At 32.5% G+C, this 243,376-nt stretch overlaps 5 protein-coding genes across 8 annotated transcripts; 4 read left to right on the forward strand and 1 right to left on the reverse strand.

Annotated features, from left to right (window-relative positions):
- Positions 1–6,638: 6,638 nt before the first annotated feature.
- On the reverse strand, positions 6,639–194,162 carry LOC139518036 (26S proteasome non-ATPase regulatory subunit 1-like). The gene is made up of 30 exons (XM_071309678.1): positions 194,014–194,162; positions 192,981–193,024; positions 192,251–192,324; positions 191,894–191,957; positions 190,996–191,101; positions 187,669–187,811; positions 185,251–185,313; positions 181,224–181,367; positions 179,662–179,730; positions 178,944–179,095; positions 178,434–178,536; positions 177,109–177,246; positions 175,367–175,455; positions 171,346–171,424; positions 170,692–170,791; positions 169,541–169,614; positions 166,096–166,156; positions 165,109–165,159; positions 154,153–154,229; positions 147,719–147,934; positions 146,987–147,051; positions 29,886–30,000; positions 26,220–26,336; positions 20,417–20,519; positions 18,898–19,067; positions 18,185–18,361; positions 10,075–10,251; positions 8,432–8,482; positions 7,864–8,010; positions 6,639–6,811 (listed from the first exon to the last, which is right to left on the reverse strand). Exons 1-29 carry the CDS (start codon positions 194,030–194,032, stop codon positions 7,864–7,866), a joined length of 2,988 nt encoding a protein of 995 aa, XP_071165779.1. The 5' UTR covers positions 194,033–194,162; the 3' UTR covers positions 6,639–6,811.
- LOC139518012 (5-hydroxytryptamine receptor 2C-like) lies at positions 43,138–61,508 on the forward strand. Its single transcript, XM_071309635.1, has 2 exons — positions 43,138–43,944; positions 59,560–61,508. Exons 1-2 carry the CDS (start codon positions 43,629–43,631, stop codon positions 60,696–60,698), a joined length of 1,455 nt encoding a protein of 484 aa, XP_071165736.1. The 5' UTR covers positions 43,138–43,628; the 3' UTR covers positions 60,699–61,508.
- On the forward strand, positions 103,438–120,450 carry LOC139518037 (D(2) dopamine receptor-like). The gene is made up of 2 exons (XM_071309679.1): positions 103,438–104,795; positions 118,480–120,450. The coding sequence occupies exons 1-2, from the start codon at positions 104,534–104,536 to the stop codon at positions 120,375–120,377; spliced, it is 2,160 nt and encodes a 719-aa protein (XP_071165780.1). The 5' UTR covers positions 103,438–104,533; the 3' UTR covers positions 120,378–120,450.
- A 3,445-nt stretch (positions 194,163–197,607) lies between the features above and the next one.
- On the forward strand, positions 197,608–214,627 carry LOC139518015 (uncharacterized). Of its 4 annotated transcripts, XM_071309637.1 has the most exons (9): positions 197,608–197,764; positions 201,220–201,303; positions 202,823–202,867; positions 205,637–205,684; positions 207,570–207,647; positions 208,524–208,547; positions 208,942–208,959; positions 212,349–212,439; positions 214,581–214,627. In XM_071309637.1, the coding sequence occupies exons 1-9, from the start codon at positions 197,750–197,752 to the stop codon at positions 214,610–214,612; spliced, it is 435 nt and encodes a 144-aa protein (XP_071165738.1). In that variant the 5' UTR covers positions 197,608–197,749; the 3' UTR covers positions 214,613–214,627. The 4 variants fall into 4 exon arrangements, with proteins under 4 accessions (XP_071165738.1, XP_071165739.1, XP_071165740.1 ...); XM_071309638.1 differs by lacking the exon at positions 208,942–208,959; XM_071309639.1 differs by lacking the exon at positions 202,823–202,867.
- A 401-nt stretch (positions 214,628–215,028) lies between these two features.
- LOC139518014 (uncharacterized) lies at positions 215,029–221,440 on the forward strand. Its single transcript, XM_071309636.1, has 5 exons — positions 215,029–215,071; positions 216,108–216,155; positions 216,777–217,133; positions 219,775–220,107; positions 221,136–221,440. The coding sequence occupies exons 3-5, from the start codon at positions 216,833–216,835 to the stop codon at positions 221,366–221,368; spliced, it is 867 nt and encodes a 288-aa protein (XP_071165737.1). The 5' UTR covers positions 215,029–215,071; positions 216,108–216,155; positions 216,777–216,832; the 3' UTR covers positions 221,369–221,440.
- Positions 221,441–243,376: the final 21,936 nt, after the last annotated feature.

Raw genomic sequence — 243,376 nt, forward strand, 5'->3', positions numbered from 1 at the left:
CAGCAAACAAAATCAATCATATATATTAATAAAGACTAAGTGTATGTCCAGCAAACAAAATCAATCATATAAATTTATTTACAAATGTGATGCATTATTTTAAGTTTTACTGTCGGTCAATTTAGGTTTCTTTTGTTGAACAAAAAGAAGACATATACAGTTCTCATATTGCGATGACTTTTCTTTACCGTATATAAAAAATCCGGTTATATGTGATTTATTTATAAAGTTGTTTTGAAATGAATTGTGTGGGTACTAATGTTTTTATCACGTTTGTCACATAGAAACGTATAATGAAATGACACCAATCAGTATTATATAATTATCAGTATAATTTACAGGTAATTATTATCATAATGATAACTGAAGAGGTGGTAATTGTTTTCGATGATGTTGTTGTTTGGAATGTCAATAAACTTCTTTTGTACAGACGGTACAAACGTGATTTGATATGATAATTATACAGACTCCAAAGTTCTGGATACCTGTCTAAGCAAATCGAAGTCCCATCAGTAGAACCTATAGTCCTATGACTACACTATAAAATCTAGTCCATAGTACATAAAGTGTTTTTGTTTTAAAACAAAATCGATTGATATTTAGCAAATAATGTAACAAACAATAGCGAACTCGAAGATTAATCCAAGCAGAGAAAGTCTATAAAAATGGGGAAAAAAAACCGCTCATCTATATCTACTAACAAAACAATTCCACATTTGCACAGATCAAAATTTTAAAAAATAGTCACTAAGTAAAATTACAATGGACCTTATTCCTTAATCATTCTTATATGATTTGCTGACTCATCAACTTCACATAAAAGTTCTGAAAGTTATCCAGTTTCATCTACAGCAGATTCATCAATACCGCTCGAATAAACAAAATGTAAAAGTACGTAGTTTAAGAGCCAACAATTACGAATGATTCTGCCAAATACAGATAAGGTAGTTTTTTTTCTAAAAAAAAACCCTTAGTGGTTTGAACAATTGGAAGTTTTGTAATTAGTTGGTCTATAAATATGACAAATGATAATCCATGTCAACACAGGAGTGGTGATAACTGGCTTGTGATATCGGAGAGGAAACCTCCACCAGCAGTGACACCGATCCAGCAGTTGTAAAATGAACCCATCAAAGATACCAGCCTTATAATGTTGACCGTCATTTGTTTAAAAACAAATCAACATAAATACCAGTAACACACTTAAATCTTAATGCCTTTTGTAACAAAATTAAGTCTTTCTATTCACACAAAGATACTATTTGAAAATAAATAATATTTAAAACAGGTGAGTTGGAAGTGTACAGGTGGACAACATGTAAATTTGGGAAACCATACAATACTAAGGACTATTTGGAACACTATAAATTTGTGCATCCGTTAAATCAACATTTTTTGTTTATCAATATGCAGTAAAGACTTCATGTTTTAAAATACAAGTGATGCAGGCGTGCTATGCTTATGTCTCCAGAAAAAATGGAAACATGACTGTATGCATTTGCATGTATATTTCAAAAAACTTATTAAAAGATAATATGAAGATTATTTGGTCTATAGTTCCTGCTCCATGAGTTCACACATTGCTTTTAGGAAATACATTCTTGACCAGACCATTTAAAATTATGTGTAATCTATTCAGCTTACTATTAAACAATCTAAATTGTTTCTAATACACTTTTTTTTTTACACTTAAAAAAATAACCAGCTAACAATTTTTGCATACCGTTTTTTTCTTTCTTTTGAAATACCAGTTATCAATTTAAAATTTTGTACAATAAATTCACTTCGATTGCACATATCATACTGCATTTCCTTATTTCAGAACAAAGATTTTGAATACCTTATTATCTGGTAAATTTCAATGAACTAGAGAAAACAATAGTTTACTGATGTTCAAATCTCCTCAATCGGTTAAGAAAAAGGAAAAATCACAAAAATACCAAACTCCGAGAAAAAATTCAAAACAGAAAGTCCCTAATCAAAAGCTCAAAATCATCATGAGATTATCCCATAACAAGGTGTTAGATCAAAGGTCAAGGTCAACACACCAATTTTACCTTGATAATTTGTTCATAGTCACATGAAATTATGAGGATTGGTGAAGATCCTAGGTGTCTACCACTTACGGTTTCTGAATTTTGGTGGCTAACCGACACCGGTTAATTTTCATAGGGGCATAACCCTACCAAAGAGTCGTTGAATCTTTTCGATCCAAATATAACGAAGAACCAGGGTCTGGTCCTGAAAAAAATTCACCCTTCGCTTTTTTTCTACCTCTACGGTTACGGTGTTTGAATGATAACACTGTTTTAAAGCTAGCTAAACCTCTCACTTGTATGACAGTCGCATCAAATACCATTAGCCCCAAGGCTGACTTGGAATAGAAATATGGTCACTTAGTCTTCTTGTGACCGGCAGTAAAACGCTTATCAAAGTGGGGCGTCAGTATGGCTGTGCGGAATGTATCAAGTTTGCTGCCATGTATGGTCAGAATGGGGACGTTAAATTCAATGCCCCATGTTAATAGAGTGTGACGCTCTTTGCGCGTTAAGAACCCTTGCAATAACTCTTTATAGGTCCGTAGGTGGTCTGTTGAAAGACAACATTTATGTCCCTATCCAATATACCCTCATTTTCAAATTTCCCCGACTACCATCCCGTATGGTCTCTATTACAATACGTTGTTCTCTTATATTTAATGCGTTTCGCTCATGGTTTTTGTCCATGGATTTATGAGTTTGAACAGCGGTATACTACTGTTGCCTTTACAAGACCTACCTATTGTATTTATTGTTAACTCGTTCCCGTCCTAAACATGCATAGAATATTTGCTACTGGACGTTAAGCAACCAACAATCATTCAATCAAATTCCATTATATTGACAACGTTTTTTGAACAAAATAAACTCAATACTTAACTGTCAAAATTAGGGGAACAACAGCAACACGAACCCCAACAGGAGGAGAAATATACAAATAAAGATAAAACACAAAATCGAAGGGAATCGCATGAACTCTAGAGGGAGCAAAACAGTAGTAGTATGTTAACTTCTACATCTATTTGTGTTATTGTGAAGCCTTGACTTATAACCAGCATCGTAGCAGGGTAAAATTTCAAATGATGAAACACTTAAATGATCCCGGTTACTGGATTATTAGATAAATAGTTTACAGTATAATGATGACACCGATATAGGTTTGTGTAGTTGTTTGGATGCTGTTTATTTAAGATATAATCGACATCACCTTTTATTCTTCTATAAAAAAAAACCAAGAAGATACTGAGAAAAAGGGAATGTTAAGCTTTAAGATTGGGGACACTATGGCAAAATAAAGTGATGAAATGTCTCGTTTACTTTATTGAACCTTGATTGTATGTTGATAGTCCTAAGCATAAAGCTTTACTACTAGTATCAAACAAACTAAACGTAAACCACGAAAATGAGGTCAAGGTAAGATAGACCGAACCGGAAATATATGTTCACCCTACAATCATTCTATACACCAAATATAGTTGACACATTGCTTATAGTTTCTTAAAAACTATCTTAAACAAGAACACTAAACATTGACAAATGAAGCATGAAAATGAGGTCAAGGTCGGATGAACCATGCCAGACAGACATGTACACCTTACATTCTATCAATGCACTAAATATAGTAGAAATATTGCTCATAGCATCTTACAAACAAACTTAACCATGAAACTTAACATTGACAATGAACCATGAAAATGAGGTCATGGTCAACTAATACTTACCAAACAGACATATAAACTGAATACAGTTGACCTTTTGTGGACATTGTAAGAAAAACAGAACAAAACACTATAAACAGTTCACTGAGAAATGAACTGTGAAAATGAATTCAAGGTGAAATTAAACCTGCCAGACTGACATGTGTATCGTAAAATATTTCCATAGCGCTATAAAACCAGGTTCAACCCCTCATCTTCTACATTTGAAAATACCTGTACAAAGTCAGTAATATGACAGTTGTTGTCCATTCGCTTGGTGTGTTTTATCATTTGATTTTGCCATTTGATTAGGGACTTTCCGTTTTGAAATTTTCCTCGGAGTTCACTATTTTTGTGATTTTACTTTTTTCCATACACCAAATATAGTTGACTTATTGCATATAGTATAAGAAAGAAGACCAAAAAAAAAACCAACCTTAACTTTAAACATTGAATAATGAAAATGAAGCAAAGATAAGATGAAATCTGCCAGCTGGACATTTACATCATAGCTTGCTGTTCGGTGAGCCAAGGCTCCGTGTTGAAGACCGTACTTTGACCTATAATGGTTCACTTTTAAAAATTGTGACTTGGGTGGAGAGTGTTTCATTGACACTCATACCACATCTTATATCAATGTTCACCTGACAATTAGTTCCAGATATAGACTTATTGCGTATTGTATCTAAGATAAAGACTTGACCACAAAAATTAACCTTGTTCGCTGATCCATGAATTGAGGTCCAGGACAGATGAAACTGTCTGACAGGCATGCAGGCCTCACAAGGTACACACAGAGAGAAATTAACATTACATAAGTAGTCACTGAACCATGAAAATGAGGTCATGGACAAGGGACAAATGACAGACGGAAACTTCATAAAATAAAGCATCCATGTCTTTGGCCTTCTGAAATATAACGCTAATAAGTAGTTAGTAAACGCTGCAGTTAGATCACTATCCCCATGATGAGCTGTCTGAACCAGAAGTTGCATCTCGATAAAAAAGCCCAAACAACCACAATAAACATGTGGAGACTGCTTGACTGATTATGATTGAAGTTAATGTTGAGAGTGTTTAAAACTATAAAGTTTTACTACAGATATCACATAAGTTTCACAAATTATCAAAATCCAAGTCCTATATAAACCCACATAGATAGCTTTACATACACAGAAATAGTAGACTTATTGTATATAAGTATCATAAGAAACTAGTGTAACTATAAAAATTTAACATTGACCAATAAACCAAGAAAATTATGGTTTTAGCATCTTGCAGCGAAGTTGCTATTCAGGATATAAATTATCCCAAGTCTTTTGAGTACTAAAAAAATTAATTCTTGATACAAAGTACTAACATAGCTACTGGTTTTTTTTCTGTCGCACAATTAAGAAAACAAATTAAAACTGAGTTTACAGCAAATGTATTTATGTCTGGTATGTGGAGTGAGTCTAAAAGATTGTGCAATGTGGTTTTTTAACTGGGATTTTAAATAGATTGTGTAACAATTGTTGTTATTTAGTTTGGCAGTCAGTTTATTCTGCAGGATTCTGCCAAGCAGTTTCTTTTTGTGTTTCATATGTACTTTATAATTTAGCTTGGACTTTTGTAGTAGGGGAGATATTTTTTATTTAAAAATAAAATTTTGAGCTGGTAACTGCACCATTCAGTACAAACACATTGTGTTTGTGTGTTTTATTATATTCAGTAAGAAAAGTGTACATAATTGCATGTTCTCAAGGTTTCAAAGTAGGTGTAGCATTTTAGAACATACATATTCCAGAATAAGATTTGGATTTATATATTTTGTATGGCTTATATTAAAATGTGCAATATATTCATAAATAATTTTTCTAAAGCTACCTTCTGCTTTAAGACCAACTTACTTTGAACAATTTCGAGCATGGCATACTGTATGCAAATTTTTTATGTTTTAACTGTTTGTTGCTCTATAAATCTCTTTTTGATTTTTGTGTCCTTGAGATGACGTCTCTACATACTCCACATCTCTTTTTAATTTATGTTTACATTGTCTTATTAAAATATAATTAAGGCATTCCAGAATTGCCCTATAAGTGATTCCTACATGTGTATAGTTCTTACGAGAGTAGAGGGGCATAATGTTTTCTGGTCTGTGCTTCCGTCCGTTCGTTCGTCCGACTTCAGGTGAAAGTTTTTGGTCAAGGTAGTTTTTGATGAAGTTGAAGTCCAATCCACTTGAAACTTAGTACACATGTTCCCCATGATATGATCTTTCTAATTTTAATGCCAAATTATAGTTTTGACCCCAATTTCATGGTCAACTGAACATAGAAAATGAAAGTGTGAAGTTCAGGTTAAAGTTTTTGGTCAAGGTAGTTTTGATGAAGTTAAAGTCACAACTACTTGAAACTTAGTACACATGTTCCCTGTGATATGATCTTTCTAATTTTAATTCCAAATGAAAGTTTTGACCCCAATTTCACGGTCCACTGAACATGGAAAATTATAGTGCGAGTGGGGCATCCGTGTACTATGGACACATTCTTGTTTCAGGTGGTATCAAAACGTTAATTTATTACCGAACTGTTTTAACATTATTACTAAATGATTCTTATTGAAAAAGTATCAGTATATAGTGCTTTCATCAAGATGACTGATTTTGGAGGAATTTGTTTTGTCATGCAATCAAAATCTGTGTTTTTGAAGTTAGTTTTATTATTAAAAGTCCCCTATTGAATAACACTATTTTAAGCTTCTGTACTATTTTTACAGTTAACCTGTATTTATCTGTATCATTGGCGCAAATACAGAGCACCTATTGCACTTACCTTTTATATAATCAGAACACAAATTGTCTTTATTGGATGGATGGATTGGTGTTTAATTTAAATCATTGATGGCTTTACAAATTGAGATATTAATGGGATTTTACTTTAATGATGACATAAACTATAACAAATATATCATTGAAATCAAGTCTTTTTTTCACAATAAATTATGCTGACAACACAATATATAATGTCAAAACAAGCACTAACAGTCTAGAATCTTGTGATATTTCTTCTTCTAAACTTGGCTTCCACAAATAATCTGAAATTTAAAAAATATTTTATTATTTGCATATCTAACTTAACATATTTTTAATAATAAAAATAAGGAAAGTGCCATTTAAGATCTATTCTATATATCTTTGAAGATCACAAACTCAGATCAAATGGTGATTTAAATGAGTTTACATACTTGTTAGAGAATGAACATATCCTGATTTGAGTTCTTCAATATCTATTTTAAATTCATTTTTTTCAGTGATAAAAAAGGGAAAATAATAAATAAGTACCTGTAGACTGAGAAATATTTCAGATAAATGCCATGCAGACAACATTTGATATGATATGTTTTGTTGTGAGTTTTTTTTCAACATTTGTACTTACATCAATGTTCTTTTATCCTTCATGTATTAGAAATCCTGCATGTGTTGAGAATGTAGCTGAACTGAGCAGATGATTTTATTGAAATGTAGGATTTTACTTCAAATCCAATACCAAAATTTGTTCAGATTTCATTTGCTTTTGAGTCTTTATAAGAGACAAAAGAAGTGTATGGAACAAAATCTAAATCATATTATCCTCAAATATAACATCAGTGGGTACAAAGACAGAGTTAGTTTAGTGTCTTAGTTATGTATTTAACCTTGACATGCATATCTTTACTATTTACCGGATTTGTTATCTCATAAGCAACACGAGGGGTGCCACATGTGGAGCAGGATCTGTTTACCCTTCTGGAGCACCTGAGATCACCCCTAGTTTTTGGTGGGGTTCGTGTTGTTTATTCTTTAGTTTTCTATGTTGTGTTATGTGTACTATTGTCTGTCTGTTTGTCCTTTTCATTTTTAGCCATGGCGTTGTCAGTTTATTGTTGATTTATGAGTTTGACTGTCCTTCTGGTATCTTTCGTCCCACTTTTACTCCGTCAAACTGAACAATACCCAAAAATTTACCACAATCCTTAATAAAGCCCTCATTTGGCCCAAATATAAGTGCAAATAGAAAGTTTCCATACATATTTGTTACGAATTAGACAAATATATATAGTATGCAAAGATCTAAGACAGTAGAATCATGTGACTACTGATTTATTACCTAATCTTCAGTCCATTCGAATGGCTCTGGTGGTTCAGGTTCTTCCTCCTCTTCAGCTTTAGGTCCCCCAGTAGCCACAGGTTCTATTATCTCCTCCTTCTCATCTGGGTTACAATTCTTCAACAATATGATTCCACCACTGCTAACCTAAAAATACAAATATTCTTATATCATACCTCAAACTGTTTACAGATTGAAATACAAATTTAGGCGAGTTTATAACTTTCTTCAGTCAAGTTCTTTTGTTTGCTATCTTTTAAATCATATGTGTTCTTTATAGAAAAAGAGATTACTCAAAAAATGATTTACAGAAATCTGCTATTTTCTGGAAGTGAAAAAGAACATGACAACATATCCTGCTTGCACTACTATCATTTTGGTCTGTGAACACCAAAATCTACACTAAAAACACTAATTTGGCACCTATTTCTAAAATATAACATTATAATGAACATTTGTACTAATTGAAAGTTGATGTTACTACAACTTCATTGTAAATTTCCTAAAACCAAAAAAAGAGGAAAAAAACAGACATAAATCATAGTTCCTAATAATAAGATAAACTTACGTCCTTGATTGGTTTGTAGCGACTTCCTTCTGGCATGTTAACAACCTTCAACTAAAATAATAAGAAAAGTTATTAGCACATTTATACAAGTCATAAAATACAAAAAATAAACATGTTAAATTCTGTGTGAAAAGAATGTTAAGATAAATTGCAAGGAACAGGATAAGAACAGAACAAAATATATTTTTTTCTTGACATTCTGTAAGTAATTCTAATGTAATCTTCATGTAAAAAAATTGGCTTAATTTAACTGTCAATTGACACTCCAGGTTGCCATTTTAGTTGGTATTCACAAATATTCAATTTATATAATATAATAAAAAATAAATGTGTACATTAATATAGTATTAATGTATGGACTTTTTCATATTGGCCCTGTAACATGCCCGAGGTGTTAATAATGGCCAAGGATGGTTGTAATGGCCCTGAGGCAACGCCGAGGGCCATTACAACTGTCCGAGGCCATTATTAATATCAAGGGCATGTTACAGGGCCAATATGAAAAAGTCCATATATTGATACTTTTATTAACCAACTAAAAAGGCAACTTCATTCAAGAACAGTCTTCGAGTCGCGGATCCAAAATTATACAGCTATCCACAAACAGTTACTACAACAGGACCAATACAGAAAAGCCCGTTGCATAACATTTTTATTAAATGGTTTTAATTCTTCGAGTAAACAAAGAGTAAGAAACTTACCGTGAAGAAGATACAGGAATTTCATAGCTGAACTTCAACTTGTCTTTTCGCATTCGATTTCGCATGGAATTTTAGTCAACATTGTGACTGTCAGATGTAATTTCTGATTTCTCATTCAAGTACTTAATTTTATGCTATTAAAATTCATTTCATCTAGCAAATAAAAAGTAGCTGGGAAGAATAAATCAGACAGTTTAACTATTCTACCTAAAGTCTGCATTCTGAGGAATGAACAACGGAAATGAAGCAGTGATAATAATCGAAAGTCGTACTCGAAAAAGGCTGTGAAATATTTCCGTTTCAAGTCGTTACAAAACAATGTCAATGAACATCATTTAAACTTGTTTTTACGATATTAAGTTTAAAAAAGAATAAAAAATGTCACACTTATTTAAAGAAATAAACGACATTTTGATTTAATCGATGTCCCGTTTCATCTGTTCATAATGCATGACTGTGATTTCGTAATGCACGGGTGTGATTTCGTAATGCATGGCTGAGTTTTCGTAATGCATGACTGAGATCTCGTAATGACTGGCTGTAGCAATTTCTCCGTTCATAATGACCAGATGTTGAAATTTTCCTTTTATAAAGCATGGGCATTTCTATACATATTGTAGTAAGTTGGTTAATAATAATTGGTAATCATTTGAGTGATTTAAAACATCATATGGTGACGTACTTTGTTTTGGACCTGAAAATGATATGTTGATGATTTTCTGGTACTAACCTAGACTTACAAGGATGACTGAGGTATAGAAATATGGTCACTTTTGGTCTTTTGATGACCATCAATTAAACTATTTTCATATACTTCATTGGATGTCTAATTAGGTGTTTCGTAGGAAGAGAGGATCATTCTCTCTGCACATTAATAACCCACGAAACAACCCTTTGAGGGTTACATAGGTGAGCATGAGTAGTATAATGATCTGTACAAACCTGCTGTTTCATAACTCTAGCAGGATTTGTTAGTATTTGAAATGTTGGCTCTGGTTCCTTTTCCTTCTTTTCTATTGGTGTTTCTTCCATTTTTTCCTCCTTTCTTTCTTCTTCTTTTTTCTCCTTTTTATCATCTGCCTTTTCCTTCTCTTTTTCATCATCTTTCTTTTCGTCATCCTAATGAATGAAAGATAAAATAAATCCTACTTTAAAATGAAATTGTATATGTTTTATTGAATATACTGTAAAGCATCTTATTTGCAATAGTCCGGCGGCTTTGTAAAAAATTGTGCACATGCTGTTACAAGCATGAAATTTGGCATAGACCTTCCTCAACTATTATTCTTTTATTTCAGATAGGGAGGCATTTGAAAAAAATGTCTCACTTCCGGTAAAATCCAAAATGGCGAACGTCATACTTAAATCAGCCCAATATCGAAGACTAGCGTGTAAAAATGTCCTATTATCATGCTACTATCATAATATTTGGTACAGACCTTTGTGTTTTACTACTTTTGGATAAATAGATTAGATGTCTTCAGAAACCCCACTTCCGGTTAAAATCCAATATGGCGGACATTGTACTTAAATAAGCTTATTTTTTAGGGAGGGTAATTGAAATGTGTTTTAACGTATTGCTACTATAATTACATTGTGTATGAACCTTTCTTTGGTGCTTCTGATGGAGACAATGTATAAGACATTTGTCTTAAAAACCTTTACTTTCGGAAGAATCCAAAATGGCGGACAGAGAAATATCAATTTTTTATTCAAATTTTCAACTTTCTTCAAAATGTAAAAAAAATGATTTTATTTTGTGCTGATCATTAAACTTTTGGCTTTAAGTTATCCCCAAAACCACTTATTCTAGCATGTTGTAAATGCTAAGATATAAAGTTGACACTTCCGGTAAAAATATGACGTAAATTTTAAAGATGAGTCCTCAATCTATTTCTTCGATGTAGAGTTTTGGATTGATTGATTTAAACAAAATAAAATCACTTTGGTACTAAAAAATATTTAAAACTACTTCTATTTGGCCAAGAATACATGCTTATTCACAATCACCACCACATGCACACAAGGCAGTGCACGGGAGACCCGATTTTACACATTAAAAATAACCGCGGCATCCTTTCTTACATCCATAATGTACAAGCTTCTGAAAAAATGATGAGGTCTCAGAAAGAGTTTTTTTAAAGGGACCCTCTTTGTCCCTTCGCAATCCATTAGTGACAAGACTAGGTAGCATAAGAGTCAATCCAAAGCTCGTCTGACTAAACAGCTGCATTAGTATATTACACGTTTAACATGCTTGAAAAGACTAGAACAAGTCGTGGGAATAGCCTCACTTAAAAAATGAGATTTCCCTTTTGTGCAAAAATTGACTTTCTTGGTTCGTTAATCATGTTAGATCTGATAAGTTTGTACAGTACAACCCCGGTGATTTAGGCTGATCAATCATCATTCTTTATGTTAAAGTCACATCTTCAAATACCATTAATGTCTCCCACGCAGTCTTTTTTTTCCTTTTCAAGCAAAGAGAGAACTGTATCACAACCCGTCATAAGGTATTGGTCAGAAATAAAAGTGTGTGATCACTCATTGCCTAGTGCATTTGAAAGGCCATTGATAGATATTAATCCAAAGATTTTTGCCTCCCCAAATACAATCAATAGTTCGTCTGCCCCTTTGTTACGGAATAGCGAAATACTGGTAGTTTTAAAGCTGCTAAAAGAAGCAAGGGCAACATTTAGGGGAAAGGGAATACACAGACGAACCCAGGATTAAAAACATCCTCAAAGTTGGGAAAGTTTTCTGAGAGATGACGACAGTAAGAAAGAACTTTTAAGTTTTCATTCACAGGAGCTTGCTCAATACAATTTTGAGTACAAGGTAGTTGAAGCAACAAATGCTCAGGATGTTTAGTGTTATCCACCACTTGATGATGTTTCAAGTTTAGCACCATGTTTACACGAAGAGACTGACACTAGAATCAAGATAGATGTGTCTGATGCAGTGAAACATAGACTTAACTGAGTCATGACTCAAACAGTCGATACTGATGTCATTGCTGTTTCGCTATTCCGTGACATAGGGCAGACAAACTTTGGTTTGCATTTAGAAGGGGAAAAGTATAAGATATATATCAATCAATGACCTTTGAAATGCACTAGGCATTAAAAGATAACACGTTCGCTGGAAAAGGAACTGCGTTGGTGACATTAATGGAGTTGAAGATGTGACTATAGCATTTAAAATGATGATTGACCAGCCAACATCACCATATGGATTTGATGTTTAATGTCATTGAAAACGATACTGGTTTTGTTGGAAGATAAAAGAAAAGAAACAGATTAGGTTAACAAGGCAAGAAAATATGTGTTTTTGCAGAATTTATTAACTTATTTATCCACCACGTAATGTATTTCAAGTTCAGCACCAAGTTCACATTTAGAGGCAGACACTAAAATCATGGTGCATGTGTCTGGTGCAGTGAAACACGCACTTAAACGAGTCATGATTCGAACAGTCGTTAATGATGATGTTGTCAATACTGTTTCGCTATTCCGTGACATAGGGGTAGACGTTGTGTTTGGGAGGGCAAAAGACTTTGGATTAATATCTATCAATGGCCTTTCAAATGCACTAGGCAATGAGTGATCTGGATGATCTGAAACACTTATTGTTATCCATGTCTTTACCTGTTGTGATATGGTTCTCTCTTTGCTTGAAAGGGGGGAAAAGACTATGTGGGAGACATTGATTGCATTTGAAGATGTGACTTTAACAAAAAGAATGATGATTAATCAGACTAAATCACCGGGGTTTTACTGTAATATCGCACAAACTTAGCAGATGGGTATAAAATGGTTAACGAAGCAAGAAAATAACTATTTGCGCAACAGGGACGGCTTTTCGAGGCTATTCCCTCAACTTGGTCTAGTCTTTTCCAGCATGTAAATAATGCAATATACTTAGGCAGGTGTTTAGGGAGACGAGCTTGGGATTGGCTCTTACGCTACCCACTCCAGGCGGGGACAAAGAGGATAACTTTTGAAAAACTCTTTTTGAGGCCTCATCATTTTGTCAAAAGCTTATACATTGTGGATGTAAGAAAGGATTCCGCGGTCATTTTTAATGTGGAAAATCGGGTATCCCGTGCACTGCGATGTGTGCATGTCATGGTGACTGTGAATAAACATGTATTCTTGGCCAAATAGTAATAATTTTAAATAATTTTTAGTACTATTATTATTGACTTTATTTCCTCTTATACAGAGATTATGTCATAACATATATACACATTAGAACAAAATACAAAAAAACAAACATATTTAGACAGTTCAAAGTATCAAAGGCACATATTTAAGCAATTTTGATTGTCGCTAATGATCATCAGTTTATCGATAAAAGAGTTTGCATGTGCTGTTTACATGCTGGACACATAGTTTTGAGAATGCAATACTCTTGTCGTCATCAAGCTCGTATATAGTGTCACAGGATAGAATAGTGGCTGTGAATTCTAGAGACGATAGGCTGTCCATATACACACTAAACTGTATTGGGTTTATGTTTATAATGTCTCTCCACATTTCATTTCTGTTATCGAGAACAAAATCACATGAGCATAGTATATGTTCTAAAACGTTTGTAAACAGTTTCCCGCATTTTTCACATAGGAGTTGTTCAGCTTCAATACGAACAATAGCACACAAGTCGATAATGTACTTTGATGCTACTCTTAGATCTGGATATCTCTTAGCAATTATCCATGCTTTATGTAACTTAATGACTGGATGGATAAGTTTGAAAAAGTTAAAGTCAATGTCGTTTGAAATCCTTTCCAGCCACTTCAATTGTTCAGTCTTGTGAATGTTTTGCGACACTACATTGTTCCAGATAATTTTTGAAGGAAAAGATCCAAGTTCAATAAGATTTACAACATATTGCAAGAGATTGTACTTAATAAATAGTCTATACATATCAGGAATGAAACCAAGCTGATTGTCCACACACGTGTATTTAAATTCTAGCAGTCTGGTCATCATTATCTGCTTTGGTAGATGAGCTGAGTTCAGTCTACATAATCTGCCGAAAAATAAAAGTTTGCATTTGTCAATATAACACTCAATGCAGAGCCATCCAAGAAGGCTGGTACACTTGTCTGATCTGGACCTTTTAGGTAGTCCTTGTACTGCTTTACATACGAATCTGTGAGCTCGTTCGAGCAATAGTAATTCAGATTTGGTTAGATCGTTCCACAGTTCGCAACCATAAAGTGCCCTTGTATAAGCTAATTGGTTTACAATTTTCAAACATGTGGATGTATTCAAGATAGCTGGATGGACACCAGAGTTCATAATGGAAATAGTAGTTGCACGTAACATATGACACGCATTTATCGTTTGTTCCATAGAATTAAAGCTACTCTCTAAGAGAATACCGACATGTTTAGTAGATTTGACGATTGGTATTTCTGAACCATATAGAAAGAGTCTATCAATAGTGTTGCTTTGGCACTTTCCATATAGTAATACATGACTCTTACTGGGTGAAAACTTGAAGGCCCATCGCTCACTAAACAACTGGCAAATGTTTATTAGGGTTTGCATTCCTTTGTTTGTAGGAGACATCAGAGCTATATCGTCCGCTTGTACAGAACATGCGACTCTTATGTCATAGAGAATTGTACCGTAACTCGTTTTGTTCAATTCAATAAGTAAGTCGTTGATAAAAGCTAAGTAAAGAACGGCTGATAACACACCTCCTTGACGCACTCCTCGTTGTAGTTGAAACCATCTCGACAGTTTATTATTGAATAAGATTGAACTTTTCATGCCACGATACATTTCATCAATCAGAAGCCAAAATTTTCCACAAACACCATATTCTTTTAATTTTAGTAGGAGAGCGTCATGCCACAATGAATCAAATGCCTTCATACTGTCCATCAGAACAACAATGACTTTGCTGTTGCCTTCGATATAGTGTCTTATCATCTCCTGCATAGTAAACGATGCATGTGTACTGCATAACAATTTCTGATAAGCCATTTGTGTCGGATGCGGAAAGTTTTGTTGAAGAGGTTCTAAATGAGGTACGAGTATTTTCTCGAAAATCTTCGATATGCAGCTTGTTAGCGATATACCTCGGAAAGAATTTGGGTCAGTTTTGTCTTTATTCCCACCTTTGAACAGTGGAATTATAACACTTGATTTCCAATCAACGGGTATATAACAGTTTTGAATTATCAAATTGAATAAGGCGCACAAATGTTTTTGTAGTTGTTTTCCACCATACTTCACGTGTTCGTATGAAACCTTATCCAAACCAGTAGATTTATTATTCTTTAACTTTTTACAAACATTATAAACTTCGTCATATTCAAACTCCGTAATATTTTCACTGACTGCTTTAAAGCAGTTTCGAATATCAGCAATTGTTTGTTTCATATGTTGTTCTCTTTCAGGATTGAGCAAAGTTCTATCGGTTTTGAATATAGATTCAAAGTGGTCGGCCCAAGCCTCACATATATCATTATCATCTGTATATGTACGTCCATTCACACGAAGTTCACGGCAAATAACCTTTTGTTTTCTTCGACTTTTTAGAACTGACCATACGTATTTCTGATCTGAGTCTATAGATTCTTCGAGTTTTTGTGCACAGTCTTTCATATAAGCATTATATGCGAGTTCTAATTCCTTCCTGAAATCTCTTTTAGCGTCCTTGTATGCTCTGAAGAAATAGTTGTTTCTATTGTGTATTTTGCCGTTTGCAATCCAATCAGCACGACGCTTTCTCATATGTGCATGATTAATTTTGACAGTGTTCGTCCAATACGGTTTAAGATGTTTGACGAAGCTCTTATGTGGTAATGTATCATGATCGGCAGTCATTATTGCATCGACAATAGTCTTGTAGTATGACTCAATAGTTGCTGCGGTTGCAGGTGATGATGGTGCACAGACACTCCAAAGATTTTGAGAAACGGCAAAGGAATAGTCCGTGATTAAATTAAGTTCAATCGCCTTCGTCCAAGCAACTTTTTCACTTAACTGTGTTAAAAGTGGATTCTGATTTAAATTGTCTGATCTACGGTAACCGTTAAGTTCAATCGTGCATATTATTGGTTTATGGTCCGACACGTTGAATATATCTTCATCAGGAATAAAAACTTCGGATATATAACAAATGTTCTCTCTTTGAGTTATTATGTGATCTATAGCAGTTTTTGGACCACCATCGTAAGACTGAAAGGTATGTATAGGACCAATGGCAAAACTTAGTGTGTGAAGTGAGACACTACTAGTCGCCTCTAATTGAGAATTCAGTAAGTTACTCCTTTTGTCATTCACAAATTTATATCGCGGTCCTTCTATCTTGCAATTGAAATCGCCCAATAAGAAGACAGTTCCAAGGTTTGTATAAGCGTTAAAATACATTTCAGTTACCCTCCCTAAAAAATAAGCTTATTTAAGTACAATGTCAGCCATATTGGATTTTAACCAAAAGTGGGGTTTCTGAAGGCATCTAATCTATTTAATTTATCCAAAAGTAGTAAAAAACAAAGGTCTGTACCAAATATTATGATAGTAGCATGATAATAACACATTTTTACACGCTAGCCTTCGATATTGGGCTGATATAAGTATGACGTCCGCCATTTTGGATTTTACCGGAAGTGAGACATTTTTTTCAAATGCCTCCCTATCTGAAATAAAAGAGTAATAGTTGAGGAAGGTCTATGCCAAATTTCATGCTTGTAACAGGATGTGCACAATTCGTCTGAAATATGCTTGTAGCCGCCGGACTACAAGAGCAATTTATATTTGTGATTTTAATGGTAAAATAAATGTATATATAAATCTTAGCAAATGTGTCAAACATGGATTTTATAAAATATAAATCCAAAGTAGAAAATAGAAACACAGAAAGGTATCCACAAAAACATGTTGGTTTACATTCCTCCTATAGAGAAATGTTCTATGTCATATGGATTGTAAAATGTGGAAGAGATTTTACTTTCAAAAATTGTAAAATTAAAACTCTGAACATGCATCAATTTCAAGTTACAATAAATTTTATGTTGTCAGGCAAGGAATTTAATAAAATAACACCATTTAAACGACATTAAATTAGATAACTATAATTTCTTTTACTTATTACTCAAGCAAAAATAGTTATAACCTTGAAATATTCATTCAAAATCTATACTATATCATAAAAATGTGTATACCGGTATATAAATTCCTGTTTTCAAAACTGCCAAATGTCTTTTTTATAATATACAATTTCTAGCATATATGAGCTTGAAAGATGGTTACAGATTTATTTTTAAAGAAAATGTGATTAGTTCTGCCAACATTGAAAGTCAGGTAACAAATAACCTTATGTATTCACATGAGTAAAATTGAGAATGGAAATGGGGAATGTGTCAAAGAGACAACAACCCGACCAAAGAGCAGACAACAGCTGAATTTTCATGATCAAGTAGAACTTTCATTAAATCTGATTGATTTGATTTTTGGTGTCTTTTAATGCCACTTTTAAGCACCGCATTTTTGCTATTTCGTGGAGGCCAATTTTTTTAAAACCACAGCCCTTGATAGGAAAACTGACAATCTTAGTCAAGTCGAGTGCACAACCTCAGTTGACTGGCTAGTGATTACAGTAGTAACTACTTAGACCACTCAGGCACCGAGGCCCCTTCATTAAATTTGAAAATTTTCCTTATTCAGCATTTGGGATCATACTTACTTTTGCTTGAATTCGTAAAAGAGAATTCAATAAGTTTGTGAACAGACTTGGGTAGGGATAATTAAGATAATATTCTGTGTTTTTTTTTTTTACATATAAATGTATTCTGTGTTGTGTAAGTTACCTGGCAGAGTTGCCTTTCTTCAAATGTTTGTTTCTTTAAGAAATTACACCAAAATATCCCAAAAATCCTGTTATACATTTAAGGTAGTGCCTAAGTCACATTAACAAAATTGTTTTATTTTTATCAATACTTCTGATTATTTATTTAACTAGTCAATCAACAATTCACATCATGTATATGGGATGTAATTCTAAGCAAAATATATCAGTTTTTGGAACCTACCACATCCATTTTCTCTTCTTTTTCTTTCTTTTCTGCTTCTTTCTTCTTCTGTTTGGCTGTAATACTAAGAACAGCTGTTTCTACTTTCTCTTTTGCCTTTTCTTTCTTGTCTTCCAATGGTGGAGGATAAGCATAATGCGATGGTTTAGCATTAGATTTGAACTCTAGAATCGGCATCTGTATAATACAACATATATCTTAATCAAAGTCAGTCATTTTCCAATAACAACTTCTGTAAATCTTAGAGGGATTGTCACTTTGAATGTTCTGCTGACAAAAAATGAAGTACATAATACAAGATTGGGAAAACCACGAAATCAAATAAACACTAAAATGCAGGTAATCCTCAATCCACGAAATTGATACCCACGAAAATAAACAGAATTGACAATTAAAACTGAAAATTGTAATTAAAATAAATCTTTGAAAATGTGTGATTTCTAAATCTACTACTGTTTTATCTTTGTAATCACCCATACATATATCGGACGAAGCTGACGACGACGACAACGTGATACCAATATACAACAACATTTTTTTTAATTTTTGCAGTCGTATAAAAACTGTTTGTTTGACAAAGATACAACCTGACCAATGGACAAAATGATTGCAATACAGCCCCCAACTTTTAGAGGTTGGGGTATACAGTAATAAGAGGAAAACTTAAATGTAGGATTTTCTGTGGAATAAGGGTGCTATTTGATATTACTTACCTTGAGGTCTTCATTTAGACCAATCAGACATGTTGGTTTGAATGACAAACACAGGAAGTGGCTAAGTGGATACCAGAACCAGAACTGTGTGAATACCAACATACCAACAACAGCCTCTAGATTGGTGTGGCCCATCTTAGACTGAAGAGAGATTGTCATGTTACGACCACCTACAAAACAGAATAAAGATTACTCTAGATCGGTGTGGCCCATCTTAGACTGAAGAGAGATTGTCATGTTACGACCACCTACAAAACAGAATAAAGATTAAAGATTAATCTAGATCGGTGAGGCCCATCTTAGACTGAAGAGAGATTGTCATGTTACGACCACCAACAAAACAGAATAAAGATTAAAGATTAATCTAGATTGGTGTGGCCCATCTTAGACTGAAGAGAGATTGTCATGTTGTGACCACCTACAAAACAGAATAAAGATTAAAGATTGATCTAGATTGGTGTGGCCCATCTTAGACTGAAGAGAGATTGTCATGTTGCGACCACCTACAAAACAGAATAGTCATGCAGGCATTTCAAACTTAACTACGTATTTAGTCTTAGGTTTTCTATGTTGTGTCATGTGTACTATTATTTGTGTGTTTGTCTTTTTATTTTTAGCCATGGTGCAGTTTATTTTCAATCCATGAGTTTGAATGTCATTTTAGTAACTTTGCCCCTCTTTTATTGTGTTTTTGGTAACTTTGCCCCTCTTTTATTGTGTTTTTGGTAACATTGTCCCTCTTTTATTGTGTTTTTTGGGCAAGATGAATACATGCCATGTTACTAGACTTTGCTAAAACTGCTGTTTAAAGAACTCAGTCCTTTAATTTAAGTGTTATTATAATCATTATTCAGCTTCTAATTGAACATGTACAATCTTTGTCATTTGTTAGATAGTTGTCTCCATACAACATATGTGTTAACTGTACCTACCATCTTCTCTTTGAACCAAACATTATATAAAAAATCTTGCTGACACACATCATTCTAAATGATCTGTGACACCATAGTGTATAAACATAATTAATCTGATGTCATTCTCTAATATTATTGGGAGTAGCCTTAACATTAAATGTTTCTGATAATATCACCTAAAAGTCTCAGGCATTTAGTGACAGGTATATATATACACATTGTAAGCTTAATGTGTCATTTAGGTGGATAGTTTGGCCCAAAGTGCATACTCAAGGTATTAAATGAGAACAGTATGTCCTTTTATCTATAATTGTTTAAAACAAAACAAAACACCATAACATGATACCTAACAAATATATCACTGATTCTCTTAGGCCAATTAGATAGCTCCAGTATTTGCCTTCATTACTGTATTACTGTATCATATCTTTAGGCAACAGTATTTTAAAACTTGCATGTTGAAGACCTTACTTTGACCTCTAATGGTTCACTTTTTACAATTTATGACTTGGATAGAGAGTTGTTTCATTGACACTCATACCACAATTTCTTATATCTACATAACCAATCTCAAGGATTTATTTTGTACAATATGCCTAACATACCTGCATCTATAATGCCTTGGGCAACAATAGCTCCAAACTTAGCCATTACATCTTCATGTTTGTCACTGATCACCTTGGCATACATTGTACGGAAATGGGCAACCTAAAATTAGAGAAAAGATGCATCATGGGTTAACATTTGATGTAAAGAAATGGGCCATCAGAGAAGATGATATACATGTACAGTATAGCCTATAAAGTCCTTATGTAATCATGAATAAACTATTCTTTCCAAGTAACAGAGAACTTTTCTGTACCAGAAACATACCTATAATCTAGTGGCGGTTTAGATTAAATGAGTAATATATCAGTAACATTATTTCATTTCAGAAACATACCTATAATCTAGTGGCGGTTTAGATTAAATGAGTAATATATCAGTAACATTATTTCATTTACTCTCCAAAGGTTAATCTGTATGGTGTATAAAATAACATCTCAGTCATAAACTAGTCAATAATGGAGGAATATTCATCAAGGAGTACCTGTTACATTCATTAAATATTTACAATATCACTAGGTCAGACACAGATTCACAGAGAATTGTTTTTGGTATAATTGAGGATCATGGGAATTGAAAAGGTCATAGGCTCACTAATGAAGATTCTAACATGACGTCCTTCAAACCCTTTGAGTACACACCCGTGGTAAAATATGAATATATTGCCAGGGCTGTTCTGATTGTACTCCAACGTCATATGCTTTTTTATGAATGAGGTACCCGACGTCATAGAAAGATGACGTAAGAATATAAGCAATTTACGGGAAAATACACGCTTGTGAAACCAAAAATCATCACAACAAAGAAACGTAAACAAACGATGCTAAAATCTGGTACAAGCCAATTATTTTTATACATATAATACATTTAAGTAAATTATCATTTAAATTCATTCAAAACTATTCAAATACATTATTGAAAATAGATTAAGCATGTCAAAACTTCAGTTTGCTCCATTCTTTTACGTCAATTTAACTGTGCGTTTATTTATGGGAACGGCAAATATTGTCATCCACCAAGAGCGCTTCGATCCAAAAGATTTGCCGTATTTGTCCTACTAGAATCGAAATAATTCAAGGGGGCTTGAATATATCGTGATTTTACCACGGTTGTCCCTTTATGCCGATATTTTACCCCTCGCTAACGCTCAGGGTAAAATATTTGTCATAAAGGGCCAACCCGTGGTAAAATCATGATATGTTCAAGCCCCCATGAATTATTTCTTAATTAGAAATTTAAAAAAAACAGGTCAAATGTGTGAATGGAATGTAAAAAGATAATATTACGTGGTCACAAAGACCAGCTCAATATCTTTAGACATTTTATAAGTTGCTTATTAAAAAAAATGATCTACATGAATAAAATAATTCCCATATTGATTGGGCTTGGAGCAAGTTTTAGAAAAAATAAATGGAAAATGTGTCACACCATGGGACACAGATGATGTCCCCACTTGCATATAACTTTATAGAATAAGAACAGAAAAGGAGATTGAATCCCATTAGAAACTATAACGTAAGGGTACCCAAATTGCACCGAGTACCCAAATTGCACCTATTTAGAAAAAATAGCAACGGAAATCTTACAAGATTTCCTAGAGACAAAACAATTTGTATTTTTATGATTTGATACTATGCACGTCTTTTAACATAGGTAAACATATTTGGATATACACAAAACGTTCACAGTATTTATCAACAGATGGCCTGTTTACTGAAAAAGCAAAATGTACGAAAACGTCACCATGCGACGTCATCAAAACGTCATCTTTTTAAAATTAGCAAATACAATATATTATAAGTATCCATTTCGTAAAATATGAAGAGTAAGCATAGACTAATATCCAATTGTTCAAAATATTTGAAGAAATTAAACAAAAGCTCGGTTATTAGACTTTTGACGATGTGAATTTAAGCATGGGTGCAATTTGGGTACTCCTCATTACAGAATCATGGATAGTTTGAAGGTTGATTCAAACCCATTTTTTATGACTCAATATGGATTAAAAATAAAATTGGTGTATCTATACAATGAAGAAGGATAGGGCTACAAAATAAACACAGTATGGACATCTTTTTCTTGGTCATAAAAAAATGTAGATGAAAAAACTGTCAAAATAGGTGCAATTTGGGTACCGTCACGTTACAGCCAAACCAAATGAAAGGGACAATAAGGGTTAAACTGTACACAGAGACTAATCATAGATGAAATAGACAATAGTCTGACATAAACATTTTGTTCAGATAAAAGTTTAGACCTGTGAGTGTCTTATTCATCTTTATAGTTTTAGAAATAGACAATAGTCTGACATAAACATTTTGTTCAGAGAAAAGTTTAGACCTGTGAGTGTCTTATTCATCTTTATAGTTTTAGAAATAGACAATAGTCTGACATAAACATTTTGCTCAGAGAAAAGTTTAGACCTGTGAGTGTCTTATTCATCTTTATAGTTTTAGAAATAGACAATAGTCTGACATAAACATTTTGTTCAGAGAAAAGTTTAGACCTGTGAGTGTCTTATTCATCTTTATAGTTTTAGAAATAGACAATAGTCTGACATAAACATTGTGTTCAGAGAAAAGTTTAGACCTGTGAGTGTCTTATTCATCTTTATAGTTTTAGAACTAGACAATAGTCTGACATAAACATTTTGCTCAGAGAAAAGTTTAGACCTGTGAGTGTCTTATTCATCTTTATAGTTTTAGAAATAGACAATAGTCTGACATAAACATTTTGTTCAGAGAAAAGTTTAGACCTGTGAGTGTCTTATTCATCTTTATAGTTTTAGAAATAGACAATAGTCTGACATAAACATTTTCTTCAGAGAAAAGTTTAGACCTGTGAGTGTCTTATTCATCTTTATAGTTTTAGAAATAGACAATAGTCTGACATAAACATTTTGTTCAGAGAAAAGTTTAGACCTGTGAGTGTCTTATTCATCTTTATAGTTTTAGAAATAGACAATAGTCTGACATTAACATTTTGTTCAGAGAAAAGTTTAGACCTGTGAGTGTCTTATTCATCTTTATAGTTTTAGTAATAGACAATAGTCTGACATAAACATTTTGTTCAGAGAAAAGTTACGACCTGTGAGTGTCTTATTCATCTTTATAGTTTTAGAAATAGACAATAGTCTGACATAAACATTTTGTTCAGAGAAAAGTTTAGACCTGTGAGTGTCTTATTCATCTTTATAGTTTTAGAAATAGACAATAGTCTGACATTAACATTTTGTTCAGAGAAAAGTTTAGACCTGTGAGTGTCTTATTCATCTTTATAGTTTTAGTAATAGACAATAGTCTGACATAAACATTTTGTTCAGAGAAAAGTTACGACCTGTGAGTGTCTTATTCATCTTTATAGTTTTAGAAATAGACAATAGTCTGACATAAACATTGTGTTCAGAGAAAAGTTTAGACCTGTGAGTTCCTTGTTCATCTTTATAGTTTTAGAAATAGACAATAGTCTGACATAAACATTTTGTTCAGATAAAAGTTTAGACCTGTGAGTGTCTTATTCATCTGTATAGTTTTAGAAATAGACAATAGTCTGACATAAACATTGTGTTCAGAGAAAAGTTTAGACCTGTGAGTGTCTTATTCATCTTTATAGTTTTAGAAATAGACAATAGTCTGACATAAACATTTTGTTCAGAGAAAAGTTTAGACCTGTGAGTGTCTTATTCATCTTTATAGTTTTAGAAATAGACAATAGTCTGACATAAACATTTTGTTCAGAGAAAAGTTACGACCTGTGAGTGTCTTATTCATCTTTATAGTTTTAGAAATAGACAATAGTCTGACATAAACATTTTGTTCAGAGAAAAGTTTAGACCTGTGAGATGTCTTATTCATCTTTATAGTTTTAGTTTCGATTTTCTATCACTGTAACAATAATTTTTCACTTCACTGTTGTTCATAATTTGGATGTTTTTTCAATAACTATGGCCTATCAATGTCATTTTAGCATCCTTTTTCTAGCCAACATTTTTTAATATTTGAAATAATAGTTATTGATTTAGAAAGTAAGAGATCAGATCGCTGGAATCATTCAAATGTAACCTAGAAGAAAAATCATTAGACAATAACAATAATATGGAGAGATATTGTCTACACAATAGAAATCATCTGTCATCTTCATTCTGTTGGATAAAAAAACTATTTATATACATCATTACTCTTTCTTATTATTATTAAGACAAAACTTGTAGATAATGCAATAATGAATTAAAGTCTACTTTTAAGATTTGTCAAAACCGCCCCTTTAAAAATAAGAAAATTGTCCTGCTTAATTTCATTATCTCAAGTAGTTATTGTGTTTCGATCTTCGATTATCTCTTTCATCTTTTCTCTGTTTGTTTTTTATATTTCAATAAAATTAAAAACTGTTTTTATACCAGCAAATGAGGACAGTTTATTTGTTATGATAAATTGTTATCATAATAACAGCCAAAGTAAAGTTTTGTAAATATAATGAATCATTATTTTTCAAGTAGTAATTGAAATATTATCATGTTTATATGATGGTAGATGTCATTAACCACAGAACGAAGAAAGACAATAATTTGCATATATCATATTAACTAATAAACCCAATTATATAGTTATAATTAATTACGGCTATATGATCATCAAATGAGATTATGTCATTAACACAAAAACTTTGGGCCATTACCAAGAAATGTCATTAAGAAACTTTATCAAAGAAAGACAGCTTGAAGATGATAGTCATTTACATTTATTTATCTGTTGGTCTGATAAATAGTTGTGGAAAAATAATTATAAATAATACCCCAGGGAAGGTCACATGTACTTTTAGAGTTCATTTCGTCTAAATCTTGTTTGATGGTTGCACTGTTTTTCCAAGTTCAAAGTTTTTTTTTATCACTTTAACTATTGTGTTATCAAAATTCTGTCCTGCATCATTAATCAAATAAATAAATTTGCTGTTTCACAGTATTCATAATGTTAAATTGGACTAATACAAAATATAATACAACTGTTAGAAAACAATGCAGGTATTGTCTCTGCAACAAAGCCATCATTTTTATTGAGATAGAAAATAACTTTCATGCATAGTGCTCTGTTTCGAAATAACAAGCTTTTACAGTGATTTTTATAAATTGGTGGTATATTAAAAGAAAAGAATTAAGCCTTTCCTCCATGAATTTTTTTTTAAACATACTTGATTCGCATAGGATTTTTTTCAGTAAAAAAAAATCATCAGGTTTAAAGTGTTAATGCATTGTGAAAAGAATATTTCATCAACAATGAAATTCAAGTCAAATATTCTCATGAATCTCCTTCTCATATAGGATACTATTTTTTTTAAAGTCTTATGTAGACATTCTGGAGTCAAAGCGTTTCAACTATGGTACTACACAGGCGTCAAAAGGCATCGTAAATTAAAGGTCTAGTATAATAGGTAAATCTGTTGAAGGACAGCTGTCAAACCCTCAATTTTCTTTAAACATTGCAATGTTCTCTATGAATGGTTCCACTCAATCCACTGCACTACCTTTTTTCTTTTTTTTTTTTGTATTTTCAAATTTTATACATTAGTTCAGGTTCCCTGACATTCCTGGTTCAATTGTTTAAGAAAACCTGTTAAGTTAAAAAAAATTGTTTAAATCAAGAATTCAAGTTTTTATCACAATGGTGATTCTGATATCCAAACATTTACCAAAGGTACCAACATTTAACTTACTGTCAAACAACAACAGATTATTTGTCTTCTTATTGATATAATAGATAAATAATATAAACCAACTTTTAAGATGGAAAGACTGTTATTACAACTAACCTTTGGGCAGGTGTTTTCATTCTGTTGAACAGTGACCATAGCTGAAGCAATCAGGGCTCCTTGTCTCACATAGTTGACTGGATCATTGGTCATTGGTTCAAGTAGTCCAATGGCTTCCTGTAATAATCAAATATTATATTGTAGTTTGTGTAACTGAAAGACTGTTAAAAAACTAAAACTTCTAAATACTGCAAAAGGTAATTTTGTGGAATAAGTATTACTATCTTTTATCATTATTGAGTAACTTGCACAAAATCTACCAACACTGAAACATGGTACCTTTAAATAATGCAATAAAATGAAGTCAACTTTTAAGATTTTCAACTGATTTTTATAGTTCATTCTTATGTTGTACTGTTATACCACTGTCCTAGGTAAGGGGGAGGGTTGGGATCCCGATACATGGTTAACCCCGCCACATTCTGTATGTATGTGCCTGTCCCAAGTCAGGAGCCTGTAATTCAGTGGTTGTTGTTTGTTTATGTGTTGCATATTTGTTTTTCGTTCATTTTTTTGTACATAAATTAGGCAGTTAGTTTTTCTCATTTGAAATTGTTTTACATTGTCATTTCAGGGCCTTTTTTAATTGACTATGCAGTATGGGCTTTGCTCATTGTTGAATGCCGTATGGTGACCTATAGTTGTTAATTTCTGTGTCTTTTTGGTCTCTTGTGGAGATTTGTCTCATTAGCAATCATACCACATCTTCTTTTTTATAAAATCAACCTGCTTGATTTACTGTTCTGAATCATTGTTTACTCAGAATAAAAACAGAAATCAGTTATGTCCTACAAAAGTACACTGGTAATATATCTATGTATTCTGGTACCAACTATTAAATAAATCAAGACCCTGGAAATGAATAGATCCCTCTCAAATGGCAAATCAAATTGAAAGTTATTGATCAAGGTCGATACCCATCAGATCAACGTACAAACAATTGACAAATATCGCAGGACATTGTAAAAACAATGTTAGACAAATTATCATGTAAATTGGTGTTGTGCATTAACCCAATCAGATGACCATTTCACAGGAAACAGTTTGTGATATTTAAATCTCAGCTTAATTGGTCTTTGTAATTGTGTCCATTGTTTTACATAAATATTGTGTCTTGTTACAGTTTATCAATACTTTATGTGGGATATGGGTAGGAAATCTACTATATCTATATGGTCTATGGAATAAGATAAGGTCTCACACATGAAATTATTTCTAGAGCTTATACAGCATACATGATTTCAAAAGTGACATTTTTTGAAAATTACCAATATTTTTGAATCTTATTACTTTAATTTAAATACTATCAAAAGTTATTCAGACAATTCAACATAACTATTTTTCCAAAGAAACTTGATTCAGATATTTTTTCACTTTTTCTCAAAAATGTATCTAATTAAATTCTACCCAAATCATTTTCAATATTCCAAAAATTTAATCACTACATGATGAATTGAAAATATTATTACTAACTTCCTTACTAATTGGTTTAAACCTTTCACATGATTTTGTTTAAGAGTATAAAATGTAAATAAATTATGGGAACTGTCATGAATGCCAATTAGCCTCAATGTATGCCATAACAAAAGTTAGAACAGAAACCTGCCATATAAATATTCCTACAAATGGCCAAAACATCTGATAACATGATAGGCAGTAGAAATGACCACATTATTTATCAAACACATTGCCCATCAATGCCAACATCTATAACCATCATTGGTACACATTTAATTTCCACTTGTTTTGGCAAATTTAACATGGATTGTAAGGTTATTACTCCAACTAAAATAAAATAGCAGTATTTCTTATCTTCTTTATGCATCTGCACAATAAAACTGATGCTCCACACAAGTTATGATCATATCCTGAACATCTTTTGAATCACAAATAATTCTAAGATAATTTTAAAACCTAGAAGGGGGAAGATAAGATTATCCCAGGGGAGTAGCAAATTTTAATTACAACATAACAGTAAGAAGCAGAAAGTTGTATATATAGGGATATTAGCTAATGTATTTCACAACTACTCATCTGGACCCTCAAGTCTGACTGCAAGTTGCAGACATCTGCATGTTCTCATTGGCTTCCAATATTAATTGATAATGATAAGTAATTTAAGGACTGACCACAGCTGAATAGAGCTATTCCCTGGATCATTGCATTTTATTCTCCCAAACCAACACGTGTTTAAGACTTTCTGTGAGGAACATGGCTAAACTATTACTGTTATACTCACTGTATTGTTTTAACTCTAACAAAGCTTCATTTCTTTGATTATTTAAGAAAAACTTTTAATATTGAAAAAAACTAATCTTTTTTATTCCCATTTTGAAGGCAAAGATTTAATTGTTTTTTAATTAATTTAAAGAAGTTTGTGTGATATATTATTACAAAGATTATTTTTTATCTCCCTTAATATGAGCTTAAATGTAGAAACTAAATGGAATTGGAACTATACTATCAGATATAGACAACTGACCAAGATTAATTATTATTTTACCATAGTAAAATAAACTTCCCTCAAATAATAGCTGATCACAACAATCTGAGATTCCTATTTTTTTCCAGCAAGTATTCAATCAATGTCTTGCTTTCTTGATTAACCAAAGATTACATAAGTCAGAATCTATGTCAGCACAGAACACTCTGTTGTGGCGAGGTAAATCTGGTTTCTACTGTACTAAACCTTTATAATAAAGTACTCCTCTTAACTACAATCCCATCCCTTCCCAGAATTTGACCGACCCAATTGGACTTCTAACCAGGTTGGAACTTACAAGAGCAGCAAAAAAGGTGCAACATGAGGGTGCAGGATCTGTTTACTCTTAAGGAGAACCTTAAATCATTCCAGATTTCAGTGGGGTTGTGCTACTCAGTTTTTCTATGTTGTATCTAATGCCATGGCTGCACCAAACCTCACATGGGGATTATAACTAAACTTACCTTTAATCCAATCCCTGCACAAGCTATCCCTAATGCCATGGCTGCACCAAACCTCACATGGGGATTATAACTAAACTTACCTTTAATCCAGTCCCTGCACAGACTATCCCTAATGCCATGGCTGCACCGTACCTCACATGGGGATTATAACTAAACTTACCTTTAACCCAGTCCCTGCACAGGCTATCCCTAATGCCATGGCTGCACCAAACCTCACATGGGGATTATAACTAAACTTACCTTTAACCCAGTCCCCGCACAGGCTATCCCTAATGCCATGGCTGCACCAAACCTCACATGTGGATTATAACTAAACTTACCTTTAATCCAGTCCCTGCACAGACTATCCCTAATGCCATGGCTGCACCGTACCTCACATGGGGATTATAACTAAACTTACCTTTAACCCAGTCCCTGCACAGGCTATCCCTAATGCCATGGCTGCACCAAACCTCACATGGGGATTATAACTAAACTTACCTTTAACCCAGTCCCTGCACAGGCTATCCCTAATGCCATGGCTGCACCAAACCTCACATGGGGATTATAACTAAACTTACCTTTAATCCAATCCCTGCACAGGCTATCCCTAATGCCATGGCTGCACCAAACCTCACATGGGGATTATAACTAAACTTACCTTTAATCAAATATCTGCACAGACTATCCCTAATGCCATGGCTGCACCAAACCTCACATGTGGATTATAACTAAACTTACCTTTAATCCAGTCCCTGCACAGGCTATCCCTAAAGCCATGGCTGCACCAAACCTCACATGGGGATTATAACTTTCTGACAATAGTGATACAACACTTGGGCATTGTTCTGGCGTTCTGGAAGTAAAAAAAAACAAACAATAAGTAAAAATATCAACCAATTTTTGTTTCTTAAATAAGCCTTTTATATGATTGTAAAATGTTAGAGGCAACAACATTGACCAACCAAATCAATGCCATACAGACTGTTATACTGTCTAATGAAAGCAAAAGTACTTTCTAATTATTATAAAAAAAAATAATTGTTATATAAGAATAAGTTTTTTACCATACTACGTTGGGTTAAATTAACTTTCAATATTTTTTTTAAGTCTATCTGTGTTCATTGTATATTTGAAGTTTTTGGTAGTTTTGAAATTATAATTTTATAACACTCCATGATAATACATACTGTACTACTGGACTACAAACATACACACAGCATGTATCAAATGCCAGTTCTTCATTTATATTCATCAATATTTAAACAAAATAACTAACATAGCCTATCTAAGCATAAGGAATAACAATGGATTATTTAAATGTCACTTTTGAATGAACTATCGGTTACTGACAGGAGATTATTTGACAAGTTTCAAGTGTTAACAGAATAATATAATATTGTTAATACCCAAACACAAACAATACTGTCAATGAACACCAGCGATTCCTCATCACTAACAAGGAAGTCAAACCTATGGTGTCGGCTGTCCTTTTCATCACGTATACAATATTATTGAATGTAAATCAACATTACTAACTACAAAGTTCAAAAATACATTTCAAACAAAAACATATTGAATTGAAGTTTCCTTACATGATACTGTTAACAAGACAAATTAAAAATAAAACTATTTTACACAGGAATATATATGTATATATGTATATATATTTTTGCAGAATTTTTTATATGTCTGTATACGTGGCAGCGCTTACAAAAGACATTCTCCATGGGATAACCTTTGTGTTAAAGGGGCACTAGCTGCAAAATTCATGTTCACCGATTTGACTCAAATTCTTATATTTTATTCATAACAATGTAAAATATTTTTCCAAACTATTAAAAGTATAAAAAAACAATTTACAGGACATGGTCTCAAAAAGATGTAGCTTCGATTCGTGTGAATTTTTACCAAGACACCATCTAATTATCTATCGAGTTGACCTTCTATGACCATATAAGCGATGTAAACATCAACATATAGATTAAGCAACACGTGCAATTGGATTTTTATAAGTCTGTTAAATTTTGTATTATAGATTCAAAATTAACGTTTATCGTTGTTTTTACATTTATAAGAATGACTTTTTGTGGATCGAATCAGTCAATCAAATTATTTACCTTTGTTTCACTTTCAATGTTGACATTCTTATCTTTAAATAACCGTACACGGACAATGCATGATTTATTCTATCTCTTTCTAAGGGGCTACACTGGAGTTCACATGAATACGGGTTTAATAAGGTTGAGTTATTCACTTGCAAGTGAATAATTCATTTTCAATGTTTATTAGCTTAATTTGACAAAATTGAACCATTTTAGCTGATAAAAGCAAATTATTATTTCACTGTTTCACTTTCATTAATGATTGAACAAAAAAAATCATACTTTTGATTTTTTATATATCTCGTAGCTAGTGCCCCTTTAAACAAGGTAAACTTCCTTTGAAATTCAGCGCAACAATTTAAGAAATGCAAATTTTGACCTTTAATCTTTTATAGCGTATGCACTTCATCCTGTCCTAAACACTAACAAAAAATAAACTGTTAAAAGAGATAATTGTTGCTGCTGGATGTATTTGCAAAGGGCAATTCCTTAAAATGTAAACTTGGAAAAAAGGAGAAGATTACTTATTTCACAAATTCACTAATTGTTTATAAAGATGTTTAGAAAAACACAAATAAATCAATGCAGGTTCAGAAAATGAATAAATTTCTAGTTAAATCCCAGTACAATCAGAAAGTAAATCTTTTCTAGTTCAACCCCAGTACAATCAGAAAGTAAATCTTTCTAGTTAAATCCCAGTACAATCAGAAAGCAAATCTTTCTAGTTAAACCCCAGTACAATTAGAAAGTAAATCTTTCAAGTTAAACCCCAGTACAATCAGAAAGTGAATCTTTCTAGTTAAAACCCAGTACAATCAGAAAGTAAATCTTTCTAGTTAAACCCCAGTACAATTAGAAAGTAAATCTTTCAAGTTAAAACCCAGTACAATCAGAAAGTGAATCTTTCTAGTTAAAACCCAGTACAATCAGAAAGTAAATCTTTCTAGTTAAAACCCCAGTACAATTAGAAAGTAAATCTTTCAAGTTAAACCCCAGTACAATCAGAAAGTAAATCTTTCAAGTTAAAACCCAGTACAATCAGAAAGTAAATCTTTCAAGTTAAAACCCAGTACAATCAGAAAGTAAATCTTTCTAGTTAAACCCCAGTACAATTAGAAAGTAAATCTTTCAACATTTTAAATTTACTGTTATATAATTATGTACAGGCAGATGTGTGCTCCTTCTGCTAAATAGACAAAACAAATAATAAATCACTTAATCTGAGTACAATTATTTATTAATAATTGGTGATTAAATATATATTTATATGTTTCTATCAAGTTCTGATAAATGGACAGGTGACAACTGATTAATACTAACAAGAAGAGAGAAAAACCTAAACCAACTACCTCTGCTTGTAAATTTCAAAGCTAGTTTTTACTTGTGACAACAAAACAACATCTTAAAGATTGTAGGCTGAAGTTGAATAGGTTTTACTTGATTATAATAACTTTAAATTAAATGTGTCCATAGTACACTTCAACTTCATCAAAAACTACCTCGTCCAAAAACTTAACCTGAAACTCGCTATATCATTTTCTATGTTCAGTGGACCCTGAAAAATCTCATTAGGCATTCAAATTAGAAGGATCATATCATGGGGAACATGCGTATTAAGTGTCAAGTTGATTGGACTTGAACTTCATCAAAAACTACCATGACCAAAAACTTAAACCTCAAGCTGAACAGTAGATGGATGAATGAACGAACAGACAAACGATCGGACACACAGACCAGAAAACATAATGCTCCTCTACTATATATTGTAGGTGGGGCATAACTAAAATAAGTTTGACCTGAACCATTGGTAGATACAGAGATATTAACAATCACATTAAACTCCCATCAACTTTTATTTGAACATACACCTAAAAGGCTAAACTAAAGTAATTGAACCTTAAGTAATATGAAAAAATAATACTGAGGCAAGATATACAAAAGGGACTTCTTCCTAAATCATAAGTCGAAAAATAAACTGACATAGCCATGGCGAATAAAGACAAAAAAGGCAAACAACAGTACACAACACTCAACAAATAAAACTTAAAGACTGAGCAACATGAACCCAACCAAAAACTCAAAGCTTCACTTAATCTGGCTTATTCACTACACTTTAATCCCATGCATTCATTTAAAATTCTATTCTCCATGATCAAAGGCTTCAAGAACCAATACTTAGGGTCTTTGCTTTCTGTGGTGTCTATGAGCAATTCCAATATTATATGCACATTTGCTAGCTTATAGAAACAGTGTTTGTAGATATCAAATCATAAATAGAAGGTCCTGTTTATGTTCAATTTACCAAAAATAAAATAGAAACAAAAAGAAACAGATGTCTCTCTATGTTTCCTCAATTAATATCTACTTATCTTTATTTAGACGTAATTCTACGATATAGTCTCTAAATAACATTACAGACATGTAGGATCATACGAGGGTATATCCTGTCGTAGAAACTCTAGATGAAAAAATAAATGTCATTACAACAGGTAAACAAGACTTAGTCAATACTGACGAAAGATCACAACAATTAGTGCAATATTGTCAATGTGCACGGAATTCTGCTCGGCTAAACTATTGAAATTCTTGTTAATATCAACTTCAATAAAAGCTAAGCTTTTAGGCTAAGGATAAGGTATGGCAAACATGCAATATTGTTGTTAATTTCTTAAATAGATTTATAAATTGACAAAGGATTTTGTTTTGTAAATATTTATCAAAACAAGGTTAATGTATTGTTCGATATTTTTTTTAGTATTTGACTCTAAGTAATGTCAAACGTCTTAGATCGACAATGACACTTGTTTACAGTCTGCAACCAACTGTTATATGTAATTGTAGCAGTCTGTTTAATTCTAATGTCCTACAGCACATACAATCTTTTCTGTCAAATAGCACAATTCTTTTACTCTCAAAAGAATACATAAATGTTAGAAAAACAAGGGTAAAACTTTGAATGCCCCCTCTGCTAATGGCAGGGCAATAAAAAAAACAATGACCCCTCCCCTACAGTAGGGCAATAAAAACTTAATGACCCCTCCCCTACGGCAGGGCAATAAAAAGAGTCTTTTCTTGCTGCATTGAAGACCTGTTGGTTACCTTCTGCAGTTGTCTGATCTATGGTCGGGTTGTTTCCTCTTTAACACATTCCCCATTTCCATTCTCAATTTTATTTTTTATTTGATTTTTCTCTTGAATCTTTAAAATACTAGAAAAATTGACAGATTTTATACAGTATACCCCCTTTTACATGCAATACAGTATATCCCCTTTCAGAAAAGTTCAATATGGAAGCAATTGTGATAAAATGAGAATCTTACACACTTTGCTTATTTAAAGTCAGACACTCAGGGAAACTGATGAAGTGAAGAATTCAGCTCCAATGTCTTGAACACCTGTTAAATCTGATACTGGAAATGAATGGTCAGTACAGTATCTCTGGCTATCTCTTAGAATGTATGCAGATAAAAATATTAAAGTGTTCATACAGATCTATGAAAAGGGAAAGAAGATAAGCCAAAAACACACATAGGATATATATATATGTTCCAGACCATACGAGTATTTGGACCGTATGCGTACGGTCCGGACCGCATACGTATACTCGTACGGTCCAACCATACGCGTACGGTCGGACCGTATGAGTATACTCGTATGGTGCAGCTGACCATACATGCATGTTTTTGTATCATATGGGTTAAATTGAAGAAAAAAAAACAATTACCAAAAATTTGTAACTTTAGTTCTCCAAGATGCTATTTTTACATTAAATGGATAAGTGAATAAGCGTACAATTGAAATTAAATGTTTGTTTAATTCTATATCTGAATCCCATTTTTGTACTCTCGCTCAAGTTGACACTAACTACCACAAGGAATATTATTTTTTAAAATTATTTTACATTTACATGTTTGCGGTCCATTCATGTTCCTTTGCATATGCATTCTTTCTTTTTTTTAAGTTCACAAACATTATAAAACAATTGTCCTTGTACGTTTAAAGTTTACATCCGTTAACCTCAATTTCGATGAGCATACTGGCCTTTAATTAATTACTGACATGCTAATTACAGGAGATTAACAGATTAAACTAGCGTGACCTTTTTAAAAAGTTAGAATATTAAGTTTTCATTTCAATATCAATTGAACTTTTTATATTAATTTGAGATATAAGATTTGTTGATCTGTTATTTACATTTGTATCTGATAAACTTGACCATCTTATTATTATATTTGGTAAAAGTACGCATACGGTCCAGACTGTACGCGTACTTTTACAAATACTCATACGGTCTGGAATATATATATACAGAAGTGGAAAGGATCCAACCAGTGTACAAATATTAAAGCAAACTTGAGCTCTCAGAGATGGACCTTCATAGACAATAACTTTTCTTATAGGTTGCATTTCTGTAAATATTGACAATGCAATTTCCCATAGGAACTCCTTTTACGGCTAAAACTGTACCTCTTTTACTATGAAGTTTTGAAAAAATCTTATCCTAGAATGGAAAGTTCATATGCACTACAATTTTTTTCAAAGGTAAAAAAATAGGATTGTGCGGCATATTTTTAATGTTTATATGCCCTGAACTTTTCAGACTTTAAACTAACACTAATATTCTTAACTACCCCTACCTCGAATGAAGTGTTACCACAGATTTCAATTTAAACAATATGCACGTATATATTTACTGGTAACATTCCCAAGTTATGTCTCTATGAGATGGAACACAGAGAGCATAACTGGGAACCAGTATGTAAACAAAATTAATTTTCTATGAATATTCTAAATCTCCCCAAAAGAGGCATGGTTTGAGAAACAGCTGTATTTACAAAGTGCAACCTTTAAGTGAATAAACCTGTGGTAGTGATAAATAAACATACTTTCATAATTTAAACATGTACCATCTTAGCATAAAGTGAGCGGTTTTTGTGGGAGGCCTTACTGTGACTTTGAAATGAAGAACTGCAATAAAAGCACTATTACTTCGCTGTTTGTGTTTGTTTTTGCTGTGCATGTACTGACTTTGTGTCATGGATGGATGCCCCATATCCTCCGACTTTGTGTCATGGAGGGATACCCCATATCCTCTGACTTTGTGTCATGGAGGGATACCCCATATCCTCTGACTTTGTGTCATGGAGGGATACCCCATATCCTCTGACTTTGTGTCATGGATGAATGCCCCATATCCTCCGACTTTGTGTCATGGAGGGATACCCCATATCCTCCGACTGTGTCATGGATGGATGCCCCATATCCTCTGACTTTGTGTCATGGATGGATGCCCCATATCCTCTGACTTTGTGTCATGGATGGATGCCCCATATCCTCCGACTTTGTGTCATGGAGGGATACCCCATATCCTCCGACTTTGTGTCATGGAGGGATACCCCATATCCTCCGACTTTGTGTCATGGAGGGATACCCCATATCCTCCGACTTTGTGTCATGGATGGATGCCCCATATCCTCCGACTTTGTGTCATGGAGGGATGCCCCATATCCTCCGACTTTGTGTCATGGAGGGATGCCCCATATCCTCTGACTTTGTGTCATGGAGGGATGCCCCATATCCTCTGACTTTGTGTCATGGAGGGATACCCCATATCCTCTGACTTTGTGTCATGGAGGGATGCCCCATATCCTCTGACTTTGTGTCATGGATGGATGCCCCATATCCTCTGACTTTGTGTCATGGAGGGATACCCCATATCCTCTGACTTTGTGTCATGGAGGGATGCCCCATATCCTCTGACTTTGTGTCATGGAGGGATACCCCATATCCTCTGACTTTGTGTCATGGAGGGATACCCCATATCCTCTGACTTTGTGTCATGGATGGATGCCCCATATCCTCTGACTTTGTGTCATGGAGGGATACCCCATATCCTCTGACTTTGTGTCATGGAGGGATACCCCATATCCTCTGACTTTGTGTCATGGAGGGATGCCCCATATCCTCTGACTTTGTGTCATGGATGGATACCCCTTATCCTCTGACTTTGTGTCATGGAGGGATACCCCATATCCTCTGACTTTGTGTCATGGATGGATGCCCCATATCCTCCGACTTTGTGTCATGGAGGGATACCCCATATCCTCTGACTTTGTGTCATGGATGGATACCCCATATCCTCTGACTTTGTGTCATGGATGGATGCCCCATATCCTCTGACTTTGTGTCATGGAGGGATACCCCATATCCTCTGACTTTGTGTCATGGATGGATACCCCATATCCTCTGACTTTGTGTCATGGATGGATACCCCATATCCTCTGACTTTGTGTCATGGAGGGATACCCCATATCCTCTGTCATGGAGGGATACCCCATATCCTCCGACTTTGTGTCATGGAGGGATACCCCATATCCTCTGACTTTGTGTCATGGAGGGATACCCCATATCCTAGATGTTTACAAGATATGAATAGCTGTCCATGACTACGTCTTGATAGGAGGTCAACTAAATAGTCTAACTGTAAATGTTAAAACAGAAAACATCTTTTGAGATCAATTTTGTCTAAGTTAAAATAAACATGTCTTGTATAAATTCTCCAGAATCTTGTAGAAAACAGAGTTTAAAACTTTGTTACTGGCTATAATCAATCTAATTACTAAATATAAAAGTCTGGAACATAAGTCTGGTAATTTATGTCTTAAGCTTCTTAAATTTGGTTTCTAATAAGATATTCAGGATGTTATAAACTTGATTATGTTGGAGAAAATTGAGAAATGCCTGTCATTGGTTGTAGTCAATAGAAATTAAAATTGATACAACCTATATATGTTTGTCATATTATCGCCAAGATACTTGAAATAAATATACAAGATGTTAAAATATCAATTGTTAATGGAGTATGTTGTTCCTTATGGGTGAAAAACTAAAGCTTTGCCAACACAAACTGCTAAGCAAAGTCCCTTAGACTTGTTTAAAAGTCATCAATTACCCCCCTCCTAAACTATCCAACCATACACAACATTTCAAAACTGTAGAATCAATTGACACATTTCCGATAAATCAATCTGCATCAAATTAACAGCAATCTTTGATATTTAGATCTAAAATGAACTACCTGCAGTTTGAAGCTAACTTTGGCATTGATGATTATATAAATCTGTTTCTTTCTGATTAAATCAAACACCAGTGAAAATGACTATTCTATCAAGTCTGATGCAAATTCAAAATGAGCAATACAAGTTAGCAAATCTATAAAATTGTGATCTGTTCTAAACATAGACTGACAGTACAGCTATTAAACTTCAAAACTTTCACTTTACATTTAATCATCTTTTATAACAACTTTTACATAATTTTAATTAAATTAGACTTTAATGGGTAGTTGATGCCAATGAAATTGTTAATCATAGAAAAACTCGTTGAAATTGATATTTTTCTTCTTCACATGAACCAAAGTTGATTATTCAATACCACATCTTTACTTGTAAGAAATAAGATAATTTTTGTTATATTTAACAAGAATGTTTCCAAAGTACACGGATGCCCCACTCGCACTATCCTTTACCATGTTCCATGGACCGTGAAATTGGGTAATAATCTAATTTGGCATTAAAATTAGAAAAATTATACTATAGGGAACATATGTACTAAGTTTCAAGTTGATTGGACTTCAATTTTATCCTAAACTACCTTGACCAAAAACTTTAACCTGAAACTCCAACTTTCATTTTCTATGTTTAGTGGACTGTGAAATTGGGGTCAAAAGTCTAATTTGGCTTTAAAATTAAAAAGATCATATCATAAGCAACAAGTTTACTAAGTTTCAAGTTGATTGGACTTCAGCTTCATCAAAAACTACCTTGACCAAAAACTTTAACCTGAAACTCCCACTTTCATTTTCTATGTTCAGTGGACGGTGAAATTGGGGTCAAAAGTCTAATTTGGCTTAAAATTAGAAAGATCATATCATAAGCAACAAGTGTACTAAGTTTCAAGTTGATTGGACTTCAATTTTATCAAAAACTACCTTGACCAAAAACTTTAACCTGAAACTCCAACTTTCATTTTCTATGTTTAGTGGACTGTGAAATTGGGGTCAAAAGTCTAATTTGGCTTTAAAATTAAAAAGATCATATCATAAGCAACAAGTTTACTAAGTTTCAAGTTGATTGGACTTCAGCTTCATCGAAAACTACCTTGACCAAAAACTTTAACCTGAACGGATGCACAGACGGACGAACGAACGTAAGCACAGACGGACGAACGGAGCCACAGACCAGAAAACATAATGCCCCTCTTCTATCGTAGTTGGGGCATAAAAAGAAGGATGTCCGATGAACCAATGCCTGTCTATCAAATACTTGGAGACCACTTAAGGAGAGTAACTGACTTTCAACATATACAATTAGATGGAGAGAGTAACTGACTTTCAACATATACAATTAGATCGAGAGAGTAACTGACTTTCAACATATACAATTAGATTGAGAGAGTAACTGACTTTCAACATATACAATTAGATCGAGAGAGTAACTGACTTTCAACATATACAATTAGATCGAGAGAGTAACTGACTTTCAACATATACAATTAGATCGAGAGAGTAACTGACTTTCAACATATACAATTAGATTGAGAGAGTAACTGACTTTCAACATATACAATTAGATTGAGAGAGTAACTGACTTTCAACATATACAATTAGATCGAGAGAGTAAATGACTTTCAACATACACAATTAGATCGAGAGAGTAACTGACTTTCAACATATACCAGTAGATTGAGGGAGAAACTGACTCCAAACATATACAAGTAGATTATGTAAGTTAGCAACTTCTATCTTAAACTAGAAGATCAGTAGAGTAACTGACTTCTGTCATTAACCATTAGATCCGTAGAGTAACTGACTGCCAATATATAACATTAAAATCAAGAGAGTAAGTGATTCCCAATTTTTGGTCCTCAATGCTCTTCAATTTCGTAATTTATTTTGCCTTTAAAACATTTTTGAATTCGACTGTGACTGATGAGTCTTTTTTAGACGAAACGTGTGTCTAGCATAAGTGTAAAATTTTAGTCCTAGTATCTATGATGAATTTATTTCCAACATATACCATTCATTAAAATCAAAAGAGTAGATACAAGTAGATCATAAGAGTAACTGACTTCCAACCTATGCCAGAAGACTTCTATTAGATCAAGTGAGTATTACAATAAACTGATATTTAAAGACCTAGATAATAGAGTGAGTGGTGTACTGAAATTTGGAAGTCATTTATGATATTTAAAGACCTATTTATAAAAAAACATAAAATTTGCACAGAGTAAGAAGCTGTTTGTCAAACAATTATCAATAGGATGTGTTGATAGCTTTATACTATAATACTACTACAATCAGAAGGCTTTAATACTCATCTTAATTAATCATATACAATACCACTGATACATCCTACTATAGCTCAAACATTTATCAATGGAATTCTTACTAGGAAAGACCAAAAATTAAGGCAAGTACAAATCAAATGTATCTTTTTTTCTTGCTTTTCTTTGAAGTGGCTTAATGATCTATTACATTTAATTTCTAAGACAATTAAAAAATATCTTTTATCAAACATCTTAAAATAAGCCTGTTATCATATCAGATACCTGGACTTCTATTCATGTTATATCTAGAAATGTAAAATCCAATTTATCGTTCGTCTCAGTCTGCATTAATTGTTAAGATATTTCTAAATAGTGTCACTGCTAATCAAAATAACATACTACAAATAACAAATACTGTTAAATGGTTAACAAATCTATTTCCAATAATTAACTATCTGTTGTTTACTGTAACTGAGAGAGCTTATTATCAAGATAAAACTTACTTTGACAAATAACCAACACAATTTCACATAAACTGTTATCACAGAGATATGTCTCGCTTTTTTGTAATTTCGATAATGCAAATGTTGAAATAAAAAAAAGCAACACTTTAACATGTAAGTTTAGCAAATATTCAAAGTCAATGAACCATGACTGAAGGTATATGGCTAAACAATTTCCATGAAAATGAGATGTGCCAATGCTAATACAACTGCATACCATATACCATTGACCTATTATAAGTAGTTCTCTTTAAACAAACCTAAACACAAACTAATACATGTAAACTAAGCAAATTTCCAAGTCAATAAAACGTAACTGAGGGGGAGGGAAAAAAATTTCCATGGTAATGAGATGTGCCAATGTTATTACAACTACATACCAATTATCATTGGCCTAACAACTACTGGTTCCCCATAAACTGACCTAATCACAAACTAATACATGAAAACTAAGCAAAAGTTTCAAAGTCAATAAGACCATAACTGGGTCAAATAATCTCCATGGTAATGAGATGTGCCAAAACTTATACAACTGCATACCAAATACCTTTGGTTCACCATAAACTAGACATTATCACAAACTAATACATTGTTGACGCCGCCGTTGCCGGAAACAGCATACCTATGTCTCGCTTTTTGACTCCGTCAAGCGAGACAAAATAAACTTTTTTCTAAGCATTCAATAGATGCAAACAGTACTGTATATGAACTGTATTTCTGTAGTTGTTTTTTGTTGCTGTATGATATCATAGTTTTTTTTTTGTTTTGTATTGTGTGTCCTTGTGTTGTGCTGTTGCACTGGTCTGAACTTACAGGTGGGTCACTTGACTGCCTCAAAACATGTTTGACCAGCCACAATATGCATGTTCCTGTCCAAAGTTTAAGGAGCCTCTAATTCAGTTGTTGTGGTTTGTTGCTGTATATCATATTTGTTTTAGTATTTTGTTTTGTGCATTAATGATAGGCTGTTGATTCTCTCATTTGAATTGTTGTTGTTTTATTATGTTGTGACCTTTTACAGCTTTCTATGCTGTATTGGTTTTACTCATTGTTGAAGACTGTACAATGAACTACAGTTGCTATCATCTTTGTCATTGTGGAAGGTTGTCTCATTTGCAATCATACTTTTTATCTCCTTATTTTGCTGCCATATTCAGCTTGACTCCAGTGGGAAGTCAGAGAAAATGACCTGATGTCATTATACAGCCAACATCATTGACGTTAAAGTTGCAGTGTAATTAAAAATAACATTGCCACTTAGATCTTCATGAAGGTTTCCTCCTTCAGCCTGATAAATTAATCAGACACTGATGCATTTGAAAGTTACGGTTAAACTACAAGATTATGCTGCAATTATGTTTTAATAACTGGTATGTCAAACAGACTTTTGGTATATGAATCAAACAAACCCCACAAGGAGTAATATTTATATGTCACATGGAATTCTTGAAAAAGGATTTGCTCTCTGGAAATCTTACAAGTTTTATGTCTTGACATCAAATTGTCACCTCCATATATGTTCTTACAAATCTACTCCATTCAAGACCTCACTTAAATCTTCAATTACATTAATCCCTTATCCTTGAACATAACACCAAAGGGATAATCCTTAAATGATGTAAAACAACAAAAAAATACCAGGATAACATTCGTTAAGAAAGAAGGATGTAATTCACTACTGCTACTAACTTCACATTTTTATAAAATTTCACTGTACCATGTTGCATTTATCATTAATATTGACTAATAACTTCAATAGTTATATTTTATTTCTTTGTGTTATTATTACAAAAATTATATAGATTTTGAATATTCTATATTCAATTATAAAAATAAAATTTAAGTTTCTATTGATATGTTGGATCATATAGATTTTGAATATTCAATATTCAGTTATAAAAATAAAGTTTTGAGCTTATGTTGAAAGGGATTTATACAACTTTCTTCTAAAGTAGCTTACTTTTCAATAATTTGCTGCAGTATATAGTGAAGTAGTGGAGAAATCAAACGATGATTAAGTTAGAACTATTCTATCAGAAATCTTAAGATCAACATATCATAAAATAAGCAAATATATCATATTAATCAAGTAAATATACTGACAGACTAATTAATGAGGATTTCTTTGATTGCTTAAGAAGATCGGAAATGAAAAAGCCATTTTAGAGGAGAGTGTATTGATTGTTATGCTAATTGGTGTCACTGATTAAGTGGGTTTTACACATACCTATAGGAATTATTGATAACAATATATTAATTATCTATTCAAACCAATCAAAACTTCTTGTTTCAGCCTCTACAGAACTTTTATTGTAAAAATCAATTCTGACCAGACAGGTAAAAATGTGATGGATGTAATACACTGCAATAAAGTATTTAGGAACATTTCATGACGAGGATCCGCTATAATTCATGTAATAAAGTAAATAGTACGTCACAATGATCATGGAATATATCATGCATCTTAGAACTTCTGGTCACATGTTTCAAAAAGTTCAAAAGTTAGAAAAAGTACAAAAGAAATATCAAAGTGTCATTTATTTATAAAGATGACAATATCTCAACAAAAAAATATTAGTGAAAAGAATGGAACAGATTATATACAATGGGATTTACTGCTGAACCAATCAACCATTCATCCAAACTCCACAAATTCTAGCATGGAGACTGAGTATAACTGGGCCATATTACTATGGTCTCCGTTGATAGTATTTGGAATTGCTGGGAATATACTTGTGTGTATGGCTATATCTATGGAGAAACGCCTTCAAACTGTGACCAATTACTTTCTGTTGTCTCTGGCTGTGACTGACTTACTTGTGTGTGTTATAGTTATGCCTTTAAGCATCATTAATGAATTCACAGGTAAGAAAAACACATTCAAACACAAATTATTATTAATGATTATTTATTTATTTCTTATCTTTTATTTTTTCATAATGATAATTCATTTTGGAATTTATGAAACTTTGCGTCTTGCTGAAAAAAAAACCCCAAAGTTATAAAAAGAAAACTTATCAACATTTTCAAAAGGAAATAACTACAACAATATGTTCCATTTCAACTTCAGTTCAAAGTAAATAAAAAATTATTATGAAAAAATTTTACACAAAATAAAAAAAGAGTATCAGTATATTTTCTTCATGATCGATTATGGCGTTAAAAGCTTAAAAGCGTGGATTTTTAAACATTCAAAATTTATCAAAAACAAACATCTTTCAAAGTGATTGGATTAAAAAAAGATTAATATCCAAAAAAATATGTTATGAACTGGCATTACATTTGACTTTGGTAGAAAACAAATAAGATGTGTAATGACTGTTTTATCCATTAATTTCTCCTTTTGTAGAAAAATTCCTGTACATCATTCTTAACATTTAATTCCATTTGGTTTCAAACTGATTTTGTATATAACAACTTATTCATTTAACCTTCATTAACCATCACAGTTATTAAGAGAAACTATCCATCTAAAATCTGATCCTAGAAACCTTATATAAAACACATTTCATACAAAACAATTCCTAATCAATTCTTGAAACAATCTTTTCAGTCATTAAAATGCTATAAAATCACTACTTAAAATAAATTATTTTCATGCAAGATTTCCTTCATTTAAAAAATCATTAATGGTTTTCATGGTAATGAAATATTCACCATTGGTATCATCAAAAATGACTAGTTTGTTTCATGGTGTTTATATCTCATTACATTATCAGATCACAAAGCACTTGGTGAGGAAATTAACTCCTTTATTATTTCATCTCATAACTAATTATTTTCTTCATTATGTATAAACCTTGGAGTATAACACACCATATAAGTACAAAAAGCAAGGAGTTCCAAAATTGGAAATGACTGAAACAAATTTGCATTTGTAATTTTCTACTTTGGTCATGTGCTAGTCTCATTTATTATCTCATAGTTTATAAGATCAACAGAGAAAGAAACTTGACAATAACTGATTCATAATATATTTACAAGTAATATATGCATGACAATCGGAACATTTAAAAGGAGTAGCATGGAATCCTGTCATTTTCCTGTCTCCAATAAATGTGTTCCTAACTTGTACTGTGTGACGTCTGACTATTGTTGAATTTGAGCAATGCTTTTCACTCAGAAGACAGTTTTCAATACAAGATATTGCTATACTTAAACCTGTAGTTTTGGTTCAACAATTACTTAATCAATTACACTACAAATGTTACAACCAAACATTGATTTCTTGTTTATTTATAATAAAATTATTGTATACGCAAACAGTAGGTGAAAAATAAACTTCTATTAATATATACATCAGTTATAAATGTATACAATGGGCAAACAATAAACTTATATTAATATATATATATCAGAGACATCTCTATACAATAGAAAAAATACTTAACCAATAAATGCATTTTTTAAAAAGTATATTTTATATAAAGGACAGAAATTTGTGTTTCATACAGAAAATAAACCTACGTCCTTTACATCATTACTTTTATATGCTAATAAAAACCTACAAAACAATGAAATTCTTATAAATGTATATAAAAATAAATTGTGTCCACGGTACACAGATTATGCCCCCACTTGCATATAACTTTATAAAGGGACGTAACTCAAGAACTGTAAAAGTGATGCTTCCCAAATTTGTATTTGATCTGAGTTTTGTGGTAATAAGCATTGATTATAATCAATGAAGTAAACTAAAGTTACGAAACAGAAACAAAAAATTCAGCAATTTTTCCATTTGTAAAGGGGCATAACTCTAGAATAGTAAAAGTAACACCCTCAAAATTCAAACTTGATCTGTGTATAGTGGGAAGAAGCATTGTGTAAAAGTTTCATAACATTTAGTTGAGGCAAAGGACATTAGTGTGAAACTTACTGCCCCCTCCGCTACAGTGGGGATGAAAAAAAAAAAAACCCTACACCAATAAATTATATATGCTGTTTTAAAGAAACATGTATTTATGCATCTCAATTGTAGACAATTTCTAATAGAGACAGGGCAGACTGGACTCTCTTCCCTCCATACTGGTAGAAACTTCCAAGTTTTTGTTATATTTTCTACTTTTTGATTGCCCCCCTTCCTTATTGATAAATGAGGGCCTGTACAGTAATAGTGAATTTGGGTGAAACATTCACTTCATAAAGTTATTGACCAATCAGAATGACAGAATGACAGAATCAATTTAAATACTTGTTTAATGCAATCATATAATTTCTCAAAGATGTATGTACAAACTTTTACTAGAAATTTACCTACAATTTAATTGTACTAGTGATAAATCTATATCTGTGTTTATTTAATTACTTATCCCAATTATGTAATACATAAATGTTACGTGCAAAGGGTCACAATATCAACTAACTGAGAAGATAGTCTGAACAATCTTTTGCCTCTAACATTGCTGATAATAAATTTCTTAATTATCGCCAGACCTTAAAAAAACATGCAAATAATAACTAAAATGTTAGCCTGAAGGACTGTGGTATGATTGACAACATTGAACTTGCTTCAGAAATAGCCTGCATATTCTAAAGGCTAAACAACTTTTCACAAAACAAATGCAGATAGGAAACCTTCAAGTGCTAAATCTTGTCAATACTAATTAAATTACAAGTATAACCACCACATAATAACAAGATTTTACAAGGTATTCTAATGTCATAACGAAGTACTTCAAACTGAAAACAGTGTCTGGCTCCTAAATGGTTTTCAGTAAGATAACACTTATTACAACAATTTTTGACAATTATTTCTGAATATTTGATAATTGTTAAGTTAAAATGTAGAGGACTTTTGTAGTGCACACATCTTATTGTTCATCCTCTATTTTTTATTTAATTCGTTTTTCAACAGAAACTGTGATGTAAGCTTATATACCACTTTAAACTGTGATCAAATAAAACAACAACTTGTATGTAATGGCTATTTACTTCATATTATACTAAAACTTAAGTTCTTATCTGAAATAATTGAAAACAAAGCACTTTAAAATTAATTTTAGATGGTAATATATTTTAAATACAGATAATTTTAGATTGGTTGGTAATACACTTTCTACGATTCTAATAATTTCGATTGGTAATACACTTTAGATTATTGATTAGTAAGAGGTTACCTACCACAGAAGATGACTTATGTCTACACCTGTTGATTAATGCTGCCAATCTTATCTTAAAGCAATTCTTTTACTTAGCTCTAAAGAAAAATGGGATTTTTATATTTGACCATTCTACACTGGAAATTTATTTATTTCACATTTAAAAAAAATAATGTTTGTTGTCAATATACATTGGAACAAGCTATGTCTTAACTTCCTGCCAGCTGCTGCATCTCTCAAATTGCAACAGTTAACTAAAAACTGAGTTATTTTGTGCTATTGTTTTTTGAGAATTCCAATGGTTTTTGTGTTTCCTTTTGATTATTAGTACAGTCAGATTACCCCTTCATATCAATCAATTGTCTTGTAACTGGTCATGTTAAAAAAACGTATGTATACTAGACAGCTGCATGAGAAAATGTCTTGCTCACAAATCAGAGAGAAACGGGACAGGGATTCATGTAGATTTAATACATGTTTCTGGATGTGGAATTTCAAAAGGATCTGAGTCATCTGGAGTAAGGAAAAGTTGCCTTCTTTATTTCTGATTAATGTCATAATAGAACTATAGAATGACTAATCATTAAAATCTATAACTCAATTCTTAATTTGTTATTTATTTATGAAGAAAAGCGTCAATTTAAAACTGAGGATGGAACAATGAACATAATGTGTCAAAATTAGAGGATTGTTAACACTATATCTTAGTTATTGTGAGAGGGAAACAAGAATGGGAAACCACACACAAACTGTTATGGAACCTTAGTTATTGTGAGAGGGAAACAAGAATGGGAAACCACACACAAACTGTTATGGAACCTTAGTTATTGTGAGAGGGAAACAAGAATGGGAAACCACACACAAACTGTTATGGAACCTTAGTTATTGTGAGAGGGAAACAAGAATGGGAAACCACAGAAAAAACTGTTATGGAACTTTAAAACTGGTTTAATAATTATATTTTTCTGGAACATGTTTTAGTCTAAAACTTCTTTAAACTGATGATCATCTGTTTTTAATCTTTTGAACAGTTTAACGAAAGACATCTTCACACTGTCATTTTACCTCATAATATAGAAATAGTCAGGTGTGAAAATCCAAACTGATCAAACAGAACTGACGGTCAACCTTAATTAAAATCACATGAAAGAGTTTTGTTTGTATTGGTTAGAACATATTATTTATAATTCTCTCTCATAACTGAATGGTCAACCTCAGGCTACAGTCCTTCCTTCTTTCATGTTATTTATTCTCTAAGATTAGATACTCAAAAATAAATACGGTCAGAAACCTTTCTGGCTATTGGACTTGAGAAAATTAATTCAGAAAACCCCTTTAGTTGTGGGAGTTTTAATTTTGGTTAATAGTGGTCTAACATGTAAGATGAATCAGTGTTAGAACAAACCTATTTAGATCTCTATATAGACCTCAATATCCTTATAAAACCTTTCTAATTTCCATATCTTATCTTAACTATTGTGTTACAAAGCCCTTGACAGGATAGGCAACCAATACAACCAGTGACATTGGAATATCTATTTTACTTGTATGGAAATCATCATCTTTTTAATTTCATGCTATAAGATGAAACTGACAGCCTTTGGGAACTAGATTACATTTTTGCCAACTTCCAAATTATATTTTAATAAATATTATGAAAAAACAATGAGTTTTTTTTCTGTTGTAAGTTATTAAAACTGTTATCTGACTAAACAATATGCCATCCTTACTCCATTGATCTAACTATACATGTGAAATAGAGACAGAACAATGTATATGGTAATAGGACTTAGTCAGGATGTTCTTTTCAATGTTAGACTGTACATACAATAGCACAAGAATTTAATGCATAAAAACAATTCCACTGATGACACCTTATTGACTTGGCTTTTTTAAATCAATTTTTGTCTGTCAGTAGGATAGAAGGATGAAAAACTAGAATTACTGAGATTATACTGTCTTATACAACATTTAAAACATATCATTTACAGTTAAAAAATTCATCAGTACCCAGTAGACTCTTATTTACATTTTTTTTTAAAGAAATATCCATAGTTAACAAATGTCTTTATGCTGACAATAGTCAACTAAAATCTAAGGAGAGACATCCAGGTGACAGGAATCATGCCCACAATTTGCCAACATTATACTGCAAGGGCAAAGACACAAAATCCTTTTGGAAAGTGCGCTGTAATTTCCTTGTTTTGCCACATCTGATATTTACAAACATACAAAACAGTCAGTCTCTGATTACAGAATGTTTTCAGTGTAAATGTTCTGACTTTTTGTCTGAGATCTCCATGACATTAAACATTTTATAATCAACAGAAATAAGATTCCTATCTCCTATACTGCTGGCACAAAAACTTCATTCAAACACCAGCTTGTTGTACAATATTCTTTGTAAGTCAAACTGTGATGTTAAATAAATTCATAGCAATACGTGATATTACAAAGATGTAAGATAAACAAAATCAGCAAGAAATCAACTATTTGTTGAAAGCCTCTAAAAAGTAAACAGTTGAGGTCATTTCATTGACATTAAAAGAAAGACCATAGACTCATCTGATTATTTAAGTAAAATGGTGGCGTCAAATCATGAACATTTCCCACTCTTCGACTACCATGTTGTGATTTTGGCTGTCATTTCCTACATATGAATGAGCTAATATACTTCTTGTGGTATGTAAAAAGATAAAAACTAAAAGTGCTATCAGGTAGATCAGTCATTCCCCTGTATGTCATGGTAAATATTATATGAGGAGACATGGTACAGCTGCAAATGTGACAACTATCCAAACAGTGCATGATTAAACTTCACTGTATACTGATTTTAGCATTCAGTTCAAATATTTATTTCCATGAATCTGAAAATGAAATTAATTTACCAGCATTGACAATTAACAAAGACCAAGAAGATTATGAGTGAAATCATAGATCATTGAACGTGAACGATGGATAAATGGACGGTTTTATGAACTAATTGACTTGGAGGGGATTACATTTGTGTACTAGTTAACCCATAACAGTGAAAGGAACAACATGTTTTGTGGCTCACTCACTCAGCCCACTATATCAATGGTTTGTCTCACTCACTCAGCCCACTATATCAATGGTTTCATTAATAACTATTCCTTGCTCTCCTTGGTCAAAATGAACTCCAGTGCAAAAACATGGAAGAAACTTTACACTTTAGCTTCAAAATAAACAAGTACTTTACAACCTAAATGTATCTATCACTGACAATAAATTGAGTCTGGATGTCATTAAAAGAAGATTACAACAGATCAAACCAATGTCAGGTACACAAATGTGCAACAAATGATATTTTGTGAATTGTAACTATTCTGAACCAACTCACCTTATAGATGATTTAATAAGAAACATATCTAATCTATCATGCATCAGAATTTAACCCAATGCTTTAAATTACTGTAAACTTATAAACCTCTTCATATACACCCACAAGGATGACCACGTGGCTGCACTGAGTGACCAATTCCAAAAATCTAAATTTATAGTCCTGTAATATTCTTAAGTCTTGATATTTCACACACACTTTATTGTTGAAGACCATTTGTTAACTTCTTTATGCCAGGTTTACTGTGTACCAAACAATATATCCCTAACAGACAGGAGATATGAACCAAAAAGACCCTTCTGTGTACTAAATAACCTTTGTACCAAGTGACCATCATTGTATGTCAGTTTTTCTGAGTATACCTTGAACTGAGTAATTATATTAAGTTTTGGAGTTCACTTCACTCCATTCAAATGGCAATCAAGATTGACCTACTTAAACTCCCTCATTCCTTTGATTTAATCTGCATCACCCTTTTGCCAGACATTTGAGCAAAGCCCATTTACATCATCCCTGAAGGCAGATATGTTTGACCTACTAAATCACCCACTTCTATGATCTACTTCATATCACCTAGCTGGCAGACATGTTTGACCTACTAAATCACCCACTACTATGATCTATTTCATATCACCCACCTGTCAGACATGGTTGACCTACTAAATCACCCACTACACTAGTTTACTTAACACCACCCAGTTGGCAGACACGTTTGACCTACTAACTCCCTCACTCTTATGACCTACTTTAACTCACCCAGTTGGAAGACATAGATTAACCTACTAACTTCCTGAGACACTAACATGACCTAATTTAACTCATTGTTTTGGCAGACACATTTGACCTACTAACTCCCTCACTTAACTATGACCTACTTAAACTCATCCTGTTGGCAACACATTTGACCTACTAACTACCTTACTACTATCTGATTTTATATCTCATCAATCAATCAATCAATCTTTCAAATACCTCTTTAGAAGCATGCCTAACCACAAATTTCTCTTCCAATGATATAATTTTAAATCGTCCAGTTGTCAGACATTTCAGCCTGTCTATAACACCAGTTGGCTGACATGTCTAACCACAACTATTCCTGTTTTCACTGTAAGTTGTTAACACCTGATTTAAAGGATCCACCTGTCAACAGTTAAATCAGGATCATAGTGAGGAACTGTTGGCAAGCTTTGAACTGCATGGAGGTAAAGGAAACTAGAGGCTCTAAAGAGCCTGTGTCGCTCACCTTGGTCTATGTGAATATTAAAGGAAGCAGATGGATTCATGACAAAATTGTATTTTGGTGATGGTGATGTGTTTGTACATCTTACTTTACTGAACATTCTTGCTGCTTAAAATTATCTCTATCTATAATGAACTTGGCCCATTAGTTTCAGTGGAAAATGTTAGTAATAATTTACAAATTTTATGAAAATTGTTAAAAATTGACAATAAAGAACAATAACTCCTAAGGGGGTCAATTGACCATTTCGGTCATGTTGACTTATTTGTAAATCTTACTTTGCTGAACATTATTGTTGTTTACAGTTTATCTCTATCAATAATAATATACAAGATAATGACCAAAAACAGCAAAATTTCCTTAAAACTAAAAATTCAGGGTCAGCAACCCAACAACGGGTTGTGCGATTCATCTAAATATTTCAGAGCAAATAAATGTTGACCTGATAAACAATTTTACCCCATGTCAGATTTGCTCTAAATGCTTTGGGTTTTGAGTTATAAGCCAAAAACTGCATTTTACCCCATGTTCTATTTTTAGCCATGGCGGCCATCTTGGTTCGATGGCCTGGTCACTGGACACATTTTTCAAACTACTAACCCAAAAGATGATTGTGGCCAAGTTTGGATTAATTTGGCCCAGTAGTTTCAGAGGAGAAGATTTTTGTAAAAGATTACTAAGATTTACGAAAAATGGTTAAAAATTGACTATAAAGGGCAATAACTCCTAAAGGGGTCAACTGACCATTTCGGTCATGTTGACTTATTTGTAAATCTTACTTTGCTGAACATAATGGCTGTTTACAGTTTATCTCTATCTATAATAATATACAAGATAATAACCAAAAACAGAAAAATTTCCTTAAAATTACCAATTCAGGGGCAGCAACCCAACAACGGGTTGTCAGATTCGTCTGAAAATTTCAGGGTAGATAGATCTTGACCTGATAAACAATTTTACCAATGTCAGATTTGCTCTAAATGCTTTGGTTTTTGAGTTATAAGCCAAAAACTGCATTTTACCCCTATGTTCTATTTTTAGCCGTGGCGGCCATCTTGGTTGGTTGGCCGGGTCACCGGACACATTTTTAAAACAAAATACCCCAAAGATAATTGTGGCCAAGTTTGGATAAATTTGGCCCAGTAGTTTCAGAGGAGAAGATTTTTGTAAAAGATTACTAAGATTTACGAAAAATGGTTAAAAATTGACTATAAAGGGCAATAACTCCTAAAGTGGTCAATTGACCATTTCGGTCATGTTGACTTATTTGTAAATCTTACTTTGATGAACATTATTGCTGTTTACAGTTTATCTCTATCTATAATAATATTCAAGATAATAAGCAAAAACTGCAAAATTTCCATAAAATAACTAATTCAGGGGCAGCAACCCAACAACGGGTTGTCCGATTTGTCTGAAAATTTCAGGGCAGATAGATCTTGACCTGATAAACAGTTTTACCCCATGTCAGATTTGCTCTAGATGCTTTGGTTTTTGAGTTATAAGCCAAAAACTGCATTTTACCCCTATGTTCTATTTTTAGCCATGGTGGCCATCTTGGTTGGTTGGCCGGGTCACCGGACACAATTTTTAAACTAGATACCCCAATGATGATTGTAACCAAGTTTGGTTGAAATTAGCCCAGTAGTTTCAGAGGAGAAGATTTTTGTAAAAGTTAACGACGGACGACGGACGCCGGACGCCGGACGCCAAGTGATGAGAAAAGCTCACTTGGCCCTTTGGGCCAGGTGAGCTAATAAAAATGATATTAAAATATAGTTTACCCCCACCACATGCTCATGTCCTATGTTAATTACAAACCAAGATATTAATAGGCAACCAAAAACATAACAATGACAAACGAATGGTTCAAACACTTGTCAAAGTTAGGTCATCATTTTCATATAGAAAAAAGAGACAATTATAAAAACTGTGGAAGATGAATTTAATTAAAGATAAGTAGCCATCTTTGCAATCGGTAAAAAAAATGTTCCTGTATATTTTCTAACAAAAATCATTTGAGATGTCTTGTTAAAAATTACAATTTTTTTTACCAGTTTTGTGTGAAAATAGAGCATCTTTTTTATCATTGGTCAGAAGACAGACATTCTGGTAGCTGCAAGGGTGAGATACAGGCTAGCCTAACTAAGAAGTTCCCACAGTCCTTCAAAAAGTGATAAAAGAAATATTGATGTACAATGTATTGGGTTCATGCTACTAGGTAAACAGTAAATATGTGTCATACATACTTCTATGTAAAATTAAGTAAGGAAGACATTTCTTCACCCAAACCTATCAATTTCTGAAATAATGAAGTTTTGCCAGTGGAAAGTAATATGGTCAGTGTCATAGGTGGGCTGGCTCACCATATACATCCCTGGTCAATCAGTCCAAGGAAATATTATTCACAGATCAAAAGGAAAGTCTTTCTACTTATTGTATATTTGGAAAAACAATTTTCAAGGTTCACTGTGAATTCAAGGCAACTATTCTTGTTGTTTTATTGAGCTTTCTAGGACAATGCCTTCAATCCATTAAGACAATACAAATCAGGTTTTCTTGAAAGCAGATTTGGAAATCTGTCAGTCAATATGTCTTGCTTCCAGTGGAAAGTTACACTAAATTAAATAAAGAATCTACCATAGTCAAAAAATTGAGATCATTTTAACTTGCAACAACACTTTTTAGTACTGACAAACTTGTTACCATTATGCATTCAACCGGAATAAAAAAAATGATATATTTGAGTAGGACAGCAAAATTTTGATAGATGTTCTGAATATATAGCCCTGGACTTAAAATAACATGATAAAATTTGTAAATTTTCTACTGCAGTTACAACTTAGTCATCTAACCCAAATATTCTAGTTATAAAAAAGAACACTATTAAAGTTTTAGTGAATGAATATATACATGTACTGGGTAAATGTACTGGGTAAATGACAGCTATGTACAATGAGCTGTGTATTATGATTAGGAAAATATTCTACAGAATAAAAACCTATCACATAATGGCAAATTAGGGGGAATAAAGAGGATCCTTTAAAATTGAGCATAATACCACCAAAAGAAAGGGAGATTTCATATTTCAAAATTTTAAGGTTAACAAAACATTTTGGAAAGCCATTACATCTGTAAATGAGTTATAAAGGTCTTTTGGGTAAACTATATTTTTATTGTTTTGAAAAAATATTTAATTTGCTTGAGCCCGACTTATTAAAATATGTAGCCAGTTTATTATCTGTGTGATGATTGTTATTTTATAATCAACAGAAGATTGTAAGTGCTGACATTTTATTGGTTGATCTATGAACTTTGATCTCATGCATATTAAACTTATATTTCTTATAAGAGCTAATCATAATCAATACTTGCTTAGGTTTAAGAGAAAATAATATATTTGCTAAAGATTGGTGCCAAGAGTAATTAATTGGGGTTATTGAAGATTCAATGTTATTCTAATCTGCATGGCAAAAAAATAAAAATAAAAAGCTAGCTTTACTTCCAGGTAAATCATTTATACATGTATCATGGTGTTCTAATGAAAGGGTTTCACCATTCAAAAAGGGCCTTATTAATATTATGAAATTTAAAGATTAATGAAAAACAGGAAATGATATATTACTCCCTCAATTTTTTTTAAAAGGGAGCCATGGCTAAGTAGCGAAGTAGATTTAATATCTGCTTTTAGTACCCAAAACAGCATTCACAAAATAAAACATTTAAATATAAGCAACAACTCAATTTAATAGATAGATTGGACATGCTACATGGTAATTTGTCTTTGAATACATAGTATACTGAAAATCTTTGATGATAAGGTTGTCCTTTTAAAGTGAATCCTGAATGTTTAACTTACATCAATTTTCTATATTATGAGGTCAAATTCAGTTGAATCCTGACCTATGCAGACAGACATTGCTGTTCCTTACAAATGATTCATTAGATCAAGTATTGTCAATCAGAATTATTAGTAACAGAAATTCATGCATTGTTATCTCCCCCCTCCTTACTTTAAAGTACCGGAAAACAGAAAAATTGTATCAGGCAAATCTGAATTGTGCTCAAACTTTTCAAATCATCACTGTTAAACTGCTGACTAAATATGAAGTCTTCTTTTTAGAAGTTTCTTTGAAAAGTGTGACAGAATTGGAGACAAAATATAGTAGACCTATATTTACTATAACTAGTGTATTACTTTCTTGGTGACTACTGAACTGTTGCTATGCCATCTTCAGGATTCTCTTCAATTATCCTCTCTGTGCAGAGAGTTTATCCTTATATTTTATAACTTTATTATATGATTCAGGTTTATCTGCCATTCAACAGAACTACGTTTTATTTAAAATCCATAAGTTTTAATACTAGAAACATCAATTTCTTAATCCACACAAATCAATATCAATAAACTAAAGTAACATTGATAAATCTTCCGCTAATTAAACACAACATATTAATGACGTTAATCAGTAGGCAATTGTGACATCAGAATTCTTGGTCAATTCTGCCCCCACGACAAATCATATTAAAACAATGCTGATGGTTATTTATTCAAATTATGGTTGATTGGTTCATTCTGAATTTTTCTATAATAAATATATTTTCCTATTTATGTTTTTTTTAAATTTTTCTCTTTCCAGATTTATTTGTATTTCTCGTATTGAAAGCCAATTTAGAAGCTGAAAAGATTCAAACCTATTTCGTCAAAACAAATTTAAAAGAAATTGTAGTTCCTCTTATTAAGTATGTCAAGTAATTTCAAAGAAATTATCTATTTCTTAAAACTGTAACATTTAGAGCAGGTTATAAAATGTTGTATTTAAGGATATGAACCTAAAGATAGGCAATTAAGTAAAGTAAGAAAAAAAAGATAAAAATCCTTAGGCCCATAAAAATGTTATAAAGCTTTACAGCAATTTACTATATTGCAAGTAGAGGCTTTAGAATGTGTAATATAAAGTCTGCTATCATTATAAAGTATAGTATCACTGGCCTTTTTGTTGACAAACTTTGGTTTTGTTTATTATACTTTTATATGATATGTGAGTTAGAGAATATTTTACAGTGATTAGAATCCCAGACTGCTATTTAATGATAGATGATTGTTAGACGTAATTGATTTGGCTTTTTCTTCCAGGGTATTGACCCTGCTAACTACCACTGTTTTCCCTGCAGCAGGGTTAAATTGATTTGCCTATCCAATTTTATGCTTCTATTTTACTCTGAAAATATGGAATCGTAAAAAGTTTAATCCTTCTGAAGTTCAATGGAGGAATTAGAAATAATCCAGCTAGGATTTTAACTTCAATGTATGATCAATAAAAAAAAATGTATTTTAAAAGGAATAGAGCTAGTAACCTCAATTAACGACTCTGCAAAGGGTAATTTTTAAAACTTCAAATGTAAAAAAGTGATTATAATGCTAATGTATTATTTTAAAGAGTAATGTAAGAAAAATGTTTATCTGCTTCCTATATTATAAATATATTAACCAGAATTAAGTACAAATATCATTTTAGTCCATTTTTCTAGTAATTTGTTATTTTCTTCTACCTTATTTCTTGAATTTATAAGTGGCACTACACCAGGCCCAATGAAAGTTTGGTTGAAATGTAAAGAATTATAGATTATGGTTGGTTATCCCAACGAGAAAAGCAATAAAGTTGAGGTGACCAATGATAATCTGTTTTAATCGCTATTTTACCTATGACAACGTTGTCAATTTCATGCCAGTTTCAATAGCAACGCCACATGGCTCCTTAGTTTCTAGCGATAATTTCCCATCTCAAGCGAGTAGCATGATATGAAAAATTATCACAAAAAAAGATCAAAGGAAAAATGCACAAAATAGCGATAATATTGAATATTTAAAGTTTTCAGCAAAAATATTTGTGGCGATAATTATCTCTTGCATTAACTATACACGTGCTTGATAATGGCACCACTTTAAGTGTTTTTTACCACAAAATTAACCTTAACTGAACCTTAAAGACAAACGACATTTGTAAACATACAGAATGCATTAGAATGTAAGTTACAGAGTACTACATCAAAATGTAATTAATCATCAAAAACATTTTCATTTTTGATATTTCAATATTGGAATAACCTCATTAACACTGTAAAATAACAATTAACACTTATCAAACACAACTTGTCAGTCAATACACACAAATTAATTAATCATTAAACTATAGCCACTTAGTTTTATTTATTCATTAACTATTGTATCTTCTCAAATTAACCCAACTAAAACCATTTTCATATATGGAAACTAAAATAAGACATGAAAGTCAGCAAATGGTCTAAAGCCTTGTCAATATTTCTCTAATATGGACTTGATGACATTCTGTATTTGCCTGTCCTAAGTCTGGAGCCTGTAATTCAGTGGTTGTCCTGTTGTTGGTGTATATCATATTTCTTGTTCGTTAATCAGGCTGTTAGTTTTCTCACTAAGGATATTCAAATATAGCTTGTATGAAAGGGAGGCAGACATTTTACTGATGCACCACTGATTCATTGCTAAAGTTTGAGGGGTGTCAAAGTTGTTTACCATGACTTTCAATGTTCCGTTTTTATCCTTGCCACATGTCTTAGAGTGATGGTGGGGAATTTACTCAACATTGAGGAGTTTTGAAGTTGGAGAGCAGAAACAATATGTGACAGACAGACAGACAATACATTAATGCCTTTGACTTATTACTGAATAACAAGGCAGAAATCCTCATGTTATAAATCTATGGAGAGAAATTTTGCACCAAAACTTACTCCTGGTTGAAAGACAATAAATAAAGTGGTTATGACATTTGGGACAACTTTGAACCTGGAATATCTCTTCTGAGTTGAAATAGCACTACACAAAATGGTTCTAGAATCTTTACAAACCTCACTGGACAATTAAGACTATATAATTGCTGGATGACAATAGTTGTCAAGCACAGACCAGAATGCAGAATGATGTTCCTTCCTTTAATCAATTAATTTTCTATCGAAATATGATTTCTTCATAAAATTATACATTACTGACAGGAAGTACAACACAATGTATTGTAAATATTATAATATGAGAACAGAAACCTATGTCTCTGCAAGATACAACACAATTTATTGTAAATATTATAATATGAGAACAGAAACCTACGTCTCTGCAAGATACAACACAATTTATTGTAAATATTATAATATGAGAACAGAAACCTATGCCTCTGCAAGATACAACACAATTTATTGTAAATATTATAATATGAGAACAGAAACCTATGCCTCTGCAAGATACAACACAATTTATTGTAAATATTATAATATGAGAACAGAAACCTATGCCTCTGCAAGATACAACACAATGTATTGTAAATATTATAATATGAGAACAGAAACTTATGCCTCTGCAAGATACAAAACATGAATGTTTGGTAAAACATTTAAAGCAATATATGTTCAAAATTGTAAAGAATGTCTTTTCCAAGGCATCTTTAAAGGAGCAAAGTTCCCTCATCATCATCCAACACAAGTCCATTCTCAATTTTAAGATATGATAAAAAGAAAGCATATTGCTTAGCATGCAAATATACTATGAAACATTGCTTTTTAGCATGTACCCGATTTCTTAACATATAAACTTGAAACATATGCAATAATACAAGAGTTAATAAATTAAAAATTTCTTTAAACTAGAGTTCTATTACTTCAAATCAGTGCCTTCAGTAGATGTAGACATTTTTGTTTTTCTATTTTGTATTTATATCAATTATTTGAATAATGTTTGTTTATTTATTTTTCAGGTCAGTGGTTGTTTGGACCAGTTCTTTGTGATTTTTTTGTGACTGCTGATGTCTTCATGTGTACATCCTCCATACTTCATTTATGTACGATATCACTTGAAAGATTCATGGCTATACGAGCACCTCTTTCAAACCGTAATAAATCAAAAACTGTTGTGATATTAAAAATAATAATGGTGTGGGTTATAGCAGTGACAATATCAAGTCCAATTACAATTCTAGGATTTGTAGACGAGTCAAATATTTTAAGTGGGAACTACTGTGTCCTAAGCAACAAACATTTTATGATTTATGGATCAATATGTGCTTTCTTCATTCCACTTTTTATCATGATTTTATCCTACAGTATAACTTTGTATTTACTCATACGACAGTCTAAAAAGTGTCAAAGAGGAAATCATAATGGTAAACCTATAATGAGGAGATCGCTGAGTCGAAAACCTGTTCAACGCCGTCCATATGTACGATTTCAATCAAAACTAACTTCTCCAAATGGAAGTATTGTAGGTAATGCCGATAATCAGTTTTCACCAATGATAGGTAGAAAGCCAGGTAGAAAACAGCGATTACGTCCCAGCTTAACTTTTCCTATTCAAAAGAATACCCCATATCTTAGTCCGGGAGATGTGTCACCTGACAAGGAATGTTCTGTGTATCATTCACAAGAAGTGTTAAACAGTAAATGGGATAAAAAGGCAAACTTTAATCTGTCTAGTCCCTCAGCATTATCTAGACTGATAAAGAAACATCAAATGGAGCTTAAAGAAGCAAGAATAAAAACAGATGATGTTCAGACTGAACAGAAAGCTTCAAAAGTCATAGGAATAGTATTTATAATATTTGTAGTCTGCTGGGCGCCATTTTTCATCGTCAACATTACTTCAGCCTTGTGTGATAAATGCTTCTTTAGTCAGACACTGATTTCAACTTTCGTATGGCTTGGCTTCTTGTCAAGCACAATCAATCCTATCATTTATACTATGTTTAACAAAACATTTAAAATGACCTTTAAAAAGCTGATACTTTGTCAATATGATACGCTTCAACGTAAAACCCGGGTCCAACGTTGGATGTTAAGTAACGGGATCAGTCACTATCCAACCAGCTCCAGTACCGTTAGCTTAGAGACACCATGCTGATGAAACATAAAAACCATCTTATAGTCAGGTACAATTCACCTGTCAATTAATCATCTCAAACTGTTTATAATTGTCTCAAAGATGGATTTCCAATATTAAAATAATAATATGTCTTCTTTAATTTCTACTTCAACTTTTTTTGTTGAGAAATATCTTGATCAAGTGTTATCATTAACGCAAATAATAAACATCAACAAAAATAACTTCTATTGTAAAATTATTAATATCATTGGAAATACATAATTTACTGATGGGTAGTGAATATCAGCAGCAGAACATCAGATATCAAATTTAGAATCTTTCATCTTTTTTCTATGATCATTGGGTGTTTCTATCTTGATCAGCAATGTTACAGCATTTAAAGCTTCTATTCAGAATGCATTTATAAATATGTCATTACTATCATAAGTGGATCACCAGAGAGACAATAACTCAATTAATCATATCTCTTATGACTGATTTAGAACAACACAAAATCAGGCACTACTTGGACCCCTGGTTTAATGTTTTTCAACAATATAAAATTACCTGGTGGATTTATTCCTGCTTTATTAATCAACTTAAGTAGCTTTTGATGAAATTGTGGTTTCACAAAATCATAAAAAGAACAGAAAGTAAAAGAAATGCTAAACCTCTTCATCACAGAACATATTGGTTACTATTTAAACAGTCATTTAAGAGCTGAGGGCAAAAGTCTTTTAATTTTGTTCCATAATGTGTTCATTTAAAAAAGAACTGTTTTCCTTGCTATATTATGTTTTGTTTTGTTATGACAATAAATAAAGATACCAAGTGGTTTTACACAGACAATAATGTTACTTATATGAAAAAAGTCCAATATTACCCTTTTTTTAAATATTGTCTGGTTGAAGATTACTTTACAGGTGGACAAAAACCTTGGAAAGAAAACTTAATAATGATCAATTACATACACATAATAATTTGGTGAAATAGTTAACACTTTCAAGCAAGCTTAGTGCCAGATGACAGGTTTAAGTTTAACCTGGGTTTAGCTTAGACTCTCCTAATGCAAACAAAACAATATCAACAGCAAATACTACTTCTGATTAAGCTACCTATAACATATATAACTGTGGCTTGTTGACTATCCTTGGCATGACCATGTAGCTGTGTGTACAAAACAAATCTGATAAAACTATCTCTCCTTGTATCTGACCCATTATAGATCTGATGATGGACATAACTACATGATTCACATGATCAAAGTCATCAGTAGAGATTACAGTAAAACCATTCATACCTTTTATAAGATATTGTTTCCCCATTTTGCAAGTATTTATTGTAATGGTTTTAAGATTAAAAGTATATCTGAAGTTCACTGCCAGAGAGTCAAGCCACAAATTAAACGAACTGTTAAGAGGTCTAAATAAGCTTTGCTAATAAGAACAAATAAATCTTGGACAATTGTAAAATAATATAGTTTATCTTCAATGTCCAATTTGCTGTTTCACTGTTACATTTAAATGATGGACACACAAATGGGCTTTAGAACTCTCTCTGTCCACAACTTGTATCTCAGTTGTGGATGGAGAGAGGGAGAGAGTTCTAAAGATCATGTGCGGGTCCATCATTTTAATGTACCAAAGTCTTGTAATTTCAGAGGAGAAAAAATTCAGACATTTCTATCTAAAATAATTGTATGCTGCAAACAGTCTAAACCAGAACTACCATAGGACCATCTCTGTAATGATAGGAGACTAGTATGACCAAATAGAGAGCACATTGGTAACTTATCAACCAAAGGAAAATATACACCTGCCATGTTAAACTCAGCATTGAGGCAAATATTTGTTTCAATCAGAACTCAGATAAAAAAAATCTCTATTACTTTGGACAGATAACAAATAAAATGTAGAATCAGATCAGGGAACCAGTCAAAACTTGATGTTTATCATTATTTACCACATATGAGGGTTAAACTAAGGACTCTACCCACATAAAATACTGATAGAGAAAGGAAAAAACAGATATAAATATAACATATCACACAGTTATTAAATATGATAATGAATTTATCTTGTTTTATGAGAAATGTCAAGATTTTGACAGAAAATACATTGAAGTGTAGAGTTGAATCTGTAGAAATGTGCATCATACTCAGAAAACATCGTTAAACAGATAAAGAAGATGTTGTAGGGTGCAATGTCTTATCATTCTAATATATATTTTATCATCATACTCATCAAATGGTTCTGCAGTTTTGAATTTTATGGAAATATTTGTTTTTACTTCAGGCAATGTCAGCAACTGTTTTAAAGCTGTTTATGTATTGGAACTAAAAAAAACCATTATAATCAACCAGTTCAAAGATTTTTTTCAATAAATTTTAATCTTCGGGTGTAATTTGGACTATTTCATTACTTTTTAGACCATTAACCTTTGGAGCCTAATAGGATGTATTTGAAAACTAACCTATCTGGTTAGATCAAATCACTTAATTCTTATCTTTCTAGTATCCTGTTTCCACTGAGAAATATCATCTAATTACAGAACATCTTGATTGTAGGAGCCATGAAAGTGTGGATGGTGCATGATAAGATTTTATCAAGTTTTTGTTTCATTTCATTACAAGTGTTTACAAAACTTTGCAATTAAGATACAGAATCGAAGCAGCATGTCTAGTATCAATTTACATAAATATTTCAGCTATCTACCATTTCAACACTACAAACAAGGATACCCAGAGTATAGGGGACAGACACTTAAACATTACAAACAAGGTACACAGGGTATAGGGGACAGAAACATGAAAACTATCTACCATTTCAACACTACAAACAAGGTCACCAAGAGTATGGGGGACAAACACATAATGAAACCTATCTACCATTTCAACATTACAAACAAGGATACCCAGAGTATAGGGGACAAACACATAATGAAACCTATCTACCATTTCAACATTACAAACAAGGATACCCAGAGTATAGGGGACAAACACATAATGAAACCTATCTACCATTTCAACATTACAAACAAGGATACCCAGAGTATGGGGGACAAACACATAATGAAACCTATCTACCATTTCAACATTACAAACAAGGATACCCGGAGTATGGGAGACAAACACATAATGAAACCTATCTACCATTTCAACATTACAAACAAGGATACCCAGAGTATGGAGGACAAACACATAATGAAACCTATCTACCATTTCAACATTACAAACAAGGATACCCAGAGTATGGGGGACAAACACATAATGAAACCTATCTACCATTTCAACACTACAAACAAGGATACCCAGAGTATGGGGGACAAACACATAATGAAACCTATCTACCATTTCAACACTACAAACAAGGATACCCAGAGTATAGGGGACAAACACATAATGAAACCTATCTACCATTTCAACACTACAAACAAGGATACCCAGAGTATAGGGGACAAACACATAATGAAACATTTCTACCATTTCAACATTACAAACAAGGATATCCAGAGTATGGAGGACAAACACATAATGAAACCTATCTACCATTTCAACATTACAAACAAGGATATCCAGAGTATGGGGGACAAACACATAATGAAACCTATCTACCATTTCAACACTACAAACAAGGATACCCAGAGTATAGGGGACAAACACATAATGAAACCTATCTACCATTTCAACACTACAAACAAGGATATCCAGAGTATAGGGGACAAACACATAATGAAACCTATCTACCATTTCAACATTACAAACAAGGATATCCAGAGTATAGGGGACAAACACATAATGAAACCTATCTACCATTTCAACACTACAAACAAGGATACCCAGAGTATAGGGGACAAACACATAATGAAACCTATCTACCATTTCAACATTACAAACAAGGATACCCGGAGTATGGGGGACAAACACATAATGAAACCTATCTACCATTTCAACATTACAAACAAGGATACCCAGAGTATGGGGGACAAACACATCATGAAACCTATCTACCATTTCAACATTACAAACAAGGATACCCAGAGTATGGGGGACAAACACATAATGAAACCTATCTACCATTTCAACATTACAAACAAGGATACCCAGAGTATGGGGGACAAACACATAATGAAACCTATCTACCATTTCAACATTACAAACAAGAATACCCAGAGTATAGGGGACAAACACATAATGAAACCTATCTACCATTTCAACATTACAAACAAGGATACCCAGAGTATAGGGGACAAACACATAATGAAACCTATCTACCATTTCAACACTACAAACAAGGATATCCAGAGTATGGGGGACAAACACATAATGAAAACTATCTACCATTTCAACATTACAAACAAGGATACCCAGAGTATAGGGGACAAACACATAATGAAACCTATCTACCATTTCAACATTACAAACAAGGATACCCAGAGTATGGGGGACAAACACATAATGAAACCTATCTACCATTTCAACATTACAAACAAGGATACCCAGAGTATAGGGGACAAACACATAATGAAACCTATCTACCATTTCAACATTACAAACAAGGATACCCAGAGTATAGGGGACAAACACATAATGAAACCTATCTACCATTTCAACATTACAAACAAGGATATCCAGAGTATAGGGGACAAACACATAATGAAACCTATCTACCATTTCAACATTACAAACAAGGATACCCAGAGTATAGGGGACAAACACATAATGAAACCTATCTACCATTTCAACGTTACAAACAAGGATACCCAGAGTATGGGAGACAAACACATAATGAAACCTATCTACCATTTCAACATTACAAACAAGGATACCCAGAGTATGGGGGACAAACACATAATGAAACCTATCTACCATTTCAACATTACAAACAAGGATACCCAGAGTATGGGGGACAAACACATAATGAAACCTATCTACCATTTCAACATTACAAACAAGGATACCCAGAGTATGGGGGACAAACACATAATGAAACCTATCTACCATTTCAACATTACAAACAAGGATACCCAGAGTATGGGGGACAAACACATAATGAAACCTATCTACCATTTCAACATTACAAACAAGGATACCCAGAGTATGGGGGACAAACACATAATGAAACCTATCTACCATTTCAACATTACAAACAAGGATACCCAGAGTATGGGGGACAAACACATAATGAAACCTATCTACCATTTCAACATTACAAACAAGAATACCCAGAGTATAGGGGACAAACACATAATGAAACCTATCTACCATTTCAACATTACAAACAAGGATACCCAGAGTATGGGGGACAAACACATAATGAAACCTATCTACCATTTCAACATTACAAACAAGGATACCCAGAGTATAGGGGACAAACACATAATGAAACCTATCTACCATTTCAACATTACAAACAAGGATACCCAGAGTATAGGGGACAAACACATAATGAAACCTATCTACCATTTCAACATTACAAACAAGGATACCCAGAGTATAGGGGACAAACACATAATGAAACCTGTCTACCATTTCAACACTACAAACAAGGATACCCAGAGTATAGGGGACAAACACATAATGAAACCTATCTACCATTTCAACACTACAAACAAGGATACCCAGAGTATGGGGGACAAACACATAATGAAACCTATCTACCATTTCAACACTACAAACAAGGATACCCAGAGTATGGGGGACAAACACATAATGAAACCTATCTACCATTTCAACACTACAAACAAGGATACCCAGAGTATAGGGGACAAACACATAATGAAACCTATCTACCATTTCAACACTACAAACAAGGATACCCAGAGTATGGGGGACAAACACATAATGAAACCTATCTACCATTTCAACACTACAAACAAGGATACCCAGAGTATGGGGGACAAACACATAATGAAACCTATCTACCATTTCAACATTACAAACAAGGATACCCAGAGTATGGGGGACAAACACATAATGAAACCTATCTACCATTTCAACATTACAAACAAGGATACCCAGAGTATAGGGGACAAACACATAATGAAACCTATCTACCATTTCAACACTACAAACAAGGATACCCAGAGTATAGGGGACAAACACATAATGAAACCTATCTACCATTTCAACATTACAAACAAGGATACCCAGAGTATGGGGGACAAACACATAATGAAACCTATCTACCATTTCAACACTACAAACAAGGATACCCAGAGTATAGGGGACAAACACATAATGAAACCTATCTACCATTTCAACACTACAAACAAGGATATCCAGAGTATGGGGGACAAACACATAATGAAACCTATCTACCATTTCAACATTACAAACAAGGATACCCAGAGTATAGGGGACAAACACATAATGAAACCTATCTACCATTTCAACACTACAAACAAGGATACCCAGAGTATAGGGGACAAACACATAATGAAACCTATCTACCATTTCAACATTACAAACAAGGATACCCAGAGTATAGGGGACAAACACATAATGAAACCTATCTACCATTTCAACACTACAAACAAGGATACCCAGAGTATGGGGGACAAACACATAATGAAACCTATCTACCATTTCAACATTACAAACAAGGATACCCAGAGTATAGGGGACAAACACATAATGAAACCTATCTACCATTTCAACACTACAAACAAGGATACCCAGAGTATAGGGGACAAACACATAATGAAACCTATCTACCATTTCAACATTACAAACAAGGATACCCAGAGTATGGGGGACAAACACATAATGAAACCTATCTACCATTTCAACATTACAAACAAAGATACCCAGAGTATAGGGGACAAACACATAATGAAACCTATCTACCATTTCAACATTACAAACAAGGATACCCAGAGTATAGGGGACAAACACATAATGAAACCTATCTACCATTTCAACATTACAAACAAGGATACCCAGAGTATGGGAGACAAACACATAATGAAACCTATCTACCATTTCAACACTACAAACAAGGATACCCAGAGTATGGGGGACAAACACATAATGAAACCTATCTACCATTTCAACATTACAAACAAGGATACCCAGAGTATAGGGGACAAACACATAATGAAACATTTCTACCATTTCAACACTACAAACAAGGATACCCGGAGTATAGGGGACAAACACATAATGAAACCTATCTACCATTTCAACACTACAAACAAGGATACCCAGAGTATAGGGGACAAACACATAATGAAACCTATCTACCATTTCAACATTACAAACAAGGATACCCAGAGTATGGGGGACAAACACATAATGAAACCTATCTACCATTTCAACATTACAAACAAGGATACCCAGAGTATAGGGGACAAACACATAATGAAACCTATCTACCATTTCAACATTACAAACAAGGATACCCAGAGTAGGGGACAAACACATAATGAAACCTATCTACCATTTCAACACTACAAACAAGGATACCCGGAGTATAGGGGACAAACACATAATGAAACCTATCTACCATTTCAACATTACAAACAAGGATACCCAGAGTATAGGGGACAAACACATAATGAAACCTATCTACCATTTCAACACTACAAACAAGGATACCCAGAGTATAGGGGACAAACACATAATGAAACCTATCTACCATTTCAACACTACAAACAAGGATACCCAGAGTATGGGGGACAAACACATAATGAAACCTATCTACCATTTCAACATTACAAACAAGGATACCCAGAGTATAGGGGACAAACACATAATGAAACCTATCTACCATTTCAACACTACAAACAAGGATACCCAGAGTATAGGGGACAAACACATAATGAAACCTATCTACCATTTCAACATTACAAACAAGGATACCCAGAGTATAGGGGACAAACACACAATGAAACCTATCTACCATTTCAACACTACAAACAAGGATACCCAGAGTATAGGGGACAAACACATAATGAAACCTGTCTACCATTTCAACATTACAAACAAGGATACCCAGAGTATAGGGGACAAACACATAATGAAACCTATCTACCATTTCAACACTACAAACAAGGATACCCAGAGTATAGGGGACAAACACATAATGAAACCTGTCTACCATTTCAACACTACAAACAAGGATATCCAGAGTATAGGGGACAAACACATAATGAAACCTATCTACCATTTCAACACTACAAACAAGGATACCCAGAGTATAGGGGACAAACACATAATGAAACCTATCTACCATTTCAACACTACAAACAAGGATATCCAGAGTATGGGAGACAAACACATAATGAAACCTATCTACCATTTCAACACTACAAACAAGGATACCCAGAGTATAGGGGACAAACACATAATGAAACCTATCTACCATTTCAACACTACAAACAAGGATACCCAGAGTATGGGGGACAAACACATAATGAAACCTATCAACCATTTCAACATTACAAACAAGGATACCCAGAGTATAGGGGACAAACACATAATGAAACATTTCTACCATTTCAACACTACAAACAAGGATACCCGGAGTATGGGGGACAAACACATAATGAAACCTATCTACCATTTCAACACTACAAACAAGGATACCCAGAGTATGGGGGACAAACACATAATGAAACCTATCAACCATTTCAACACTACAAACAAGGATACCAAGAGTATGGGGGACAAACACATAATGAAACCTATCTACCATTTCAACACTACAAACAAGGATACCCAGAGTATGGGGGACAAACACATAATGAAACCTATCTACCATTTCAACACTACAAACAAGGATACCCAGAGTATGGGAGACAAACACATAATGAAACCTATCTACCATTTCAACACTACAAACAAGGATACCCAGAGTATGGGGGACAAACACATAATGAAACCTATCTACCATTTCAACACTACAAACAAGGATACCCAGAGTATGGGGGACAAACACAATGAAACCTATCTACCATTTCAACACTACAAACAAGGATACCCAGAGTATGGGGGACAAACACATAATGAAACCTATCTACCATTTCAACATTACAAACAAGGATACCCAGAGTATGGGGGACAAACACATAATGAAACCTATCAACCATTTCAACATTACAAACAAGGATACCCAGAGTATGGGGGACAAACACATAATGAAACCTATCTACCATTTCAACATTACAAACAAGGATACCCAGAGTATGGGGGACAAACACATAATGAAACCTATCTACCATTTCAACATTACAAACAAGGATATCCAGAGTATGGGGGACAAACACAATGAAACCTATCTACCATTTCAACACTACAAACAAGGATACCCAGAGTATGGGGGACAAACACATAATGAAACCTATCTACCATTTCAACACTACAAACAAGGATACCCAGAGTATGGGGGACAAACACATAATGAAACCTATCTACCATTTCAACACTACAAACAAGGATACCCAGAGTATGGGGGACAAACACATAATGAAACCTATCTACCATTTCAACACTACAAACAAGGATATCCAGAGTATGGGAGACAAACACATAATGAAACCTATCTACCATTTCAACACTACAAACAAGGATACCCAGAGTATGGGGGACAAACACAATGAAACCTATCTACCATTTCAACACTACAAACAAGGATACCCAGAGTATGGGGGACAAACACATAATGAAACATTTCTACCATTTCAACATTACAAACAAGGATACCCAGAGTATAGGGGACAAACACATAATGAAACCTATCTACCATTTCAACATTACAAACAAGGATACCCAGAGTATAGGGGACAAACACATAATGAAACCTATCTACCATTTCAACATTACAAACAAGGATACCCAGAGTATGGGGGACAAACACATAATGAAACCTATCTACCATTTCAACATTACAAACAAGGATACCCAGAGTATAGGGGACAAACACATAATGAAACCTATCTACCATTTCAACGTTACAAACAAGGATAATAGAGTATAGGGGACAAACACATAATGAAACCTATCTACCATTTCAACATTACAAACAAGGATACCCAGAGTATAGGGGACAAACACAATGAAACCTATCTACCATTTCAACATTACAAACAAGGATATCCAGAGTATGGGGGACAAACACATAATGAAACCTATCTACCATTTCAACACTACAAACAAGGATACCCAGAGTATGGGGGACAAACACATAATGAAACCTATCAACCATTTCAACATTACAAACAAGGATACCCAGAGTATGGGGGACAAACACATAATGAAACCTATCTACCATTTCAACATTACAAACAAGGATATCCAGAGTATGGGGGACAAACACAATGAAACCTATCTACCATTTCAACACTACAAACAAGGATACCCAGAGTATGGGGGACAAACACATAATGAAACCTATCTACCATTTCAACACTACAAACAAGGATACCCAGAGTATGGGGGACAAACACATAATGAAACCTATCTACCATTTCAACACTACAAACAAGGATACCCAGAGTATGGGGGACAAACACATAATGAAACCTATCTACCATTTCAACATTACAAACAAGGATACCCAGAGTATGGGGGACAAACACATAATGAAACCTATCTACCATTTCAACACTACAAACAAGGATATCCGGAGTATAGGGGACAAACACATAATGAAACCTATCTACCATTTCAACATTACAAACAAGGATACCCAGAGTATAGGGGACAAACACATAATGAAACCTATCTACCATTTCAACATTACAAACAAGGATACCCAGAGTATAGGGGACAAACACATAATGAAACCTATCTACCATTTCAACACTACAAACAAGGATACCCAGAGTATAGGGGACAAACACATAATGAAACCTATCTACCATTTCAACATTACAAACAAGGATACCCAGAGTATGGGGGACAAACACATAATGAAACCTATCTACCATTTCAACATTACAAACAAGGATATCCAGAGTATGGGGGACAAACACATAATGAAACCTATCTACCATTTCAACATTACAAACAAGGATACCCAGAGTATGGAAGACAAAGACATAATGAAACCTATCTACCATTTCAACACTACAAACAAGGATACCCAGAGTATGGGGGACAAACACATAATGAAACCTATCTACCATTTCAACACTACAAACAAGGATACCCAGAGTATGGGGGACAAACACATAATGAAACCTATCTACCATTTCAACACTACAAACAAGGATACCCAGAGTATGGGGGACAAACACATAATGAAACCTATCTACCATTTCAACATTACAAACAAGGATATCCAGAGTATAGGGGACAAACACATAATGAAACCTATCTACCATTTCAACATTACAAACAAGGATACCCGGAGTATAGGGGACAAACACATAATGAAACCTATCTACCATTTCAACATTACAAACAAGGATACCCAGAGTATGGGGGACAAACACATAATGAAACCTATCTACCATTTCAACATTACAAACAAGGATACCCAGAGTATGGGGGACAAACACATAATGAAACCTATCTACCATTTCAACATTACAAACAAGGATACCCAGAGTATAGGGGACAAACACATAATGAAACCTATCTACCATTTCAACATTACAAACAAGGATACCCAGAGTATAGGGGACAAACACATAATGAAACCTGTCTACCATTTCAACACTACAAACAAGGATACCCAGAGTATGGGGGACAAACACATAATGAAACCTATCTACCATTTCAACATTACAAACAAGGATACCCAGAGTATGGGGGACAAACACATAATGAAACCTATCTACCATTTCAACACTACAAACAAGGATACCCAGAGTATAGGGGACAAACACATAATGAAACCTATCTACCATTTCAACACTACAAACAAGAATATCCAGAGTATGGAGGACAAACACATAATGAAACCTATCTACCATTTCAACATTACAAACAAGGATACCCAGAGTATAGGGGACAAACACATAATGAAACCTATCTACCATTTCAACATTACAAACAAGGATACCCAGAGTATGGGGGACAAACACATAATGAAACCTATCTACCATTTCAACATTACAAACAAGGATACCCAGAGTATGGGAGACAAACACATAATGAAACCTATCTACCATTTCAACATTACAAACAAGGATACCCAGAGTATAGGGGACAAACACATAATGAAACCTATCTACCATTTCAACATTACAAACAAGGATATCCAGAGTATGGGAGACAAACACATAATGAAACCTATCTACCATTTCAACACTACAAACAAGGATACCCAGAGTATGGGGGACAAACACATAATGAAACCTATCTACCATTTCAACACTACAAACAAGGATACCCAGAGTATGGGGGACAAACACATAATGAAACCTATCAACCATTTCAACATTACAAACAAGGATACCCAGAGTATGGGGGACAAACACATAATGAAACCTATCTACCATTTCAACATTACAAACAAGGATATCCAGAGTATGGGGGACAAACACAATGAAACCTATCTACCATTTCAACACTACAAACAAGGATACCCAGAGTATGGGGGACAAACACATAATGAAACCTATCTACCATTTCAACACTACAAACAAGGATACCCAGAGTATGGGGGACAAACACATAATGAAACCTATCTACCATTTCAACACTACAAACAAGGATACCCAGAGTATGGGGGACAAACACATAATGAAACCTATCTACCATTTCAACATTACAAACAAGGATACCCAGAGTATAGGGGACAAACACATAATGAAACCTATCTACCATTTCAACATTACAAACAAGGATACCCAGAGTATAGGGGACAAACACATAATGAAACCTATCTACCATTTCAACATTACAAACAAGAATATCCAGAGTATGGGGGACAAACACATAATGAAACCTATCTACCATTTCAACATTACAAACAAGGATACCCAGAGTATGGGGGACAAACACATAATGAAACCTATCTACCATTTCAACACTACAAACAAGAATATCCAGAGTATGGGGGACAAACACATAATGAAACCTATCTACCATTTCAACATTACAAACAAGGATACCCAGAGTATAGGGGACAAACACATAATGAAACCTATCTACCATTTCAACATTACAAACAAGGATACCCAGAGTATGGGGGACAAACACATAATGAAACCTATCTACCATTTCAACACTACAAACAAGGATACCCAGAGTATGGGGGACAAACACATAATGAAACCTATCTACCATTTCAACATTACAAACAAGGATACCCAGAGTATAGGGGACAAACACATAATGAAACCTATCTACCATTTCAACATTACAAACAAGGATACCCAGAGTATAGGGGACAAACACATAATGAAACCTATCTACCATTTCAACACTACAAACAAGGATACCCAGAGTATAGGGGACAAACACATAATGAAACCTATCTACCATTTCAACATTACAAACAAGGATACCCAGAGTATAGGGGACAAACACATAATGAAACCTATCTACCATTTCAACACTACAAACAAGGATACCCAGAGTATGGGGGACAAACACATAATGAAACCTATCTACCATTTCAACACTACAAACAAGGATACCCAGAGTATAGGGGACAAACACATAATGAAACCTATCTACCATTTCAACATTACAAACAAGGATACCCAGAGTATGGGGGACAAACACATAATGAAACCTATCTACCATTTCAACGTTACAAACAAGGATACCCAGAGTATGGGGGACAAACACATAATGAAACCTATCTACCATTTCAACACTACAAACAAGGATACCCAGAGTATGGGGGACAAACACAATGAAACCTATCTACCATTTCAACACTACAAACAAGGATACCCAGAGTATGGGGGACAAACACATAATGAAACCTATCTACCATTTCAACATTACAAACAAGGATACCCAGAGTATAGGGGACAAACACATAATGAAACCTATCTACCATTTCAACACTACAAACAAGGATACCCAGAGTATGGGGGACAAACACAATGAAACCTATCTACCATTTCAACACTACAAACAAGGATACCCAGAGTATGGGGGACAAACACATAATGAAACCTATCTACCATTTCAACATTACAAACAAGGATACCCAGAGTATGGGGGACAAACACATAATGAAACCTATCTACCATTTCAACGTTACAAACAAGGATACCAAGAGTATGGGGGACAAACACATAATGAAACCTATCTACCATTTCAACACTACAAACAAGGATACCCAGAGTATGGGGGACAAACACATAATGAAACCTATCTACCATTTCAACATTACAAACAAGGATACCCAGAGTATAGGGGACAAACACATAATGAAACCTATCTACCATTTCAACATTACAAACAAGGATATCCGGAGTATAGGGGACAAACACATAATGAAACCTATCTACCATTTCAACATTACAAACAAGGATACCCAGAGTATAGGGGACAAACACATAATGAAACCTATCTACCATTTCAACACTACAAACAAGGATACCCAGAGTATAGGGGACAAACACATAATGAAACCTATCTACCATTTCAACATTACAAACAAGGATACCCAGAGTATGGGGGACAAACACATAATGAAACCTATCTACCATTTCAACATTACAAACAAGGATACCCAGAGTATGGGGGACAAACACATAATGAAACCTATCTACCATTTCAACATTACAAACAAGGATATCCAGAGTATAGGGGACAAACACATAATGAAACCTATCTACCATTTCAACATTACAAACAAGGATACCCAGAGTATGGGGGACAAACACATAATGAAACCTATCTACCATTTCAACATTACAAACAAGGATACCCAGAGTATAGGGGACAAACACATAATGAAACCTATCTACCATTTCAACATTACAAACAAGGATACCCAGAGTATAGGGGACAAACACATAATGAAACCTATCTACCATTTCAACACTACAAACAAGGATACCCAGAGTATAGGGGACAAACACATAATGAAACCTATCTACCATTTCAACACTACAAACAAGGATACCCAGAGTATGGGAGACAAACACATAATGAAACCTATCTACCATTTCAACATTACAAACAAGGATACCCAGAGTATACGGGACAAACACATAATGAAACCTATCTACCATTTCAACATTACAAACAAGGATACCCGGAGTATAGGGGACAAACACATAATGAAACCTATCTACCATTTCAACACTACAAACAAGGATACCCAGAGTATGGGGGACAAACACATAATGAAACCTATCTACCATTTCAACATTACAAACAAGGATACCCAGAGTATAGGGGACAAACACATAATGAACCCTATCTACCATTTCAACATTACAAACAAGGATACCCAGAGTATAGGGGACAAACACATAATGAAACCTATCTACCATTTCAACATTACAAACAAGAATATCCAGAGTATGGGGGACAAACACATAATGAAACCTATCTACCATTTCAACACTACAAACAAGGATACCCAGAGTATAGGGGACAAACACATAATGAAACCTATCTACCATTTCAACACTACAAACAAGGATACCCAGAGTATAGGGGACAAACACATAATGAAACCTATCTACCATTTCAACGTTACAAACAAGGATACCCAGAGTATGGGGGACAAACATAATGAAACCTATCTACCATTTCAACATTACAAACAAGGATACCCAGAGTATAGGGGACAAACACATAATGAAACCTATCTACCATTTCAACATTACAAACAAGGATACCCAGAGTATGGGGGACAAACACATAATGAAACCTATCTACCATTTCAACATTACAAACAAGGATATCCAGAGTATAGGGGACAAACACATAATGAAACCTATCTACCATTTCAACATTACAAACAAGGATACCCAGAGTATGGGAGACAAACACATAATGAAACCTATCTACCATTTCAACATTACAAACAAGGATACCCAGAGTATGGGGGACAAACACATAATGAAACCTATCTACCATTTCAACATTACAAACAAGGATACCCGGAGTATAGGGGACAAACACATAATGAAACCTATCTACCATTTCAACACTACAAACAAGGATACCCAGAGTATAGGGGACAAACACATAATGAAACCTATCTACCATTTCAACACTACAAACAAGGATACCCAGAGTATAGGGGACAAACACATAATGAAACCTATCTACCATTTCAACACTACAAACAAGGATATCCAGAGTATAGGGGACAAACACATAATGAAACCTATCTACCATTTCAACATTACAAACAAGGATACCCAGAGTATAGGGGACAAACACATAATGAAACCTATCTACCATTTCAACACTACAAACAAGGATATCCAGAGTATAGGGGACAAACACACAATGAAACCTGTCTACCATTTCAACATTACAAACAAGGATATCCAGAGTATAGGGGACAAACACATAATGAAACCTATCTACCATTTCAACATTACAAACAAGGATATCCAGAGTATAGGGGACAAACACATAATGAAACCTATCTACCATTTCAACACTACAAACAAGGATACCCAGAGTATGGGGGACAAACACATAATGAAACCTATCTACCATTTCAACACTACAAACAAGGTCACCAAGAGTATGGGGGACAAACACATAATGAAACCTATCTACCATTTCAACACTACAAACAAGGATACCCAGAGTATGGGGGACAAACACATAATGAAACCTATCTACCATTTCAACATTACAAACAAGGATACCCAGAGTATGGGGGACAAACACATAATGAAACCTATCTACCATTTCAACACTACAAACAAGGATATCCAGAGTATAGGGGACAAACACATAATGAAACCTATCTACCATTTCAACACTACAAACAAGGATACCCAGAGTATGGGGGACAAACACATAATGAAACATTTCTACCATTTCAACATTACAAACAAGGATACCCAGAGTATGGGGGACAAACACATAATGAAACCTATCTACCATTTCAACACTACAAACAAGGATACCCAGAGTATGGGGGACAAACACATAATGAAACCTATCTACCATTTCAACATTACAAACAAGGATACCCAGAGTATGGGGGACAAACACATAATGAAACCTATCTACCATTTCAACATTACAAACAAGGATACCCAGAGTATGGGGGACAAACACATAATGAAACCTATCTACCATTTCAACATTACAAACAAGGATATCCAGAGTATAGGGGACAAACACATAATGAAACCTATCTACCATTTCAACACTACAAACAAGGATACCCAGAGTATGGGGGACAAACACATAATGAAACCTATCTACCATTTCAACATTACAAACAAGGATACCCGGAGTATGGGGGACAAACACATAATGAAACCTATCTACCATTTCAACACTACAAACAAGGATACCCAGAGTATGGGGGACAAACACATAATGAAACCTATCTACCATTTCAACATTACAAACAAGGATACCAAGAGTTAGATTGAAGACAAAGACACAATGAAACCTATCTACCATTTCAACATTACAAACAAGGATACCCGGAGTATAGGGGACAAACACATAATGAAACCTATCTACCATTTCAACACTACAAACAAGGATACCCAGAGTATGGGGGACAAACACATAATGAAACCTATCTACCATTTCAACACTACAAACAAGGATACCCAGAGTATGGGGGACAAACACATAATGAAACCTATCTACCATTTCAACACTACAAACAAGGATACCCAGAGTATAGGGGACAAACACATAATGAAACATTTCTACCATTTCAACATTACAAACAAGGATACCCAGAGTATAGGGGACAAACAATAATGAAACCTATCTACCATTTCAACATTACAAACAAGGATACCCAGAGTATGGGGGACAAACACATAATGAAACCTATCTACCATTTCAACACTACAAACAAGGATACCCGGAGTATAGGGGACAAACACATAATGAAACATTTCTACCATTTCAACATTACAAACAAGGATACCCAGAGTATAGGGGACAAACAATAATGAAACCTATCTACCATTTCAACATTACAAACAAGGATATCCAGAGTATAGGGGACAAACACATAATGAAACCTATCTACCATTTCAACATTACAAACAAGGATACCCAGAGTATAGGGGACAAACACATAATGAAACATTTCTACCATTTCAACATTACAAACAAGGATACCCAGAGTATAGGGGACAAACAATAATGAAACCTATCTACCATTTCAACATTACAAACAAGGATATCCAGAGTATAGGGGACAAACACATAATGAAACCTATCTACCATTTCAACACTACAAACAAGGATACCCGGAGTATAGGGGACAAACACATAATGAAACCTATCTACCATTTCAACATTACAAACAAGGATACCCAGAGTATAGGGGACAAACACATAATGAAACCTATCTACCATTTCAACATTACAAACAAGGATACCCAGAGTATGGGGGACAAACACATAATGAAACCTATCTACCATTTCAACACTACAAACAAGGATACCCAGAGTATAGGGGACAAACACATAATGAAACCTATCTACCATTTCAACACTACAAACAAGGATACCCAGAGTATAGGGGACAAACACATAATGAAACCTATCTACCATTTCAACACTTCAAACAAGGATACCCAGAGTATGGGGGACAAACACATAATGAAACCTATCTACCATTTCAACATTACAAACAAGGATACCCAGAGTATAGGGGACAAACACATAATGAAACCTATCTACCATTTCAACACTACAAACAAGGATACCCAGAGTATGGGGGACAAACACATAATGAAACCTATCTACCATTTCAACATTACAAACAAGGATACCCAGAGTATGGGGGACAAACACATAATGAAACCTATCTACCATTTCAACATTACAAACAAGGATACCCAGAGTATGGGGGACAAACACATAATGAAACCTATCTACCATTTCAACATTACAAACAAGGATACCCAGAGTATGGGGGACAAACACATAATGAAACCTATCTACCATTTCAACACTACAAACAAGGATACCCAGAGTATAGGGGACAAACACATAATGAAACCTATCTACCATTTCAACACTACAAACAAGGATACCCAGAGTATAGGGGACAAACACATAATGAAACCTATCTACCATTTCAACATTACAAACAAGGATACCCAGAGTATAGGGGACAAACACATAATGAAACCTATCTACCATTTCAACATTACAAACAAGAATACCCGGAGTATAGGGGACAAACACATAATGAAACCTATCTACCATTTCAACATTACAAACAAGGATACCCAGAGTATAGGGGACAAACACATAATGAAACCTATCTACCATTTCAACATTACAAACAAGGATACCCAGAGTATGGGGGACAAACACATAATGAAACCTATCTACCATTTCAACATTACAAACAAGGATACCCAGAGTATGGGGGACAAACACATAATGAAACCTATCTACCATTTCAACACTACAAACAAGGATACCCAGAGTATAGGGGACAAACACATAATGAAACCTATCTACCATTTCAACATTACAAACAAGGATACCCAGAGTATAGGGGACAAACACATAATGAAACCTATCTACCATTTCAACATTACAAACAAGGATACCCAGAGTATGGGGGACAAACACATAATGAAACCTATCTACCATTTCAACATTACAAACAAGGATACCCAGAGTATAGGGGACAAACACATAATGAAACCTGTCTACCATTTCAACACTACAAACAAGGATACCCAGAGTATAGGGGACAAACACATAATGAAACCTATCTACCATTTCAACACTACAAACAAGGATACCCAGAGTATAGGGGACAAACACATAATGAAACCTATCTACCATTTCAACACTACAAACAAGGATACCCAGAGTATGGGGGACAAACACATAATGAAACCTATCTACCATTTCAACATTACAAACAAGGATACCCAGAGTATAGGGGACAAACACATAATGAAACCTATCTACCATTTCAACATTACAAACAAGGATACCCAGAGTATAGGGGACAAACACATAATGAAACCTATCTACCATTTCAACACTACAAACAAGGATACCCAGAGTATGGGGGACAAACACATAATGAAACCTATCTACCATTTCAACACTACAAACAAGGATATCCAGAGTATGGGAGACAAACACATAATGAAACCTATCTACCATTTCAACATTACAAACAAGGATACCCAGAGTATGGGGGACAAACACATAATGAAACCTATCAACCATTTCAACATTACAAACAAGGATACCCAGAGTATGGGGGACAAACACATAATGAAACCTATCTACCATTTCAACATTACAAACAAGGATACCCAGAGTATGGGGGACAAACACAATGAAACCTATCTACCATTTCAACATTACAAACAAGGATACCCAGAGTATGGGGGACAAACACATAATGAAACCTATCTACCATTTCAACATTACAAACAAGGATACCCAGAGTATGGGGGACAAACACATAATGAAACCAATCTACCATTTCAACATTACAAACAAGGATACCCAGAGTATGGGGGACAAACACATAATGAAACCTATCTACCATTTCAACATTACAAACAAGGATACCCAGAGTATGGGGGACAAACACATAATGAAACCTGTCTACCATTTCAACACTACAAACAAGGATACCCAGAGTATAGGGGACAAACACATAATGAAACCTATCTACCATTTCAACACTACAAACAAGGATACCCAGAGTATGGGGGACAAACACATAATGAAACCTATCTACCATTTCAACACTACAAACAAGGATATCCAGAGTATAGGGGACAAACACACAATGAAACCTGTCTACCATTTCAACACTACAAACAAGGATACCCAGAGTATAGGGGACAAACACATAATGAAACCTATCTACCATTTCAACACTACAAACAAGGATACCCAGAGTATGGGGGACAAACACATAATGAAACCTATCTACCATTTCAACACTACAAACAAGGATACCCAGAGTATAGGGGACAAACACATAATGAAACATTTCTACCATTTCAACATTACAAACAAGGATACCCAGAGTATGGGGGACAAACACATAATGAAACCTATCTACCATTTCAACATTACAAACAAGGATACCCAGAGTATAGGGGACAAACACATAATGAAACCTATCTACCATTTCAACATTACAAACAAGGATACCCAGAGTATGGGAGACAAACACATAATGAAACCTATCTACCATTTCAACACTACAAACAAGGATACCCAGAGTATAGGGGACAAACACATAATGAAACCTATCTACCATTTCAACATTACAAACAAGGATACCCAGAGTATGGGGGACAAACACATAATGAAACCTATCTACCATTTCAACACTACAAACAAGGATACCCAGAGTATAGGGGACAAACACATAATGAAACCTATCTACCATTTCAACACTACAAACAAGGATACCCAGAGTATGGGGGACAAACACATAATGAAACCTATCTACCATTTCAACACTACAAACAAGGATACCCAGAGTATGGGGGACAAACACATAATGAAACCTATCTACCATTTCAACGTTACAAACAAGGATACCCAGAGTATGGGGGACAAACACATAATGAAACCTATCTACCATTTCAACATTACAAACAAGGATACCCAGAGTATGGGGGACAAACACATAATGAAACCTATCTACCATTTCAACACTACAAACAAGGATACCCAGAGTATAGGGGACAAACACATAATGAAACCTATCTACCATTTCAACACTACAAACAAGGATATCCAGAGTATGGGAGACAAACACATAATGAAACCTATCTACCATTTCAACATTACAAACAAGGATACCCAGAGTATGGGGGACAAACACATAATGAAACCTATCTACCATTTCAACACTACAAACAAGGATACCCAGAGTATAGGGGACAAACACATAATGAAACCTATCTACCATTTCAACATTACAAACAAGGATACCCAGAGTATAGGGGACAAACACATAATGAAACCTATCTACCATTTCAACACTACAAACAAGGATACCCAGAGTATAGGGGACAAACACATAATGAAACCTATCTACCATTTCAACATTACAAACAAGGATACCCAGAGTATAGGGGACAAACACATAATGAAACCTATCTACCATTTCAACATTACAAACAAGGATACCCGGAGTAAGGGGGACAAACACATAATGAAACCTATCTACCATTTCAACATTACAAACAAGGATACCCAGAGTATGGGGGACAAACACATAATGAAACCTATCTACCATTTCAACACTACAAACAAGGATATCCAGAGTATAGGGGACAAACACACAATGAAACCTATCTACCATTTCAACATTACAAACAAGGATATCCAGAGTATGGGGGACAAACACATAATGAAACCTATCTACCATTTCAACATTACAAACAAGGATATCCGGAGTATAGGGGACAAACACATAATGAAACCTATCTACCATTTCAACATTACAAACAAGGATACCCGGAGTATAGGGGACAAACACATAATGAAACCTATCTACCATTTCAACACTACAAACAAGGATACCCAGAGTATGGGGGACAAACACATAATGAAACCTATCTACCATTTCAACACTACAAACAAGGATACCCAGAGTATGGGGGACAAACACATAATGAAACCTATCTACCATTTCAACATTACAAACAAGGATATCCAGAGTATAGGGGACAAACACATAATGAAACCTATCTACCATTTCAACATTACAAACAAGGATACCCAGAGTATAGGGGACAAACACATAATGAAACCTATCTACCATTTCAACACTACAAACAAGGATACCCAGAGTATGGGGGACAAACACATAATGAAACCTATCTACCATTTCAACGTTACAAACAAGGATACCCAGAGTATGGGGGACAAACACATAATGAAACCTATCTACCATTTCAACACTACAAACAAGGATACCCAGAGTATAGGGGACAAACACATAATGAAACCTATCTACCATTTCAACATTACAAACAAGGATACCCAGAGTATGGGGGACAAACACATAATGAAACCTATCTACCATTTCAACGTTACAAACAAGGATACCCAGAGTATAGGGGACAAACACATAATGAAACCTATCTACCATTTCAACACTACAAACAAGGATACCCAGAGTATGGGGGACAAACACATAATGAAACCTATCTACCATTTCAACACTACAAACAAGAATACCCAGAGTATGGGGGACAAACACATAATGAAACCTATCTACCATTTCAACACTACAAACAAGGATACCCAGAGTATGGGGGACAAACACAATGAAACCTATCTACCATTTCAACACTACAAACAAGGATACCCAGAGTATGGGGGACAAACACATAATGAAACCTATCTACCATTTCAACGTTACAAACAAGGATACCCAGAGTATAGGGGACAAACACATAATGAAACCTATCTACCATTTCAACGTTACAAACAAGGATATCCAGAGTATAGGGGACAAACACATAATGAAACCTATCTACCATTTCAACATTACAAACAAGGATACCCGGAGTAAGGGGGAAACCTATCTACAATTTAAAATCCAGAGTATATGGACCATTTAACACTTCATTAAGGAGAAACAGATTATGGGGAACACAGATCTGAACTTGGAGTCCCTTTTTGTATTTCCATTGTGAGCACTTTGTTAGTACATTGTACTATATTCTGATACTTTGTTTCAACTCAAAATACAATCTCATGGAAGTACTAAAAGAGTACCACATCATTTAATTACATTTTCAGTACTTCATATATATATTATATTAAAATAGATGTGCATTACTGGGTGTATAAGAAGATGTGTCAATCCCATACACATCCAATTTCCTTTAAATACAAAGCTATATCCTTTTGTGGCTGCTGTCTCGAATTGAATATTTAAAATCATAAAATTCTGATTAGGTTTGGCAAAAGACTATTGATTGATTCATTCTATAAGTTTCAATCAAGTTTGAATGACCCCAGACTCCTACATTATATTTTTTTTTGCTATTGTTCATTGCTGATTATATTCCTTTGACAGTTGTGTTGCTTTATAGCATATCTAGGACACACAAGCACATACACCTTTCCCCCATGTCTTCTGCATAAAGTTGGGAGCCATCTTTAAAAATGGAAACACTTATAAATCTGGAGAGAGATATTTAACCAGGTGACAATCATTAACACCAGATACAAGAGAAAAGAGAGTGCTTGTGATAACACTGAAACCAACAGTTTTAATAATCACAATTGCAGACTGGAGGAGCTATAATAAATCATTATGTAATTTAATGTTTGTCTTAAAAACTTCTAAAAATTTATGATGTATTAGTAACAGAAAAGATACTTTAGAAGCTATAGTTAAACACTGAACAGTATAAACTAAACAAGTAGAAGGTTGAAAACTTTGTCATCTTCTGCAGTTTGAGAGATTAAGTACTTCAATGCAATAGTTTCTCAAAAAGCATGTAAAATTTTCAGTATTGTCTTCTTCATCAGCCCTGAATAACATCTCAAATAGAATAGTTTAAACTAGACCAATCCTTAATAACATCTAAAATAGAATAGTTTAAACTAGACCAATCAATCTGGGCTTTGTTAAAAAAAATGTCTTTTATTTTATTTACTCCATATGAATATTTCTTAGCAAATGGCAGAAAGTGTCTTACATGAATTTCTAAATTGACCAGTGTCCAGACAGAGAGTGTTCAATTAAGCTCCAGACAACCTACAGATGGTAGTCAATTATAGTTTATTTGTTTGTTTTTCATTACCAGAAAGTGTTACACTCAGAAGATATATAACTTCACACATTCCTGTTTTAAATGAACAGCCTCTCATAGAAACCTTATATATCATCCTGTTTCTAGAAAGAGATAATTACCTGATAATAAGGTTTCATACAAACTTTTTATACTTTTCATTGCCAATTAACATCGCAACTAATGCTTTTAAAAATACACAATTTTTCAATCTTTTATTGATGAACATCATTATAACCTGGCCCTGTTATGCATTTTAAGAATTACCATATTTTGCGAAACTTTTGTGATTTATCCTCTTTGAAAATAAAAGCATTTAACAAACAAATTTAAAATCAATATCAATATCTATACTATTAAACGAGAAGACCTCATTTTGTGTGTCGCTTCTCTTCTTTCCACAATAAATTAACCAGCACGCCTCTGTGTCCTATAGGTACAGTGCATAGTCGCATTTGTCATCCATTCATATAATTATTCAGATTGAGTTATTTTGGGAGAAAAACGAGAAAATAAGCATCCGGATATTTTCCCGTCATTGGACGAAATTTTAAGTCAGATTAGACTTCCGGTTTGCGTTTTTCTGTATACTTTGAACATACATATACTACGAATAAAGTTTATTTCAGAATTTTATCTGCTTTCATTTTCAAGGTCACTATCCATGGTGGTCACAGAGTTTATTAAATAGAGAGAGTCAGTATGCTATATCAATGACCACCATGGATCGATTAGTTAACTTAGAATTGAAAGTAAATACACTTTATTTATATAGTAATGAATGTTCATAATATACAGATAAGCGCTAAAATTATTCATGTGAACTTTTGATATCTTTTCTGAAATTTTCCAGTCATTAAATCTTTTACAAAATTCATTGATTACAAAAAAAAAGAAGATGTGGTATGATTGCCATGTTGAGACAACTCTCCACAAGAGACCAAAATGACGCAGAGATTAACAACTATAGGTCACCGTACGGCCTTCAAAAACGAGCAAAGACCATACCGCATACTCAGCTTTAAAAGGCCTCGAAATGACAATGTAAAACAATTCAAACGAGAAAACTAGCGGCCTTATTTATGTACAAAAAATGAATGAAAACAAATATGTAACACATAAACAAACGACAACCACTGAATTACAGGCTCCTTACTTAAATGTTCATAACATACTAAATTTATGTTCATATTGAAATTTATAGAAAACCAAAAATTGGGAACTTTGGAAATAAAGGTGGAGGGATAAAAAAAAAACAACATTTTCCTGTCCCCAATAACCTATGACGTATGATACTTTTGCTGAAATTCTACAGTCATTCAGTATTTTACCAAATTCTTCCAACAACACTTTACATACTTTAAACTACGCTCTGAATGCCAGGGATTTCGCGGGTGTGTTCTAGTAATATTTACCAGAGTAGAAAAAAAGTATAATAAAATTTATAAAGGTAAATTATAAAGGGGTGGTCCATTAATACTGAACATAAATTAGTACTTATATCAATTGATGTGTATATTCATTTTTTTCAATGAAAGTCAGTGTGGGAAACTGGTGGTAATATTTGTATTTGTAGCTCAATGTGGCAGAGACTTACTAGAACAATCAAATACTATAAAAGTAGATTGTTTACACCAAATACTGCATGAATTCAAAGGAAACTAAAAAACTGACTTTGTCTAAAACTAGTCACATTCACATTGTTCAATAGCAAAACTCATCTTCTGTTGAAAAATTAATCACATTTCAGATAAATTCTATAAGTTTTCCATTTGTTTTGAAATTTTATGAGTGCAAACAGATTTCATCTATTTAGAAACTCCATTTTTTAGGCGGAGTTTTCATGCTGGTACCAAATTTTACAACTCATTTAAAAGCTATTAAATAGGCCTGTATCTATTCCCTTGATTGGGATGTCTGTTCTTCTAAAGAGATTAACTGGTTCATAGAGGACTGCCAATGCATAACTATAATCAATGATGTGGATGCATACACTGCAAATGTTGAAGGAGTTAAGATAAAAAATTTATTTGTAAATAATAATGACTTTGGATTCAAAGATAAACACTGCAGAGTAACACATGTATTTATATCAATATATTATGAAAGTATTCCATAATAATTGTTTGATATGGAAAATAAATTGGATATACTAAATACCATTTTTTATATACCACTTAATGGTTTTAATGACTTTGACTGGCCGTTAGCTAGGCCCTCACACAGTCAGGTATTTTTTTTATATAGAATATTGAAATAAGGCTTGCTTTTAATCCATGTAAATGACCAAATTTGTGGCTTTTAAAACACTTTCTTTTGCTTTCATGGGACACTCACAGAAGTTAGGTCGAAAGTATATCATTAATGGAGACCACTATAACCAACAAAGTCTTAGTGTGGCAAACATAGGCTTAACTAATGTGGGCTGAAACATAAGTTCCAGAAATGTATTCAAGATTGTTAATTGATTTAACTTTATAGTAAAACAATTAAGTAGATTGTACTATAAAAGTGATTCTCATAACATAGCAAAGAATGGGGAATAACTCTAGTTACGATAGGGGACACTACTCTGTAAGGTCTAGATACAAATCAATACTCTACTAGAGTTGTCTTTCTTGTCCTAACAAGTCAAACTTTTAAAAATCTACTGAGTGTAATGTCAAATCAATGTCTATTAATATTACAACAATTTGCACCATGATTCCATTAAATGAAATTGGATACAGGTCATTTATCATGCTTATCAATAATATATGGTCAAATCACTGCAAGATCTCCTTATTAAATTATTGAAAAAAAAACAACTATAATTCTGCATTGACAATAATATATTGGTGTAAATTAAGATACACCCTCATAGATATAGCTAATACATATAGTGAAAAAGTTCACCTACCGTTACTTCAAATACCCACACAGAGGATAAGTATAAACTGTTCTTACCTACAAAAATACAAAAATATCTATCATCATCAACCTTTCCTGCTTGTGGACATTTCTTATATCTTATATTCTTTTATAATGTTGGTCTGCTTGTTATCTACTAGATATCATTACAATCGTTTCCTTCAATTAATGTACATTCTGTGATTTTATCATAATTTCAAACTTGTGTCATTCAATTATACCAATATTTGAAATGTAAATGCCTTATTTGGTCTATCTATCAAGGTGCAACTAGGAGATCAAACCCAACAGATATACACAGGGCTAATAAATTGGTACTGTAGTGTATCAAAGGTGTGAATTGGAATCCCATTCAAGGACAAATCTAAATATTCCACGAAATACAAATTTTTATAAAGTTTGTATCCAGACTTTGGCAGAACCACGACATCATATATTAACGAAACGGCAAAGGACAAGGTACAATATGGCGATAAGGCCTGTTTTTGGCCCCCTATTTTCTCATTTTTCAAAAGCTACCTAATATGTTAAAATATTCCTTAATGCTTGAAGTTTGTTAGAATGAACTTCAAAATTACTAATTTTAGCAACTGAGTGAGGTGGGGAGGGTTAACTTTCTGTTAGTATTCAAATATTGTAATCATTATTCACTTTTCAGTTGTTTTGTACAACAACTTTTAAGTTTTTAAGTGCCGGCGCCAACGTGACCCAGGATTTTTTTTATTCAAATGTCATTAGCACTGTTTTTGCTGTCTAAATCGACGTAATTTTCTCTGGGTCACATAGGTGCACCCTATTAAATCTTAAGAATCAATGACCAAAAATCGTTATTTTTCCTTCTTTTGGCATTTTTGGTGCCCTTTAACCCACTTAACCTCACTCATTTTCTGATATTAATGGTTTTAAAGTTCAGCCAAACAAACTTCAAACCTAAGGGAATATTTTAACGTGATAAGTAGTTTTCAAAAACAGAATTTTAAAAATGAGAACATAGGGGGGCCAAAAACAGGCCTTATCGTACCTTGTCCTTTTTCGGCAATCCACGAAATTAATATCAAACCATAATAAAACACATGATCTATTATTAAAACTAGTGGAACAAATGAAACCATGATACAACACATAAACTATAAAAAATATTTTCACTTTTGGTATTCTGCTGAATTTTGTCTCTTAATGACCTTGGAATGTCCCTGTATATCCTTCCGACGTCAAGCAACAATCATTTTTAAAAATTATGATGTCAAATATTTATGATTGTGATGTTAAATTTTATAGGAACTTGTAGTATCCGAAAATTTGCTTACAAGAATGAATATGTCTATTGCTACAATGAAAGAACTCCACCAACATTTTCACCATGAAAAACAGAGGTGAACTAATACTATATTATCAGTAAAACACAGGTGAACTAATACTGTATTACCAGTAAATGAAATATTCTCATGCTAACACTGATTATCATTAGTTTTTATTAAAGATTTTTAATATATTATACCATGGATATATTTGACAACTTTCCACCAGAGATAGCATTACACTGATTATCATTAGTTTTTATTAAAGATTTTTAATATATTATACCATGGATATATTTGACAACTTTCCACCAGAGATAGCATTACACTGATTATCATTAGTTTTTATTAAAGATTTTTAATATATTATACCATGGATATATTTGACAACTTTCCACCAGAGATGGCATTACACTGATTATCATTAGTTTTTATTAAAGATTTTTAATATATTATACCATGGATATATTTGACAACTCTCCACCAGAGATGGCATTACACTGATTATCATTAGTTTTTATTAAAGATTTTTAATATATTATACCATGGATATATTTGACAACTCTTCACCAGAGATGGCATTACACTGATTATCATTCGTTTTTATTAAAGATTTTTAATATATTATACCATGGATATATTTGATAACTCTCCACCAGAGATGGCATTACACTGATTATCATTAGTTTTTATTAAAGATTTTTAATATATTATACCATGGATATATTTGACAACTCTCCACCAGAGATGGCATTACACTGATTATCATTAGTTTTTATTAAAGATTTTTAATATATTATACCATGGATATATTTGACAACTCTCCACCAGAGATAGCATTACACTGATTATCATTAGTTTTTATTAAAGATTTTTAATATATTATACCATGGATATATTTGATAACTCTCCACCAGAGATAGCATTACACTGATTATCATTAGTTTTTATTAAAGATTTTTAATATATTATACCATGGATATATTTGACAACTCTCCACCAGAGATGGCATTACATAGAAGTAATACACTTATTTCTGACTATATCTTACAAATGCAGTGAATCTGATTGAAATAAAGATTCTGTATCAATTCCATGCCTTGATTTCAAGGATCTGATAACAGTTGTTTATTTCAGCCAATCAAATTACTGCCTCAAAATTTTAGAAGGTGTGTATAAGACAAACCAGAGGATCCCAAAAGGTCTTTCAAATAGAAAATAAGACGGAGAGTTGTCAGGTATGCAAAGTGTGGACACAGGATCTATATTTTAAGTTAGAGGTCACTTTTGAATTGAGTCAAAAAGACAACAACCAGACCATTAAGAGCAGAAAACAGCCCAAGGTCACCCATGGGTCTTCAATGCAGTGAAAAAATGACACACTTTTAGAGATAGGCTTTATCTGGCCCCTAAACAATAATGTGTACTAGGTCAGCACAATTGACATCATACTTAACTTCAAAACATACAAATAAACCGAAATTAAAAAAAACCCAACACAATTGACTTACAAAGGCTAAAGGTTCTTGACTTGGTCAAGACACAAAAATGCACTGAAGTTACACATGTTTTGTTAGATCTCAACCCTTCCTTATATATATAGCCAATTTGAAATCAACAAATACACAGCAGAATGAAGTTTAAAGAAGTCAGACTGATGTGAGAAGGTAACAGAAAAAATTAAGCAAAATGACAAATAATCAAAGGACTACTAGCAGTTACTACCTCAATTTAACTAATCGAAAGATTGACTTCATCATATGAAAATCGACAATTTATTTATTCATCTTAATATTAACTATAATAAACTGATAATGATCCTACAAACACCTGCAGGATAAACTGAAGTTAGATGTTGATTCTGATCTTTTGAAGAAGATTGACAAATCAATTACCACTTATTATTCCTGGCTAAACAATGAACTTTGTTTGAAATCCTTGACAAGGAATTCACTCATTTCTAAGAAGAAAAGCATTGACAGCAGAACATTTAAGGTTAAACAACAAATGATTTGACAAAATCATCATTTCAAATCCAGTAGAAAATCCATTAGGAAGAAATAAATAAATACACAAGGAGCAATCAGAAGACAATGCAATTCTTTTACACACATTAAAAAGAATTGTCCCAAGTCAGGAGCCTGTAATTCAGTGGTTGTCGTTTGTTTATGTGGTACATATTTGTTTTTCGTTCATTTTTTGTTCATAAATTAGGCTGTTATTTTTCTCGTCTGAATTGTTTTCCATTGTCATTTTGGGGCCTTTTATAGCTGACTATGCGGTATGGGCTTTGCTCATTGTTGAAGGTTGTATGGTGACCTATATTGTTAATTTTTGTGTCATTTGGTCTCTTGTGGAGAGTTGTCTCATCTGCAATCATACCAAATCTTCTTTTTTATATTGAAATATTTTCCCATATTAGCTGCCTTGAATGTACTAGTAAGTTTCTAGAGAAAAAAATAACGTCTTGAAGCTAGCTTTTATTCCAACTACGAACTAACTTTATCATCAAAAGCCTCTAAAAACTTTATAGAATTGTCAATTATAATGTACATGTTTAGAATCCACAAATTTTCCAGTGACATCACTTTCAATAAAATGTTCCAATCAATATAGAATTGTTATGCATATTGTTTAGATAGTAACTCCAACCTTAAAATTTATGACAAAAAATGTCTTTCTTGTGGTAATTCATGCACAATAGTATAGGATGAATCAATCAAAGAGTAAAGGAAATATGTTTTCCAGATATATGACCACATCCTCCCCCTTGCTTGTTTACCATAAAAAAACATGACTAATTTTTCTATCAATTATGAGTACAAAAGATTTTCATCACAGCTATTTTACTAGAAGTACATGGTATGAAAGCTTAATTACACAATAACAGAAATATATAAATATTTACATAAGCTATTAGGTACAAATGTGTTTGGCTAATATGAAGTATTATAGAATAATAAGTTTTGTAAATACTGTCAATTCCAAAGAGGAAAACAATATCTAGCTACCTATCAGGAAATCTTAATGAGATCACTCAACGTTTTAGGTTCTGTATGGTAATCACACAATTCCTGGAATCAGTGCAAACACTAAGTGTAAATTCAGGAATTTTCAGTGCAAAAATGCCATTTATTATTGTGATTATGGAACAATTGATAAGATAAATCATTTATTGTGATTTCTGGAAATGCTACATTCATGTTGTCATTATTTTAAATGCATTTATTCTTTATTTTTGTGAAACCTATCCTGTGGCAATTTTTTGCAATAATAAACACGTCTGAAATTTTTTAGAATTCAATCATGTTTTACAGTATAGAATTTTTGTATAAATAAAACATTATCCTTCCCACAAAGTTTAATATATTTAGTATAATAAAATTTATTCTGTTACAAATGTTTGTTAGTATTAAAGTGTAATAAGATACCAATGTGATATTGAAAAAGCAATGTCATTTTCTTGCAATGCAAGATGCTTTTTGAGGAACTAACAAGAATGTGTCCCAAGTACACGGATGCCCCATCCGCACTATCATTTTCTTTGTTCAGTGGACCGGGATAAAATCTCTAATTTGGCATAAAAATTAAAAGATCATATCATAGGGAACATGTTTACTAAGTTTCAAGTTGATTGGACTTCAACTTCATCAAAAACTACTTTAACATGGACCAAAAACTTAAACCTGAAGTGGGACGAACGGTACGACAGACGAACGAACGGACAGATGAACGAACGGAAGAACGTACAGACAAATGAACGGAGGGACACAAAGACCAGAAAAGATAATGCCCATAACTGTCGCTATTTTGTGCATTTTTCCTTTGATAATTTTCATATCATGCTATTCGCTTGAGATTGAAAATTATCGCCAGAAACTAAGCATGCACGTGGCGTTCCTAATGAAATTGACATGAAATTTACATTACGTCTCTGCTCAAGCGAGGAAAATCAATCTCATTGAGATGATCACCGATAATCTATAATTATATGAATCGGTAGCGTTGACTCTCGTCATCCACCCTTCCTGATATTATATTGACCAGTGACTCTTCTCAATATCGCATGTGTAACAACCAAAGACATTTAAAATAGAATCCCGAGAGCTCAAATAAACTTAACATAATCCAGAGAGTTCAATGTCACATCTATATCAATCTGGGACACCAAAATAATCATGAGAGCACTTCTTTCACTTTCAGTGGGAAAGCCACGGATCAGTTCTTCGCCTCCTTCCATATGACGTAACGACCAAAAAATCAAGGGCGACAATCGCGATTTTTACATAGACGGCGACAGTATATATATATACTACAAACATATGTTTTCTGTGAAACATGATGTAATACAGATTTAAAGCTGTGATTAAGCCTTTGCAACAGTGACTGATATTGATATCATCACAGATTTCTGATACAGAAAGATTTAAATTGACTGTATTACACTAAATTTACTTGAATTTACTACAAAATCTATCATAAAAGTAAATCAAAGATACAAAGTTTTTCTATCTTTCAAGTTGATAGAAATTTTGGTATTTTTCTAAAAAAAATCTTTTAACATTCCACTTGCTTATCTATACTAATATTATACAATAGACAATCTACTAAACAAAGACCATCAAGGTAATTGCTTCCTCTAAGATTTGTATCAACACAAAATTTATTAATATAAATGTACTTCAAGTTGAAAACAATAAAAAGTGATCTGATTTAACAAATCTCTTCTAAAACCCTCTCCAAGTTTAATTTCAATAATGAAAATATCTGTACTTTTAATAAGACAACCTAATGCTGTCCAATAAATCTATATCAAATCTATCCTGGCTGTTTATCATCTTGTAAAATTCTTCAGGCCAATTCTAGATTAATCTCATTACACTTGGTCTGTTCATTTTGTAAATTAATCATTCCTCCCTTTTAAGCTTGGGAAAATAGAAAATAAATTAATTCAGAGAATTTTCATTACATGAATATATACAAGTAAAAAATAAAAATATCAGAAATCAAAGATAAACTAGTTTCTATTGAACGGCATCCTTAACTTTTAAAAATAAATTGAATTGAAAGATGAAATAAAAACCAAAATGCCTTAAAAAATCTAAATATTAAACAAGATAAGTTGACAAACAGATGAACAGCAAGACAAACAGATGAACAGAAAGACAAACAGATGAACAGAAAGACAAACAGATGAACAGATAGACAAACAGATGAACATATAGACAGAAAGATAATCAGACAGATTGATGGGGAGATTGCTATCCATATAAAATGTTGGTATCATGCCAAAGCTCTCTGACAATAAAAACTATGTAAGCTTTCTGACAGTCACCAAAAGTTCAAATGACAATAGAAACTACAAAACTCTCTGACAGTCATCAAAAGCTAAACTGACAATAGAAACTACAAAACTCTCTGAAAGTCATTAAAAGCTAAACTGACAATAGAAACTACAAAACTCTCTGACAGTCATCAAAAGCTAAACTGACAATAGAAACTACAAAACTCTCTGACAGTCATCAAAAGCTAAACTGACAATAGAAACTACAAATCTCTCTGACAGTCACCAAAAGCTAAACTGACAATAGAAACTACAAATCTCTCTGACAGTCATCAAAAGTTAAACTGACAATAGAAACAACAAGAATGTGTCCAAAGTACACGGATGCCCCACTTGCACTATCCTTTTCCATGTTCCATGGACTGTAAAAATTGGATAATAATCTAATTTGGCATTAAAATTAGAAAGATTATATTATAAGCAACATATGTAATAAGTTTCAAGTTGATTGGACTTCAATTTTATCAAAAACTACCTTGACCAAAAACTTTAACCTGAAACTCCTACTTTCATTTTCTATGTTCAGTGGACCATGAAATTGGGGTCAAAGTGTAATTGGGCTTTAAAATAAGAAAGATCATATCATAAGCAACAATTGTACTAAGTTTCAATTTGATTGGACTTCAACTTCATCAAAAACTACCTTGACCAAAAACTTTAACCTGAAGTCGGACGAACGAACGGACGGACGGATGGATGAACGAACGAACGAACGAACAAACGAACGGAGCCACAGACCAGAAAACATAATGCCCCGCTACTATCGTAGGTGGGGCATAAAAAAGCTTTCTGACAGTCATCAAAAGCTAAAATGACAATAGAAACTACAAATTTCTCTGACAGTCATCAAAAATTCAAATGACCATAGGAACTACAAAGCTCTCTGACAGTCATCAAAAGCTAAAATGACAATAGAAACTACAAAGCTCTCTGACAGTCATCAAAAGTTCAAATGACAATAGAAACTACAGAGCTCTCTGACAATCATCAAAAGCTAAAATGACAATAGAAACTGCAAAGCTCTCTGACAGTCATCAGCAGATCCAAAGAAACCATAAAATGCATATCTCACTGACAATCATTTAAACAACTCATTACACAACAGAAACTTAAAAGCTCACTAACATTAACAGCTATAAACAGAACAGACACTACAAAGCTTTCCAACAGTGTTTAACATCTCAAACAACTAAAAATACAAAGCTCATTGACAGTCATTAACAGGTCATATAAGTTAACATAAGCTAAAAAGCTCATTGATAGTCATTAACAGCTCATAAGATAACAGAAGCTACAAAGCTCATTGACAGTCATTAACAGCTCAAAAGATAACAGAAGCTAAAAAGCTCATTGACAGTCATTAACAGCTCATAAGATAACAGAAGCTACAAAGCTCATTGACAGTCATTAACAGCTCAAAAGATAACAGAAGCTAAAAAGCTCATTGACAGTCATTAACAGCTCAAAAGACAACAGAAGCTAAAAAGCTCATTGACAGTCATTAACAGGTCAAAAGATAACAGAAACTACAAAGCTCATTGACAGTCATTAACAGCTCAAAAGACAACAGAAGCTAAAAAGCTCATTGACAGTCATTAACAGCTCAAAAGATAACAGAAGCTACAAAGCTCATTGACAGTCATTAACAGCTCAAAAGATAACAGAAGCTAAAAAGCTCATTGATAGTCATTAACAGCTCAAAAGATAACAGAAGCAACAAAGTTCATTGACAGTCATTAACAGCTCAAAAGATAACAGAAGCTACAAAGCTCATTGACAGTCATTAACAGCTCAAAAGACAACAGAAGCTACAAAGCTCATTGACAGTCATTAACAGCTCAAAAGATAACAGAAGCTAAAAAGCTCATTGAGTCATTAACAGCTCAAAAGATAACAGAAGCAACAAAGCTCATTGACCATCATTAACAGCTCAAAAGATAACAGAAGCTAAAAAGCTCATTGACAGTCATTAACAGCTCAAAAGACAACAGAAGCTACAAAGCTTTCCAACAGTCATTAACAGCTCAAAAGATAACAGAAGCTACAAAGCTCATTGACAGTCATTAACAGCTCATAAGATAACAGAAGCTACAAAGCTCATTGACAGTCATTAACAGCTCAAAAGATAACAGAAGCTAAAAAGCTCATTGATAGTCATTAACAGGTCAAAAGATAACAGAAGCAACAAAGCTCATTGACCATCATTAACAGCTCAAAAGATAACAGAAGCTAAAAAACTCATTGATAGTCATTAACAGCTCAAAAGATAACAGAAGCTAAAAAGCTCATTGATAGTCATTAACAGCTCAAAAGATAACAGAAGTTAAAAAGCTCATTGACAGTCATTAACAGCTCAAAAGATAACAGAAGCTACAAAGCTCATTGACAGTCATTAACAGGTCATAAGATAACAGAGGCTACAAAGCTCATTGACAGTCATTAACAGCTCAAAAGATAACAGAAGCTACAAAACTCATTGACAGTCATTAACAGCTCAAATGATAACATAAGCTAAAAAGCTCATTGACAGTCATTAACAGCTCAAAAGACAACAGAAGTTTAAAAGCTCATTGACCATCATTTACAGCTCAAAAGATAACAGAAGCTAAAAAGCTCAATGACAGTTATTAACAGCTCAAAAGATAACAGAAGCTACAAAGCTCATTGACAGTCATTAACAGCTCAAAAGACAACAGAAGCAACAAAGCTCATTGACAGTCATTAACAGCTCAAAAGACAACAGACAATACAAAGTTCATTGACAGTCAGCAACAGCTCGAAAGACAAGACACTACATAGCTTATTTAAAAAGACAACAGACACTACAAAGCTCAATGACAGTCATTAACAGCTCAAAAGATAACATGAGCTAAAAAGCTCATTGACAGTCACTAACAGCTCAAAAGACAACAGACAATACAAAGTTCATTGACAGTCAGCAACAGCTCGAAAGACAAGACACTACATAGCTTATTTAAAAAGACAACAGACACTACAAAGCTCTTTGACAGTCATTAACAGCTCAAAAGATAACAGAAGCTAACCAGATGCTCCGCAGGGCGTAGCTTTATACGACCGCAGAGGTTGAACCCTGAACGGTTAGGGCAAGTATGGACACAACATTCAAGCTGGATTCAGCTCTAAATTTGGATTGTGATTAAATAGTTGACACAGCATAGGTTTCTGACACAGAATGAATGTGTTTTAATGAACTTAAAATTTTTGTTTCTCTTAGAGCAATTCACTATGCTGTTGAATATTAATCCTCTCAAAAAAATGTTTGAAGAAATTTTCTTTTTTATTTATGAAATTTCAAATGAGAAAAATTGAACCCAATTTTTTTAATCACATCCCCCTTTCCCTTATTCCAAAACTAATCTCAATTAAAATTTCTAATGGAGTTTGCAACAATAACTACTCATTTAAATACATCATAAAATATTAAGATGTAAAAAAACTGCTTGTTATCACTGAATGGTAAAGATTATTTTAATTTATCAGTTGGTAGTAAAAAGTGAATATACATTGTATATTGTATATAACAAAGATTTAAGTTGATTCTGGACAAAGAAAGATAACTCCAATTAAAAAAAAATCTTGCTATTGCACAATATTTTGCAATTAGATATTTCTTGCTTACTATTCTGGACAAAGAAAGATAACTCTAATTAAAAAAAAATTTGATATTTCACAATATTGTGCAATTAGATATTTCTTGCCATTGCGCAATACTGTGCAATTGAAAAGACTTGCTATTGCACAATACTTAATATAATAATTTTAGATCCTGATTTGGACCAACTTGAAAACTGGGCCCATAATAAAAAATCTAAGTACATTTTTGGATTCAGCATATCAAAGAACTTCAAGATTTCAATTTTTGTTAAAATCAGACTAAGTTTAATTTTGGACTCTTTGGACTTTAGTGTAGACCAATTTGAAAACAGGACCAAAAATGAAGAATCTACATACACAGTTAGATTTGGTATATCAAAGAACCCCATTTATTCAATTTTTGATGAAATCAAACAAATTTTAATTTTGGACCCCGATTTGGACCAACTTGAAAACTGGGCCAATAATCAAGAATCTAAGTACATTTTTAGATTCAGCATATCAAAGAACCTAACTGATTCATTTTTTGTCAAAATCAAACTAAGTTTAATTTTGGACCCTTTGGACCTTAATGTAGACCAATTTGAAAACGGGACCAAAAGTTAAGAATCTACATACACAGTCATGACAGTTAGATTCAGCATATCAAAGAACCCCAATTATTCAATTTTGATGAAATCAAACAAAAGTTTAATTTTGGACCCTTTGGGCCCCTTATTATGTTGGGACCAAAACTCCCAAAATCAAACCCAACCTTTCTTTTATGGTCATAAACCTTGTGTTTAAATTTCATAGATTTCTATTTACTTATACTAACGTTATGGTGCGAAAACCAAGAAAAATGCTTATTTGGGTCCCTTTTTGGCCCCTAATTCCTAAACTGTTGGGACCTAAACTCCCAAAATCAATACCAACCTTCCTTTTGTAGTCATTAACATTGTGTTTAAATTTCATTGATTTCTATTTACTTAAACTAATGTTATTGTGCGAAAACCAAGAATAATGCTTATTTGGGCCCTTTTTTGGCCCCTAATTCCTAAACTGTTGAGACCAAAACTCCCAAAATCAATCCCAACCGTTCTTTTGTGGTCATAAACCTTGTGTCAAAATTTCATAGATTTCTATTAACTTAAACTAAAGTTATAGTGCGAAAACCAAGAAAATGCTTATTTGGGCCCTTTTTGGCCCCTAATTCCTAAAATGTTGGGACCAAAACTCCCAAAATCAATACCAACCTTCCTTTTGTGGTCATAAACCTTGTGTTAAAATTTCATAGATTTCCATTCACTTTTACTAAAGTTAGAGTGCGAAAACTAAAAGTATTCGGACGCCGGACGACGACGACGACGACGACGACGCCGACGCCAACGTGATAGCAATATACGACGAAAATTTTTTCAAAATTTGCGGTCGTATAAAAAGCTCATTGACAGTCATTAACAGCTCAAAAGATAACAGAAGCTACAAAGCTCATTGACAGTCATTAACAGCTCAAAAGATAACAGAAGCTACAAAGCTCATTGACAGTCATTAACAGCTCAAAAGATAACAGAAGCAACAAAGCTCATTGACAGTCATTAACAGCTCAAAAGATAACAGAAGCTACAAAGCTCATTGACAGTCATTAACAGCTCAAATGATAACATAAGCTAAAAAGCTCATTGACAGTCATTAACAGCTCAAAAGATAACAGAAGCTACAAAGCTCATTGACAGTCATTAACAGCTCAAAAGATAACAGAAGCTACAAAGCTCATTGACAGTCATTAACAGCTCAAAAGACAACAGAAGCAACAAAGCTCATTGACAGTCATTAACAGCTCAAAAGACAACAGAAGCAGCAAAGCTCATTGACAGTCATTAACAGCTCAAAAGATAACAGAAGCAACAAAGCTCATTGACAGTCATTAACAGCTCAAAAGATAACAGAAGCTACAAAGCTCATTGACACTCATTAACAGCTCAAAAGACAACAGAAGCAACAAAGCTCATTGACAGTCATTAACAGCTCAAAAGACAACAAAAGCAACAAAGCTCATTGACAGTCATTAACAGCTCAAAAGATAACATAAGCAACAAAGCTCATTGACAGTCATTAACAGCTCAAAAGACAACAGACAATACAAAGTTCATTGACAGTCATTAACAGCTCAAAAGACAAGACACTACATAGCTTATTTAAAAGATTATTTATAGCCAAGATTAGCTCAAAAGACAACAGAAAGAACAAAGATTATTTACAGCCAAGATTAGCTCAAAAGACAACAGAAAGTACAAAGATTATTTACAGCCAAGATGATCTTAAAAGACAACAGAAAGTTAAAATATTATTTACAGCCAAGATTAACTCAAAAGTCAACAGAAAGTAGAAAGATTATTTACAGCCAAGATGATATCAAAAGACATCAAAAAGTACAAAGATTATTTACAGCCAAGATGAAATTAAAAGACAACAAAAAGTACAGATTATTTACAGACAAGATTAGCTCAAAAGGCAACAGTAAGTACAAAGATTATTTACAGCCAAGATTGGCTCAAAAGACAACAGTAAGTACAAAGATTATTTACAGCCAAGATGATCTTAAAAGACAACAGAAAGTTAAAATAGTATTCATCTCTAAAATTAACTCAAAAGACAACAAAAAGTACAAAGATTATTTAAGCCAAGATTGGCTCAAAAGACAACAGAAAGTACAAAGATTATTTACAGCCAAAATGATCTCAAAAGACAACAGAAAGTACAAAGATTATTTACAACCAAGATTAGCTCAAAGGACAACAGAAAGTACAAAGATTATTCACAGCCAAGATGATATCAAAAGACAAAAGTAAGTACAAAGATTAATTTTTGCTAAGATTACTGTGGTTTCGTTCATTTTTGTGGGTAACAATTTTCTTGTGGTTGAAGGAAAAAGTAAATGTCCATGGATATTTTATATTTTATATAGCCTATATAATTGTTGTTATTTGTTGAACATTTATATGTGGTTCATGAAGTGTACCTTTGAATATCCACAAAAACTGATATGCAACTAATGATTATGAATCCACAGTAGCTTAAAAGACAACAGAAAGTAAAAAGAATATTTACACCAAATTACAACTAAAACAAACAACAGAAATACAAATATATATGACAACTGTGAAAACTGGAATAACACTGAAACTAAAAAGTTTATCCTACCAACCACACCGGCTAATGTTCAATGACATTGTTAACTATAGGTACAAATGACAGCCATATCAACCAAAACTGAAATAAAACTGAAATAAACACTATCATAAAATTATAATAGAGTTGCACTTTCTCAAGAAAACTGAACTCAAGTTCAGTGAATGCTATGAATAAATTGTCAGGGCTTCTTCGCCAACTTCACCTTGAGGTGTCACCATAAGAAGCAAACATTTCTGTCAGTGCCTGACATATATTTACATTTTTTATTAGAATTATTCTTAATCTTTTACTGAATCTGATAAATATGATTGCCCTGAGTTCAACTTGACTTCAAGGACAAGAAGTGTAATAACTTTATGGTTTACAGTAATTATAAATAACTGTGCAAATGGAAGAAACATGTACATTTATTAATAAACCAAAAATACATACAAAATTACTTTTTATTTTAGATGTTAAATCATAAAACTGAAATTTCAGATGTTACATCTTATTCATGCAAAATTGTAAAGAAATTTTAGAACATTCTGTATCTTAACACAGTTTTATTGAATGATTTATACCATTGAGTCAAAATCAAATTAATAAACATTCAGGAATTGAAAAGAAAGAATGTAAAATTTACAAATTTTAAGATTGTTACAAAATTACACAGAAATAAGTGAATAAAGGACACTAGAAACCGAAAAATAAACCCTTCATTTTGATGGACACATATGAAAAAAAATATTCTATTAAACACAAGCTGTTGTTTTATTTTTTACAAATTTTGCTGAAATTTAATAAAGCTAACTTGAATTATCATGAAGAGGGCTCCAAATGGGAGAAAATAATACAGATTTAAGTAGCTTTCAAATTGAAATGAAAGAACTAAAGACAAAAATTAAATAGAACAATTTTTCTCTTTGAAAATTACGCATTGTGTTCAAATCTGTAAAAGATACAGAAAAGCTTGAGTTCCTTCAACATACTTTACAACTTTTGATTCATAGACAAACAACATTCAATTGGTCAAAATCATAATCCTGCAAGTTGAAGTGTGCAAGATGAGGTGTGAGCTCAACTCCAATCTGAATTGATGTAGATTGTCAGTTTTCCTACCATAGGGTGGTTAAAAAATTCTTACAATTGCTCCAGCTTCCTCCACAAATAAAAAATGACCACTACGAAATAACACAAAAGAGTTGAAAGTGGCACTGAACACCAAATAATCATTCAATCAAAAGCATTCAAACTACTAACTGTGAAATTTTTTGGAGGGGGGGGGGGGGCATATGCTCTTTCACTTAGTAATAGATAATGAATATGATTGAATAACAGGTTGATCAGGGGCATCTTTTGGGAAACAAAAATTAATCGGGGTCAAAGGAACAATCTTAATTATGGCATTATAGAATAATAACTTAATTGTGAAAATATAATAAATATTTAAATGATTTCTTCTTAAAGTCATATGAAACAAGTGACTGGTGAAAAATAATGTTTATAAATTCTTGAACCAATGCATGTATATATCATAAACATAGTCCTCTGTGCACGACTTATCATTTTTTATGCAAATTTATTGTATAATTGTCAATTTTTTTTTTCTCTCTGTCCGTTATGATTTAACAAGTATGGCTGCTCATTAAATGCCGTGTTTTGAAGCCGAAGTTTACCGATTGTCACCTAATAGTAAACAATCAACAAAAAGCATGGATATTGAGCACATGTTTAACATGTACAATCAGATAATTGTTTATTTTAATGACAGATCCATGCGTATTGGGATCACCGGATTTTTACGAGGAGGGTCACACTAAGGTCACTAAGCATACGGATATGTCGGCGAATTGCTTCCTGGAAGCAAGCAATTGAAAATAAGTAAACTTCTTCTAAATGTGGACAAATTAAAGAATTTTCCTCAGAAAAAAGTATATGTACATAAGTTGTATAATGAAAACTATCCATTTAGTTATAAAAAAACATATGCATAATTTTTTTTAAATTGAGGTTTCATATGACTAATTTAAAATATCTATAAGTTTATGACCACTTTGGGTTGAAAGTCTCCGTACTTATATTAGTTAATCATTGTACAACACTTATAAGCTACCATCGATTGGAGTCCTCCTACACTAATTGTTCAATAATTACGCTGAGGTTAATTGTAATCATTTTGATATTCAATTAACGACTTAGTGACATCATTAAAACAGACCTGAGTGTTTCTTTATATAAACGTTTTATTGATCAATTATAAGGGGAGATCATTGATTGGTGGATTGTAAATCTATCAATGAACGTGATTAGATGATATCTACAGTGGGATGGAATGTATCGGTGAGGTTGTAAATAGTTTTCATCAACATCATCTTTTACTTTTTCACATCTTTAAATAATTCAACATTGATGAAACTTTAAGTACATTGTACTTTCTATACTTCTAAAGGAATTTTGTGGTTTTTTATAATGCACATGTTTGTACAAAAATAGATGCATGATCAATTGACACAGTTTTGGAAAATAAATTAATATGAAAAGTTTTAAAAACTTGTCAAATTAAAGTTGGATTTATTTCTTAACTGATTAAGAAAAGGAGAAATTATTTTGTCAATGACAAACATGGATTAAGACTGTGATTTCAAATTTTAATATAAAAATGGAGAAAATAGTGAAAGACTAAATCAACAGGATCGACAATGAATGAAAATATTTCTGCCTTAAATGGAAGTCTTAATGTGACTGATGGTGCCGAAGAGGAACAAGAATTAAGATGGGGAATGCTATCTTTGTTAGCTTTGATATTTTGTACAACGTTAGGAAATTTATTAGTGTGCCTTGCAGTAATATGGGATCGACGTTTACAGAATATGACCAATTATTTCCTCATGTCTCTTGCCATTGCAGATTTCCTCGTCTCAATTCTAGTCATGCCCTTTGGCATGGTTGTAGAAATTTATGGTAGGTACATTAAAAAACATTTTGAAAATTGAGTTATTTGTCAAGACCTTAAATTCTTTTTAAAGTGGATATTGTTTTTAAAACTGCAAATAATATCAACTCTCCTATTTCTAGTTACCACATAATGCAACTATAAAATTGACTAAGTCAAATAGCATAAAAACTATGATTACATTGATTATAGGACTCTTTTAAAAAATTAATAACCATATGCATTGATTTACTTTGTGGTGTTCCAGGAACTTACTTTTAATTGTGAAAAATAAGTTTTTAATTGATTTTTTAATAAAGTTACAAATGCCAAATTATTGATGCAACTGATATTACCTATTAAAGTAAACAGAGAATAATTATATGGAATCAGCTTTCATCCAATTTCATATGGATTTATACTCAAGTAAATATACATTTAATTTGACCAAAGGATAGCATTTTGTTGTAAATGCCGTCTGCTGTCAATTTATTATCCCAATATTTAAATTCTGTATTTTACATATTCCATATAGTCTTTGGCTATTGATAACATTGAACAGCAAAGAAGGTAAAAAGAGAAAGACAAAATAAGTGTGACTAATCCTTTACTCAACATACAGTGGCAAATATTTCAAGCATATTCAGGATGTGAACATTTAATCCAATAATCAAGTTCAGCAAATTGGGTCCATAGGGATTAAGGAAGGGAATTTAGAGGGTATAATGGATAAGAAAAGGTCACCAACTGACCCCTCAATGAGTTATTGCACTAGTTTATAAATGTGCACTCTCCCTGCGTGAGACATCAGATAGCTAACATCAATATATTCTGAAAAGTCAAACGTCCAATATCCGACTGAAGTACAGGTTTTAAATCCAAATTGGGAGGACTTTATTTCTATACCCTATTCAACCCTTGGGCTATCAAACCAAAGAAGAAACCAATATGGCAGAAGACAAACAATAGTCCCTATAACATTATAGATTGACAGATATCTTGAGACTAAATAACATGAACACCACTAGAAACTTAAGTTGGAAGGGGGTGAATACAAAGTCAACCAAATGGTTTTAACATATATTGGTCCTCTGGTGGCATGTCTAGCTGCACATGGCATGTAAAATGCTGTTATATTTTCTGAGCTTGGCTACCATAGCGGTCTTTTTATTGAGTGAACATAAAACTACAAACAACAACAAATCTTTGCTTAAACCCATGGAGTTCTACTTATTTGTGAAGTGTATAACATTTTTTCTTAAAATGTCAGTCTTGATTTTTTCAAATTAAAGGAGCTAAAGAATGCTAACTAAATTTGACCTCAGTGATATTGAAACTGTTACCAGTAAATTTATTGTTGTCTGGTGCCATCACTTTTAAGAGTAAGCCTTTTTTTCTATCCTAACTAAGTTTGCATTGCTGAGAAAGCATTAAATTTCACCAATTTGTATCAGACAAGTTCTTTATAGACTTTTAACATCATCAAAGATGGGACTTCCAAGTTACATTCAATTTACTGCCATTTTATCTCCACAATAAAAACCTGTCACAATAATAAAGGATACTTGTGAAATGATATCTCCTACTAACTATATATTAACCTAGTCTTTATGTCCCTAAATTACATCAGGGGACATGACGTTTTCATCAGATGGGAAAGGAAATACACTAACTTAATCAAAGTGTGAAATGTAATACTATATAACGGAGACAGTCATGAAGTCTTCAAATTATCAAACAAAAGTGCTGAGCAATAACCTATTTTCCTTTTTGCTCAGAACTGGGTTTTTTTGTGGGGCAAAATAATAAATGAATATCATTGGCAGACTCTTGGTGTGTTGTTCTATATTACAGCTACAGGCTTGTCTGTTTACTTATTTATAGATAAGTTTCAATTAATTCAATGAAAATGGAACCAGAAATTAAAAAGATTTAAGAAGAATATGTCAGAGGAAACAAATGACTCAAATCAAAAGAATTTTAAAACTTAAGTGGCATAACTCTAAAACAGTAGAGTGGCTCACCCAAATTGGAACTCTGTCTGCTAGTTTTGATTCTTAACATTGTGTATGAGTTTCAATAAATTTCCATGGGACAAACCTAAGTTAAGAGTGTGGAAACGAAAATGGTACAATTAAATGTAAAGATGGACAAAAGGTCAAGGGTGAAACTTTATGCCCCCATTACCTGCAAAGGTGACATAAAAAAATGTGTTTAATAAAGGACCCCATTCTGTTTAAATGTCAAATTCTAAATTTTAACAAATCAAAAATTTCTATAGCTTTTTTTGCATCTCATGTTCTCTTAAATTTCAGTATCATTATTTTGGTTCACACGAAAATTAATAGATGCCAGATTTAGAGCTAATTCTCATTTCAAATAAAATACATGCAAAAACTATGGTGTTTTATTTTAAACTAACATTATTTCAGCTTTGAAATATTCCTCAGAACTAGATTGAGGCAACCAAGATCAGAGAGTTACTGTAAATCTTCCAATTATAAATAGTCATGCAGCTCATTACAAACACGACAGACCTAATTACCCATCTTGTTAGCCTCAAATCTTTATTCTATGTATTTTGGGCATCCTATAATTGCTGCGATATTACATCATACCATTGTACTGGTTGGTTTTTGTTCTTTTAAGTATAGCACTAAATTCTGGTATCAGCAGCAATCATCATAGAAAAAGTGACAAGATATCATTTGAGAAAAATGAACTATCCTTATTGTACAGTAACCTATAGTTGCTTAAATCTACATCATATGGTCTCTAGTGTATTAAGTTGTCTCATTGGCAATCAAACCATGTCTTCTTATTCTTATAACATCATTGTTTATTTGTTTCAATTATTATAAAGCATGAACTAGATTGAAGCATGGTCTCCTGAGAATAAGAAATATTTGTGGGAATGATATGAGATTAAACAATCCATGTAGCACAACTAATTCTTATATAAATGTAATCTGTGGAATCAGCCTAACGTTCCAATGATAAAGCCTCAACTTAACCTTGAAATTTGTTCATGAAGGTTACGTCTTATTCAGTAAAACTTTAATCAAAACTAATTTTTCCATTGTTGAAAGGTTGTATTACAGTAATTTGGGAAGATATCTTAGATGATAAAGCTGTAGTAGAATTTCAGAAAGGGATAAGTTCTGCTTAGGAAACATTGGAGTCTCAATCTTTAAAGAACTGTATATGGTTTGCTTCAAATGGTAGATTTCTTGCAAGTAGAAAAAAATATTAGTTCTCATAGTATGAATTTTAAAGACCGATTGCAAATAATAAAACTTCATCTTTATAATAATTTTGGAAACCATTCAAAGGACAAGCTGCTCTAAGGCTTCAATATATAAGAGTATAACTATAGGTGGACTGTCTCAAGATACTTAATGAATATATATAAGAGTATAACTATAGGTGGACTGTCTCAAGATACTTAATGAATCACTTTCACCAGAGGGACACTTTTCATTCATCTACAATGTACATTGAAAACTTCAACATGTACTGTATGACCCATCTGTAAATCTTATTAACTGTCTTAGTCCTTAAGCAGTGTTTTGTTTAATTATTTACAGTCAAATTAGCAACTGTTAAATATATACAACTCCCGACCATTTATAAATATATACAACTCCCGACCATTTATAAATATATACCACTCCCGACCATTTATAAATATATACAACTCCCGACCATTTATAAATATATACAACTCCCGACCATTTATAAATATATACAACTCCCGACCATTTATAAATATATACAACTCCCGACCATTTATAAATATATACAACTCCCGACCATTTATAAATATATACAACTCCCGACCATTTATAAATATATACAACTCCCGACCATTTATAAATATATACAACTCCCGACCATTTATATGTCTACTCTTCCTCTGATTTTTACATATAACAGTGTTATAAAAGGAATTATCTTAAATATTGGACAGCACAAGAGACCACAACCAACACCAACACCCAACGTATTAACCAAACGTACAAACTGTTCTATTTTTTTATTTGTTGGCTACCACAGATTCAGTGTTTTACTGTTTCTAGAGGTTCATTACAACTTCCTTTGATATTTGAGCCAATCTTTATACATCTGAATCAGATACCAGCTTATCACTCTTCCTCAATGTTAATATTACCAATTAACCTCAAATCTCTCTCATCTTCTTAATCCATTAAACAAAAAGCAAAGAAAATTACTTAGTCTATCCTTGTATACCTTTTATTTTTGGAAGAAGAGAAATAATGTTTCACTGGTCAAGGACAACTAAAATTTCTTAGAGATGATGGTGTGTATATTTGACTCCCCATCATAAAATACCAGTCTGAACAATAGTGACAGTTTTGTTGGATTTTTTTTCTATGAACTTACCATGTTATCTGGTATATGACCCATAAATTTGTTCCTTAACAAGATCTGTTTGTAAATTTTGTAAAGATAAATGCAAATGTTTTTATTATTCCATACAATATTATTTATACTAAAACCAGACCACTTATTTACATGAAACATATTAGAAAATAACTGTTTAGCATGATTTTTCTGTTATCAATTCAATTATGATTCCCTCTACAATATCTCTTCTTAACATGTTAAAACCACCAAATAATTACAGTTAATGATTAATATAGAATACTCAATTATCTATCTATGATAAATAAACTTAAAGTACTTCCTAAAAAACTGTTTTTATGACTTTCAACATAAACCTTATTAATCTGACCCAATACTTTATTTTCGGTGCCAACCCTCAATATTGGCTACTTTTGAAAATGAACACTTAGCAATGTCTCCTATATGACCCACATGAAAATGTTAAAAACAATATTTGAGTAAGAGGTCATTCTGTTATCAACATTTTGGAATAATTGTCAAGAAAGCTTTAAAAAAATTACTTCAAGGACTGCAAAATCAAACAAATTTTGTGACCATGACTTTTCAGGAGATTCAAAACTTATGTACATATGCCTCCTGGTGAACAATCACACAAAGTATAACTTTAAACTCCAAGCAGAACATTTATCACTAAGTGGACATATAAAGAAAACAACCTTGCTCTATAACCTTGAAATAACAACCTTATCTACAACACACCTCTAGAATTTAACCTTATTCTATTGGCCTCAAACAATCATCATTAAACACAGAGTAGAATCAAGATATAAGGCTTTTTGAAGATATGAACCTAAACTAAATGACCTTGACCTTAAAACTTTAGATTTCAACCATGTCCATGGACACATTTTCTTTACGCAGAGAGTTGTCTCATTGGCAATCATACAAAATCTTCTTTTTTTATATTATACTGTATAAGAGAAAAGTTTTCAATTTATCTATACATAATTTCTTTTGATGGAAATTTGGTTACAGATAGAGCGCAAATGATTTGTACAAAAACTCCATTTTTATCTTAAATTAATAAGAAGGTTCAAAAAGGACTATTATTGATTATGTTCCTCACTTTATAGGGTCCCATGAACTGAGGAAAGCAAACAGTTTTATAGGGTCCCATGAACTGAGGAAAGCAAACAGTTTATGAGATGACCCTTGTATAAAGTGATAGGCGACAGCGTCATCTGGTTGTTAATAAACGTAAATGTGATACAGTATCTTGATGACTACTGCTACTCTCTCTTCTCTGGCTACAGAATTCTGATACTTTAAATCTAATAACTCATAAGTTGAGACCTATAATCATGATAATAAAAAAGTGACAACAAATAGATGCCTGACCTTAGAAACAAAGAGTCAGTACTATAATATAAAACATTCACACTTCATACTTTCTGTCAAACCAATCAAAGAGAGTTTACGTAATATGTGCTCAATTCTCAAAAAAGAATATTTCAACGAATCTCTAAAAGTCAATAATTCTCATCAAAACTGTAACTTTTTTACTCTTTATTCATTTCCCCTTTATTCTGGTGTTCAAAATTCAGTTTTTTATTCCAATTATTTGGTTCATTATTGTCACAACCAAACAAGATCCTATTCTGAGATTTTAAATCTCTTTATATTTTTATAAATTGTTTATTATTCAATATATCTGGGTTATCTGAAAGTCTAATTACTTTAATATCATAAATCACCAAGTTTGTTACATGAATATTTACATAAATTTACCAAAAAGATCATTGACTTCCCTACATTATAATTCTACAAAAATCTTGGAAACTTCTGCAAAAACAGCATTATCTTCTTTACATTGATAGAACTTCTTTGTCACCTCTTATCAATGGAATCTCAGATAATATTCATCCTTAATTTTTATCATGTTGTCAAGAACAAATAAAATTGTGTAAGAAATCAATAGCAAAGAAGTTTGTTGAACAATACTGAAGCAGCCCAAAACAGATAAAGCAGGTAAACACCAATGAGGCAGCAAACCAACAACACAATAAACTGAGAGACATTTACAAGTCAAGATAACTGTCTAGGTTTTCTCCTAAACTTTAGAACCTATCTTATTGGTTTCTGTAGACATCTAAGTCATTCCATAATTGAATAAAAAAACAGGAGGGTGGTATTTGGAATTGAGACTGAAACCTATAAAAACAAAGAGCACAGACAAATAGAGGTCATAAATATAATTCACTTATCATCCATGAACATGGTCCAGTCATAAAAACAAAGAGCACAGACAAATAGAGGTCATAAATATAATTCACTTATCATCCATGAACATGGTCCAGTCATAAAAACAAAGAGCACAGACAAATAGAGGTCATAAATATAATTCACTTATCATCCATGAACATGGTCCAGTCATAAAAACAAAGAGCACAGACAAATAGAGGTCATAAATATAATTCACTTATCATCCATGGTCCAGTCAGCTGTTTGAAGCTGCATCAGAGACAGTCAGAACAAATAGAGATCCCTAAAGTGATCAATAGCGCTGATATATTTAATTGTTAATTAAATAGTCTTAATAGAAAGGTCATCTGAGATCACAGAGACTAATATCCATTATACTGGAAGGCACTTTACTTCTTTTATTATTTCTAAATGTATATTGAGTAACCACCCCACCAATCAATCTAAAAAACACTTTTATTTCTGTGGCTTCAGACTTTGATACATATTTTTATACCATATTGACAATCATATAAAAATACTAATTAAGCGGCACTGTGATTGTAGACATATAAAATGTACATCTCCTCCCCTCTGTATTATCAATCACATCAGCCACATTGTATAGTTATCACCCTCCCACTTTATATTACTCATGATCACTTCAAATCTCTTCATTTCCTACATATAAATGGTTTTTCAGTTCTCTATTAAACAAATGAATATTAAAGCCTTTAAATTCCAGTTTCTCTATCAGATTAAACCAAAACTTTAATCATCAAAGGCTGAAATTTAGATTCAAAATTTAAGCTACAAGCAGCTTTCACATGTAACTTCTGATGAGTTTTTGTTATTCTGATTTTTATGTGTTGTGTATTTGCTATCCATATAAAGTGTTAAATGGGATAGCGAGTGGAACACTGGTCATAACCAAATAACCAAGCAATCTTTAATTTCAGATTCTGTTTTGGATGACTTGTTCCCTTTCTCTTCAATAATTCTGGTTAAATTAGTCAATGGACAGATTACATTATTTTTCCGTTTGGAAACTTTGTTTTATCAACACTTATAATTAATGTAAAACAAAATACTTATTGATATAAAATTACTTTACAAGCTGGTTTTAACCTAAACATTTATTCACATCAAACAAACTCGGAGAAACTAGAATTTGAACAGTTTTCAAAACATTTTCTTTGAGCAATTACTGCCTATCCACTTTGAGCCTACACATCTGTTTGTCCTATCAGTTAATAACAAACAAATCATGCAGAAAGCAAATTGTATCTATTACCATAAATTTCAATTTGAAAATCAAATGTTTTGGGTAATACAATTTAAAAAAATCATAAAATAAATAAGTTTGCAACATAATAAAATAACTAATGATTGTCAATGAGAGAATAAATAATAAAATAATCTTAGTGTGAACAGACAGTAAGACAAACATTAAACTAATTAACCATTTAATGATTAAATGACAACTAAAGTGCATGTGAACTTTAAACAAATCTAATATCCCAAAACATCTCTGCAATTTTTGAAGTTTTTCTCTTAACTAATTACAATTACTGCATAGCAAATCCTAGTACATCTCAAATTATGCAAACTTTAATATAAAGGGCAAGAACTCCTTTGTACTTTTAAACATTGCATGAGTTATGACTGATATCACTTAGGATGGTTTCCACTGTAGGTTTGTTGACATTGATTACCAGACACAATTCCTCCATTCACACAAATTTAAATACGACAATGGCTTTTTAATAATTATTAATTATTGACTGTGGTATCAATTTTCCCCACTAATGAAACAAAGACCATCATTTCCAATAAACAGTAATTATATGGTATTTTCCATTGACATACCAACATTGGGGTTTATCTATATGCATTTAGTAGCCAACTATCAAAGGCACTTTACAATTGCAACTCTAACACTGATTTTCACAACAAGTGTCACATATTACAGCATTGTATGGACAACTGTTAATAATTACAGACAGTTCATCAACCTAGATGTCTTTTTGTGTTTTGTGTTGATAAGTTGCTGTCTCATTGATATATTTCCTTTTACTCTTTTCCAGCATTAAGTTTAGTAACACAATTACATAATCCTCTTGTGAGCAGTTGAATACAAAACATTTGAAAAATCAATGAAATTTAAACTTTAAAGAGAACAAAATTTGAAGTGAAAAACTGCTTACAACTTAGATAAAATTCTTTAACAATATTGAAGCATTTAGGGTAATGCAAGTGCAATCAAATTAAGAAAAGAAATGTGTAAAAACTGCAGTCAGTCAAAATGTCTAGTGAGCAGGTGAGTTAATAGTCTGATAACAACTTAATGATGGGCGGCTTTGACATAATCATGGATGTGATAGAAATAATTATTTTTGGATTTAATTCTGTATATAAATAATACTAACATATTGCATTAATATCATCAAAACATATAGTGACAGTAAAAGCCAGTCTAAACCTTAAAATGTTATATGTAATTACAGTAAACCAAGTTTTAACAAGCATTGCATGTCATTACTATAAACAGCGTCTAGACCTATGTTACATGTAGTTACAGTAAAGCCAAGTCTAAACAGGTCTATGTTAAATGTAATAAAAGTCTAAACCAATGCTTTACTTTAATTAAAACCAAAGTCTAAACCCATGTTATTAAAATGTGATTACTGTAAAACCAAGTTTAAACCAATGGTAAATGTAATTGCAGAAAATTCAAGTTTAAACCAATGTTAAGGAAAAATTCTGTTTAAATAAATGTAAAGTACACTTATAGAAAAAACAGTCTAATGAAAGTAAAAACTAAAGACAGTTACCCAGCAACAAAGACATCAATTATGAACATTTAAAGGTCACAGTACAGTCTATAACAATTACCAGGTGTTCATCCAAAAGTTTTAGCAATTAAATATAATTACAAATTACTTGATGAAATAACAGAAATTTCATAAATCGGCAAAACAAGTTATTAGAAAAACAGGCTGCAGTATCAAACAAGATACTCATAAATTGTCCATTAATAACCTGGTATTAAACAATGATGAGTTGTTGTATGACCAACATTAACTACATCAGTCCAAATAATGACCATTTTGGTCAAGGATAAGTGGTATTCAGAGAGAAATCCATAAAGAGAGTCATTATCCACTACTGGGATATAATGAGAAAATTGTTTTGTAAATCTGGGAACAAAAAAACAACCTATCAAATACATGAATAGATCATTGCTAATGTAAGCAAATTATCACTTAATGTCCAAGGGAGTAAAAACACAATATCATTTAATACATCAGATAACAAAATCAACTGGTAAACATGTTTTTGTTCTGCTAAAATCTGATAAAGATGCTTTCTAAATATTTTCACTATTGTACATTTTCTATCAATTATTAGGAATTTAATAGGCAATTTTACCTGTAACAATCAAATTTTGATAATGTGGGTGTTTAATTTTCTCAAATGCACAATACTGAATAATATCATTTCATACATTAGGAGATAATAATAAATACAAGTTTCTAAAAAAAATCCTTATTCAGCTTTAATTTGAATACAATAAATTTTGAAATGATAAAAAAAAATAGAAAATGAAAGAAAAAAAGCTGCCCAATAACTGCATCTTTAATGAGAGTAAACCCAATGATGTTTTCTTGACATTATTCCTAAGTATAAATTAAAATGATTTTCAAATTCATTTAGTTCCCAAAGTGCAAGTTAATCTAGAAGAACAAATTATTAGATTTAAAGTACTATGGAAAACCAAACAGTGAAAGGATAAAATAGCGTTCAGGGGAGATAATTAAACTTTGTTTTCTGTTAAAACACAATCAGTTATTTGTCTTATTGATTTTCCCTGGAAATATCTCCTTAGAGGCAAATAAAACTGATGATTTAATGCAATCATTTTATCACTTTCATTGTTAATCCAAGCTCTACAACTTATTTAACAAAGCAAAACTGTCCATAACATCTGATGAAAACAGAATGTCCACTTGTCAGAACACTTATTTCAAACGAACAAATTGTTTCCTGGAATATTTAGTCCAATTATCTGAGGTTCCAACAATACAAATTAAACCTGTAGGAATTACTGTCTGAAGTCAACAACTAGGTTGACTAATTGAACTTAAATATTTAAATCAAAACTAGATTTTTAATGGCCTACTGTCCTGTTTAAGATAAATGAAGCTTAACATATGAACCTAGTTTAGTCTGGTTTAAATCAAGCAATTTTTAACAGGATAATTCATGTGATCTGAACATGAGGATTTTTAGCATTGTTACAATAGAATATATATTCATCCAATGAAATCAAATTATGTTTCTTTTTGGCTTATAGGGAGGATTCATGTAAAACTTCTGAACATGAGTTGATAAACAAGAATGACTTCCTTGAAACTAGAATTGCTTGGTTGATTGATATACTTGCTATAATGTTAACTGTGTCCCAATATCTCTTTACACTAGCTGTAGGTTGTTACTTACTGAATCACAGTTTAGATACTGGCCTCAGACTCCTAGTCAATCAGCTATTGTTAATTCTGTACCAATGTCTGTAGTTTGCTACTTACTGTATCAGTTTAAATACTTTGATGGATACTAAATTATTACTTACTATATCTCTATCAGAAATGTTCTCTTACCTGAAACAGAAAAATTCACAGTCCTTATTATTACAAATGGTAGTTAATAACATAAAATCATTTAAGTTTGAGAACATTTGTTTATTCAATGAATGGCTATTATCTATTTTGAATTTATTGAACCATAAAACTAATTTTTGACTCTTCACATTGAATAATCCGCAAAAAGGATTATGTAAAATGTGAAGAGTCAAAAATAAGTTTTATGGTTCAATAAAATCAAAATAAATTATTGCCATTCATTATAAATAAATTTCTATAAAAAATAAGGCTCAAGGAACATTTTATATTATTTATATTAACAATAACAACGTACACACATGTTGGCGTATGAATACACAACGTCAGAGTGGGCGTGTCGCCATCAAAATTGACAACATTGAAAATAAAACTAATAATTTTAACCAATCAGAAGACAGTAAATACACCAAATTTATTTATTTTGTATTGGTTGTAACTCTGTTTTGCTGCTCACTCACTGGAATGAGATTTCTTATCATATTTTTAGATTTTTGTATAACAATATTAAAAATAGACAACATTCAAAATTAATTTAGATCTCCTGATTGTATACTGTTCTTTTCTTTATAAAAGTTTCATAAATTGAAACTATGATTCCTGTTTTTTAGGACAGCTGCGAACTTTCATTTTACCATCTTAAATCAATTTATTACCAAGGTAACACCCACTATACCCAATTAAATTTATCCTGAAATATGACTCTAAGACAATAGTTGTGACACAAATTGTATGATGTTCATACAAGTACCTATCCCACTATCTGATACTTTTCACTAATTAGAAAAGAGCAATACTATGTGCTACGTCATAAAAATACAAAATTTCAGATACTTAAAAATAGATATAGTAGTTAAATTTAGCATTGGGAACCAGTGCTATGGAAATACAATGTATAATTATAATCTGTCAATCATATGCAAAATAACTTTGATTATAATCTTTTTTCATGAAAAAAATTTTGTAATGTAAATACATTAAAAAATGTAGTTTTCAAAAATGCAAATGAATTTCACTGCTAATTTTTCATGAAATGTAAATTCTACTTGTGTTTTTGTCTATTTTTTCAGCAGTGAAATGTAAATTGTACTTGTTTTTGTCTATTTTTTCAGCAGTGAAATGTAAATTGTACTTGTGTTTTTGTCTATTTTTTCAGCAGTGAAATGTTAAAATCAATCCACTTAATCTGTTCATGTTCTTCATCAATTAATTTCTCTGGATAACAGATTGTTACTTTGACAATGACATGCATTGTATTTTCAGAACTTTCAACTTTTAACCCATTAATTTGTGTGTCATTTAAGGATTGGATTCACTTAAACTCACAGACTATTTAAATATATTCCATGAGCATTTTAGATTCTCTGATCAAGTGTAAATTGCTAACAAATATCGGAATCTCCTCATTTAGTGTAAGCAATTGAAGAAACAGAGACCCGGTCAGTCAAAAAGGATCCAGTCAAACTTTATTATAAAGGAGAATCATATCAAGACAGGCTTGTCTATTGACCCATCACTATCGCTTCAATGTTTTTTGATCTTTTGAATAGAACAAAAAAAGAGGTTTTTGACTATGATAGCACATTATTTACGCTGTCTTGGCTTGTTTTGGAGGTTATCATCCCCATTATAAATTCCCTCCTTTACATAGGAATAGATTCTACAGACATAATTCCCTCACTGTCTTGGCTTGTTTTGGAGGTTATCATTCCCATAATTCCCTCACTGTCTTGGCTTGTTTTGGAGGTTATAATTCCCATAATTCCTTCACTGTCTTGGCTTGTTTTGGAGGTTATCATTCCCATAATTCCTTCACTGTCTTGGCTTGTTTTGGAGGTTATCATCCCCATTATAAATTCCTTCCTTCACATAGGAATAGATTCTACAGATAACATCTTGTTTCCTTCAATTACAAATGGATTTTTCTATGTTTGCCTACTAATTGGCTTGATTTCTGGGGGTTTCCAAGTACATTTAATTCCTGCCAATAGGCAATGATTTTTTAAATAATTGCAAGATTTATCTAACATAATCACAACAGTCAGAGAATTCTTTTCTTCTATACATAATTGTCAAAGCTTATATTCCGTTAACAACCTTACTTGGCATATCATGTTTTATTGAAAAACTATTTTCAAAACACCAGGGATAAAAATTTAGCTAGCTTATCTTTCAAGATTTTTTCAGTTGCTTTGAACATATTTCTATCAAAACAAGGCTTAAAAAGTCTACTGATTTCAATGAAGAATGATTTAAAAAAAATAGTAGATTGTTACGTAGTTGCCCCATATATTTGGGCACCATAAATAATAATTTTTATTTGTCTAATCTATATACAAACTAATCTGTAAATCACATTACAACATGTTAAGAAAAAATATTTTTTTCACATTTAAATTTGAAATTTACTTTTTTATATTTTCAGGTACATTTCCTTTCCGAGCAGAGTTATGTATGTTCTGGGTGACAATGGATGTAATCATGTGTACAGCCTCCATATGGCACATGTGTACAATGTCAATGGATAGATATTTTACATTAAAATATCCGATGCGATATGGACGAAACAAGACAAAAATGATGGTTGTGTTGAAAATATTCTTTGTGTGGGCCGTCTCCATAACAATCAGTAGTCCTCTCTGTATTTATGGAATCCAAGACAGTAAATATATCTTAAATGATGGACTCTGTGCACCAGCTATTGAGGATTTTGTAATATATGGGTCCGTGTTTGCCTTCTACATTCCGTTAGTTATAATGCTAGTAACATATGTACTGACTATAAGAATTCTGTGGCAAAATCAAGTTAACATGCAAAGGATTGACAGATCAGATTTAAGATATAAACAGAAGAAAGATAAAAAGAAAAAGTCTTTCAAAGCATATCTGTCACCACCCAGTGATGAAGGCTCACAACGGCATAGTGTGGAACAGCTTGAGAGCGATACAGATAATACCGTACTGGCTTCAATTCCAGTGCTCCCTCAAAAGGACCATTTATACACAGAGAAAGTCTGCAAAAAGATCCCAAAACCCAAACAGAACTGGGAAAGACGTAAAGCCTCTTCTTTCACATGTCTGCCAACGTATCCCAAATATACAACTATCAAACCAAAAGAACAGACATCAGATCTATTACGTGTTAATTCTATTGAAAATGTTTCAAAAGGCAAAAATATATTTGGTGCTTCCTCTTTCTGTAACTTAAATGACACTGATATTCCATTTGGAGGAGGTATGAGAAATGTCATGTTTCATAGTTGTGGAAATCTGGATTTTAAATCGGCAGGGTGGAAACAAAATTATTTCCAGATTCAAAGCGAAATGGACCAAATTATACAAGATGGAGAAAAGGAGAATAAAAGACCTACACCTGAGTCACTGTCTGATATGAAACTTCACAAAATACAGGACTGGTCGGAAATGAAGTTTCATAAGAAGCAAGACTCAATGTCAGACATGAAGATTAATAGAATACAAGACTCAGTATTAGACATGAAGCTCCAAAAAATACCTGATTCAATACTTGATACAAAAGTAACTAAACTGGATGACTCAGTGTCTGATATAAAACTTCATGATCTCTCCGAGGACAGTGGTGCTCCTAACTTATTAGGTCTACCTGCATCAAAGGTTGTATCAGAATCAGAGGACTCATTAGATGAAACGTCTTCATCTGGCTCAGACTTTCTAACGATTAAACTTCGCCCACAATCTTTCCATATGTATAAACTAAACACTTCAGTACAAACATCTTCAAGTCCACTATTAGGGAATTCAACCATCAAAAATCATGTGAATGGATTCTGTCAAAAGATGTACGATACCACCAAATCAAGTGAGTCTCTAGCTTCTTCATCTGACAGACCTGAAGTCTCGAGGCGTATCAAAAGTCTTCTTCACAAATTCAACAAAGCTCAGGATGCTAAGCACACCATGTCAAGAAAGGCTACTTCAAATGAGAAAAAGGCATCAAAAGTACTAGGCATAATATTTGGTGTATTTGTAGTTTTGTGGACACCATTCTTTTTTGTAAACATACTGTCTGGATTCTGTGAGTCTTGCATGGAGTTTGTGACTCCTTACATGATGTCCATATTCTTATGGATGGGTTACGTGGCTTCGTTAGCAAACCCTATTATTTATACAATGTTCAACACAGCATTTAGACGAGCTTTTATTAGAATTTTAAAATGTCATTTATGTACAAAGGGACATATAAGATCTGATATATACAATGGTACAAGTTATCCTACATCCCATAATATCACAAATGATCGTAGAAATACAGTGACAGTTTTAATTAAGGATGAGATTAGATAATGAACTTTGATTTTATAAATTTACATATCTATATTGTCTATTAATTACCAAAGAATTAAAACATATTTATTTATCTTGGTGTATTTTTAATTATAGAACCTTTCAAGCTAGTTTGAAGATACTTCATTTTACTGATCACTAAAATCAACAAAAAACTAGGTACGGTACCTCAATTACATCGATATAATAAGGAATTTATAAGCGATATAATAAGGAATTTATAAGCATACCAGAAAAGTTGGATTATTTACATAGTGTTCAAGTTTTAGGTCACTATTATATTGGTGACTTGCTTGGTATGCAACAGAGGTTTATCTAAAAAAAGGATCCATGTTTTGAGGAATAGAGGATAAATGTTCATTGAACAACAACTATGCCAAACTTTCAAATTACATTTTATTCAAATTCACCAAATTACAACAAAACAACCTGAACTGACACAAGACATTACATGTTACTTTAATTTGTAGATGTCAAGTGCTGTTTTTCATCTATATTGACCCACGACATTCTAAGATAAACTCAATTTATATCTTTTTCTTCTTACAAAACAACTTTCCAGGTTAAACTTATGGTATCTTATTTTAAAAACACTTAAATGTTGTTGAAATAACTGGATAACATAGATCTCAGAAACCCATAATTTAATGATCACACAAAATAGATATCCACCCTCTAATGCACAAGGTTTGAATCATATTCCTTTATTCATCTATGTACTTATAGAACATGAGTAAACCAGTATTGCATTTTATAAACAAAATACAAAAGAAATTATTTTCGACAATTAATGAGTTGTATCAGATCTGTTAAGCATGTAAGGGCGGTTTAAACGTAAATTTTCTGCAAGAATTTTAAACTACCAATATGGATATTGTCATATATCACAGAACACAATACAACAAAGATGTACATCAAATATCAAACGGAATTTCCTTAGTTCAGAAAGTCTAACACACCTTCAATGTGATACTAAAGTAACAATTATTAGCTGAATAAACATGGAATTTAATGTCAAATCTCAAACTGAACCTACTTAGTTCAAACAGTCTAACACACCTTTGAATGTGATACTAAAGTAACAATTATTAGCTGAATAAACATGGAATTTAATGTCAAATCTCAAACTGAACCTACTTAGTTCAAAAAGTCTAACACACCTTTGAATGTGATACTAAAGTAACAATTATTAGCTGAATAAACATGGAATTTAATGTCAAATCTCAAACTGAACCTACTTAGTTCAAAAAGTCTAACACACCTGTGAATTTGACAACAGCAATCACTTAGATAATCAATATAGCTCTTTATTGACAAGGTATTCAATGGCTAGTGTTTCCCATCTGAATTCTCTTGATTATTGTTGTTGTTTACAAGGAAGCCGTTGAATTTAGGGATTTTAATGGACTAGCTGACAGTTTCAAGGACCACGTCCTAACTCTTTTGCCTTTCTTGACAAACTGATGACCACTATAAGTCTCTGTTGTTTGCACTTCCTTGTCTTCCATTCCTTATCTAAGACATCATTAAATACAACTGACACTGTAGGTACCACTAGTACAATAGGGAGTCCTTATCTAAGACATCATTAAATACAACTGACATTGTAGGTACCACTAGCACACTAGGGAGTCCTTATCTAAGACATCATTAAATACAACTGACACTGTAGGTACCACTAACACAATAGGGAGTCCTTGTCTAAGACATCATTAAATACAACTGACATTGTAGGTACCACTAGCACACTAGGGAGTCCTTATCTAAGACATCATTAAATACAACTGACATTGTAGGTACCACTAGCACACTAGGGAGTCCTTATCTAAGACATCATTAAATACAACTGACATTGTAGGTACCACTAGTACACTAGGGAGTCCTTATCTAAGACATCATTAAATACAACTGACACTGTAGGTACCACTAGCACAATAGGGATTGTTTGGCTCATAGGATCACCTGATTTTAGATTATTTTATCTTAGTCTGCTCTTTATGTACAAGTTTCACAGTGGTCAAATGGCGAAGAAAGTGGGTTTGATCCAGAGACAGGTCAGAACAAAAAGTCACAAATTTGATGCTTAGAAGATACATATATACTGCATATAAGAGTAAAACCACAAGTCAGATTGAAGTCAAAATAATATGACCAGATTAGATGAAGTGTCTTACTGTGTACTGTTAACTTTTGAGCCTAAGCATGTTACAAATAAGGACCTGAACTTCAGCTCCGTAAAAGCTAGGTTGGATAAATCATTGTTAGTCTATTGTTCAGTGGCAAATATTTCATGCATATTTGAAACAACATATTCAGATTAAATTAACATGGTCTTTCTAGGAATAAGGATGGAAAGATAGCCCTGTGGGCATTTAATCCATCACTCCTTCTATAGATAAATTACAATTATCATTAATGATCAGGAATCCTTTATTCTAATATGACATGCTGCTTGAGCTTTGTAAACAACATCGTGATAAATTCCTCCGATATATATCTATATTAAGCACACTAACAGATGCACAGATTTATGGCCCTTACAGTTTATCTTCCCTCATGTAAATCAACATGTAAAAACAGTGTTGGTTTTCCTATGTAAAAATTGAAATTTTAAAAAAACCTACTAAAAACTAAAAACAGTTGTTTACAAAAAGAAAGTAATGCTTTAGAGCTTGGACAATGTTTGGAATTAAAATAAGATATATTTCTGTGAAATTCCATGAATGATTTTGGCACATTATTAAACATGATATTGTACAAATGAAAAGTCTAAAGCTGAAGTTCCATTCATTACTTGTACCCTAATATCTCATTTAAATGGGAGTTTTTCAGGTAGGTGTTGTTCTCATTTTTAATTCCATAACAGCCACACAAAGTTAGGTGGTTATAATAATTGAAAGTAATATACTTTGGAATAGTTATGCCCTTGCAAAAAAAAACAACATTGTGTATTGAACATAAGTTGTAGTGAAAGGATTATATGATGGAAATAGAATAATAAATAAAAGAATGGGATAGTTAATATGACCAGTCAATTTTGTATTCTTTTTATTGCCTTTAAGAATACTAGTACTGTAAACAGATTCTAGATACTTGACTGATATAAATCAGTTGATGTCATTCATACAAAATTTCCAGCACAGAAAGCAAGCACTCGAGAACAACTTCAAATTCAGCAATCATAAACGTTATTAGATTTCAAACCAAGGAATGAACAATTTTGTTTAACTGTATCTTTTTTTAGCTCCATTATAACTTGAATGAGTAATTGTAGTGTTTCATAATTTACTCTAAACCGTTGCCTTTTATTGAGACTGGTGATATGACATGACTGTCAGAAATCTCATTACATTTGGGAATGAAACAATAATTTTGTCAATATGGAGAAAACAAATTTGATCAGAACCACAATCAGTAACAAGAGATTTAGTAAATGCTTTATGGTTTACAGCTGATGTAATGAGAGTTTCTCAGAAATAATAATGCCATCAGAGAAATGTGAATGAAAGCCATTGATGATCAAACTTCCATCTGTTGATATTGGATAACTAATAACTGTTGTGATGTCTTTGTTTTGTTGGTTTGTTGTCTATTTGAAATATGTCATATAATTTCTTTTATTCATATTTTATCTTTAAAAATTGGAAGCAATTCCTACTGTCCTACAATAAAATTTTGAATATAACTTTTTCTCTTTCAATGATGAATATTTTTCAATCATTTTAAAACATAGTATATTACAGCACAGAGTTTTCCTACAGAAGTATACCATTCTGTAAAACAAACTTTTTTTACATGAAAATAAAAAAAATCTTAAATTATGGTTATTTTTTTTAACTTTTCACACAGTATTGCCTTAAACAACAATCAGCAACATACTTTACTAAAAGCCCGTCCATTCCACCCATTATTACAACTTCCTAAAACCTTTGAACAGGAAGCAATCAAGACTTCACCAAGTATCTGGTCAATGAATACTTAGTTTGTGGGATCTTACTTAGCATCATACATAGAGAGATTCCAATTTATTATTTTTGCCCAAAGATAATTCTCCTTAGTTTTCTTAATTTAGTCAAATTGTCATCAGGCAAAAATATGTCAGATAAAATGTTTCTTTATCAACTGGCTACAGAATAGTTAAACAGGCTTCAGAAAATGTGTGTCTATGACAGTTTTAGCTCGAGGTTAATTATAAATTCACATCAGGAATTTAGTTAGAGTCTACAGATAACTAACAGTATTAGCTGGATATTTTTTTTATTATCAGAGATGTACTGCTATTAAAATAGATACAAATAGATAATTCCATTTTATCTACATACCTACATAAAATGCCCTTCTCAAGTATGACATGGCTGATTTAATTTCTGCTCTAAATTAACAAAACCATAAAACAACACTTACATTAAATGATTGTATGATTTGAGTGCAGGAAATAATTACGGCACAAGAAAGTACCTTATTTGTCTGCTTACATATATCTTCATTTACCGAGCCAACAAAAAAGGTAAATTTGTCATATCTATACCTTTCATAGCTTGCTATGCAGTATGGGTATTACTCATTGTTGAAGGCTATACAGAAACCTATAGTTGTTAACTTTCTACATAATTTAATCTCTGGTTGAGAGTTCAGTCTCATGCAATCATTGATTTTTATTCAACATCTTCCTTTTTTCAAAAAGGGTATTTCTATACGGAATTTTTGGAAGATTTCTGGCATGTAACTAAATTGTAAATCATATCCTGCCGATCATTTTTGGAATTAACAAGGACAATAACAACTTTTTTATGACAATTTTGATGTGAAGTACCAGTAAATAGATCTCAATATTATGAACATGTCTGTTCTGCCTTCAACAATGAGAAAAACTAAAAAACCAGACATGATAAATGTGAACCAATTCAAATGACAAAACCTAAGGAAACTGATTTATGCTAATACAATGAACCACATCATTTAACGACCCAGACCTGAATTATTGGTGTAACAGTTATAGAAATTGGACAAATCAGAAGAAAACAGCTAGACTTATCTAAACGACAAGAAGCACAAAAGCAACACACAATAAAACAAAAGACATAAATCACTATTCTAAGAGACAACCAGTTACTGAACATGATGATTTGAGGCTTATAGCAACATACAAATAAATCATGTTTTACCAGACTTAAAATATCAATCAGTACACAACCAATGGTACTAGCGATAAGATGTCATAAACAGCCTGAGAAAAGCACGAACTTAAGCAATGCAAAACACATAAAGCCAATAAGTGTGCAATACATGTTTAAATAAGTTTTTTTTCTAATAAAATGTTAGAAAGTGCAACATAGATTCTCATATTACATGGAATTTTAAAATCATATTTTCATCTGAACCTACTAAACATTTCTTACTCTAGATTTATTCCATTACATCATAGTGAAACAAATGATACCTTTTATCACATCTCTTACTATGCAGTTTGAGTGTTCTATCTTTTTGTCAGAATTGTTTGTTTAACTCCTCTTTCCATAAGTTGATTAATGCTAATCAAAATGACCAAAAAATAAGTTACCACAAGGATTCTAGTAGAACTTGGCTTGCTTAAAGAGATAGAAAAATATATTCTCTCAAATATTGAATTGTTACTTAATGATTGAATATTAAGCAGTAGAATCCATAGGAGATATATCAGATTTACTGACAAAGGATACCCTACTGACCACTTCATTATGTGATTTATGTGAGACCTTCTATAGAGTACACTATGTCTTTAGGGATATGAAAATTGAGGAAAATCTTTTAAAAAAATGATCAAGCAATTATGTGCAAGGTCAGAACTTGGTCAGCAAAGTTTAAGACATTATCTCCTGAATACTTGACAATACAATTTACTTCTACCTAAATGTACACCATGAATTTTATAGTAGTGATTGAGCTCACAAAATCAAAATCGTAACCATTTTAAGCTAACTTATTTAATCTTTTTTAAAAGCATCCTCCAAGTCTACATTTACTCAGTAATCCATCAGAAACAGATATATATTGTTGTAAAATCAGGCCCTTTATGGGTTCTTGATTACATTAATAAAATTCTTATCTTTTTTAACTATGAAGACTGACTTAACTAATTCCTTAAAACCAATCCCAGTTCTATTAAATATTTGCTAATAATAATTTAATTTTGGATGTAACGGGTCTTCTGATTGGCTGACGTTATTTTTTTTATCTGCCCTTAGACATAATTTAGTCATGTGACCGTGATGTCATCAACATTTTTTCATTGTTTTCTCCGGTTTAAAATGGAATTTAGAATTAAATTATAAGAAGTAACTGTAATATTTTTTCTGATTTGAAATAACATAAACTAGAGGGTCCAAGGACCCTGTGTCGCTCACCTGATATTTTTATTTACAATTGTTGCATGATAAATGCAACTGTTGTCCTGTTGTTTAGTTTCAGAGATATAATACTAAAGAGTGCATTTGAAACCTATGTTTTATTTCAGCCATGTGGGCAGGCAGGGTCATCATACACAGTGGTCCCTGAATATCCTAGTGGTGATTTAAACCAAGTTTGTTTAAATCCGACAGTTGTTCAGGGGAGAATTTTTGTAAAATTTATCTAACAAGAAATGCAAAGTAATGAGAAAGTTGTGAAGTAGTTTTGTTGTTGCGCAACTCCCCCCCCGCCTTTGCCAAAAAAAACAAAAAGGTAATAAAAAATTATCATATATGGGCAATCTATCCTATAAATGATTTCTGCAAAATTCAGTTGATTGTGCAACGGTTGTATAGCCAGCTGAGGTCGTTAAAAACTCTCTTTCTTTTGTTGTTGCAGATAGATCTTGACCTGATAAACAATTTTACCACATGTCAGATTTGCTCTAAATGCTTTGGTTTTTGAGTGATAAGCCAAAACTGCATTTTACCCCTATGTTCTATTTTTAGCCATGGCGGCCATCTTGGTTGGTTGGCCGGGTCATCGGACACAATTTTTAAACTAGATACCCTAATAATGATTTTGGCCATGTTTGGTTAAATCTGGTCCAGTAGTTTCAGAGGAGAAGATTTTTGTAAAAGATAACTAAGATCTACAAAAAATGGTTAAAAATTGACTATAAAGGGCAATAACTCCTAAAGGGGTCAATAGACCATTTTGGTCATGTTGACTTATTTGTAGATCATACTTAACTGAACATTTTTGCTGTTTACAGTTTATCTCTATCTATAATAATATTCAAGATAATAACCAAAAACAGCAAAATTTCCTTAAAATTAGCAATTCAGGGGCAGCAACCTATCAACGAGTTGTCCGATACATCTCAAAATTTCAGGGCAGATAGATCTTGACCTGATACACAATTTTACTACATGTCAGATTTGCTCTATATGCGGTTTTTGAGTGATAAGCCAAAAACTGCATTTTACCCCTATGTTCTATTTTTAGCCATGGCAGCCATCTTGGTTGGTTGGCCGGATCACCGGACACAATTTTTAAACTAGATACCCGAATGATGATTGTGGCCAAGTTTGGTTTAATTTGGCCCAGTAGTTTCAGAGGAGAAGATTTTTGTAAAAGATAATTAAGATTTACGAAAAATGGTTAAAAATTGACTATAAAGGGCAATAACTTCTAAAGGGGTCAACAGACCATTTTGGTCATGTTGACTTATTTGTAGATCTTACTTTGCTGAACATTTTTGCTGTTTACAGTTTATCTATATCTATAATGATATTCAAGATAATAACGAAAAACAGCAAAATTTTCTCAAAATTACCAATTCAGGGGCAGCAACCTATAAATGGGTTGTTCGATTCATCTGAAAATTTCAGGGCAGATAGATCTTGACCTGATAAACAATTTTACCCCATGTCAGATTTGCTCTAAATGCTTTGGTTTTTGAGTTATAAGCCAAAAACTGCATTTTACCCCTATGTTCTATTTTTAGCCATGGCGGCCATCTTGGTTGGTTGGCCGTGTCACCGGACACAATTTTTAAACTAGATACCCTAATAATGATTTTGGCCATGTTTGGTTAAATTTGGCCCAGCAGTTTCAGAGGAGAAGATTTTTGTAAAAGTTAACGACGACGGACGCAGGACGACGACGGACGACGACGGACGACGACGGACGCCGGACGCCAAGTGATGAGAAAAGCTCACTTGGCCCTTCGGGCCAGGTGAGCTAAAAATGTGGTGCACACTTAAAAAATAACCCACTATGCGGGTTATTCAGTGTGCACCACATTTTTGATGTTATTTCTCAATAGACAGAAAAAATATTACAGTCATTCCTTAAATAATTTAAAATCTGATACAAACTCCCTCTCTCTCCTGTAGGCCTAATTTTAAAAGCAGTTATTTATCAAAACTTAGAAAGGTCAAGCTCATACATTTTTATCAATTCAAAAAAAACTGAAATAATATTTCAATATCATGCAGACTTGCTGCTTTATCTTAACTACTCAGAGATTTCAACTATTAAACGCCTGAGTTAGAGTGATGTACATAGAAACTTAAATTTAGACATATTTATGACTATTTTCTATGATACCATGTCTTTTGATCTGTTAAAATAATATTTCCTGGTAAATAAAATGAATAAACCCAGTAAATAAAGAAGTAATTTTAAAACAAAGTTTAACTATTGGTAGTTAAATTAAGGGGGTACAGAACACCTAAGAAAAGATAACTCTTACTCATAGTCTGATTCATTGCTACGTTTTAAAATTATGTGCAATATGTAAGCTTTTAAAAGATCATGATTAGAATGTTTACATTATTGCTAAGACCAGCTGTACACCCTTTGTTATTCTTTTAATCTTTTAATTCATTTAAAGTTACCTACTCATTTTCAATAAATGAATCTTCAATGAGACATAATAGGGAAATTTCAAAGTGAAATAAATTTACCAAAAGAAAACCAGGACGTTAGAAAAGGAGGGAAACAGAAAGAGAAAGTACCATAACATGCATTTAACTGTTTTCGTTTTTTACTTGGCAATGCCTAGGTCTTAAATAAAATGAAATAAAGTACAAAAAGTCAAAAGTCTAAGGATGCTACCATTTGATTTGAGGGGGGAGGGCTAGGATTTAAAATTTTGTCCTGCAAGTTGTAATCATCATTATTGTCCTGCATTTTATCTTTTTCTTTTACGGACCTGCAATTTTCATTAGTTTACTAAAATTGTTTTCATAAATTGTCATCCTGCTTGTTATGCCAAATTACTGATCCTGCCTTTGTTTGTTCAAAAGCCTGTTTGGCCTTTTTTCAAATTTCATCCAAGCCCCCCCCCCCCCCCCCCCCCCCCCCCCCCCCTCCTCAAATGAGGGTGGATAGGACCTTTATCGGGACTCCGGGATCGAGTGTTTTTAAGGTCAGGATTTAGGGATTGACCCTTTCGAGATCCGGAAATTCTTTTTTCGAATTTCGGGATGTCAGGATTTCTGGACCTCTGGATTTCGTTTTTTAAGCTGGGATTTCGGGATCAGGACCCCTCCTACCTCAAATGGTAGCTCCCTCCGACAATAAAATTTTAACAAAATAAATAAGAATCCCTGGACAATTACACAATGCTTATGTTTGTAGATCTTCTTATCAAATTGATTAAATCAAAACTGAATTGACTCCACAATAATTTTTTTTTTAACAAAACATGAGGTTTGATTTTTAAGGAAATACACTATGGCCTTAGTAATACATGCAGTAATGTAAAAAAGATTTCGAATAATATATAATTTTATAATTGCTGTCATATTTTTTAAAGTGCAATTGAATATTTATTGCATGATTTATATTCATGTAAAAAGTTAGAAGATACCCAGAGGAATACTCAACCACCAGTGCATCATTTACATGTCACGGAACAAGGCAAAAAGAAGGGAAAAAACATCCTTTTCAGTCCAAAAAACACTTCACATATTTTTGCTTTCTTAATTCATCTGAATAAAAAAAACTATATCTTTCTACTATCTTTTTCCAACCTTTATCCTGACAGGTGTAGAAAATTAACGGGTGTCTTCTATTCCGTCCGCAATTTTAGGGAAAGTAAAGGATATATTTAGAATCATAGTTGAAACTGAAACTACACATTATTATGATATAAATAGAACATGTCATTTTCGCTTTATCAAATTTAAATTTCGAAGGGATAGAAAAATTTGTTATTTTCTTTTGTTGTGCATTTGTCATGTTAACTTGTGTATCTTTCCGAATTTTTTTTTATCAAATGCAATTTTGAAATAAATATAAAGAAAGAAAGTGTGGTGTTATTGCAAGTGACAAGTGAAAATGTTTCTTCTCAAGTCTCAATTCAAGATTATTACTGTCTGAATAGAGTTATCATTCTCTATAATAATAAGGGGCCCAAAAAATAATGTGAAACTTGTAACTGCCGTGCTATTAACTAAAAACCAGTTGTATCTAATTTTCATAACCTCTGATCTGCAGAAATACTAAAAACATTCTATGTTTAACGAACTTAATTTAACAGTATAAGGATGTCAGCTCTATTTCATCTCTTATGAGCCGTGGTTCTTTGCACCAATGGTTTTGTCGTTAAGTTTTGAATTGTATATTTTTGAATCTGGCCAAAAGACCAATAAATTGAAAATCTTGATCATGTAAAGCATCTGCCAACTTTAAAGCTTTTCCCTATGAATCGTGTGTACTTTTGGCGTGTCATGCTTTTAATTTCAACAGCTCGTATCTCAAATGAAAAATCAGTTCCATCCTTTTTTTGCCCCTGCAACTGAAAGTCGGGGGGAGGGTTATTGTTTTACCCCTGTCCGTCTGTCCTTCCGTCCGTCCCATTATTGCTATATAGTTATTTGGAATAACTCCTCCTACTGCTTGATTTCTAGGAAGTTTTCACTTTGCTGTCTGTTGAGTAGTTAAGTACGTACGCTGCGCTTCAATAGAAACGATTCCTTTTCAAACAATTTTATGTGACTACATGTCCATTATTTATTCCGTGTGCATTGAATGGGTTGACATGTCATAAAGCTTTCTATATTGTTGTATGGTCGATTAAAGCTTGTGTAAAATGATTTTTTAAAATAAATATGAATTCATACTGACTACATAATAGTCATGGCCCTTACATGTGTTTCTTTTCTTTTCTTGAACCACATTTATCGTCCTTGAGGTCAAAGTTCAAGGTCACATGAAGGTCAAAATTTTAAGAAGGCACACCATCTCATGATGATACATCCACATGCCAAAGATGTAAGGCCTAGGTCAAAAGGCAAAGAAGTTATGGCCTACATGGTTGTGTTTTTCACGGGAAAAAAAACCCATAAAGTTGACCTTGAGGTCACATTTGAAGGTCACACAAAGGTCATCATGATGCAAGACACTTAACCCTGTGATGATACATCAACATGCCAAATAACTAAAGCCTTGTTCTTAAGACGATCAAAAATATGGTCATTATGTACTTTTTGAATAGATTTTGCTCTTATTTAATGAACCAATTTGAGGGTGGGGCGTAATTTAAACTTAAATACCAAAAAATCTAACGGTTGAATTTTAAAATAATTTTGCAAGAACAATCGACTAGTATAGCACTCCAAATGCTTAGTTTTATGAAAAAATTAAACGACACATTTTTTTTCAAAAAAAAAAAATCTTCTTCAAATACTAGAAGCACAGCATTCACTTTTCGGGGCTGATTCTGATACCCCCTATTAAAGTTCTGGCAAAATTTTTAAATCCGGAATAAAAAACTTACAAGGAAGGGGTATCAGTGAACTAATATTCACCTCAGCTATCATTATTAGCTATGCTATTGTCAATTTAGGATTAAATTTTTAAATTTTTAACAAATTCAACCCTATACCCATATTTCAGAAACTTCCAATTTTGGCCGATACTAGTATGTAAAAGATGCCATATTTGAGTTGCCAAATCTTTTAAACCTATGGTTCAAATCTTTTAAAATTTTTACAAGATGTTGAGGTTGGCCTAGTTTATCAATGAAAAAAAAATAAGAAAAATTAAACGACAGGATTTTTTTGGGGTATAGTGTTGGGTACCCCCTTAATACACTTGTATATTATATTTGAATTTGCAAGATTAATATAGGATTAAACACATTTTTTCTAGAGGTTATTGATGTGTAAACCGGGGCTCTTACTCACAAACTCAACATAAAAGTCCGATTGATGTGTAAACCGGGGCGATTAACTCACAAACTGAATAAAAGTCCGAAGGACTTTTATGTTGAGTTTGTGAGTAAGAGCCCCGGTTTACACATCAATAACCTCTAGAAAAAATGTGTTTAATCCTTATAATTCTTCAGCCAAACATAATTTTTGTTGATGGCTACTATATATATTTACCATCAAAAGCACAATGGCAAGTCGTAACTAAGGAGTACGCCGCCATCTTGACTTTCTAAAAACCATAAATGTCCGATAAATACAACGGAATCTTAAATGAAACAGCACCTACCTCAAAAACTTCATTTTAATTAAATTTTATCCGAATTTGAAGCGTACACGTAACGAAATAATCTTTACCTTGAAAATTTCCATTCGTATGACGTCGTGTTTTGCCATGACGTAAATTCGCCAAATCCTTCATGAAATTTCGCGGAATTTTATTAAATTTCATTTTTGTACATTTTCGAAGCTTTAGTGAAATAAATTTATTTCTTTTTTTGTTATATATGCACTAGAATAGTCACAACTGTTATGCAATTCTTTTTTAATCTCAATTTGCTGAAAATCCCGGGATCACTGCAAGCTTGTGTATCGCGCATGAATAGATTACAAAAGTAGTTTCAGAAACATGGTTTATCGAAGTGTAAACTTAGAGAAAAATTCTAATTGACCAATCCAATTCAAGTATTTATAGATATGCAAATCATATAAGAATTATTTTGAAATAAAATATGAAAGTTACAATCCATACTGATAGGTTTACAATTTTACATTAAACATATAATACAACAAATATTTTGAGAAACATTTAAATTACATATTTAGATCATTTATTTGATTAAATAATCTGGATGGTGTTTAGTTTCAGGTTTCTTGTTAGCACAACATTTTTGTTTAACAAGAAAATGTATAAGCTTGACTAATCCTTATACAGACACTGACAACAATCCGACAATGGAGTGTCAAGCAGAAGTAATATTATCTCACAATAAATTGTCCACCAGACTTCTTTTCTCTTAGTAATTAGAGGTTTCAGATTCAAGGAAATTAATCAGTGCAGTCAAGGGAAATTTCAGTTGACAATATCTTTCTTTATTCAAGGGCTATTCAACCTGCAGAGATTATTTCCCTATCATGAATTTCTGGAGCTATTCAATCTCAAGGGACTATTTCCTTGCAGTGTGTCAATTTTTCTGAAGCTTTACAACCTGCAGGGATTATTTCCCTACCAACAGTTAAATTTTCTGGAGCTATTCAATCTCTAGGGACTATTACCTTGCATTGCGTCAATTTTTCTGGGGCTTTACAACCTGCAGGGATTATTTCCCTACCAACAGTTAAATTTTCTGGAGCTATTCAATCTCTAGGGACTATTACCTTGCATTGCTTCAATTTTTCTGGGGCTTTACAACCTGCAGGGATTATTTCCCTACCAACAGTTAAATTTTCTGGAGCTATTCAATCTCTAGGGACTATTACCTTGCATTGCGTCAATTTTTCTGGGGCTTTACAACCTGCAGGGATTATTTCATGATTATTTCAGTTTCTGAGGGTATTTAACTAGCAGGGATTATTTCTTGCAATGAGTAAAGCTTTCTTGGGGTATTCAACCTGAAGGGACCTTTTCTTGCAATAAGTGAAGCTTTCTGGGGTATTCAACCTGGAGGGACTTTTTCTTGCAATGAGTAAAGCTTTCACGGTTATTCAACCTGAAGGGACTTTTTCTTGCAATGAGTGAAGCTTTCTGGGGTATTCAACCTGGAGGGACTTTTTCTTGCAATGAGTGAAGTGCAGTCAAGGGAAATTTCAGTTGACAATATCTTTCTTTATTCAAGGGCTATTCAACCTGCAGAGATTATTTCCCTATCATGAATTTCTGGAGCTATTCAATCTCAAGGGACTATTTCCTTGCAGTGTGTCAATTTTTCTGGGGCTTTACAACCTGCATGGATTATTTCCCTACCAACAGTTAAATTTTCTGGAGCTTTTCAATCTCTAGGGACTATTACCTTGCATTGCGTCAATTTTTCTGGGGCTTTACAACCTGCAGGGATTATTTCCCTACCAACAGTTAAATTTTCTGGAGCTATTCAATCTCTAGGGACTATTACCTTGCAAAGCGTCAATTTTTCTGGGGCTTTACAACCTGCAGGGATTATTTCATGATTATTTCAGTTTCTGAGGGTATTCAACTAGCAGGGATTATTTCTTGCAATGAGTAAAGCTTTCTTGGGGTATTCAACCTGAAGGGACCTTTTCTTGCAATGAGTAAAGCTTTCTGGGGTACTCAACCTGGAGGGACTTTTTCTTGCAAAGAGTGAAGCTTTCTGGGGTATTCAACCTGAAGGGACTTTTTCTTGCAAAGAGTGAAGCTTTCTGGGGTATTCAACCTGAAGGGACCTTTTCTTGCAATGAGTGAAGCTTTCTGAGGTATTCAACCTGAAGGGATTTTTTCTTGCAATGAGTAAAGCTTTCTGGGGTATTCAACCTGAAGGGACCTTTTCTTGCAATGAGTGAAGCTTTCTGGGGTATTCAACCTGAAGGGACTTCTTCTTGCAATGAGCCAAGCTTTTGGAGGTACTCAACCTGGAGGGACTTTTTCTTGCAATGAGTAAAGCTTTCTGGGGTATTCAACCTGAAGGGACCTTTTCTTGCAATGAGTAAAGCTTTCTGGGGTACTCAACCTGGAGGGACTTTTTCTTGCAATGAGTAAAGCTTTCTGGGGTATTCAACCTGGAGGGACTTTTTCTTGCAAAGAGTGAAGCTTTCTGGGGTATTCAACCTGAAGGGACCTTTTCTTGCAATGAGTAAAGCTTTCTGGGGTATTCAACCTGGAGGGACTTTTTCTTGCAATGAGTAAAGCTTTCTGGGGTATTCAACCTGAAGGGACCTTTTCTTGCAATGAGTAAAGCTTTCTGGGGTACTCAACCTGGAGGGACTTTTTCTTGCAATGAGTAAAGCTTTCTGGGGTATTCAACCTGGAGGGACTTTTTCTTGCAAAGAGTGAAGCTTTCTGGGGTATTCAACCTGAAGGGACCTTTTCTTGCAATGAGTAAAGCTTTCTGGGGTATTCAACCTGGAGGGATTTTTTCTTGCAATGAGTGAAGCTTTCTGGGGTATTCAACCTGAAGGGACCTTTTCTTGCAATGAGTAAAGCTTTCTGGGGTATTCAACCTGGAGGGACTTTTTCTTGCAATGAGTAAAGCTTTCTGGGGTATTCAACCTGAAGGGACCTTTTCTTGCAATGAGTAAAGCTTTCTGGGGTATTCAACCTGGAGGGACTTTTTCTTGCAATGAGTAAAGCTTTCTGGGGTATTCAACCTGAAGGGACCTTTTCTTGCAATGAGTGAAGCTTTCTGGGGTATTCAACCTGAAGGGACTTCTTCTTGCAATGAGCCAAGCTTTTGGAGGTACTCAACCTGGAGGGACTTTTTCTTGCAATGAGTAAAGCTTTCTGGGGTATTCAACCTGAAGGGACCTTTTCTTGCAATGAGTAAAGCTTTCTGGGGTACTCAACCTGGAGGGACTTTTTCTTGCAATGAGTAAAGCTTTCTGGGGTATTCAACCTGGAGGGACTTTTTCTTGCAAAGAGTGAAGCTTTCTGGGGTATTCAACCTGAAGGGACCTTTTCTTGCAATGAGTAAAGCTTTCTGGGGTATTCAACCTGGAGGGACTTTTTCTTGCAATGAGTAAAGCTTTCTGGGGTATTCAACCTGAAGGGACCTTTTCTTGCAATGAGTAAAGCTTTCTGGGGTACTCAACCTGGAGGGACTTTTTCTTGCAATGAGTAAAGCTTTCTGGGGTATTCAACCTGGAGGGACTTTTTCTTGCAAAGAGTGAAGCTTTCTGGGGTATTCAACCTGAAGGGACCTTTTCTTGCAATGAGTAAAGCTTTCTGGGGTATTCAACCTGGAGGGATTTTTTCTTGCAATGAGTGAAGCTTTCTGGGGTATTCAACCTGAAGGGACCTTTTCTTGCAATGAGTAAAGCTTTCTGGGGTATTCAACCTGGAGGGATTTTTTCTTGCAATGAGTGAAGCTTTCTGGGGTATTCAACCTGAAGGGACCTTTTCTTGCAATGAGTAAAGCTTTCTGGGGTATTCAACCTGGAGGGACTTTTTCTTGCAATGAGTAAAGCTTTCTGGGGTATTCAACCTGAAGGGACCTTTTCTTGCAATGAGTAAAGCTTTCTGGGGTATTCAACCTGGAGGGACTTTTTCTTGCAATGAGTAAAGCTTTCTTGGGTATTCAACCTGGAGGGACTTTTCTTGCAATGACTGAAGCTTTCTGGGGTACTCAACCTGAAGGGACTTTTTCTTGCAATGAGTCAAGCTTTTGGAGGTACTCAACCTGGAGGGACTTTTTCTTGCAATGAGTGAAGCTTTCTGGGGTATTCAACCTGGAGGGACTTTTTCTTGCAATGATTCAAGCTTTTGGAGGTATTCAACCTGGAGGGACTTTTTCTTGCAATGAGCCAAGCTTTTGGAGGTACTCAACCTGGAGGGACTTTTTCTTGCAATGAGTAAAGTTTTCTGGGTTATTCAACCTGAAGGGACTTCTTCTTGCAATGAGCCAAGCTTTTGGAGGTACTCAACCTGGAGGGACTTTTTCTTGCAATGAGTGAAGCTTTTGGAGGTACTCAACCTGGAGGGACTTTTTCTTGCAATGAGTCAAGCTTTTGGAGGTACTCAACCTGGAGGGACTTTTTCTTGCAATGAGTGAAGCTTTCTGGGGTATTCAACCTGGAGGGACTTTTTCTTGCAATGATTCAAGCTTTTGGAGGTATTCAACCTGGAGGGACTTTTTCTTGCAATGAGCCAAGCTTTTGGAGGTACTCAACCTGGAGGGACTTCTTCTTGCAATGAGTGAAGCTTTTGGAGGTACTCAACCTGGAGGGACTTTTTCCATGCAATGTCAGTCAAAGACTTTAAGTAACAGTTAGTACAATACAATATTGCTCACTTATGTCAACTAAACTGAAACTACTGTTTGTTAACCATACAATTGTTTATAAAGCAAATATGAGGTATTGTCAGCTTTTACTCCACTGGGTAATTTTTCAAAAAAAAATTCATGTAGAGTAAAGAGTTGACACGAATGCTTATAATGTCATGTTTACAAAAACGTGTCCTCACAAATAAATGTTGTTTATATTCAATGATATGAATGATTTCTAGTTGACATGATTGTCCCGGATATAATAGCATATAAGTTACAGCTCTGTCTTAATAAATGCTGAGATATTGTTTTTCTATCATCTTAATGAGAACAAATTCAATGACCATCGGAAATGTTTATTTGGATACAGGTGAAAATCTCAAAGTGAACATCTCAAGGTGAACATCCATCACAGTGGAGGTAAAGTGATCAAGAAGATATATTTGAGGGTGCTACGTTTATACCTTTCTTACAATTATCTGCTGGGATTGTCCTAAGTATTGCATTAAAAGTGTTCAAAGAAACTTACAGTATTGTTTTAGTAGGGCCATATTGCTAAAAATTAAACCTCTATTTCAAACATGACTTGATAATCTCACAATAATGCATGTTATGCATATAAAAAAGCTTATTAATTGTGTTTTATACTGGTTTGAATGTTCATTGTAAATTGGTTAAAAGTTGAATTTTAACACTAAAGATAAGGTTATTCAGTATTTCAATGTCAATGATCAGTCGATTAAATGCAATAGGGTAATTATTTTCCAGCTTTAGGTCCTATTATTAACAAATACAGACAATTAAATATCAGGACTATTTCTATTGTTGATTTCTTATAATATTAATATAATACCTTCATTAACTGAGTACTTATGGTAAGTAGTATCAGTCTAGACAAAACAACAGTATAACAAAACAATCATACTTATCGGTAGTATTAGTTTAAACAAAACAATCATAGTCTTTCATCTGCAGTGTTTGATGGAAGCACAAGGGTACTGAGACTTACGGATTCATAGATTGATTGGTGTTTAACCCCATGTTCATAAAAAACAATAATTTAAAAAATAACCATCAGAGAAAGCCACCAAAAAATAATTCTGAAAAATAATTAGAAATTCTAATCCGTATGTAATAACATGGTATAAAATATTGTTTGTACCAATGGTCCATCTGACCTAATGTTAGTTATTAGCAGCCAGTAACAACCAAGAAACAGCAGACTATCTAACCTCTATATAATTACATTGTATAACAGATTGTTTGATAGATCTAAACAATACTAAAGCAATATAAAGGGTCATATATCCTGACATCTTCTTAGTTTAGCCAGTCTAATCGGTATTTCTAAGGATAGGAGGTTAAACCAAGGGTCCGGAAACGGTCATATTTGCCAGTCATGTCCTAAACTGAAACTATAATGTCCTAAACTTTTAATTGGGATTTAGGTCAAATTTTATTTTTCAACAGTAATAATTTCGGTCATTTCGTTGAGATTGACTTTCAAAATCGCCATTTTGAACATATTTTTGTTTTGTTATCTATCGACTTCCTGTAATTAAACTGCCACTCCAATAAAGTGTTATAATCCTGAGGGCCCTCCTAATAACTATATTAATGCCTCTGGGAGCTATTGGCTAATGATTGCTAATTAATCTCTTTACCTGTGTTTTTAATTCACACCTGGCAATTAATCACAAGCTCCAAAGTATTATTATAAAGAAATAAAAATTCCATACCAACTGGCTTCATTATTTAATTACCCAACAGGTCAGACAATTGTCAATTATGATTTAAAATTAAATTAAAACTTGGTTTAATTTACGTAGAATTTTTTTTTTTTAACTTCTAACACACGTGCTTTGTTTACTATGTAATACGCATGCTTGAAATTCTCTTCCACAGATTTAGACAATTAATCGTAAATTTAAAATAATTTCATCCTAAATAAAGCTAGTGCAACTATTTTAATTAATATTCTTGCACTATTAAAGGTAAAATATTAAAAAGCCGATGATTTCCTGTGATTTGGGTAAACAAAACTAATCCCGGAAATGAGTCCGGAATTGTTCATTTTAGTATTGTCGCTTTAAACCAATTAAGAAACAATAGACAATTGGAATGCCTGTAGAAGTTACACTTCCATTAAATAGGGACTTAAACAAAATAGTCTTGGTGCAGTTTTTGGTGACTTTTTCAGAACATTGTAATTGTTTGACACCAAAGGCAGATTTAGGGAGGGGGGGGGGCCTTTTCCAGAAAATTTTGGTTTGTTATATAGGGAATCACTGAAGCGTGACGGAATCACCCTCCTATCCACCCCCCCTTTTAGGCAGTCAGTGGGCCCCCTCTTATGAAAATTTCTAGATCCACCACTGGACACATATTATCAAGCTCTTACTAATAATACTGATTTTTCATAAATTTTAGTAAAAATCTAATTTCGATAGTATTTACACTCTGGTGAAGGTCTGATTGTCCAAGTCACTAACATCAGAAGTCATAGTTTGACTGTACACACTGATGAAGGTTTGATTGTCCAAGTCACTAACATCAGAAGTCATAGTTTGACTGTACACTCTGGTGAAGGTCTGATTGTCCAAGTCACTAACATCAGAAGTCATAGTTTGACTGTACACTCTGATGAAGGTCTGATTGTCCAAGTCACTAACATCAGAAGTCATAGTTTGACTGTTCACTCTGATGAAGGTCTGATTGTCCAAGTCACTAACATCAGAAGTCATAGTTTGACTGTACACTCTGATGAAGGTCTGATTGTCCAAGTCACTAACATCAGAAGTCATAGTTTGACTTACACTCTGATGAAGGTCTGATTGTCCAAGTCACTAACATCAGAAGTCATAGTTTGACTGTACACTCTGGTGAAGGTCTGATTGTCCAAGTCACTAAGATTAGAAGTCATAGTTTGACTGTACACTCTGGTGAAGGTCTGATTGTCCAAGTCACTAACATCAGAAGTCATAGTTTGACTGTACACACTGATGAAGGTCTGATTGTTCAAGTCACTAACATCAGAAGTCATAGTTTGATTGTACACTCTGGTGAAGGTCTGATTGTCCAAGTCACTAACATCAGAAGTCATAGTTTGACTGTACACTCTGATGAAGGTCTGATTGTCCAAGTCACTAAGATTAGAAGTCATAGTTTGACTGTTCACTCTGATGAAGGTCTAATTGTCCAAGTCACTTACATCAGAAGTCTCAGTTTGACTGTTCACTCTGATGAAGGTCTGATTGTCCAAGTCACTAACATCAGAAGTCATAGTTTGACTGTACACTCTGGTGAAGGTCTGATTGTCCAAGTCACTAAGATTAGAAGTCTCAGTTTGACTGTTCACTCTGATGAAGGTCTGATTGTCCAAGTCACTAACATCAGAAGTCATAGTTTGACTGTACACTCTGATGAAAATTTGATTGTCCAAGTCACTGAGATGAGAAGACTCAGTTTCACTGTTCACTCTGCTGAAGGTCTGGTTGTCCAAGTCACTAAGATTAGAAGTCTCAGTTTGACTGCTCACTCTGATGAAGGTCTAATTGTCCAAGTCACTGAGATGAGAAGACTAAGTCTGACTGTAGTCTAAGCACTAACATTTTGTGACATTTGGTCACTATCAGTATTCTAAACAAATCTACATTAGATGTAATAACAACAACATGGGTGTGTCAATACCATATGTTATGTAATATTAAAACAGGGTTTATCATCTCCATTTGATTTATGATTCATAAACATTTATTCTTTTTGAAACCGGATTCAGCATCTATTTCATCATCAACATCTGAATATTAACTCTGAATACCATCAATGTGTGTGTTGACCTTGACAGCATGTAGTTATTGATAATTGACATGTAGCCACCTGTCAGAATCTATCATGCTCGTTTGCACATATGCACATCCTCCTACAGTATGTGTCAATCAACAGCCTTCATTATATATTTTACAGAATAAAACCATTAATATTGTTTGATATCAAACGTTAAGTATGATAACATGAACATATGGTACCAATTTAAGTATGCTGGAAACATGCCTCTGGAATAATCCTCAAATTTTAAAACAAAAAAATAGGCAAAACAAAACAGCTAAATGAAATACCATTCCTAAAATCAGTTTATTGGAAGTTTATTAGAACACAATTGCATCACTGAGGTAGGCGAGAGGACCATAGCATCCTTGTATTTTGGGAACAGCTTTTAGATCATACTGGTCTAAGACTCTATGGAATTTGAAATATATTGTTGTTCCTCAACATTTTTAGAGGAGGAATTATAACCATTGATATCTATTTCTTATTTTTTCATCAATTAAAACAGGGTAAAAATTTGGTCACATTTTACATGTTATAAATGTCAATTACATGCAGACAGTTAACAGTTAGAGATGATTGTGTGATTCCAATTTCCTTATTTGTATATAATGATTGGTAAGACAATTACATTAGCACCACAAACCTTCATCAATTGGAAAATAATATCATTACCCAATTCCCCTTTAAAAGTCTCTGATCCGATTAACCTTCCCTGTCAATTCTTCTTTACTATATAATGACGTCAATTCTAGTCTTAAAAACACTTGTCCAAATGCAACGTTGATTGCATTTGACTTTAAGGATATAAATTGTCACAGGATTGATGCTCAAAGCTGCCCTCTTTCCATAAAATCTACGTCATTTACTTCAAATTACATATTGTGTAGAAGTTTTTCAAGAAGACTGACTTCATTGTTATTCAAGATACTGCCAACCTTGTCTGTTTGTTAGCATTTCTTTTCAATTTTATTTGGAAACCAATTATAAGAGTTTCCAGTGTTATAATAGAGAGCCACTGACAGGATTTTAATGATGGTACATAAAAACTTTCTTCCAATAAATGAAAATGTCATCCAATTTAAAACATCAATGAGAGAGTTTAAAATTTGTATTTGGTCCAAAAACATCAATCGAAACATGCAACAATATATGTTTGGCATTTGCTTTTATTATTACTCAAAATAATATGCAGTATTAATTCTTTTTTAAATTGTCGCCATCAATTAAATATTTCAGTCAATGCCTATTTTCTGAATAAAAGTACTTTTTATTGTGGAGCACAGGAATAGTTTTATGAGAAAAATGATTAACTTAACTTCTACATTATTAGGTCCCGAGGGAGTGTTCAAAGACACTATTACACTTTCTAACTTATGAATACTTCTCTAAAATACTTGTTTTAAAAAAAATAAAAATATATAGAAAATTTGCAATATAATAAATGAAATATTCAGGTTATTTTTTTCACCATTTCTCCTTGTACCCATTCTTTTAAAAACAGACACAGTATATATAAAGGGGCCAATCAAATGTATAAAAGTTAAAGAAAATAAGACAAAACCTTGTACAAAAAGAAAAACACAGATCACAATTATACATGCAAAACTTTACAAATATATGTGACATTATTCCTTCAATGTTCTGGTACATATAAAGTCCACATAGTTTGTGCAAATTTCTGACTTTGTACTAAATTTCTTAGTTCAGTTCCTCAAATGAGAAAAACAGGAATTCCAAATGTCTTTTTAATCACAAATTCAAATAGATTTTACTTCCATTTTTAATCTGTCAAATGTGTATCCCCATGGATGCAGCATATCAAAGGAAATCTGCAGTACATGCACATTTTTAAAGGAGAATTTAAATCTTATCAAACTAAAGTGTAAATCAATAAGATCATTTTTAAATGTCATCTTTGTTTTAGAAACATCTTTGTATTATAAACTTATTCTATAATATATATAATCTTAAATAATATAAATTATATATATAGTTAAAGAGGCATTTAATTTTAGTTCTCAATTTCATGATTCTCAAATTTATGATTTTTTTTTATAGATAACATTAAAATAAGTTTATTTTTCTAATTTCTTCCTTTTCAAAACAAATAACAGAACAAGAATGTGTCCTCAGTACACGAATGCCCCACTCGCACTATCATTTTCTATGTTCAGTGGACCGTGAAATTGGGGTAAAATCTCTAATTTGGCATTAAAATTAGAAAGATCATATCATAGGGAACATGTGTACCAAGTTTGAAGTTGATTGGACTTCAACTTCATCAAAAACTACCTCGACCAAAAACTTTAACCTGAAGCGGGACAGACGGACGGACGGACAGACGGACGGACGGACGGACGAACGAACGAACGGACGAACGAACGGACGAACGCACAGACCAGAAAACATAATGCCCCTCTACTATCGTAGGTGGGGCATAAAAACAAAATAATAAATGAAATTGAATCTTAGTACATCTGACAATTTAAAGCTTTAATTAGAAATCTTGTTCAGATGTTTTCATCCTACAGAAAAACTTACAATCTTACATTGGAGTGCATCAACTTGATCAAGAAAATGTCAATAATTCAAATTAAGTTGGTTTTCCCCCCTTATTCTGATCAATTTACAAAAAAAATAAAATGTAAATTGTCATCAACCATAAACTCTTATTTCAGATGACATCATACATGCAAGATTTGGCAACTGATAGCAACATTATAACAAATCACTTTTATATTTTGACAGATCGGAAAGATAACTGAAATCTTATAGTTTCCTGTGCATGTACTTTGTGTAAGATTTATTGTGTGGTCTTGGTTCTAATATCTTTATGGTTTCCAATGATTACTTTTCTATGATACAAAAGCTCAGGTCAATCTACAACCTTTTACTCATTTTGAACAGAAAATTACTTTTCTTATTACATAACAATATAAATCTTTTAGCCAGTATGTTTTGAGAATTACTATGTTGCTATTTTTCTGTCAGGACAAAACAATCTGACGTAATTGATTCTTTATGTCAAGTCCAACTTTTTATAAGAAAGTTAGTAAAGTGTGTAATTCCAAATCTATCTTTTATCCATAGTAATTACTGATGCTTTATGTTATTCATCACCAATCTGTCTGCATGCAATTCTTACATGAGCAATTAAATCTTAAAATCATTCTCAAACAATAATAAGCATAAAAAAGATACTAAAAATTAATGTGATGTTTGGTGTCAAATGTACAATAGACCATTTTTATGAATACCAACTTTTACTACCAAATGTAAATTTGTTCGATGATATATACTATGCCTTAAGGCATTCAGGTACTTGGGCAGGTAACAGTAACTAAAAGAAGTAAAATCAAGCTTTCAATCGGCGCAATTTGGAGAAACAAATAACTGCTTTATGTTTTCTATAACACAACAAAATCATTGGAAAACTGTTAATTCTTTTATCCAAATTGCAGATTGTAATCTGAACTCAAAGTTAAAAGTTGATAATATGAGAAAGTCTATTGATTTGCTGAATTGAAACATTGTAACGCTTTACACAATTTTTTGTTGAAAATATAAATTTGTTAGATATTTTCCATTTACTAAACATAAAAGTCTTAAAGATTGTGGTTGACACATTTCTTGATCATTTGTTTTGTACAAGGTTACACTCAAAGGATATATTCTTGAGTTTGTGTTTTTGTGACAGAAAAACAATCATGCCTACTTATTCTTTACCTAAAAGTAGCCTAAGGTACAGATTTCAGAGTTTGTCAATTAGGTTTTATTTTACTTTACATTCCCCTCCAGAAAAATTCAACATCAACAAGATAATATAATTATACAGTATCTTAAAATGCTCTAGCATGACACAGTAACAGAATGTAGGTTGGATTATTATTTAATAAGAAATATAAAAAATTCTCCAATTTCATAATTTTTTTAAAAGTAAAGAAGTGAAAATAGGTCAAAAATTGATGAAAACTTTTTTTTATGAAGCCTGAACATGCACATTTTCACTTGAAATCTTATTTATACTAGTTAAATATGAAAATGACAATAGTTATGCAGCACATAAAAGATTTCCTTGCTGTCTTTGTCAATATCTGATTGGTTCTCAATCAGACAAAGCATTATCAAAGCATTATCGTATATTGTCATACAATCATTATACATATTGTCTGAGTAGTCAAGTGTAATTGATTCCGGAGAATAAACACTTTTTTTATTGTCACATTTCCTAACCAGTATATAAAGATCCTCGGAGGAAACAGATGGTTTTCCTACATTAAAACAAAGATCAATTTCTTAGATGAAGATGACATTCTAGTCATGATCATTTCTGAAACCTGACATCAGTTGATGTTTCCAACCTTTTCCCATATTGGTTACTATATTGATCAAGCCTGTACTTTATTTTATTGTGTGTGAAAAATTCACTCACTTGATCATTTCTGCATTAGTTGTTTATAAACTAAGCATTCAAATTTTACTAAGATGAATAGGTACTTATTATTTCATTCATGCAGTTTAAAATGTCTTAATTTTTTACTCAGTCATGTTTAAATAAAATGTAGATGTTTTAATGTAACAAAAATGAGAATCGAAATGGTGAATCTGTTCAAGAGACAACAATACAACCAAAGAGAAGAAAACTGTCAAAGGCCACCAATGGGTCTGCAACGCTGTGAGAAAATCTAGCATCTGGAGGCAGGCCTCAGATACAAAAATTGCTCAACACTTTAATTTTGAAACAATTTGGTGTCTAAAAGTGCATACTTTTCGAGGAAAATTAAGTTGTTGATCATGTTTAGATGTCAAACATGATGCATAAGGAAATGAATTTGTTCTATGTCGTACTATTTGATTATAAAATCATGGATACAAGATAAAACTATATTAAATTTATAAAATCATGGATACAAGATAAAACTATATTAACTTCAATCAAAACCTCATACTACTATTATGTTATGTAACCATTATGTAAAAATCTATTTACTGTGGTAAAAAAAAACACTTTAGTTTGTCTAAAAATTAAGCGTACATACACTTCTGGGAATTTTTTTATTCAGTCAGCCCTTCTAGCTATTACAATTTCAACTGAGTTAACTGGTCAGAACTGGTAGAGATATTATTCACTAATTTATAAACTTTATTCCTCATTAAAAGTTTTTAACAAAGAAAATTTATGAATCTGTATCAAGAGAAAGGCATAACTGGAGATACCAACATAATTTCCACAGATTTGAAGAATTTATAAGGTCCAGGCTGTCAAGTAGCATGTAATTAAAGTCAAATGTAAAAAATCCTTTTTGACGACATTTTATTATATTTTTCAGAAGTCTAAAGTCATTATTTGCTATATACTACCATAGGACTGGATTCACTGTCAGAGACAACTAATTTAAACTTTCAAACCTATAAAGGTTTACTTCTATCTTACCTGTAAAAAAAGTATTGTTTGTGTTGATTTACTCCTGAGTATAGATTTCAATTTTACATATATCACGCTTACAAAGTTTTGATATTATGCTTATAGGTGAAACTATCCAAATGACAAATATGAAGATTTGCTAAAATTATTGTAAAACCTTTATGCTCATATATTGTATTATATGTAGTTGAATACAACAGAAATTGTAGTAAAACCTACTTTTGATGCATCTAGATTTCTATATGACATTGATGTTCCACTAACCTGAATAATAAAAATCCAAGGGAGGTAACTGCTATTCTTCTCACATCATCATTCACATCACTCACCTAAATAATAATATTCTATTACATACCTCACATCATCATTCACATCACTGACCTTAATAATAATATTCTATTACATAGCTCACTTCACATAGAAACAAATTTATAATGATAATAAACTGCTTTTGTAAACATAACAAAATTTAAAAAAATCTGAGTTTGAATGTAAAATTGTCAAAGAAAAACAAAATAATCTTGTTCTTCATTTCTTGGTCAAACAGGCTTGAAGGTACTGACTTTAGACTAGACTTTAACGATATATTTTATAATGCAATTGGTTGTAAAAGACATTCTTTTATCTGCTGTATAGTTTTGGGTAAACTTTTTATATTTGTATTCATAATGAAGATAACCATCAAATTGGAATGTATTATTTACTCTAAAATTTTGCGAAACTGTTGCTAATATAAATGATGCTTAAATACTGTAAATTCAGAAATTATTGCGATGTTTTTATTATTACGAAAAATGCGACAGGGTTATAATTGCAATAATTTAAACTCGCATGTTGAATTTTTTTACGTGAATTAAACAGGATTTTTCTCAAAATCTATAAAACTCAAGTCGCATTTTAGTCTAAAATGACAAACTCTCAATAATAAATGCATGCAATAATTTCTGATTTTACAGTAGTAATAAATGTGTGCCTGTCCATGTCAGTGGTACTTACTGCTACATGTAAAAGTTTTCTGATGGCTTGGTTACTAGCTGAACCACAATACGCCATAGCTACAGTAAACATCCCAGACCATCGGAGGATTGGATCTTTGTCACGACATAGGGACTCTATCAGAGCATCAGCCTCTTCTAAACGTTCGTACATAGTTAAAGAGATGCCAACAGCCAAACCTCGTAATATCTTTTCATGCTGGGTCTCCTTAGCATACTGTAAAAGACAATAATGAATTACTTTAAGTAATTGAATTCAGTTTCATAAAGTTAAGAGTGAGGAAACAAAAATGAGACGGAAGGAAGGACAGAAGGAAGGACAGAAAGACAGAAGTTTAAAGTAACACTGAACTCTAACTGTCCTTGGCATGAGTAACATGACACTGATTTTGGTAAGGTAAAACTGTTTTGTCTTGCTCAGTTTAAGTAACCTGTGCAGTGTTTTGGAAGTGTTTCATGGACAAATATGCTTAATCTCTTCAGGCCCCCCCTTTTTGGGAAAAAATTTGGTTGCTTATAAAGGGAATCACTGAAGCGTGACTGGAGCGGGCCCCCTCTTAGGTCAGTCAGTGGGCCCCCATTTATGAAAATTTCTGGATCCGCTACTGAGACCAAAATGACACAGACATTAACAACTATAGGTCACCGTACGGCCTTCAACAATGAGCAAAGCCCATACCGTATAGTCAGCTATAAATAGGCCTGAATGCTTCATTTGAACAAACTTTTTTTGATTTATAACTAACTATGGGGTATGGGCTTTGCTCATTGTTGAAGGCTGTACCGTGACCTATAGTTGTTTATTTCTGTGTCCTTGTGGAGAGTTGTCTCATTGGCAATCATACCACATCTTCTTTTTTATATTTTTTGTTCATGACATTTTTGATACATTTTATGATTTGCGAAATAAGTGAAAATAACCCCTAAGTGACAATTTCAAAGTACCCCGTAATTAGATCAATAATTCTGTACTAGACCATTTGACTAGCCATATAAATAAAAAGAAATATAAGCTACAATGAGATATAAATCCAATGACATGAGAAACTGACATCTTTGTCTTTATCTGTAAAATACCATCCTAACCATATGTCAACTTCTATATTTTCCCCGAAGTCTAGCCAATTGTGATTTAGCTTAAAAGCCACTATCAAATACATACTGTCAGTACAAAATTCAGTAAAGAATAAGATAAAGACATCAACTGAAGATGTTTATGACTTGGGACAAACACATAATTATGACTGTAGGGGGGTAGGACTTTATTTTCAGTATTTAAATTCCTTTTGATATTGTCAAACAAAAACCTTCAAATAAAGAAAATGAAGAAATCAGAACAATACCAATACTAGGGTTGGACCTGCTCACTGCATGATATTGATTCAGGTAACATGTTTACTTGAGCATAACTGATCATTCTCAGGCCCAATATCAAAATCATTCACTTCAAAGGAGAACAGAAAAGTTTGACAAAACATCAACCAATTGACAAACTGGAAGTGGCTATATGGTAGATGTCAATATTGCTTACTCACTAAAACTCAACATTATCAAGCTGTAGACCAAATATTAAATCATTCCCTTTCATAGAAGCCAACTTGTTTCTTTCATAGAGTTGGATGGATGGAGTAAGGCAGTTACTAGACCAACTACCTCTTTTAGTGACACAGGTTTAAAATCTTAACACTTGTTTTATAAAATTCATCAAATATATTTGTTATCATATTTTTACAAAAAAAATAATAATAAATTAATTATAAGATATTTTCATTTAATTGCAACCAGTTCTTACTTAATCACAAGATTTATGTGACAAAATGTGTCTATAGAAAACTAGACACGGTGATTTAAGATGTTGTCATCAAGTACAATTCCATAGACACCTGCTCTGTAGGAGGAGTATACATCAAGGGAACATCACTATAATCTATAACTAGGATTAGTCTTACTTTTACAGAGAAAATATAGTAACATTAATATTATTTGCATGTTAACATGTAATTTAACTTTGATAAATGAAGATTCAGATTTTATAATGGATTATAGGAAACAGAAGAGTAATTCAATCCAAATAATTTTCCTTTAATTTTTCATTTTGTATTTTGCAAAAATGTATTTTTTTCTTAATAACTTGAACAAGAGTTTTAATAGAGAAGTTGATTCCTATTTTAATTGATTTACTTTTCAGTAATGTTATGATAACTACTGACAATACTAGATGAAGTGATGACAGTGATGTGTAAACTAGAGTGTGGTGTTAGTTTGAAGTTTTGTAATGATGCATGTTCAGGGTGGATGGTGATGTTTGTTTAAAGTTTGGGGATGATGCATGTTTGAGGGTTGATGGTGATGTTTGTTTGATGTTTGATGTTTCACTTTCAGGGTTAATGGTGACATTTGTTTCACTTTCTGGGTTAATGGTGACGTTTGTTTCACTTTCAGGGTTACTGGTGATGTTTGTTTAAATTTTGTGATGATGCATGTTTGATGTTTGAGGGTTGATGGTTTTGTTTGTTTTATATTTGGTGATGATGCATGTTTCTGGGTTGATGGTTTTGTTTGTTTTATATCTCCTTGTTTTCAAAATTCCAATAGGGAACATACCTTTTATAATTGTATAAATAAACCAATTTTCTGTAATGTTATGATAACTACTGACAATACTAGATGAAGTGATGACAGTGATGTGTAAACTTTATGTTTAAACTTTATGTTTAAATGTTTCTGGGTTGATGGTTTTGTTTGTTTTATATCTGGTGATGATGCATGTTTGAGGGTGGAAGGTCATGTCTGTTTAAAGTTTGGTGATGATGCATGTTTCTGGGTTGATGGTTTTGTTTGTTTTATGTTTGGTGATGATGCATGTTTGAGGGTGGAAGGTGATGTTTGTTTAAAGTTTGGTGATGATGCATGTTTGAGGGTGGACGGTGATGTTTGTTTAAAGTTTGGTGATGATGCATGTTTGAGGGTGGACGGTGATGTTTGTTTAAAGTTTGGTGATGATGCATGTTTGAGGGTGGACGGTGATGTTTGTTTAAAGTTTGGTGATGATACATATTTGAGGGTGGAAGGTGATGTTTGTTTAAAGTTTGGTGATGATGCATGTTTGAGGGTGGAAGGTGATGTTTGTTTAAAGTTTGGTGATGATGCATGTTTGGTGGTGGACGGTGATGTTTGTTTAAAGTTTGGTGATGATGCATGTTCGGTGGTGGACGGTGATGTTTGTTTAAAGTTTGGTGATGATGCATGTTTGGTGGTTGATGGTGATGTTTGCTTGAGGGATTTACAGTTGATTTCTGAATAAATAGTATTTAATTCTTGTTTTCCTTTCAAGTCAAATAAGATCCAAATTCTCATTAGTTATAATTATATTTATTATCTAGAAGGAGTTTGTAAACAGTATCAATAGATTTTTTTCTAGCATAAAGAGTTTTAGTGGAATTGGAAGGAAATGTTTCATTTGATAAATTGTGATATTTAATTTGACAACTAGCAGAATGGTTTTCACAAGAAACACAAGTCATCTGTTGACAATAAATACATTACAAGTGACAGGAAATCTTATGCTATCTGAGACTCTCCTAGAAACACTCTTCTGTCCAACACCTAATAGGGTATTGATTATTTATAACTCCTAATAAATTAACTTGATAAACAACACATTTCTTGAGACTTAATTTAAACATTTACTATTATAAATGGTCATTTATATAGTTAGTTTACCATAAGTAATGTCAGTGAACTCGTACAACCAGGCTAAGCACATGTCATGGAATGCTAAACAGTAAGGATGGGTTGACAAATTGTAATCAGTTTAACTTACACCAAAATAACATCAAACTAGTAGTTTATACAAGGAATGAAACCAATAAAATGAAGTTTATTTTAGTTCAGATGGACATAAAATAGGATTCTAAGGATTTAAATAAATAAGTACTAAAAGTTAATAATTAGAACAACTATGAATAAGAAATTTGATGCTACATAACATGTAAACAAAATGTGTTTACAATGACAACAGAAATTGGATAACAACTTTAGTAACACTCAGCTAATTAAGTGTAGTCTCAATATGATGGCAAAATAATCCAAACAATGTTTACAGATATTTGTTAGTTTGTTATCACTTTCTTCACATCACTACTATCACTTATAATTTGATAAAAACAATATGGGGCTACTATAACAGTTATAAGCATGGTCTTTTAATTTGAAATAAATGGGGAATGTGTCCATAGGACACAGATGCTTGCATATAATGTTTAAAAAAGGACACAACTCAAGAACTGTAAAAGTGATGCTACCAAAATTTGTACTTAATCTGTGTTTTGTGGTAATAAGCATTTCATATAATTTCTTAATATTTTTTGGAGGCAAACTTAAGTTAGAGAATGGAAACAAAAAAATCAGCAATTTTTCAATTTGTAAAGGGCATAACTCTAGAATGGTAAAAGTGACGTTATCCAAATACAAACTTGATCTGTGTTTTGTGGTGATAAGCATTGTGCATAAGCTTCATAACATGTGGTTGAGGCAAGCTAAAGTTGGTCAACAGAAACCTATTTTGGGATGTACGGATGAATTGAGGTTCAGATGGACAAGGGTAAAACTTTGTCCCCTCTGCTACGGCGTGGCATAAAAAAAATTCAAACATCATGGCATTAAAATAAACAAAAAAGATGGTCCAATGAATCAAAGAGCATGCTTTAAACAAAAACAAAACAGCAAAAGACAAATAAACAAAAAAACATACTTTAAATTTATTTAATCATAACAAAGTCTTGTCCGAAAAGCATCTTTTAACAAATAATAAAGACAAATGACCTCTGATAAATCTTGTAAAGACAACATGTCAGAAGTACTTTCTTTACATTTTTCCTTTCTTTCAAGATTATATCTCTTATTCTCTCTGGATATTGATGTCATTGATATATACAATAGGTCTTTTTAATATATATTTGGGACAGAATTCAAACCATATGTATTGAAGAATAAATGACTGTATTTCCATTCATTCATTATTCTATTCAAATCCCCCTATAAGGAAAGTTTTATTGACAAATTGGCGACTTTATCTTCATGCAATCCATAAAGGGCTGCCAGCTCAAATTGTCAATGATAATGAGTTGAGGGAGAATGATTGGTTAATTCTAAGCTGAGACATAAATACTTTCCAATCAAGTTATTAAACAATTAAATGGAATTGGTAAGGTAGTGAAACAAACATCACACAGAAAATTAATTTCCCCTTCAACTTATTAACAATCCCATCCGTCTTATCTTCTTATAGATGACATTTTTACTAAATACTTGGAGAATGTTTTTCATGAATGAATCTTTTATTATATTTATGAGTATGACTGTGTGGAAAATTGTATAACAGCTTACATCTATTTGAGTTAACATAACTTCTAATTGTATGATATAAAATAAGATGTGGTATGATTGCCAATGAGACAACTCTCCACTAGAGATCAAATGACGTAGGACTATAGAACCATTCCTTTGTTTAGGAGTCAGGTGGGATATGTTGTGCTGTCTATTATTGTTGGTAAATATTATTGTCCTTTTTTTTATTAATAGAAAGGAGATGTGATGAATAAGTCAATGAGACAGCTACTTTTAACAGTAAAGAGGACTTATTGAGGTTAGAATGCAGTCTTTAACAACATACAAAAACTTTATCTGTTATGTTTTTTGTAATTAGAAATGAAATAAGTATATTTCACTATACTTGGTATATTGCTTTATTTTATCTCTTTACATAGAAGAAATACTGTAAGTTCTGCTGGCAAGGGAAGAGGTGTAATATATCAGAAACTATAAAAATAGGCTTAGTCATACATCAGAAACTATAAAAATAGAACAAAATACATAAAGAACAAAAAAACTCTTTACAAGACACCTTTCCTTTCAAATTATTGATGATATATGAAACGATGTCTCCCAGGAAGATTATCAAGTAAAATAAAATTAAATCTGCTACAGCTGACAACCGTTATAGCATTGTATTTCATTTTTAATGTCTTAATGCTGGAAATTTGATTTAATATTTACAAACATAACTGTGTTAAATTGAAAACTAGGATAAAATCAGTGTTAAATACTGCTCATAGAAGTAATAACTATTCTGCTATTAGATTACTGGCATCATTTCTTAGCACGATAATTTGTACTTCACATGTTTGATTTATTGTTATACAATGGTGACATAGTTTTGTGTTTTTCAGTGTTAATGTTTAAATGGTGGATCAATTTACAAAAATATTTTTCTTATCTAGTCTTCTGTAAAACTGCTTTCAGGTCAAGGTATTTTTTAATGTCATGGTTAGTTACAATGAATGTAACGATGCTAATTTACTAATTTCATTCTTTTTTTTAAATTTGTTGTTTTGTCCAATAACCAATGATTGAATGTAGATGTTGATTACTTACTGCTAACATGTCCTCTATAGCGTTGGCATGTTTTGTCCCCAACATAACCAAACCCATGGCTAACCCTGCAGCTTCACCTGAAATAAATAAAACCAAGTGTAATTTTCTTTGGAATTTTCCTGGTTTTCTTGTCTATGTTCTTCTTTTAAATGCCATATTAGTGCGGTGACTGAAGGCAGATTTTTTGGAATTTAATCTCCCCACCAAACACACACCTACATAATATATCATTGGAAAGAGGAAATCATGTACTATAAGAATATGCCTGTCGTCAGGACTTGATATGGTCACATTTTTTTTAAATTGAGGTCAAAGGTCATATGTAAAAAAATTTGAAAATTTGGGTGGGTTTCAATTTTGAAATTTTTTTCTATTTCTAAACTCTACCTAAATACAAATGATACTGTTTTGGCTTAAGTAATGTTTGTTATTATACATAAACCTTAATCATTGAGATTTTTTTTATCAAAAAAAGTCCTAAAACGACGTTATATAAACAAAACTTCAAAAATCAAGTTTTCAACCTATAAACTGTTAAGAGCACCTAAACCTAAGAAAAATATCAATTTTAGGTAAAAAACAAGTGTCATGCAGAACAATACTTAAAAATTATTTTTTAAACTATCATATTGGGTGAGGTATCAAACCAAAGCCATAGAACACTACAGTCATATATGACCTCAAATTGAATTTGCGGATACTTCAGGTTTTTTATAGACTACTCGTTGCTTTTTGGTTTTTTTTTCACAATTATTACTTCTACCATAGTATTATCGATTACATTATACGTTTTGTAACTATATACCCCCTTTTTTCCCTTGCAACGTACCACAGACTTCAAAAGTATTCCATATAAAAAAGAAGATGTGATATGATTGCAAATGAGACAACTCTCCAAATGAGACCAAATGAGACATAAAACAATTATAGGTCCCGTACGGGTTTCAACAATGAGTAAAAGTCATACTGCAAAGTCTTCAATTCCCGAAACGAATAATGTAAAACAAACAAAAAATCTAACGGCCTGATTAATGTACAAAATAAATAATAAAGAAACCAATATAGTATATAGAAACAAACGACAAACACTGCATTACCGTCTCGTAACTTAAAACTGACACATACAGATAGTGGCGGGGTTTTACCTTTTTAAGGGCACTCCAACAATCCCCTAACCTCGGGACTGGATTCGTGTGTACCAGTGCAACAAGCTTTATACCAAATCAGCCCTTATCTCCATCATGTTCATTTTCATCAACTGTCACAATAACAATAACGGTACCATTTTTTCTGCACCAGATGGGCATTTCGACAATACATATATCTTCAGTGATGCTCGTGGCCAAAATATGTGAAATCCAAAGCTTATATTAAAGATGAAGAGCTATAATCCAAAAGTTCCAAAAAGTATAGCCAAATCAGTGAAATGAATCAGAGCTTTGCATTAGGGAGATACATTCCTTAATTTATAATAATTTCTAACATTTTGACATGTTTTAATACTCTACACATTTCACTCATGGCCACAGGTCTGCACATGAAAGGTTCCGCTCAAAGCAAACACGTTATTTTGAGTTTTTCTTTACAAGTACAGACAAGGTATTGTAGGAAGTCCGAAGACCTTTGTTCCTAAAAATTAACAGCTTCAAACCATCCCTATCAATTCATCCAAGATTTAACAGAGATCTATAAGGGGGTTTAGGAAGGTGTGATGACATCCATATGCTTGTCTGCAAAGATGCTTGGGAAACATCATACGAGAAGTACACACTATCTTGAATTCGCTCAATGTCCTGGTTGGCAACACATCATATAGCGTCGCACTTTATTTTAAGAAGCATAAGATCCATTGACATTCAATGTTTCAACAAGGTGTTTTGAACCAAACTCACGGTACATTTGTAAAGCCAATCCTAAATGAAAAGAAGTAAAATAAAAAAGATTGCCTCAACAATTGCTTAGCATTTCCACAATTTCTTTGGTGCCTTTCCTGAGAATAGTCTTGGCTGTATGCAGTTTCATTGAGTAACCATAGAGTGAATTGCAATAAATACGAATGCATTGACTGAATTAAGAAGGAAGAAACAATTCATCCAAAGTTGGGTAGTCTTCTTTGGAGTTTCGATGTCTTTTCTAAGTAAACTTGCAGCGGAATTAAATATCTGTCCGTTATTTGTGTCTATTACAGTTTGGCATTGAGATTTTGAGGTCAGTTTTCAATTGACTAGAAGCTTATATGGCATCTAAAATAGTTAATTTGCTACTAAATAATATGTTATATTTGCCTTGAACCTGTTGAAGTTGTTTGACAACCGAATTTCTATAGAAATAAATGAGTTTAAACTGCATTTTTCATGTAGAATATTTTAAATTAGAATCAGCCTGAAGAAATGATCTATATTTATCAAGGAACGGTGCCACGAGGAATGAACATTAAATCGTTGTCAATAGCCAAAATAGAATTAGTAAAAGCAGTATCGTGTTCTGAAATATCTGCTTCCACGGGTTTGGATTTTTTTTTTTTCGCTTTTAGCAAATATTTTGTAATACAACCAAAATGACAGAGTGCTTGAAGTTTAAAAGATGGACGGGAAACTATTTCAACTTTAACTTTATCTGACACGGATAAATCATTTTTAATGCGCTCATCTGATTCAAACTTGAGTAATTTTTTATCTTTCTAAAATGTTTTGTTGCAACAAAATATACAAGCGCTCCAGATGAACGACTGCATTCTAGAACGTGTACACTGAATACCCGAAATTGAGGGACAACAGTCAGATAATTGTATGTCGTCAAACTTCCTGCACGGAGTTCTTCAAATTAACAGCTATCGCATGAAACATCTTGATGTTCCCCTCATCCAATCTTTTATGCAATGCAGATACAAAAGTCGACTTCCCTAAACTGGTAAATTGACTTAAAATTTCAATCGAGGTTTTTTTAGCATATTTTTTATTCACTGCATAAAATTTAACGACTTTTGTCTGTTCTTCGGACTTAATCGAGCAAGTTGCAAAGGACTTGACATATCACGGAATATTTACTGTAACTATCCGTCATTATTTTGGTTTTACAATAAGACTTTTTCTGACAAAGTATATTTGATGTTTTATAACGAAAAAACATAGAATATAAACATATACAAACAAAGTATATGGCATATATCAGTGCACTTTAATTGAAAATATGTGTATATAATAGCGAAAAGGGTAGTAATTTCATATATCATTTGAGAGCAAATTATTGACTAATACACAAAATGTGACGGAAGGCAAGTGATTGAGTTCTGTGTTGAAATTGAAGATTTTTACTCCATTCTTTTTCCATTGATTTCTTCAGGTTTTTTTCATATTTTGGTTCCGAAATTTTTATCACTTATTAGTTTTATTAAATACTATATGCTTAAAATATTATGGGATAATGTTTATTACTACTATGAAGAAGAAACTAAAGTTTGAGTCTGAATTTGCAATTAAAATTACCTCAATTTTAAATAGTCTGAACTTCACAAATTTTATAGATTAGAAGAAAATAAAATACTAAATAGCATATTTTGACATGTAAAAATAGCTTCAGGAAAAACTATTTCAATTAAATGTAAGCAAACATACCCATTTTTTTCATTTTGAAAAAGGGGGGTTGAAATTCTCCAATATACTACCAGTCATTAAAACGACTTTTTAGAAAAAAAAGTGACCGTACGAAATTCTGACGACAGGGCAAAAACTAAAGAAGACATATTTGTCTTTAAGTTAAGACCATTTTTAGCCGTGTGTTATTTGGGGAGATTAAACTCGCGATCTAGACGACTTTTTACACTTCTGTCACCGCACTATATGCTTATAAGTGGACAAGTATCAAGTCTTTCATTTGATTTTGTAGGATATCTGCTGCAATCAACCAAAAGACCACTGAGTTAGTAGAGAAATATGATAATTCATTGTTATAAACAAACTAACACCCTTCAAAGGTTAGAGGGAGCCATTTCTAAAAGTGACAAACATTAATTTTAAGAGGTCACTGATTTTGGAAAACTTCTTTCCTCACAAATCCATTATTTCTTTTCAATGTATTGTTACAATGGTTACTAATGAGTACCATAATTTCCCAGAGATTTTAAAACTGAGGTTTCATATAATGATCTGAATTAAATTCAATAAATGTGTTATTTGTTCTTTCACTTTCACATTGAATATATTTTTGTGTATTCCAGTGCTTGGATTAGTTATTCCGTAATTGTACAATTCACCACACACCTGACTTGTTCAGCGGCAACAAATTAGGCAGTATAAATACAAAATTAAAAACACAAATATTAATTACGTATCATTTTAAGCTTCTGAATTACAATTTAAAGTATAAATCTCCCAAATAATATCTTTCTGATATTCAAAATCATAAGTGTGCCACCCATCCTCACTATATTTTTTTTCAATTAGATCTACCTTATTTGCTTACAAACTTAAAACTTTTTGTATTGGAGGAATAGTCACTATTTTAGATCTTGTAAAGAACATCCCTTTTTTGCCTTTTCATTAAAGTACTATAACATTAACAGGTGGTGATATTAGCATACAAAAAATCGATATGCTTTAGCAAAGTTTGGCCAAAAGGATTTTAAAATAAAGCTCAATGAAATTTTGTGGGTAAATAATAGTAGTTTTTTTACAAAAAAACGACAGAAAATGTATATTTTTAAAAACAATTGCAAGTTGAAAATATTGAGCACATACAAGAACCAAATAAATAATTCTAATAGAGGTGTGGATCATTTTAACAATCATCATATTCAAATATTCAGTTGTTACTTGTGTGGTCTCAATGTACATGTTTGGGTCCAAAATCTAGTTGAAAATACACCAAAATCTAAGCATTTTTTACAAAAATTGCTAAATAAGCACATAAAAGTTGGGTGTACTAATACCACAAAGCAGAGATTTTCTATTGATGTGAAATAGGTAGTATGTGATAATAATGTATCCTTCAATTTACACTTTAATTATACCTTCAATTTACACTTTAATTATCTCTAATCATTACATAAAAATGACGTCAATGACTTCACACAGTCTTTTAATTAGTATACCTCAGCTAATTATTATTAACAGTCATGTGTGTAATCATCTTTATGAAAAGGTTTTCATCAGTTAGAGTTGTCATAAATTCAACACCATATCATTTTTATACAATTAAGGAAAATCTATTTAGAAAGCAGAAGTTGTATAAGGTGAACATTGGTCACGATTAACTACAGTCTCTATAACTGGAAAGGTGGCTTTAAAAACCAGACTGACTGGAATGAATTTGGGTCCTCAATGCTCTTCAACTTGGTACTTTATTTGACCTTATTGAGAATATTACTATTATGACTTCTGCATTGAGATTTATTGTGCATTGACAAATCAAGTAGAAACAAAAACAAAAATTACAATACACAGTTCCTTATTTGAATGTTCTTCTGTCGCCCCCTCTTTTCCTAAATAATGACAGACAAGCACCATAGCATCAGTTAAATAAAATGGTCAAATATAAAAAATAAAACTATCAGCACCATTATAAAGTATAACCAGTAAGACCCTAATAGTCTTGTTGCTTCTAGGTATATACTTAGTTAGAGATTTCTGTTAATATTTAATGGAAACTTCATCATATAACTACAGGTCAACATCACATTTAATTTATATAATTAATCACTCTTGACAATCAGTTAGAGGCTATTATTTCCATGTTTGAAGAAAACACATTTTAGGTTTAATTAGATCCATTTATCAAATTATTTGTTTTACTTCCTGATACCACAGGCCATGCTTTATGAGAATTAAGTGAAACTATAGCAGATATCATATAACATTCAAAGTTGTATAATCTATTGAAATAGACATATTAGATTCCAGTTATGTTTGATAATGATTTGATCCCCTAGTAACAGATCTGTATAGTGAATGAACTAAGCTACCATGATATCTACACCAATCTCTCCTAAATCTCACTGGAGGTTGCATGCTAATCATAAAATTAAATGATTCTTTGTTCTGGACATTGTTTTATCAGTTAAATATATAAACTTATAGCTTGCTGTTCGGTGTGGGCCAAGGTTTCGTGTTGAAGACCGTACTTTGACCTATAATGGTTAACATTTTACAAATTTTGTGCCCTTTATAGTTTGCTATTTGGTGAGAGCCAAGGCTCTGTGTTGAAGGCTGTACTTTGACCTATCATGGTTTACTTTTTACAAATTGTGACTTGGACAGAGAGTGTCTCATTGACATTCATACCACATCTTCTTATAACAATTTCTTACTTAAATTGACTGCAGCTACAGTAGTATTATTACAATATTTTGGAATGACCAAATTACATTGCACTTTATAAATTAAACTACTGACATATTTAAATGAACCATTTTTTATTTGAACTAGATTTCAATTTACATGCTGGGTTAACAATGCATTATCAATTGTCAGCAAAATCTATTTTCTATTAATAAAACATTAATAGAAAATGTCAGAGGCAAGGCTTCCCAAAACATTTCTCTCCTGCAATATCTAATTCTATTCCATATAACACATGTCAATAGCTAAATAAATGTCTAAGAAAATCAGATTTTTATACAATATACCATGAATTAAAATCCATTACAAGAGTGCTCATAGTAAAGATGAGAATGAGAGAAAATAAAATTAAAAACCAGAATAGCAAAGTGGCAGAGATGTGGTTAAGGTTTTTCCTTCAAAATGAAGATGTCAACCACAAACAGTACATACTGGACAAATGTCAATTGTTTTATAACATGCTATAACAAACTGTCAAGCCACAATACAAATCCATAATCTAATCTGATACGACACAAATCTAATCCTACATAATTCACAGTCAATCAACCTATACAAAATCACAGCCTTTTTCTCAACAATTTTATATTCTACGTCTGAAATTTGTTTCTATTTAGAAAAAAAATCAATTACTAGTATGTTTTAGTTCAAATCAGCCAGAATAAAACAAATGATTAATAGTTGATCACTTTGGTTTTTAAAATTGCAGGAATAAAACAAATGATTTATAGTTGGTTACTTTGGTTTTTAAAAATGACTGGTCACTATAGTGACAGCAAAATTGGTCAGTTCAGTGGCAGAAAGATTGGTGACTTTTAAATTGGTGACTTAACTAGTTGTTAAGAAATCTATAAAATCTTCAGACCACTGAATATCTTTATCAGTTTAATCTAAAATCTAGTGCTAAAATGTACAACGTTTAATCATTAAACACTTGGCCATTAAAGTGCAGTTTAAAAATATATCCATTGCACGCCTTTCTCAGTATAACATGATCAGTTTCAAATATGTTCAAATGATATATTTTACATATTTTAAATACAGATAGAACTACTAAATGTAAGTAACTCTTCCTCCACAATGATAATTTTCTGTAGACGTATTCTCTGATTTAACATCAGCTATAAGTTTTTAGTGTGAGGCTAAGATAATTAATGTTGATAATTTTTAAGATTGATTATCTTGGCGTTCAGTTTCATTAGACAAAGAGCTGCCAATGAATGAGTAAGGGTGATAAATTATGTACCTTGGTGATGTCAGAACAAGTCTATAGCCTTATATAGCCCTATTTGTAAATTTGAAGTGAATCAGTCTTAAGTTCTGAGAACTTTTGACATGTTAATTCCATAAGTAATAGGGGTTTCCCCTTCCTTTATCCATCTGTATATTTTCATTGTTAAACTTCTCCATATTCGAAAACACTCAACTTCAAAGCTTTACTATTGGAAAACAAATTACCAAAAATATTGTAATACAAAGTATATAGTAAGAAGAAATTATATCAATTCCAAAATAAACTTTTGCTGTTACAAACTTTTGAATGTACAGATAGACAGACAGAAAAAAACAAAAAAGTTTTTCTTACATGATTTGCTAAAACAAAGTTAGTCTTACTATGACAAAGAGATCACCATAAAACAAATAATTTCTAAAACAAATCAGATTAAATTATACCAACATTTTCGTAAAAATAAATGTTTAAGAATGCTTAAGTTCCTAACATGATATAAAATTCAAATTAAAGCTCCTTAAAAGTCATTATTGCTGAAAACATTATCGTGAAAAATTGTGATAGACAATGATTTTCTGAAGTTATAGTCTTCTGGGACAAAGATTAATCTATCAATCAGTTAAGTAAATGTTGGTATGACATTCATGTACATACAGTTCCCACCTGATTTAAACATGATAGATGGGATCATAACCAAGATATATATGTACCTAACACAGGGAATTACAAAACGTAATTGTCATGTCCTCATTCTCTACATCCAAGGGTAAATCTGCTGAGTTGAAATTAGTTTTGCATTTTATCACACTTATCTTGATAAAATATTTGTAAGACTAGACAGTGATTAATCTATCTGTTCTGCAAGTCCAGTAAGGTAGCTTAGAACCAAACAAGTTTGACTAATCAAACCTGACATAATTCCCATGTGATCTCTAGTTTGATTTTCCCTCTCTCAGTTATTCATATGGGTCCAAACTTTTCATCTTTGAGGACACATGATGAAAATCATTTTAGTAGCACATATATCAATCAAATTAAGTTTGGATGTATATTTTTTATGTAAATCCCTCATTTTGATGACATCAAATATTTTTTTAATCATCTAGACCAATATCATATATATTTTTATGCTTGTGTTCATTCTGTGAAAAAAAATCTAATGCAACACTGTTTGTAACATTCAATTTGATCAGACGACAGCACAAATTTTCATGGCATCAATTCACAATTGATGTAATGAAAATGCATGTGCAAGCCCATACACAGTACGACAGATTTTAAATGTATGCTTTAGGGTTGTTTTCTGTCAGTTTTATTAGAATGGAGATAACAAAATTATAGTTGTATTGTATTTTAAGCTCTGGCAGCATTAATTGGTGATATGATGGTCCCAAATACCTTATTCACTGGCTCCGCTAACGCTTTGCCTGTAACTTTAATATGCGACCATCAAATCATTAATTGATGCAGTTAGAGCTTCAAATACAATACAATTTTCCTCTCATAGTCACCTAATAAGTTCCAAATAAGTGGTCTTTTATTTGTGTTTTGAAAAAATGTAATTCTTTATAATGGTTTTCTAGTATTCAGACTGGAAATAGAAGTTAAGAAAATCCCCTAAATAAATTATGAACCACTGCCAACTGTCTTTAATTTCAAAATGTTCAAATTTTGAAAGTAGTATGTAATTGGTGAGTAAGACGTTTGATGTAAATATAGAAAATTAAGTCTTTATACCTTTATGGCCATATTTTACACAAAAAAACAGGATTTTGTGATTCCCTTTTGTTTTTTTTTTGTTTTTTTGTTGGTTTTTTTTAACTTTGCCACATATAAGAGGAGAAAACTCAAATAATTATTTTTTTAATAGAATGTGTTATAATTTTATTGTGTAGCAAGAAAAAAATATGTTGACCCTATTTTTTCTTTTTCTTATCTATAAGCATTTTATTAAAACTATCTATTAGAATCATTTGTGGTTTTTATTACGTGACAAGCACCAAGCATGTCCCCTACCTGCTTAATCATTCCCTAGATATTGATAGTAATTCAAAAGATGCTGTATGAACAGGTAATCACTTCCGTTATATTTGAGAAAGTATCTGAAGTTTGGTTAGATACATTTATGTATATTAGGAGATATGAGAGGAATCTACTACCATCATTTATAATAAATATACCAAACAATATTAGACTCATTTATAGCAATCCTGATCTACTGAAAAAATGATAATTGAACAACACTTATAATAGTATGTCCTGCTATTTTTGTGTCAATAATTTATAAATTAATTTTCAATTCTACCGCTGAAGTTTTTTTTTTATCAGAATCATTACTCATATAATATAAATATAAATTATAAGTCCATCCCATGCTTTACTTTAAATCAATTCTAGTAATTTCAGAACTAATATTCTTAGTTTTTTTTATTCCTTTAAACAGCTCATTTTACAGACATTTATTTGCTGGTTAAATAATTGCCATGCTATTTCAATATCTTGCACTAAGTAACTGATGTGTAAAGAAAAGCAAAGCTAAGACTAAAAGAATTGATGGTTAGGTTTTTTTTTAAAGTTATTTTGTTCATAAATCAAATTTTATATCAGTTTCTGACATTAAAAACTTTAACAGTTTAACAATTATTTAAACATTATCATAATTTGTATTTCTTAATGTTCCAATAAAGACTTTGATTAATCTATAATATTTCTGAGAGTAATCAAACAGCAAAGAAGAATTACTTAACTTTTTACCAGAAAAAAATCTACCAATTATATGATAGAAGAATAATAACATTAACAATGAATGACGGATTGGATGTCTCTATTCTCATGTGGTTATGTTTGACAAATGGCCAGACAAACAAGGTGACATCAGCGTTCCCCCTACTCTGGGAGTGGGTGTATAACTTCACTAAACTCTGATGAGAAAAGTAGGCGAAAAATGATTTATATTGTTGATTTTCCATAATTGCTTTCCCAATGGGTATATATACAATAAATACTTGATCAATACTGAGTTTCAACCTTGTCATAGATATTGCATGATGTGAACATAAGACATATAGTAAGAAATAAAGTTACAACAGCACTTCCAAAGTGGATTTTGTATTTTATTAACATTTCCATGGCCATTAACTGTAAATTCAGAAATTATTGTGAGGGTTTTATTATTATGAAAAATGTGACAGAGTTGTAAACACAACAATTTAAACTTGCAATTTGAAATATTTCATATTAATTTAACAAGATTTTTCTCAAAATGGAAAAAATGAAAATCGCATTTAAGTTTAAAATGACAAAATCGCAATAATAAATGCATGCAATAATTTCTGAATTTACAAAATAGTACATTTATACAGACAACATATATACTACACTATATATTACCTGTAACAGCATCATCTTGGTACAGATTAAACTTTAACTGTTCATATATATCTACAAACAAACAAGAAAATAAGTTTATAATCAGAATATAATTCATTTACAACTCTCTACTTTTTAAATGGTAATAGCTCCTTTTAGGGATCAATTTACAATTTCTACCAATTTGACTTATTTGTAAATCTTATTTCGCTAAACATTTATGTTAGTTCGCTCTATTTATTAAAGTGTCAAAAACTGTTTTCAAGGGCAATAACTCCTAAAGGTGTCAATGGATTAATTGGGTCAAGTGGATTATATGAAGATCTTATTTGGCAGAAAATGACTGCTTTTACAGTTTCTCTTTTATCTATTACAGCAAAAATGGATAAACTCTTCTTTCTAGAGCAATAACTACTATACAGGGTCTATTGAAAACTTTGACCCCTGTGGACATTTTATAGCTCTCTTTTGCTGATCAATTATACTAATTTTTTTAAATAATTCATAGTTTAATAAACTAGATGTCAAATTAAATGGAAATTTACAATAAAATTGAGAATGGAAATGGGGAATGTGCCAAAGAGACAACAACCCGACCATAGAAAAAAACAACAGCAGAAGGTCACCAACAGGTCTTCAATGTAGCGAGAAATTCCCGCACCCGGAGGCGTCCTTCAACTGGCCCCTAAACAAAAATATACTAGTTCAGTGATAATGAACGCCATACTAATTTCCAAATTGTACACAAGAAACTAAAATTAAAATAATACAAGACTAACAAAGGCCAGAGGCTCCTGACTTGGGACAGGCGCAAAAATGCGGCTGGGTTAAACATGTTTCTGAGATCTCAACCCTCCCCCTATACCTCTAGCCAATGTAGAAAAGTAAACGCATAACAATACGCACATTAAAATTCAGTTCAAGAGAAGTCCGAGTCTGATGTCAGAACACTTTTCAAAGAAAAAAAATGAGATATTTACTTTACTGAAAAGTAAGACAGTTACCTACCTTGTCTAGCTGTTCCCATGGCAGCCAATCCTAAACCAAGACAACCACCATGTCTGACCATCTATAATTATATTTTATAGTGAAGTTTAACATCTTTACAGTCAATAGAAGAGTATAAACAATTATGTGGATATTGTATATGACACACAATGTTACCTACCAGGTGTACTGTTAACATTGGATATAGTTATACTTTTTTGGATGAACATTAGTTGATATTGGTGTAGAGAGTTTCCATCTAATCATTATTTGGTTAGAATATTTATTGAAAGATGCATATATTAACAACTACTAGTATTTTTTTTTAAATGAGCAACTTGACACACATTTTTCAACAACAAATATAACAATTTTCAAAGCATTGGTCAGTGGATCATAAGGAATTGCACAGAAACGACATTCAGTGCTATTTACTCATAGATCAAGGACCATAACTTCTGATCAGTAAAAGTGAAAAATTGTCAATATCTAATTTGACCTTCATATTGTCATTAGAAACAACATATAATACATTGACAACCATTGATGAAAGAAAGGGTTCATAAGTTATTGAACGGAAACAACATAAAGTGCCATTTTCCAATATATCAAGGACCATAACTCCTGAATAGTAAGAAGTGTAAATTGTCAATATGTAACTTGACCTCTATTATTCATTTGTATCAACAAATTATATTTGAAAAGCATCGGTTGATCATATAATAAGTTATTGCAAAGAAACTGCTGGTAGCTGCCCACCCACCATACTTAACCAATTTAATTACTTTTTCTTTCCTGGAAAACCCAGAAAAAAAAATCATCAATATCAAAATTTGGCCATCATCTGTCATAAAAAAAAAAGCCTGATATCTTAAATATCAACTAGAGGCTCTAAAGAGCCTGTGTCGCTCACCTTGGTCTATGTGCATATTAAACAAAGGACACAAATGGATTCATGACAAAATTGTATTTTGGTGATGGTGATGTGTTTGAAGTTCTTACTTTACTGAACGATTTTGCTTCTTACAATTATATCTATAATGAACTTTGCCCATTAGTAACAGAGAACTATATTTGGTAAAAATTTACATAAATTTACCAAATTAATGAAAATTGTTAAAAATTGACTATAAAGGGCAATAACTCCTTAAGGGGTCAATTGACCATTTAGGTCATGTTGACTTATTTGTAGATCTTACTTTGCTGAACATTATTGCTGTTTACAGTTTATCGCTATCTATAATAGTATTCAAGATAACCAAAAACGGCAAAATTTCTTTAAAAATTACCAATTGGAGGGCAGCAACCCAACAACCAGTTGTCCAATTCATCTGAAAAATTCAGGGCAGATAGATATTGACTTGATTAACAATTTAACTTCTTGTCAGATTTGCTCTAGATGCTTTGGTTTCATAGTTATAAGCCAGAAACTGCATTTTACCCCTATGTTCTATTTTTAGCCGTGGCGGCCATCTTGGTTGAATGGCCAGGTCATCGGACACATTTTTCAAACTAGATACTCCAAAGATGATTGTGGCCTAGTAGTTTCAGTGGAGATTTTGTAAAAGATTACTTAGATTTATGAAAAATGGTTAAAGATTGACTATAAAGGGCAATAACTCCTAAAGGGGTCAACTGATCATTTTGGTCATGCTGACTTATTTGTAGATCTTACTTTGCTGAACATTATTGCTGTTTACAATTTATCTCTATCTATAATAATATTCAAGATAATAACCAAAAACAGCAAAATTTCCTCAAAATTACCAATTCAGGGGCAGCAACCCAACAACCGATTGACCGATTCATCTGAAAATTTCAGGGCAGATAGATCTTGACCTGATAAACATTTATATCCCCATGTCAGATTTCCTCAAAATGCTTTGGTTTTTGAGTTATAAGCCAAAAACTGCATTTTACCCCTATGTTCTATTTTTAGCGGTGGCGGCCATCTTGGTTGGTTGACCAGGTCACGCCACACATTTTTTAAACTAGATACCCCAAAGATGATTGTGGCCAAGTTTGAATTAATTTGGCCCAGTAGTTTCAGAGGAGAAGCTTTTTATAAAAGATTACTTTAATTTACGAAAAATGGTTAAAAATTGACTATAAAGGGCAATAACTCCTAAACGGGTCAACTGACCATTTTGGTCATGCTGACTTATTTGTAGATCTTACTTTGCTGAACATTATTGCTGTTTACAGTTTATCTCTATCTATAATAATATTCAAGATAATAACCAAAAACAGCAAAATTTCCTCAAAATTACCAATTCAGGGGCAGAAACCCAACAACCGATTGACCGATTCATCTGAAAATTTCAGGGCAGATAGATCTTGACCTGATCAACATTTTTACCCCATGTCAGATTTGCTCTAAATGCTTTGGTTTTTGAGTTATAAGCCAAAAACTGCATTTTACCCCTATGTTCTATTTTTAGCCGTGGCGGCCATCTTGGTTGGTTGACCGGGTCACGCCACACATTTTTTAAACTAGATACCCCAATGATGATTGTGGCCAAGTTTGGTTTGATTTGGTCCAGTAGTTTCAGAGGAGAAGATTTTTGTAAAAGTTAACGACGACGGACGACGGACGACGGACGACGGACGACGGACGACGGACGACGGACGACGGACGCCGGACGACGACGCCGGACGCCGGACGCAAAGTGATGGGAATAGCTCACTTGGCCCTTCGGGCCAGGTGAGCTAAAAAGTGTTTACACAGAAACAGATGAAGCCACACCCCAGTCTACCCATTGTACAATCTCTATTACTGGATTTCCATTGGGAAACCATGTAAATGAAAATGCAGTTTTCCTAACCATGCATAACATGTAAACCGATTTTTAAGTAATGATTAGTATAAATACACAGAAAAGCTAGAATAGCAGCCTCTAGAGAATGATAGCAGAGTCTGAATGATTGTGTACTATAAAAAACATAAATAAATAAAATATTGCTTTGAGCAATGACATTGCTTAACGATTCTGCTATCAAGACCTGGACAGAATAAATAAACAGTGATGTGAGAGACAATCCCTATATCTAATTATGCTGTCATAAAGATTTCATAATCAAGGATTTATAGCAAATATTCTCTTTTCTCTAACCTCTATACACTCTATGTTCTCTAAAATATGCCATTCTAACATCAATTTATTTTCCCACTTAATTGATCCAAGGTTATAGAAAAATAGAGAAAACATTTATACATAAACATTTTCTGCCACAGAAAAAAATACAAATACTTTTAATTTTTATTTTTTAAATGTTATTTCTTGCAAAATATCCAAAACAGATATGTCTCAAAAAATATTTTAGGTTGTATTCTGTACTAAGCAAGTTTTCTATACTTTAATAAACAAAACAAAAGTTATACCTTACTACCATTTTAAAGTGAATATCATTTGTAGCTTTCCATATGTTTTAGTTATTTACGGTAATTGGTTATATAACTACTTACATCAGTTGAAGCATCTTTTAACTGATTCAATAAATATTCTGTTATTTCTCCACCATGGTTGGCATGAATTAGACCTACAAAATATATAAGTTCATAAGACACTTTGTCACTGAAATGGTGTCAAGGGCAAATGAAACCTGTCTGGCCAAAATGTTGACCTTTTACAAATCCCTTATACCAACTATAGTTTTCCTATTACTCACAATAAGTGAGAAATTCATTTGACCCAAAAATATAGTTTTTTAAGCAGTCATTGAACCATGAAAATGAGGTCAACGATAGTTATAACCTGCCATTTGGACATGTACACCTTAAAATTATTTAATACAGCAAATACAGTTGACCTATTGATTATTAATAGTATCTGAGATAGTGACTGTACCACAAAAACTTAATATCATGCGGTCAAGGTCAGGTGAACCCTGTATGATGAAAATGCAGACCTTGCAAAGATCAGATATACAAAGTATAGGTGTCTAATTACTCAAAACAACTGAAAACTTTTTTTTGCAGTAACTGTACCATGAAAATGAGGTCAAGGACAGTTGAAAACTTTGTAACATTATGAATTATACAACTTTTTACAAATAGTTCATGTAATGGTGGCATCCATATTTCTCACATTGTTACTCCTGTCACATGAGAGGCAAAAGAAAACAAGTTCAGTGAAAATTGGCAATTACAACCCACTTATATCAGTTTAGCCAATTACAACCCAATTATATCAGTTTAGCCAATTACAACCCAATTATATCAGTTTAGCCAATTACAACCCACTTATATCAGTTTAGCCAATTACAACCCACTTATATCAGTTTAGCCAATTACAACCCACTTATATCAGTTTAGCCAATTACAACCCACTTATATCAGTTTAGCCTATTACAACCCACTTATATCAGTTTAGCCAATTACAACCCACTTATATCAGTTTAGCCAATTACAACCCACTTATATCAGTTTAGCCAATTACAACTCACTTATATCAGTTTAGCCAATTACAACCCACTTATATCAGTTTAGCCAATTACAACCCACTTATATCAGTTTAGCCAATTACAACCCAATTATATCAGTTTAGCCAATTACAACCCAATTATATCAGTTTAGCATTGAGCTGAATTGCTAAATAAAATTCAATGTATACATACCTAATGCATACAATCCACCCCCTTCAGAATATGCTGATCCTGGTCCAGAATCTTTAGGTAAATATGTTGACATTAAATTCAACGCTTCTTTTTCATGTCCCTAAGATAGAAAAATTAATAATTAATTCCATCAGGCAAGCTTTTAACTGGTATAAGTTTGAAAATAAATATAATCTCAATTTGACCAACATGTCAAGTAAAGTAAGATTTTCAAAGTGCTTGTCCACATAAAGACATTTCAATACATCTGGACATAATACTATGTTCATTGTTGAAGGCCATACAGTGACCTTTAGCTTTAATTATTTAATTATGTGGTCTCTTGTGGAGAGTCATCTCATTGGCAATCATACCACACCTCCTTTTTATAACTGTGTAATCCAACTTTTAATCTTTTATTTTTGTTCATTTATATGTTTTGGAGTATAGTATGACATCCAATTTCACTGAACTAGTACATATTTTTATTTAGGGGCCAGGTGTAGCCTTATTCATAAACAAAAGAACAAAAGTTACATATGTTAATAAAGTCTCTTTGGATTTTCACCTTTTCTATAGGCCATAATTGTATATTATTGTAGTGATAGTAAAAAATGGGAAAAATAACCTTAAAACGTATGTGTTAACTTTGACTTTCTGTTAATGTCTACTCACCTTATGTATAACACCTAAACTAGCAGTGGCTGTAAATTTGGCCCAGTTTGTAGCTCTAGCTAACCATTCTAAATTATCTCTGCAAAGAAATGTTCATTCATATTTTAGGGCTATTCCAGTAAAATTTATCCAGGGGGGGTGGAACGCCACTTATTTTTTGACCCCCCACCTATGGAAAAGATTAAAAAAATACACCCCCACCTAGAACATGTATTTTCTTCCAAGACCCCCTACCTAGAGAAAAAAAAATAAAAGTTAGCTAGTTTTTTAAAGTATACAAAAATGTTGCATCCTGTCAAATAAATGTAAAATTTGTTGGTTTATCTATTTCAGTGCATCCAAAAAGGGGGGGCCCTCTGGCCCCCCCTAAATCCGCCTCTGGTCTCAATGGCAATCATACCACATCTTCTTTTTTATACTAGCTATGTTGCTATTAAAATATAAAATGAAACATGTAACAATGTTATGGAGCAGCAGACGACAGATGCAACATGACGGCAATAGCTCACAGTGACCGAAAAAGGGGGGTGCAATTTTAATTATGGCCCATTTTATTTTTAAAACTGTCAATAACATTTTCAGGTACGACATATTCTTCAGGTGGGGAAACTGGTTGGCACCAACCATTTGATGTTTCAGAGTTTAGTTTGAGCCATAAAATATTTTTGGTAGGCACAATGTAATTCTTTTTATATTTTTTGTATTTCTTATTACATTTTTTTTTCAATAGGCAAATGTTGAGGAAGATGATATACTCTCCTGTGTAACAAGGCCATATTTTTCCGCAAAAATTAGGCCATTTTTTTCCTTCAATACCACCCACGCAACATGCGCAATAAAAATCTAATTGTCTGTGCCAAATATAAATATTTTTTTATGGACCGCATAGTTTGGATGTCACCCACACATATTTTTTTGTGGGGAGACGGTATACAAGGGAGAGGGTACTTGAAGTTGTTATAAACTGTATGCAATAAAATATTATTTGGGACAAAAATTGCAAAGAATTGGCCAGTCCACCTTATTAAGGACATATTCTTTGCAAGGAAAGAGATTTAAGTACAGCAAATTCTGCCATTTCAATTTCAATGAATATACAATAACTTCTTCCAACCGCAACAATATTTAAGTTAACCTTTATTTACAATGTTTAAACTGGTACTGTTGCCTTGTTCATGTTCATGTTGTTTTTTTTTACATTAAATTTGGGTCTTCGTCGATACCATACTTATTCCAGACGTTCCGTATCAGAGGACATTTCAGGCAATTCCTCTGCACTTCTTGTATCATTATATCTTCATCACGGTGACAAGAATAACAGTATAGAGTACCATTAATTCATAGAACAAAACAACAAATCGCTGAAGAAGTCATGTTTACAAAATGTCAAAATGAGCCAAAGACCAAAAAATGACAAGGACAGTTAAGCGTCTTTTATGGAGACAAAAACTATATTCCTAAAAAGTCTTTGGGGTTCTTCAATCGAAATAATAGCAAGCTAAACTAAATGAGATTATTATAAGGGCTAAATCTCGTCTGTACTAGCCAAATTTAACAAATTTAAAGTTGTTTATAAAAAAAATATATATCATGAATGATGGTTAATTACGTTTTTCGGGTTATCAGTTAGACTGCATGGTTTTATTATTAAAATAGGAAAACACCCGAGACGTGAAATCGCATGGTTCTATTATCATAGGTAAACATCCGAGACGTCCCAAAAATATATAGGTGCTCCTATTATTGGAGGAACATTACACAGTTGTGTACACACACGGCGGCATGGAACACGATCGGAAATTCATTTGACGATATCTAAACGTTTCGAAACGAAGTGAAAAGTATCGTGCGCCACGTGGGCGCTTACATTTGTCACTGTATGCGCCATTTCTTGTCAATTTGCGCTATAGGCGCAGGGGGCATGTCCTTCCCGATCACTGGTTTGACAAGAACACAAACGGACGCTTAAAATTAGTGGTCTGCCAACTTTATTTGCAGTCGGATGACCTTTTCAGGAGAATATTCCTTCATAACAGGGGGAAGAATATGTTTAACCTATCATTCAGAAACCCCCCACCAACAGAATGAATTTAAATCAGGACCACCACCCTCCAGAATACAATTATGTTGATAACCCCCCACCTATGGAAAAAAATATCATCGGCGTTCCGCCCCTTCTAGGTAAATTTTACTGGAATAGCCCTTACAAAAAGTGATAACAATCGTGAAAGTTTAACTGTGAGTCTGTTACAGAGGATTAATTTATTTTCGTGGGTATCAATTTTTCTTGAGTAAGGATAATTTAAACTTCAAGTTTGTAAGTATTATATACATTCAATGAAGTTTCTTGACTTGCATATGAGTCTGTGAATTCACAAGATTTTCTGAATCTTCTTGTTTTGATTGAGAATCTGCAATTACAATAGATTTCATTAATCTTTTTGTTAAGACTGAGTCTGTGAGTAATAAAGATTTCATAGATTTTCTTGTTTTGACTGTGAGTAATAAAGATTTCATAATTTTTCTTGTTTTGACTGAGTCTGTGAGTAATATAGATTTCATAGATTTTCTTGTTTTGACTGTGAGTCTGTGAGTAATATAGATTTCATAGATTTTCTTGTTTTGACTGTGAGTCTGTGAGTAATATAGATTTCATAGATTTTCTTGTTTTGACTGTGAGTCTGTGAGTAATAAAGATTCCATAGATTTTCTTGTTTTGACTGTGAGTCTGTGAGTAATAAAGATTCCATAGATTTTCTTGTTTTGACTGTGAGTCTGTGAGTAATATAGATTTCATAGATTTTCTTGTTTTGACTGTGAGTCTGTGAGTAATATAGATTTCATAGATTTTCTTGTTTTGACTGTGAGTCTGTGAGTAATAAAGATTCCATAGATTTTCTTGTTTTGACTGTGAGTCTGTGAGTAATAAAGATTCCATAGATTTTCTTGTTTTGACTGTGAGTCTGTGAGTAATATAGATTTCATAGATTTTCTTGTTTTGACTGTGAGTCTGTGAGTAATATAGATTTCATAGATTTTCTTGTTTTGACTGAGTCTGTGAGTAATATAGTCTGTGAGTAATATAGATTTCATAGATTTTCTTGTTTTGACTGGGAGTCTGTGAGTAATAAAAATTCCATAGATTTTCTTGTTTTGACTGTGAGTCTGTGAGTAATAAAGATTCCATAGATTTTCTTGTTTTGACTGTGAGTCTGTGAGTAATAAAGATTTCATGGATTTTCTTATATTGATAGAGTTTGTGAGTACTATATATATATATATTCAATTGATCTTCTTGACTTGATGTGAGTGTATGAGTTCACAAGATTTTATGAATCTTCTTGTTTTGATTGAGTCTGTGAGTACTATAGATTTCATGAATCTTTTTGATTTTACTAAGAGTCTGTAAGTACATAGATTTCATGGATTTTCTTGTTCCTTGTCTCAAAGTTGATTGATTGATTAATGTTTGGTGTTTAATACCATTTTCAGCACTTTGGCTATGACATGATGACCTTGTTTTTTTAGTGAAGGAAGCCTGAGTGCCAAGAGAACCACCATCAGGAAAACTGGCAATCCCAGTAAATGTTGACTAGTGATCACCATTAATCAACTACTTAGACTAATGAGCCAAAGAGGCCACTTCAGATACAAACATTTGAGTAAGCATTTTTTGTATTCATGTAGTTGATTAAACAGATTGAAGTCATGCAAAATTTCCTTAAGGTGGTACCCAACACTTTGACTAAAATTAATTTGGCTCGTTTAATTTTCTTAAAAATTTTACAAAGTATTTACTTTGACCCATGGACAAAAATATAAAAATTTTAGAAAATTTGAACCAACTGTTTTATCAGAAATATTACACTGATTATATAGCAGTTTGACAAACACTAATTTTGATCATTGAGAAGCTTAATATTCCCTTAACAACACCATGTCATTAAAATGTTCTGCTGGTTTTACAGAGTTATCTCCCTGTAGTGTTAGGTACCACCTTAAACAGTATATCTGAGGTTACCTTAGAAATTGATCACATGTTGTTCCACAGTGCATGAACGAGTTAGCCATTACAGTTGCAGAATGACAGACAGAGTTCCTTACAGCATCCTAATCAAATACAAACAAAATGTTGATATCAAATAACTCATTCCTCTATGGTTTTTTTAACAAAATGATTTAAAACCTTGGTTATTTTCAATAAATGCAAAGTTTTATTCTTTTTTACAAAATGAAATCAGATTTAAATTGACTGTTTTATAATTCTCTGTACTAAAGTGCAAACCTTAAAAAAACCATACAAAGATGAACAACAACAATCTACACATGGTCTATACTTGGTACAGGCACTAAATGTTTCAGTATCTAACACGTGGTCTATACTTGGTACAGGCACTAAATATTTCAGTATCTAACACATGGTCTATACTTGGTACAGGCACTAAATGTTTCAGTATCTAACACGTGGTCTATACTTGGTACAGGCACTAAATGTTTCAGTATCTAACACGTGGTCTATACTTGGTACAGGCACTAAATATTTCAGTATCTAACACGTGGTCTATACTTGGTACAGGCACTAAATGTTTCAGTATCTAACACGTGGTCTATACTTGGTACAGGCACTAAATGTTTCAGTATCTAACACATGGTCTATACTTGGTACAGGCACTAAATATTTCAGTATCTAACACGTGGTCTATACTTGGTACAGGCACTAAATGTTTCAGTATCTAACACGTGGTCTATACTTGGTACAGGCACTAAATGTTTCAGTATCTAACACATGGTCTATACTTGGTACAGGCACTAAATATTTCAGTATCTAACACGTGGTCTATACTTGGTACAGGCACTAAATGTTTCAGTATCTAACACGTGGTCTATACTTGGTACAGGCACTAAATGTTTCAGTATCTAACACGTGGTCTATACTTGGTACAGGCACTAAATATTTCAGTATCTAACACATGGTCTATACTTGGTACAGGCACTAAATGTTTCAGTATCTAACACGTGGTCTATACTTGGTACAGGCACTAAATGTTTCAGTATCTAACACATGGTCTATACTTGGTACAGGCACTAAATATTTCAGTATCTAACACATGGTCTATACTTGGTACAGGCACTAAATATTTCAGTATCTAACACATGGTCTATACTTGGTACAGGCACTAAATATTTCAGTATCTTACACATGGTCTATACTTGGTACAGGCACTAAATGTTTCAGTATTCAACTTATATGAAAACTTTTCTTGTAATCATAATGCGATCAAAATTATTGAGCCAATGCATGCATATATTAAACTAAGTACTGTATGCATATTTTTAAAGTTTATTATCAATCTATAATGTATTATCCACAAATTCAGTGACTGTTGATCACAAGCTTATTAATTTTAGAGATAGAGATATTGATAAACAATCAACAAACAGCATGTGAAGCACGTGAAAAGTCAGTAAATTGATTTGCTCTTCCTGTGCATGTTTGTTTACTTTCTTTCATCCTTGCATTTGTGCAGTAACACTGCATACATGAAAATGTTTGCAAATTAGAGTATGGGAAGACTATAATTCAATATCAGTATAATGATGAAGATTTGGATAACATAAAGGATTTTCTTTTACAAAAGGTTTATGTACAGTTTTTTTTAGTAAGACCCTCAAGTATATAAAACATATCCCACTTTTCTTTTGAATTTGAAGTTTAAATATAACATATCAGTTATATTACTCAATTTGACATGATGAACATACCTTGGTATTTTTCAGTATTAACATGTCTGTTTTATTATTTCGTATTAAGAACTGTAGATTGTGTCCTATTGTCAGATCACCTCCAAGAATCGTCTGTAATTTCTTCATTCTTTCCTGTATCTTTTTATCTTCTTCACTCTACAAATAAGCATTAGATTTTTAAGTGTTTTAATTGCTTTGAGAAAATATTTTAATGAAATACTAGCTGATACAAGAACTTTCATTCATGAGGTTTCAAATTTTCTGGATTTTTGAAAACTCACTTTCCTTTGATTCAAACAAGATTGTAGATGAATTAATTCAATAGGATATTTTTGACATGATCCAAGTACATTATACTATCAAATTGTATAAACATCTTTTAAAGGGGCATTAGCTAAGAGATATATACAAAATTTGAATATGATTTTTCAATCATTAATGAAAGTGAAAAAGTAAAATAATAACTATCTTTTAGCAGCCAGTATGGTTCAATTTTGCCAAAATAAGCTCAGAAACATTGATGGTGAATTTTTCACTTGTAGGTGAATAATTCAACCTTATTGAATCCGTATTCATATGAACTTCAATTTAACCATTTAGCTAGAGATAGAAAACGTCTGAGTTTTGTGTGCGTTCATTTATTTAAAGGAAAAGAATGTCAACATTGAAAGGGAACAAAGGTAAATCATTTTTTTTAATCTATTATATTAAATTAGACAGACCTAGAAAAATCAAATTGTATTAGGTCGGTTTATATCTATATCTATGTTTATATCAGGTATATGACCGTTGGCAGTCTTCAGAGGTTACCTCAATGATTTATTAGATGGCTTCTAGACTAAAACACACACTTAATCTTTAAATATATAATTGTATTCATGCATCTTCAATTGGTTTTTTTAGACTTTTTAATATTTGGATAAATATTTTAGTATGTTATAAGTCGAAGGTGAACATGATTTTGACAGCTAATGCCCCTTTAATAAATTCTATGCGGTAAACTAAACTAAATCATCTTGTCAACTGACAGATTTATCAAATATACCATGTGTACAACCATAGAATAATTATTGTTATTATTATAAATTAATGAAAGTTCTAGACCAACATAATTTTTGTTTACAAAGATCAGGAATACACACACGATACAATCAGCTAAACCAACAATCAATTAGGACTATATTTATAGTAAATAAGTCATACATTGTTAAGTCTCTATAACTACAATGACTAGAGGTTGTACTTATTTTTTTAAATTTCATATATATGACAAGTATTCAAAGTGTGGTAAAAACATTTCATGCAAAGGGAGGTAACAACTTTGATGACTTATTTAAATTTACCAGAGGATGTTGTGGCTCTGATTTTACTGTAGTTGTGTCTGTGGCTTTAGTAGCGTCTGTGGCAACTGTGGCTTGGGTCTTATTATCATCAATTTCCATTTCACTGTTAAAACAAGAGGAATAATATAAATAAGTTACATAAAATGTTGTGTTTTATTATCTCCAGTATGTCCTGGTTGCTTGATTGTAATCTTCATGAATATTGGTAAGAAAACATACTATATAAAACAAAAAGTGCTACACCTGCTGCTAGTCATCTTGAAAGTTACCAATTATGATCAATTGCCAAAAGTTTAAAAAGTCTAATATATTTTCCCATTATAGTGTTTACAATTCAAAATTAATGTGCAGCTGAAATTTCTGATATATAACTCTCAAATGCAAAAGTTTTAAGAAAAATCCTATTAAAATAAACTTCTGGAAAAAAAATGTATTCTTGAAAATAAATATGGCAAATTCAAATTCTACATATTTAATATCATTCTGCATGAGGGCACTACTACTGTATACCTGTCTTTTTTGTCTTCCTCTGTTTTGACTGACTTTTCTGGTTCAGGTAACGGTACTGTAGATCTGAGAGAATTTGTTACTCTCTGTAGAAACTGTTGGGTTGCACTGTCATAAAGGTCAAAGGCTATCTGGTAGGCCATTAATAAATTCTCCTGGAATTCAACAGGTTAAATGAAACAATAGTCAGCAAAAACAAGTGCAATCAACTTATTGATAAACAAAAAGACAAAAGTGACACTTTTTTTAAAAGTCTTTGTTTTTTTTTCTTAATTTCTAATAATTAAGAACAACTTATCAAAGCCAAATTTATCTGGAGATTTTCAACAAATGTTTAAAATGACAACAATTGCTCACCGTTAGATTACATTGTATAATGTTTGTCTAACTGTTCTACATCATCAGTTTCCCTAAATGTTTTTTCTCTTATCTAATTAATAATGTAATCATAGAAAATTACTTAGTACCTCATAAATAATAAGGAAGATAGATTATGAAAATCAAACTAAATGTGTTTAAGTCAAAAGTTTAGATTGTACAATAAATCATACACCTGGCAACTAAAAAGATGATGTTATGATAAGACAACTCTTCTGTTTAATCTTTTAAAATCTGAACATTTGAGGCTGTTATTCATAACTTATTTGAGTAAGTTGATTTAAGATTTGAAAGTACATCTTTGAAGTTATTGTTGATATCTGAACCTGGTAATACTATTTACCTCTGTTCCTTTGATCAATCTTTCCAGGATATCTGCTACAGACTGGGGGTCATCCAGAAATATAAAACACTGTAAAAAAAACATAATATAAAACACTGTAAAAAACATACAGTAATATAAAACACTGTAAAAAACATACAGTAATATAAAACACTGTAAAAAACATACAGTAATTTTAAACACTGTAAAAAACATACAGTAATTTTAAACACTGTAAAAAACATACAGTAAAATAAAACTGTAAAAAACATACAGAAATATAAAACACTGTAAAAAACGTACAGTAATATAAAACACTGTAAACAAGAATGTGTCCAAAGTACACGGATGCCCCACTCGCATTATCATTTTCCATGTTTAATGGACCGTGATTTGGCATTAAAAGTAAAAGATCATACAATTGGGAACATGTGTACTAAGTTTCAAGTTGATTGGACTTTAACTTCAAAAACTTTAACCTGAAATTCACACTTTAATTTTCTATGTCCAATGGACCGTAGAATTGGGGTCAAAAGTCTACTTTGGCTTATCAGAAAGATCATATCATAAGGAACAAGTGTACTAAGTTTCAAGTTGATTGGACGTCAGCTTCATAAAAAACTACCTTGACCAAAAACTTTAACCTGAAGAGGGACAAACATACAAACAGACGGAAGCACAGACCAGAAAACATAATACCCTCTACTATCGTAGCTGGGGCATAAAAACATAGAGTAATATAAAACACTGTAAAAACATAGAGTAATATAAAACACTGTAAAAACATACAGAAATATAAAACACTACAAAAAAACATAATAGTGTTCATATTCTTAATTCTGTAAATTTATAGGGTAAGTAATAACTTCAGTATTTTGTGATATCCTATGTATCTGTTTGATTTGAATAAACATTTAAAAATATTAAATTTGTCATTTGGTGTTTTTATTACTTTCAGCAAATTGTTTTTCAGTTTTAATGTGGCATTCAACAGAAAGACAGAATGTGATGTACTAATCAACAATCAAATCAATATGAAATACAGATTTCTATGGCAAATCATGGTCAATAGTTTTGCTCTTTCATAGCAGTTCATATGGTTTAAGAGTTTTTTTAAGACTGATGTAAGCATAACACCCAGGTGACAATAACTAATTTAACATTTAATTACAATAGGTAGGTGATACACTGCAGGTCAACAGGATTGAAGGTCAGAAATTCTGACTAAAAAGGGATAAAAAGGTCTGTTGCAAGGGTTTTATAATCCACATAGAACATAAGGGTCTCCCTTAATAATTCATCAGATTTATCGTTCCTCTTCCAATCAGATGTTGCTGCAAAGTATTTTTTACAGTCGTCACAGTCAAACACACCCCTTTTATTAAGAGTTTTACAGCTTGTTTGTCTTTTACTGAAGACTATGTTGACCTTTGAGGTTTTCTTGTTCTTAAAATGGTAAGACTCCTTAGGGTTGAAGTTGTTCTTTCCACATTAGTTCTCGAAAAAAAATACTTCAGATGTATGAAATATTATTGATACAACTTATTTTTATTTTGGAAGCTTTCAGACTTTCTGGTCCTTACCTGACAAACATTTATGTAATCTGGAGTTTGTAGTCCCATGTATAATTTGGAAAGGACTTGTAATACTGTCTTCTTAAACTGTCTGTTCCCAATCAAAGACATACAAACTTTAAGACTGTATGACAACATACTATTAACATCATCCTACAAACATAGAAAAACGCAAGTTATTAGTCACTTTCTTTTTCACAAGAATTTGAGTTATACAAACATATTTTTTAAATACACTATTAAATAACATGAGGGAATTTAAAGTAGGTTCGGTAAGTACCATATTTGGCCCCAATTAAAAAGTTCAATGTTTCAAGATGAAAAATGTTTTAAGTTGACATAAAGACATGTGAGAAAGCAGGGTTTCCGCTGGCGGTCGCCATTTTCGCAATTTACGAAAAAATAATAATTGTGGCGATAAAAATTCGTCATTTGCGAAAGAATTTGGCGAAAGAAATATATATAACGATTTTTTTTCCTCCATCTTGTTTATTTACTTTTTTCAAGTTTCTCGGATTTTACCCGATCATACTCGGAATTCACCTTGATCTCATTAAGATTTGGACAGAAAATCAATAATCAGCTGATTGCATTTTATAACTATCGACAACAAAGGACTGATTAATAAAGGTTTTATAACTATCAACAACAAAGGACTAATTAATAAAGGTGTTGATTGAATTGTTTGACAAAATGATATGGTTAAAAGGCTTCCTCTAAATGTCACATACAGAATTTATTTACCACTTTGCGACGCACGTGTTTGAAGCAAACTTTTGACGTCTCCGCTCCTTTGAAGGATAGTTTAGAAAGGAAAGCTGCTGTTGTGACGAAAAATGTTCAAAAGCAAGAAACATTTCCGATTTAAAACTTTAATTATCCTTTGACTTAAATATAGGTAATTGATTAGGGAGACTATTTTAAAGTCGTTTGAGTGATACGCGTGTTTCAAGCATAGTTGTACGTCTCAACTTTTTCATTTACGATGATCAAGAAAAATCAAAGTGATGGAAATCACTCATGGAAAGATTAGAAGAGTAGTTTGAATAATTTCATATTAGGTATGGTGGGAAAAAATGAACATTAATAAAGCACTATTGCTGAAAATTGCATTAACAGCAGGTCTTTACAAGAAAACTTGCTTTTCCAGAATGAGGATAAAATGAGCTCAAATTAAATAATATGGGTCTCTTAATTTGCACAATTTTATTTAAACTGCAGTTTATTTCTTATCCAAATAACTGTTGCCTGTTCTGAACATGTTTCAAAAAAACAAAAAATTGAAAATCAAAAATTCTTCTAGTAAATGTTACCAACTATACTTGTAAGACATAAAATCTAAACCAACAGCTAAGAACTTTAAAGTGTCAACAACAATAATCTAAAAATGTTGTTTTGGGGCATTTTGTAAGTTGAAACAGAGGTTATATGACATTGAAGATTAAAAGTTGTAGAGTGCCTTTTGATTAATTTTTTGTAAAAGTACTTTTCAACACAGGGCATTGAAAATGTACTTTTTCAACATAAACAAATTAAAAAACTTATTTATTGAAATGTGGATTATTTCTTGATTGCAAAAATATATATTCACTTCTAATAAAAATTTAAATGACTAAAATCAAGGATTTGTATAGTAAGACACATGCAGTATACAAATCCTTGCTAAAATAGACATACTGATTGATGGGGAATAACCCAATAAACAATGGTTTGCTATAATTAAAACTTCAGTTTAAAATTTTAAAACTGTTTCAAGCCAATTCCTGATAAAAAAAAATGTGAACTAATCTAAATTGTTGATTAATTATAGATGAATATTGGAAATTTATCAAGTAAATTATAAGCCTTACTTGAATACCTTTTATATATATTCATATTTATATTAAGAGATCTTGTTAATCCTTAATTAATCATTTATCTTTCAGACATAATTTACAGAATCACTTTAAGTAATGTAGATCAAAAGTAATAGGCAATAAATAAATCATCCTTATATATATCAAACATCTAATATATACATTTGTGTATTCAATTATGAGGTCAAATATTTGTTTATTGAGAAGTATACTGTACACTGTATATTGCATTGGGTCTGTATAATTATGTAAGACTTAGGTTGATAGTTAATCTGGTCAATTTGATTGACAGTTTAGGAGGTGGGGCATTGTAATTAAAGGTCCACCTTGTCTCTGATTGTTTAGTGGTAATGACAGTTGTCAATCAAACTATTATTGTATCAATACTCAATTAGTTAATCAAACTAATTAATAAACAGTCTGCAAATGAACACACCTTAATGACATACATTCTTAAATGAACTGCTCGAATAATATATCCATTTTTCAGTTTATATGAGTATTATGTGCACATACATGGGAACCATAGGGAACTATATTTCAGTGTGAATACATTTAGTAACAGTAGCTAACCTGTCGTGTTGTAAGGGATGCCGGTGCCTTAGTAAAGATTTAGAACAAGTTCTAATCTTTCCAAAAAACTGTCGTTATGAAGAAATATATCCAAAAGGTTGGGAACAACCCCTCGAAGGAGAGTAACCCTTCAATGTAATGACTATACATGAAATGAGGGATCAATTTCATGTGAGAAAATCATTTGTTTAGTTGTAAAAACCACTTCTTAGTACAAAAGGGCACATCAGTATTTTTCTTTTAAAGAAACTTTCCCTACGAACTATACTGGTATTATATGATCAAAACATGTCCATTAATTTTGTTATATTCAAGGACTTATATCTTCTTTATTATAAAAAGTATAGTGGCACCCTCGTTTAGAAAAGTTGTTTAAAATACAATGAATATTTTCCCCTTTTAAGTTAAAATATTCTATTGTTTTAATGTAAACGTTTAGTGTTTATTCATTGAAATGTAGACACTAAAATAAGTTTGAGACAATAATCATAGACACAATGGGGCAAAATCGTCTTATTTAAGGGAGGGGGGTAGAAAAAAAGGTAAATTTTAAACAAAAAAGACATTTATGTTACTTGGCGAAAAAAATAATAAAGTGGCGAAAAATATATTGTTTTGGCAAAAGAGGTGGCGAAAAAAATAATTGACCCAGGGGAAACCCTGGAGAAAGTTATATAGAACTATTTCTGTCATAGTTTTATTCTATTGCGTTGATTCCAGTTATGTCAAAATAAGCAGTTTTGGCAAAATTTGACAAAATCAGCAGGATTGCAGCCAAATTTTAGACCAGGTAACATAGAGCACAGTCGTTGACAATCTAAATATTTAAGTTAGACATGTAAAATGTCATGCAAACATTATTGTCAAAGATCTTTTTGTCGAAGTATGCGCTATATGTTTCCTGTTTAGATAATCAATGGAAATTTACAAATTTTCATTGTTTTTTCGTAGAAAATCAAAATGAGTACTATTTGTGACATCATGAATAAAACGCGGGAACATAAATTTTCAAAAAAAAAACTTATTTCCTATCTAGTCATTGTTTTAGCTATGAATTATCCTGATATTGGTCAATAAATCCCAATTTGAAATTTAGAGTAAACAAGAATGTGTCCAAAGTACACGGATGCCCCACTCACACTATCCTTTTCCATATTCCATGGACCGTGAAATTGATCATATGATAAGCAACAAGTGTACTAAGTTTCAAGTTGATTGGACTTCAGCTTCATCAAAAACTACCTTGACCAAAAACTTTAACCTGGACAGAGGAACGGAACCAGAGACTTGATGAACGGAGCCACAGACCAGAAAACATAATGCCCCTCTACTATCGTAGGTGGGACATAAAAAGGGGGCCATTTTATAGCCTTATCAAACCTACTCCTTTGTTTATAAAAAGATCTGCTTAGCTTTTAATCTATCAAACTGTTGTGTATTAATTTTCTAATAAAACTTGACAAAGATATAATATGATATTTCATCAAAAACAATTGATAAACAAGAACATTTTGTAACTCAGTCTTCATTTCTGATTGGTTTAAACATTTCATTATCAATGATGTTAAACTTTAGGTCACATTTTGTTTTACGGATTAATGACTTACTGCTTGTAGAATTGCCTTTTCAAATATATCAATTCTCCTGGTCTCCAATGCTATACCTACAGCCTACAAATACAATATAGCATATGTCATTAGTAGAAACCAAACGTATATCAAAATATAAATTGGTGGTTACACATTAGGAAAACCTTTACCAACAGGAAATTTTTAATATACAATTGCTGAACTTGACTTTTGCAAAACTTAATGGACAACTCTGGCCTTTTTATAGGAAGATAATGATCCATAGTAGTCCTTAACAATGGCCTGGTGTCCTGAGCTGAGTTTCCTGCAGGATTAATTGTCTAGTTATCTAAGGGAAGTCTACCAGTTTCCTGCAGATTAATTGTCTAGTTATCTAAGGGAAGTCTACCATTATTGTCCACAGGAGAGTTGAGGTTTAATTGTGTAGTTATCTAAGGGAAGTCTACCATTATTGTCCACAGGAGAGTTGAGGTTTAATTATGTAGTTATCTAAGGGAAGTCTACCATTATTGTCCACAGGAGAGTTGAGGTTTAATTGTGTAGTTATCTAAGGGAAGTCTACCATTATTGTCCACAGGAGAGTTGAGGTTTAATTATGTAGTTATCTAAGGGAAGTCTACCATTATTGTCCACAGGAGAGTTGAGGTTTAATTGTGTAGTTATCTAAGGGAAGTCTACCATTATTGTCCACAGGAGAGTTGAGGTTTAATTGTGTAGTTATCTAAGGGAAGTCTACCATTATTGTCCACAGGAGAGTTGAGGTTTAATTGTGTAGTTATCTAAGGGAAGTCTACCATTATTGTCCACGGGAGAGTTGAGGTTTAATTGTGTAGTTATCTAAGGGAAGTCTACCATTATTGTCCACAGGAGAGTTGAGGTTTAATTATGTAGTTATCTAAGGGAAGTCTACCATTATTGTCCACAGGAGAGTTGAGGTTTAATTGTGTAGTTATCTAAGGGAAGTGTACCATTATTGTCCACAGGAGAGTTGAGGTTCAATTGTGTAGTTATCTAAGGGAAGTCTACCATTATTGTCCACAGGAGAGTTGAGGTTTAATTGTGTAGTTATCTAAGGGAAGTCTACCATTATTGTCCACAGAAGAGTTGAGGTTTAATTGTGTAGTTATCTAAGGGAAGTCTACCATTATTGTCCACAGGAGAGTTGAGGTTTAATTATGTAGTTATCTAAGGGAAGTCTACCATTATTGTCCACAGGAGAGTTGAGGTTTAATTGTGTAGTTATCTAAGGGAAGTCTACCATTATTGTCCACAGGAGAGTTGAGGTTTAATTGTGTAGTTATCTAAGGGAAGTCTACCATTATTGTCCACAGGAGAGTTGAGGTTTAATTGTGTAGTTATCTAAGGGAAGTCTACCATTATTGTCCACAGGAGAGTTGAGGTTTAATTGTGTAGTTATCTAAGGGAAGTCTACCATTATTGTCCACAGGAGAGTTGAGGTTTAATTGTGTAGTTATCTAAGGGAAGTCTACCATTATTGTCCACGGGAGAGTTGAGGTTTAATTGTGTAGTTATCTAAGGGAAGTCTACCATTATTGTCCACAGGAGAGTTGAGGTTTAATTATGTAGTTATCTAAGGGAAGTCTACCATTATTGTCCACAGGAGAGTTGAGGTTTAATTGTGTAGTTATCTAAGGGAAGTGTACCATTATTGTCCACAGGAGAGTTGAGGTTTAATTGTGTAGTTATCTAAGGGAAGTCTACCATTATTGTCCACAGGAGAGTTGAGGTTTAATTGTGTAGTTATCTAAGGGAAGTCTACCATTATTGTCCACAGGAGAGTTGAGGTTCAATTGTGTAGTTATCTAAGGGAAGTCTACCATTATTGTCCACAGGAGAGTTGAGGTTTAATTATGTAGTTATCTAAGGGAAGTCTACCATTATTGTCCACAGGAGAGTTGAGGTTTAATTGTGTAGTTATCTAAGGGAAGTCTACCATTATTGTCCACAGGAGAGTTGAGGTTTAATTATGTAGTTATCTAAGGGAAGTCTACCATTATTGTCCACAGGAGAGTTGAGGTTTAATTATGTAGTTATCTAAGGGAAGTCTACCATTATTGTCCACAGGAGAGTTGAGGTTTAATTGTGTAGTTATCTAAGGGAAGTCTACCATTATTGTCCACAGGAGAGTTGAGGTTTAATTGTGTAGTTATCTAAGGGAAGTGTAAGGCAACAGCCAATCTGTTCTATTTTGGGCCAGTAATTTGTTGGTCATTGAACAACTTCTATTTGTTCTGACACAAAAGACCAAGCTATTTCTTGTACTGAGTCTTTACATTTAGTATGAAATCATTTTGTTGAAGTTGTTGGTAGTTTGTTAAAAAAAACATAAAATGACAAATATTGTCAACACAGTACCATTTATCACATTGTTGTGACTTTCTATTAATAAATTTCAAAGCTAGAAATGTATAATACCTGTTTGAACTGTTTATCTGCTAGACATCTTTGGAACATTCTGTTGACAATGGCCTCCAGTCTTTCGTCAATCATCACTTGTTCACCTTCTCCAACATCAATGTTGGCCACTCGTAACTTTGTGTAATGGTCAATACACTTAGCTGAAACAAAAAAACAAACAAAATATTATTATTGGTGAATGTTATGATCAAGATATAAAACAGCTTGTAACTTTTAGAAGTCATTAAATGCAATACCAACAAGAGGCTCTCAAGAGCCTGAATCGCTCACCTGAATATTTTTGGTTTAATCTCTCATCAATGATTATTTTGGCTTTTCAATTTATTTAAATGTTCTTTGAATCGTCCTATTTTCTTCAAAAGCAAAAAAAAATCATTTTCTCCTATGTTCTATTTTAGCCATAGGAGCTATGTTTCTTGACATACAAGGAAATGAAATATAAAATTTATACTAGATACTCTGAAACTTATTTAGCCTAAGTTTGGCTGAAATTGATACAGCAGTTTCATAAGAGAAGATTTTTTAAAGTAAGTCAACATGATGAACAAATTGTGAAAAAAGTCTTTAAAGGGCAATAACTCCTAAAGAGGTCAATTGACAATTTTGGTCAAATTGACTTATTTGTAGATCTTACTTTGCTGTTCATATTTGCTGTTTACAGTTTATCTTTATCTATAATAATATTCAAGATAATGACCAAAAACTGCAAAATTTCCTTAAAATTACCAATTAAGTGGCAGCAACCCAACAATTGGATGTTTGATTCATCTGAAAATTTCAGGGCTGATAGATATTGACCTAATGAACATTTTTACTCCATGTCAGATTTGCTCTTAATGCTTTCGTTTTTGAGATATAAGCCAAAAACTGCATTTGACCCCTATGTTCTATTTTAAGTAACAGCGGCCATGTTTTTTGACGGATCAAAAATCAAAGCACACACTTTGTGCAGGATAATCTAAGGAACAACCATGCTAAGTTTTAACCAAATCCATTCAGTAGTTTCAGAGGAGAAGATTTTTTAAAGTTAGCAAATATGATGAACAAATTGTGAAAAATTGTCATTAAAGGACAATAACCCCTTAAGGGGTCAATTGACAATTTTGGTCATATTAACTTATTTGTAGATCTTACTTTGCTGATCTTACTTTGCTGATCTTTTTTGCTGTTTACAGTTTATCTTTATCTATAATAATATTCAAGATAATGACCAAAAACTGCAAAATTTCCTTAAAATTACCAATTAAGTGGCAGCAACCCAACAATTGGATGTTTGATTCATCTGAAAATTTCAGGGCTGATAGATATTGACCTAATGAACATTTTTACTCCATGTCAGATTTGCTCTTAATGCTTTCGTTTTTGAGATATAAGCCAAAAACTGCATTTGACCCCTATGTTCTATTTTAAGTAACGGCGGCCATGTTTTTTGACGGATCAAAAATCAAAGCACACACTTTGTGCAGGATAATCTAAGGAACAACCATGCTAAGTTTTAACCAAATCCATTTAGTAGTTTCAGAGGAGAAGATTTTTTAAAGTTAGCAAATATGATGAACAAATTGTGAAAAATTGTCATTAAAGGACAATAACCCCTTAAGGGGTCAATTGACAATTTTGGTCATATTAACTTATTTGTAGATCTTACTTTGCTGATCTTTTTTGCTGTTTACAGTTTATCTTTATCTATAATAATATTCAAGATAATGACCAAAAACTGCAAAATTTCCTTAAAATTACCAATTAAGTGGCAGCAACCCAACAATGGTTTGTTTGATTCATCTGAAAATTTCAGGGCTGATAGATCTTGACCTAATGAACATTTTTACTCCATGTCAGATTTGCTCTTAATGCTTTCGTTTTTGAGATATAAGCCAAAAACTGCATTTGACCCCTATGTTCTATTTTAAGTAACGGCGGCCATGTTTTTTGACGGATCAAAAATCGAAGCGCACATTTTGTGCAGGATATACTAAGGAACAATCATGTTAAGTTTCATTCAAATCCATTCAGTAGTTTCAGAGGAGAAGATGTTTGAAAAATTGTTAACGACGACGACGACGACGACGACGGACGCCAAGTGATGAGAAAAGCTCACATGGCCTTTTAGGCCAGGTGAGCTAATAACAACTTATAACTCTAAGGAGTCATTAAATTTACCAAAGATTACCATTTTATCTGTTGTAAATTAAAACAAAAATAAATTCTTTTGAAGAGCCTCTTTTTGTGTTGTCTTCCTCCTTTTAAAAAAGAATACATACATGTATTGTTATACTGCCATTCATCTCAGTACATGTAATATCTTTGTTAAATTTCACTGTGTTATTAAAACAAAATGGCTAAAGATTTACTTTTACAGAATTAAGTCCATGTTTGTATTTATATCTTGTTCAATGATGCTGAATACATAACACAGTTGATCTCTGACTTTCATTCCATAAATCCCCCTTCACATACAAAACAAGAGCCCTGCCATTATGAGTGGGTACACTTTCATCACTTCTGCTTCTTTTTAACACCTATTGCATGCACATAATGAATATATAAATGTTCCTCTATTCTGTGAAAGTACTTTAATTCGTGGGTATCAATTTTCGTGGTTTGAGCAATATTTACATGTTCGTGGGTTTTTAAATTCGTGGATTTTAGTTTTCTAAAAAAAAAAAAAATTGAAAAATTGAAGCCTTTAGAAACGAGGGTTACAAATAGTCTAGATTGAAGGAAATTGCAAGGTAAACATTGACCCGTGTAAATCATAGTGATAACACTAATTAACCCATGATAAAGTGATCAACAGATTAAAGACCATCAAAGGTGTTAATTAGGCCATTAACATGTCACCTAAAGAAAACAGTAACATAAATAAATGCTATGAATTGCCAAATAGTTCTTAGCAAAATCAAGACCAGCATAATTTTTTTATTTCTTATACGTACGAGAACTATGAGGATATAAAATGAACACTTTATCATACTAGCATATCAATACCGGAAATCTGACTTTTATTAATCAAAAACAAAAGTTGTACATTTTAGGTTATTAAAGATTAAATGGGTATAATCCTACATGCGGTTGTAGTTCTGTGACTGCTATTAAAGTATTCTCAGAGTTGGTGCTATTCAATATCTTCTCTTAGACTAGATCATACATGTCTTATCAGTAGTCAAACCTACCGATTGGGATCTTTCCAGGTCTTGATTTAGACAATGGTTATTTCATTTCGTTGGACACTTAAATTCGTGGATAAAGTCATCCACGAAAACCACGAAAATTGGTACCCCACGAATAAAAGTACTTTCACAGTATTACATCTATAATACTCACCAATGATAGTTTCCACATATTCTGTTGTATCATTGACATTGAAGAGATTTCCTGCTCCTAAGGCATAGGTCAGAGAATCATCAAACGCTCCTAGATGGTAATAAACCTACAACAGAGAAAATATCTATAGCTAAGGCATAGGTCAGAGAATCATCAAAGGCTCCTAGATGGTAATAAACCTACAACAGAGAAAATATCTACAATTATAACATTTCCTGCTCCTTAGGCATAGGTCAGAGATTCATCAAATGCTCCTAGATGATTATAAACCTGCAACAGACAAAATATTTACAATTATATAATAAAGGTCAAAATCCCATTACTTCTATAAAAATTGTGATGTGACATGGTCCAGAGAATATGAAAGATTTATTCATAAACTGTCTCTGGGAAATTTTATGTTTTGAATGGATGGACAGCATTTCTATACTGTGGATTCATTTATTTTCGTGGGTATCAATTTTCGTGGATTGACGAAAAGTTGCATTTTCGTGGATATTTGATTTCGTTGTTATGCCAATATCTGCATACAAAGCATATACAAAATTTACGTTTCGTTGAACATTTAAATTCGTGGTTATCATGTACCCACGAAATCCACGAAAATTGGTATTCAACAAATATTAATGAATCCACAGTATGCCTACATTGTATCCCTGCGATGTGCTTGGGACAATATGCAAGGAATCTAGTAAAATGACAAACCTGTTATGCCACCAGGTCACCAAGTTTTAACAAATATTTGACGTCTCACAAGAATCTGATTTAATAACTAGCCTTTCGTTCCACTATGGCACCAAATAAAAATAACGACTATTTGATGCCTTAGAGAAAGCTGGTTCCAGACAATAGCAAAGCTTTTATTATGCCACATTTGAAATAAGTTTAAATAACAAACCTTTGATGCCACCAATGCAGCCAGTTCACTGTTCTTAAATGCAACATCTTCATATAGTATTTCTCTGAAAAAATCAAAATAAAATTTGTTCATCAATCAAATCTTCTCATTCTCTATGCTTCCTTCAGTAGCTGAGCTGTCATATAAAATTTTAACCATGAAACATATAACAAATATCCTTTATATTTTAAATAATAAGCTATATAAAATTAGACAATTCACTACTGACAATTCTGTACTGGAGATGAACAGACAAGACATTGATGTGCCAGTATTTATTTTAACATTTTTTATTACCCTATTGATAACCAATTCAAGGGCTACAGTTTTAAATACAAACATTTAATTCACACTTACATTTTGCCTATGGCCTCTGAAATCTCTGCCCAAAATACATTTACAATTCTGTTCAATTTTTCCAATGCAAAAACCTGTAATGACAAATTCCAACCAATAAAAGGAAAGCAACTGATATACATTTAAGAAATAAGGAAGTTACTTTGTTTTTATTTCATAAGTAAAAAAAAATCAAAGACAAAGACTAGAATTCATCTGCCTGAAGTTCAATTTTAAGAAAAAATTAAGTTAGATTTTATTGTCCAGTACATAGAGATGATTTTACAGAACAGGCAGCATTTTTACAAGCCTGCAGGGCTGGTGGGCCTGTGATAAAGCGTGAAGACGGCTGAACAGTGCTCAATATCTAATTCAAGAGTTCGACAACTGTTCTCAGACATGAAATAAATTCGATACAAATCGCAAGTAGCATCATTGTATAAACCAAACATTATAATAGCATAGGTACTGCAAAGGCGGACAAACACTTTCTTTTAAGTCTCTGACACCACTTCCTCCTATGATTCTGATGTACTATATGAGACTGTATACAACCAGATTTTATATACATGTACATTGTATGTATAGCAATCCCATCATCAGCATGGTATATTAAATTTGTTAAACTTTTCCTAATTATAATTAACATGAAAAAAAATCTGAATTGATCATATTTAGTAAGATAAAAGGTTCTTTAAATAGTAGAATTAAATGTGTTAGTCATGAAAACTAACTGAAATTAAATATTCACCTTCAGTTGAGGTTCTGGTTCATCAAGTAGAGATATAACCCCAGCTAAAATAGAAAAATAGACATTTATTCATGGCAAACTTTTGACATCACAACAGAAAAGTAATTTGTTTTAGGATGTCGAAAGTTCAATTTATAGCACTGGAAATAGCAATTTATAAGTGTAATGTAGGTGAGATCGATTGCGGAATACAGTGTGATAATATGGGCAACATATCAGCAACGAGAGCCAGAATTGGTAGCTTTAACGTATTTATCAGTTTATACAGATACAGTTGACTTGCTACAATTCCCTTTCTATACACTTTATCCCTAATCCCGGCTGACCCGGCCGCTTGAACTTTTGACGTCAACAACAATCCCTTTTCATTGTGGCGTCAGATATTTTATTTTACGGGAACCTGTGGGATATCCAACAATGGCGGACAAATAGCGATAAGGTGTATTATTTCTCTCTTACTAATAAGTGCCAGCCTACTGATACACCTTATCGCTAATCCCGGATGACCCGGCCGCTTGAACTTTTGACGCATACAACAATCACTTTTACATTGTGTCTTCAGATATTTTGTTTTGTGACGTCAAGTTTTTACGGGAACCTGTGCAATATCCAGTAATGGCGGACAAATAGTGATAAGGTGTATTGCCCTTGGAGAAACTGCAGATGTCAGTATAATTGTAATCTCCTAGTTATAGCAGTAAAATTATTAAAGGGGCAAAATTGAAAAAAAAAAAAAAAAAAACATAATTAGGAAGGGACATGTAGCATGTCTACAGATACATATAAAGGGAAAAAACACTTACAAAATGACCTTCGTGGGCTCAGCATGTAGTCTCATGTTTAAGATCTTGCATTAATCATTTGATTTAAAGCATTCTTCATAAAGTGTTTTGTTTTTTTCTTTCATGTCCGTGTTTCTTTTTCAATTCGGGAAAGAAGGGGGGATGTCAAAAAACCTGAGTCATCCACGTGATTGTAAATTTAAAGATATTTTCCCCATTTAAACATGAAAGAAACATTTCAAAATACTTACCAGCTGAAGTTATATTCATTTCTAACTGTCTTTCTGCAACTAGTTAGTTGCCTGCTACTTTAAATATCAATATATTATATGATCTAACAAACAAAACCGGCAAACAACAAATCAAAACTAAAGGGAGATAATAATTAACCGGAAGAAGGTTGGGTAAATACATTTTAAAACTTTAAATGCAAAACGAATTTTGGTTACAATACTACATCTACATAATACTTCTTAACTTCAATATGTTGAAGATTACAAGAAGGCACATACTAGGGAAACAAATTAAACTAAACATATTTACAATAATTGCAAAAAACATTTTTAATTTTTTTTTTTTTTGTATATAGATAAAAACATGGTTTGGTTTAGCAATACATAGTGGTTTTGCACCAGACTTAAAAGCTTCTAAGTCTGGGCTACAGGCTACTTGGTATGGTAGAGAATTCCACAACCTTATTGTTCTAGGAAAAAATGAATATAAATGATAGTTTGTGGGAGAGAATGGCTGTATAAATTTATGTTTTTTAGATGGTATTAGGTATGTATTTACTGGGATGGAGACTAATTGGTGTTGGATTTTATATAGCATGGTGACGGATGCAAGATTTTTTCTTTGTTGTAATGTTGGCCATCTTAGATGTTCAAGCATAGCTGTTACACTGCTTTGATAGCTGTATTGGTTGAGTGTATACCTGGCAGCTCTTCTCTGTACCATTTCAATTTTATGTATTTGTTGTTTCTGCCAGGGGTCCCAGACGACACTACAGTATTCTATTTTTGGTCTTACGTATGTTTTGTAAGCCAGTTCTTTTGTTTTTATGCTGTTTGTTTTTACGTTTCTTTTAATAAATCTCAGTGATGCGTTTGCTTTGTTTGTGATATCATTTATATGAGAATTCCATGTCAGATCTTTTGTGATGGAAACACCAAGATATTTTGCTTTGTTTGTTGATTTTAGAATATGATTATGTAATGTGTATTTATAGATGATTGGTCTATGTTTTCTTGTTATGTGGATGCTTTCACATTTGTCTGGGTTAAGAACATAAGCCATTCTTGCTCCCATTGTTCCAGTTTATGTAGGTCTGATTGAAGGGTGTGACAGTCATCTAATGATGAAATTGTTAGATACACAATAGTGTCATCTGCAAAGAGGCGAACATTACTTTTGAGATTGTCTGGCATGTCATTAATGTAAATTAAGAACAGACATGGCCCGATAACAGAGCCTTATACTAAACCAGTGCAACTATAATTTATAATTTACTATTGTCAAAATGTAGGTTATATATAAATTTTGCATTTTTCAAAGGTATGATAAAAAAACAAATTGGTAATGAATCTTTTTCAATGTATAGGGTGGCAAAATAAAAAAGGATAATATACAATATGATGACCAGAACGAAAACTTAACATGAGTAGATAGATGTTATAACGGACTTTTAATATTAAAAATTAGAAATTGTAGATGCTCATTTATTGCTTCAGAAAATTATTCAAATGTAGTGATCATTTTATTTTATAAAAGAAATAAAATAATCTGAATTATCTCCCCTTATACGCCGGACTAAGTTTACAAATTATTTCATATAATAAAAAATACTTTTGCATTTGTAAAAACAGTCGTAGGAATAAATTAAGAATTACATTTTTTCTTGTTTAAATGAAAAGTCCTACAAGTTTATTGCATTTCATTTCCCAAACTTGCTTATTTCATCTTAGACCAAACCAATAGTTTTCTGCTATTTTATGTTATCGACAATTTGTACATTTTCCCGTCTATCCGAGTTACTGCCTTTTTTTCTTCTTTTTATTAAGATCATGAACAGGACTTGAAACTTGAAATTATTAGGTAATGCCGTCATGCATACTGAAGTTAGGTAATGTCGTCATGCATACTGAAGTGCAGAAACTTCACGTGCTCAGGTCCACCTCAAGCTAAAAGTCCATCCGCCTCAATTTATCAATGAAATGCGACTTCATTCATACAACCGCACAACTATCCAAACGTTTGGTACGCGTGAAATACAATTTGCTGAAAAAAAGAATAATGACATTTTAATTTTTGATACTGACTTCATCTGAGCTCGAATATCAGCTCGCCCATACCAGCTGGCTTTATTATCTTGCTGATCAAGTCAGTATAAAAAAAAAGGCCGTTATTCGATACTCAAAAGATGACGGAGATCATTTTCGCACCCTCTTCACATGCCCTTTCAGCATCGGTTACTGGCGGTACATTTTGTAAAAATAAAACACGCTTCGAACGCATCAAATATGTATTGGTTTCAATACCCCTTAAGCATATTTTATTTATTATCAAGTTCGAATGTTTAAATAAAAAAAAACATTATGTTGATTTCAATTTTTTCTTACGATACATCATAATATTTCCTTTTTCTTAATAGTCTGTACAAAAAACGGAGATATAATATTGTTGTCGTCAACATCCTCGAAAATTATATTTTAATGAAATATACTTATTGCAGCCCTATATATACTAAATTTAATCCTGGTATCTATGATGAGTTTATTTAAAACCACTGGGTCGATGCCACTGCTGGTGGTGATTTATTTCCCCGAGGGTATCACAAGCCCAGTAGTCAGCACTTTTTGTGCTGACATGAATTGTCATTGATATTGTTATATTTATAAATTTACTGTTTACAAATTTTTGAATTTTTTGAAATACTAAGGCTTTTCTACCTCAGGCATAGATTACCTTAGCTGTATTTGGCAAAACTTTTAGGAATTTTTGTTCTCAATGCTCGTCAACTTCGTACTTTATTTGGCCTTTTTAACTTTTTTGGATTCGAGGGTCACTGATGAGTCTTTTGTAGACGAAACGCGCGTCTGGCGTGTATAATAAATTTAATCCTGGTATCTATGATGAGTTTATCTACACATTATGTAGACCGAGATAAAAAAAAAAAAAAAAGAAAAAAGAAGAAGAATATCGTTGAAAAGAGTATAAAGGCCAATGTATGAAAATCAAGTGTTAAAAACGATACCGTCTGTAAAAATCTCTGATTTTCTGGATTGCTCCATTGTGCAGTGTCATTGAAAAACCTTAATTACCCAGAGTCGGCCACACGATTCTGTGAAGTGGGCATAATGGACGTAACATAATGACTAGGACTAGTGCTGGAAAAGGCTATATAATAACCATATAACCGGTAGCTAGTTATGAGCTTAAAAAATTGGAAAAAAGTGTACACATTTAATTTTCAAAATTATGTATCTATATGTAATATTATATATAATTCATTGATTTATTCAAGACTGATGTTTTGCTAACCATTTTTAAAAATATAATCTTTAGTTTTAATTTTTTTTATGGAAACAGAGAGTATTTTATTCTTGGTTCATTGGTCCTGTAATTTTCAGTACTGTTTTGACATTAATATTTTCCTACTAGGTACTAGTATTCTCCTAGTCTTTTAAGTTGCTAGTCTCAAAAGAATTACAACTGTACCTTAAAAGAAGTAAAATTCACTAATTATACCCCAAAAATGTATATATGTATATGCCTTTAAATGCTACGCGCTCCGTTAATTCATATAACTATGCATATATACATTGTTAAACAGTTCAATGAAGCATAGTAGGATTTAATTCAAATACTTTACCTTCTTTGGAGATATCTTCCTGGTTGAAATATCGACTGCTTATTTATGTTATAATAAATTGAGTATGTTAATTGGATGTTTTGGAGTTCTGAGTGTGGAAAATAACCTCGGAAATAATGGATTCAAAAACGGTATGATTTTATTTACCAAGTGTTTTAATTGGCCTATTGTTAGATATAAAGTAAATGGTAAATCTTTTTGACCATGGTTATGTCTGTTTTATCGACCTTAATATGCTGTATTGTCCTCATTGTATCTTCTCACTTTTTAATACAAAGTTTTACTTTACATCCAGTATCATAGTACCATGTATGTATCATTGTGATGGATTACTTATTATTGGATTTGAGTATAACATGTACACATACTTTAATGTTCATCTTATTTTTTCCCCCTTTTCAAACATACACAGTGTAATTTGTTAACACAGACGGATTAATCTTTAATCCAAATACCCCTTTTCGAAAGTATCTATGTGCTTTTATTTTTAACAAAGATTATGGCGTTGTCAGTTTATTTTCGATTTATCAGTTTGACTGTCCCTCTGGTATTTTTCGTCCCTCTTTTATGAACAAATTTCCTTTGATTTGTTTCACTTAGGTATCAGAATCTTGAACTTGGTTGGTGACTATTTAAGTGCTAAATAGTATATTTAAAAACTTTTTACGTTATAAAGATAATAGGCTTTGCATTGATGAACGATGAGACAACACTCCACCAGAGAACATATGACGTAGAAGTCAAGGTTTTCAACAACATGAATGAATTTGTATCTAAAAGACATCACATTACCTCCGATTACAAATTTTGGTGTTTGTGAAGAAAGTTCTTATGAGTAATATCAATAATTTTCAAATAAAAATTCTCACAATTTATCAAAATCTTTCACATTTGTATTTTGAGAAAGAAATAAGCAGTTGTTATGCATTTTTAAACAATGCTCTTACGTTAATTGTTATATAGTACACAACCCTTATTTAGTTATTCACGAATTAGTGGTAGTTCAAATTCTTATTGTAAAGATTGAAAGACTATTTGAAAAAGAATCTACTCCGTAATTAATTAGGGAGAAATTGTCTACCCTTTTTGATAAATTATTTCCATAATTTAAATATATTATCAAAATCATTCAAAGTGTCAAATGTCGGTATTTTAATGTTTTTTTTTGCAAAATCAATGTTTGGAACAAAACACATAAACAACCCTGGCATTGATTCAGATCAACAACATATATTGAGATTTAATCTAGATAGGATCCTTATATTGAATACGTATATAAATCGATAAGAAAATTTAATATTTCTGCATGCAACATTTAAAGTTTAATGAGAACTGTATATGCATAAAGATAATGATTAAACTATGTATTGGTTTAATACATCAACAACAAATATGCTAGTCATTCATTTTCTATGTTACGTCGTAACACCGGAACAATTATGAAATCTTCTTATAAGTTGTAATTTCTTATATGGATACAGTGTATAAAAACAGTATACAATGTTTGTAACACATAGACCTAGCTTAGACTATAAAACTATATAATGGATACAGTGTATACAATATCTTTTTTTTTATAATGAATTTTCTTTATTGTAACAAATAGATTAGCACATGTATGAACAAAGGTATACAGAATGACATTTTCACACAAATGAAGTATTAAATAATAAAACAACAATTGAATATATATGATGGTGCAATAATAGGTTGAAAATAAATAAATATCTAATAACATTGAAATCTTATGTGTTCTTGCAATATACATAAGTGGTGTTTCAATCAAATTTTAACATTTATTATTTATTCTATGATAGGGCCCAGGGACTCCAGTATTTGTTATATTCCTCTACAGAGAGGTTTTTAAATGAAATGTATTTTTCTAAGTTCAAGAGTTCCTTTAAATGTTTTTTTTAAAGCATTTAGATTTGGCAAAACTTCTTGTAGTTTTGTTCTGTAAATGTAGTATTTTGAAAGTAGAACAATCTTATTTTTAACAAAATTCAATTTAACATATTCGTAGATACCAAATAAAATAATCATAATATTCAAAGGCAGTTCAATATTTGTCATTTCAAAAATCCAGATATTAAGTGCATGCCAGAGACTGGCAACCATCGGACAGCTCCAAAATAAATGTTCTATGGTCTCTGGTCCTTCTTTACAAAATGTACATATGTTGCTGCTATTTATTTTCATCTTGTAAAGTAGTGAATTAGTTCCCAAAATTCTATGGATAGTTCTATATTGGAACCAGCAAAGCTTATTGCTTTTACTATATTTTGTACACAAAGTGTGTATTTTTTTCCAGTTAATACCAGTCATATTAAGATGGTTCTCCCATTTTTCCTTTGCAGCAAATGTAACATATTTTTCATTCAATACTTTGTACATTTCCCTTGAACCTTTTTTTGATTCAAAAAAGATACTTATGTTAAAAGGTAGTATTGCATGAATTTTTTTCTCCTTTATTTCAATATTAATCGTGTTTAACCACTCATTAAGTGAGTTCGCTATTCCATAATCATGTAAAATATTTGGCCTAAATTGATATAATTGTTGGAAATTTTGAAATGACATAACTTTGCCCTGGTCATCTAACAAATCTTGTACTGTTCAAATTCCCGCATTTGCCCAGTTTTTATAGTAGACTCTTGAACCACCAATTTTAAAGTTTTCTACCTCCCATAAAGAATACGATAGAATTTCATCAATACATCTTGGTTTTCTAATTTGATTAAGGGTTTTGTAACACATAGACCTAGCTTAGACTATAAAACTATATAATTTTTCTAGGTCAGACTGGCTTACAAAATAACTTTATGTTTTGTCAATAACATGTCTATAATTATGTTACTTTGTTTGACGGTGTATTAGTGGGTTTTTGTTTGTTTGAATGTATTTTAACTATTCTAATCATATACTGTGTTTTATTTTGAAATTCTTTTGATTGTCAAACCTTTAGAAAGCCAACAATAATTTACATTTGAGAGCATACACACTTGAAGTGTTCAAAACCGAATAGACACAACTGTCCAATGTATGATCTTCTATAAGAGGAATCTGAAACAGGTCAACCTTGTTATAGAAATCTGCAACTGTTTTATTTTTATTTTTGGTGTTTTAACGCCACTTTTAAGCACCACATTTAGGCTATTTCGTGGCGGTCAGTTTTTATTGGTGGAGGAAGCCGGAATGCCCGGAGCAAACCACCGACCTTCGATAGGATAAGATTGGAGTCAAGTGCACCTGCACGAGCGGGGTTGGAACTCACAACATAAAGTGTTGACTGGCTAGTGATTACAGTAGTAACTACTTAGACCACTTGGCCACCCAAGCCCCGACTGTTTTTGAAGAATAATTCATGGCTTAACGAGCTTGAAATGTACAAAATGTTAAAGTTCACTCATGTCAATGCCAAAGCAATGCATGTCAACTGGAGGGCTGGTAACGTTGAAGACTGATATTTTTCGAGAAGTGGTAGTTATCCCAGATATTCAGTGATCGAAAAAAAAACATGATTTATACGCCAAAATTAAGAAATGAATTGATTTTCTGTTTTTCTGAATTTTTTTTAAAATTTCAGAATGGTTTTAGTTTCACCAGCATCAGAGCAAGTCCAACAAACCCTCACAAGAAACCAATTTATATAAATACGGGAAACCTTCAAGTGAGTAATCAGCTGTCATATGTATAGTAGTAAAGTAACAGAAATTATAATTATTTAGTTTCTTATTTACAAATAAATGACATTTCATTTTATTTGAAATATAAGTAACACCTATTATGAATGAGTTTTTAGATATGCAAGTGTTTATGCTTAGTGTTTGAGTTAGTAGGCCTAGTTTACACATCAATACACTAGGTTGTGATATAAATGTGCTAATAACAAAGCCTGCTTTTAATGTATTACTTTTCAAACAGGTTTTACTTGTAAAGATACATTCATGTAACTTATGTAATAAGCAAATCAAATCAGAACAGGGAATATGGCTATCAATTATGTAATACCTGGGGTATTGTATTTCAATAGTATGCATTTATAAATAAAGCTTCCTTTGTATATTTTGTGTTACTTGTTATCCAAAAAGTAAACAACTGGCCACAATAAGGTAGGATGAAATTGGTCAGCACACTTAATTTATATTTCAAACGGAATCATTGTTTATATTGTAAATACGCGATGCAAAGGAAAAGAACACTAATGTCTTTATTAATTTCGTGAGAAGTTTTTCACTGCATCTAGCATATTATCATGTCTCTTAAATTTTTATTCTACATGAATGATTGGCTAAGTATATAAGTATATATGCTGTTAATTTGTATAGCATTCTAGTGTATGATTTGATAAGGACTGTTTCTAATGTTCCTAATGTTGTAACTTCAATCCTGCCCCCTTTTGAATGTGACCTACCGAATAAGATTTATTACCGCGTTTGTACTCAAATGAGAAACATGACTGGTGTCACTTCTGAAGACGGATCTGCTTACCATTCCGGACCTCCAGTTTTGGTGGGGTTCGTGTTACTCACTCTTTAGTTTTCTATGTTGTGTTTTGTGTATAATTATTGTTTGTTTGTCTTTTATTTTTTATGCCATAGTGTTGTTAGTTTATTTTAGACTAATGGTTTTAAATGTACCTTTGGTATCTCTTGCCCCTCTTTAACAGTCATAATTGACACAATCAGGTGCAGGATCCAGGATTTAAAAAAGGGAGAGGGTTGATAAGTCAACATTTGAGCGATTCTTGTAAAAAAAAATGTATGCATTTATATATATATCATAAATTATGCCCCTTTCCCGCGAATCCCACCTCTGACAATACGTATATTCATGCATTTTTCTGCTATAGAGCCATTTTATGTGCTTCTAATTAAATCCCTTTTAAATGTCCCATTTTATTTTTGAAGCACTGTCTATATGCTCAGAAAAGGAGTTTCATGCGTTATTTGTGCAGTTTTTTATTGTTATATTTTATAATTGTATTTGATACACGTATGTGAGGGCGTTAGTCCGATAGAGTGTATCTTATTTACACCAAGATATTACTGTCAATGCAGAGTGGTAGTTTTCTGTAATTTAAGAGGGGTCTATCACTATATCATTTAAAAGCATGATAAATGCAAGGTATTCATTTTAATTTACCGAAATCTTCGTGTAAGTTATATTGCTATCGAATTATGTTTTAGAGATCCGACAGTCTGTCAAGTTCAGGAAGTGATAAAAAATATCAGGTATATGTGTGCTAAAAATTTGCTTATTTTGTCTGGTATGGAGCTCTGAACTAACATGTAAACAAACAAAGGGTAAAATATGTGTGCTAAAATTTACTAATTTTATCTGGATTGCAGGTTTAAACTAACACGAACACACATACTAGGTATATGTGAGCTAAAAATTAGCTAAATTTATTTGGAGTGCAGCTCTGAACTAACATGTACACACACATCAGGTAATATGCATCAAATTGCAAAATACATCTGGCCTTGAAGGCATAAAACTTTGCTCAGTGCTCTGAGCACAAAAATCATGCTCGAAACATGAAATCCAGCAATTTGATTGGTTGATTTTCTAGTCGGAGTACATAAGTCATGCTCGAAAGTTTTATGACCGTGAGGCCTGGAGTGCAGTTCTGAACTAACTTATACTCATACTTCGGGTATATGTGTGCTAACATATGGCAACATGTATCTGGAGAGCAGCTCTGAACTAACTTATCCTCATACTTCGGGTATATGTGTGCTAACATATGGCAACATGTATCTGGAGAGCAGCTCTGAACTAACTTATCCTCATACTTCGGGTATATGTGTGCTAACATATGGCAACATGTATCTGGAGAGCAGCTCTGAACCAACTTATCCTCATACTTCGGGTATATGTGTGCTAACATATGGCAACATGTATCTGGAGAGCAGCTCTGAACCAACTTATCCTCATACTTCGGGTATCTGGTGCTAACATATGGCAACATGTATCTGGAGAGCAGCTCTGAACTAACTTATCCTCATACTTCGGGTATATGTGTGCTAACATATGGCAACATGTATCTGGAGAGCAGTTCTGAACTAACTTATCCTCATACTTCGGGTATATGTGTGCTAACATATGGCAACATGTATCTGGAGAGCAGCTCTGAACTAACTTATCCTCATACTTCGGGTATATGTGTGCTAACATATGGCAACATGTATCTGGAGAGCAGCTCTGAACTAACTTATCCTCATACTTCGGGTATATGTGTGCTAACATATGGCAACATGTATCTGGAGAGCAGCTCTGAACTAACTTATCCTCATACTTCGGGTATATGTGTGCTAACATATGGCAACATGTATCTGGAGAGCAGTTCTAAACCAACTTATCCTCATACTTCGGGTATATGTGTGCTAACATATGGCAACATGTATCTGGAGAGCAGCTCTGAACTAACATATGTATAAACTTTGTATGCTTGTTTTCTACGTCATTCTTGTGTAATTGTTTTTGCAGCATATTATAGCAAAACAAACTTAAGGTGTGTTAAGAATTATTATGAAAGGTGTCTTGTCTGCTTTGATTCATTTGTTTTAGAAAAAATGATGCCGAGTCACTTTTGATTGTTTTTGAAAGTGACTCTTATTAAGCATTTCTTATTTGTACAATTAATTGATTAAACTTGCAACTTTCTGATACATGGTTACTTTAAATAACAATACATCTCCAGTTATGATACATATTTAATATTAGATCTGCAATGGTTAATATCATGTTTAATATTAGATCTGCAATAGTTAATATCATGTTTAATATTAGATCTGCAATGGTTAATATCATGTTTAATATTAGATCTGCAATGGTTAATATCATGTTTAATATTAGATCTGCAATGGTTAATATCATGTTTCAGGTCATTTGATTATACCAATAACAAGTGTTGCGTTAAGAAATTAAAATCTTCAAGCATTATGTTTCTATGTGGGTGATTTCAACATTTTTATGAAAACTTGCATACTATTAACACAAAAAGTCATGCGCAGCTGCATATAGATATTTAAAAAATAATGAATGTGACTTTAATACTTTTATTTCAAATATACTGTCTGGCAATAAAATTCAAGGCATGCTTTTATAAATCCCCTCTTCCCCATAAAAACAAACAATGAATAATTTACAAACATCTCATAAAAATGTCCTTTTGAAAATGCGAATATTATATCTAAAATATAGAACAATAAAATTTGAATACAACCTCATAATATACAATAAAAAATAAAGCGCAGGTGATAGGAAGGAACGCCAGGTGTAGTGATGTCGTTGACCTTTATATTTAACTGCACAGTGCCCATGTTCTCTCACAAATGTCCTATGAAAAAGCGCATACGTCCCGTGTCGGTCCCCCCCCTTCCCCCCATTTACTCTCTCTCTCTCCCTTTGTCCTTTTTTTTTTTTTTTTTTTTTTTTTTTTTTTTTTTTTTATCAAAACGATATTGAAGCTTTGTCCTCCGAGCTACCGCCTAGCTACGCCACTGAGTTCAGAATTTATTATTTTGGCATTTTGTTTTTACCAATACAGTTTTAGACCCTACATGATTCGGGTCACCATAAGTAATTGAAGACCACCCTGGTTTATGAATGTTCATTTGTTGTATAAAATAATGGTTAGTGAGACAACTTTCCATATAGAGTCTAAATGAAGTAAGTTTGTACAACGATAGGTCAGGGTACGATCATCAGCAATGTGCAAAATCCATACTGTTGTCAGATTTTAAGAAAAAAAAATTAGCGTTTCCAATTCTCCTTTTAAAAACTAGTTACTTAGTAACATGTTATGACGAATTTTTATTTAGACATTATTCAATATAAATAACAGAAATGTTTTCTTTTCTTACCATCTTAAGTTTTACAGTATTTATATACAATGGTTTTTTGTCATTAATATATAAATTTTTAAAAAGATGTCGTTTTCTGCTTTTTCTTTGTTCTTAATTATTAACTGATATGATTTGTTTTTGTAACTTCAGAACATGCCAGGAGCTTCCTTTAATCCTTTAGATGGCGAATCTCATATTGTAAGTGTTCTCTGTCAAATATGTATGCGCTTTTTCTTTACTTAAGTTATAAACCCTATTTTATACGAGTACAATATCAAATGAAAACTTCTCATAAAAAATAACTTACAATACATTACTAGACAGTAGTATACCGTTTTGCATCTCATTTTTTTGCATATCTGAATAATTACAACCAATAAAATCTGCACCGATGTCTTAACTGGAGAGACGAGAACAATATATACAAAAATCTGCCAGCGATTAATTACATGAAAAAAAGAATTGAAAAAGTTAGTTTTCTTACGTCCTCACACTTATCAAAAGCTTAATTAAAACCATAACATATTTTTAAATGAAATTCAGTTAGAGTATATTGTGTAAATAATATATTCACATACACCATACAATGTACATGGTGTCTTACCTACATTATTTATCGAGGGAATTAGTCCATTAGAATCTTGCAACACTGATATTTTAAAGATCTTAATCTTTGTTGTATATTGATAAAAGTTGAATAAATTATTTGCATATAAAATCTCAATATAAAAATAACGACAGGAGATGTGGTACGATTGCCATTGAGACAACTATCCGCTAGTGTCCAAATGACATGGATGTAGCAACTATATATAGTTCACCGTACGGCCATTAATAATAAGCGAAACTCAAACCATACAAGGATCCTAAATGGCGAAATGTGTAACAATTCAAACGAGATGATCAAAGCCTGATTTCTGTAAAAACAATTAACGAAAAGCAAATATTACAGACAAGCTCTTCTTTATTCACTATTTTTACCAAATTTTCCAATTTTCAATATCTTTCTTTTAGCGTATATATGAAGATATTTTATTTTTTCAAAGATATACGTGTTCAGGTTAAACAAAGACATTTTGTTGTTGAATTAAAATGACTATCCGTTACAGTATTTTACAATTTTTAAAAACACATATTAGTTGCCTTATCAATTGTACATACATTCACTGTCATTTTAATTATTTCTGATTGACTGTGTAAACCAAAACAAGGCCTGTTTACATAACGTGGGTGGATAGTTGATTCATTGGCAATCATATCTCCTTATTTTTATATTTTTAAGTAACTGTTTTCATTCCTACATATAAACAGAAGATGTGGTACGGTTTCCAATGAGACAACTCTCCAAAAAACACCAAAATGACACAGAAATTAACAACTATAGGCCATCCTACAGCCCTAAATATTGAACAACGCCTATACTGCATAGTCAGCTAAGAAATTCCATGAAATGACAAATGTAAAACAATTCAAACGAGAAAACTAACGGCCTAATTTATATACAAAATAATGACCGAAAACAAATATGTTACTCTTGGGATAGGCACATACAGGGTTAAACTCGTTTGAAGGCATCAGCCGTCCTAATCTACATTAGTCAGTTGTGTAACAGCACAACATAAGAACAAACAATACAAATTAGTCGAAAATGCTGAACTCATCAGATGGATACAATTAGAAATACATCTAACAAATACACTGATTGGAAATGGACGGGTACTTAAACACCAATACAACAAAAAGACACTTAGTACATATCTGAGAGTACTGGCCGTACAACCAATTCAAAGCCAATAGCAACTAATAAACAAAATAATGCATCTCAGACTAAAATATCAACTAGTACTATTTTGTATGCATAATGGAATATACGACAACAATTTCTTGAACACTTATTATCAATAGTCCATTGTGAAGAACTTTTCTTAACATTTTCCATTTGGAAGGACGATACTATTTAATGTTCGTTTATCTGCTGATTTTAAGATGCTTCTTTAGTCTTTCAGCGTTATACTTTTAAAAAGTTTCTCTTTTTTGATGAACATTTAGATTTATTTTTATTCCTTATTTAATTTGTGTGTAGGGAAATGGTGGTCTAGGTGTAGCTTTAACTGAACCAAGCACGAGTAAGAAGTATATAGACAACGACTACATAGCAGAGGTAATGTATATTTGTTTGGATCCATAGAATATGGCATAACACCTGTACAACTAAGAATTCAGAACATCTGGCCTATGTAGGTAAACAAATAATGTAATATGTGTATGCTCTGAAACTAATATTTGGGAAGACCCAAATATTATCTTTCTCATTTGACAATGTTTACCTATCAAGCTTATTTTTTATTTCTGAAATGGCATAATAGTTTCAGAGCATACAGAGTTAATTGTAACTGTAAAAGACACAAATATTAAATTTCCAGAATAGCAGAATGGCAATAAATATGTGTGAAAGAGGCAGCTGAATGTAGGTACATTTGTATATTATGATTATTAGTCAGCAACCTTGTGACGTGAATTGATATGCTATTGCAATCATTTATGCACGAACTGCTGAAAAGGATTTATGTAACATGAAATTCATATAAATATTTACCTGTTACGCTTGTCTAAATGCATGAAATATTTAAAAGATATATGTAGAATAAACCAATTGAAAGGACTTGTCCAGTTCATGCACCTTCTGTGACAAGTAACATGAAGAAAGTCAGAATAGTTAAAAATATCACAAAGAGTGGTCTTTGTATACTGTTTAATTCTTTTTTTACTGTTCTAGAGTTTGCCTTTCCTAGTTTTCGAACGCCACAGTGTCGTGTTGTAGACCAGGCGACCAAGGATATTTCCAACTTGTTCTTACCAGTAATCTCATTGTGATTTTCAAGTTTAAGTACTATTCGAATTCGCTAATTAGCTTATATGATAGTTTTATTAGGTGTACACGCAATCAATATGAAATCGACTGAAGCAAATAATAAAAAAAAATATTTGCAATAGACACTAAAGTGATGAAATAAAGTTTTTTTTTATATATTGACAGGACAATTATGGCAAAGAAGATAAGGTAAAGTAACATTCGAATATTTACTGAGTTTCTGATATATCGATGAAAAACACCTTGCAATATACAAAATCTTTCTATAAAGTTGCATTTTAGCATAGTCTTTCCTTTCCAGCTTTCATGAACAAATTCTGGTGATTGCATCCAAGTCATAGCTTTAATCATAAGTTAAAGCTTTACATATTTTACAAGGAATATGAAGTATACTAACGGAGAATAAAACAAATACCTTATCGCCTGCTTTGTGATGCAAGCAAATTCTGTAACACTGATAGTTACTATTTAGATTGATGGTAAAATATGTTGATAATAAGATACTATTTCAGATCATTTAAACGAGAGTTAAAATCTAATAATTGATACTGTAAATACATGTAGAAAGTTTTTGTGTTTCTAGGACGCTAAATCAGATCGGGTAAAATATTTTTTTTGTTTTTTTATGATTTGTTTTGCTTGGGTATGTGAAATTCTAACAATTAATGGTGATGGCAATTTTAGATGTTTATGTGTAGATTCTTTTAATACTGGTATAAATAGACAACAGTAGTATACCGCTGTTCGAAAGTCATAAATAAATTGAGACAAAAACAAGTAAGGAGCACACTACTGTTTATAAAAATACATTATGCAAACGTATTGGTGCTGTCGATGTTGTTGATATACTTCTAAAGCTTATAACCTGAAGCTGCTTATGTAAAAAAAACCAACACGTCAGTTTACAAAATTGATAAATATGTTTCTCTAATTTTTCGTCAATTTATCCCTTTCTGCACCCATTAAAAAAAAAATGTTGTCAACGTGTGGTTCGTTTGATCTCAGTTCTTCATTGGTTAAAATCCGATTATGACGTCGAATTTTCTTGCTTTCCTCTGAAATTCCTATTGTGACGGCATGAAAAAAGGCGACCATGCCTGAAGACGTCACATAGAAAGAACACATATTTTTGCAGATCATTCGAAAAGAAGGAATAAGTTTGCTTGCATAATGTTAGAAAATCATTAGAGAAACAGATTCCACCACCAAATCTCGTGTAATACGGTTTTTATCCACTTTCGACAGTTAAATTTTAAATATTTAAAACGCTCGGGCAAGCCTCGTTTTTTAAATTTGAAAATTTAACTGTCTCGAGTGGATATATATCGTATTACACTCGATGCAGTGGTAGAATCTATATATATATATATAACATGATAGTTATCAAAGGTACCAGGATTATAATTTAGTACGCCAGACGCGCGTTTCGTCTACATAAGACTCATCGGTGACGCTCATATCAAAATAGTTATAAACCAAACAAATACAAAGTTGAAGAGCATTGAGGATCCAAAATTCCAAAAAGTAAACTCTAAACTGTAATCGCTGTAATCAGTAACACTCTTAATTCTGTTGCACTAATAATTAAATGCCCTTTGATGCTTTACATCAGTAACAACAATGACTTATTTCGGTCTTTTCTGAAATTAGTTCTAACAAAACTTTTGATTATTCAACCCTGTATACCACCATTCCCCATGTGAATAAAATACTTTGACCGACAAAATTATTTCATATTTCTGCCTGTGTGACGTTTACATTTTAACGTAAAACACCCGACGCTACACTAGAGTTGATGTGACATGACTTCTAATATTTCATCCATTATGGGTTGATTTAAAATACACGTATAAGTAACCAGTAAATGTGGTTGTTAAATGCGATAGATGCTTTTTGTGCTTCTTTGTTAATTATATATTTATATTTTTCCAATTGAGATTATGACACAGTGATGACTGCTATATAACTATTTTGACAATTTTACATATTATGTCTGTTTTTATTCACTCTTCATTGTAAATATAATGGAATTTGATGTCATACAAATGAGAGGTTTAGCGCTATAAAATCAGGTTCAATCCACCCTTTTCTAGACTGGAAAATATCTGTACAAGGAATATGACAGTTGTTGTCCATTCGTTTGATGTGTTTAATCATTTGATTTTGCCATTTGATTAGCGACTTTCCGTTTTGAATTTTCTTCAGAGTTCAGTAATTTTGTGATTATACTTTTTTCTATTTGGAATTAACACTCACTTAATTTTAATTACCGCTTTTTATTGAATATGTTAGCTGTACATAAAACTGTGCTATGTTTAGATATAATAAAAACTGTCTTACTGTGTGTAAAAACTAAATGAAAAAAAGATACTTCGAAAAACTTTGGTTCGAAATTAAAATTAACACCCAACAAATAAGTGAATGAATGGAAAACTTTTACAATGGTTTTTATACTAATAACACTAAGTAGAATAGTATATTGCACGAATTTAAATATTCTATCAGTATAATTTACTTTATTGTAAGGTATAATTTCAAACGAAAAGATCATATAATTTTAATAAAACATCACCGTCTAGGGAATACGACGTCGCTCTGTGCAATAAGTATATGACATTGATACACATGCAATATAACTTAAACCATTAACATCTTAACATCAAGATTTAAAAAAATGATTCATGCAAATACGCTTTGATTCACTCAGTTTAAATATTCATTTTTTGAGATGCGTCTAAAATAAAAGGTTGTAACAATAGCTAAATAAAGTGCAAGATAGATTACCTTATTGTCACGGTATTCAATTAACATAAAATCATAGCGTGGTTTAAACTTGATATAGTGCAAAGTATTCACCTTTCTCAATCTTTAAATCAATCATTTGTAAAACATAACTTAAAGGGACACTAGCTGTCAAATACATGTTCACCGATTTGACTCGAATTCTCATATTTTATTATTTTACATATTGAAACCTATATCCAATTTACAATAAGTCTGAAATAAATAGATAACAAAATATGTACTCGATAATATATATATGAGCATTTTGTGTGTATTTTAGTCTAGACGCCATCAAATCAACTATCCAGATGATCTTCAAATACTGCCGACGATCACATAACCCGATACAAACATAAATATAAATAGATTGCGACCTCGTGCAATTGGATTTCTATAGGTCTGTTTGATTACATGTTATAAATCAAAATAATAAGTAAATTGACGTTTTACCTGTATAAAAAATAAAATAAAAAATAATCGTGGATCGAATCAGTCATCAAAATGGTTCACCTTTGTTTCACTTTCAATTTTTATATTCTTTTCCTTCCAAAGAGACACTAGCTACGAGATATGCACAAAGATAGAATATGATTTCGTTTGGTCCAATAATTAATACAAGTGAAATAACGAAACAATAATTCGTTTTTAGATGCCAATTTGGTTCAATTTTGTCTAAATAAGCAAGGAAATATCGCTGATGAATTGTTTACTTGCAAGTGAATGATTCGACTTCGTTAAATCCGTTTGAATGTGACCTTCAATTTAACAAATTAGCTGCAGCATGCATAAGTCGTGTTCAGCTATTAAAAGGAAAAGAATGCCAACATTGAAAGTGAAATAAGGTGAACTATTTCGTTGACTGATTCATTCTTATACAAGTAAAGACATAACATAACATGAAACCAAACAGACCTGTAAAACAATTGCACGAGGACACAATCTATTTGTATTTATGTTTATGCTTTTATCAGGTTATGTGATTGTCGGCAATATTCGGAGATCATTTAGATTCTAGATGTTGGATTCCTTTAGTTACATACAGGTAGAAAAATAATTATAAACTGTTTGTCATCCACTAAGAACCATTGCTACAATATTGATTTTGTATATATTCATGCACAAGACACTCGTTTAATGAGCAGAGGTTATAAAACCAAACAGACCAATATTTAGTTATTCATGTTATTTATTTACTTTTTATTCCAGTACGTGTGGTTGTGCAAATTTATTACTGGTATAGTTGTGATATTAGTGGCTATTGTCGGAACAGTGTATTTCATACTGTACTACACTCATCGTAAGTTATCAGTTCAAAGAAAAAAGAAATACAATATTAACCCCTTAAAAAAATAATAATTAAAAAAAAAAAAAATATCAACCTCCCTCCCCTCCCCCTCCCTCCAAAAAAAAAAATCCATACAAAAAAACCCCAGTATTTAGATTTTAGTTGGAGCAGCACATTTAAGCTCTACCGAAGGCCAGGAGATTGTTTTTATCAAAACTACAATACTTCGCCCAAATGTCAATTATCTGTATTACGTTCAAAACACCTCTGAACTTGGGGTTTTAGTGTTCTGTTTTTTTTCTTTCTTCAGTTGGTATATCATACACTGATAGAAATATACCGATACACAACTTTGAACTCTAATTAATAATAATAAATTATCCATTCGAAAGTGAGAAAATATTGTGTTATTGAAAAAAAGTAGTTAATTGTTTTGGCGGAAAATGATATAACAGTTATACATACATTGCGTTCACTGAAATCTAACCCATCACTTCAGACATTGGCATAGCGAACGAGTTGGGAAAATACACTCGTATAACTATATGAAATGTCAAAAGGAACATACCCGTCCAGGAAAAAAATCGAAAAACGAAAAGAGGAAAAGACAAAATTGCCACTTTTTTGTATTACATTTTGTAATTTTCGTAGTGAAACTGAAACATGCAACCTCTCTCCAGTGATCAATCTTTATACAAATATAAAATCTATATACCACAAAACTCAAAAATGCTGATACTTGTATAAGAGTTCTTGAAAGAAAAAGAACATGAGTATAACCAAAGCAAAACAAATTATAGCAGTGAGCCGAAAGATACCAAAGGGCAATTTAAAAGTCGAAAATATACTGACAACGGCATGGATAAAGAAAAAATAGACCAATAGACAAACCGCCGTACACAAAATACAACATAGAAAAGACTGAAAAACACGAACCTCACTAAATTACTGGTGATGGTCTCAGGTGCTCCGTAAGTGTAATTAGATCCTTCAACACACGTGTACCCGTCGTGTTTGTCATATAAGTAGAACTATGCATGAATGAGATAGAAGCCACACTTTAAGATAATTTCTTATGATTTGTAACAGCAAATGTCGATAAAACAACATCCATAGTTTCATGTCAGTTCTTTTGGAAGTAATGAGTTACAAAGATGTGACACCCTTGGGGGCTTACAGTCCACCAGCAGAGGTATCGACCAAGTGGCAATACAAATTTTACTCCACTAGATGTGCATTTCAATAACTAGTTTCTTCAGAAAAAAAACCGTTAAAATTTTACTTCACCAGCTGCGCATTTTGATGATCAATGTTTCTTCAAAAGTTCATGACAAAAATGTACGTTACTACAAAACGTTTTACACAAGTTTTGCAGCTGATATGATAGAAAAGGACAGACATTAAACACAAAGCCGAACTAAGAACCCGAGCATGAAGGAGAATAATTCCTTAAAATAAAAAAAATAAATACATAAGTTTTATAAAATCTAATTTAAAATAAACTGTCAGTTTTTTCATGCCAGGATTGAAGTACTGATCTACTGAGCAAGATATACTCTTTGGGACTTTGAAATGACATTAGAGCGCCTAATCATTTATGGGATTATTTACAATGAAAATGTTTTAATGGCATTTATTTAAAAAGACAATTAAAAAACAATTAAAAGAAAGACTAACAACTAAAATGATTTAAAACAGAAATAAAAGAATAATCAGTTTCTCACATCCCTTAAATAGTGTTCAGTTCCATCTTGAGAATAGGAGCTAGTCGTAACCCTTGTCTTATGACTCGACTCCTGCCTGCTCTACTTGGTAGTACCTTAGAAGAATAGAAAATTTATAGCATGCTTCTTGAATGTGTAGGTTTTGTTCAATCCACTACAACACAATAAAGATGATGATTGAGCTACGTAACGTTTTTCACATCAAATAATTTGGTTAGAAAAAGGTTTCTGTTAAGCAATCTAAATTTAAATCTTTGAACACTTGGCCTATTCGTTTGATGTGTTTGAGCTTTGGTATTTGCCATTTGATTAGGGTCTTTCATTTTTGAATTTACACCAGAGATCAGTATGTTTGTGATTTTACTTATTATTATCATTGTACTTGTCATTGACCTTCATCTTTATTGCACTTTTATGTTTTCCTTTCAGCAAAAGTACAAGAACGTAAGTACTACTGTTAATGGCAAATAGTGGTCATTTTTTATTTACTGTTACCGGCATGGCGGGGCCATTTTGAATGAAAACATCTACAAAAGTATATTTGAAGTATATATTAGAGATACGGATATTTTCGTTAGGAATCAACGAGTAACAGTTGCATCTAAAATGAGCATTCATAAAATACATTGTTTTAATTCAATTGGTTTTAGTTGTTGTTGTGTCACAGTTTGGTCGTTGAAACATTTTTACTTCTTTTTATCAAGATTTGTTTGACTGATTCTATGCATACTTTCCATTGACTACTTATTTTGTTTATTTTTCACAGGAAACACGTAAAACAAAATTACAAATAACACAAGTGAAAAAAAAAATAGTTACAGTAAAATGTAGCTGATATAGAATGTATTCAATCCCCAAATTTCTAATATTTGTTTTATTTGTAATACCAATGAATTATTAATTTGCAGCACGAACAGAACGTAAGTATTGAGACTTTACGTATATTAGAAACTTTTCACAACTTTTTGTTTAGAATTAATTGCCAATCTTAAATGATTAACATTTGTTTAATATCTGATCTTAGTAAGTCTATATGAAGATTGTCTTTTTTTTATGTATTTCAAAAATATCTAAGTAAGGAATCCAGTGTAAATTTTGTAAACAAATACCATGGGAAATCTCAAGTGCTCAGAAATGGTCAGCAGATAATATTCCAATAGTGATGTTTGTCATATTACTCTTTGAATAAGAAAGCCGTTTATACATACAAATATCAGATAATAATGCATAATATCATTTAATTACAGATACACGAGTTCCTCTTGTCTAAAATCCGCATTTTATTGACCATTGTCCCCCAAAAATTCTCTTCTCATAATCTTGTCCTACTTAAAAATACCAGAATAATTCTATAGGTTTGAGAACATGGATTCCATTTATTCCAATTGATATTTTATAGTGTCTGTGTATGTTTTGTTGTTATACTATTGGTTCAGAAGGTTTGGTACCATTTTATCGTTTAATTCCGATGCAAATGTTTGCACCTCTCCTAAGTCAAGAATCTGGTGTACAGTGGTTGTCGTCCGTTTATGTAGTTTTTAGAATTTCTCGTTTCTCAGTTTTATACAGATTAGATCGTTTTTACACTAGTAATTTTAAGGATCCTTTATAGCTTACTGTTCGGTGTAAGTCAAGACTCCGTGCTGAAGGCCGTACCTTGACCTATAATGGCTTACCTTTACAAATTGTGACTTGGATGGAGAGTTGTCTCATTGGCACTCATACCACATCTACCTGTATCTATATAAACACGATTAAACAATCAACACAGCTATTTACAATGAACAAAATGCAATTCTGAAACCTAAACCAAATGTGATTTTAACCCTTTTAGGTGATTTCAATTAATTGTTTCGTAATTGAAACATTCTTTCGTTTTAATACTTTTTTCGTAATACTTTATCTTGACGTACTTTTTTTTTCAAAATGTAATTTCATATGTAAAATGTATTCCAGCTCAAGTCCTTACAATAACAACACCAACACCAAGCCGACTACCCCAAAGTAAGTATGTTGTTCAGGAATCTGAATAAATCAGTATACATAAATATAACAGAAGAAACTGAGAAAATAAGGGAGTTACAATTAAAAAACTCAACTTCACAAGAACATGTTTCCCATCGTATAATGAAGAAAATCCAAATGAAGTTACGAATACGATTTAAGTTTCGTCAATAATGTTTTTCTATTAAGCACCATACCAAAAAATCGGAAGCGATTAAAGCTTACAACTTACATTTTACTGAAATGCTGAGAGGTATTTCTTACGTTCTTTCTGACACGATAATAATCAACAAAACACAGTATTCGGACTCGAAGCAAACAATGTGCTGTTGTAGTTCGAAAAATGGTGAACTACTAGTGAAGAAACAGCAAATACCAGTCGGAAATTGGTTGGTACTTGGAAAGTACATATGCTGTTAAAAATAGTGAATATTTATGGTCAATATCGTTTGAATTGCCTTTCATATTTCAAATTTGCAAAACCTTAAATCGGAATAACGTATTACTCTGGCCACGATGCATCAACTGTTGCAGAAGGTGATAAGTAACATTTTATCGATCATCTAAAGTAGCATTCAAAATGCAGTAATTAAAAAATAATTCTGCTTTATATTTTCACAGACTGTACAAGATCACAAGAAGAAATCCATTTCAAAGAAGTTTTTACAATTACCTGCATGATTTCTGTATCAGATCAATATCAGCTTAATACATTATATATTAACTACAAGCCACAGTATGGATCTTACAAACCCGATGAAGCATACAACTTGAGCCTTACACAGATTGAACCTGACCAAAGTGGATGGACCATTACAGTACTAAACAGTTCGTCGCCTGTACACATCAATATTACACGGGCACCTGTGAAGTGTGATAGTGGTGGGGAGTATATATTTAGGTTCATGGCGGTTAATAGTACTAACAGTGCACATGAGTTTGAAGTATCCAAACATACGGAACTCATAACAATTGAAAGTACGTTATTATTATTATATTGTTAAGTAATACAATTAAGTTAGACATATTGATCCCCAAAAAAAAAAAATTAAGGTACGTGATAACTAATATTATTAACCTATCATTTTAATTCAACACAGACAGAACTCATGAAAACTTATATATTATTAGCTCACCTGGCTTATCTCATCACTTTGCGTCCGGCGTCCGGCGTCGTCTGGCGTCGTCTGACAACTTTTACAAAAATCTTCTCCCCTGAAACTACTGGGTCAAATTTAACCAAACTTGACCACAATCATCATTGTAGTATCTAGTTTAAAAATTGTGTCCGTTGACCTGGCCAGTCAACAAAGATGGCCGCCATGGCTAAAAATAGAACATAGTGGTAGATGTTGATTTTGGCTTGTAACTCTGAAACCAATCATTTAGAGCAAATCTGATATGGTATAAAATTGTGTATCAAGTCAAAATCTATCTGCCCTGAAATTTTTAGACGAATCGGACAACGGGTTGTTGGGTTGCTGTCCCTGAATTGGTAATTTCTAAGGACATTTTGCCGTTTTTTGTTATTATCTTGAATATTATTATAGATAGAGATAAACTGCAAACAGCAATAATGTTAAGAAAAGTAAGATCTACAAATAAGTCAACATGACCAAAATGGTCAGTTGACCTCTTAAGGAGTTATTGCCCTTTATAGTAATTTTTTTACCTATGTGTATACTATTTTGTATCTATAAAGTAAAATGGTCGACTGCAGAACACAAGCCCTTCTTCCAGCACCCGAAATAAATCAACACAGTTGCTTCAGCCGACGAAGCACGGTTAGGTCTGAAATTAAGTCATGGACATTTGGTTTAAAAGTTGTCAATCAAATATAATTTATCTTCCAGCTTATTCATGTTTGGTTTGTATAAACGACTGTTAACGTCATAATCCAAGTACAATTCTTACGTCTATGGGCGTTTTTCAATAAAAGCGTATATTTCAGACTTTAAAAAAATGAAAAATCAACTTGTCTAAAATTTAATTTCAAGAGTTATTTTGAATACCTCTATCATAGACCTGTTTGTAAACAAAAAGTGCAATCTTAAATACTCCTTAAAATGATATTTTTTTCATAATTTGAGTACTGTTTCGTACGAAACTGCTCCTAAACACACATATGTTTGCAATTTTAAATGTTTCCTATAGACATTCAAGTTTGTTTACTTTATATACTAGGAAAATCTATTTTTTTTCTGAATTGAAGAACCATTTTTTATCGATAAAGATTAGACAGTACTTCACATATGAAGGTACAACTCGTGTTACGTAGTGGACATTTTGATGCGTTTCGTAGGTGACAAATCCGTTTCGTAGTGGACAAAAAGTTTCTTAGTTGACATCAACCCTATTCTATGTTAATAAAAACATAATAAAAATTACAGGAAACTAACCCTTGGTATTTGCTTTGCACGAATATAATTGAAAAAAGAGTAAAAAAAGACTGCATGGTAGTGGTAGTGTCTCCTACGAAACGTTTTTCTCCCATACTTGTTTCGTGGGTGACCGTTTCGTAGGGGACGTATTCACATGTTTTATTTTTTCCCCACAATCCCTTTATTGCAAAAGTAACAAGACTGATTGTATTCATCAAAGCATGTATTAAGCTGTACACTGATATTTTTTTCATAATTTTAAAACCAGATACTGATGGAGATTTGACCCGTTTCGTAGTGGACATTTACAAAAATACGGTATCACTCTGGTCCATTTGATGTGCTCAATTTTTTTTACCAACAATTTAATTGCCGTTATAAAAGCATCACTTCTTTTGTAAGACCCTAATGTTTATATCTCTTGCAAACAAAAATTACATTGATTTTATAAAACGGTTTATTAGCAAATTTTAAAAACTTCGTTTCGTAACGGACATTTTGTTAGGGACACACCTTCTGAAATTAAAAATCCTATGTTAAAAGCTGTTTAATTATATGTTGGCTCTAAACATACTTTTGAATTATTAAAGAACTTATATTAATTAAGTAAAAATAACATTTATTTCTTCATTTTTTTTACGATATTTTAGAGTATGAATGTTGAACAGGCGGTCTAGGGACTTGCCATTGTTTTGGACCATTCAGGAATCAATAAATTAGCAATCCCTTTAAAAAAAAATAACTGTTTCTTTGCTTAAAAATGTTAAATCTAATTCAATGTACTGACTGCACAAAAAATTACTTGCAAAGACCATACACATTTTTTTTAAAGTGGCTAGGACAAGAAAATACGTTTTTATTGAAAAACGCCCCTATACTTTAGCGTGACCTTCGTACTTTAGCGTCCCCATCGCACTTTAGAGTCCTACATATATATGACACAATAATAAACAGCAGAAAACAACACGTTTTCTGAGTTTTACGGTGACCTATAGTTGTTAATGTCTGTGTTATTTTGGTCTCTTGTGGACAGTTGTTTCATTGGCAATTATACCACATCTTCTTTTTTTATATACACATAATGCATTGTTCAGTAATATGATGTACATTTCTGTCCTATATGATTATTCAGATATTATCAATGACAATAAAAGTACTTCTTATAATGTATTTTTAAACATCTGCATATGTTTCTGTAATCCTTAAAATGAAATGAAATATGATCTTATTTATTACAGGCAAAGTTTCTGATGTAAGCTTACAAGTAAAACAAAACAATGTATCAGGTGGTTTTTATGAAGTATCCTGTTCTGCACAAAGTGCATGTACGCCTGCGCCAATAACTTTGTTAGGAGTTTTCGTTGGAGACAATTCAAAGTCGGCACAACCTATTTTTGGTTCAAATTTTACTTGTATTATAAACTACAATGACAACGACGGATGGACTGTTAAATGTACAGGAACCATTCCAGAGAATGTTTACTCGTCACTCAATAGCATTGCATGTCGGCCAACGACGGGTAACCAAACAATCGATGATAAAAAGGAGATTGAATACGAAATTTGCAGAGGTAAAGATAATTTTAATCTGAATTGAGTTTTATAGAAACCAGACAACAACCATCAGATCTCAATCAATTTATAAAACATACATCAGGTATGGGGTTAGCTCATTGTTGATGGCCGTACGTATGTGTTATGTGGAAAATTAAACGCGATCAATCGACAGAGCAAATGAAAAATGTAAAACAACTGCCATATTTCTGACTTGGTACAGACAATAATTATATTTATCACTCTTGTTCGTCAGGTACAACATACAAGAAACAGTACCATTTTTACTACACGCACCAAATGCACATTTAAACTCAATGTCTCTTTATTAATGCTCAGGGCCAAACTATTCAAAATCCAAAAAAAATTACTATGGACGATCGAGTTACCTTTATATATATATTTGACGATTGTCAAGACATCGATGTTCTAGTGTGCCTTTGATTGACCATAAAACTATTGTACTGCACATGTATAAAAACAAAGTTTGAAGGTTTTAGCTCCAGATTAAAGTAGATCCAGAATAGCGTTTCGGATACACGAAATTTGTAAACAAAATTGTAATGATCAGATATTGTCTCACTGATATTTTGCATGCCTCTATCTGAGGTAATAAACATAACTTTTTTTTCAATATAATGACATGGAGCAGACTATACAATAATTATTTCCGGTATTAAGACTTGAAGTGAAGCAATGTATAATAACATTAACGGTACCAATTTTTCTGCACCAGATGCGCATTTCGACAATACATGTCTCTTCAGTGATGCTCGTGGCCAAAATATGTAAAATCAAAAGCTTATATAAAAGATGAAGAGCTATAATCTAAAGGTTCCAAAAAGTATAGCCAAATCCGTGAAAGGAACCAGAGCTTTGCATGAGGGAGATACATTCCTTAATTTATAAAAAAAAATTAATATTTTGTAACAGCAAATTTAATAACACAAAAAAATCCGTATTTTCATGACTATAGAGTGTTGAAGAACACAGATTTATACTTAAATTTGATAAAGAGTACTTTTCATTTTCATTTTTGTTTTAGATTGCATATTTGAGTGTCCCAACGACAATTATGACACGTATTGGTTTGATCACAAGATATGTAATATATTTCATCGATGTTTCAACGGTCATTTGTACACACAACCTTGTCCACCAGCAACATATTTCAACACTAATTCATGCACGTGTGATCATACAGACAACTTACCAGGAAAATGTGACGAACAAAATGAAAGGGTTGAACAAGAGGAAAAAACAAAATCTTGTAGCTGATGAATTTTATGTGCATCGAAAATATCGCTATTGAATTGGGTTGTCTTACACCATAATTCTTTTAATGTAAAAGTGTAACTGCTCATTACATTTTAAGGTAGCACAATACAAAGATTTTTTTACTTCCAATCACTAACCTTTAAAATGCTGTAACTTTCTTATGAATGCATAGAAAATAATAAAAGAGGTATATATAGATAGATAAAAGATTGATCTTTTAAATGAATGCAATATTTTTATTATGCAATCATCATATAATCAATTATTATGTAATTAGTGGCAAAATCTGGGTAAGTTCACTTGAATGAATTTAGCTCTATCATCTCTTTAACTATACAGAAAATTTTAACGAAATCTTAATCAACACATCATGGGCTTCAAAAGGGTGTCTCAGATTGTCTCTATGGTATTCCATTCTCTCATAAATCTCTAATTAGTGTAAACATCCTAACCACATAAAAGAAGATAATGTTTAATTAGGTGTAAAATTTGTTCTATACATTCCATCTGAAATCTGAGACACCTTTTTGTAGATAATGGCCATAGGAACAACATATAATAAAATCAACCCTCTAGGGATACCTATGCAGAAGCTAATTTCATTTGAAAGTGGAAATTTGGTGAAAAATATTTTAGACACAGTTAACATTATAATTGGTTACATAATTGTTGCATAATACTAACATTACATTAATTTGAAAGAATAATCTGTAAGCTATCCAAAACTACCACTTTTATAAATTTTCTAGCATTATTAAGAAAGTTACAGCATTTTAAAACTTGGGAGTTAGAGTTATAAAATCTTTGTATTGTGCTACCTTAACTATGCCATATACTATTAGTATTTTAACTATGCTTAATTTTGTCATATATAGTTATCAAAGGTACTAGGATTATAATTTAGTACACCAGACGCGCGTTTTGTCTACATAAGACTCCTCAGTGACGTTCATTCTAAAATATTTATAAAGCCAAACAAAGTTGAAGAGCAGTGATGATCCAAAATTCCAAAAAGTTGTGCCAAACAATCCTTGTACAACTATATATTATTTGATAATTTCTGATGAATTCCCTTATTTGAAAAATATCGTTGCAACAGGATCCGCCATTAACATATGGAATCACTGCTAAAATAATTGCATCCTCAGTTGAGCAGATTGAGTACATTGTTTAAAAAAAAAAGAGAGATGGGTGTATACACTGGTAATATACAAATTAAACCTTTCGTATTCTTGTCCCGCGTCTGTAAGATTCAGGAAATTGAGAAAGAATGGCGTTATCGTGGATTTACCTTATCACATACTATGCAAATTTTATCGCTAAAATATGTCGATTAAAATTTTCAAGTTTGGACTAATTACACAAACGCTTATTACTATACTATACTAGTATATTGTGCCTGTTTCGATGGGATTGGTGTATTATTTTTTTAAAATCTACGGACACAACTATATAAACATATAAACTTTGCTTTTTTTTCTCTCTTTCTTGTATGTAATTATGTATTTGTCAGAATGGCATTATAAACTAGTCTAGTGAGCCTAGGGAAACCGAAATTTTTTTAATGGATTTATATTCAAACTGTTATTATAGAGATTACACTTTGAAATAAATTCATTCATTTATTCATGCTCCTTAAAAGTGATCATTTCTTTTATATACAATACATTTGAAATTACTATACGGTATTGATGTGATTGTCGTGTTTGCTGAATTATTAGGTTTTAACAGATTGTGGGTTCTAATTATGCATCTGTTTGTTGTTAATCAATCAGAAGCAGAATTTAAAAAAATCCTTCTTAAAGACAAAAAAGGCATCTTGTAAAGCATTGAAAAAGCAAAATCACAAAAATACTGAATACAAAAATACTGAACTCCGAAGAAAATTCTAAACGGAAAGTCCCTAAGCAAATGGCAATATCAAAAGCTCAAACACATCAAACGAATAAGCCAAGTGTTCAATACAAAGATTAACATTTTGATTGACTAACAGAAACCTTTTTCTGACCGAAATCACACCAAACGAATGTATAACCACTGTCATATTCTTGACTTGGTACAGACATTTCCTTATGCAAAAAATGGTGGATTAAACCTGTTTTTATAACTAGCTTAACCTCTCACTTGTATGACTGTTGCATCAAATTCCATTGTATTGACAACGATGAATGAACAAAACAAACAGACATAATAGGTAAAAATGTCAAAATAAGGGATACAGCAGTCAACATTGTGTTATAATCTTAATGACTATAAAAACGAACAAATATGTAACAAAGAAGCACATTGAGTAATTTAGACAAATCACTTTGGCAAAAATGAAAGACATGAATACAAAAATTATCATAGAATAATTACACGATGACGGAATGTACCAAAGAAATACTAAAACGCACAAAGACAAAGCACATCAGAAAAAATGAAAGACAAGGCTATAATTCTATCACAGAACAATAACACAATCACGAGATTTAAAGTTCAGTCACGTCAAATTTATATCAACAAAAACAGACCAGACTAAACAGCAAAAGTAATATTAATAAAGACAAATAAAAGAATACAATAACACGTTATTAAGATGATAAACAACGTAAGTACCCATAATTTATACTTCAAGGCCATCGTGTATTATTTGCTAGTAAAAATATTAATATTTATTAAGAAGGTCTTGATATCTTCCGATATTTTATTTTAGAAAAAGGACGAGACGTTCTTTGACATACCCCTGTTCCATTGACTTTCTGCTCAGACACTGGTGACGATTTACATAGTCTTAATAGAGAAAACAACACAAGCGACATAAGTATCTACTTTATACATTAAATGTAACTTAACAATGGTATTTGTACGTATGAAGCGTCAACTTCATGTTATTTATACCTTTCAAGCGTCATTGTAACATACATTGTACGTTTGAAAGTGAAAATTAATAATTTGGATGGTCTTTCTTTTCCCAAAATCATTTTTAGACCGTTAAAAAGGTGAAAACTTATGTATTACGAACTTAATCACTGACTGCATACGTAAGATGGCAAGTCGGTGATTGTTTTTACAGATATATATATTTTTTTGACAGTAAGCTAAAAGAAATACGATTTTTATAGATAAAATGAAATTTGTCAGTATCTTTTAATTTAAGTTGACATATGTTATATATACATTTTTTCCAAATTGATTAGTTAAGTTTTCGGTGACGACGACAATTTTTTTTTACAGTTGTTACGTTAATGTGCAATGTTATTTGTCAACTGATGAACATTTATTTAAATTACTAAAGGATCTTTGCAGAGTCCCCTGTCATCAATTCCAATCTTTTTAAATGCGTTGCAGCACATACTACATGAAATTGAACAAGCTTAGAAGTTTTTGCAAGGAAATAAATCAAGATTTTATAATTATAAGGAGTCAAAACAGATAAAAGAAAATGTAGCTGATGGTTGCAAAATTATTATTTTTTTGGCTTTCTGAAAGTTTATTCTCTTTCATGCAGAAAGAGCAAGAGCCATTACAACATTTGCAAAGTAAATTTGCAGAAATTTCAGTCAAACACTGGTACACGATTTCATATTACATTCATTTTTTTATAGTCTAAGAGTAAAGTCATTTTCAATTAATATTTTATAGTGCGTCTTTTCAATTGTAATGTTATACTGCTGTTTCAGTTTTAGTGTGAAGGTTATTGGCGCCTGTTAAAACGTTCAAACCCACAGCATATATTATATGCACCTGTCCTAAGTCAGGAACAGTGTTTGTCGTTTGTTTGTATGTTTGATAAATGTTTCTCGTTTAAAATAATAATAAAAAAAAAGATGAGGTGTGATTGCCAATGAGACAACTCTTCACAGGAGCCCAAATGACACAGAAATTAATAAAAATGGTCACAGTAAAGCCTTCATCAATGAGCAAAGCCCATGCCGTATAGTCAGCTATAGAAGGCCCCGAAATGACAAATGTAAAACGTTTTACAATTCAAACGAAAACACTAACGTCCTAATTAATGTACACAAAAAAGTGAACGAGAAACAAATATGTAACCCGGCACCAAACGACAACCACTGAATTACAGGCTCTAGACTTGGGACAGGCACATATGTACGTAATGTGGCGGAGTCCAAACCCTCCCCTAACCTGGAACAGTGGTTTTATAGTACAACAAAAGAACGAACTGTAAAAATCATTTAAAAAAGGCTTATCTGTAGATATTTGGTCTCAACAGTATTTCATGTACATTGTAGAAACCCGCAAATATATTTGCTCTTCTCTTTATTTCATAGCAACGTAATGTTACATATTTATATATGACTTTTAAAGCCAAGACGCAAAGATATGCTGATTTAGTTTAAGTTTGGTTAAGTTTAATCGGTAATTAAACTAAATTGATTTGTGTGGGACTTGTGCCTAATTAGCTATAAAACATTTTGTTGATTGATATAGATCGTTAATCATCTAGTGTTAACTAGATATATAAGTCCCTGACCTGTGAAGTGGAGCTGTAGGAGACTTTATTATATTTGTTTGTCTGTCTATCTTGTAGTCTTTTTTGTCTGTCTGTCTGGTGGTCTTGTTTGTCTTGTGTGTCTGGTGGTCTTCTCTGTATATCTGTCTGGTGGTCTTGTGTGTCTGTCTGTTTGGTGGTCTAATCTAGTTGTCTTTGTATGTCTGTCTGTCTGTTTATCTGGTGTTCTTGTCTGTCTGTCTGTCTGTTTATCTGGTATGTCTGTTTGTCTGTCTGTCTGTCTATCTGGTGGTCTGGTCTGTCTGGTTGTCTTGTCTGGCTTGCTGTCTGTCTGATTGTCTTGTCTGTCTGTGCCTGTTTGGTAGTCTTGTTTGTGTGTCTGTCTGGTGGTCTTTTTTGCGTCTCTGTTTTGTGGTCTTGTTTGTGTGACTGTCTGGGGGTCATGCCTGTCGGTCCGTCTGTCTGATGGTCTTGTCGGTGTGGTGGTCCTATTTGTCTGTATATCTGTCTTTCTGGTGGTCTGATCTGTCTGTTTATCTGTCTTTCTGGTGGTCTATCTGGTGGTATCGTCTGGCTGGCAAATGTCCCTGATAAAATCAAGATCAAGTTCGAATTTGTTTGGGTCTTATGAGTTTGACCGAGTAATTCTCTTATATGCTGGATACTGTCCACGCTAGTCTGTGTCCACACTTGTTTCATTCGATATTTCGTATAAAGAAATTCTTTCCAAGATATATTTTCGTTATTTATATGTTCAACCTTACTGTGGATACTCGTTTAAAGAGATGTTTGGTAGAATATGGCAAGGAGATAGCAACTCAGATGTTCCATTATTTTTCTTTCTAATGTTAACATCATAGAAGGAACAAACCATCTTTTTATGTGTTTAAATATTTGGTGCGGAGGGGCATTTTATTTCGTACAGACAATTTGATGAAGTATATATATGAAGCCAAAAAAAAAATAAACTTTATAAAAATCCTTTGTTCAACCACAAAAGATTAATCGTCGATATCTAACAGTATTAATACGCAATCAGATGGCTAACTATCAGGGGAAATAATGTTGACAGACAAAAAATCTACAAACTTCACGGAAGTAAGAGAACTGTATTTTGGGGAACAAACTGATTAAATTGGAAAAATAAAACCATTATTTTGAAAATTCGATTAAGAGTATCTTGATATTTGTCAATGATATTATAGAGAAGACACTGGTAATATATCTCAATATTTTATTCTGGAGAAAAAAAATAGACTACAAGAATAATTTGATTGTAGGAATAAATATTTTTAAAAAGCCATCCCAAAAGATTGGCTTAAAAATGTTTGTAAAATTTTAGTTCAAGAATACATTAAAAGATATAACGAAAACAGAGCAATGAAATTTAATCTATTACTGAAGTCGTTAAAAAGAAGTTTAGACGATTGTTAGAATAAAACATAATGAGTTAAAATGTTGTAAAATTGTATTTCAAGAAATTTATACATATTACTAGTATCTCAATTGTTTGTAAAACAATTGAAAGGTCTTTCCTGTAAAGGTGATGTTTTCGTAATGTACTCTGTATGACCTTTCGTTTGATATACGACAAGCATACCTTCTGAAACTTTTCGTTTTTAACACTTAATTACCTCAACTTTCTACATTTTTGAGATCAGAATTATGATAAATGTAAGATAGAGTAGATGAGCTTTCATTTGATATGCGACAACGCCATGTTCTAGAAAGTTTGATTTTTGCACTTAATTACCCTATCCAACTTAATTTTGGAGGTCGGGAATTTGATATTTCAAATGTACACATCATGACCTTTCATTTGATATACAACAACCCTACCTTAAAACAACATTTATTTTTTGCACTCAATGACCCCATCCAACCCATTTGTGGGAGACGTCAATTTGAAATTTGAAATGTACGCTTTATGTTCTTTCATTTGATATGCGACAACCTTACCATCTGAGAAATTTGAATGTTGCACTAAATGACCCCACCTGCCCCCTGGGATGAAAAGGGGGTTTAAAATTTTCATTTTTAAGTAGAGTTTATTAAGACCTTCAATTTGATATATCAGATGACCCCATTTGACAAAGTGCAAATAATGATGCAAAATCAACTATATAAATAGAACTTATGAAACTTACAAAGTCAATGCAAAACTTGAAAATTTCAAATTGATTTTTTGGTGTTTTTTCCATGGAATGTTTTTGGTATTTGGTCAAACATATAACTATGTCAACCTCTTCAATTTCTAAAACATTTTAAGTGGTAAGCTATTGATGATTCAGAAATACATGCCTCCGCTCGCAAAACTTCAAACTGCATTATCTCTAAAACGACAATAGATATCTCAAATCTGTTAAATGATAAATGATCTACAGTTGAGGGACAACATTATAAAAAAAGAATTGGGACAATTTCAAAGTTCACCAAGGTCACAATTAATCATCAAATATATGATGCAATACAAAACTTGAGAACCGGAAGTCGTAGAGACATGGCACTATCACCATTCAACTCAGGACCACTTGACCTTTCAAATATCACAAGGTCAAGGTCATAGTATAATGTGAAGGTCAAGGTGAAATTTCATCATGACCTGACATTGACCTCAAATTGAAGGTCTTGAACTACTGATCATCTTTGCAGTTTACAGTAGGTTGATATATGTTACCTTTAAAAAGATATACACACAATACTATACTTTTAAGAATCATCCCGTCGTAACTTTTGAACAGACAGTCGGACACTTTTGAGCTCAGTGTATAAAATGTAGAGCTCGTCGAGAGGAACATTTTATACGCTGTAAGTATGCAGCAAACTCTTGTCGTTTTCCTAATATGAAAGCTTGAAATTGCACTCGGTGACCTTTGACCTTGGGTGCAAATTAAAGGTCACATGAACTTAAGATTATTGGTGTAGGTCCCAAGTCTTTACGACTTCCGGTTCTCGAGATACAATTTTTCAAAAATTGTGTATATTTTATCAAGGGAAATAACTCCTTATAAGGTTTAACAACAAAACATTTGTATATGTTAATTAACATTGCCATCTGGTCTTGTACATGTTGCCGTTTTCAAATCGATTCTATCTTGAATACTTTTTGAGAAAAATGTAAAAGAAGAAAATTGCTTCAAGGGGACGTAACTCTAATAGGGAATGATGAAATCCTTAGCAGCCTCATATGGTAACACATCATGATGAGATCTAACTTTTGTCCAAATAAGGTCATGATATCTTTAAAAACAACGAGGGGGGGCCATGTCGAAAAAAACCAATAAAAGGGAGATAACTTATAAAGGGGATGATGAAATCCTACACAGCCTCATCTGGTAATACTTCATGATGAGGTCTAACGATGGTCCATATTTGGTCCTGATAACTCCAATAGAAACGAGGGGAGGCCATGTCAAACAAATGCTGGATGAAAAAAAAAAAAAAAAAACAGGAGAAAAACAATAAGGTCTTTCCTCGCGGAGAGGAAAGACCTTAATTATAATATATACCAGCAGCTAATTGCTAACCTCGGTAACCAGTGGAATATAACAGGATACATCAAGAAAAGCTTGGTTTCTTGATGTAATAATGTTACAAGCATATTTGGGGAATAAATATACAATGTCGTAAAAAAAAAGAAGATGTTTAACATAGTGGACAAGATGATTTCTGTTAAATCAATCTTGAGTATGTAACTTATTATAATGTATGACCAAAGTATCAACTGTATGTTAAGTAAACATAATATTTGAAAAGATACTGTAAGCAAATTTTGATAAATGCTGATTTAAAAAGAACCTTTTAGACTGCAATACACAATGGAACTATCCATTTGAATAAAATTTTTCCTAACATTTTTATGATATGTTGTGTATGCAGATATAAATAAAATAAATTCAAGAAAATTTCCGATGGGATTTATTTAAGAAAAAAACCACCAGCTAATATTTTCAATCTTTAAGGAATTTAATAAGGTAAGTTGTATCTGTATATCATTTAAGTACATTCATTCTAACTAAATAAATAGATATACAGATATATCATTTTATAATGTTGATAATAAAAATAATTTTAAGATTGATAAAGTGTACAACAATAGGATTTTCTTAAAACTATTTTGGCTTTCTGTATCATTGATGTTTCATGATGGATCTAAACAATTATGTTTACTAGTTCAGTGATAATGGACGTCATGCTAAACTCCAAATTTTACACAAGAAACTTATATTGAAAATCATACAAGAAAGACTTTTTTCTATTTTCAGTTTTAACGGACATAATTGTATACAGTCATGGCAAATACAAAACTGATTGCAATGATACTCATTGGTCTAATGGTAGTAACTAAAGGTATAGCATTTATTATATGATACAAATTGTACAGAGGAGCAGTTTAGTTTGATGCTATTGAAAATTTGGACACATGTTTTTTCTTCTCATTTGTTTAAATGTCGATTCACATAGATTTCTGCTAATCTCAGGTTTATCATAAGGTAGAGTCCATTGGAGAACCATTATAGCTGTTAACTTTAACACATATGGATGCAATTAATGTTTACTTTTTTAATTATTCATCATAGTAGGTGTGGAGTAACAAAATCTAAAAAAAAAGGATTATATATCCGTTTATATAGAATTGATAACAAAGTATTGACATCATTTCATACTTTGAATTATGCATTTTTCTTGTCTTATAGGACAACAGATTTAGACATAATCAATTTCTAGTACACGGCCGACACTCGGCTAACCGAGAGATTGGTCGGTTAATCTATATTGAGTATGTGGCTATATCGGCGGTGGGTCTGTTAATCGGGTTGGCTAAAGTCTGTTAATCAGGTGTTATCGAGGAAATTATTGGAAATTCTGCATGTTTCATTGTATAACTTTTTAAATGTATGTTTATCATAAAAATTATTCATGTCTAACAAAACAATTCAATGTACTGAATCCAGTGGTGTAATTATTATTTTTCTAGCTTCGATGTACGATCTATAAAATGAAAAGGCGTGTTACTCATCAATAAATGTATACACATTTTACACACACAAAATGTACACAAAAAGACACGTTGGTTGAATTTACTTGCATGCGATATTTTGAACATCGAACAAAGACAGGCATTATGTTTGTAAACCAAATTGATATCATTGTGTGAAAAATCTACACAAAAATCTGTATTTTGGCGACATAAATCAATCTTTATTTAAAACCTGGTCTGTTAATGGGTCGGATGTATAAAACCCGGCCAGTTAATTGGTCTGTTAAGAGTTATGAATTGCAATAAAAGGATAATTTTATTGCTTTATGGGGTGTTATCGGATCAAATGGGTAGGCTCAAGACGAGTGGCTAAAATATACGGAAACAACACATGAGCAATGAAACATAATATATACGGAAACACTGACATGAACAATGAATTTAGGCCATGAATATTGAAAACTGATATAAAAAAGTGTAATATTAAAGTATTATTATACGTCATGTTAAAATGCCATATTTTGATTGCCTAATACGAAGGTGTTAATTTACTCTATCACATGGCTGAGCGGGTGACAATTTTTTGGAATGTCACCCTCTCGGCTAGACCAATCAAAAATCGGCAGTTTAAACGACAATGAATTGAATCTACATCAAGTTATTTTATAGACAATGCTTAAAGTTCTAATTTACTATACAACGAAGCGTGGAACGACTCAAACTTATTTCTTTTGGGAAAACGTATTTCACTTGTTAATATCTTTACTTTAAAACCTATAAATCATTGTGTGTTATGCTTATTAAGGAATAACAGTACTGTAGTTGAAGAGTTGCCACCGTCAATTGTAGACTTGACGGTCGCAAATGCAGTTTTACTGCCGACGCGTAGCATTAATTGCATTAGAATTGTTGATATTAAACGCTTTCGTTCACCATCGATGGGTTTCAACTGGTGATGTACATTTCATCATGTTCATTGTGATGTATATTTCTCAGCCAGATATGAGGCCTTTTGAAAGGGGTATTTACCCAAAATTTAAGTAAAATAAATAACAATAACAAAATAACAACAATTGAAAATATTTTTTTCTTGATAGCAGAGCTTTTTTCCCGTTTCGGGCCTAATCCTTGTATCGTTTATATGTCAAGTCAATGCACTACTATTGTCTATTTACTTCACATCTGAAGATTTTTCAAATACCCGTTACGCTGTCAAGTACGTGACTACATAGAAAATACTTTATAATAAAACTCATCTGTTAAAGAAAATGATGATAGGACATTCATTATAATAAATCAAATATCACATAGCTGAGAGGGTGATAGAGCAGATCGGTATCCCTCGAAAAAACATTGTCAACCTTGAGTTGACAATGTTTTCTCGGGACCCAATCTGCTCTATCACCCTCTCAGCTATGTGTTATTTATATCTTATCCCATAGTTGTTACGGATACGGATAAATTTTTAAGATTTACCTTTTACACTGCACTTAAATATGTAATAAAAAGCTTAAAGATTATAACCTGTTTTTCCATATTTGACCTGGTATCACCCCTCGACCCATATCGGCCCTCGGCTAAAGCCTCGAGGCCGACATGGGAGTCTCGGGATGATACCAGGGCTAATATAGAAAAGGGCATGTTATAATCTATACATATTGATTTCATCCAAGAATGGTCGCATATATCATGTGGATTCTGTTTAGGTTGTCATGAATGACACTAATTTGTATCTAAATTGGTATTAACCAGTATATAAATCAGAGATAAACGTCGTAATGTAACTAAACATCAGTAAGTAAAATATATTGGGATGCTAGAATATATAAAGAATAAAGAAATAATAATGAGTAAGATAAAATAAAATGTAGAGAAAAGTAACAGACAATTTAAAGAATATAGAAATAAACAACACCCCAATCCGGACCCTCATTGTATACACGAGAATCTGGATGGAAACACAGAATATATAGAATAATAGATAAGGACAGTAGGAAGTGATGCATTAATAAAAAAAGATAGAAAAAAAACAATAACTGTTTGAGAATAAAGACATGAAACACCACTGGGTGTTGAAACAGTAACGGATTGCTATGTACTCATATTGGTAATAAATGCTAAAAGTTTACATGCGGACAACTGCAGTTCTCCTCTGCACTTATGTAGAAAGGAACTCAATGGAATAAAATGAATTAAAACTTGAGATAACCAAATGTAGCTGCATTCGCTCCTTTCCATTTACTTCTTTAGACTGATTTGTAAACAACAGATGATTCAGTAATAGAAGAAAAGAACCAATCGGGAGATGTTGACGATTTAGAGTTTAACGTCCAGTGACAAATATCATGTGCATATGTTAACGACAACACGTTATATGTACCCTGTGTTGTATTAGAAAGACACTTTCGGACGGATTTGAGAACGTGCTACTTTGAACAGACACAAAAATTAAAGCTGAAGAAAACGTTAATAATAGATTCATGAATATTCCAGCAGGCAATCCATATCCATATATTGAAGTGACACACCCCTTAATAAAATGCAAAGGAAGTCAAAATAAAAATGTTCTTACTAGAAGGATTGTGATTTTTTTTTTACTCAAGAGCATCTCATTCTTAACTTTTTCAAAGGGAAAATATAAAGGTAGCACAAGTATTGTCGTGGCTAAATAACTCTTAACTGACACAATTTCAATTGTCCAACCCATTAACAGACTTTATTCCCATAATGTTCACTAAAACGTGGTATTACTCACGTTATATTACAATTATGAAATATTTACTAATTTCAATTTAATTTTTAGAACCAAAGTACGATTTTGTGTCCTTTAAATGATATCTAAAATTGTTTTTTTCGCCTTTCATTACAAAAATTGCTATGCGTATAAGCATAAATACTACATACTTGCGCGACGCCTTTTAGTTTTACTGAAAACTGCGCAGACTATGAAATGTTTTTACAGTTGGAAAATGTTCTATGATATATATCATTTTGTCAGACACTTTTCTTTTTTTGATTTGATTCTTATAATGTACCTAAAATCTGTATATTAAATAGATTTTAATATTAAAATTGTGCGTTTTACTCTTAACAGACGTATAACCAACCCGATTAACAGACCAACCGCCGATATAGCCGCATACTCAATATAGATTAACCGACCTATCTCTCGGTTAGCCGAGTGTCGGCCGTGTAGTATAGATGTTTTAAAAAATGTTAATTTTTTTTGCAGTAATGAGATTTCAGTTAATTATTTGATACGCGGTGTAAATAACTAAAAAATAAACAGAATTATGATTATCATACCCACATCATTACACTCAGACACAAAATTCCATGATAAATGTAATACCGATGTTTTCTCTAAATAGTACATACAGATAACCCTTAACATTTTTCTTATTTACATATTCTAAAATTTCTTCTATCATCGCAACATAACTTGTTATTAAAACAGGTAATTAAGCACATTTCTCTTTCGTAGTTAGACCCATTTTGTTTAAGAAATACTAAATGAATTTTAACGTTAGTTACCGTTCCCATTTTATATTACAATATGAAAATTCTAAAAAAAACCTTAAAATTTCAGGCAATTAATAGATTCACTTTTCAAAATGAAATTGAGCAAGAGTAAAACAACTTTATGGAAGCTTTGGATTTCAAATATTTTGGCCACGAGCATCACTGAAGAGACATGTATTGTCGAAATGCGCATCTGGTGCAAGAAAATTGGTACCGTTAATTTTATTACTACAACTGGATCGATGCCTCTGCTGGTGGACTATTAGTCCCCGAGGGTATCACCAGCCCAGTAGCCAGTACTTCGGTACTGGCATGAAAATACGGATTTTTTGGGTTATTAAAATTTGCTGTTACAAAATATTAGAAATTATTATAAATTAAGGAATGTATCTCCCTCATGCAAAGCTCTGATTCCTTTCACGGATTTGGCTATACTTTTTGGACCTTTTGGATTATAGCTCTTCATCTTTTATATAAGCTTTGGATTTCAAATATTTTGGCCACGAGCATCACTGAAGAGACATGTATTGTCGAAATGCGCATCTGGTGCAAGAAAATTGGTACCGTTAATTTTATTACTACAACTGGGTCGATGCCTCTGCTGGTGGACTATTAGTCCCCGAGGGTATCACCAGCCCAGTAGCCAGTACTTCGGTACTGGCATGAAAATACGGATTTTTTGGGTTATTAAAATTTGCTGTTACAAAATATTAGAAATTATTATAAATTAAGGAATGTATCTCCCTCATGCAAAGCTCTGATTCCTTTCACGGATTTGGCTATACTTTTTGGACCTTTTGGATTATAGCTCTTCATCTTTTATATAAGCTTTGGATTTCAAATATTTTGGCCACGAGCATCACTGAAGAGACATGTATTGTCGAAATGCGCATCTGGTGCAAGAAAATTGGTACCGTTAATTTTATTATGGAAGCGTATATTAGGGTATCCTTTTTATTTTGTTTTTAAATTGTCGAACATATCTTGAAATTATCAACTATGAACTTGGAATTTTCAACTTTAATCTAATAATTTTCAACTTTAATCTTATAATTATCAACTTTAATCTTATAATTATCAACTTTAATCTTGGAATAATCACCAGCAATCTTGGGGTTATCAACTTTAGTCTAGGAATTATCAAACTTTAATTTGGTTTTTAAACATAATTCTAATTATCCATTTCATCTTGGAATTTCCAACTGCAATCTTGGGAATATCAAAATTATCTGGTAATTTTCAACATTAAACTTGGAATTTCCAAAAATAAACCGGCCCTCATTAAAGCAACACTGGTTTTTCGAACTTAGTGAATATCTGAACTGAGAACACCGTGACATTTGGCTCACCGTTTCTGCCACCTAAGTGCAATTTAGTTTTGTTGTACTTTACTTTTTGTTTGATTATTGCTATTGTAAATATCGATGCACATCCGCCTATTAATAGTTATCAAAGGTACCAGACTAATAATTCAATACGCAACGCGCGTTTCGTCTTCATAAGCCTCATCAGTGACGCTCAGATCAAAATCGTTATAAAGCCAAACAAGTACAAAGTTGAAGAGCATTGATGACCCAAAATTCCAAAACATTGTGCCAAATACGACTATGGAAATCTATTCCTCGGATAAGAAAATCCTTAGTATTTCGAAAATTTCATACTTTTGTAGACGGAAAATTTATAAAAATGACAATATAATTGCTATTCATGTCAACACCGAAGTGCTGACTACTGGGCTGGTGATACCCTCGGAGACGAAACGTCCACCAGTAGTGGTATCGAAACAGTGGTGTAAATAGTTTATTAAAGGTACCAGGCTTATAATTTGATACGCCAAATGCGCGTTTCGTCTTCACAAGACTCATCATGTACGCTCAGATCAAAAATTATAAAGCCAAACAAGTACAAAGTGGAATAGAAAAAGTATAAATGTATGCACAAATCCATTTTGGAAAGATGTTTTGAGTGCCTGGAAAGAAATTGTTGCATTAAATATTGAATATACACGGGAATATTTTTTGAATATACCTTTATGGTTTAATGAGAATATAGAAATAGAAAATGATGTTGTTTTCTACAAAGACTGGTATGACAAAGGTGTACACCTTGTAAATGATTTATTAGATGAAGCCGGAGAATGTGTTAATAGAGGTGTGCCATTTTGCTTGAAAATGTACCAATCTTTAAATAGCATTCAGTAATATTAGATACTTAAACTTATATAGAAATACATATAGTTATCAAAAGTACCAGGATTATAATTTAGTACGCCAGACGCGCGTTTCGTCTACATAAGACTCATCAGTGACGCTCATATCAAAATAGTTATAAAGCCAAACAATACAAAGTTGAAGAGCATAGAGGATCCAAAATTCCAAAAAAGTTGTAACAAATACGGCTAAGGTAATCTATTCCTGGGACAAAAAAAAAATCCTTAGTTTGTCAAAAAAATCAAAGTTTTGTATCAGGAAATTTAAAAAAAAATGATCACATAATTGATATTCATGTCAACACCGAAGTGCTGACTACTGGGCTGGTGATCACATGGGGGACAAAACGTCCACCAGCAGTGGCATCGACCTAGTGGTGTAAATAGTTATCAAAAGTACCAGGATTATAATTTAGTACGCCAGACGTTTCGTCTACATAGGACTCATCAGTGACGCTGAGATACACAGAATGATCTTTACTTTTATACATTATTTTAATTTTTAAAATCAGATTCAGGGGTATCATATTTATGTATATATTTCTGATTGATTAAAATGCAACAATAGGCCAATATTTTAAGATTTCAAATAACATATTTATATTAGATATGTAGAATGTACATCGAATAAATTTAAATTTTGAAAGAACAATGTATTTCAATATAGAATGTCATTCAAAAAAAATAAAAGTAGTGTCATAGATATAAAATCTAGCCAAATTATCCACTTATACCCGTTACTATTATGAATGTTATGCTACGTAAAGTTATACAAAATATTAAATACATGCTTTTTTTTTAACATTTTACCACAAAAATTAGCCACTAATATATTGAGAAATAAACAATAAACTATGAGCTAGAGGTCACATATCAGTTATTTCTAACGTTAAAGTCGATAAATCCAAGATTTCAGTTGAAGGTTTTAAGAAGAAAGTTGTAAATTTTAAAAGATTAAAGTCGACAGTTTACAAAAATGACCTTATACGCTTCTGTACAACTTGATTTTTTCCGCATATTACATTAGTATAAACATGATTTATCAGGTGAAAAAAAAGAAAACAACATGTTTTATAATTTCTTGTGTCCGAAGCACTTTTCTGGATTTACCTTAATCAGGAACGCTTAAAGCCAAACATTTCAAATCCGAAGATGTATAAGTACCGAAACCGTTAAAGAGCTATATAACTAAAATACTTTAAATAAATAGCCAAATTCATCTTAAGTCAACTTTGCCTGAGGGAGTTGAAACCTTAGTTTCTAAATAATTTCAAAATTTATAAACGGACAATTTTAGAAAATTTTGATAAATCATGTCAGTACTGAAAGTTATCATGTTGAGCCAATTTTATCGGTGTTTCAACCATCGACCATATCCGAATTTATTTCAATTTATCCATACGAAATTTGGATCGATTCATGAAAAAAATCCAGAATGGGAGAAATATCCAGGTACAGAAAATTATGATTAGATATATGCAAAGCATACGTATACAAAATAAATCAGATTTCGATATTTTAAAGAATGTATTTAAAACATAAACAACGTATAAAGCATGATAGATATCTGTATATTTTTGTCAACAGATATTTGATAGGAAATGTATTCTTGTTATTTGAAAAGGTGTAGCACTCAATGTTCCCGCTGCTCGTACCTTCCACAAAAAGGTCACAAAGGATTAATTTGTTTAATTTGTTGATCATGCCTTACTATTGTCTAGACTTTTTTGTTCTTATCTTATGTAATTAATTAAACTGTCTAATGTTTGATAAAGTATCTATATTAAAATACGTTATAGGTAACATGGTGTGTTATACATCCTGTTTTGCTGCAATTCGTGCAACATGTTCTTTAGCTGTCAAAGCGATTATCCCTACCCTCGGATTTACCACCGCTGGCATAAAAGCTGGATCATGGGCGGCTAAGTGGATGTCCTTACACGGAGGAAATGTTAATGCAAGAAGTTTGTTTGCCAAGTTATAAGCCGATGGTGCAAAGGGAGCAATAAAATTGCCGGGAATTCCTTAAGCTAATGCTGTATGCAACCACCTTTGCTATAACGAATAATCGACAGTTTCTTCAGCATTTCCCACTATCCCAAATGCCCCTATGTTTCATGCATTTTATAAAAATATTGCCAAAATTATTTTGATGTCCTATTTTGATTTTTAATGTTTAACTCTCAAATGTATCTTATCTTAATATGTTTATTATTCAATATTTATATGACATATCATCACAGAGAAATAACCATCATATACAAAACCTGATATTATAAAAAAGGGACGAAAGATACCATAGGGACAGCCAAACTCATGAATCGAATGTCATGGCTAAAAGTGAAAAGGACAAACAGACAAACAGTTGTACATATGAATCAACATAGAAAACTAAAGAAGAAGGGTCATGTTGTTTTCTATAAAGCATTTTTTTTTTTATCAAAAATTTGTATTTATATAAATTGATAGGGAAACTTCTAATATGTGAAACAATTTTGACCTTAGCCTGTATATGTATACGTTATAAAGCACTATTTAACAAGTTACAGATTATTTATTTAAGTACACTAAAAAACTCTCTTTTTTGACAAATAATATACTTAATCAAACTTTTTTTTAATTTATGATCTATAACATAATATCATTATTTATAAACTGCTGTAGTATTCCATGTTATAAGTATTACGCTTATTGATCATGAACGGTGTGAGAAAAATATCTTTCCTAACTCAGTGAAATATCTGTTCTCAGCAAATGATTGGTCTAAATTTGATTATGACTTCTGTATTTCTATTTTGACGTCCGGACTAATGCCTAATGACGGCATATATAAAGAACACAACTTGTTGTAGATCTCTGAAAAGGAAGTACAAAAATCACAAAAGAAATCAGAAGATGTATTGTGGCAAATGAAACATAGATCCACATAGATAAAAAAAAAATGAAAAAAATGCAAAACAAAAGTGTAAACAACTCCACCCACAACACCGTTTGCAATGAGAAAAACTAAGCTATAAAGATCCGTCGAATAACTATTACAAAAAAAACAAAACAACACGCAAAACAAGTGCTAATTTAATAGTTAATTAAATTTGATTTACATGGGATATTGTATAACACAGAAAACATACTCTCGAAAGCCGTTTAGATAAGCAATAAAAACATCAACAATAAAAGCAGTTAATGCAACATTAGTAACAGGAACAAGTCCCTTGTTACATTTCAAATAAACTTCATCGTAATCCGATCTGATTAAAGAAAGGAATAACAACGAAAAATATTATAATCCAACTCAAATTCAAGGAGGAGAAGGCCATTAAGAACAAACAAAATGAAACGTGAGCACTCAATGGAACAAATGAAAATAAAATGAAAAAAAAAACCAACTGCCATATTCCTGGTTTTGAACAGGCCTTTTCCGAAGACAGTAATGATTAATATCTTTCACTTTTGTACTTAAGGTACAACATACCAATATTACTGCACCAAAACACGTTAGTAATGTTCGAAGCACGCCTCTGATGCGGTATTTTCTCGCTGTATTGAAGACCTTTTGGTGGCCTTAGGTTGTTTTTTTCTACTCTTTGTTCGGGTTGTTGTCTCTATGACACAATCGTATTTTCCATTCTCAATTTTATTATTTTTACTTTTGATCTTAGATGTCAGTTTAATCGTTTGATCTGTTAAGTAACCGATCATAAATTCGTATGGGCATAGCAGGTGAGGCATGCGAATCAGCAGACTGTTACCTACTCTGTCGACGTTTCCGAGATAGCTACTTCTGGGTTCAACACAATAACATCAGTTTAATTTCTACATTTTGCCTTGATTTGTCTTTCTTTAATCAATTTACAAGATAACAAAACTGGTAAGCAATTGTCGCCTTAATTTACAAATGAAACTTATAAAAAAGTTATATTCAGTTATTTCTATATTACACGAAAGAAGTATGTACTTACAAATCATTAAATCTATTGAGATATTTTTTGTTCTCCACATCGTTGTATTTTAACAAAACACTCTAGTTTTGTTCAATTTAAAACACAAATAAATCAGATTTTTATCTAAGCAGTATTAAGGTGGAATGATTGAGATCTAAAAAAAATAGTCATACTATTACTGAAGGTATATTCATTATGCTCTATATGGGTTATAAGAAAAAAAAAATGAAATAAATATACCAGATGAGGATAAATGAATCTAGTATTGCTTCTCATCTTTCTAAAGGTATAAATGAAAGCTTTACTGGACAGATTAAAAACAAATAAGGTACTCTGGCGGAAATAAATATCCACTTACAGTTTGTTTCATCAAATTCACCATGTTATCAGCTTCTCGATTTTATTTATACTACATAGCAGTTTGTTTTAATGTGAACATACATGTTTCAATAGCCTATATTATCGAAAATCGTAATTTTTGTCATTTACTGTCATATAAGCCTGTACAACATCTCTTTCTGAGATTTTCAAATGCAATTCTCACTTTTCCTCTCACATCTAGACGTCGATGGTCACTGCTGGTTAAGGCTGTCAACAGTTGGTACAGCTTGTAAAATTGACAGCTTGATATACTTAATAGGAGCAGCGCTAGTTGATTGAATAACATTATAAGAAAGTTTTACATCAATGACTATGGCATCGGTAGCAGTGCTAAGCTAATCATAGTAAGGATTTATCCATATGCCATTGTCACTGGTGTATCTCTATTTACTATCATCTCAGTCTTCCATATTATAGTATGACAAATAATAAAATTGCCATAATTGGTGAGTTTGTGGTCATTTTGTATGAGTTAGCTAGCAGCGGTAATAAAGTGAAAGAACCACACTAATTGTACAAAGTCGTAGGTTCTCTCTGAATGTGTTGTCCATTCGTTTTATATGTTTGAGCTTTTGATAATGCCATTTGATTAGGGACTTTTTGTTTTGAATTTTCCTCGGATTTCACTTTTTTTGTGTTTTTATTTTTTTATCTCTGAATGTGTCTCCATCAAATGAAACCAAAAAATATCAGCTCTCCGACAAACACAATTAATCAATGCATCAATCCTGTTTAAGTACAACAGGTGTCTCTTTCGGCTTTCATATCAGGGCATGTTGCAAAACTATTTATTTTCGTTTAAAATAATTTTCTCAACTTTTATTCTTTGCAAACAGAAACATATTAAGGATGTACACCTCTGAGGAGCCAGACATTTCTAGAATAAATTTTTTTTTCTGAACCTGATTTCTGGGTTTATAAGACTGTAACTAATATTGGTGATAAAAAAATCATTTGGTGGTGCACTTCTTTTTTTTGCTACGGGCTTTTGAAAATACCCAATTTCGATGATTTTCCAATTTTTCATCAATTTTCACACCACTGGGTCGATGCCACTGCTGGTGGACGTTTCGTCCCCCAGGGTTTCATCAGCCCAGTAGTCATCATTTCGGTGTTGACATGAATATCAATAATGTGGTCATTTTTATAAATATCCTGTATACAAAACCTTGAAATTTTCGAAGAACTAAGGATTCTCTTATCCCAGGCATAGATTACCTTAGCCGTATTTGGCACAACTTTTTGAAATTTTGGATCCTCAATGCTCTTCAACTTTTTACTTGTTTGGCATTATACATATTTTGATATGAGCGTCACTTATGAGATTTATGTAGACGAAACGCGCGTCTGGCGTACTAAATTATAATCTTAGTACCTTTGATAACTATTTACCTACTTTTGGGCTATTATCATGAAATTAAAATCACAGTTCAACAATTAAAGTTTCTTTCATACTTTAGATAAAGATGAAGTGGACCAATCCGAATACATTTAACTTACAAAAACTATAGGTAGGTGTTAATATAAGAAAGTTTTATCGTACAAATGTTTTCAAAGATTTATGTTTGATTATGATATTTTTAAAATTCATTGATATTTTCCACTTGTATCACAGGTTATGGAAATAATTCCAGAACGAGATTTCAACGAGACTGAAATGTCAGAGGAATACATCCTTAAGCTTTGATTTTCACGATTAAACTATTACAAACATAAAAGGTCATTAAGTCTATGAAAATGTTCCTAAAAATCGCTTATCAATCGATAGCAGAAAATTATATTAAATTCAATAGTACAGTTTTTTTTCTTTCTAGAAAATAAGTCCAGTGAATTAAAATTTTTGAAAGGAGGTACATATGTTTTTGTGAGATCTTAACTACCTCTAGCCAATAGTTAATGATATGCAAGCTGCAGACATCAACTAAACTAATTAAAACATTATGTATTCATCAAATACTTAGCTGGATTAGATACACATGTATGGGCGTTTAAAGGAACATTATTTATCAAATTCATTTTCATCGAGAGACTCGAATTCTTATATTTTTGTTATATCAACACACTGAAACTTCAGATATAAAGTATGAAATAAACAACCAAAAATGCTTTTCACATTTCTTGTGTATTTTAGTCTTGACGCCATCTAATTATTCATCAAGATGACCTCTGGATGGTCATTTATCCAATGATGACAAAATTAATGTATCAAGAAAGATAGCTCTAGTAAATTTATTGAATAATATTTTGTTTTTAGATGGCTGACTGCCTTTTCGGATAAATACATAAATATATAAGTTGAAGAAAGTGCATCGGATCCCCTTCAGGCTATTTATGCATAAAAATCGCAGAAGAAAAAAAGGGGGTGGGGGTGGGGGAAATTGCAACAAGAATTCATCGTCCATCATTCAACAAATCAAAATGAACGGTAGAAACAAGAATCAAAAACATAGAGTGAAATTTCTGAACTAAAAAGAAAAAAAAAACAAAAGAGGAATATCAGTTGCATTGATTGTTTTCT

Source organism: Mytilus edulis, chromosome 3 (assembly GCF_963676685.1).
Source record: "Mytilus edulis chromosome 3, xbMytEdul2.2, whole genome shotgun sequence".
NCBI classification, from domain to species: domain Eukaryota; kingdom Metazoa; phylum Mollusca; class Bivalvia; order Mytilida; family Mytilidae; genus Mytilus; species Mytilus edulis.

What these genes read in the sequence shown, in the direction of transcription:
- LOC139518014 (XM_071309636.1), top strand. Translation starts at nt 216,833, where the DNA reads ATGATTTCTGTATCAGATCAATATCAGCTTAATACATTATATATTAAC. An exon ending in GGAACTCATAACAATTGAAA is followed by an intron (nt 217,134 to 219,774) that starts GTACGTTATTAT and finishes TATTTATTACAG; the next exon opens with GCAAAGTTTCTGATGTAAGC. An exon ending in TGAATACGAAATTTGCAGAG is followed by an intron (nt 220,108 to 221,135) that starts GTAAAGATAATT and finishes TTTTTGTTTTAG; the next exon opens with ATTGCATATTTGAGTGTCCC.
- LOC139518036 (XM_071309678.1), bottom strand. An exon ending in CAGAGCCACAACATCCTCTG is followed by an intron (nt 177,247 to 178,433) that starts GTAAATTTAAAT and finishes GCTTATTTGTAG; the next exon opens with AGTGAAGAAGATAAAAAGAT. An exon ending in GTGCAGGGACTGGATTAAAG is followed by an intron (nt 26,337 to 29,885) that starts GTAAGTTTAGTT and finishes TGATTATTACAG; the next exon opens with GAAGCCATTGGACTACTTGA.
- LOC139518012 (XM_071309635.1), top strand. Translation starts at nt 43,629, where the DNA reads ATGACAATATCTCAACAAAAAAATATTAGTGAAAAGAATGGAACAGAT. An exon ending in CATCATTAATGAATTCACAG is followed by an intron (nt 43,945 to 59,559) that starts GTAAGAAAAACA and finishes TTTATTTTTCAG; the next exon opens with GTCAGTGGTTGTTTGGACCA.
- LOC139518037 (XM_071309679.1), top strand. Translation starts at nt 104,534, where the DNA reads ATGAATGAAAATATTTCTGCCTTAAATGGAAGTCTTAATGTGACTGAT. An exon ending in CATGGTTGTAGAAATTTATG is followed by an intron (nt 104,796 to 118,479) that starts GTAGGTACATTA and finishes TTATATTTTCAG; the next exon opens with GTACATTTCCTTTCCGAGCA.
- LOC139518015 (XM_071309637.1), top strand. An exon ending in TAGATGGCGAATCTCATATT is followed by an intron (nt 205,685 to 207,569) that starts GTAAGTGTTCTC and finishes ATTTGTGTGTAG; the next exon opens with GGAAATGGTGGTCTAGGTGT. An exon ending in ACAACGACTACATAGCAGAG is followed by an intron (nt 207,648 to 208,523) that starts GTAATGTATATT and finishes ATATATTGACAG; the next exon opens with GACAATTATGGCAAAGAAGA.